The sequence below is a fragment of the Tauraco erythrolophus genome, chromosome 7 (assembly GCF_009769465.1).
Source record: "Tauraco erythrolophus isolate bTauEry1 chromosome 7, bTauEry1.pri, whole genome shotgun sequence".
Lineage (NCBI taxonomy): Eukaryota > Metazoa > Chordata > Aves > Musophagiformes > Musophagidae > Tauraco > Tauraco erythrolophus.
In genome coordinates, this window is record NC_141471.1 from 24,036,233 (window position 1) to 24,287,775 (window position 251,543).

The 251,543-nt window shown below is 40.8% G+C and overlaps 6 protein-coding genes and 1 pseudogene across 6 annotated transcripts; 4 read left to right on the top strand and 3 right to left on the bottom strand.

The window, feature by feature from the left end:
- Positions 1–8,721: 8,721 nt before the first annotated feature.
- On the top strand, positions 8,722–97,845 carry FAM171A1 (family with sequence similarity 171 member A1). The gene is made up of 8 exons (XM_086614936.1): positions 8,722–8,815; positions 62,474–62,701; positions 68,038–68,130; positions 73,213–73,371; positions 78,366–78,542; positions 92,777–92,893; positions 95,375–95,489; positions 96,144–97,845. Exons 1-8 carry the CDS (start codon positions 8,722–8,724, stop codon positions 97,843–97,845), a joined length of 2,685 nt encoding a protein of 894 aa, XP_086471062.1.
- Positions 97,846–110,899: 13,054 nt separating this feature from the next.
- Positions 110,900–143,910, top strand: NMT2 (N-myristoyltransferase 2). Its single transcript, XM_086614575.1, has 12 exons — positions 110,900–111,009; positions 121,480–121,615; positions 127,096–127,240; positions 129,730–129,848; positions 129,946–130,037; positions 130,144–130,260; positions 130,857–131,027; positions 132,183–132,291; positions 135,902–136,072; positions 138,711–138,878; positions 143,460–143,597; positions 143,802–143,910. The coding sequence occupies exons 1-12, from the start codon at positions 110,900–110,902 to the stop codon at positions 143,820–143,822; spliced, it is 1,497 nt and encodes a 498-aa protein (XP_086470701.1). The 3' UTR covers positions 143,823–143,910.
- A 4,223-nt stretch (positions 143,911–148,133) lies between these two features.
- Positions 148,134–149,429, bottom strand: RPP38 (ribonuclease P/MRP subunit p38). The gene is given in 2 exon segments (XM_009983995.2): positions 148,134–149,189; positions 149,191–149,429. Coding segments are annotated over 2 exon segments (846 nt in total). The 5' UTR covers positions 149,403–149,429; the 3' UTR covers positions 148,134–148,555.
- Positions 149,430–153,471: 4,042 nt separating this feature from the next.
- ACBD7 (acyl-CoA binding domain containing 7) lies at positions 153,472–162,786 on the top strand. The gene is made up of 4 exons (XM_009991730.2): positions 153,472–153,483; positions 162,342–162,459; positions 162,563–162,625; positions 162,713–162,786. The coding sequence occupies exons 1-4, from the start codon at positions 153,472–153,474 to the stop codon at positions 162,784–162,786; spliced, it is 267 nt and encodes an 88-aa protein (XP_009990032.1).
- A 584-nt stretch (positions 162,787–163,370) lies between these two features.
- Positions 163,371–167,951, bottom strand: OLAH (oleoyl-ACP hydrolase). The gene is made up of 6 exons (XM_009991731.1): positions 167,822–167,951; positions 166,176–166,314; positions 165,473–165,572; positions 164,273–164,448; positions 163,748–163,833; positions 163,371–163,504 (listed from the first exon to the last, which is right to left on the bottom strand). The coding sequence occupies exons 1-6, from the start codon at positions 167,949–167,951 to the stop codon at positions 163,371–163,373; spliced, it is 765 nt and encodes a 254-aa protein (XP_009990033.1).
- A 20,226-nt stretch (positions 167,952–188,177) lies between these two features.
- CROT (carnitine O-octanoyltransferase) lies at positions 188,178–214,538 on the top strand. The gene is made up of 17 exons (XM_086614409.1): positions 188,178–188,205; positions 190,904–191,027; positions 199,783–199,907; positions 200,806–200,987; positions 201,173–201,297; positions 203,944–204,052; positions 205,681–205,774; positions 205,871–205,996; positions 206,434–206,535; positions 207,150–207,233; positions 207,335–207,442; positions 207,699–207,829; positions 209,200–209,323; positions 211,411–211,489; positions 212,313–212,406; positions 212,584–212,703; positions 213,706–214,538. The coding sequence occupies exons 2-17, from the start codon at positions 190,913–190,915 to the stop codon at positions 213,824–213,826; spliced, it is 1,839 nt and encodes a 612-aa protein (XP_086470535.1). The 5' UTR covers positions 188,178–188,205; positions 190,904–190,912; the 3' UTR covers positions 213,827–214,538.
- A 2,348-nt stretch (positions 214,539–216,886) lies between these two features.
- On the bottom strand, positions 216,887–237,704 carry LOC104379422 (ATP-dependent translocase ABCB1-like; annotated as a pseudogene).
- Positions 237,705–251,543: the final 13,839 nt, after the last annotated feature.

Genomic DNA, 251,543 nt, shown 5'->3' on the forward strand with positions numbered 1-251,543 from the left:
CAGTAAGGACTGGTGGCAAAATATGGTGAAATAAATACCTGAATATTTTAAAAGTCAAGCTTATATAAAGCCTGGAAAGTTATACTTTACAGAGGTTCCAGGATTACAATATAATTCTCTTTGTAAATTACCAATAACTGTGAATCATTTTTAAACTGCTGCATAATAGCATTTGAGAACACCCTGAGCTTTAACTTAAGTTAAACTTTAAGTCTCAATTTCTTATAAAGAAACAATGAATCAAACTGAGGCAGCATTGTCTGCCATTGAGTTGGCAGGTGTATTGACACCAAACAAAGATAAAGGATGAATTCTGATCCGTCAAAACCAACCATTCCTCAATTTAAAGAAGGAAAGAGGTTGAAATAGGAAGCTAGGAGTGGATGGGGAGGGACCTGTAGTAACAGAGATTAGGTAAAACTGCTTGAACAAGACTGTAGCAGTAGGCATGTTTAGGATAAAGCAAGGTTTAGAAAGATAAACTGGGATAAATGTATGAGATAAAACAGATGAAAGAAAAAGAAAAAAAAGAAAAATGCTGTTTGGCAGTATGAGTGAGAGGGAACAGTAAACAGGTTTTAAATGGTAAAGGAAAGGACAAGGTTTCTGAGGAGAAGGCTGTAATTTCCAATTGTAAAACTGATGTACTTGAAACTAAAAGGCTGAAGTAAGAAAAAAATGGAGCAGAAAGACAAATGAGATTTTGGTAATGTATCCAGTAGCTGAAACCGTGAGAAAAAGTGAAACATCCTGCGTGAGAGGAGGTCTGAGCAGAGGTACAGGCAAATGGGAGGAAGGAAAGCCACAGAAAGAAACAATTAACTGCAGAACTTTAGTGAAATCCAGTTTTAAAAATCTTACTAAGATTATGGCTTCTGAGAACAGTGTTTGCCAGTTTTGTATTGATTTATAAAGTGGTTTCTTTTTTTTTTTCCCCCGAAAGACTAAAATCTGTACAGAACTTCTTAATGACAGCTCAAGGCTATTAAGCAAGACTCTCTTGCATTTTATTTTTGCTGACTCAAAGGGAGAGAACAGAAGGAACTGTCATCAGAAGGCACAGGGAAGCAGAGGCGCTCACAAACTGCTCAAACAGAGCTGTGCCTGGGTGGGTGTTCATATCTCCAACTTCCAGAAGAGCTGTACTGCTGCGGTGGCCTGGGGGGAGACAACGGTGTGACTCAGTGGTGAGGAATTTGGATCTAAACTGATTTGAGTGTATTTCATCAAAGTGATTAAATAGAGAGTTCTTAAATTTAGTCATTAAGAGCTTTAGGGAAGACAGTGATTTTAGTAAGGTATAACACCAAAATGACGCTTCAGAAAGCTTCTGTTTTGCTGGAATGCTTTTGTCATCCTTTGCTGTAGCACAAAGAGTTTGTTTGTATCTGACATAATTTTTGTTTTATCATAACAGTTTTAGGGCAGTTCAGACAGTCACATAAGTAGTATCCAGTAGAGTTTAAATCAAGCCTTTTCCAGAGAAAGTTTTAAGTTCTCCTAGCTCATATCTGAATGACAGAATCATCTCTTCAGCTAAATGGAGCCGTAAATAACAGAAAAGAGAAAAGAAGGATTTTTGAACTGAATAACAACTTCTTCTTAGTTATAGTCTGTGTTAACCTTATAACAATCCCTATTATGAATGTTGTCACCTTCTCTTATTTATTGGGAATTTTGTTATGTTGATGTTCTTACTAAATCCTTAGCTCTCAGAGTCAGGGCTTATCTGGGACTCAGATATTTGTAGTTTGTTTTAAATTCAGCTTTCAGAAATTCAGGAAAAAGCTGGAAAACATAACTACCTTAGAGGTTAAAAAAAACTCTTGCCAGTCACAAAATGTGCTAAATAATTCCATTTTGGGTATGGGAGGAGGTGAGGTGTCTGGTTTTTAATGGGACAGTTAGTATTAGTGATACTGAAAATCTGAAATTAGTGCAGTAAAGAGTAAGGAAAACAGCTCGTGTGTGTGTGTGTGCACTTGATGCGTTGTACATGGTGCTACGTTTTTGGGTATATAAGAAACGAATCTTAAGACAAGGGTATACTTAGCCTCTCAGCGTTAAGCCAGACTAAAGTTTTGTATGTTTGTATGAGCAGGAACTGGCAGAGGCTAAAATGAATCACAACTACAGTTCTGTTTTAGACCATCTGCGATCAGATACTGAGACCTTGATTTGCTTGTCAGTGTTCTAACTTTGTACTATCTTAATATTTTGTCTTTCAATTAAATGAAATCCCTTCAGCCTAGTGCTAGTTTGTTGTTAGTAAGCTGTCCTTACAAGCTTACACAAGGCAATATACCCTCACTGGCCTGTCCTCTGCACTTACAAAGCTTCTCAGTTTATAAAATAACTATTTGGTCATATCCCCAAGTGTTGATTTTATCATCTCTCCATGTTTTAGAAAGAGAGACTTCCAGCTGCTGCAAATTTGAATATATTCTGCTCTAACTCGGTGGCAGCAAGTGAAAGTATCCATGCCTGGCTTGCTGGTACATGTATTATCACTGGGAAATATCTAGGTACCAGGACTGGCATTTCTACAGTGGGCTGGCAAACTAATGTTCAGAAGCCTTTTTCATTATATGCTTCCACCAAATGTTTTTCCAGCAGAAGTATGAGTTGCTTCAAAGAAGTGAGAGGTTATTGTACAGTGTTTCTGGACTTACATTTTCCCCTCTGGGAAACGCTGAACAGCAGGATATCGAGCATTTTTTAAAAGCTCTGCCCTCAACTCCTTAGAGTCCTCAGGGTCAGTCCAGACCTTTTCTTCTTCCAAGATAGATTGAGTATCATTCAGCTAGTTGTTTCAGTCTTCAGGGAATTACAGACACTGTGCCTCAGCTATTCTAAGGAGGCTTTGCACAAACAGTGTCAACAAAGAAAACTAGTTTTTGATGTAGGCAGCTGCCTGGGGCAGGAATCTACAGGAGCTGCCATTCATCCCAGTAAGGGACAGATGTTTCCTCACAACTCACCTGCCAATGAGGTAAAGCAGAGCTCATTGCGCCCAGAAATGGACTTCAGTATTTGTAGCTACGCACAGGGCCAGACTCGCTGCTGTTCCTGCTAAGGGAAGGGCCAGGGTGGGAGGGACAGTGGCCACTTCAAAGGGAAGTCTGCAGTCTACTGGTAGAGGCAGTCACTACTCTCACTTCTTCCCTGGTGCTGCTCTTGCCTTCCGTTAATCTCGGCCCCGAGCCTGCTCTTCACCTTCACATGTCATCTCCCTCGACAGAAGCAGAGGCTGCTCTTTCTGCTAAGAGGGAGAAGCTATCTGGGAAGGAAGACAGCAGGGACCTGCTCATCTTCTGCACAGATCATGCTGGAGGGAGAGGCATAAGCTCACAGATGATCTTCCATAGCTCTCAAAGCTCTGCAGACCCCACGCAGCCTTTCCTTCATCCTTCTTTCTCCGATCGACTCCTCAGTCATCCTTTCATTTCTGCTTCAGATCTACCACTATCTCCCAGGCCTTTCTCAGCTGCTGGAGCCCAGCCTCCTAAAACTGTCATTTTGAGTTCAAGACTCCCTACTAGCCTCTCCTCTGCAACCTTTAGGCAGGCAATGTTTGCAGATTTTTTTTTGATCTCAGCCTAGTCCTATTCTGGTAGCCCCCACAAGATAAAGATTATTTTATTTACTGTAGAAACAGGGCAGTGAAACCTACTTTTGGCTCTAATATTATTGAAGCCTTGAGCTCGTCCACATCCAGTTGTCTACCAAGGGATTTAGTGTGCAGTCAAGTATGGGGAGGTATTTCACACGTAACTGTTCCACACTGACTTCCCTATGTAAACAAGTACTTAGGTCTTGCTCAGGCAAACATTTCTTTACCTTACAAGCACGTATAGGCACTAGTTGACTTTCATGTTAATAGCACAGCATGGGTATGTCAATATTGAAATGATCTGAGATCTTCAGGGTAAAAGATATTTATGCCAAAGATAGCATTATGTTTTGGTATCCACACTCAGCATGGCTACCACTGAAACAACAGTCCTACTCAGACACTGCTAGATTTCTGGTAAGGATAGGAAGTTATTGTTGTTCTAGCCGTAAAACTTTCCTTTTCTCTTTGAAAGATCCAGAACTAAATAGCTTCTACAGTTTTCATGTGAAATGTTGAAGACCACACAATCGGTAGCTGTCTCAGCTTACCTGGAGCATTGCAAAATAATCTTCAGGGCTTTGTACTCTGACATTCACTTTTTCGTTTTCAGATTTAGTTTTGTGTGATCTTCCATATGTAAAGTAACTTGTGCACTGGTAAACAGGGACTCGCTAGAAATTATAAAAGTGCTTCAAAGCCATTCTCAAATGCACAAACTAGTCCCACCAACCAGAAAGATTAGGTAATAGCTTGCTAGAGATACATCTTTATTACAAATATTTGTACCTCTTGGTTCACTGCATTCACTTGCTATATAGAAAATATTTAACTGTTAATCCATTATAGATTTAGCATTGGCTGTATGAGCACTGCTTTCATAATTCACATTTGTGTACATGGAAGTAATACCACCAGAAAAACTGTACTAGAAGTTGTGAGAGAGAAGAGAAAAGAACTAATTAGCACAAATTTTTGCTTAAGCATATTCAGCATACCATTCAAAAGTGTCTGTGAAACTACTCGTCATAGAAAATTGAAAATTTTAACTATAAGTTAAACCTCAAAGCAAGCCATATACTCTTCAAGGCACTCTTTGAGCTGTGTGTCTCTTGTACAGGGGAGCCCAGAACTGGACACAGCACTCCAGGTGTGGCCTCACCAGCGCTGAGTAGTGGGGAAGGATCACCTCCCTCGACCTGCTGGCGATACTTTGTCTAATGCAGCCCAGGATACCATTCACCTTCTTTGCTGCAAGGGCACACCACTGTCTCATGTATGACCAGAGTCAGAGCTAGGCTCTCACTAGAGCCTGACTTAGGTCATATTATTGTATTAATGTTATTCACCAACACCTCTCCTGTGGTGTTTACTCAGGCTGCAGTAAATTGGCTCTTTTTTTTCTTTAAAGGTGTCTAGCCAATGGGTATCAGCAAACAAAGCATGAAAATGTGACTGGGGTATAACTGATATTTGCTTAAGTTTGAAGAGGATTTGAATTGAGCTCTAAGACATGAGCTATCCCATGTGTCACAGGGAGTGTTCGTCCAGGAATCAATGGCATTATCAATATGTCAGTGTTAGATACTTCAGTGTTCACTGAAGCAAGGAAGAAAAGATCATTTCAGGAGAAGCTATTTGGAGGAATAGCTTAGTTTCATGACATGAATGGGTGCATTTATGAGAGTGCTACCACATAATTACATATGTAAATTTAGCTTATTCAGGAAGGAGACAAGCCCTGTGTGCCCAGTATAGTCTACAAGTATATCTGGGCTGAAATAAAGAGGCCTAATGTAGGCAGTGTGTGGTATTATATATAGCTCGTGTTTTCAAAACCTGCATAGTCTATTTAGGATCAGGTATCCACACCTCACTTTGGTAGGTCAAAATATTCATGGGAATATGATGAAAAAATATGAATTTTCTTTTCATCCTCTGCCATGTTACTGTTAGATAAGATATTGTAATATTAAGATCTAGGTATTAACTCCTACGTAATTTAAAAATAAGATATTTGTGAATAAACCCTTCCAGAAAAGCTTTTATCCTTTCTTCACGTTTAATTGGCTTTTGTGAAGCGGTAGATGTTATATGATGACATCCCTTAGTCATGGAATCCATATAGGTGAGTTATATTTCCCAGGCTAAATAAAACCTAAAAGCTATGAGACCATCAACCTGATAAAGTGGAATTTCATAACTTTAAGGCAGCTTACTCAAGTTAGGTAGCAAAACAGTATAGGAAGGCCAAAGCAGTCTGTAACTCCAGTGAGTTGTGGCGGTTCCCAATGCACAGCCACCGGAGAGGGGGAAGTCCTATGGTGAGAGGCCCTAAGAAGGATTCTTTCTTCTTTGAAGGAAAAAGGCAACAATGAAAAGTTAACCTTTCATATGCCTGTAGCTTGTAGTATGAATTAGGAACCATCCTTTGCTTGAACTGTAAATCCCTTGCATATTGGGTCAAGTGAGCAAACGCAGCCAAAACTGAGTCTTGAAACAAACCATTTATTTACTAGTGGTAAAGCAAAATTTTCTATTTTTGTAAAAGATGATTAAGGGAAGGGCCTATGTAAACTGCCTTCTGCGTTCTTAAATGTAAATTCTAGGCAAAACTCAGTGCAATATTTCATTTCTTTTCCAGCTCCAATCATTATATGCTATCCACTGATGTTGGAAAGACCATGGTATCTGTTTTCTGTGAAAATAATACAACTGTAGTCAGGAAAATGTATATTTTTCTGTGTAACAAATTGCTCTACCTTTCCTTATAGACAGAAATAGATTTTATATCAGTTTCTAGCTATGAGCTCATCTTATTTATACTAATTTAAATCCATGGACACCCAGCGAAAGGGAAGTGGGATCTCAAAAAAGATGCTATGTAATGTGTGATTATTTACCACGTGGCCAGCCTTCTTTCTGTACGAAGGAGTTGCCTCGCAGTCACTAACAGGCCCTAAACTTTGATCAGTTTTGTTATAAATCCACTGGGCTCTTCAGATTATGGTTGGTCCATGATAACTTTAGACATGAGATGAGCTTACAATATTGAAATCTTTGTTTCATGACAAGCAGGAGTAAGATCAGATGATCTGTATTTGCTCATTTGGTCTCCTCTGTGAACTGAATAGCCTTTTTGTACCTACTGTTCTTACAGGACCGAGCTTTACAAATAAATGCTCTAAATTCTCAGGATAAAAAGATGAAGTTGCAGTGTCTACACTGTATTTATCAACTGACAGAAAATGTATTTGAATAACTTAACAGTAAAACCAGAGTAAACTATGCTGTTTGTAAATCAATTGAAGTGTCTCTGAAAAGAAACTGGAAAATCAGGCTTAATGTTTCTAGGGCACAAGAATTTCATAAAATTCATAAAAGGAACAACCTGTAGCTTATGGTATAGCTACTGTGGTCAAATACTGAAGCGACAAAGCAAACAACTGTACTGCTTTCTAAAAATAAATGTATAACGCATTGCATTTTTATGGCAGTTTTAATTTTAAAATGGGTGTTACAAACAAAACCTGGAGCTTTAAGACACTCCTGTGAGATATTAAACTTTTAGGTGTACAAACTTCAGCCTTACAGACAAACTGAAGCATTGGCAGCATTTGGGAGCAGATCGTGGGAAATCGGTGAGCTGGTGGGGCAGAGGCTTTGCTTTGCACAGCTGTGTAAAGACTTGCCGTAATAGCCATCTGTAGCAGCAGTCTCCGGGCTGGAGGAAACATGAGGAGTGCCTGTTCTCCCTCCCCTAGGAAGGATAATGCTCAGCAGAGCAGGGGAAGAGAGGAGTGAGTGCTGTGGCCCTGTATTCTGTCTCCGCTGGCCTGGAGAGAAGTACACCAAGGGATGATGCTCTTAACGGATGGTGCAAAACGCACCAGTGAGGAAGCCCCCGGGGAGACTGCCCCTGCCCTTGCTACAGTTCCCACGGCGCTGCTTCTGTCACGCCCGGTACGGTGCAGCAGCCGGGGCCGCCAGGCTGCCACGTCCCCGGGGTTCTGCGAGCCCCCGGCAGAGCCGCGGCTGACCCGGCCTTCAGTGCCAGCGCTCCGACCTCACAGTTTGCCTTCCTTGTGCGGTTCGCGACAGCGTATTTTAAACAATTTTGCGTAAACGACAGCAGATGGATGCCTTTTCTGTTGCTCTTTGGTTATCCTTATTTTTTTAAAGAAAAAAACGACAAAACGAACGCTTTAAATACATGAGCGGCGGGGGTCGGGGGGCCGTGTGCGGCAGCTGTGCCGCGGGGACCCTGTGACTCGACACGTCTCAGCCGTGACATTATAAGCCACCACGTCCATCTCCCCCCTCGTCCCTCCCGCTGGGCTGCGGCTGAAGGCGAGCGATCCGCCGCGGCGGGGGACCCTACCACCGAGGAGGCCATTTTGCTGCCGTTGAGAGAGAGAGAGGGGGCGGCGGGTGCGGCCGGGCAGGACCCGGCCCCGGCCCCCCGCGGCAGGTAAGCGCGGCAGCACCTGGCGGGGGGGGAGACACGGGACACACGAGCTGCCCGCCGGGGTCGCGCCTGCCCCCGGGCGGCAGCCGGTCTGGCGGAGCGATGAGGCTCGGCGGGGCCCGGCGAGCCCGCCCGGCAAGCCCTGCAGCTCGCCGGGGAGCCGCGGCCCCTCGCCCCGCGGCGGGTCGGGAGGGCCGGGCGGGGCGCGGCCGGCAGGGGGCGCTGTCCCACCGGGCCCGCCGCGCCGAACGGAGCGTTCCGAAAGGGTTAACGAGCGGGCGGCGGAGCCTGGCTGCCCCTGCCGCCAGACCGGGGTAAAAATTAAAAGGGGAGGAGGAGGTGGGGGGGAAATTTAAAAATAAACGCAGACAGGTAGCCGGGGCCGCGGAGCCCTCTCGCCTCTCCTTTCTCCCGCCGCCCGCCCGGCCGGGGGGACGGCGCGGGACGCGGAGGCCGGGGCGCAGCGGCGGGACGACAATGCAGCAGGCGGAGAAAGCAGGAGGGGCAGCGCACGGCAACATGGAGGGAGGCGCGGAGCGGGCCAGCCCCTGATGCGGCTCTTTCTCCTCCTCCTCCTCCTCCGGGCAGCGGCTCCGGCGGCGATTCCCTCCCTGGCGGCGGCTGGCGGCGGCGGGTGGAAATGAGCAGGTCGGCGGCGCTTCTCCTCTGCTTGCTGGGCTGCAACGTGTGGAAGGCGGTGACCAAAACCTTAGGGGCGCCCGAGGCGGCTCAAGGTCGGTGCGGGAAGGGCGGCGGGACCGGTCCGCTTTGTGCGGCGGCCCCCGGGGTGGCGGGGGGCTGCATTGTGCGGGCGGCAGCAAACTTGGGGGCAGGCCGTGCTGTGGATGGGGGGGCGGCGATGCGTGACCCCTCCCGCCTCCCACCGGCCGCGGGTCGCAGCGGGGGCGCCGCCCGCTGCGGACCCTCACCCAGGCCCGGGGTGGTGCGGGAAGCCCCGCGGCGGAGGCAAGCCCGGGGCTGGGGAGCTTTTGTTAACGGAAGGGGCAGGGGCTGCCGCTGGCCTCATTGTGCTGCCCCCTCCCTCCGCGACGCCGGAGCTGTTGCATCGCGTCCTTCTCCCCTGGTTCCCCCCCGCCGTGCTCGCTGCAGGGCCCGACGCGGCGGTGAGAGGCGGGCTGAGGGGCACCGGCGGCTGCAGGCTCTGACCCCGGCCGTGTGGGGCCGTTGGGCTGCAGGTTCGCCCCCCGGGCTGGCAGCACGGCTCGGCCCGCCGCCCCGGGACGTTTCCGGGCCTCGGCCGGGCCTTTTGTTCGGCGCGGTGGGCTGCCCGCCGGCCGGGCGGGGGCCTGTCACGGCGCCGGGCGGCCGCTGCGCCCCTCGGCAGCCGGGGAGAGATACTTCCCCGGCGGCAGGGCCGTCCTCCCCCTCTGTCCTCGCTCAGGCGGGAGCAGAAGCCGCAGCGGGGCAGCGGCTCCCCCGACACCTGGGCCGGGCCGCGGTCCTGCCGCGGGCTGCTCTGCCCTCATCCTTACAGGTGCCGGGGTGAGGTGTCCCCTCGGCAGGGAGGTGCACCTGCCCTCCAGCCTTCACCCCGTGTGGGAACATGGCAGGGAGAGACGCTCCCCTGTGCCCTGCTCGGCCGTACTTTCGGTGTGGAGGGCAGCCCCTTGTCTGTTGGCCTCCTCTGGCCGGGCTCCGGCAGGGACCTTGTGGCAGCGTGACGCCTGCCTGGGCCACAGCCACGTAGGGAAGCAGAAAACTTGTCTACCTTAGGCTGTGAAACGTGCTAAGAGGAGACGTACCCTCCCCCGTGGTCAGTGTAAGCCTCGTGGCTTGTGTTGTCAAATGGCTAAATGTGTCATCTGGGATGAGACTGTGGCGGTGGGTTGGCAGCATCCTTCCTGCTGCAGCGAGATGGAAGCACACCACACGAAAAACACGCTATGTCCTGTTTCCTCTAAGCTTTCCTGTCTTGCACGTTGGGAAGAATCAGTAAGTGATGCTTGCCCCAGAAGGAAAACGTTAAAAGTAACCATTTTTGGTTGTTATTTGCATCATATGAAGTAAGATATAGGTGGGCCTGTGCTCTCGTACAGAGTATTCAAAAGGTATTGATATCTTGCAGCAAAATCTACCACACTTAGGCAATCTGACAGATAATGTCAGATTCTGCCTTTTTTAAATGACAGAACTATAGCAGTTGGAATAAGTAGTAGTAAACTATAACTCAAGGGCCAATAAACTTGGGACAATGCTGAGTTTATTGATAAGCATGCCAGAAAAACAGAACTGTATTCATCCCTTGAAGCTAGCACTTCAGATACCAAGGTATCAAAATCTATCATAATTTCCGTATCACTTGGAAAATCTTTTGTACATGTGATCAGAATGGTGAGGTATTGGCAGAATTAGTGCCTTTCAACTGCCCCGTCGAGCTTATCTTCTATTGTCAAGCTCAATTCTTAGTATCTGGAAAGACTCGTTTCTATAGCTGCTACATCCATATCAGGCCTGATAGCTGATTATTTAAGTAATAGCAGCTATGTCAGTGAGTAGAGAATATTTCTGTCTAAATAGAAGGGTCTAATTTCATCTTCCATGTAAGAACATCTGAGTTTTCATAGATAGCATTGTTTTCAAAATCTAATTAGGAGCCCAATCTTTGCTCTTCGGACATGTACGTCAGTAAGTGGATATGTAGAGCTAATCTCATATTGAAATGTATTCTGCTCACCAGTTACCTGCTACTTGCCATGAATCTTTTTTTGAAAGTTTATGCAATGCCAGCTTGTGGCCTTGAGTAAGCTCCTCATCATCAGGTGTGAACATCTTCTAGGGAAAGAGTTTTAGTACCAGGCACATTCCTTGTTTGTATACTGAGCACCATAAGTGCTAAATGTTTATAAAACCTAAACCCTCCTGCCCTTTTAGCACTGTGGTGATAGTTGTAGCTACAGGCAAAGGGCCATTGCCGAAGTTTGGGGTTGTTTGCAGATGACTGGCTTCCCGTTAAGACTGGGAAGAGACTAGTGAAAAACCAAGGAATTGGAATAAAGGTGGAGGTGAGAAAGCCAGAGGATGCCATCAGGGAGTAATTGCTTCAGCTTCAATATTCTTGGACAGGTTAGAAGAGACTGGATTGGAGAATCCTCCTCACGGTGGGACAGATTAGACAAGATTCAGTTAAGATATTCCGTGCCTGTGTTAACAGACCAAATAGATAGGTCTTGGATTTCGAGCTATTTGAAGGTGTGATTTGTGGTCAGTATTCTGGTTAAGGAAGAGATGAGGAGCGATGCTTTGCATCGAGTGTTTCTCCCTTTCACTGCTCGCAGCTCTGTGTTCAGACGGTCCCAGCTTCAAATTGTGCCAGACTGATTACATAATTCGTGAATATGGAAAGTACTGGTAATTAAGCTCTGCATTTAGCACCCTGTTTAGAAAATTGGATTACTTTGGCATGCTGTTACCTTATTTCATTCATTATGCAGATCTGTTGTGGCCTCTGAAAGTCACAGAGGTACCCTGTAAGTTTCAGTAACTTATTTTCTTTAATATGGTAAAACTGACACAGTTGAGTTGTTAATGTTTGTCAATGTTGATGCTTAGAGCCCCAGCAGTGAGGTTGTTAGAAGTCCATGAAGGTACATCTTAGGATTGGTAAGGCTTTACCTATTTAAGTTATCTCAAATACTTAAAACCTGACAAGTGTTTCAGATGAGGACTGAATTATAGTTGTGGGGCTTTTTGGTTTCACTTCGTGTTTTTTTTTTTTTTATTTGTTCTATCAGGTATTCCAGAACTTAAATTGGTTTTAATGCTGAAATGAGAGTGTAGAAATTTAGCTTTAAAAAAAAAACAAAAACAAAAACACAAGCAACAACAAAAAAATCCACCCAAACCAATCCTTAAGCTGCATTACTTTTGGGAATTGGTGACTTGTCTGATGGGTACAGACAAAATACACAGTGAGTTCCTTTCATAGAATCATAGAATGGTTAGGGCTGGAAGGGACCTTCAAAGGTCATCTAGTCCAACCCCCCTGCAAGGAACAGGGATATTTCCAACTAGATCAGGTTGCTCAGAGCCTCGTCCAACCTGGACTTGAACATCTCCAGGGATGGAGCATCCACCACCTCTCTGGGCAACCTGTTCCAGTGTTCTACAACTCTCATGGTAAAAAATTTTTTCCTAATATCCAACCTGAATCTACCTCCCTCTATTTTAAAACCATTACCCCTTGTCCTATCACAACTGGCCCTCCTGAATAGCCTCTCCCCATCTTTCCTGTAGGCCCCCTTGAGGTACTGGAAGACCGCTATAAGGTCACCCCGGAGCCTCCTCTTCTCCAGGCTGAAGAGCCCCAACTCTTTCAGCCTGTCCTCATAGGAAAGGTGCTCCAGCCCTCTTATCATCTTCGTGGCCCTCCTCTGGACCCTCTCTAACTGGTCCATGTCCTTCTTATGTTGGGGGCTCCAGAACTGGACGCAGTACTCCAGGTGAGGTCTCATACTCCAGGTGAGGTCTCAATGAGGTCTCTTTCATACAAACAGATCCCTTTTAAACTTGGGGAGCCTTGACAAATGGGAATTTAAGAGTTACATGAAGAGGTAACACTAACCCAAGGAGAATGTAAGCAAAATTAGTGTAATTTGGGAGTTAAATTTCTTTGTCACCTGTAAACTTTGCTTCGTGATTGAAGATTATGATTATTCATTAGCAGATGCTAGGGAGGCTCTTTTAAGAGAAATCCTAGATATTGTGTTGTAGTGCAGAACTCCTGTGTGACTTTCATCTACTGCAGCGGGTATTGGTTTTAATGCATGTCATCATTGGTCTTCGTATTCATTAGTTGTTCAAAACTAAGAAGTTATGAATAATAAAATAACATTTGAGTAATACTTAACACCTAGTTCAAGGACTAGCCTACTGGTAGATTAAAACAATCAGGATATCCAACCTTCATAATTCCGGGATTAGATCAGACAGATACTTTTTTTTCTTTAGCATGATGGTGAATAAAAGTTCAGCTGTTGTTGCTTAGTCAGAATCTACAGTATCTTCTCCTGTGTGCATGGAGGACAGGAGGCTTGATGCTCGAATGCTGCTCTTTGGAATTGCCTGCCTGCCTGCGAACAGCCGTTACATTACTTGCCATTGTGCAAGCTAATTTCACAACCATTTCAGCTGGACATTTTGTAAAGGCTTCTTTTCTGGACAGCACAGTAACCGCTGTGAGGAGACCCTCAAGTTCTTGGCTTTTTTTAAAGCCAGTTATCCCAAGCTTGCATTTCTAGCCATGATGGTAAAGTTTAGATGATGCAGAAATAAAGTAATTCGCTCTTTCATCTTGCACTGCCATGCTGTCTCTTTTCAATCAGTTGCAAATTACTAATGTCCTTCAAATGCAAACATTTATTTAATTGAAACCGCAAATGGACTCATAAGAGTAGAAGCGAAATTGCTCTAAAACAGTACAAAAGATATTGTTTTATTTTGGTGGAGGACCAAATTGTTTACTTAATTCTAGATAGTATTGTAAAATCTTAACGAGGATGAGGTGTTCGTTGGTTTTATTGGTTATCAGATCCAGGTAAGCACTAGATTTTTTTTTTTTTTCTTTTCTCATGTTTACCTTGAACTACTAATGTCTGCAAATGCCTAGTAACCGATTTCTCCCTGTCAGCAGCAGGGCCAAATGAACAAGTTACCTAGGTGAGCTGAGGGTTTAGAACTGCAGTCTTTTTCTGCTAGGCACTTTATTTGCCCTTTTGACTTGTAATACCTTGCAGTAAGTGATTCAACTTACCCTAAATAATGTGTGTAAGCACTTGTCAAGTGAGAGCAAATTCACTTGCTGGTTTTCCTTGGTGGTCGTTTGCCTACTTGTGTCTTGAGACGGTGTTAATTGCCATGTGTTACCTAACACAAAGGTTAAAACAACCTTCTCCCTCCTCCTTTTCTTTTGACTTTTTTTTTCTTTAAACCTCATACTGACACCTCTTACTGCTCGGGACTAGAACCTGGTTCATGACATTTTTAGGGATGGCTGCTTTCTGTGCCAACTTCTGGCCAAGTGAATGGTTTCAAATGGCAGTCCTCTCTCTACAGGAGATGTTTCTGGTAGCAATGAAATGCAGTTTTACTGTATGCTTGTTAATTTAACAGAAGTCTGAGTGTATGTATTTGTGTGCTGGGGAGGCAGGAGGATTGTGCTTTTAGATTTGTTGGAAAACTGAAGAAATCTCCAATGGTTTTGGTGCATGGAGAAGCAGAAATGTCACTCTGCCTCTTGTTAATACAAACTTCAAATTGATTTTTTTTTTTTCACTCTTGTCTCCTGTAGACAATGACTAGCCGCAGTCTCGGTGCGTGAGGAAAACTGAGAGGAAAATGCATGGCAAGGAAACTCGATGCGTAGGTCGCGTCAGTATAGATATGCATAGTACCTGCCAGCTTGGTGGTTCAGCTTTAATGGCATTTCTTAACAACCCTGCTTGAAATTTGGCTGTTGGATGGCACTATGGTTGGGAACGATGCTTCTTTTCCACGTATCTCAAGTTACTCTGGTACATTTGATCAATATAATTGTTGTATACCTTGAGTTTATAATTTAGGGAGATAGTTATTTTTCAGTCAGCCAAAGGCAAACTAAATAATCTCTCCAAAATACCTGCAGCATGAAATCAAAGTATGCACTTTCAGTATTTCTGTTACCGTGTATGCTGATTACCTTGTGCAAGATGCGTTTTTTTGTAGGATTGATTTTTCCCTTGCTCCAGTATGTATCAGTCCTGCCTTTAGATATGAAGAAAGGCAACTTCTGAGAGAACTGCGCTGTCGGTATTGTGCCTCTCCCACCAGTCTCAGTGGCTTTGATGTTTCCCTGTCAGAGAGCACAAATATGGGAAGCAAGGAGCCTGTGTAAAGGGTTGTATTTACTAGAACAAATGAGTTTCATAATGCTAAATATAATACACGCCAATAATATATGCTAAAATATTTTGGTTTGAGAAATACCAAAGAGAACTGAGTGCTGCTTTTTTTTTTTCCTTCAGAAATTCCAGAAACGTTTTCCTGTAAGCTGGTTTACATTAAGTTTTCCGTTAATGTAATATCTGGCTTGTTGTGCATCAGTAATAAGCATTATACACATGCTTTTTACAAACACCATCTTTAGTTTTATTGGAAACTGGAAAGATACATATATGTCTGTTAATACAGAGCCATAAGAATGTGAACATACTGTAATTTCTTGTTGCTTTTAATAAAGGCATTGAATCTTTCACTTTAAAATATTTAGACAAGATCATATTTGACATAATGGCAAGTCTGAGCCCTTGGAAGTAGCATGTAAGTATATCTCAATGTAGAGCTACATTTTCATTTCATGTATAATGCCAATATTCTGGCTCAGATATACCCATGTCACCTTTTTGCTACCTTGAACAGCAACAGATCTTGAGACAATCTGAGAGAAAAATTCATTATGTACAGTATAGTTTGTAAATTTGGCTCCCTCACTAGCTACTTGGGGGATTGGTTATATTTAAACAGAACTGCTGTGGGTATAAAGTATGTTTTGAATAGAAGCGGTCTCTGTGCAGTCAGGGCACAAAAGTCCCTGGAAATCCAACACTGAAGCTATATTTTAATTGTTCCTACACTTAGCTTTTGCATTTCTGTGAGCTGTGACTGCCAGTGCCATGCTGTGGATGCATACTAGGGAGAGAAGTCCTGTCTTTTATCCATTATCTGTACACCTCACATACCAGGAGGTGAAGCCTCCCTGTCACTGTGAGTAGGAACCTGCACCCTGGAAAACTCTGCTGTGCTGCTGTAATGGTTGTTTTTCAGATGGGGAGGCAAGAGCACAGAAGAGTAGAGCGGGCCCCCCACATAAGCCCTGCTGGACTTGCGGTGACTCTTGAGGGGCCACCCTCAACCTCTCTGCCCTGTGGGAAGCAGGCTTTGAGAATACACAGCAGCAATTGCAGTTAGCAGGGAGGAAATGGGGCATGGAGGGAAGTGAAAGGGAAGGAAGTAGCAGCATCCTTTTGGCTTGAGGGCAACAAAAGAGCTGAATCCAATAAGGTGCAAAATGCTTCCAGTTTTCTTACAGTTCTAGCTGCAAAAGTGCTGAGAACTACTGGACTGTGTAGGTGTGAGTAATACAATAGCAATATTTAACAGTAAAGGAAAGCTTACCTTGACAGTAAATGCTGAGATAAATAAGAGGTAGAGGCATAAGGTACTCCTGCTTTGTTAACTTCTACACAAGGAAGAAAGGCTTTAACAGAGGTGATGACAGTGTTGGGAGCTCCCTCTTGTTTCATCCCACCTTTGTGATTTCCGTTACTGAGAAAAAGGTGGGTTTTATCCTTTATAAGCCAGGACATATACTGATACAGCAACAAACATTTCTCAGATGTTGTTGTCAGGCTTGCTTGATAGTAAAGCAACAACAAATTAAGATAAAAGCTGTATTTGGACCGCTGTTGGGAGGAAATTAAGGTATCAGCAGTTTTGTCCAGCCCTCTTGCTCTCCACCATAATGTGAACAGTTGTGCAAAGTGAAAGGTTAAGATCCAAACATCTCGTCTCTCAGTCTGTACTTCCTATGTGAATGTAAGACTTCTCATGCAAGGGGGTGTGCAATTCTCATCCAGGGTAGGAGGCATCTCACCTGACTTGGGTGTCTGCAGTCTGCAAGTGTCGACATGTCAGCTAGTCATCCACGGTCCTTTTACAGACATGAAGATCTAATCTTTTCAGCTAATGGAACTGAGTGTCATTGCTGTCACCTCGAGTAAGCATGTTTGGTCAGATGAATTGTGCTGTGTGGATCTCCACTGGCTAGCATGGCAGCCTAGACAGAGCTGTTTGTACTGCCATTTAGTCAGATGAATCTTCCCTCAGACGCTGTAACTGGAAGTTTCATAAGCACAGTGTTGCCCTCTGGCTCAGCCTTAGAGCTACTGAATATATACCACATAATAAGCTATGTGAAGGAACACATACTCTTGGATTATCTGGCTGGATTATCTTGAGTTTCTCAAGACTCAAATAACAGTTATTGTCTATTTACATTTCTAAACCATTTGTCTTTGTAGCGTTATGCTTACAAGTCTAAGTGTTTCACTCCCAAGAGTAAATAAACAAGAAGAAAGGTTTAGAAGCAGGTAAGGAGGCTGGCAGAGTTGCTTGGGCTTGTCTACGTGTTTTTTTTCCCCATGTTTTTAATTAGCTTTGTATTCCCAAGAGTTGATTTATTCTGGATTTAGCTGCTTTGTTACTCTCACCTTTGTCTGTTTTCTCTTACTGGCAATTATGTAGCAGTGTGGTAAACCAGATCAAGGAAGTTATCCAACTGAAAGCTCCTGTATGCACCAGTTCAGTCTTCACCTGGCTCATTTCCCCAGTTGCATTCATCAGGAATTAGACGAATGCTCTTGCCGGTGCGGAGCAAAGGGCCGAGAGGAGCTGATAAGGGAAAACAAGGACTTCATGGCAGCAGCGCCAGTTGATGCAGAATTAAATTGTTTGTACAGCTACAACATAAGATGTAGGGCACAACATTTAGCAAGTTAACTCTTTTAAAAGTTACTGCTTAAAGGAGATGGCTATTGTCTGAAAATGTGATACCACCCCATTGCTCAAAGAAAAAGCGTAAAGAATTTCTTGAAACCTAATTTGCCTACAGTAGATGGAAAAACTACATTAGAGCAGTGAATACTGGCAGACCTGGACCTAGGTACTGATTTGAGATTCTTTCAGCTGTGGCCGTCTCTGTCTCTACCAGGACAGGTTTTTGTCCCTGCCTCAGATACTCCAGTTTGTACCCTGCATGGTAGTTTAAACAGCTTCATCCACAGCTTCAGCTCAAGTGAGCTGTGAGGTGTAGTGCTCCGGAGTGTTTCTCCCAGTTGAAGAGTAACAGATGGGTTAGTACCCGAGTCATCTTTTCTCTGATCTCCGGATGTCCCAGATGACTGGAGAGGAAATGATGCATTTTGGCCCATTTAAATGCCGAAGAAAAGTGGAGGGCAGTACTGGGCGCTCAGCATGGCATTCTGGTGGAGTAACTTTTGTCAGCTAGCCGTGAATGTACTATTTGGTGTAATTAGCACATGACGCCCAATAGTGCCTGATCACTCCTCTCTGAACTGTCTGTCAGCCAGAGCAATTCCCACTTTCCTCCAGATAATTGCCTTGCTTTCCTTAGTTACTGCACTTCTGCATTGATGTCTCCTAGATTAGAGTGTCTGCGGAGAGATAAGAAGTTTTCACTCCTTATCCTACCCTTACTCCTTCTGTCCCTGTGTTGGCCGTCTCGTATCTTGAAAGGCTTGGAGTGCTTTTGCTGCAGACCGGCAGGAAAGCCTGCTAGGGAGGGTTCATGGGTGTTTCTTGTTTCTGTTCGAGTTGGGCAAGCATTGCTAGGGAAATAAATGGGTCCAGGAGCTCTGGAGACATGACTGATCGTCTGCAGGAGGTGAGGCAGATGAGGGTGGGAACACATCGCTGGGCAGCGGGGTGATGGACTTGTCCAGGCACGACATTGTGTTTGCAGAATGGGTGGCATCAGCTCAAGATGGGAGCAACAGTTGGTCTCTCTGCTTCCCTCTGAATTGTGCTCCTGGCAAGTTCTGAAACCTGCTGAGTAGCATGCTGACCTGGACAAATATTACGGTAGTTTGAAAAGCTACTTGTGGTAATAATGTTGACAGACACAGCGAAGCACAGCACTATACTTGCTTTTTTAGCTTTACGGCTAGTACCCAGAGTATTCTTGCAACTCAGCTTATTTCAGCGTGTGGTGCTGCAGTTGAGGTCCTGGCAAATAACTTAAGTTTGAGCCAGTCTCTAGGTTCATGATGTATGATTTACGGGAGCCAGGAACACAGATGTTTGAAATGAGAGCAGTATTTTCATTGTTTTGCAGGGCGCCTTTGTGGGAGGACTGTTACTTTTTTCCCTACTATTAAAACTTTGAAATGAAGAAGCTTGTTTTCTTCAAAAGTTCAAAATTTCCTTTGTTCTTACAGGATAGTAATTTCATTCTTTAGTATACTGCTGGTTAACACTTTTTAGAGGGAACTATGGCATTAGACTTATTAGATGTAAATATTGTTGTTAGCAGTCTAAGTGAAAATTAAAAATACACTTGCTTCAAGCAGCCTAAACCAGTAGGAGCAAGAGCTTCCAATGGGATAAATTTCAAGTTTACTTATTGCTGCAAGCTGTTGAGTTATAATTGCAGCAGGCTTTGGAATATTAAACAAGTACTTTAAAAATCAGTTGTTGAAGGAAGAGAACCCGATGTACTAAAATTCATGTTGAAAACTATTACGTTTTTCCAGACATTTGATTAGATAAGGACTTCCTTCTTTAGATCAGATAGGAATAGCTATCTGCTCTGTGAAGCTTCACTTCAGCGAAAACTACTTGGCACTCTTTAGCTATGTTCAAAATCTTGCTGGAGTTCTTGTTTTAATTTGTAATTTTACCTGTGAGTATGTAGTTAATCTTTCATTAACGTTCTTTTTTTTTTTTTTTTCCCTTGAAAGCATGATTTGCTATTGTTGCCAAAAGAGCTGAGTAAGCCCTCTCAGCAGACGTTGCCATTAGAAAGGGGGTTGAAGCAGTGTCATGTCATGAGCTAATTTTCTGCACAGAAAAAATCCTTGCATTTTGAGGGGTGGGGGTCTAGGTAATAGAGTAGAATGGGTTTTGTGGTGGTGTCCTAGAAAGGTAATGGTTAGTCCTATGTGCAAGTTAATGCATGCTTTTAAGTGAAAACTCCATACTTTCATAAATTCTTCTGTGGTGAAGAAAAATCAAGAAAAGTATATATAAGCTTTCAAGATCTAACTCTTATAAATAAATGATAGCCCTACAGATTCCTTCAGAGCAGTAGAGAATCTTTGTTTAGCGTGGGTGATTACACACAAACAAACATACTTTTTAATATCTGATGCATTTGGGTATTAAGTCTTGCATTAGTTAGCCACTTAAAATGATCAAGTGTCATCTTCTGCCCATGGCAGGGGGGTTGGAACTAGATGATCTTTAAGGTCCCTTCCAACCCTAACCATTCTATGATTCCCTTACCCCTAGCCTAATGGCATGGTGTAAAATATTAAAGCTCATATTCTTATGGCCAGACTTTCTCAGGTGTTTCTTCAGTCAGGGTATTGTTTAGTCTGCATGCCAAAACTGTGGTGATTTTAGCATTTCCAAGAAGGTGTATATTGAATTGGAGGAAGAGCAACTGCACAGCAATATTTCCTGACCGTGATGCTGACATGGGTCAGAAATTTCATTGCCTCACTGTTACTTCATGCCATTCTGTCTACTGCTATACAGATTAACAGCTAGTAAGGATGTACTCTAAATAGTCTATCATGAAAGAGCTTTGGTACATCTCGAGGCTGGCTATAAACAAATAGTATCTGACAGTATCAGGTTGCAGGGCTGATCACTGCTTACTTTCTGATGTGTCTTTGTGGAGATGGTAAAGTGCCACCTTCATTACTCCAAATCTTGTTAAAATTCAAAAGAGCTTTTAGCAGCCCAAAGGCTTTGAAGGAGATGCATATGTTTGCCAAAAGGAATAGCACTTTCTCTTGCTGAGTTGCATCTCTAAGCTGTTCTTATGGCATCTTGAATGTATAATAAAAAGTTAGTATTAATAAAAGGACATATCCTCCCTGGAGAAGAAGCACTTGTTGCCTACTCTCAGGTCACAGGATGAGGAAGATACTTCTATTGTGCAGAATATAAGGTCAGTAGTCAATAGAAAGTGCCGTGATGAAGATGGCACACTGTCTAGATCAGGGCTGGGAAGTAAACCAAGGCTGCACAAGAGTCAGGTCGTAATTCCCACCATTTTTACTTTAATGATTAGGGAGCTTTTAACAAATTTACCGATACTCAGTCATGGCAGTTTCTTCTTGGACCCTTGCGAAATAATTTTCAGATTTACTCATTCTTTTCTTGCTATTCCGTGCTTTTCTTTGTCATGCTTGCATGAGTATAAAGGGTAAAGCCAGAAAGCTGCCTGGCAGTGGGCAGTGCCGTGGTGCGTCAGCAGTCTGAGCTTGCCTTTCAGCCTCCCGGGAAGGCAGACAGCCCCCACCTGCTACACTGATGTTCAAATTTGAGGATATTTTTTTGTAAGTAGATACACAGCCATTTGTCCCCAAAGCAAGCTTGTTTTCTGAAGAAAAAAAAAAAAAATAAAAAAAAACCCGTAATGAAAATAAGAGGGCGGGGGGGGGGGGGGGGGGGGGGGGGAGGTCAAAAAGAAAAAGCATAAAGATGGTAGGTTAAAGTTCCCATATAGGAAATGAAGTTTGAATGGGTTCCAGCTACAAGTACTAAGAAGCTTCTTCCTTTTCTTCTTGCTCTTTCCCTCACTTTCCCTTCCCTATTGAGTTGAGCTTAGTTTTTAACTTTATTTCAGTCTGTCAGAAGACAACCTACATTTTTCAAAGTAGTCATGTAAACAAATCTGTATTTCAAACATACTCGCAAGCCTGATGTTGCTAGTAACATCAGAATCTCATTTCATGTTCTTAAGCAGCAGGAGGATGAAACACTTCAAATCCAAGGTGCTGTTAAAAAATAATTACTTGTTTGTAGTTACAATGCGGAAAATACCATAAGAAGGAATTATTGCAATTCAAAGAGTGAAGCAATGCAGATAAATGTTGATTTTGGAGAAGTTTGACGATAAATAAAGGAACTTGTAAATAATGCTCTCTGTGCTCCTAGTGTAATATTTGGTTTAGCTTTTTTTAATTTTAAACCCAGACTGATGACCCATGATTTTATGAGGTAGCCATGTATTGCATTCCTTGGACCTCTTTGCCTGAGGGGGAAATAAAAATATTATGTGATTTATACTGTGTTAAACAGAGTAGGGGAGAAGAGAAGAAAAGAACTAATGATATGTCCATTGATCCCTTTCCTTGTCATGCATTATTTAGATACTAGTGTGATTAGTTTTGTGGGTTTTAGGGGTTGGGTTTAGTGGGTTTCTTTTAAGCCTTGTAAAGAGGAGAACAAGTACAAACATAACTAGGTATTACAGTGATGTTAGGTATTATCTTCACACCTTAGTTTATCTCAGTTTATGTTAATTACCAGGTTTCTGAGACAAAAATAGTGGTCAGCATGGTTAGCTTTCCTGAATGACTCTGAAAAACAATGAATTTAGTGTTTACTGGAATCCTCCTGTCTTCTCTTTACTTCTGCTAGAAAACTGGGATGGATACAATTGCGGGTTGGAGACCTCAGCGTTTGTGCACACATGCTTGTCTTGCAAGGCCATATGGTATGAATCAAAGCTTACCTCACAGTAGTAAAACTGTAATGCATTTTCCACCATTTTAAGTTATGTGTTCATGGCATGGTATTCTGTATTTTGAACAACTTACAGTGATTGTCCTTTATAAATGGTCATTATTCTATGAAATTAATGTGTTATCCAGGATACTTGGCTTCAATTTTGTCCTTGGATTGCTGTGGCTCTTTCAGTAATACCAGAAGATACGTCGTCTTTTCTGCTCACTTGCTTTGTTCAAAACAGCTGTGACTTGCAAACATATACAGATGTGTTTGTTCTTTCTTGTTCATGGCCATAGATTTGAAATAAACCCTTGCTGGCAGATAGAAGGCATGTGAATTTCATGTATGAGTGTGTGTACTTCCTTGTTCAAGACTTTTTAACAATCTATTGAGGCCTCTCATTAAGCATCACTGGCTTCTGGTCTTTTTTTTTCCTGCAGTTTTCATGATGTTTGCATACTATTATCAGGAGTTCTTACAAATTTCCAAATTTCTCAGAAAAAGTGGATTTTAATATTAGATTTTTAAATCTTATATCACTTAGGAATTTTTTAAAATCTATACCACTTAGAAATTTTTTCTCTCGTTCTGGTAGCTCAAGGCAATTCATCCTTTAGTCTGTGATAGTGCCTTCAATACTATTAAAAATTATCCTTTCTAAAAACACAAATATGCTTAGCATTAAAATGGAGAGCTGACCTACTTTATATCTTTTTTATCTGTATTAAGTTAAGTAGGGTTCCAGAGGTAGTTAAAATACCCTAAAAACTGACCAGGTGTTGAATCAGATGTATTTACCCATAACCAGTGAATTCCATGTGTTTCTATTTCTTTTTCCCAACTTAGTGCTGCTTTATGCTAGAGCCCATGTGAATCCATACTGATGCTTTGTGACTAAAGGGGGGGGGAGGAGAATCTCATACTTCCAGGGTGATATTACCCCGATACAACGTAAGACACTCAATTAAAGCTACAATACCTTGTAAAAGAGAATGGGAATTTGGTGGATATTTTTAATGTAGGTAAAAGTGACAGAATAATGTCTTATTCTGCAAGTTGCGTTAGTGAAAATCGATACTAGTAGGTTCTTCTCTTTGATACTGATTTGGTCTTGGTTTCTAACTACTCTTGTACTCTCAATGTATCTGTTTGTAACTGATATGCTGTTATGTATCAGAAATATAAACGATCAAACAAAATCATACATATTTAAGTAACGTAACGTGTCTTCTACATTGGTCTTTTTGTACAGTTTGTAAACACTCTGATCCATCTCTTCTGAATATGTCTGGTGGCTGAATCCTCTGCCACACTTTTAATTTTTGACAGGAGGACTTCTGTTGCCAGCAGCTGTGGTGTAGAAATTGGCCTTGGTGGAGTGGCCAGTGACTTCCTCATGCAGTCATGACAACCTTGACTTTCAGAGTCATGTGTCCTCCTCAGCGTGCTTCCATGGTTCCCTTAGAGCAAGGAGCACACTCAGGCCAGAGTACTAAGGAGATGAATAGTTCATCAGAGAGTTGTACTAAGACTTACTCACTTGTTTCCCGATTTCTGGAGGCTGTCCATCCTCATGGTGATTCTGGAGACATTTTATGTTTTGTCAGATTCACTTGAACTTGCCTCTGACCGGTGTTTCCAACTGTGCATTATAAAAGTTGTGTTACCTGGGTGCTTGCTCATGAGTTAGCTGTCGCGGACAACTTGGCAATGTTTCAACCTCCTCTTCCAGTTGCTTGAAATACAGCTGCATTTCAGCCCCTGGAATGCTCTCATCCATGTGTCTTGTTCTTCTCCTGGATTCTTAATCCCTAATAGAAATGATTGAGAAGGATTTGATTGCTTGGTGGTTCCTGGAGAGAGCTGCTGGATGTGTAGGTGGAATAAGGCATTTCGCTGGCCTTTAATAGCACACAGGGCTGTGCGTAGAAGGGGCTGTAGCTAGAACAGTGTGTTTCTGTGTGTGTTTTTCCTACTTGAGGGAAGCTTGGTTAGCTTGACAGCCATGGCAGTATCTCATGGCTACTAACTGTTGTGCTTTTGGCCAGTGCTTTCTATTACTTTTGACACATTGCAGCCAGACTTAGAAAGGTCTGTTGTGTTGGCTTTCTGCTAACTGAGGATCCTAAACTTTGGCTTCTTCGGTGTAGGCTGGTGTGGCAGACCATACAGCAGTGAGCAGGCTGTGCTCCTCTTCTTTATGCTCGTCCCAGCCCCACTGCTGCTTCTTTTGGAGTAACTCTGCATCCAGATAGTATGGATCTGTGCAATAAAGGATGATACTCACAAGCATTTTGTGAACTCGTTGGGGGAAATGAAAAAGCAAAATCATCTTATTGGCTTCTGTTCAGAAGAGCAGTGGCTGCTGTGCAGTTGTTTTTGCCTTGCTGTGTGAGCTTGGAACAAATGTCTCATTGTTTTGCTCTGGGTACTCGCAGGAGGCAGATGCTGGGCTTGCACTGCGTACCACCGCTGTAACATGTCTGTAAATAGCAGTAGTGCGTGAGGGCCTCGGCTCGTATGTGGGGTCCTGCTGGGCTGTAACCTGTCAAGTTATTGCATTTTTTTTCTTTTTCCATTGCCAGAAAGCTAAATAGCAGAAGTTGTTTTGTGGCTCCTTCTGAATCTAATAGTCTGTGCGGTGGGGAAAGGTGAATAAGGCAGAAACAGAGGATAAAAGTTCATATGGAAATGCAAGTAGTTGAAAGAGGTAAACAAAATAGAAGAGCATACATGAAAGGTACCCATCTGTGTTGTACTGGCTTTGGCTGCTTGTTCTAAACTGGTAAGAATGTGTCCACCCCTATTTGCCAAAGGCTCAGGACTGCTTCAGAGCTATTATCCTGCAATACTGAGTAGCAGCGGGAGGGTAGTTTACTGTTCATTAGCTCTTGCTGACAGCTTGTGGTTGATGGAAGTGGATACTTTTAGAGGAAGTAAATTTAGTGCAAGGTTATGAAATGATGGGGTAGCAGTTTATCCATCTTTACATGTTAGCTTCTCTATCCGCATTGGGTTTCTCTGCTTCAAGGGGGTTTTTGTTACCTAGGTATAGGGGCTTGATGTAGTGATACTTGATGTTTTGTTTGATGGAACAGCCTTTCTCCAAAGGTGCAGAAAAGAGGACCTTATGGGAAAAAGGGCATTTGTTTGAAGAATTGTAAATATAAGCATTTCTTACTCAATTGTGCAAAACTCCTGTCCTAGGTATTCTCTTCGAAGACAGTCTGATTGTTATGTGGCACTTGCCCATCAGGTCTTGCTGACCTCACCTCTGATCTGATTTCACTGTGGCTGGGTTTTAGTGCTGTACATTGGTCTTTACTTTCTGAGCACCTTTAACAAGAAACTGATGTGTTGTGTGCTTGAATACTGCCTCAACCTTCTCCTTTTTAATGAGTACTCAAGGTTCTATGTTGTCCCTTTCATTGTAGAGCGCCATTTCACTCTGTCCTTGTCCCTCCTCTCTGCATATTTTCTCCCTCTAAGAAATCATACTGCTCTCTTCAGCCTTACCCATCACTTCTATGTAGGTCATGTCCTACTCTACACACTGTTTTAATTTTGATTTCTCTGTCTGTTTGGTCTCAGTCACCTCCTGTCTACACCATAATTTATTACAGGTGACAGATTTGGAGGAGGAGGTCCTCTGCTGTGTCATATCTCTGACTATTGTACTGATGGCAGATGATCATGCTGTGACATTCCTCTTCTTGGGTTTTTAAAAAAAGTTCCAGGGTGGAGGAACTGACATGCTCTGCAAATTATAAAACCCAAAGGAGTTCAATGTAACAGCTGCCAAACAGTTTTAACTCTTTACTTTCCGTCTTCATTTATATTATGAGTGGGGAATAAAGTTAATATTTATGAAAAAAATTTTTGGACTGCATTGTGAACTGATGAGAATCAGATGCTAACTTTTTATTGTGTGATTCTTTCAAGAGTTAAAACATGATAGCAAGGGTGTTAATCTAGCAAATGTCTTCTGTTCATGTTTTAAACCCAGCATGAACAGACGTGGATGTTTTTAATAAAAAGACAGATATTTAATTCCAAGAAATATACAGGTCTTATGCCAGAACAAATGCATTTTGTGATTTCTGGTTAATTTTTTATTATTATTATTTTAGAATTATTTCCTCGGGGGCCATTTGTAGTCTTTGGAGCACTTCACAACTTTTGCTAAGAGTCTCAAGATTTTGTGTATTACATAAACTTCAGATTTCCTTGCTAGTAATCTGAGTTTATTTGACTTTCTGAAAGCTATTATAGGCACCAGCATTAGCCTGTACTTGATTTTTGGATTACTGATTTTTTTTTTTTTTTTTTAACTTTTTTCCCTCCACTTCTTTGGTCTAATAGGTCTACCTTGTCTCCTTGTCTGAACCTGGAGCAGGATGGTTGTTAACTGCAGAACATGGAAAGAAAAAAAAAAAGCTGAAAGTAAAGGGAGACTGTCTTATTTCTCCTTTTTGGTATGCAAAATAATTGCCTGTAATTTTCAGAACAAGTAGCTTGGTCTGCATGGTTGCAGTTGGTGCTTGTATGCAGAAGAGAAGTGGGGACTAAAAGAAATTCCTTAGTGTTATATTGTGGATTATACCAAATAGCCCTTCTGCCATCTGATCTGCGGATGTATTACTGCAGAAATTACAGGTGGTGTGCAAGATGTGACCACAGCTCTCTTTGTAGATGAGGTGAGGTAATGAAGTGCAGCAATATGATAACTTCTGTGTTTGACCTAAGTATGTTTGGAACGCAATTTTGAATATGAATCATAAACCTGATGAAAATGTAGGAGTGTGGGACTGGAACAGTCTGTATTGTCATCTCTATAGCAGGTGCCATGTGAACTCTTCTTGAATCTGATTTATCTTAAAATTGAGTTCTGCTTGATTCCATCATTTGTGGATCAGAGGATGTTTCCAAGCATTTTATTGTTATTAGTAATATTATTAGTAATCTTGCACTATCCAATGCAAATTCTTCAATACTTTTGAAATCTGCAACAGCAACTAAAGTAGTTTAATTATAGCTCGTAAATGACCCAACAGCTTGATTCATCTGGTTGAGTTGAGTGAAAGCAGCAGTTGTACAAATGCCCTCATGTTGGTGTGGGGTTTTTTTGTTAGTTTAAAAAAGTAAATAAAATTAAAAATTTTACTTTTTAATTTTGGGCACGTGAGGTCATTGCCAACAGTAATGCTGAAAACCCTTTGCAGTGCAGAGCCTCAAGTGTTCAGAAAAGTAGGCTATTAATTCCTATCCAGCTGGTATTCAGGAGAACTTAGGTAGCTGAACTGTAGTGTTAAGCTAGTCTGACCCTGAAAATCCCTCGTGCTTTCCTTTTCCAGTTTTATCCAAATGAATGTAGCTTACACGTTGTCCTGTTTCTTAGAATGGTAATATTTTAGACCAGCTTGTTAAATAGAAAATCAGCAGACAAGCTTGCAAGCATGAAGATTTTATGCATGTCTTAGACAAAGTTGACTTTCCAACTTGTCCGTACCTCTATACAGTTGCTCTGACTTGAATTTGGTCAAATTAACATCAAGACAAGTTGAAAAGGAGGAAAAAGAATTATTAACAGCTATCAAATTGGAGAAAGGAAGGCATTGAAATGGTGGGGGGCTAGGATCGCAAAATCACAGAGTGGTTGAGGTTGGCAGGAGCCTCTGAGGTCATCTGGTCCGACACCCTGCTCAAGCACAGCCACTGAGAGCCAATGTCCCAGAATTGTGTCCAGACGGCTTTTGAATATCTCCAAAAATGGAGACTTCACAACCTTCCTGGACAACCCGTGCCAGTGCTCGGTCACCCTCACAGTAAAAAAGTATTTCCTGATGTTTGGAGGGAACCTCCTGTGTTTCAGTTTGTGTCCATTGCCTTTGGTCATGTTGCTAGGCACCACTGAGAAAAGCCTGGCTCTGTCATTTTTACAACAAAGTAGGAAATGAGGAAAAACTGTGACATATGATATTAGCATAATTATGCCATGTTCAAAGCTGTTTTTCCAAGTTGAACTTGGCTGGAAGGTGCTGCCACTGATAAGACCAGAAAGGATGGAAAGGCTTTTGTGTTTGACAATTTATCAAACTCTTACTAATTATTCATTCAGTAGAAGAAATCTCTCTTGGAAATCAAGCCTTGCATGTTTCCTTAAAATTATTAATTAGATATTGGAGCCAAGAAGTTGCCAGTATGCCAGGTTATTTTGAGTGGAGTTGTATTGCTTTCATAGCATTTGTTGTTAAAGTGTGAACAGTAAAGATACAAGGTGGACTGCCAGAAATTCTGGCTGTTTAACAGTTGCCTGTAATCTAAAATGTCTCAAGGACAACATTTTTCACACTGCATCTCTAGCCATAGCTCTGGCCATGTAGGATATTGTGGTAGCACCCTGTTTGTATGGTTTTAGTGCTATAGATGTTGGCATCTATAGCAGATAATCTTCTTTGATAAGCAATTTTATAACGTACTCCTTATACTGTTTCCTTCTCACAAGTAAGATACAATCAGTATCTGAAGCAGAATCAGCTTCAGATGTTGCAGCAGTTAGTGAGAGATTGCTATTCTACAGTTTAGATAATTTCCATTGATTTTCACCAAAAACCTGTCGGCAGCGTTGGTGGGTGGAGTCACTGCCTGGCTGCTTTTGCACGGATACAGATGAGGGGTGCTCAAGTGATGCTCTGCAATCCTTCAGCTGTAGGAGTAGTAATATGCAGATGAGGGATGGTGCTAGGCAGCTTGGATATGAACATCTTCATCTGCTACTGATGTTTGTGGTTACGCTGTTCCATACACCTTCGGTATCCGTGGAGAATAGCTGTTACAACAGTGTTTGATCCCATTCAAAGGGCAATCTTACTCTTTCTGGCTAATCAGAAGTGAATGTTATTCCTGTGCAGGAAAGGTTGCTGTTGCTGGCCTGAGCTCACAGCTTTGCAAAACCACATGAGGCTGTGGTTATTCTCTTGATGTCAGTTTGTGCCACCTGGCACAGCTCCATTACATTCAATTTTTCCTCCTTTCCCAGAAAGGAGGAAACAGGCGCTTCAGGCCCTGAATAGTCATCTAAACATCAATGTGTGGTGACTGGAGATAATAAATTAAGTATTAAACTTTTTCTTGTTTGTATAATGTTTGTTGCTACCTAGCTTTTGAACTACAGATAAACTTGCTCAATTGTGCTTTTTTTTTTCTCACGGCATAATTAATTTAGTTTTCCTCTAGTACAGGTTGCTCACACAAATCGTGTTATATGTAGATTGTATCAGCATTTCAGAGTATATTGTTACATTCTTTTTTGACTTTCAGCTTGCTATGACCTATCGCTGTGTCCCACCCAGTACTTGCAAAACTCTTAGCCGTCTGTCCCTCAAAAAAGAAAAAGAAAAAAAAACCAAACAAACCAAAAAGATAGGGAGAACAACAAAAAAGATTTCCTAAGATTTCTTAATTGAGCTGGTTGTCTGAAGACTGGACCCTACCATCCCCAGGTTAATCCGTATGACCTGCTGCCTTACTTCAAGAATTTTGGAAAAAATTTTGGATAACAGCAGGTGTTCGAGCTCCTGAGTGTAGTGGGAATTATTGTCATTGTCTCCACCCAGGAGTAGGAGGTGTGATTGGAAGTTCCCCATCTCAGTTGCTGGGCATGGAGCTGGGGACTTCTGCAGTCGGTGTCCTGGCCACTGGATGGCCTGGCACGGAGGGATTCTCCCAGGGTTACACTCTGCATTTGTGGTTCTTGAGACCAGACCAGCTTTTAAAAGCACTTTTTTTCTTTTTGTTATCAGTTGTAAATCCCTAAGACTTACATTTGTGGAAACATCACAGTTCCACCTGTTTGCAGCTTTTATTACTGTAATGTTGTACTTTCAATTGTTACAAATAGGAAGCTAATTGTCATTTAAACTTTCCTAAAGCTTTTTATCCCACAATCTTTCTATTCTTTTGCTTACCTTACTGTCCTTTGTGTACTGTAGTCTTAGTTACATAGTTCTGCTTCACTTATGGAATTGAAATGCTCTTTTCAAAGTTGATTACCAAAAAAGTATGTGCTCGCTTTATGCTGTTGTTTTGTTAATGGCAGTCGCAAAATGAACCTCAGAATATTAATATTAAACAGCATAAATACATCCAGTCATATCCCCATCCTCCACTTAGCATATACATTAATGGTCTTGAAATAAATGGTTTTGTGGTATGTGCAGTAACCTACTGAGATGAGAAAGCATCATATTTATGAGGATCAATTTTTAGCAAAGTTTGAACCTTAAATTTTTACTTGTAATCCTCTGTCTAACTTTGAAGTTGGTAAAGGCTTCAACGTGTCTTCAGATTGTGTTTGTATTTAGACTTCCAGAACTGATGCCTTGGGTTTTTTTGTTAGGGAAATTTTCTGTCATTTAATACTAGTTTTGCATTTTTATTTGTAAGAGTCGGAAAATGGCTGTGACAAAGAACATTCATTACTATTTTCCAGTTGTTTTCTACAAAGCTGAAATTTTGATAGACAGACTCTTGTGAAAGCTATTTTAGATCTTTTTCTCCTACATGTTAACATTGTACACAAGCTTCTGTTAATGTTGGATGGGATAATAATGCTGTTCCTCATAAGCTTATGGAGCCCAAACCTTACAGTACCATCAGTAAAAAAGCTGTTAGTAATATTTCATAAGGATTTTGCTTTCCATTTGGCATTGCAAAAGTATTCCTGTGTGACCAAACATACTAGCCTGTGAATAGATACTGAATGTTTTTACTAGGGAGAGTTTTATTCATGCTTCTAATAATGACATTTATAAAGCTTTAATTTTATAGCATTCTTTACAACATGAGGCAACTATATTACAGTATGAATTTTGGGGCCAATAACAAACAAGAATTTCGAAGCTGGAGGCTCATCAGTTGTTAGTTACGGAGGAAGAAACAGAGATGAGAGTACTGGTCAATCCAAGAGTGTTTTATGAGCCACCAAAGAGATTCTTCTATGGAAAAAGCAGATGTGATTGCAGAACATGTTGAGTGAGGAGTTCTCAGCAGAAAGGGTGATATTAATGCTGTTGTAAAGACATTGGCAGCACCTTCCCTGAAATTCTGGCTTCTGTTCTGTTTCTTATTTGGAAAAGATTTGTTCAAACATTTGAAAATACTTAAGTTGAGAAAGCAAAAGAGGATGCATCTCAATTAATGGAGGGGGGAGGGGGGGAAGGGACTTAGCAAAATGAAGAGTGAAATGTGATTGCTCTCTGCAGATACAGAAAGAACCTGTTTAAGGAAAGAATAACACTTGACTGTTTTGCCATGAGAAAATTCTGCAGGTAAGAGAAGTAGCCATTGTGGAATGAGGTTCTGGCAGAGCAGCCAACTGCTTAGGAGTGGAAGATGTGTAATTCCCTTTTTAAGATGGAACTTGAAAAGCTTGAGCTTTTTTTGTTATGTATGTTTCTTGTGGTGACATAGGCCTGAATGTGACTACCCACAATGTTCCTTTATGTCCTTTATTCTAATTTAAGACATTCCTGCTAACAACAAGTGAAAAGAATAGAAACATAGAAAAGATGCAATGAAACAATGAAGATCCAACTAAAATATTTTTTCCTTTTTTTTTTCATTGGAGTACTGAAAAAAAATCCTTTTCTAAAAATGGCCTGAGGTGACTTCAGTGTTTAAATAAAAAAATAAAACCAACACAAGAAGTTGGAAAAGAGACTTTCTAATTTCTTGAGTTTTACGCTTCCTTTTGTACTTGCATTGCAGTTATTAGGGATCGTGTGTATTTCTTGATGATTTCTATTTCTGTACAGATTTTTTTTTAAGCGTAAGTAATTTTTGTCCCTTCTTACTGCAAGAGAACTCTGTACTCTGTTGAAAATAATTACAGTTTTATTCTCAGTGCACATGGAAAGACGTTGATGTGTGGATAAGGGATTGAAAGGAAAAATATTGTACCTGCATTTCAGTGCTGATTTGAATGACTATTGAATGTGGAAGAATCCGCGTTCTTTTTTGTGGTGGGTTTGGCTGTTGTTAATCACTAATACAAAACCACCACAGGATAGCAAGAGGAATATGAAAAACTGACCGAACTTGTAAATGCGGCTCCTAATTTTGGGAAAAGTTAAATGGCTGTTAAATGTCTGTTCTATGGTCACACAAAGGTGTGGCTACTGCAGATGTTGTCTTAATGAGTTGAGGGAATGAAATTTATAGGATGGTGGCTGTATTCTTCAGCAAACCTGCTTGCAGAACGTGAGTCTGCGAGTTTATGTACTTGTTTGTAGTGTACATTTGATGCAAAATGTACAAAGTTTTAATAAAGCTCAGCGCATTTAGCATATAAATCAAATTGCTTTTTGAGAGGAAGCGGTCTGATTTGTTTCAAGGAGCTTTCTATGATAATTTGTTCTTTGCCATTCATAGTGCCAACGATGGTACCCTGGGACAGGTATTGACTTGAACACTGTATTACTGAGCTTCACAGGAGAGCAACAGAAGTTACTAGTTTCTGTCTATGGAAAACCAGGATCTCAGAAATAGCTAGTGTCAGTCTTTCCCTCTGAAATGCTGTGCTTTGTCCTGGGAAATTCAGTCTTTTCTGTGTGCTCCTTTACCTTTTTTTCACATCCACATTTAAAATGTAATAATATTTTATTTTAGCTCAACTTTTCTGCGTGGCTCTTGGTGGGAATTATACTTCCAGTATTTTGCAAGAATGCCTTGGATTATGGAATATCCTTCTTCACAAAGTCCCCTGCACAACTCTGTCCAAGTTTTCTGAAAATAACTGTTTTCAATAATATTTACTGTTTTAACCAATTTTCAGCTAAAGAATGTTCTGTTTCTACGTTTGGTTTGACAAAATTGGTTTTTAGTTGAAAACCAATCCCAAGTGAAAATGCAGTGAGAGCAGATACCAGATATAAGTCCTTTTTCTGCTGTGTGGCCTTGTCTTGTGCCTTGCTCCAGTGTGGTACATATGGCCTGCTATGGCTCACCTGCAAGTTGATCTTTTTCCTGGATAGTTCTCTTAAGCAGTTTCCTAGATTCTTCTTGGACGGGGATATGTGTTGGTTTTTTTTCGTTTTTTTTTTTCCTTCACTTAAGAATTTTGTTGGCCCTCAACAGACCATACAATGTCATCCCATGGCTGCTATGTCTGCCTACAAGAAAGGCAGATTTTTAACATAGATCAGTCTGAACTGAGGAGTTCTTTGCCTGGGAAAGACGTTTTTTTTGTTTGTTTATTTAAATCCTAATAAAATGGATGGGGGATTATTTCCTGATTATCCAAGTAACTCTCTTATGGGGAGTTTCTTGATAACCATGAAACATCTTAAAGGAGATATGTTGTGAGCAGCTCTTCTCATCTCCCAAAATGTAAAACTGAGTAAGAAAAATTAATATCTGTACAAATCCACTGTTCTTGACCCAAACCACTCATCTGTCTTCTCTACCACCTTTCAGTTGTACTGGCACCACCACCCACTACACCAGGTCAGTGATGTGATCTAGTTACAAACAAATTCTCCCCTTCTTAGTTTTTTTAAACTAGGATCTGTTAACCAGCCCATATATGTGGGGAAGTGGAAGGAATAAAAGGCCTACAGTTTTCTCCCTACAGAACTCTAAGTGCAGCTGTACTCTGGTAAGTACCTTCTGGAACCATGTCTGAAGAAGGTCTCTTCTTGCACCCACTGGAAATTTTTTTCCCCCATCAATTCTTTTGAAATTCCTTTATTGAATAGAAGTACTTGACAGATGGAGCCCCCATCTGCCATGATACCATTATCTGTTGTATTTCTAAATTTGCTCTCACTTGTAGCACTAGTGAGAATACTTTGGCATTGTTCTTAATTGTTCCTTGGACTGCTTGCAGAGTTGTAACTTTGAACAGTGAATTAACTCTTGGGAAAATGGTGTAACTTACATGAGTTTATGTAGAACAATACTCTTTCCTCTATCCTTTACTCTTTCCCTTTCATATATGTATGTTATACAACTTTTTTTTTTTTTTAATTAGGCTGACTTTGTCACTTTCTTGCCAATCTGCCAAGGGCAAATACTATGTTAGATGCAGCTGTGGCCTGATCTGGTGTGGCAAATCCTGTATTCATTCTTTAATGAATGCTTTTTTAAAAATGTATCTGTTAGCATAAAGTCTGATTTACCTAAATCCAAACCACAGTGAAATATTGCTGTTTACTTTGTAATGATTGTATATTTTGGCATTGAGTGTAGATTAAGCTGTGTCTAGAAGCATAAAGGAGTGTATGGCTTTTGAGAGTGTCAATAGCATGGTTTAATCAGGTGAACAGGTTTAATTATTTCAGTAGTCACACTAGCAAATTGCAGAACCCGACAAAAGATAATACAGTTTATAGGATCACTGGTTCAAGTTCAGCCCATATAGATCATTCAGGAGTCCCTGATCTGTAAAGTAATATTTGCTGCTGCCACAAAATAAACAACCCCAACTGCCTGAAGGCACATTCTAGTGGTTCAGCCTCATTTCCCAGCTTTTGATACTTGGTTTTAGTCAAAGCAGTGACTGAGTTCTGTCACAGAGCATCTATCAGGTGGACTGTACCTACCCTCTGGCTTTGGATAACCCTAAATTTGCGTGGCTAAAACCCATCTGAAAACAGAAATCAATGGATTAGTCAATTCTCTGCCTCACTTGTTGTCAGTTAAAGGACACTGTACCCTGCATTTAGTAGGGGAATAATTGGCAAACGTTTGTTTTGTTGAGGACAGGCCTATTTTTCAAAAAGTTCATTCAGTAGTGGAGTTGTTTACTTCTAGTGCTTCACATCGTTTCTGTTAATGTCTTGCCAAATGTAAAACGACTGGCCGGTTAAGAGGATATCTGATTTTAAGTGGTTAGTTGAGGTTGTTGATAATTCATGCTCCATTGTAGATGCTGCTTTTGCTATAAAGATATAACTAGGCAACGCTTGACAATGAACTTGACTTCAGACACTCCTAGAACTGCCTGGGGGATAGCTTTCTTATTAGGTAGCTTTCTTATCTTGAAAAAAATCCCTTTTCAAACATCTTACAGCTCAAGAGGCTGCAACCTTCCTCTGGTTCAGTGACTGGAACTGGGATGTCCAGTTGTCTACTTACATCAGCAAATGTGTTCATTTTGTGCCCTTTCTAAACTGCTGAAGACATTCATTGGCAAGATGATTAGGACGTGTGGAATATAGAAAAGTTGATGTTGGAAGTCACTAGAACAGCTACCATGACTCGTAACATGGACATGAAGCTACAGAGTAGACATGTGAGGACTATTGATACATTTTTATCTGTAACTCAGCACAGGTGCAGCCCATCAGATACTTTTTCGGGCTCTTCAGTCTGATAACCAGACAAAGATGTGAGTCGAAAGTTACTGAAGTTAATTGTAATGACTGTTCATCTGCCTGTCCTTGCAACTGTTTGGCTCTTTTGTAGCTGTGGTGGATACACTGTAGATATTGCCGTGATACTGAGCCCCATCTTGTGTCTTCGTAATATGTATGTGCCTAAAGTACAGAAATTGGACATTCTCTGTAGAATCGACACCAGAGGAGCTGCTATTTGAGTAAAACCAAGGAAGAGCTTGACTCTTTGCTGCTTTTTTAAGTAAATGATGTTGCTAAGAAGTAGAAAAAAAACAGCTTATAGTTGGATGTAAGAAGAGACAAGAAATAGTTCTTTCTTTCTGGAAAAAAATGAAGGATCTTTAGACTGAGTTGGAATCACATCTGGAACCTCATGAAGGTTGTCACGCATCAGTATTGATAGCAAGTTTCCCTCCTTCTTTCCCTGCCCTACCCCTCTTTTTAGTAACAAACCAGGGCTTGGAAACTGTAATAACCAGCATTCTTGAATCCAAGATGTGGAGCTCTCCTTGTAGCATTATGTCCTGTAAAGTTGGAGAACCACTTCATAGGATCATGAGGCTACTAAAAGGATAAATGTCTTTACTTAAAGTTCCCATGAATATTAACGTTCTTAATGGAGTTTTTCTCCTCCGATCCAAATGGTATAGCCATATTTAGATAGCATTGGTAAAGTTGCAGAGCAAGGTGTGTTGAATGGACAAACCTGCAGACCCTCTAGATCTTACCAAACTTCCCTTAGAGAAAAGGGATGCCTTAATAGTTCGTTTCTTTGATGTTCTTCCTTTCTGTGTGTTACCTAATCTGGAGTTCCAGACTGGATGCCATCTGTGTGCTATTGCAGAAGGAATTCAGAATAGTTCCTATACAGTCAAATGTGGGGCTTATATATAAGCTAACTTATATATAACTAATATAAGTTAGCTTGCTTAAAATACCAATTGGGTTTGTACTGACCTGTCATCAATATCTTGGAGAAAAAAATGCAACCAGTTTAAAAAATGGGAAAGAAATTGAATTACACCTCAAAATCCTGTATGTTTTGCTTCCATGTGATAATTGCATCAATGCTGTTTTCCAGTGGTGCATGCCAAGAGGGAGGCTTCTGTCCTCAGGAGAAGGAAACTGTGCACCTTCTTTCCTTTCATCCCTTTCCCCAACCAACGCACAAAGGCAGACAAGGGATAAGGAGTTGAGAGCTGCAGTATTCTTGTATGTTGTATACCCAGGAAAAAACATCCCTTCAGTCCAACATTCATGCAGATCATTGAAGACATTTTCTGAAGATGTAAATTTGCTCTTTCTTCTCTCGCGTAGCTTCCCCTTGCCTCTGCCTTTGAAAAGTAGGTTGTTTTAAGTCACATGTACTGTGTAGCTTATAAATGCAGGCTAATGTGATTAGTGAGCCTTTTCTACATTCAGCAAGGAAGTCTAATTGAAGGCATCCCTCCAATAACTTTCTTAAACATTTACCAAAATTGTGGAAGTTTTGGTCATTTACCATAATGCTTAAATCAGCTAACAGCCTTAAAAATGAAACTTTTTAAAAAGCTCACAAAACACAAAGTACTGATCTAAGCCAATTTAAGTTAGCTAAATTTGAAAGATTATATGCAGTATTTTGAAAAACTACAATTAAGCAACGTGGATTTGATTTATGTTATTCTTGGCAGGTAGATGGTGTTGCTTTTGCATCACTATATTGCCTTTTTGCTTGCTTGTGTCATGTTGACTTGTGAGCAACAAGATTAACTTTACTTGAAAGTGAACATTTCATTGCTCTTTAAGCCCTGTTTGTGCAAAACATGCTTTTAATGAGCACATGCATTTAACTGTAACAGATTGAAAACAGGAGGACTCTCACAGTAGAAAAATTTGTATTTTGAAAGCTTGCCCACTACTATCCTTTGTTTCCAACACTATGGTAAACTAATGCAGTGTTACAGCTCTGGCTTCTGCTTGTGGTTGTGCTTTTTTTTTTCTGTTTGGGAGGGGGGGATTGGCTGTAATTAAGGTGATATATCCATTATATTCATATATAGGAACTGTTAAGTAAGGTACTTCTACCTTCAACTAACATTTAATGTGTATGTTAACTCAAATGTCGAATGAAATTGAGAGGCAAGCACAGTCATTATTGAAAAGGTCTTGAGGAGGCATCAGGAATAAAAGCACTCCAAGGAGAAAAAGAATCTGATTGATTTTTTTTTTTTTAAAGTGGCTTGATGACGATAATGTTCTCTCTTAAGCTTGGAGGAAAAACAGATTAGTTTAAAAACCAGTTTCCAGGCTGCTTTAGTGTTATGTCTTTTCCATAGTACTCTTTCACTGTATTTTCTCAAAGGACTTCTTTCACCAAGATTGCTTTTTCAATGTGGTTTAGAATAAGATACTTTATTGCAGCACAATCTGAGTGAGGAGTGTTTCTTGCTGTATAAGATCATACAGCATCCACTTTGCTTTCTCTTTTAAATGCAGTGGACAGCAGGCAAAAAACATGTGGTTGCAAGATATGGGAAATCTCAACTAAGATCTCAACATTATTCGTTTCTGGGTGTAACTGAAAGGAGAAGGGAGCATATCAAGTGCAGGAGTCCTAATTTTGTAGGCAGGCTTGTTTGTTATCAATGTTTGTGGATTGATTTAATGAAGATTCTAGGAAAGCTGGAATTGGACCATCTGAAAACTAGAATATCACTTAATTTCATTGCCTCAGTGTATTCTCTTAATTAGAAGATTATTTTCCTAGGACACTGTGGGGTTTATGCATTGCCTTCAGCCTCATAGTGATATCTGTATTGATAACAGGCTGATTAACTACGTTTTTAGCTACTTTGTAGTGGTCAGAAAGCAAAGGGAGAGAGTACTGCTGAGGGTTGAAGACTGTTTTGTGAAATTGCTTTAAACTGACAAATAATGGTTTGCTGTCTTTGACATCTGTTAAATAAATGAATACAGCTGAATTTAAGTCAACTATGAGAACACTGTTCTGTTAATCAGTCTCCCTTTCCCCTTTGCTTACCAAGTACTTCTTGGAGAGACAGTCTGACTGCAAACTTTTTTTCCAATTACCACGTGATTTTGCTGCATAAGTCTTCATGTAGGTGCATGGAATGCTTTTCCCTATCAATTTTAAGCTAGTGTGGGCATTTGACTTGCTTGCAAATTGAAGTACCGAAATAAGCATACTGTATTCTTTGCATTGTCACTGGAGAAATGTTGACCATCCTTGGAGGAGTTGGATTTGAAAGCTTCTGGCAGCCTAAAACAGATGATATAAAAACCCCTTGTTATGTCTCCTCTGCAGGATTTTTACACTCTTAGAGCTTAGTCTTATAATTGTAGCACTTTTGATCTGCAAAGAAATTAGATCAGAATAAGACAAAAGATCTGAAAGGCAAGTCATGTCAGGCAGTAGCAGTCCTGCGTTGAACAATCCTGTTGCTTTCTTCTGGTGATGAAACCTCCAGAGCCCCGAGGAGCTGTAGCCGAACACCATTGTGGTACAGTCGTCCTGCTCATGGCACTGTCTGTCGGCTGTGGGTACGTAGTGTCTGCTTGACAAGAGGGAAAGGTGGATCCTCACGGAGTTCTGCTTCTGACTCTGTCACTGTAGGATTTTACATCGAGGTCACTTTTTTATCAGTAGGTATTCTGTGCGTGGATGGTGTGATTCAAGCAGCCACACAGCATTGCTGGATCCATCCTGAGGTGTGACATAGTTCAGTTGTTAAACATATTGTGTTTGTATGGTACTGAATAAATATTCCTGGTCTTGAGTTGCAATACTGAGAACCTTCCAGGCCTCCAAATGTCAGATACAATAAGTAGTTGCTTGCCACTTACAATTAAACGACTGCCAGACTGAATGGTGCTGAACTAAAGTTTGTCTAAAATTGTAGTATGATTAAGGCCTTTCTGGTCGGGTTTCTTAGCTCTGTATTAATACCATATGATGAAGTGTTCTAGCCCTGAAACAAAGCTCACATGAAATGGAAACTGTGGTTTCTTGATTTAACTGCAAGGAAGTTAGTCCTTACTCTCCTTTATGCATCTGAGCCAATACTTCTGTTAAAGATGTAATGCGTAAGGAGCGTAATGCATAAAACCCATGAAGTTTTGTAGGAAAATAATCTCCTAATTAAGAGAATACATTGAGGCAGTGGAATTAAGCGATATCTTAATTTTCAGATGTTTCAATTCTACCTTGTGTAGGCTGAAGGAAATTATAAACTTCCCATTTAATTATTTCCTTTCTGTTAAATGACTCATCTTAAACATTCTTTCCTTCCCCTGCACGAAAAATGTAGTTTTAAGATAGGCAATGTGGTAGTGCCACTAATAACTGTAAACTGTATGAGGGTGTATACTAATAAAATAGGTTGAATTCCTGTGGTGGCCAAGTTTTACTCTGCCTCTGGCACAGAGCATGACAAAAGCACTTGGTGTGCAGCAGTGGGCTGTTAGTGCACGTCCTGCTGTGGTGAACTCTTGCCTTCTCCCTATAACCACAGATGCCATAGTAACCTTCTCAGAAGGGAGACTGCTACTTTTAAAACACCACCCACAGATTGTATTTTCTACATAGCAAAATCTCAGCAATTTATTACCTGTTTCACTAGCTGTCAAGGTATTGACTGTGAAAGTTTATAATGCAAAATTAAAAACCCTGTTTCCTTGTAGACTTGTCAAAAAGCTGCAAATCTATTACAAGTAGAAAAAGCAAAGCATAATCAGATGTCTCAATGATCTGCACAGCCTTTCTTTGCCCTCCACCATTTCTTTTTTTTTTTTTTAAATTGTAAAGTGAGAAAAGGGAGCAGCATCTTTGTGCAAAGCTAGCCCAAACCCTAATAGCAACCTTTGTTTTCCATTGAGATGCTGTGTAAATTTATATGTATTCCAGTCAGCCTAAGGCCCTGTTGAGAAAACAATGATCTTCTCAAAGGAGAAGAAAAGTCAAGAGTCTTTTTCTTGTTTAGTGTGACCTTGGCTTCAGAATGGCTGTTTCCTTTTGCCTGGTTCTGCAATGTAACCTGGGGTTCCATGTGCTGCTGAGGCTGAATCATTGAGAAGATTTGCATAAATAAATGTTTAATTCTGTTTATGATAAACCTAGAATGATGCCTTTGTTACTCTCTTGTTATCTTTGCCCAATTAAATTAAAAAAAAAGAGAGATAGCAACTCACCCTTGCCCACAAATCAGACAATAACCACTGATCAAAATGAACCCAGTCTAAAACATTACCATTTAGAAATCAACTTAGATTTTTCATGTTGAGGTGGGTGCACAGGAGGGGGTGCATGTTTGTTTTAAGACTGAGTGAGGAGAAGATCCTCAAAGTGTGTCTTTGGGACTTGAGTGTGGTGAACCTACAAGGTGACAGAAGAGTGGTTCTTGGTTCCCTGTCTGCTGCTGGGGTCTCTTGGTTTCAGTAATGCAAGGAAATCCATTTTCAGCACTCCCACATGATGGTTCCTCTGTTGCTGTGGCAGCAAAGCAGGGTGAGAGTTGGCTTCCGAAACAGGCACATGAGGGGTTCTGCAGTGAAAAATCAAGGCAGTGATTAGTGCGTCACCAGATTCCTGCTTGCTCTCGCAAGGAGGTTGTCATCCTCAGCCCACTCACTCTATTGTGAGCCCTTTTGAGCTAGCTTTGAACAAAAGAGACATTGTGAGCGTACTTGTCGGGGAGGCAGTCTCCCCTTCAGCACAATAAAGAAATACTTCCATGTGGTCGACATGCAGTTCATAAAATATCAAGCCCTTATCAGCCTCCTTTAATAAAAAACCTAAAAAAACCCAGGGGGTTAGTAGAAACATCCGTTCCCCTGCAGTCACCTGGTTCTCTGCTGGTCCTGTGTGTCATACTGTAGTATCTCTGTCACGCTTCCCTAGAGGAGCAATGTGGAGAAGAGCAAGTTGGCTAGACATGCAATACAGCCAGGCTCCTTGGCATGAGAAGTGCCTAGAACTGAGAAACCTCTCTCATGTGTACCTGTGGTCAGTTCCCTCAAACCCCAGGAGTGCTTGTCATCCTTTCTTCCTTGTAAAACTTTAGCCCTTGTACTTTCCTACCTGGCTCTGTCTCTAAGTCTGTGCAGAACCCAGGCTGGAAACTGGAGGCGTCTGGTCACTTGGTGAACTTCACAGCTGGTTTCTCCTACATTAAAACTGCAATTAAAGTGGTATTCTTGGAATTAAGTTTAATACACATCAGATGATTTAGGTTTGGTTTTTGGTTTTTTTTAAAGATCAAGTTCTATGAAGAAAGGACTCTTTCTTTACTAAATGTGAATTGTAAATATGAATGTCTGATTTTTCAGACCAGATATAAATAAGAGTAACTTTAAATATGCTATTTTGTGAAGGTTTTTAAAACTCGTTTGTAAACTATGAATTTATTGTGTGTGTTCATTTTAAAAACAAAGGGTGATTACATGTTCAGAATGTAGTATATAAGGCTTGAATTACATCTCTGTTTGTTAGTAAGCTATCCTCGCTAATGGTGCTTTTGAATCTCTCAAAAATCCCTGTATAGCAAAAGCCAAAGTACTGCAAATAAAGCCTATTAGTCTGTAGAACATAGTTATGACAGGCAGTGCTACTCACACTTCTAATGCTGTTGACCTTGGCGGTGGTGTCCATGTGCTTGCACCTGAAGAGTTTGCTCAATTCAGAACTAGTTTTTAGATATATACAAGTAGAGCATTCAAAATAGGAGTCTAACCTCGCATTCCAAATGTTGCTTGACTTTTTGCCAAAGGTATGCTGGTGACATAGGAGCATCAATCCCTACAGCCTCTGGAGCCATGGAGGTGTGCACAGTCTGCTCAGAAAACTTCATTTTCCAGAATTACTGAAGCTTGCAGTTTCTGATGTAGCTTAACCTGGAAGTGAGAGAGTCCTGCAGTTGTCCTTTGCAGCACCAGTGAGCATTTCAACTAAAACTCTAGTGGAAAATGTCTGTGTAAAAGGTAGCAAAAATTTTACTGGCCATGAGGAACATAATTAAACTAGTTTTTTAAAAAAAATCATAATCTGTAGTCGTTTAACATCCAAAAAAACACAAAGATTTTTTGGGTTAAGATGGGATACAAAAAGCAGCTATGACACACATTTTGCGTTTAAGCATACTGTTTTTATTAGTTTTCTCTAAATAGCAGGTATTTCTCTAATAGCAGGTATTGCTTCATATCTGATTGCTGATGTGTTTCAAAGATGTATAGATGTCCCCCATCGCTGCTCATTGCTGCAAGTGACAAATCTGTTCCATTGGACTTTTTTTTTCCCATAAAGCAATGTGCAGATCATCTTCTAGCACTTACTTAGCTGCTTAACCTATGGTTTATTTAAGTGTTTTCAAGAGCCATGTTAGATGCCTTTCTCATTGCAGCTTGCTCTGGTTTTATCTTGCAAACTGCAGCAAGCGCCCCAGATGCTGTGTGCTGTCACACAGCTATGCCAAAGCTTCAGTGGGGAAGATAGGTCCGTCATGTGCCTTGCAGTTCTGGCCAGGGCGGGACCCAGATGGTTTACAGCTACTCCAAAACTTCATTTTGTGGAAAGCAAGTTGCAGGAGTCAGAGCGGATGGCGATACTCCTAGGTCTCCTCCCAGCATAGGACTGGGATCAGCTGAAGCAATGCATATAGGCCTGAGAGCCAAGAAATTTCCCTAGGGTCCCATATGTCGTGGTTTAGCCCAGCTGGCAGCTAAGCTACCACCCAGCCACTCACTCACTCCTTCATCCCTCCTGGGGTGGGGTGGAGAGGAGAAAAGTGTAACAAAAGGCTTGAGGATCGAGATAAGATCAGGGAGGGATCATCCACCAACCATGGCCCCGGGCAAAATGGACTCTGCTTGGGGACAAATCAGTTTAATTCCTTAATCAGTTACTTCAGAGAGGATGAGAAGAAACAAAGCCAGATCTTAAAAACACCTTCCCCCACCCCTCCCTTCTTCCCGCTCTACCTCCTCCCACCCAGCAGCGCAGGGGGACAGGGAATGGGGGTTGCAGGTCAGTTCATCACAGGCTGTTTCTGCTGCTGTTTCCTTAAGAGGGAAGACTCTTCACACTCTTCTCCTGCTCCAGTGTGGGACCCCTTTCCACAGGAGACTTCTCCATGAGCTTCTCTAATGTGAGTCCTTCCTGCAGGATGCAATCCGTGCCCATCAGATTGTTCCAGCTTTCCCCATGGAGTCACAGCTTCTTAGGGTGCAGCCACCCACTCTGGTGTGGGATCCCTTCCCGCAGACTGTAGATGCATCTCTGCTTCACTATCAGTCTCCAGCAGTGTGGAGGTCCTTTCCCATGGAGACAGTTCTCTAAGAACTCCTTTGAGTGCAGGCATCTCTGCTCCACCATTTCTCTCACAAGCTGCAGGGGGGCCGCCTGCCGTCTCACCACAGGCTGCAGGGGAATCTCAGCTCCGACACCTCCTTCTGCCCCATCTTCTCTGATCTTGGTGTCTGTGTAGCTGTTTCTCTCAGGTCTCAGTCCTCTCTCTGCTGCAGCCGTTCTGAGCCCAACTGGCCCAACAAACCTCAGCAGTCCCGGCAGGATGAACTCTATCCAGCAGGTGCCCTAGGAGCGGGGCACTTCGGACCACTGCAAGTCACACCGCCACGGCCATCTCCACTCGAGTGGCAGTGGCCCAGTGTGGGAAGCTGCCTTGATGGGAGGCCAGTGGGGGGCAAACAGCCTCTCCCACCTTCCCATCCTCTCTTCACTGCAGGTGCTGCCTGGCTCGGGTTCCTTTGTCTCCTTCATAAATATGGCATTTACAGAGGCGCCAGTTGGCTCAGCCCTCACCAGAGATAGTTCCAACCTGTTTTGGAGCCGGGGAAGGTTCTTGCAGCTCCCTACAGGAGCGTTCTCTGCAGCTCCTCCCCTGCTACCAAAACCCCACCACATAAACCCAGCACACTGTAGGAAAAGACTGGAGTTGGTGTTTTTGCACAACTCGGGTGGTTTCAGGGCATGTCATTTGATATACGTCCCCCTGCCTCCTGATGCCCTACTGCTGGTTTTGATGCTTGCATGATGTGAAGTCAGTGCTTGAATGAGTCACTCCGTGCCGCTGGGGGAAGGAGGGAGGGAGGGATGGGGAGGGAGTTGTAATATTCCTGCAGTCCCTGAGCAGCATCAGAGCACAATGTGTGGGCAAAGAAGTGTTTCTGTCTCTTAGATCCTGTCTTGACAGCTGCAAAGGAAGAAGGCAGAGCCTTGTATTATTTTTTTCTACCCTCTCCACCTCATTTCCTCACCAGCTAGCTGAGATGACCGCCCTGCGATGGTGGGATGAGGGTGATATCTGTGGGCAGTAAGAGGCTGAAATGCCCTGGTGGGCTCTGCAGCAGAGCATTTCAGCTGCTGAGCAGAGCTGCCCTGTTCTGCAGCCTGGCTCCGTGACAGCACGGCTGCCTACAGCCCTTGGACCAAAGCATCCTGGGACGCAGTGGTAGTGTAGTCCTGTGTAAATCAAAGGGAGCAGCCTGAAATACTCAACCTTTTTTTTTGGGGTTTTTTTTTTTTTTTTGTCCCAACACTCCCACATCCAGGGGGAGATGATACTTTGCGTATGCAAACCCCACATGCATAGATGTGTAGGAGGATCTTAAACTTCAACAGGCAGCTGCTGTAATAAATAAACCCTACCAAATGATCCCAAAGAGAAAGGGGAAATGGGAGTCAAAAGGCCAAGGTGTTCTGGCCCAAAGCAGATGTTGGCAGTATCTGAAGTGGACGTGCTGGAAGAGGAGTGAATCTTGAATGATGTCAATGAAGTGTGTAGGTTCAGCTATGGGGGATGGGGCAACACCCCCCAGTAGAGCACAAAGGAAACCCAGCTGCTCTTTGCTATCCGTGGGGAGCATAGCTGTGCACTGCCTCTGCTGCCATACACCTCGGTTCTGGAGAACTTGGCAGGTAATGAAAGCGGAGCCATGGGTGTATCAGTGAGCAGGGCCTGTGGCACAGGGTAGGTGTTATTCTGTTTCTGCTGCACAGAGGAAAATTTTTCTCTGTATCTTGCTTAAATTGATCCAAAAGTATCAATGTTAAGGCAAGTCCAAGTAAGAGCAAATTGCAAGTCAGTGTAGAGCTGAAGAGAATTACTGGAATATGATAAGGATTCGTAAAGGAAGGAGGGTCCAGTATTCAGGGAAAAAAAAATATTTTTTTTTTTATATATTCCAGCAACACGGAAAGACAGCATCTGCAGACCTATGACTTTCTCATAGGCATCTCTCCTCCTTCTCATTTCCTTGTTGCAGTGAATGGAAATTGTCCACCTCTTCCCACATCTTCCTGTCCCCTCCCATCCTACCCAAGCTGACACACATGGTAGGTAACTGAGTGGGCTCCCAGCTGAGTTAGGCTGTCTCTGTCTCTGCCTCTGGTGTTAAAGTCCTTTTACTCCTCACTCCAATTCAGCCTAAAAGCCTTTCCCTTTGCAAAGATACATTCACTCATCTTATTTTGTCTAATAGGAGGTGAAAGTCTCACTGGACATGAAACCTTGTGTAGATCTGCAAGCTAACAAACTGTTAGAATACATTTATTCATAGGCTTTAATTTAACTCACACAAAAGCTAGACACTGCCATACCTTTATTATGTTTTCACTTTCTGTTATTGCACTATTTTTCTTTGAGTTCAGAGCTCCTTTTCCTAAGTAGAGTCTGTGAGTATCTGTTTCTTGAGAACCCCAAACCAAGAAGCAACCCCACTGCCATCTTAATAGACTTCCTTCATCATTCAGCGATAGTTTTTAGCCCTTCTGCTTTTATATTTGTATTAAAAATACAAAAAAGTCCATTAACAGTAAAAATGCCAGTATAACACTGGTAAGCATCATGGCTTGCTTTTTTTAAGGCTTGCTCTTTTTCAGGTCTCATTTGTGAATCTCTTGATGTAATCTGTAGGTTCAAGGGCCTTGTACAGAACCTGCAAAACATTGCCATGAAAAACAAAATAGATGGGTAGGTGATCACTTTCCTCAAAAGGGAGTAGGTCAAGTACCCATCTGCTAACTGTTGGGATTGAGTGATATGCAAGGGTAATTAGGGCTGCCAGCACAAAATGAGATGAAGATGCTGCCTTTGCTGTGAGTCTGCTGGAACCTGTGTTTCCTCACCCTGGATGTAGGAGCTCCAGGACTCTGGTGTGCCAAGGGGCCTTCCCACTGCTCTGAACTTCATGATCATACCACATTCCAAATATTCAAAATATTGTACCATATGATCTTGTGGACTTCTTTTAACTCTGGATTTAATTGATTTGGGAAAAAGGTTTGGTAACTTCAGAACTGAGCTGCTACACTTGCTGGAATCAGCGTGCCTGCTGTTGCTGCAGTAAGCGATCTGAAGAGGATGCATGTTTTCAAGAGGACTCTTTTTGGGAGAAAAGTAGCAAGGGTTGCAATGAAGCTGTTGAAAAATGAGCAGTCAGTTTAAAAAGCAATTTGAAATTTCTGTGCGCTTTGTAGGATGAACTTCTGAAACCTGTTTTTCTCTGCAGATTGGTACAATCTCATGTGAAACTTGGGATGGGTTGTCTCAAACTTTTGCAGAGAGCACCAAAAGTAAAATATACGTGTTTTGTTGGGGTTTTTTGACTGTGGCAGGTCTGCTATTTAAACATACTTGCTGTAATTTGCTATCACTGCTACTTAAATAAAATGGAGTTTAAACAAGACATATTACTCTAGTGTAAATGCATATATTTCAGGTTTTTAAACTTAAATCACTTGACTGAATTTATCTCTAGCAGAGTTTTTTGTTTTTCTTTTTTAAAAAATTTGTGTTAGTAAGCGATGGAGTCCTGGAGTGGGAGACAGCAGGGAAAAGCTACCTAAATATGAAGCAAGGTGTATGACAAACAGCTCTGAGGTACTAAACAGGTCTTGTCATCTTGTCCAAGTTTTTTTAGCCAAAGAGGTGGTGGTTTTAAGCCAAATGAGACTTCAGTGCAAGAGTGGAAAATAACCCAGACCGGGATTCCCAGGGTGACACTATCAGCCTCGAGCACTTTCTTATGCTGCACCAGGAACCTGGACTGAGGAAGATGCTCTGCAACTGCTCTGCCTGCGGGAAAGGCTTCCTGGCTTGGAGTTGCAGCTGCCTTTCACAGACCTTTTCCCCATGCCCTCTGACATAGCCTGAGCAGAAGAAACAAGAGAACTATCAAGGCCAAGGCCACATCTTCAGAGTCCAGGGTTTTTTACAGATGACGTAACAAGCAGTCCCCAGGGCATTTTGCCAAGAAACCCTCTAATTTGCGGAAAAGAATAGGCATGATGCAAGAGTGGTGTATGGCCTGCATAGCCATCTGTTCCTACCACTGTCTGTGTTGATGGCAAGTTTAGCGCTGCATCCCTAAGTGAATCATGATTTTTTTTAAATGTCCTTTCTCCTAAAGGAATTGGAGCAGTGGCTCTAGAAAATACGTTTGCTGATGTTCTCAGTTGAAAAGAGATTTTAAGAAATTCCACCTACCTCACTGCAGTTTTAACATGGTAGTAACAAAAATTAATTTTAAAAACAGCCTCCAAAGTAGACAGCAAAGTTTTATATGTAAGCATACCCGTTTAAAAGAATATGAAATATATTTTGCTTGGCTTTGGTACTGCAGGTATCATAAGAATCACCACATTTTAAATGAGTATCTATACACTATGAGTGTCTATACTTAGCTGAGTGATTGTCTTGCATGTTATGTGCTGTTTATGATCCCAGGGATTTTGTGGTCCATATGAACGTAACCACAAAATAATTTCAACGCGATTTTAATGTTCATTTAATGGCTAGAAAGATGAACTTAAAGTTCAAATATTAAACGTTGTTTCATTCACAGTAACTATTAATTATTGTTACTTGCAGTGCTTTTTCGTTAACTACCCACTCAGATGGGAGTACCTGATTGAGTGGTCCAAAGCCGAAGTTAAAATCCTTCTCGCTCACATTGAACGTCTTGGCATTAGTGTAACTCAGCCATTTCTGGGGGAAACTCGAGTCTGCAGATATGCTGTTTTACATTGCCATTTAATGCAATTTGATTTTTAATTATTTTGTCTCTCCTATATTGCATCCACATGCATGTGGGTAGAGGATGTTAATGTGCCTGTGCAATTTTGCTGTAAATATGTAGAATCAGAAGTATCACTGTTTTGCTGCACTTCATTGGCTGATACTGTATGAGAGCAGTGGACCCAAAGTCCTTTTTTCTTTGTAAACATCTAAGGCAACTCAGCTGATCATCAGCATCCTTGGAGTAGACATCCAATTCCTCGTGGATGAGTGCTGCTAGATTTCCTAACCTCACTACTTTGTATGCTCTTTAAAACCATGCATGTTGTGCTCTGCCAGCTGACAGCTAGAAGTCTCGGTCATGCTAGTATGGTAGCACAAGGCTGCCTGGGAATTCGGGCCGCCTTTGAGCAGTAATAGCAATCTGCTGTCCTTTTACTCTTCCCTTAAGTAATTTTGTAACCTCAAGAGAACAACTGGCCACTTGGGTTGTTAGACCAGTTGTTGAAATAAATACATCAGCTTTCCTGTAAAACGGCTTGCTGTGGGTTGCGAGTGTGTATAGGCACACACATCGATTGGGTTATGTATTTAGGTTTTTTTTTCTCAGGCCTAATGTGAAGAGGGGAAAAAAAAAGCGAAGAGCAATTTTGATTTAGAACGTACGCTGAGCCAAGCAGGAAGAATACGTTATTTTTATAATGCAGAATGTTAATTTCCCAAATCCCAGGACATGTTGAAATTATCTGAACTTTAAAATTAAGGATATAGTAGTTCAGAGAAGTGAATGTCAAATAAAATAATATGTAGTGTGAAATGATACTGAATGTATTGCTAAAAATTGGTATTTATAGATTTCCTAAAGCTGTTAAATTTCAGAAGGAAAGATGAGGATTCTGTATCTCTGTTTTACATATTTACAAGGTGGTTAGCACTCCTATAGTACTCACTGGAATTGTATTTATGACTAAATGTGGTAGAATAGGTTTTAAACTTATTGAGCTGATTTGTTTAAAATATTGGTTAACTGTTGTGTACCGTTATTTTTCTTAGCAGTTCCTTTGTAAGTGTGAGAACGGAATTCATTGCAAACAAACAAAAAAGATATTATATCCTTGCAAGAAATACTTATTTTCTTAACTTCAAGAAAGTATCTGTAAACTTCTTTTTAGAATGAGTTTCAGGGCAGTGATATGGACTGATAGCTTAGAGGAAACTTTTAAGTAAATGCCGTCATTTTTAGTGTTATTAGCTGTACCTTGTAGTTTCAGTTTAATTTAGCATACATGTATGTGTGCATGTATGCATAACATACATGAACTCTTAATCTGCTAACCTTATATTCATCTTAGGCACAACATAATAGAGCACATTTTGTCCTTTTAGAAGTTGATTATTGGTCTTATATACGTACTTTCTCATTTGCTTCCCAGAACATCCTGTTAATGCAGCTTCTGTATATAAGTTTAGTGTCTGTATGATTTGGTTATTTAGAAATTCTTTCCCCCTACTTCCCCTTTAAACATTGCTTGTATGCAGTAGATCACTTTCTAAACATACAGCTGTTTGTTTAAACTAGTATAATACTTTAAAATGCTCGCTTAATGCGTAGACTAAATGGCCTACAAAATATTCATGTTGCTGTTGGTGCCAAGGAAGCAGAGCGCGCCACTGGAATGTTTTCAGTTCCACGTATCTGCTTGTTAATGGGAAAGCAGGCGTATTTGTCAAAGTAAGAATGCCAGCAGCCCTTTAGCGTGATAGTGTTACTTTTAAACAGATGTGTGTTTTGCAGCACGAGTGTAAGAAACAGAAGAAAATGAAAGAATCTGAGGGATTCTGTGCTGTGGGAGAAAGCTTAAGCAGAGTGATGTTTACAGCTATAAATATCTAAAATGGGTTTATGCCAGACTGTAAGCAATAACTCCTTTCTGTTGTCAAATGAACAAGCTAGTAAATAATACAAGCATTTGTCAGAGTCCTGTACTCCCTGACCAGACTCTTTTAGATAGGCCACACGTGGAAGGTATAATGTTTAATGTGCAACGTACTTACTTGAAGATATTTGATGTTGCATGGGATTTTTTAATTTAGTACAGTGATACAAAGTACATTGAAATCACAAGGCCAATGGAATTTGCACTGAGCAAAAGGGAAATACAACAGTGGCAGTAACAGTTCAATCATAACACCAATGTGTGATACCTCTTGCTGGTCTCTATAAGAAGCTCACCATTATAATGCTGGGCATCACCAGCCACTAAGAGGGAATACGTGGGTTGAAACCAGCTCAAGACCATTGCTTTCTTCAAATTTATTTATTTATGGTTTTAGTCGTTCAGTTTTTGTACTCTAGGCTACACTGAGCCACGTATACACTCCCTCCTTGTGCTGGTCTAGGGGACGTTCTCACTCTTTTAATGAACTCTAGAGAAAGATTTGATCCACTCAACTGTAGTGTAGTCAGTTGGTCCACTCAACTGAGATAGCTGTTCACCTAAAACAAAGGCCACCCTCGGGTCCCATTTGTGTTGAGATACAGTCAGCTCTGTTTGCGGCAGCTGTGCCAGTCACACCCTGCATAATTCCCTGAGCTTCAGGGCGCATCGCCCTTGCCCGTCTCCTTCCAGCCTTCTTGCATCCTTTATTGGCCAGTCACAGCATTTTGCAATGAGATTTATCTCTAAAGAGAACAGGTAATTCACCGATTTGTTTGATCAGCCGTTTCTGCTGTGGTTCGTTGGTTTTCAGCATATTGATTTGTGAACCCCAAGAGTCCTTCAGCAATGTGCCCACCCCTCAGCCCCCCCTAAGCAGACAGTTATACAACCTGAACCAACATGCTTCTCCAAGTCACTTTCACACATTCCCAAAGTCTGAACCACGGACCTCCAGGCTGAAAACCTTTGTCTCCTAGCTACAGTGGTAGCTGTGGGACTGTGACAAGCACCAGAGGGGATCAGAGGTGCAAGGTGACCAAGAAATTATGAAGGTATCCTCCAGTGCTCTTCCCGGTCATGGAAAACAATATAAGCTGGATGAGCAGTGTATCAAAGCCCTCATTGTTGGTGCTTTGTGTTTTTATATAAAACGAGTTTGTAAGAAAGGTGAATGTTGCAAGTGTAACTATAACTGTACTTTCCAGTTATGATTGTGAATTTGTGGAAGAGCCAATAACTTTCGATTTACATAACTGACTTTCAGTCTAAGGGAATAGAAAGTGTTTTTTAAAATTCACAATTTTAGTCTGATTAGAAGTTTTATTTCTCATGGAATCTTAACAGCCCTAAAACTAATGCTCTGCCAAGAATTAAGATCACCATGGTTGTTATGATAATTTAAACTGAAGCAAGTTTTGGTCACTGAGTCAGTTGTTATGCTGTGCATACATATGCAGTCATCACAGCTGAAATACAGACAGTACAGCAGCCTGGTTTAAAAACATTAATTGAAAAATTAATTGACTTGGATAAGAAGGCTTCTTCTGTGAGACTGAGATTGGATGTAGGAGTAAACAAAGGATAGTGACAAATGGCTTTGGGTCAAGCTGGGGATGCTTTACAGTGTTGGGATAAAGGAAAGGGAACTCTAGTGGGTCCTATTTTATTTAAAGTCTTCATTCATTATCTAGAAGATGACCTAGATCACAGATTAATTAATTTTTTTAGTTATTCCAAATGAGGAAATATAAGCATTGTTTTGAAGAGAAAAATCTCAAAAACCTGGTATTATAATAAATATTTTTGGAGGATAGGGAAGTTTCAATATGGGCAAATTGGGGGACAATTAATCTTAGTGCTATAGTGAGGAGAAAACAGAAGTCACGGCAACTAGCTTGTAGAGACACTAGTGAAAGCGTGCTTTCTAGGGTCAGGAGGAATCAACAGCAGCCTCCTCCTTCCACCCAGACAGAAATGCCAGCTGTGGCTGTAGAGGCTTTTGGGTATCCAAGAGCAGTTGTAAACCGTGCGTAATGCCCGTGCAAAAGTCCTCGCTGCTCCAATCAGACCCTTCCCTAGCACTGTCACCAGCATCCTACCTTTATGGAGCCAGGAGATTTTACTGCTGTGGTGCTGGTCTGCAGTGATAGAGGTACCGTAGTCAGGAAGTGGCCAACCTTCCGTTATTTGGGATTAACGCAGAATCAAGGTTGACTGCAACTGTTCACATCAAATGCTGACCTAAAGCTTGTCTAAGGCAGGAGAGGGACAGGCATCCTTCCACTGTGACCGCGGGGGTGCAGTTACTTGAGGAGGACACTTGGGCTGTGGTTCAGTGGTATAGCTGAGCTGACCTAATTGCCTGTGACCAGCAGGGATGGTCCCAGTTCCCCTCTTTTCCTCCTGCGTTGTTGTACTTGGCCAGAAGGTTTCATGCCTCTCCACCTCCACACCTGCCCGTTCTGCTGACTTTGGCACTTGGGGCTGCATTGCTTCAGTGGTTCAACCTGATAACCTGGCAACAAGCCATTTGTTTTGTTAGGCTGGTACTGTGCTGAGCTAGTAAATGGAACCGACATGGTGACAAGTCCAAGGAGCAGCAGAGCAGCACAAGAGAAGGAGCAGGAGTCCACAGCTGGGCCACAGAGGTGGGAGAGGAAGGGATGCTCCTGGTTTTGCTCTGGAGTAGCTGAGCAGCAGGGCTGAGCTCCTCATCACCCTACAGAGCCCTCTGCTTGGGCTGGCTGGGCTGGAGGAATGAGGTTGTTACCATGCGTAGCTTTGCCTGTGCTTACTTTTCCTGTCTGCCAGCTGGGGATAACCTCTTCAAGGAATGAAGTGAATATAAATCGACTGTTTAGTTATTTGAAAAAAGACAACGTGCAAGTGCCTAGATAAAATTTTAATGCAAGAATTTGCCTCTGTACCTGTATTAGCTTACGTCAGTGGAGTACTGAGATGAAAGTGGAAGTCTGCACTGCAGACTGCAATGGGAATGTAGAGAATCACTTGAGTTGGGTTTGTTTGAATTGTTACAGGGGTTTGTTTAAAAAAAAAAAAAGACAAGTAAAAGTACACTCTTCCAAAGTGACATCTAGCTTTGCTTTCACTACAGGTTTTGGAAATAAATAGAGATTAAACCTAAGATTAAAGCTACTTGGAAATAAGCAAAAAATAGTGCTTGTCTCCTCCCTGCCCCGTTGCACATACACTGGTTCACTTAAGTGTAGAATACATCTGCTCTCAATTGTTTTCATCAGATGCATGCTGTAATTAATAGAGTTAGGAAAAAGTTGTTCCAGGAAAATGTAACGCATCCATTCATGGCTAAGCAAATCCAAGCTTTCGCTTTCTGCCCTCCCCTAAACTAGACCGGTGATGCAGTAGGTATAATGTGGGCTTAAAATCCCTGTGAGCTGCACAGCAGCTGCGCTCGATGTGGTGTTATTCTCAAAGCTGATGTTGCAAAATCAGCTGTGGTCTTGTTTGAGTCAGTGGAGAACTCTAATACTCAGCAACTGAAAAATATCAGTGCATTAACTTTTCATTCCATATTGATCTCCAAACAGAGTTTCAAAGGACTCTATTAGGAAAAAAAAGAGGATTTTAAGCAGGGATTACTTTTTCATGTCTTGTAAAGAATGCATTATGCGTGTGGCAAGCTAAAGCTTTGAAACTCAACTTCCATCTGCGCTCTATGATGGTTTCTTTATATAATTCCCTGTCTAAAAGACAAGGTTTGGAAATGAAATTAGTTTGTGTCATGCACAGTTCCTGTAGAGATCAAAGGCAAACCTGTTAATGCAACTATTGCTATTCATGAGTTTCATAGCGGTGTGAGTTTCAAGTTAATTATAAATGCTTGTTTAATCACTTAACAATAGGGTATCAGAGTCTCATCTGGGCATTATGCATATAGCTCTGACTTTTTTTTAATTAAAGCAAATTCCTACCTTTTTTTTCCAAGAAATTAATTTTGGTAGTATTGCTGTAGGCTCTAGCAGGTCAGGATATGCAAATCCTCTTTTAAATGTTGGACAGTTGTGTGATGTATGTCTTTATTTTATTATCCATTAACTGCCCCTCCCTTCCCCTTGAGTATATGATTATGTAGTAGCCTGGTTGTCACTGGAGATGGCATAAATTGCTCTAGGTCTTATACTAGAGTTCCTTTTGTGATATTTTATTAAGATTTGTGTGCATTATCACTGGGAGATACTGTATTTTGAGATAAACTAATGTATTTATCAGTTTAGTTTCCAAATGCATTGCTTAATAGATTTTAAACCTGAAGAGGCAAGTGAGGCACCTGTCTGACCTTCATATCACAGACCACTGTATTTTATTTGAATATTGAGGATTGACTAGTTATTTTAATTAAGATAAATCATTTCAGTCCCCTGGAAATTAAATTTTTGTGAGCTAGAGGAACCAGCCACAGTGCCAGCAATGCCTGAGGCACTCGCAGTGGCATGGAATGTTAGATGAGAAATGCAGATAAATCAAACTGTGCTGTGGAGAAGGGCAAAAAAACCTCAAGTGCCACTCGAGAGCAGCCTCCTCCACAACCCCAGATCCTGCTTGTCAGCTGAGATGATGTGAGCAAGATGCATTGATCGAGCATCACAGAGGGGCTTCTCTGCGCCAGAAAAGAGACTGGACTATGGAGCTCCCATTGCATCAGATCTCTACTGTTTCTGGGGAAGAGCAAGGGAGAGGAATAAAAGAAAAAACTCAGAAATCACAGTCAGTTGTGCATTTGGGGAAAAAAGTTCCTTCTTGACTTCTGAGGTGTGAGAGTTAATTATAGTCATCACACTGCAAGTGCTCAGAGTGTGCAGAGGACTGTACTGATAGTCTTCCCCATGACCTGTAAAGCAGAAAAGTGTTTAGCAAATTCAGATTGCAGTGCTAAAAAGAAGCACCGCAGACAACTATTTGGGATGGCTTCATAAATGTTCTAGAATCAAACATTAATTCTCTTAACTCCAGAATTAAACATTCATTGTAAGCTTTAATTAAACACCTAGAACTGTTTTTTAAAGCTGTTTTTTTTTTTTTTTAAATTAATCTTCCCATAGTCTGTCAGCATAAATGAATCTGCCATCTAGTAAGCTGTTCTCTTGTTACTAAGAAATGACACCTGAATTTGCTGAAGTTAAGTGTACAGCTGTTGGGTCATACTGTGTCTCTGTCAGCAAGACTAAAGGTCCTCAGCTGACTTGTTTTGTGGAGTTTCCCTGTTATGCACAGTGATCCAGCCTTCTTTTGCAATAACTGAAGAGGTTGAGTTCTTCAGATGGCCAGTCCCAAGGCTGCTTCCGTGTCCCCTGGATTTTTATGTGACCCTTCTCTGCTTTCTAAATCCTTGAAGTCTGGGCCTAAGAACCAAGCCCTGTTGTGTGGTCCTTACTAGAGGTCTAACCAATGCTGTGGACAGAAGTAAAGATCTTTCTGCTTGATGCCAGGGACTCCAGAAGCCCTGGTATAATCTCAAGTATCGCTAAACAGTCAATGAGCAGAAGCAGACCTCCCACATCTCACCCTCTACGTGGTCGAGTTTCCTGGAAATTGGTGGCGGACGCTCGCCCCAGTTGAGATCTTGGTCACCTGTGGTGGAGAAGGCTGTGTAGCACCACTAGTTTTCCTGTAACGTGGACCAGAGCCTGTTCTGAACAGAGCATGCCATCATCCGTGCTGTGAATCTTCTACAAGCATGCCTAGTTTGCCATTTCAGGTGATAGATGTGAACTTACTTTTGGGTGACCACGTCAATGAAGACCAGAGTCTATGTGTTTCTGCAGGGATTTTACATACATGTTTCTTTTTTTTTATCATATGAACTTACTCTGCTACTGTTTTGAAGCTTGGTTGTCAGTAGAGCCTTCTTGATGCAGTACATTAGAAAGATATGAAGATATGGAAAAGCTTGAGTTGGCATCTGTGGCTAGGGGCTGGGGAACACTCCTTTTTCTAGGAAAATGTTTTCCTTTAAATAAATGAAAATCCTATTGTTTGGCTGAGGGGTGACCTCGCACATGGGCGAAAGGTTAAGAGGCAGAAAGGCTTATCCTCTTGGCATGTAGGATTCAAAACCAGGCATGTTGCCAGTAAGCTCAATCAGAGCGGAGGATATAGTTTTATTTTAAATAAAGTTCGTAATGGCATTTTTTAAATGAGCAGGAAGTTTTCTTTCTCTAATCAAAACCTAGATAATTTAAATATCTCTTTCTTTGGTAATATCCTGACATTGTCCATGTATAGGGGACCCCCAGAGGAAAAGATAAGTGATAACGACTGCCTGTGTCAGCCTGTTCCCAAAAGAGATCATCTGTCTAGCAGACGTCAGCAGGAGTCTGCCTGACAGAGGGGTGTGTGCACAGACACCAAATTGAAGAATTGGGACCCAAATGAGATTGTAATCTTTGACTTCCAATCTGTGTCATAACTTTTCTCTGTTTATGTCAATATTTGAGATCTGACAGCATGCCATCACTCACATGGCTCGTTTTTTCTTTCTATGTAACATTACTGGCTTTTTTTTTTTTTAAACAGGGCTTTTAACTTTTCAGGAGTTTGGTTATAGCAGACAGTGCTGGTGATACCAGTTGTGAAGGAAACCATTCCCAAACTGGGAGTTCACAGCAACATAAAGAACAGTTGTGAATCTAAGAGGAGGAGTTGCAACTGCAGAAATAGATGTCTTAAGGTTACTTGTATTTCAGAGGAGGCAGTATGGTTCATAAAGCAGATGGCACAGGAAGGATTGCTCAGAGAAAGTTTAGACTTAGTAAAATCTCAAAAATCAGATTAAGAAGACAGATGGGATTCTGGATTGGAATGCTAACGTGTACGAGGTTTTTTTGTCTTCTTTTATTTCATTTTCCCAAATTATAACCTTGGAGATGCTGGGGGGTTTTATATAGCTGACAATAAATTTAGTACTAGAAAACTGGGAGTCGCTCTTAAGCAGCTGTTTTACTATAACTGGTAGTTTTGGTTTGTGCTTGTTTATAAAACAAGTAAGATGTGATTACTGAAAGAAGACAAAGGAATATAACTATAAGAAGATAGATTTAGGCTAGACTTACTTGCTTGAGCAGACACATGCAGCAACCTTGATCTCTGTGGGGAATGTAACTCTGCATTTGCTATTTTCCCTCTAACCTCCTTTTCCCACTTTGCTTTGGAATTCTTGAAGCTGCAGTTGCAGGGTTTCCCAGATGGCTTGCACTACTTAACATTTGCGAGTGGCCCATTCCTAGCTGTGCTTTCGGACAGGGTCACACAGTCTTTTTGCACATCCAGACAGGGTATCTTTGCCCACGACTTATCTCCTGGAAATGAATGGTTAACATAAGTAACTCTTGCTTTGGACATGAAACATTCCTGCAGGGATGTAATGGCAGGACATGCGCTGGCACTGCAGACAAATTACTCTGGCTTCACCTGTGCCCACCTGCGTTGTGCCAACAGGGAGCCACGTGCCAGACAGCGCAGGTCTGCGAGAGTCACGTTCACACCATCCTGCTCAGGAGCCGGGTGTATTGGACAGGACTGTCGGCTCAGGCATGGCCTGTCCTGAGTGTGGCTGGCCTGTCTGGGGAGGTGAGAGAGATCACGCTGCTCTGGGTGAACTCATCAGTCTGGGGTCCATCACCTCAGCCATCTCTGCTTTGCTCTGTGGTGAGGAAACATCAGCACCATGCACCTTTACGTCCCCTTCCTTCCTCCAGGACCTCACTAGTAGCACAGACCAAAGCTCTTTCAGAACTTAGTTATTGAATATTCCTGCTGTAGTAAATAACAGAAGGCACAACAGTGTCACAAATCTGTGGAAGAAGGAAGCACGCTTCTCTTCAGCAGTTCATGTTCTCCGAGTTCATCTTCTGCAGTGCTTTCGGTTCCCTGCCTCCATCTTGTTCCCCGCTTACTGCAGATGTCTGTCCTTCTCTGAGTCCATGTGTCTTTAATTCTGTGTGAGCTCCTTGCTGTGGTAGGCTGTAAAACTCAAGAATAATGTATCTGCTTTATCCCTACTGTTTTGCTGAGAGCACCAACTAAAAAGTTTGCCAGATATTTTAAAGACTCTATTCCTTAGCTAATAAGGAGTCTTCTAAGCAGCTTTTTCTAATTAAATACTTCTTTTAGTATACCTAATGCTTCGGTCTAAGACCTCTGTATTAATGTAGGTCAGACTGGTCTTGGATCACTTGCTGTCCTTACTCTGCTCTCTTCTTTCCCTTCTTTAGTCCTCCTGTTCCTCAAGAAGTGCCTGAATATCTCCTAACAATTCTGAAACTTACTGCATAGCTTTAAGTTTTCATAGTAGGCTATCTTCATAGATGCTTCTCATTACTCTTGCTGTTTGAGAGGAGGTTTTCTTCAACAATTTCTCTCCAGTTTAAAGCTTGTAATCATTCTGTTGCTGTGGAAATTACTGTGATAATGCAGGTTTAGCGTTCATGACTTCACTGCTGCATTAGATAAGAAGAAAAAGGAGCTGTTGCGTGGGAGAAAGCCCTGAATTAAGCAAGTTGTATACATTTCACACGTATGTCAGGGAAGATAACACATGAAAAGGAATTAGGGTTGTTCAGGCTGCTAGGATTTTCTCTATCTTCTCAGGAAAAAACAAGTCTAAATACTAAAAAGGAGGCGAAAAAAAGCCCAGCGTCTGATCTAGGGACTGTAGTTTGGAACAACAGTTCCAGTCTGTTGCTTTTCAGGATATCAGTCCTCCAATTTGGGTGATGGCCTTTGTGGTTTCTGTTTGGAAATAGGATTTTGGAAACCCTTATCCTTCCTTTTCAGAAAGAGAGAAGGATGCAGACAGAAGCCCTTATATAGCTGTAGAGTGAAGGACAAAGGAATTTCCTACTGGAGACACCCATGGCTAGCTCTCTTGTTCAGGAAGAGAGCTGGGTTTGTGTACACAGGAAAACTTTTGTTTGTCAGTCTCTCTCTTGATCAATTTTAGTAGTAGTCTCTATTCTAGAATTGTGGATGTCTATAAGGAACTAAACAGATGTGATGCTTCTGTTGTTTTCTTATCCTCTTCCTTGATTAGTATTTAATATTTCAGAGCTCCTTGATTCCTTCTTATATGTGGTTGTTTTAGGAAAGGCTAAACTTTCATGTTACAGAAATTGCTAACCACAATGTTCAGCTTGTCCTGTTTCTTTGCTTTTTATTTAATGCATGACCCATTATTCTTAACCGCATCTGTTCTTCAGCGTTCTTTGCTAGGCAATACAAAGTGGGAAACATTAACAGCACAGCGATCTGGCTTTGGATCTAAGCATATTGTTCCTGCACATTTTGAAAACAAAAATTTATATTGGTTTTTGCCCTCACATTTGTAAATACATGTACAGTTTGTAAATACATAAATACATATGCATTCCTCCTTTGATTAATGTGGCTGCCTTTCACATGCACAAGATTTCACAAGTTGCTTGGTGGTCAAGACAAGTTTTCTAAGGAGGCATTCTGTACGTACACACCAGAGTGTATGGACACTTGTTTTCAACATATGTTGTTTTCTTTGACTACTAAATGCAAAACTGGGAACAAGTCCAGAATCTTTAATAGCTAGAATATATTTCATGCTGATCTCCTCTAAATGGGCATCTTCCATTGCCAAGTTCTAAAGTGAGGGCTGTGGTGATGATGAACTTCTCTAATGGGGTTTTTGTTCAGGCCTGCCTGATATTTATATTTTCTGTACTGTAGGATTCAGAGAGAAGGTCTCTGCTTACGAAAGGGCTTGATATCTTTCTGGCTGAAAGGCCCCTAGGACAGAGGTGCTGATATTTTTATATTAGATTCTGACATCCTTTAAAATTTTGTATTGTTACAGTATGTTTCTCAGCATGCTCAGTTGTGTCATTTCACTATTGAAATTTACAACAGAGATTTTGTGAAGTTCTTTGTGTTGTTCTTGGTGTTATGTCTTTCTGGCTTAGGGCTTACACCAAAATAAGTTCTTAAAATCATAACGCACAGTAGTAAGGTAACAGCTGTATCACCAATGCTGTTCTGTAGAAACCAAAGTATTGGTTTTAAATAAGTATGAAGAGGAGATCATGTTCTCTTTTTTGGGCAGCACATGAAGAAATGAGTTGCACATGGAGCGTGAGCATCTTGCTTGTTAGTGGCTGAATTCCCCTGATACAAAAACAGAGTTTGCAAGATATCCTCTGCTACCTTGGGGAATGGAGCATGCTGAGGTAGGGGACTTCATGTGAAAGTACAGAATTTCCAAAGATGAGAGAGAGAACAAGAGAAAGAGGAGAGTGGGAGGGGAGAGAAGAGAGAGAGGGAGGTAGGTACTCATTTAGGAGAACGAGGCGGCTGTAAATGAAAAAATCCAAGGAGTGGCTTGGTGGAGGCATTGGACTGTTGCTGAGTCTTTTCAACACAGCATTGCATTTAAGTCATAGTTATTGAAGAAAGACAACAGCTGCTACTTTAGAGCATGAAGCAGAGGAACTGTTGGAGGGGCAGAAAAATAATCGTAGATGTGGAGGAATGCCTTCCAGAGGGACTGTCTTGCACAAGCCACTCCGCTTTATGTAACAAAAGCCTGGTGACACAGTGCATGGTTTAGTCATAGGAGTGCCCCAGAGTGAACAAATATTGTACATCTGGAAACATTTAAACAAGTAATTAGTTTCTGGAAAAACAGCAAATTACTCAAGGAAAATGTAGTCCATTGTGTTAGCTTCTGACTGCGTCTCTACAAGACACATGGTTCTCCTGACTGCCTTAACCATCATGTTGTTGCTTCTTATACCCACCAGCTTTACATGGGGACAGGCAATATGGTAGTGTCAGGGGTGACAAGCAGATATCACTAAGTGCGGTGGCATTTTTGCCCCTTTGGGAAAAGGGCCAGTGAACAGGGAGGCAGGGGGAGGTGTTCCTCTCTCGCTCACTGCTAGTACACTGCATCCCACCTAGTCGTCCTGTGCTTTGAGGACAAGGACCTGATCCTGTGGGATTTCATCACCTCAGTTAGGCATCACCAAGGAAGTCCTGTGCCAGCCGGGGCAGTCTCTCCCACCAGCGTTCAAAATCTCTGACTGTAACACAGCCTGCTCAGTTGCCTGCTTTCTCCCTGGGCTTCCATCACAGCAGATTTCCTCTGTTCCTTTACTACAGAAAGAGAGAAGTATTTGGGGGAAGAGGTGAGGGAGCACAGCCCACTTCCAGCCTTTCCCGCTCCCCACTGCTGGTGGAGAAGGCTGGCTGGAGAAGAGACACAGCAAGGCAGGGACCTTACAGAGAGTTATGATGCCGTGACTAATACGCGATGTTTGATAGCATATGCATTTAGAATTATGATGCTACTGCAAGTTCGACTTGTTACCCATCAAAGGGAGTATTGCCTGCCCCTGGCGATGTGCTGCCCAGCTGCATGTGGGTCGTAGGTGGAATGCAGATGCCTCCACAGCTGGAGTGAGCAGTAGGGCAGTAATTCAGGACCTGGTCTGGCTTGTGGCAGAAACTGCAGTGTCTCTAAAGAGTCACTGCCCCAAATGGAGAACTGCAGGCCAGGACAAGAGGTCACACTTGGCACTGAAGTGTCAGAGGTTAGCACTGAACCCCGTGTCTTTTGGTTGTTGGTGTGCTAGCATGTTCTAACTGCTGCCTCCTGCAGAAGCTTTGCGGATGGTAATTGCTGTGGTTGTTTGTCATTACAGAAGTAACGCTGAAGGTCCATGTAAGCGATGCCAGCACACATCAGCCAGTAACTGAAGCCTTCATTGAGATTTTTACCAACCAGATCTCCATTGCATCTGGAACCTCAGGAGCAGATGGCACTGCCTTCCTCAAGTTTCAGTATAAGTTGGGCAATCAGCTGATAGTGACTGCTAGTAAACATGCATATGTGCCAAATTCTGCACCATGGAAACCTGTAAGATTGCCTGGTAAGAGATCTTTATTTTTGTTCTGAGGTAAGATTTTGCATCTAAAGGAAGTTACACAATTTTGTATGATGTGTTTTAATGCTTGCCATCCTGGGTGGGAGGAAGAACATCTGTGCGTTTCAGAAAAAGCAAGGTTTTTTCCTCAGTTAGGCTGTGGCATCGAGGCTGTGCAGAGATTCACTGTCTTCCTGGCTGTCCTTACTACAGTGCTATGTCAGGTTTCGAACAACTGTTGGTGCCCTTACAGCTCCACAGAAAATAGAAATCTATTCCAGATCTTTTTCTTTATGGGAACTCTGTTTTTAAGTGGTTTGTTTCAGCAGCTGTGATGTACTCATTCGTTTCTCTCCCAAGGTGTAACAACAACTGTTGCACTGTAGGCTGTAGTGTACAAAAAAAGTCCTGGCCTTGCAGTTCTTGGCCATGTCCATAGGACAGTTTTAAGCTGCAGTTATGTTATCCAGATGTAAGGATTTTTTTCTAACTTAGTTAGCATTATTTGTTTCTTCCACAGGCAGACAAATGTAACAATAATACTCGCACATTAGTTTTTATCGGAATAGCTCAAAATTTTATGAGAAGTGGGAGACTTTACATTGGTTGTACAGTAGGGGAAACTGAGTCATGAAGATTATTTCTGTACTGCTAATCAGAACAGATTGAGAGTGGCTTTCAGACCTTGAGACGTGACATCTAAATGAGGATCACATCCTCAGTTTTCATCTGCCTTTCCTCTAATCCTCAGCAACGATTAGGGTCTGAGTTGTTTGAGAATGGTCCAAGGCTTGTATTATACCCAAATCACACCTAAATATCACCTCAGATTTGATAATTAGCCCAGGCTAAAGCCATGCCAGGTTTTAAGTGCACTAATATTTAAATACTATAGATGATCACAGGGCAGTGTTCAATCCCATGCCTTGGCTCCGTCTTGTTTATTAATATCAGCATAGCCAGAGGGACTGTGTGACTTGCTGCAAGGTCAAGCAGCAAATGTATTTTCAGTTGGAGAAAGGAACTTGAATCTCTTCATACCCAGAATTATGCTTTAGGCATTTCAACATGCTGTTTACTTATCTGCATTCGCTTACTTCAGATGAGATAGACTGACTTCTTCCACATTTCCTCTACTGTGTTCTGCCACATTTTCCAGCAGCTTAATGGAGCTATAGTGAAGTTGAAGCCAGGATCTTAGAATAAGAAGCAACTGAAATGAGTTGCAGCAAGGACAGTTTCAAATAATAAAAGGCAACAATTCTTTACAGCAGCAGTAGTCAAAGATTGGCCCGACAGGTTGCCCAGAAAGGTTGTGAAATGTCCATCTTTAAAGATATTCAAAGCTCAATTGGACACCCCTTGCTTGGTTGAAGCAGGTGACCTCCAGACGTCCCTTCCACAGAACCACAATTGTTCTGTGACTCTGTTTAGAAATTTCCTTGATGTTTTTTTCTGTTGAAGTAAGATGAGGTGCAGCTTCCTCAGCATACTTCATGAACTTCCTTTAGACACTATCATGTATGATGATTAAATGATACAGTAATCTTTTCTTGCCCAAACCTTTTCTTGCCTTGTGTCTCATATTTTTCTAACTCATTCCCTAGATCTTTTGAATGCAGCGTTCTCTCCCATGGCCTGCAGTTTGTTTAGTTACCTTTTGTGCATGTCACTTTTTCTTAGATATTGATTTTGAGGGGATGGAATCAAACATGGTGTTATTGTTTCGGTAAGTCATTGAAGTTTAAAGAGCAGTAATTGTACACAGTTTCCACAAAATCTTTCTTTCCATGACTGAAATGTGAACTTAACTCAGAAAATAGATTCCTTTCACCTCTGATCTTCCCCCACTGAAACTGGTAGATAGTTTACCGTTGATTTAATTGGGAGTAGAATCCTTTATTTCGCTTTCTGTACCTTGAACTTAATCCTTTCTTTGGTTAAGAAAACAAGTTACAACTTGATACGTCCCATGTAGATTTAATAGGGTTGTTCATTGAATTACTCCTTAAAAGCGATATGACATAAAAGTTCAGGCGCAAAATGCTTAGGCTGTTATTTTTTGTATTGATGTCTGTAGTCTTTAAAAAAAAATTTCCAGTAACTGTTTGTATTTAAATGCCCATCGTGCTTGTAACTAGCACAGTATAGAAGTTTTGGAAACCATGGAAGTTTTGTTGTTGTTGTTGTTATCTTTAATCTAGTTTGAATGATGGGGAACAGGCAGCATATTTACATCTTGATTCTGCAGTGTGCAGTCTGGGCAGCGGGATCCTTGTTTCCTGAAAATGCCATTTAACAGTACTAGTAGTTGTCACCCCACAGAGCAGCTACGCCATTCTGAGCAGCGATCTGCCACGGCAGCGGTCTAAGCTAATGTGCCATCCCGTGTGCTGTGGTAAATGAAGAATGGACACATTTACTTCAAACACCTCAATGTGGAAAATGTTTGAAAGCTATAGGCTGATAATGTTTAAAGTGCTCTAACAGGACTTTGTCGAAGGATCCGTATTCTTCCACCACAGCCAATATGCATTAGTTACTATCTTATGCTGAAAAGCTGTGCAGCCACTGAACTCGAGATATTATTGTGATAGCTTTAAGGAGTAAGCATCGAGGGTTTTCTTTTCTCATAAATGAACTTTTCTTATATTAACCAAAAAAATTACTAGCTCTTTACCACTTAAACAGGAGGATTATTTATTTACATAGTGATAAATGGTAGGAGGAAAAGATTAAGATCTCTTTTTCCATTAAACTATTTATCAGCAGAGCCATGACTCCACTTATTAACAATTCATTAATTTAACATCACTTGAGTTGTTGAAGTGTTCATGATGGAAGATGTGCTCATCTATCTGTTCTTGGCTGCGCATAGATTTTTCTTTGTAAATAATTTGGAATAAAGTCATGACTTTTAGTCCATATTTAAGAGACGTTTGGGAGAAGTGTGTGCAAAGAAGAGAGGGAATTTGCTGAGGCAGCACCATTCTGACCAGGTGGTAGGGTCAGTCAAAGCAAACCATGGTATTCACCATGGTGAAATGCAGTTCTAGGAGCAGAGGATGCTCATGGTATTTCTGGGAGAGGAGAGCTCGTCGGGAAAGCAGTGACTCTGCAGAAGACATGAGTCATGGTAGATGAATGGTTGAAAATAACTTCCCAGTGCAGCACTGCAGGAAAGCAGAATAATCTGTTCCTTAGCTGTAAAACAAGGAAAAGAGTGAGAATGCGGAGTGTAGTATTTCATAACTTGCCCTTGGTGCAGCCACTCAGGGAAATGTGTGTCCAGTTCTGGATCCACGCTTCAAGAAAAGTGTTTAGAACTGCAGGGTTATGTCAGGAGTGATTAAAAGATTGGAAAATATGGCTTACAGGGAAAGACTTGGAAGTGCTTAATTTATTTTGTTCACAGAGGGAAAGTTCATAGGGTAATTTGATCATGGTCCATCAATACCCACATAGAGAACAGGAAACGCGTAAGAGAATTCTTCTGTCTAGCGGGCTTGTATAAAAAGAAGATCAAATGGCTAGAAGTCTAACCTCAATAAATTTTGATGGGTAAAAAGGCACATAGTTTAACTGCCCTCATAATTATTTACTAGAACTTTGATGTTGTGGAGGAGTCTTCACCTTTAAAAGAAAATTGGATAGTTTTTCTACAACATTCATCCTAGTTTAAACGCAGCTATTGGATCTGAAGCAGTAGTTAATTCAGGGTAGGCTGTAGTTATATAAGAGTAAGGCTGGACCATCACAGTCATCCTTCTGGCCTTAAAAACTATGACTTTTCTGCCTTTGTCATGCTGAGAAAAAATTGTGCAGAAAAGCCCAGGGGAAGTTTAGAGGTTATATACGCATTGTAGTCTGGCATATATGGAACAAGATGTTGGCATGGTTTATTGTATTGAGCTCCCCAGGGTATCTGAATTATATTAGCTTTCTTCATACAAATTAAGTTGTTGGAATAAAGACAAACAAATTTTGTAATTGTGGCCTTAGTGCTACTTATACTAGGCATTCTTACTTCTGTTGCCTGATGCATAGATCTGTCTCACCTGTAGAGCATTTGAAAGAAAATTCTCAGCTGTACTTGCAATAACATGACTTTTTTTTATGATGTTCACATAATGTTGTTAAGACTATATTTTAGATGATGGTTCTTCTCAGTATGTTTCTCCTAATTTCTTCTCCTTTCTCCTGTATTTCTCCCAAACACTAAAATTTCTGACCTTTCAAAAGAGAACAGATTTCTTGAAACAGAAATAGTGTACAGTCTCCCTATTTGTTTCTAAGATTTGTATGATCTCTTGCATCAAGTACTACATATTAATTTAGAGGAAACGTATGAAGCTCCAGAAAATCAGAAGAAAAGCTTGTACTGTTCTTTTATTAATCAGTTCTGGAAATGTCTTCCTCAGCTTGTGGTCACTTCAGAGTGGGATGAGTACTTTCCAGGTGCAAATGTGGGATGCTGCCCAGTTACCAAAAATGACTAGGCTACGTTAATCACCTCGTCTCCTTCTGTCTTTGAAAGCCATGCATGAACTGCAGGCAGCTCTACTTACTGTTTTCATGGGTGCTAATGGCTAATTCTATACATATTTCTGGTCTTCTGGGTCTGAAAAATTTGGCGTGAAATTATATAATGTTCTTTACTCCCCAAGGATGTGTGTGCATACAGGCACAGTGCCCTGTAAAGAATGTCAGTACCCAGTGGCAGAGGAGGCGCTGGCAGCAAATACCGTTTATCTGTCCCCTTTCGCACCACTGGTAGAATGACAGTAGTTCTGCTATATATAGCACTTCTGTAGCGTAGATGGTGACTCAGTAAGGACACCTATTTTAAAGCAAATTATTCAGACTTATTCATCATACTTTGTGTATGACTTTTTATGGAAGCATCTCAAAGTATTTAAAAGTTAAGTTTCATTAAAATCTTCCTGAGGTAAGAAGTATAACTGTTTCTCAGAAAAGATAGTTCAGTCAGACTGAGTTAGTGTTTCACTCCTCTTTATGTAATGACAAGTGTCTCTGCAGAGCTGGGAATTAGAACTCGAAGCCCGGCTTTCCACTGCGCTCTTCTGTACTTTGAGCTATCACGCATGACTTTATCAGGAGTAAAAGTGTAGAACATAATGTTTAGTGCAATAATAATTACCCTGACAATTTAATTATTTGGTTTCGAAAATGCACGTGGTTTCTGTCATGTATACAATATGAATTTAATAGTTTGGGTGGCCTGCTTTTGCAAAAATGTAGAAGAAACTAAGTGCTGTTGTTATTGGGTTATGTTTGTAAGAATTCAAATACGTCCCACTTAAACCACTTCTCTCCCACAGTGTTCTCTTCGCTGAGTCTCGGCCTTCTTCCTGAACGCTCAGCCACTCTAATGGTCTATGACGATGTAGTCCAGATAGTCTCAGGATTTCAAGGTATGCTGGTTTTTGGAAGTCGGAATTGAAATTTGAGTGATGCTAAACAAAAAGTCTGACAGCCTGGTACTTTCTGAACTCTGTCCCGTGGGCAAGACTGGTATTTCATGGTGAGTTCTGAGTACCTCAAGGAATGCTGCTCTGTGGGATGGTTTTACCAAATTAATTAATAGGGAAATTCATCCCTAACTGCTGTGACTAGGGAATTTGAGTTACTGGGTAATAAACAAGTTTGGAGTTCAGTGTGCCATTTGAGAGCTAGAGATTAAATTTCTTTTGCTATCTGTTGGATGTTTTTTCATCTAGCCTAGTTTAACCATTCTTGCAGTAAACATTTTCTGATTTCTTATTGTCTAAGAATTTTCCCTGGTTTTATTTTGTTTCTTGCTTCCTACTGTGAGTGCCTTAGAAATTCAGGGTAGAGAAAAATTGAAAATTTCTCATATCTGCATTGTTCTATACTCTAGATAAACTTGCTTTTCTTAAGTACTTTCTGTGGACCCCTTATCAGACTGCCTGCAAACCCACATACTACAGGATGAAACCCATTGCATTAGAAGAATAAAGTTTGAATCATCTTTTTGTAAAGCCAAACACAGAAGTTAAAGCAATTGTAGTATCAGTCAGATGAACACTCTTTTCTGAATTGCTCAGTAAAGAATAAAACGTTCATCTGACCTAGGGATCTGACATAACTTAGCCTAATTGATGTGATAGCTGAGGTAAGTCTGCTAACAAAAGAACGAGTTTTCAAAGGTACCTTGCTGAGCCAAAACAAGGGGACATACTTCCTGTGAGCACTTCTATTGTGTATAGACTGTGTCTTATTCACATCTATTATGATTACCATCATTTTAAACTCTACCAGATAGTTAATAAACAGGGGAATACTTCCTTCAATAATATTCCAAGATAACCTTGTTTTATCTGAGGGAATATAATACAGTTGTGCCTTCCTGACATCTTTTTTTGTGATTAGAAACCATCCAGACACAATAGCCTTTTTGTTAATGATAGCACTAGATAACAACTGGAGCTGAAATACACTGAACAAATTAGGTAGCTGATGGAATGCTCAGAAGGAGCTGGAGAAAAGCACCACCACTGTATGTATATTCTGCAATTGAGAGCTGACATTATCTATCGGGGTAAATTAGATGGATGGTGAACTGTGTTAAACCATAAGGGATTCCATTAAACAAAACATGAAACGTTGTTTACCGACAGTATCCTACTAGCATGCTGTATTAAATCCTCTTATTCTTATGCAAATGTGCTAATATTATGCAATTAACTTAAAAAGAAGGATCTTTTCGTGTTTACAGCTTCCTCACTTCACAAAAACAGAGGATGTTAAAGGGCTAAAGGGACATTTAACAGCTGAGTGACACTTGAATATTTTCCACATAATCTTACTCCCTTCAGTGAATTGATCTAGGGTGTTCCAAATATATTTAAATTAGAATAATATAACTGGTTCTGCTGCTGTAGGAGAGAAAGAGGATGAAGGAAGAAAATGGTATCTGGAGTATTCTAAGAGTTGGAATTTGAACTCTCAGTCTTGCCCAGTAAAAACTATTTTATGGGACCAGCCCATGCTCCTTTTCTTGGGAATTCTCTTGTGATGAAATGTAAATGAAAGACAGCCTAGACATTCTACCACGAGGAAGAGCCCCTCTAGTCTCGATCCAAAATCCTTGTGACCTAGTTTTTCTCTGTTACTTCTCCTATTTATTTCCCAGTAACTTTGAGCTGCTTCAAAAGAAGCTGATTAGGAGTTACCTTAGTGCAAAAACGAGCAAAACAGCACTCATTGTACCAGGAACAGACTGGGAACACTAGTGTTTGAAGCAGCAAAGGGAAAGAAAGGCCTGTCTAGTACAGTAAGTTACCAGTTGCTTTTGAATAATTAATCAAGCAAGCAACTTGTTATGCAATTGAGAAGTTTGAGTTGATGCAGCCAGCCTCATTTTCGTGATGGTTTTACAGTCTGCTGCTGCGCTCTGCCAGTAATTGCGAGGGATGGAGCTTGCCAGCCACTGGGTCATTGAAGTTATTTAATACCAACACAGTGACAAGCTGAACTTCAGCATTCAGTGAATGGGAGCTATACGGGTACCCTCTATCTGCCTCTGACATACAAGCAATCAGAGCACGAATTGATGATACTTCAGATGTTACTTCACATGGATTGAAGTTCAAATACTGGTGTGGTGCCACATATCATGCACTCAGCGTGGCAGGAGATGCCTTACAGGGACTCCTTGAGATGGTTACGTCTTCAGGTGCGTGCTGCCAGACTGGAACTGATGGCATTCGAATCATGTCTGATGTTGTTGACATGAGGATGTTTAAAGAAGATAAGATCAGTGTTCAGAAGTGGGACTTTACCTCATGGCACTCAAGAAGTGGGAGAGAGCTCACATGCCAATTTTACATTTCAACATGTTTGGGTTTTGTTTGTTTTTTGTAAGTCAAAACTGGGTATCTTCAATAACAGAAGCAATAATAATAATCCATTCCCAGTATCAAGTATTGACTTGTTGAAAAATATTCTGAGAGTCTGGTCAGCACAAGTCTTTCTCTCCATTTTACCACTTCCAATTCCCTCAATAAGTCTATTCCCAAACAGAAGCCAAAAATGCTCTATGACCTCGCTGAAGGAGTACATTGGGTTATCTTCTAAGCAAGGTGGTGGGGGAAGGTGCAAGTATTGGTAGCTGCTTCCCTCACAAGCCTTTCTCTGATAGCTCCTGACCTTCTGCTCTTTGAAGTCTCTTGCCAGGTTTGGGGAGACCCAAGTGAGGAGCCAAGGGGAGAGTCAGACTGAGTGGCAGGTTTTAGGTGAATATCAGTATCAGGAGTTTTGTTTGTTAATCTAGGGTGTGAATTAACTACTCTGCACCAGGATTTTTTATATATATATATGCACTGTCTACACAGGAAGCTGTTTCTTCCACAACTTCTATCCGAGTTGATTGCTGCACAGGTTTCCTGCCAGATGTGGGGCTTGGCCATAAGAATGCTTTGCCTTGCCTGTAGCATTCAAGAAACTGAGATTGGCTTTCTGAGTCTCCCCTATCTAGTTAAAATTCGGCAGCTGGTGGCTCTCCCAGTGCTACAAAGCAACCAATTTTTATGGCAAACCCCAGAGCCTCCCATATAAACTACTGTGTTACAGACCCAACAACAGTTACTGTGTTTTGAATTCTTAATTAGTTTGACTTTTCGGAAATACAATACCAGTTCTTGGCAACTTGAATAATTCATCTTAACTAGAGATTAAAACAACAGAAAATCCTACAATTTTACATGGAACTGTTAATGATAATCCTAATGCCAGTTCTTTGTTGTGTTTTTTTCTTTTTGTTTTGTTACTGTAAATGCTTATCCCTATGGGCTGTAGGCATCCACCCAGCAGTGCAGTTAGAGGTTCCCGAATGCTTGAGCAGATCTGTCCCTGAGGTACAACAAACTAATACAGTATTGCAGAGCCGCTGGGAGATAAGTCTTCCCTGAGTTCATTGCAGTCTATTTATTTAGTCTTTTACGTTGTTTTCCATTTAAGCCTAGAAATTGGGTAAGGGAGATTTCTTCCCATTTCACATGGTTGTTGGTTAATGACTGTCTTAAAAACTTAAGAATACTGCCAATCTTGAGAGCCTGATGTAAATACTTACATGTTTCAGAAATTAAAAAGGAAAAGTGGTTTTATAGCTTTTTTCTTGCAGAATTACCGAATAAATGACAGCTAAACAATGATTAGCTCTTTGGAGACGCTTGCCTGCCTACATAGCAATTTCTGTTGGCCAATACAAAGTTTGTTCTGTGGAATTTTATGTTTTCTCATTGCTAGAGCTCCTGCTAGAAAATAATGCAAGAAAAGATTCCAGTCTCCTGGTTAATGACATTGGCAGTTATAAAGCTTAGGAGTTGTGAGTCAAGCTCTTTAATCTTTCTCGCAGTGAAGTTACGTGTAATCTAGAAGTGCTGCCAGAGACTAATGGGGGAAAAGAAGCAAAATTGTTCTGAGTTGACATCTTTGAACCGCATAGTCAAATGTGAATTAAGAAAAAAAGCTGTTTGCCTCTAGATTTTGTGCTGTGTGGGCAGTGTTCTGTAAGCACTCAAAATGAGCTCTGGAGAATACAATAGCTTTTGATTTAAAAATTAATTTGCATGTTGCACACACAAACTTGCAGATGGAGTCTTGCTGTGTGTTGCTAAACAGTATTAATGGTGAGCATCCATTGGGAAAGGCTATTGACTTATAAACCGGGATTTAAATGAGACATGAAATGAATGCCATAGTACGTGAAACAGTCTTAAATCATGTTGCAGTTAAGACTCTTCAATTAACACCTAGTGATCTTGAAAAAACACACTAAAACTGTACAAGACAGAGGAAAAGAGAGAAATCTTACATGCCAGGTAATCTGGTTCTGGTTAGATGTGTTCTTTGCATGGGAAAATATGGAAACTCTTTTGACCCAAGCTTTGTCAAGTGAATCTTTTTATCCAGTGGTTAAAATAAAAAGTGACTTATTATCTCAATATCAGAGATAGTTAACTTGGCCAAAGCTTTTTAAAAATTAAATATAGAAATTACACAAGTTAATTGGGACTACAGGCAGATTTATATCTTAGAAAATCACTTTAAAGAGTATAAACTACATTTATCCTGCTAGTTCAGGAGAAACAAAACAAATATGGTGAACTGGATGCTTTTCTAAGCTTTCACATGCCCTACCTCTGAACTCAGTTTTAATTTCAGTTATATTCATTAAAAGAAGCATGTAATGAAATTGGAGGTGATCTGGGGAAATAACGTAGTCAGAAAGATTCTGACATAAGGTGCCTTCACAATTTTTCTCTGTGATACTTGTGGAAAAATAATGGCAACTGCAAAATAAATGTGAAAATACTGATTTTCCTTCTCTTTCATAGTAGCTTTCTGATGTTTCCGTCTTTCTCAAGCTATTGTAATTTATAACGAAAAAAACTTGTAAATGTGCTTCTGTAAATATGAACACCTAACTATTCTGCTCTCCTTGGATATAAAGTCACTTTCATTTTTTTCAGGTGCGCGGATTCAGCCACAAGTTCACTTTCAGAGAAGATCTGTGAAATTACCAGAGAACACTAGCTACAGTGATTTGACAGCATATCTGACTGCAGCCAGTTCACCCTGGGAAGTGGACAGTTTTCCTTGTTTGCAGGGATTAGATGGAAATGGAACAGGTAACCCATTGCTTTGGTTTTACTCTGATTTCATATTGGTCCGAGGATCGACTTTTTACCATATAATTTTTTCCATTCTTCATTCCAGCAAACATTCTTTAGGATTTGGGTGATGTGATAAGTTCAGCTGCCCTACCAAAATGCTGTTCCAATAAGCGAGAGCAAGGTCCTCTGTTCCTTAAGTGGGGCCACTGAATAGTGAAGATGAAGACTCCTTGGCCTTGGGAGATCAGAAAAGTTTGTTACACTTGTAATTTAGAGCTAATTCTCCATACGTGTCACACATGCACATAACGAGAATGGAGATTAACATGAAGGGACAGAAGAGAATTTGATTTGTGGATGCCGTAGAATTCTTATTCATTTTTTTTGAAAAAATAAATAAAATGCCTATATATCAAGGATTTATACTCTGTTGTTTAAGCTAAGAGTTGTTTCAATGGCTTTGTTAATACATTTGAATCTAGCTTCAGCCAAAAATGTGCAAATTCACCTAGCACCAAAGGGAAATCAATAAAAATTTGTAGCAGAAACAAAACCACTGTTAAATTCAAAGCTGTAATCCCTTTTTATGACTGCAACTGCCTGTTACTCTTCTTCCACTTCTCATTTAGTCTTGATTGAAATAATTTGTGTTGTGTAGGCTAGAGAAAAACAGAAGAATTAGGCACAGAAGTCTTCAAATCCTTAAATGCTGGTGTGAAAAGGAGAATGACATTTTCTCTGTGTCCATATTGGGTTAGAAAGCAAGCAGTGAACTTGCAGTGCAGCAAGAGAGATTCAGACTAGTGATTAGGAAAACCTTGCTATGGTGAGGAGAGTTTAAGATGTAGAATCAATTGCTTGAGGGTGTTGGACAGAGTCAGACAATCACCTGCGAGGATGACATAGGCGTAGCTGAGCCTGCTTTGAAGCAGGCTAAATAACCCCTTGGGGCCCCTCTCTGCTGTTTCTCAGGATGTAATGACTTGTGATGTGTTGATCTAGGTGACTTTGAATGCTAGGTCATGTGTGTAAACAGCATGTACTAAGCTTGGTAGCTTTTAAAAAAAAAAACAAAAAAACCCTTCCCCTTCTCTTTGTACAAATCTGAATATCTCCTTTTCTATTACAATTAGAAATGTGTCTGCTACCTTACTCAAATCCTTCTGTCTCCTTCAGTGGGTATATCTCATCCTATCTCATTCTGTATTTCTGTCATGTCCCTGTTCTCATCTTCAACCTTCAGTTTTCTCTGGCTCTTCATACTCAGACATGATCAAATATCTCTTTATCTGTTCTAAAATGAAGGAATGCACTTGATCTCACTCATCTGTCTACTTCCTCATCTCCTTTCTTTTTATCTCTAAACCCACTGAACAAACTGTTGACAATGTGTGTGGGATTCCTCTCTCCTAAATCTTTCCTTAGTACTCTGCAACCAAACTTCCCACCCTGGCATTTATTTAATGAAAACAGGTTTTGCCAAGGTGTCAGATATCACCTCTCATGGGAACTGCACAACCAGGACATCATCTTTCTCTTGTTTTACCTCCTAGCCTCCTACAAAACAGATGAATGCACCCTTGGTTTTTTAGTCTTCTGTATGTTTACATTATGGAAACTTTTCTACTTGAGCATGGGGGCCCTGGATTTGACTTTTATTAGCGTTCAAGCAAAAGCATGTCACAAAAGTCTGAAATGACCAGCAAAGAAATGGAATTTAAGAGACTGAGAAGAGCCTTGTTTTCTGAAAACTGTAGTATTCAGTATGGTATAATATAAACTATACATACAATATATTTGTGTATGCACTCTAGTATAGGTGAAATGTCCTCCATTTTTAGTAGAAGTTTCTCCTGCTGTGGAAACATGGAACTTTAAAATCCTAAACTTGGATTGACTTCCTTTTCTTCATCTCCAAGTGACTTGGTGAAGATTTCACCTGAAGAACTTTTGAAGGAATGGAAAATGAGATCACCATCTGCTGGGGATTCTTTAATACTTCCGCTCTCAAGAGAAAAAGAAAAATATGTACAAATTGAATTCTAAAAAAAAAAAACAGCATTAATTTGCATGGGAAATTTTGGGGTGTTCCTGAACACTGCCTCTTCTCCCCTCTCTCGCATGTCTCCTTCCCCTCAATTACTGCTCTGTTGTTTCACAGTTTATTTACAAGTCTGTACAGTTTTGGAGAGGTCCTCCCATTTGTTTCAATGCTTAGTTCTCTGGCTTGTATTTATCCAGAGTGGCTTTACACTTGTTTTAACTGAAACCTATTCTCTACGAGTTGAACAGTTTTCACAAAATCCCAACTGGATGTTGAAGTAGTAATATGGAGCCGTGAAAATTAGCATGTTCCAAATATAAAAATTCAAAGAATTTAGCTACAAGTAGTTACAAGCCTGTATAGTGTTAGCTTATTGTTTGTATTAATCACCAATTGGAGAGCGGTAGGATGGTTTCAAAAAGTCTTGTGCTTTTAACCAAACTAAACAAAATTTTCCATGGTCTGCAGTAATGGACCAAGCTGGCTAATAATCATTACTCCTGCTGGTTTTGTAGGCTGTTTGTTTCTTTATAAAAAGTCAAGTCTTAAGTCACAGTGGATTTTCCTCTGATTATTTTTACAGCTCTCAAAAATTACAAGATATAATTGAAAGCTGTCATTTATTGAAGGCAGTTCCCATTTAATCTGTGTGTGTGCTTATCAGTTTTATAGCGTAAGAGTTTCATAAGCACTGATTTTCATTTGCCTTCACAACAGAAGAGAGAAAAATTTGTCTTTTTAATGAGCATTTATGTACTGTGCAAGGTGGCAAACTGAAGGATTATTTCTTCTTGCCAGAGGTCAGTGGATTTCAGAAATTTCTTCATCTTCTAATATAACTTGTTTAGCCCAGTACTGAGCAAAGTGTCAGTGCCTCTTAAGTAAAAAAGATGCAAACAGTGTTTCACCATCCGAATGCTTTTTCTGGGGCTGAAAACTCATTTTTACAGCTATTAGTCAAATATACTTTATCAAGATAGTAATGAAAGAAAAATTCTAAGCCTTCAGTATCTAAAAATAAGTAGAATATAAAACATATTTTCATATTAGATATTAGTCTAAATGTTTCTGAAATCTGAAGTTATACCTTTTGTCATTAGGATATGCCAGAATGTGGTCAGGTTATGATACATAGCAACAGGAATTTATTACTCTGATACCAGCCTGAGAAACTTAGACGCCCAAGTCCAGTGACGTGGAGACCAGCATCAACCTGACAGAAGATAGAGGTGCATGGCAGAGGCAGTGCATTGGACGATCAGGAATAAGGGAACCACTTTCTCCCCACTAATTGCCTCCTCTATCTCTCTGTTTCGTATTCTAAGGCTGGAAGGGGATGGCATTGTGCACTATTGGAGCCTGTAATGTACAAACGCTTGGGCAGCCTGGCAACCTTCCCCTATGCCCTAGCTGAATTTCCAAACCCTATTTTTCTGTTTTTTCTCACAGTTGGCTCTGTGGCTCTCTTATATGGCCACCTTCAGAGTGCCTGTTTTCCCAGCACTTTAGTCCTTCTGGGAGACATGCTTCTGCCTCACCGTTCGCAGTGGGTCGAAGCAGCCTGCATGCTCCTTCCGTGTCCGCTGTGCAACCATGACACTCGCCTTGAAATCTGGGAAAAATGTGCCTCAGACTAGATGCTATAGTAAATAAGCCTCATGCAAAGTTACTTCTGGTTATTTTCCACGTCTTTAGTTTGGCACCTCTTGCAAAATCCGAAGAATTTCAAATTCTGAGGAGTTTTGTCTCTTCCCTTTACCACTTCCCCTCTCCACTCCCTTTCCTGGTGATGTCTTAACTTTGGTGAGCTGTTAGTCAGAGACATTGAATTTGATAAAGGCCATTCCTTGAGACTTACTCACTGTTAAGAGAAATCATAAAGATCTTAATTCTTTCCCACCATTCCTTCGAATTTACTCATCCTAATGAGTGCTGTCCCTGGATACTGCATATTCCTGAGGATCCCTTGTTGTGCCTTAGCGTCGCAGGCGGCATACCACTGTTGGTGCAAATGGGATTTTACAGGTGGTTTACACTGATGTAAGGCACCAGGATTACAGGAGGGGCAGTACCCCGTGCTCAGCCATCCAGGCACCCCTGTTCCTTCTCTTAGATCTGCCCCACGGGAGGATGAGCAGCTGCACGGCCCCCAGAGCCAGCGCAAAGGAGGCGGCAGGGCTGCAGCTGCTCCTGGCAGCAATGTGGCCCCGGGTGGCTCAAGCCCCAGGGGGAATTGGAAGCTCCATTTCTTCCGATTTAAACTACTACTGCTATTGCTTTGAGCTGCAGAGCTCCTTGGTTTTAAACCTTAAGCTTTTTTCCCCCTGAATACACACCTATATATCTGTGGTATTTTTCCCTGTCCTTGATTCAGTTGGTTAAACGGTTGAAAGTTTATAACGCTTCTTAAAATCACGTTGTCGTGAAGTAACATACATTGGCATGCAGTTTAAACATAAAAAATAATCATTATCTTACATAGATAAGAAGATAACACTGTGTATCCTAATAATCCATTTAGCTTGGTTTATTTCAGTGAAAGGCCAAAGGAAATACGTCCTGGCATTCTTAAACATATGACCGATCATCCTTGCAGTGTCACTGCGTGTTTGGGTGTTAGTTGTAACATGGGCATGTGAGGCTGTAATAAAGGCTTGTGAGATTTTTCTTTTGCCATGATTATGGCTATGATACTCGTACATATTTATTTAAGATTAATTAAAGATGAGAAAATATGTACAGGAGACTTTTGCATTGTAGTTTTCTTGTCTTCAAAATTTTCCAAAATTAAGTGAAAAATAAAGAAGCATATAAGTTTTTCTTGTGAATTTTGCAAGGCAGGGAGGATTACTGCTACCATCCCTTGAGAAATATGTTGGTGCAGTACTGCGGTGTTGAACCACATGGGTGCATCTTAGATTCTGGGAAATTCTGTAGTCACAATGTTCATTCATTCTCTCGGTAGGAAACAGCACTAGGTATGACCTCACCCCGGTCACTGCAGTCAGCGTTCATCTCCTCAACAGCGATGGGACTCCAATCCCCGTGAATGGCCCCATCTATGTCACAGTGCCTCTGCCAACAAACAGCAACTTGAAGCACAATGCACACGTTCCAGCATGGAGGTTTGACCAAAAATTTGGTAGGTAATATCTCACTGTGGTTCCCTAGATGGCTTCATTAGTCTGAAACTAATATCTCACTGCATTTATTATGTTAATATAGCAAAGTCTTCACTGGAGTGTACAGACAGTGGTTTTGGTCTGAAAGTAGAGAAGACTGAGTTTTATTCATCAAGTAATACATAGTATATATGAAAACATACCTGAGTAGCATTGTGTGCCCCTTCTAAGACAAATTTTTTTTGTTAAAAAATGTACCATTTTGCAGTTACTAAATATTTTATGTAAAAACTATCTTGAGAGAACTTGATTTCACCCACAGACTGAGAAGCACAGAGACGTATTCACTACCGCATTGAATTGGAAGTCTGAAGAAATGGAAACTAGCCTTATCTTTGCCAGCAGCCAGCTATCTGACCTTTGGTCCGTCTCTTGTCTCTAGCTTGGTTTCCTGCCTGTCAGATAGGAAACATAATACTGACTTCTTTTGTAAATCGCTTTGAGATTGACTAATACTATCAAGAAAGAAAGTACATGTAAATTATTTTTTTTAAAAAAAAAAGCAGCAAGCAAAATTAATGAAATATTTTGAAAGGACAGAATGACTAATCAATATACACCGTAAAATGCACTCAGTTTTTACGTTGCAGGATAACATTTGCTATTGTGAACAGGAATTTCTCCAGAAATATGTGGTTTAGGGCTCTCTATTTTTGTTTTGGTTTGTTTTTTCATTGCTAGCTGGTATACCGTGCTGGCCTTCTTTTACACCTTCAAAGTGTGAAGGATTAAGGGGTGCTGTCATGGTTTAACCCCAGCCGGCAGCTAAGCACCACACAGCCACTTGCTCACTGCTCCGGCAGTGGGATGGGTAAGAGAATCGGAAGGGTAAAAGTGGGACAACTCATGGTCTGAGATCAGGACAGTTTAATAGCTAAAGCAAAAGCCACGCACACGCAAGCAAAGCAAAACAAGGAATTCCTTAACTGCTTCCCATGGGTAGGCAGGTGTTCAGCCATCTCCAGGAAAGCAGGGCTCCATCACACGTAATGGTGACTTGGGAAGACAAACAGCATCGCTCCGAACATTTCCCCTTCCTTCTTCTTCCCCCAGCTTTATGTGCTGAGCATGACATCAAATGGTGTGGAATATCCCTATGGTCAGTTGGGATCAGCTGTCCCAGCTGTGTCCCAGCCTCTTGTGCCCCCCCAGCCTATTCACTGGTGGGGTTATGTGAGAAGCAGAAAAGGCCTTCACTCTGTGTAAGCACTGCTCAGTGATAACAGAAACATCGCTGTGTTATCAACACTGTTTCCAGCACAAATCCAAAACATAGCCCCATGCTAGCTACTACGGAGAACTCCATCCCAGCCAAAATCAGCACAGGTGCATAAGTCTCGTCCTGGTGATTCCCCTTCAGTTATTGCACTGTGCCTTCAGAAGTATGTGCCAAGTGGTTGTTAAGAAAAAGAAGGGTAAAAAAGATGGAAAGTGAGAAAGGTAGATGCTGTGAGGAATACAGGAAGAAAAAGGAGCCAGAAATGTGCATCTGTGTAGACAATCAGTGGGCTTTAGTTCCCTGCAAGGCAAATGTTTTAAGTCAATTTATGATCGTATCCAGAAGTAGAGCAACGAGCATGAAACCAGTGCGTTGGAGGAAGGGAGGGGAGAGGGAAAGAGAGAGGTGAAGCAGGAAATAACATTTTTTGCTTCCTTCCTGCCTCTGTTTGCTGAAGAAGGTGATGTATTTTCAAATAGCATGCCTGTACATTTTTTGCCAGAAGTTGGCTGTGTTAGAGAGTAAAGCAGTTAGGATTTAATGAAGAATAAGTTTGAAGGGGATGTAAAATTGAATGGTAGAAAAAGAGTGCAATGGGTGGATTTGGGGTTTCCCTTAACTGTAGAAACCTCACTTTGCTTGTGGTGCCCTGGCAGTAAGTTTCACTACATCTCCAACTCTTCCTTTTAGCTGTGTTACATAGTTGCAGCCACCTCATTGCTAGTTACTCACGGCTAGTAAAATGGTTCTAATTTGGATTATTTGTGGCCAGATTTCCATGCCCCTGCTGCAGGGCCACAAAAGCTCTCTCTTACTAAGGAATATGGTTTTTACTATTGCATTATAAAGGCCTAGTTACCCTATTGTGTGCAGTACTTATTAGTATGGATCAATATGGAGTAGTTAATTTAGCATTGCAGGCTTGAGGCTCTCGATCTTGAGACAAGTTCAGCCTTGTTCCTTCATGACAAACTGCTGGAGCACTTGTGGTGTTGGGAGGGGAAGGCGTGAGGACCACTATACAAAAAGGGGTTTTGTCAGGTCACTTAGCTTCACAAAGCCATGGAGACATTATGCTTAGGCGCCAGCTCGCACTTCAGCTGAAGTAAGCATCTTTCTGTACAGCTGAAGATGTTGAACAAAGATGCATTTAAGCCCTGACTGCAGCATGCCAGTTCTAGCAGAATTTTGGCCACATCTCAACCAATTTAAATTAGAGTAGCCTAATTTAATAAGTAGAGCAGCCGCTCTATCTTGTGCGGGCTACATTAGCACCCTAAGGGCTGTCAAACTAGCCATCGGTAGTGCGAACATGGTGGTGGTACTCTGTCATTCCCCGTCCCTGCTGTGCTTGGACTGTGAAGGGAGGAGGATGGATGATGACTGGGATGGCTACATGCTGGAGAAATCCTTATCTGGCAAAGAAGTTGTTGTAACCCGTTTGCACTGCCAGATCTGTGCCTTGTCAGGATAGGAGCTCTAACCTCATTATTCCGATTTTGTCTTTCATTTCAGGAGCTGCTTTTTTCAGTGCTAGTTACGTTGTGGTCTCTCCATAATAGATTTTCAGTGGCTTAAATTTTCACACTTGTATTCGAAAATTGAGTAAATGCCAGAGATGGAAAACTATGACTGTATTACCAGGCAATAATGCAGTGCTTCTCTCTAGTGTATTAGCAGTACAGTGGGCACTTGTTCGTACAAGCCATTGTTTTTGTTTAGAATCCATGTAGTTATCATCATTACTGCATGAAGTATAATTTCTGCTCTAAAAAGCTGAACTACTTTTCACTTCTAGGGGAGGGAGTCAAGAAGGGTCAGAAATAGTAGATATATATTTTAATCCTTAGAATCTCATACGTTTTGCTGAGCTCATGATGTACTAACATAAACCCAGTGGCATCTGATTCGAAGTGCAGATATTTTCATAGTTTCTACAGAAATTATGCATATTTGCATATTATGGCAGCCAAAAATAATTAATGGCTTTTTAGGTTGTTTACCATAAACAATCTGTATTTTCATTACCACAGTCTCTGTCCTCGAGACAGAACCAGGGAGAGAAGGGGGAGAAGCAGCATATAGTCTACTTAAGGCTGAGGGTGGCTCCATTGACACTGATGAAAGAGAGAGCCAGAAGAAGCAAGCTGACGTCAAAATAAGACAATCTGCTGCATCTGTTTTATACTGTTCCAAATGAGATTTTTCGTTACAAAACAAACTTACTGCCTTGCGTGCACAGCAAGCAAATTAAAGCAGTAATACCTTTTTGAATAATTAATAAAATGAAGAGCAACTAACTATGCCCTGGAGAAGTTTTAGGATAAACGAGTACATCCAGCCTTGTTCTTGTGTTGGAGATGTGCTCCACCACCTTTTTCTGTGGCATTTCTTGGTGTTGGTAATAATAACCACAGATGCATTGATGTTATGGAGATGTATACACTAAAACAGAACTTAATCATTCCATGCTGCTGACGTACCCATATCTCTTGTGTTTCACACTACTGTGGGAGAGTGGTTTTATTTCATGGTACACACTTAAAGGTCTGAGCATAAAGAGGTATGGATTCCCATTTTTAGAATCAGGATCACTCAGTGGGGTTTTCTGCATTGTTGGCTTTTTTTTTTTCCCAAGCACTGTCTTATTTTTCTCAAAATCTGAAAGGGCTGAAAAACTTTATTTTTCTTTGTCCATAAACAGGTGTTTGGGATCATGACTTCCTCCCTGTGTATGTGCCTTGATGTCCGTAGAATTTGCAGCATAATAATTAATCTCTCTGTTCTTGGAGACCAAATTTCTGTCCAAGATAGCCTTGTCCTCTCCAGTCAGAAATGAATACTACAGATCCCAGCAGAAATTAAACTTTGTACCTCCTGTATCATTTCCAGCTCCCGCCAGCTGGACTGAGTAACACAGCACTTGCTCAGCTGTATTCTCCTCAGCCTCCATTTAAATGATTCATGCTTTATGTTAAGGTGTCTGTTTTTCATTGGATTCAGTGAGCAAAACTGAATGAGACCAGCATTCTCCATTTTAAGTGCTCAGTTTCATCTCATGTGGTATGGGGGCATCATGTTGCATCTAGACCTCTAGATCCACATCAAAAGCTGTATGAAAGACTTAAAAATATTACCAAATATTCCAGAATGCATAATGTGGAAATGGAGTTTTTTCTTCTGTGACAATATCAATGCATCTGCTAGTTTATTGATCCCACCAAAGAACAGGAAAATATTTTCAACACTGTTTTCAACCTTGTGTGGCAAGGACTCTGGAGTGAAGGGGTTAAATTTTCACTCTTTTGCTCCTCCTCCTAAAAATGTGTTATTTCTTTTGCACTATGTGTAAATGAAGTTGAGAGTACTGTTTCTCTGTTCTTCATCCTCCCTGAACACTTGGTGTACATCTTTGACGTAACCTTGTTGTCTTTAAATGAGTAGCTTCTTTACAGAGGAAGATGTTTCCCCAGTGCCTGAAATCTCAACCATGCATTAATGTAAAGTAATGGCAGAATATGGAGAAGAGTATCTTGGGGAGTTCTTTTTATAGCTTTGTAAAGCACAATGCTTGTTGTACTCTGCTGTACCTGGTCTGTGCTTTCTACCCGCATTTAATGCCATAGTAGATTTCTAAATACATTTGAAAGTCTGGTACTTACTTTTTCTGCGTGATGTCCTGCCTTCAGTTGGTAAAATTTCCATCGATTTGTGTAGAGTCAGAATTTCCTGATGTTCTTTGCTCAGCAAAATGAAGATAATGTTTTCTGTGCTCAAAAGAAGTTAGGAGAGTATACTTAAGTATAAACAATATAGGTGCCTACTTAAATTTGACTGCAGTATGGTTTTGCTGTATTTCATGGAGGTGAAATGATGTTTGGTTTTTGTTCCTAGTGTTTATAGGGAGAGAGAGACAGCTACTGTCAGGCAGAAAACGTAAGCGAGTTACTGTACATCTACCTGTCTACTTCACTGCATGTTATTTGTAAATGAGATTATTTTTAAAAGTCTGATTTAAGTTTCCCACGTGGTAGCAATGATAATCCGCCCAAATAAGAGATTGACTTATATTTTCATAGTTTAAAAATAAAGCTATTCCTTTTTGTTGTGAATTTGGTTAACTTCCGATTGCCACCACATTCATACGCTGCATGACAGAAAATAATAATTTAATAAAAACTTTTGCAGTCTGTTGCTTCATCTGACACTGGGTATGAGTACATGCCTCTGAACTTGGATAGATGTCTGCATTTGGTCTACATGCAGCTGTGCACATGCCCTGGGACTTCATGCGCTTCACCATGGGTTTTACTGAGGTTTCTACACATGAGAAAGGGACATGTTCAGGAAAATGCATTCACTGCCCCAAAAAGTTTGAATTCAATATAATCAGATCCAGAACATTTGGTTCTAGATTAGATTGACTGGGAATATGGAGATGTATTTGCAAATTGCGAGGAGAAAACCAAGACTCCACAAACTTCATAGTTACACTATTTCTGTAGCTTACAAGTTCCTTGAAAATTTGATTTTTTCCTTTTTTTTTTATCTATCTCAGCTGTGAAGGTTAAATTATTCTTAAAGACTAAATACACTGAGGAATACAGATTTTTAACTAACTGCTCTCAAAGAATTTCATATTTTGTGTGTTGCCATAGAAATGGCAGCTACCAAACCCAGCTTTTTACCATATATGATGTCTACATAATAAGTACAGATATAATTGCAGAGTAGTAGACAGACCTCAGCATTGAAAGGAAAAGAAGCTCTTCCTCCAGTGCTTCACAGTGTAGCTCACTGAGGTATGTTCTCGCTATCATGATTTCTCTGGAGAGGTGTAGTGGATCACAGGAGGCAGTTGTGCTTGTTTATAAATATGTATGTTGGTTTTTAAATGGATGTTGTGGCTTACACTTGTGAAAGTGATGTGAATTAATTGTTTGATCCTCTCCCTACCTTGGATACCATCTGAGTTGGGTTTGTGGCAAAGCAGACATGATACGGCATGATGGTGGAGATTAAGAGGAAGTTGAAGGAATGAGGTTGGTGCCAAAGCATAGTGATATATGCACATAATCTACTATTATGAGTCAAGGAAATAAAACTGGAAACAAATAGCGTGGCTTCTGGGAACAGGCTTTAATAATGGAATACACATTGTGTCATGTAGATGGCCCTGTAGCTCCACCTACAGAAGGCATGCGGTAGAAGGTGAGAAGAGGTGGACATCAACATTTCAGAAGTGGAGAATAGACTATTGTGCTTGTGCAGCTGCTTGAGTTGAAGACTTGGAGATTGGTGGAAATAACAGGCAGGAGTGCACAGAGCAGGGGTGCAAAGTGTCTGGATGGGGCTGGAAGAGGCTGAGGAGGACCTGGGACAACTTTCTTCTGCAGCCTTGAGATGGTAGATCAAACCCGGTGCGCGTCTGCTTCCACTTCCAGCTTGAAAAATAGAAACTGAACATGAGCATGACGTGAGGCTGAATGAAGGCAAAGGCACGCAGTGTTTTGAATTGCCTTGTGCTTTTGTTTATTGTTGTAATAATTTTGTCAACAACTGACTGAATGGGATTAATAGTGTGATAAAGTGAATATTGAAGCCAGTATCTTTCATGTACACCGGTAACTAGGGATGGTGGTCCAGCAAGCATAACTAAGCTTTCCCTTTCGAAATATAATTATTAACCAGTAATTGCATATGGAAGTCATTTTATTTAATAAATCTCTTCTTTTCTGGCATTCTAGAAGGAAATGCTGAGGAGACCAAAGCAATGCAAACAGTTCCCTGGACAATGTGCCCTGCCTTCTGCCCGGACATAATTATTATTAAATAATGAAAACTGGCATGTTCTTTTGTTAAACACTTGACAGTGATTTAGGGGAAAAATGAGTAGAGATGGCAAAAACTACAGAGCTTCTCAGACACTAGTAATAAATTGACATCCTTGCAAAAATCTTCAAGGTATGATGTTAAAAGTCTTTCCCTTACAGTACACCAAATAATGGTGGTGCTGCTGAAACAGTAGCAGAATTTAGCCCTGGAAGGCTTGTGTAACAAATTCTGTAATAATAGAAGAATAATGAAGGTATGAGCTCAGAGCAGGGACGTTTATTTTTTGATGTTACCTAGCAACTCCAAAAACAAAATTGTAATGTCAGCTTAAATACTATGAATTTTTAAACCCATGTGTATTGGGAGGAGGAGGAGAATTATCTCCACCAATATTCAAGACGGAATTTTTCAACTCCCAATTTCAGTGGCTTTTAGCTTTTTAGAAAATGAACAAAAGTAAAACCAAAAAACTCATCCTTTTGTAGTAAAACTTCCCATGCTGATGCAGATTAGAGGTGATTTTCTGTTGGAAGAAGAAATCTGATAAGCAGCTTTCAGCTGTTAGAATGAAAAGCTACAATTTATGTATGTCAGAACATGCTTTAGGAAGTTATTTTCACAAACTTGCCCTTGATTAACTCTCCATAACAACATTGCCGTTTGAAGTGTCTAAATTAATTATTTCTAGAAACACTGATAGTATGTTTTGAATATCCTTTGCTGTCCCACACTGTCTGATAGCAACCTGCTTCATTCCTTTTGACACATATATCTCCATTTAACTGTGAATCTCTGCCGAAGCAGGGCAATTCTACAAGACATCGTAGACATCACAGAAGAGATCTGTGTTGAAAGAAAAGCACTTCTCATTAAGGAATATTTATTTAAAACATATATGCTAATAAGTAGTATGGTTAAAAGTATCTTTCTTTTCTTTCCAAAACTCTTTTGTCCAGGGAAGGTAATCTTTTGAATAAAAATAAATTCATATAATGGGATTATGCTTAATTTGCTCTCTGGCTAATTAAATCCTCTTATATGTCAAACCTATCGGATGGAAATAATTCATGCTGTAAATAGCACAATTTTGGTTCCCTGCTTGAGTGGGAATGGATGATCCTATCGCCAGTTAAAAGAAACGAAATAAAAAGCAAACAGTATTCGATCAATGGAAGAATTTCCTACCAAAAGCTCACATGTAAAAGTAATTTATGGAAAAAACCTGCTGTAGCTACCAGACATTTAAACACTAGCAATATTTAGACTTTATGACTGTCCTTAGGGGAAGCCGCTGGCTGCAGCACGCTCCTGTGACAGTCATTTACCAGAACTGTTTTGATCAGTGATAGGAAGAACGCACAATCGAAGTCAGCAGAAGTCACTGCAGCAATAATGATCCGGGAGGCTCTGAAATGGTCCGCTTGGAAAGTTGAAGCTGCAGTAAGCAGTATTGTACATCCTCCCAGAGAGCCCGGTTCTGTGCTGGGGCGCCAGCGTGCAAACTCCCCTCGAAGCCATCCCACATGGCTAAGAGGGGAATCTGTCTCCTTCCTCTTGCCTTTACCAGGAGTCGCATGCGTCCCTCTAGAGCAGAGGGCCCGGTGTGGCGGTCCAGCCTGAACAAAGCAGGACCTTTGCCGTTCACTTGAGCTGGAGCAGCATGGGATCATCAGTGTGCGCGGTCACACACGTGGGAGGCAGAGGGGCATACGATTCCCTGGGTCTCACTACAGATTAATTTAAAATAAGAAGGTCTAGCTTTAAAACGTGGAAGTAACGTCTTATTCAGAGGCATCTAGACTACAAAAGCAGATCCATTGGTGCTGCCTGGATCCAGCAAGCTGTCACAGTGAATAATTAGTGTATTTGAAGACAATAGGACGTGTGTTTTTTGGGCAGACTGGACGTACATACATGCAGTGACCTTATTGTGCAGGGAAATAGACTAGAATAGCTGTTCTGTAATGGCTTTTCTGCAATAGCTGCCCATCTGGACACTCTCCTTGCTGAAAGCGCCGGTTTTCAATCTGATTTAGAAGTAAACTAAATTAAATTACAAAAAGGCATTTTTAGTGCAGGACATGTGTTGAAACAGAGATTTAATGTGCAAAGCTTTTGCTGTTAAATTTACTCATGATGACCTCCTCTTGCCCTCATTGTCAAGTCCTAAAAGCTGCCTGAGAGAAATAAGCATGTTCATCAGAATGAAAGTTACGGCAAAGTCTTAAGATGCTTCTGTCTGGAAGAATTTATTTCTCCTGCTCTGCTGAAATCTTCAACTTGTCTCTGATATTTGGGTATTTTTGCAGCCAGATAGAGCTCAGCTTTCTTTATCTGATTGTTTTTTGATTTGTATTTCTGTTAAAGTACACTCATTTTTATATTCTTTGTAGTGTTAATGATGTTAGTTCTCTTACCTTGCTTTTAAGTTACATATACGAAGGAGTACTGGGTAGCTGTTTTATAAGCTTTTGAAGAAGAAATTTGTTAAATGACACCATTTATTCCAAAAAGTCAGTAACACTAAATATAACTTCAGTGAGGAAAGAGTTAAGGAACTTCTTGGTTCTCCTCTGCCATTAGTTTGAGCCAGGAGACAGCTCCCCTGACTTGAATCCTGGATCAGCATGTTGGCTCCACTGAGCAGTAATAGAGGAAAAAAAGGAAGAGAAATGTAAAAATGATCTATAAGCGAGAATGTCTCTATATATAGAAGTTTTCCATGAAGCACTAGACACTCTAAGAACTAATGGCAAATTGGCCCAAATCATGCAGTGCTTGCAAACTATACTGAACTTACTGTTTCTGCTCCAAAGATGCATTGACATGTTTTCTTTGGAACTACACAATCAGTCTTGAACAAAAATGTTCGGTTCCATTACATCTAGTTATTCGTACTGCTTTTTATTTATAATCCTGTACTGCTCGTTACTTAACAATTATTGCACATCATGTACAAAACTTAATAAGCAGTGAAGCTAGTTGATTGGGCTGACTTGGGTGGGGGGAGGAAGTAGATGTTATTGGATATTTGGAGAATAACAAATTAGATTATCATAATGCTTAGCCATACAGGGAGGTAAGACCTCTTTTCCTTCCTAATTCCTTCTGCTTAGTTCTCCTGCAGTTGTAATGAATGCTGCTTGCCCTTACTCCATTTGCACACTAATGGATAGAAAAGGACAGAAAAATGGAAGAAGTTCTTTACTCACTGCCCCTCAGTCTCCCCTTGCTTACAAGAGCAAGTACGTGAGGACACAGAGTAATTAGCTGCATTTTTAGAACAGGAAAACATCTTGTTTCCTGCTGCAAGGAAGAATCTAGGAGGGGATAGGGATTTCATTCCCGAGACTGCATAGCAAGGAACTCTTGCCTACTCCAGGCAGCTCGAAACGCTGGGAGCATAGCCAGTAAGTACAACGCGATTGGGCTTTGCTTGGTAGAAGGTCCAACATTAGTCACTACAGCAAGGCATTGCATGTAGGGAGCTACAAGAACACTGCTTGGTGTTTAATGATACTTGAAAAGCAACAGGATATTAGAACCTGTAAAGGCTGAAATACGAGTAACACCTGGAAACACCCTGATGGATTTGCGGAACACTGAAGGCACATCAGTTCCCTCCATAATACTATGTTGGCTTTCGGCCATTTGATCACACAAGAAACAATACAATACTTTGTATTTCAACGGTTTCCACTCAAACCCGTTTTGTCGCTGCTGTTGTGAAGGATGGAGTTCTTTATTCTCTTCATCCCACCACGTGGGAGGATGCTCTCTTTTAATAGTGGACTATGGTAAGAGATGGTGGAAGTACAAGAGGCATGTTAATCACTGAAGTGTTGGACCAGGAAAGTACTGAAAAAGGCAGCTGATGAGATTGTGTGCCTGTGGTTCCCAGGAACGCGCGCTTGGCGTTGTCCTGATGAAGGAACTTGGGGCAGTGCCATTTAAAAAGTAATTCTTTTCTAGCCATCATCACATTCTAATGTGTAGGGTATGGTCAACAAAAGCTTCATAACTCTTGTCTGAAGATGGCAAATATCGGATATATCTTTTAGCTTCTGAAACTCTTAACTGTCTGTAACAGAGAGAGGGAATTACATTTTTCCCTGGTGTTATACATGCCAATACATTTCCTCGGGAATATCCAGTGGTTTGCAAAAATGATTGCCCTAAATGAGCAGAAGACAAGCATGAAACTTGACTGACCCTGTGCAGTAGACTCTCTTGTTTGCTTCCATTTCAAATACAGGGATTCCTTTTGTTGCTAAAATCTGAGCAATCCGAGCTGCTGCTTTTTTGGCAGGATGGCAGCTGAGCTCTGCTCGCAGCGATAAGGGGGCAGCCTCTGTTAGCTGCTTGATCGCTGCATTAGGCAAGCGCAGCATTACTGAGCAAAAGGCTTTTAAAGAGGCATTGGGAGGAGTGTGTTCATTAGAACGCAGTGTAAGGAGAATAAGGCAAGCTGGACACAAGTTCCCCCTAGTGAGGGAATCGATAATAGCTTCTGCTCAAGGCAGCAGCTATAAAAGTAGACTACGAAGATAATGAACTTCGCTACATTACATACATGTATCTTCTGCTTGTGTGTGAATTTAAAGGGCTTAGAGACAGGAAGAGAAGTATGGGAAGCATGATGAAGTCCTTACCCAGGTAATTCCATGTAATTCCATTGTTTTCTTTCTTTTTTTAATCAGCACTTTTATATCTCTTTTAGTCTTAAACTTTTGTTTCATATAGTTGTGTATTTGTATAGTTCGTGCATATTCTCATTGTCCGAACCTTGCAGAAAGAAAATCACAAAGTTTAAGCTTACCAGGTTTTTCTTACCAAATGGCTTTTTAAGCACAATATAGAAGCAGTTTTTGACCCTGTGGGCTATTTTTCACCTTGTGGTTCAGAGCTATTAGTATAACAGCTTCCTAAAAATGCACGTGTGGAAAATCTGAAGGGAAAGTGGCTGTCTTGGTGGAGAAAATTAATCTACTTTTCCTAGTTTTTCCAGAAACTTTACATATAGCTGTGGACAATTCAATTCTATTCTTCCTGATAATATTTCCCTAAAAGAGGTAAACTAATGGCTACCTCAGGGTGTTCTGATATGACAGTTATGGATGCCATATGTGCAAATATGCCTACACAGATTTTGATCCTTTTGGTACTGTGAATCAAAATTACTTGTCTTGTGTGACTTTCTTTATGAAATAACAAATAATTGCCATCCTATACAGACTGGAAATGATACTTGGAAAACTGAAAATTATGTCAGTGATTCCTTTCCCCTGTTGCTCACAAATTCAGTTTGGTTGCATATACAGAGTCACTATCTGGCAATAATAGTCACCTAGATCTGTAAATCCTGTCAAACATGTATTTTTCTAAACCTTTCACTATATTCAGATGGGTTTATTATTAGCCAAAGATAGTGGGCTTTAATGGTGTACTTACGTAGGAAAAATCAGTAGTAGAGAGGAAATAACTACTCAGAAAAAGCCATTCTCATATGTACAGGGTTTGCACAGATGGATAATCTAAGGAACACAGAGGAAATCATCAGGATCTTAGTGGTATTAAAAACCAAAACAACAGCATCTCTTCTCTGTGTTCTGCACTTGCTGCTAAGCGTACAGACGACTCTCATCCACAAATGCTTGTGCTTAGTCCTGAGTGACATCTGATGAAAAGCACCGTTTCGGGAATTACATGCAGGAGACTATTTGAAGGAAAGGGAATCACAAGTACGAGATGCAACTTGCCTTTAAAGTGAGCATTTGAAACTGAGTAAGGTAAATGCAGCGTTCTGTCTCCCCCCTTTGCACAAAAATACAGCGCTGTGCTACAGAAGTACAGAGGGGTTTATCCCTTCTCTGTACGCAGATAAGCCGTACTTCTAGTGGCCACCAAAGTGTGTGAAGAACCTCTTAGTGAGTTAATGCCCTCTGTCACAGCACCCACCGGAGCTGCCAAGCCAGGACCGCCGCTTCGGGAAATGCCGCTTGCTGCCGGGGTGGATTCCCAGCAACTGTGCTCAGTGTCCAGGGCAGCGAAGCAGATCTCCCTGCCCTCCGCTCACTCCTCTTCTGTGCTGGGCTGGTGTAACTGGTTGCACAGACCCATCAGCCGAATCTGTTACCTGTTACCCGATTATTAAATTCTCAGCAGTGCATGGTAGAGCAATGCTGTGTTTCTTTCAAAGAGGAAAAAGATGGGAGCAGTCTGCAAGCCACACTGGACATTTAATGTATCAGAAACTAAGGTGAATTTTCTCTCTTACAGCCCCAGAATCTGAGGTCTTCATGAATTACGAAAAGGCAAACTGCTGATTCAGTTGTAAAGGTTTTTCGTAGCCCAATTCTTGCAACAAAATGTGTCTCCTGCAAATAGAACAGCTCTCAGCTAGTACAGATTGTCAATCTGGACTATTTAAGAGTTTTGTTAACTTAAACACAGTGCCTCAAAATTGTCAGTATTACTTATTTCGAAATGATCGTTTGATGATGCTGAAAAATTTACTACATTTCCTTTGAGAAACTTGTTTTAAAAACCTCGTCATCCATTACCAAACAGTATTCGTGGATGTATACGTATTCTGAATGACTAACGTTGCTGAATCACAGTGATGGTGCGACTTAATTATACGTGTATTGGCAGTAGCGTTCATAAGCTTGTTTTCTATATAGGAAAACCAACATTTTGAGGAAGTATTTTTTCAGTCTTCCAGAAGTTGACAGCTAGAGCTGACAGAAAGGTGGCATGCAGAACTCAAGTGTGGTCTGGGAGATATGATGTCTCTTCAAATATAGATTTTAAGTGGGCTGTCTATGTATAACCAGCTTCAGGAGAATCCTTAAAAAAAATGCATCTATTATTTAATTATTCTAATTATTTTCTTTAACTCTTTTTGAAGCTTTATTAGTTTTATTTAATCTTAAATGTTTTCTGGCTTCTGAGAAGGATGACTGCTTGTGGAAGCCCTCAGATGCGAGGAGCAGAAAGGCACGATCTCCCACTTCACAGCAACGCACACAACCTCTACAGCACATTGATAGGTTTTGTTACTGTTTGCTTTTCCACTTGTTTGCAGAGGGAAGGTGTGAGTGTATCTGTAACACCTTCCTACAACCTTTTTATTTACAGGGACATGGCTGAAGAGTAGTTTGGGCCTTGTACAACAAGAAGGAAATCAGTTAACTTGGACTTATATTGCACCTCAGCTGGGCTACTGGGTTGCAGCTATGTCACCTACTATCCCAGGTAAGATGGAATTGAATTTTATTGATATTCCCAGCATTGAATAATTCTTTATTCATATATATAACATTCGTATTTTTCAGAATGACCTCATCTGAGATGCCACAGCTTGATCAATAATGGATTATTAGAAAACAGAAATCTGAAAGTAAAGGGTTAAAAATATTTTGGGGGTTGTGGGGGGCAAGTCTTGTGCTCAAAATCTCTGAGTCATTTCAATGCGAAACTTTTTAAAGCGTTCCTACTTTGATGCATTTATGTCACCACTGCCTGGTAGAGCCATTGCTAGAAAATGGGGGAAGTTACAACGTCAATGTACTGGTGTTCCAGCATGTAGAAAAATACGTGCTGTGAAGTTTCTGTACAGAAACTCTTAAAGAAATGGATTCACCTGAGACCAACATCGTCTTGGGTTAGCCGTTTACTAGTGGGTTGATTGACTGTAACTTCTTCTTTTAAACCAAAGGTGCCCATTTTGCCCTGACTTATGCTTTTCATCATCTTGGTGACTGATTAATTTATACGACACATAACTTAGCGTAGAAGTTCTAGGAATTGTACTAGCAGAGTGGCATTGGCAGATGAGCTGACTGGTTGCCATCTGCAAGCCTCTTGGCATCGCTGGAGAAAATCACTTTGAACTAGGCACTATATGTACTTCTGTGCCTGTGGAGATTATTATCGTTGCAGCTTGCTCTTCCTTTTTTTCTGCCTGTGGCTGCCTCAGATTTCTTAGCATTAGTTCTTCAGCCACCAATAATCAGAGATACCTCCGTATAAAAGAGCCAGTCGATCAAACAAGAAACCTCTTTCTCTTACAGATTTTCTTTATTAGGTTTTCTGGATGAAAACCAAATACAGTAGGAATGAAAACACTCATGCCTTGGCCCTGCAAGCTAAATAAATTGTGTCTGACCAACAAAACAAACTCTAACATGAGGACTGTTTTTAAAGCCTGCTTGCATATGCCATGATGTTGTTTCATGATATGCAGAGTATTTGGGGGTTTTGCTGTGTTATACCTTACGCAAGCTTTATATTTAAGGTTATATTAAATGAAACTGCTGGAATATTCAGCTGATTCATGGCTGAACAGATTTTAGAGGCAGGTGCAGATCTGAATAAACGATCATATGGAATTTTACAAAATAATTGTATTTTAAGAAAAAGCAATTGCTCTGAGCCAAACATTTCCCAGTACAGCTGTACAGCTCTGTCACAAACTGCAAGGAAGTTATACTGGGTCATGAAATTGTGCCTGTAAGTCTAAGGTTAGAAGGCCTGCAACTCTAACAGGAGAAGGCTTATTTTTCCTTGCAGTTTAACTTGTATGGCAGAATTTCTACTTGTATTTTACTTTTCCTTGTTTCTGAGGACTAGATCTGGGTTCCTAAAACTTTGTTGCAATGGGAACAACATTTCCATGAAAAATGCAAGTGATTTATTACTTCTTTTTGCTTAATGTTCTGAAGCAGCAGTATCAATCAGTTATGTAAAGGTAGTGGAGGGATAGAATGTATAAATATTTAGATTTCCCAAATGCAATATACTTGATGTTATTTTTAATCAGGTTAATGTCTTTTTGCTTATGTTATCTCCTCATTGAAACAATTTTATTTCTTATGTCAAAAAATGGACGCAAATGAGCTTTGTATTCCTAGCAGTGGCTCTACAGACCACTCAGGATCCACAGATGAGGTTTTACAAACCACATGATCTAGGACCTTAATGTTGGCCGAGTTTGCTGTCCTTCACAGTGCATGCATGTTACTCTGTCAGCTGGTGCTGTACCTCCTTGCCTGCAGATGAAAATCTGGGCCTTTATTTCAAAATCATGATTAAGATTGAACAAACCAACAGGGTTACACATGCATTATTGTGAACAGATGCTCTCCACACGTGTGCATTCCTTTGTATGCTAGAACGTTTATTAAGCATTATTGAAACCTGGGGTTACAACACTGTTTCCCTAGGGGCCTGTTTTTTAAAGCTACTGGAGATCTGCTTGGCTTGGCTTGTTCTAGACTTGAGAGCACCAACACATCTTCCAATGAATCCTGTACTGCACTGTATGTACTGTTTAGTGCAAAGCACCACAAATGTTGTTAAAGAGAAGCTGTTGGCCACAGTGCTGCTACATGCATTACAGTGCTGGATGATGCTGTGGTGGGTTTTCTCCAGTGACGAGAGCTTTGGCACACGGTGTCAGCATCAGGACCTGGAAGGCTGCATTCACTGATGCATGCTCCCATTGAAACCAACTGCTTTTCCACAGAAGGAAATAAAAACCAGCACATGCTTTCTGCACAACTTGCCCCCTTCTCCAGATATGGTCTGCTTGATAGGCACCAGGGCTGTGAGCGGCACTGTTGCTCACTTAGCACCCTAATAGCAGGGGAAGATGTCCCTCTCTTTGTTTAAGTGTTATTCCTCTTCCTTTTTGCAGATTGTTACAAGTCTAAATTCTCTTTTCTGGCCTTCCAGGTCCCGTTGTAACACACGACATTACCAGCTATCACACAATGTTTCTTTTGGCAATTTTAGGAGGGATGGCTCTCATACTTCTAGTCTTGCTGTGTCTGCTCTTGTATTACTGCAGGTAAGATTCACCATCCTGGTTACTTAGTTCATGTTGGGAATATAAGCTTTTTTGTGCTCGTGTCATTAAAAGCTTCTGTACTGAAACATTTTTACTTTGGGGGATAAGAAAAAAAGCAAGCAAGCACTTGAAGAAGAAAGAATCAGTGAGATCAAATTTCATGTGTTCCTGGGCACATACAGTGTGTACAATCCCTGCCTTTGGTAGGATGGTAGTTGAATGAATCACACACACCTGTACCTGTGTTTTCCTTGTAGGATGTTCTAAAACAAACATAGGCATAGGTCCAAGATCTGTGTCATTGTACCTGTTAACACATTTGCAAGTGAACCTTCTATTATAGTCTTATATTAAAATGAACGTTAACTTTTATCAGTGAGTGTATATTAATGAGTGATTTTGTCTTTGCCTCCTCCAGATATTTGCTCCCATTTGTAATTGGTGCTTGAGATATTTCCCAATTGACATTAGTTATTCTTCAATTTTGTCTTCACCACTGGGATAAGCTTTTAATTGTTAGGTTATGTAATAAAAGCTCAGTTCCCCTAATATTAATCACTGCTTAAAAATCTCCCATTAAGACATGCTTGCTGTTCTTGTTTCTGTGTACAACAGTCATAAATGTGTAACTTCTTTTGTTACTGGCTTTTGTAGAAGAAAATGTTTAAGACCACGTCAGCATCATAAGAAACTGCAACTTTCCACAGCACTGGATGCTTCTAAGAAGGATCAAGCAACCTCTATGTCCCATATAAATTTAATATTTTCACGTCGCGAGTCAGAATTTCCCGGCGGGCTGTCCATTGCTAGCAATGGACACACTGAAAACTCAGGTGCAAAGGAATTAATCAGTGCTGTCCACATGGAGATGGTATCACCTAGTGGAGAAGCAGATATGCATACACCTATGCTCAAACACTCATTCAGTACTTCCCAGGAGTTCAGCTCCCGAGAGGAACTGCTCTCTGACAAGGAGAAAGACAAGAGCAGAATTTCCTTGGATGACCTGACTCCCAGCGGGTCTCTAAGAAAAGACTACCACAAATCAGCAGATAGTTTTGCTTTAAAACCAAGAAAATCTACAGAAACAGCTGAAGGCTATGAGTCCCCTATCAAAGAGGAGTATAGGAGAAGTTACAATGCTATGCTGTCTCAGCCTTTGTTTGAAAAGCAAGAGAGAGAAATTCAAGTATCTATGAACCATATTGCTACTGGAAGTAAATACAACATTCAGGAACAAACATACCCCACACCTTCAGCCCCTGAAAGAGAGCTGCTGGATTGCAGACCTACTGATTGTATAATGTCTCGCTCAGTTGATCACCTTGAAAGACCTACATCTTTCCCTCGACCAGGTCAGTTAATCTGCTGCAATTCTGTTGACCAAGTCAATGATAGTGTTTACAGAAAAGTTTTGCCTGCATTGGTCATCCCAGGTCATTACATGAAATTGCCAGGAGAACACCCTTTTGTTAGCCAGCCACTGGTCGTTCCAGCTGACCAGCAGATTGACATAGAAAGACTTCAGGCTGAGCTTCCTAACCCTCATGCACGGCTTTTTCCACACCCCCCACAACAGCTGCAACCCCAACAGTTAGCAGCCCAAGCAATATCTCAGCAACATTTGCAAGATGCAGGTGCGGCTGAGTGGAGTCAACAAAATGCTTCCATGTCTGAATCTATTTCCATTCCTGCCTCACTTAACGATGCATCCCTGGCACAAATGAACAGTGAAGTGCAGCTTCTTACAGAGAAGGCTTTGATGGAATTAGGAGGTGGAAAGCCATTGCCTCATCCTCGAGCATGGTTTGTTTCTCTAGATGGACGTTCAAATGCTCACGTTAGACATTCATACATTGATCTCCAAAGAGCTGGTAGGAATGGGAGTAACGATGCCAGTTTGGACTCCGGCGTTGACATGAATGAACCAAAATCTGCCCGAAAGGGAAGAGGAGATCATCTATCTGCGCCACAGAGTCACCCACCAGTGCAGGAGCACCAGCAGAGAGAGCGGAAGGTTTCAGATAGCACAGCTTACACACAACTTGTGTACTTGGATGATATGGACCAAAGTGGCAGCGAGTGTGGAACAGCAGTTTGTAGCCCTGAGGACAATGCTATACGATGCCTACTAGAAGGAACTAGTAAGAGAAGTGGTGTGCAGCTGCCCAGCCTGCAGGAGGAAACGAGAACTGTGGATACCAAACCAGAGCCATTAACTAGTCCTGAGCATGGAACATCAGTTCAAGATGATGAGGAGGATGAGGAGGATGAGGAGGATGACCAAGGTGAAGATAAGAAGAGTCCTTGGCAGAAACGAGAGGAAAGACCACTAATGACTTTCAATCTAAAGTGAGCTATTGTGAAAATCCACCATTCAGTGGAGTAAAAAATTGCCAAATATTCTTTCTGTGGAAGTGCTTGATTTCTTTTTCTTTTTTTTGTTGTGGAGAGAAAAGAGAAAAACAAACTGTGGTGAGCAACATTTGAAAGAACTTAAATGCATTACTGTGTAAATGTTAGAAAAGAATTAAAATCATTCCTCTGATTTAACGGCTGCCTCCAGTGAGATAGCTGAACAAAGAGTGTGATTGTTATTCCATATACTTGATATTGGTCATCCAGGATGTTGAAAATACTGACAAATTGTTTTGGTTGGTTTATGACCTCAATCTCCTTATGAATGGGAGCTGGTAAAGCTTTTGTTTTGTAGGCCAATTTTATGTTGATAATGCTACTGAAAGTATCTTAAAAACAAGAGTTTTGACACATGGTGTCTAAAATTGTGCATTATCTCAATGAAAGGCTATGCATTGCTGCTTTTAGTAATATTTTGCTTATACTATGCTTTTCTTAATTTTACAAGTTGGTTGTAAACATTTTATGTCCTTTATTATAAACTACTCAGCAATTTATTTTAATGTAAAACTGCAGGAAACTTGAGTAGCATCCCTTAGCATTGAAGCCTTTTTATGAAACCAAACTGAACTTTGTGTCGACTAAGATTCCTCCAATTCTGGTCCCATTTACTCAAAGTGCCTTTTTTACAGTAACAATGAACAGTCCCTTCTTTTGCTAACTCCTTTTAATTGACCCCATTTGGGATTTTATAAACTTCTGAACTTCTACCTTTTCTTTTAAGCTGCATGCCAAGAGTCCCATTTTGTGCTGAGCATTTCTCACTTCAATACAGTGTATTCTGTAGCTATCATGTATATTGTGGATTCTGTTTAGCCGGGATAGACTTAGAAGACATTTTAAAGGGCCCAGAGTAGCCAAGAAGATAGTTTCATTGACTGTATATATTGTTAGTTTCCTCTGGAATCATATGAGCTAATCATGCTCATATAAAATGGACTATAGACCGAGCAAGTGGACTGAATGTGTCTAGAAAAATTTTGGGAAAAAAAAATAATAATGTACTATCCAAAAGTGCCAGAATGACTCTTCTGTGCTTTCTCCATACAGAGCTGCTTGGTTATCCAAAAACTATAATTGAAAATAAACTGCAAAAAATATCTTTGTGGATTTTTTTCCTCTGTTGGTGGTCATCACATTATTTTATATTATTTAATAAGAAAAATGCCTTGTTTTCACTTCTTCTGTGCATAGTTATGCTTGTGTGACTTACACACTTTCTTATATAGTTCTCATGAACTTCAGTCAATACTGAAATTTCAACTCCTTTTCAGAAAAGCATCCTCCCTATCTTGATAAATATGTAAATATTTGCTTGAGTATCACTGAAAACGTTGGGAATTAAATCCTGGTATCACCAAAACTCTCTGTGGAGGCATGCTTCCTGTGGGACCAGTTTTCTTTCTGAGATTTCTGCAGGTACTCACACATATTGCACACTTCTCACTTCTTCGTGAATTGGGTTCAAAGAAGGGAAAATATGTGATTTCCACTCTTGTGGAATCCTTCGTATACACTCAGTTTATCATGTTTCATTCAATTATTTTTACTCAGTATTAGCAGCTTAATAAAGTTAATTATTATGTAATCTCTAAAGTTATTAGACAAAGTGTTATATAGTTCCTGTTTAATTTTTAATAATAAGTCCTGACTAGGATTCATTTCTCTTTTTTTCAGTAGATTTCAAGGTTTTCTTAGGAGGCCAGTGTTGTAATTTCCATCTTACTGAATGTCTTACCTGAGAGTCTGGGCTTGAGCCAGGAACTGAATTCTCATTTTCTAGTTCCCAGTCCAGCGCTCCTCTCTATCCACAAAGCCACACCACCTCTGTTTTGCTTTAATTCATGTTTGGAAGTGGTATATGTCATAAAAGAAATCTAAAATAATACTTGTGGAATGCATTGAATATTGAAATCACCATATTAGCAGTAAGTTATGTTTTAGTCATCGCATGCATTCCAGGTCCTTTCCTGTTCTGTTTTGGAATTTTGCTGCTGACCACATGTGAACTGGCTCTGGGGTCTGGGTTACTTATTGTCAGTCTGTGCAAAGTTGCTGAACAAAAAAATAGTACTTTAAAGGAATAGTATTTATCAGATGTCAGTAAGTGCTGGTAATACTGTGTCACTTATTAATCAGAATGCTACATCAAGTAAACATTCTGGTTAAAATTTCCGCATACTAGAATTATTATGCTATTTAATTTTCAACTTTCTATTGTCTTAAATCTGTCATTTTGAATTACATTCTTTTTCAGATTCCTTTGCAAAGTTTCCATCGTTATTATCTTGTAAAGTGAGATTGTTGCTATTAAATTGCAGTGGTTGGTTTCTTTAATTGTGTTGGTTTTGTGTTCAAAACACATAGTTTGATGGTTTGATGATTTGTGTTGCTAATACAGCAAATATATTTGAACAAACACAATGTGGATATTTTGCAAATCTTCTTTAAAATAGCATTTTTTAAATTGTGATATCACCAGCCATGTGGTAGTTCAATTTTGCAGAATATATAATTTATTAAATGTAATTCTCAGTATATGCAGTACATCAGAGCCACATGTTCAATGAAATTGGAACAGAGTAACACAGATCGGATTATAGGCTGTGATTAGAGTGTTTCCATTGTACACGCTTTGTCTAATCTTATTGTCCAGTGATGAGTTCTGTGTTTTAAGTTTCAGAAACATACTGAGGAAGATTGGTAAAATATGAAGAAATGTTGTTGCTTGTATTTTGCAGTTGCATAGTGAAGCAAATACCAATAAAGGTTATAAAACATAGAGAACAAAGTATAACTTGAATAGGTCTTGACATCAGCAGCTCCAAGTAGTGTTAGTCCATGTAGAAGATAACCTAGAAAAGCAGTTGTTTTCGTATTTTTTGATGGCCAGTATTAATGGGGAAAAAATGCAAAAGATTATAATGACAAAGCTTACAAAAGTAATAAAAATACATTGAACTTACAATAGGAAAAGGTCTTCAATTAATCTATCAGCAATCAGGATTTTCAAATGGATAATGAGTGAAAAAGTAAAGATAATTTTCAATCTTAGGTTTTATTATCCAAAGTCCCAGGGCCTGTTGGGAGTTAATACACTCATTAAGAGTCCGTTCACTTCATGGTTTTCCCCCAGCTCCCACTTTGTTCCTGCTGAAGTACTTGATTCTCAAAGTTTATTAAACTGTCTGTAAAGCACCTTGACTTATTATGATAATGACCTTTTATTATTTGATTAAGTGCTTCATCAGGGTACCAGCATGCTAAAACCTCTACAAATAGAAGGGAGAAAATGGTTCCTGCCTCAGAGCATTTGCAATCTAACACATTACGCAAATACACATAATTGTGAGCTTAGACAAACAGTTTACAAAGAAACTCCACCGTTTAGAAATTGCTCACGATGCTTTTCTCTCTTACAGGAAGGATTGAGTAAATTGAGTAGAGTGAATTAAGCACTCTTGAAACATCTTGGCAGTGTTTTCATTTTCTGCCCTTCATTCTGTCCGTGAATGCTCTGGAAGACCAATTTTATGTCAATATCCTAAACCAACATGGTTGAAATTGGTAAGAAATTACATGTCCCATGTAGGGTTTAGCTTATAGAATAGTACAGGTGTAAATGAGCAAGTGTTGGATGAGATACTTCCTCTTTCTTTAGGAAAGTCCCTAGTGAACATAAAAAGGCATTATTTTTTTCTTAACCAAGAAGAATTAATCTGAGAATTAAAGCTTGTTATAACAGAGTACGTCTTAAACTATCATTAGGCTGTAGCCCGGGGCGTGGGACATGGTAGCATCCATCCAGTACATCCTTGGACTTGATCAAACAGAATAATGTCAGTTTGCTTTTCTGAAATGTATGGGCAACAGGTAAGGGTTTTTTGAATCAGTGCTGCCATGTGGGCCTCATCAGCGTTTGAAATTCTTGAAGCTGGAATATCTGCCAGCTGGTGGTGAACTGTTTCTCCATACATCCCGTGTATAAAACAGTTTATAATTTCAATATAAGCACAGTCTATAACTTCAGTAACACCAGTAGGCAGCTGGCACAAGATCAACAGTTGTTTCATGGACCTGCTGTCAGTCCCAAGTGCAGAGGTCCCTGTCAGCTTGAGAGACCTTTCCCAGCCTCAGCTGGGGCAGTATTCAGCTTATAACATCTCCATTCAATAAAAATGCATTGTCACTGATGGCAGCGTAGTGTGTTCAAGTGTAAATGTGCCTGTTTTCTCTCACTTCATGAAAAGCACCTTGGTTTTAGATTAAAATAAAGTTAAAACAATTTTAATTAATTGTTTCAAAAGTTGAGCAAAACATGAGCAACTCAATTATTATTATTTTCCTGTGCCTCTGCTTACAGACAAATGTAAGCTGACAGGTTCAGTGCTAACTTTACTCATGTTATATATATATGTGATACATATGATATGATGATATCCTATATCATGATAGATAGATAGACAGCCAGATAGATATAAACACATGATATTTTCATGGTATCATATTTTCATGATATACGTCTGATACTTTCATTTCCAGGCCGCAAATCATTTTGGAATTGGAGCTTCAGGTAGATGAGTAGGCAGCAGCCAAGATTTTTTTGTTACTGGAGAAATTCCGACTGGTAAACTGACACCAGGTACTGTCTTCTATTTGACAGTAATAACATAAAGAGTTACCTCGTTCTTTTTAGCAGCAGTCCTCTGGTATGCACAAGTTATTAGCTTGCCAAATGTGGTGCCTCGTCTATTATCCTCTGACTGAAGTACTTCTTGTTGTATTGATGTGCTTTTCTTCTAGGAATAAACAGTGCCAGTTAGTATGTTTGACCATTAAATATCTCTTCTGCCTTGGAAACATACAGCCATAGGGAAGGAAAATGTGATGACAACACGGAGGTCCAAATGAAATACTTGTTTACAGTTTATTTTTGTAATTCTGGAGAGAAGGATTTTGTGTTCACGACTGGAGATACGGACTCCTGAATAAATCCAGCTGAGGAATGGTCCTGCCAGTTTTATATTATAAGGGTAGGAAATGGTGCTTGAAATACTGCTGTGGGATGAGAAATCCCACTTTCAAAGGAATGCTGCAAGAGATGTTAGACTTCAAAGCTGGAAGAAGTTATTTCAAAAGGCTCCTGTCACGAGCATTGGTTTTCAAAGGGTTTTGGTGATTTAGTGGTTATAGGAAGTTTAAAAAAGCCTCAGGACTGTCTCCTCCCCAGCCCTCACCAGATTTTCACAAGCACGCTCCCAGCAGTGTTGGCCTCTGAGCTTCTCCTCTCCCTGGGTAGAAATCTATTATTGTCCTGTTCTTATGCTGGAGCTCACAGCTCTGGCTGTGGCATATGCACCACAAGCTACTCCAGGTTATTTCTGTTCTCTATACATTTCTTCTGGAAGTTTTGCATCAATAAAGGAAGAGGCCAGAACCACATCTCAAACTCGGGGAAAATCTGCGTGAAAAGAAAGTAACGCAGCAAGAAGTTTGCCCACATACTACCCTTTTACCTACATGCTTAGGGCAGGGCCTTTCTACCAGTGTCCTCTGCCCATGGAGACAAGAGAGGCGACAGGTCTTCTCTTCCCTCTTCCCTATCTTCAGGGAATGCCCTTTCTATAATCCCAGACCGCTGATTCCGCCTTCAGTTTTGTGCCATGCTGTGAGGCCAACATCAGTGGCACATACAATGTGACACTCCAATGACGCTTCAGTAAAGCTCTGTTTAGGTGTTGCTGAGGGTGAGCTTTCTCAAGCCCTCTGCCCCTCTGTGTCTGTGCCATTAGCTCCACCTTGAATTTAACACCTCATAATCCTCTATTAAATAGCACAATAACAGTGAGGGAAGCTGGGCGCGACAGCCGAGTTCCCCCATATGAGGAGTGGTTTTGTTTTGAGAGCTGGATGCGTCTTTTATTGCTCAAAATCAGCAAAGTATGCCTACATAAATGCCTGAGTATGTAAGTATGTGTGCACGTGCATGCACGCAAACACATTTAATGTCAAAGCTGGTTTAAATGCTAGTTTCAGCATTTCGACATCAAGCAATGCCAAAGAAAAAGTCGCTCACCTAGGCTGACTGGAAGAACCAGCATAAGAGCTCATAAAGGCTTGTATGAATTAACTTAATCGTCCTTGTGGTCTGATATTGCAAGGTCAAAGCCATGCTTGATGCTGAGTTTCTGCTGTGCCTGTGCCCCACCTTCCATGAGATCTATTCACACTTGCCTGCTAGCCTAGACCTGATGTCCAAATTTTGTGATTAAAGCTTGTCTAATGTCTCTGTATTTTAAGTAAGTTACTCTGCAATTGTTTCAACATTTGACAGATGTTTTCTTTTGCGACAAGTTGTAAAATTCTGAAGCATAAAATCTTACTGTAAAATCTCCAAAAATTTTGCATAGAAATGGAAGAGTTATAGTAGAGTCTGATTTCCCATCTTCTTCATAGGGAAGACATTGTGTCCATAAGACACTTCGTAATACAATGTAATTCTCCATGCAGTAGGTGTGCATCCTGAACAACACTGTTAATCTGCTTCTAACCACCCAGAAGGTATGTAGAACCTTTATTGGCATTATCCATTTATCTGATTTGTAAGTTAATGGGATACTTCTAGTTGGAGCAGCCTACAGAACACTGGAAATTATTTTCTGTTGGCTATCATGGAAACGTGGGAAATACAGCATCTACCCAGAAGTAACAACAGCCTATGCCTGATCAGGTTGTCACCACAAGGAGCATTCTGGTTGTTGTAGAATACTATTCTCATCCAAGGTCTACTTGTCTTTAGACTGCAATCTCCCAAGACTGGAAGAGCACCTTTCCACATAAAACTGGCTTACGCTAATGGAAATAGGTAATGAGTACTAAAGTAATTGATAGACATACCACTTGTCTGGGGATAGCTAGACTTTTAGGTTTCCTTCTCTGGACCTGAACTTTGAGAACCATCCTACTCAATATTCTCAAGGTTTCCAGGCTCTAGTCTCATTTCAGGATGTCTAACAGTGTTAAATATCCTAGGGCACACAGGACACGTAGGAGCACCCTAATAGTTCTAGACTGTTACAAATGCTCCAAGAGTTGTAGTCGGGCTGCAGCATTTTCACTTTAGCAGGAAAAAATGTACATCCATCGCAGGAAAGAGTCCCTTTTTGTTTGGGAATAAAGAACTATCAGAAACAAAGAGAAAACTCTGAAACTTTCATTTTGGGAAAATACTGAAATGGTCAAGAGATGAAGAATAAATAATCCATGTATCTATTACTCCCCTCTATCTAGAATCAGGGAAAGAAAGCATCTTGGCTGTACCTGCAGCCTCCCTGCAAAGAGGAGGAAATGGCAGGCGCATGGATACAGGGTAACTGTAAAAAGCTGAAGGGAGAACTGATTTAGGAGCTGACAAGAGTAAATTGGATTGATTTGGAGATTGGATGTGCAGAGGTAATTGCTGAGTATGGTCAGCACTCCTACAGCACCAGTGTCAACACCATCTTTGTCAATAAATCTGTCACCACTAATTCTCATTCACATATTTATCTTAAGAAGGGTCTCAGAGAAAATAAAGACTTAGAAATGCAAAATATTTATAATAATAATTATGTAAGAGTCAGTTCTGATTATTAAATATCTTCTAATGTAAAACATGATTCATTTATTTTTTACCTTTTGGAGCTAGAGACCCTAGGAACAGGAATTGCAATGCTGGAACCAGTTTGAACCTGTGTTTGATCTAAGTCTTGTATCCTGCTTCCAACAATCATCAAAAACAGATGCTTCAGAAAACTGGGGAAGAAACCTCTACCAGTGATAATAACCCCAAAGGATAAAAGTCTTCCAATCCTTATCACTTATACCCTTAAGCATGAGAGTTCATATTTGTCGTACACATTTTTAATGCTACAAAATGTTTTCACTGTGCATGTAAATGCCTAATGTCTTTTTAGCGCTGTACAGCCCACTGCCCTTGCCAATGCAGGCACCAGCACGAGAAGCAGATGCTTCAGTGCAAAAGGTAAGATGTAAAATAGAAGAGGTATGATACAAGGTGTATTTTAAAACAGAATTCAACATAAAAAGATGAATGTCAGAGTGCAGCAGAAAGAGTGGGCTGTCCCCCAGTTCCAATGCTGCAGCCCACACAGGCCAGCAGCAAGTGGGCTGTGGGAGACCGGGCAAGGCTGCAGCTCACCAAGCGTGACATGCAGCGTGAGGCTAAAAAGGTGTAAAGTGGGTGGGACAAACCATAAAGATCAGAGATGTGATCTCACATGGATACAAGTGTGCAACATACAGGATCACAAGCTCGCTTAATTCCCTAACTATTTCTGCCGATTCTGATGTTAGCTGTGACAACTGTATACATGTGTTTTGGTGCGTTCGTTCAGTGTATTTTGAATCTGTATTCTCTTACCCTTGCGTCTCATTCAGGATTGAAGGCAGTAATCAAGTTCTCAGCATAAATAGCAGCCAATAAAAAAAAATCGTTGTGAGGTAGTACTAGTAGGCACTTCTATGAAGCAAAGTCTAAACATATTTGTTTGCTCCATAACTGTTTTTAAAAATTATTAGGAAAATAGAGAAAACACTAAGCTATTAGCTAATTTTCAAATTGGATCAGTTTTGCTTCCAATTTACAAGATTACAAAAAGCTCACAGCAAGTTGTTTGTTATTATTACTTGCAATATCAAATCTATTTTAAATTATAAATGCCACGAATATTTCAATGTGATGTGTCTTAACGACTGCATGAAAATTTCAGGCACTTTTCTTCTGCAGTGTTTAACACTCAGAACACACAGACTAATCAGATGATGCCAATAGTCTGAATGCTGTATTATATATCACCAGCTCACTGGGATGTAATTAATTCATATCACTAGGCAAGTAACAAGTCTAGATTATGCCTGGCTGCTCGAGGGAAACTGCATCTGTGACTGTATGTGTGTATTCAGTCGCAGGGGAGCAAAGAGAAGGGTACAATCCTGACCACGTACTACACAGTCTCACTTGATGGTTCATCCAGCAGGCGAGATCTGACAAAGCCCCGTACAGCCACAGGAGTTAAGGCTTCCCAGTCCTCAGTATTTCTTACCGCCAAGCGTAGATGGCTCCTCCCTCAGTAGCCTTGGGTTCTTTTGAACTCATGTTGGCCACTGAAATGCCCAAAGTATTTGAGTGTTTGTAGTGCTTTGGTTTGAGTCCTGGATTTTGCTGCAGGAGTCAACTAGGAAAAAGTTAAACTCGGCAACACAAAAGTCCATTTGTGGATCTGGGCCTGTACTCATCTGCTTACACTCGAGCTGGCTCAAAGCCTCTCAGAATTATTAGGTTAATTTTGTGTAGCCACGATAGGCCCACGACTGCATCTGTTATGGACAGCAGAGACAGAACCTGGAAAAAGAAGTAGGATGGAGAAAGATCCAGAAAGCTGGGATTTGTGGTGGTGTAGAGAGTGCCCTATACTCCGGTCTGTTCCTCGGTGGCTGACAGTGGTGGGAGCAGTTAAGCAGAGCTACATCTGTAGTGTTTTATTGACCTTCCTCTCTTCCTTTCTCCCAATTTGTTGCCATAAGCAACTGGATATTTTGGCTACATCTAGCAGCAAACCTAGACTCACTATTGGAGCTCTAAGGAGACCTATGAAAATAACCAACCAACCAATAAGTAATTCATCAAGTGCTGGAATTATTTTAATTGATTTCATGATGTGCTGTTTAGTATTAAGTGAAGTGTATCTCCTGATTAGGAAGTCTGTTTTCCTTTATGATTCATTTTTAAGCTTTTGTGTAAAATGACTTTGCTTTCTTCTTTTTAATCTTTATAAAATAAAAGGCTTTATCTTCTCGGCACGTCTGGGAAGAGGTCTTTTTAATAATTTAAAAACAGTAAATCCACATCTTCACCCACACAAGCTCTTTACCTGGTAGGTTTAAAATGAAACATTTCTGATAGCTTTTGATGGTCTGCTTAGACTGCGTAAATGTGGAGGTTGTATCTGCATCACTCGTGTGCAGCACTTTGGGGAATTCCCGGACATAGCCACCTGCGGCAACAGAGGCCTTGGAAGCACAGATGCCCACAGCCAGCCTGTTTGGGCGCATGAGGTGCCACCCATGCTGCCTACTGTCCTAATGGCACATACTCCATTGACTCACTGTAACTGAGCATGTGGGGTCCTGAAAATCAGTGGTACGTTTTTTCACCTTGCTGCTGTATTTCGGGAAGACATCTATACATGCGATAGCCAACATCTATCAAGTAGTGCAACTGCTGAGCAGTGTCTGTAGAGTGAATTTAAACACTCTGGGAAGCTGCCTGGTAACTTCAGAAATGCAAAGCTACATCAGAAATCCTCAGTGCAGGACAGATGCATACCTCTCACTTCTGGCCTCCTTCTCTACTTGTGGTATAAGCAAAAATTGCATATTCATGAAAAAATAAAGCACAATTCAGTGTTGTCATTTGGCCTTGTAACAGTCAAATCTGGAGTATTATCTCAGTTTTCCCTCTCAGGAGATAAACTGTAATAGCCATAAGGATATTCCTCAGGCATGCTACGAAGTCTAGCATAGCAGTCATTCTGCAGCCATACTCCTCCTGACCTCTCTTCCAGGCAGACCTTCAAGCAGGGGACAGCAAGTGGGAGCTTGCTGGGAGAGATTCATATTGCCTCTTTTATCGTCACTGTGAACTGCAGGAAGAGTCAGGATCCAGGCTTCCTATACTCCATATGTCTCAATTGTGAGGAAAATTGTGGTAAAGGACAGAAGATGGTTAAACCTGCAGTTTCTCTGACACAGTGATTCAATTTAGCTGTTTAGTCTTTGACGTACTGTTCTTCGCTTTCTCCTACACATTATTATGAGGGGGGAAAAAAAATCATTAGTAATTACTGGATTAACTTCTCTCCAGACTATGGGGCAGCTGTTCACAATTGGTTTTTTGTTACTGAAAACCACTGGGTATTGTGCCTTTGTTTTGAGATTTCCTTTCTCTCCTATACATTACAACTGAATGAAGGTTTACTTCTAAAGGTCATTTCAAACTGTAGTAACATGGCAGGCACATTTACCCTCTGAACTGCAGCGACGGCTTGACATTGGGAGGTCATACTTGTACAAGTGTTAATTACAGACTCCATCAGTTTTGCAATAGCTGAGAGTAGGCCACCTGTCTAGAACTTTTTTCTCGCTCCTTTTATTCATTTGTGGAAGATCAACAACACCTTAAACAATTTAGCCATGTCCAGGAACAACGGCTCGCTTTAAAGATACATGTGCTATGTCATGGTTTATTTTATTTGTAATGTGCTGGTTGAATATTTTCTAGCCTTATTGATTTAGTACCCTTGAATTTTCCAGTCATCGCAGCTAGTATTTCAAAACCGTCAAGACAGAAAATACCTGTCAGATGATGTAAGTCCAGCATAGATTGCAGTCACTGCAGGTTTGAATGTAGTCATGAGACTATCAAGAGTGTACCATGATAGATCATACAGCTGATAAACCCATACTCTTACCCATTCAGAATTGTCTTTCCCTCTGTCCTTTCACAACAAAACAGGAGGGGCTTCCACAAGTCCACCTGCAGCAGGAAACAAATATTCAGTAATTATTTGATAGCATGAGGGCAGAACGTTCTATGTGATACAACTGACTACTTGGTTAGACCAAGAGAAGTGGGGAGAAGTTAGAGGAATTGTTACAGATGAAGTACAGCTGACTGAGTGACCTGAGCCTTGGATTTTTTATCATTATATTGTCTGCCTTTGACTCTTCAAGGATCTTACACATTTGAATTACAAGTTCCTGTGGCAACTTGCATGTTGTAGAGGACCAAGTGCAGTGGGACACAAGAGTGGCCCAGGGCTGCTGTCAGTAAGCGCAGGTTCACAGTTTGACTGTGAGGGCACAGCTGGAGGGACATCTAGCTGTCTTCTGCTTGGCCAGTGAGATCTTTTACTTGATACATCACCTGCAATATCCGATAGAGCAAAGCATTACACCACCTTAAATAAAAAATAGGAAAAAGTAATCCAAATCATCACCTTAAATCGAAATGGGAGGAAGCAATCTCTTCCTCACATTAAATGACTTTCAAGAAGGCAGTGGGGATAAGGAGAAATTACAACCGATGCATATTATTATGTTTTAATGTGATGTTTGGCAGCACTGCCAAACCAAGCACTCAGGAATTCTGAATCCCATCCAGAAATCTTGATGGGACCCTGGAAATCACGAGAGTTCGAACAATTAATGCAAGTTTTTCTTTGTTTGTTTTCCTGGGTTCAAATCCTCACCGTTCGGTTCTAGTTTTTCAAACGTGGAGCTCGTAGAATACAAAAGGCTTCGGGAAAACACCAAGCGCTGCGACAGCCGGTGGCCGCAGCCGTGCAGGGGGATCGCCACGTCGGGGGGGCCTCAGCAGCGTCGACCAGCGGCAACTTCGGCGTCCAAGTATTTACAGTGCGAGAAGGGAACACCGGGAGCTGGCAAAACGCGCTCCGGTGCCGCTGGAGCCCCGCAGCTGCCGCCCCACCGAGCGGGCCTGCACCTGCCTGCACGCCCCGATCCGACAGCGCGGCGACGGCCGCCGCGGAGCCTGCGCCTGGCTCCCCGCCGGCGGCGGGGCAGCGCCGGTGCGGGGCGGCGAGCCGAGACCCGGGGAAGGCAGGGGGCGCGGGGCAGATGTCGGCTACGAAGGGGTCGGACAGCGGCCGAGCGCGGGGGCGGCGCGGCCGGGGTGTGAGGGGCAGGGCCGGGCCGGGCAGGGCGCGGAGCCGTCCGCAGCGCGGCCCCGCCCCGGTCCGGTCCCCCGCGGGGCGGCGGGGAGAGGCCGGGCGGCCGCGGCGGCCCCCGCCTCCTCCGGCAGCACGGGGGAGGACAGCAGCTAGAGGGAGCTCCTCCGGACCGCATCCGCCCGTGCGCCCCGGTTCCTTTCATAGGCTCTCCCGCCCCCTCCCCTCCCTCCTTCCTCCGTGATGGCGGAGGACAGCGAGTCTGCGGCCAGCCAGCAGAGCCTGGAGCTGGATGACCAGGACACCTGCGGTATAGACGGCGACAATGAGGAGGAGACCGAGCACGCCAAGGGGTAGGGGCGTGCTGCGAGCCGGGGGGGGCGGGCGGGGGCAGCGCGGGGAGGCAGCCCCCATGCCTCCCGCGGCGGCAGTAGGGCCGGAGGTGCCGCTGCGCGGAGCGGGCCATGGCGGGCTCGCCGTGCGGTCCGCAGCGGGCCCCGCGGCGGGGCGGGCAGCGGAGCGGGGGTGTGTGCGGCGCGCTCCTGTCAGCCGGCGAGCGGCCTGCATGGCGCGGTGCGGCGCGGCCCGGCCCGGCCCGCCGCTCACTCCGCGGCGCCTGCGCGTGTGCCGCCCGCGGCCGAGGGGGGCCCGCCGGCGGCTCCCCGCGCTTTCCTCCCGGGCTGCCTTCCGCCGCAGCTGGCAGCGTGCGGGCGTGGGAGGACGCCGCCGTCCCGCGCGGCTCCCCTTGCGCCTCCGCCGAAGGCAGGGACGGGGGGCCAGGCCCTCGGTCTGAGGTGAGGGAGGCGGCGGGGCTGGCGCTTCCGCGCCGGACGCTAGCCTTGAACGGGAGGGTGAATCCTGCTTTGTTGTGTGTGTGCGCGTTCTCGGCGTGTGGGGGCTTTTGTCGGGTTTTCCAGCCGTAAGGAAGCCTTCCCGTAGCGGGTCACGGCGCTCTGGGCAGCGGCCCCCGTGTGCTCCCTCACTCGTTTCGGTCGGTTCCAGGCGAGGGGCCCCAGCCCTCCCGGCGGGCACCCTGACACCCCGCCTCCCGCACGCTCCCCTCCGCGCCTCGGGGACCTGTCCAGGCATCGTCTGTGTCCGTCTGTCCTGCAGACACTCCTCCCCTGCGTAGCCTATTGTCCAAAAAGGAAACATTCACTCTAAATCCACGCGCTGCGGAGAGTGGAGTGCGTGTTTTACCAAGGCATTAGCCGGAGCCAACGCTGCTCTTCTGGTCGTAGTTCTTTCTCCGCTGATCTTGCACCTTGCATGTTCCCACGCTGCGGCCGACCAGGCGCCGTCTCCAGTGGCCCGGGAGCCGGCAGGGAGCCGCCGCCGTGGCGGTGGCCCCTCGCACCCGAACCCGAGCGGCGTTCAGCTGCGTGCGGCGCGGCCCCGCCGGGCACACGGTGCCGAGGGTCTGCCTCGCTCTGCGCCGGGGGCTTTTGGGGCAGGCCGGTGGGAGGAACGTGCTTTAAAAATCGACTGCGTTTAAATTTACTTTTTTTGGGAGTTAGAAAACGTGATTGCAGAGAAAACACTTTGTTGTCGCAATTAGGAGTGGCTAGAGTAACCTAAAATAGAAATAGGTTAATCTATACACTGCTACACAAACATCTTCCCTGTGAATTTCCGATTCATCTAATTGAGAGCATTTCTGCAGGTGATTGATGTTCGAGGATGTACGCTGTTGGTCACCTCCCACCCCTAGGATTTCTTGGCAATAAGCAGGTCTGCATCTTAAATGTGGCGAGAGAAACCTAAGACACTTAGGAGACTGACTTATCTAAAAGGCAGGAAAGAGGGAAACTTTGATGCTTGCTGCTCTGTCAGTGAATTCATGGTAGGCGTGCTAAAGTAGTTGTGTCAAAAATAATTATACTAATATAAACCGGGGTTATTAAAAAGGGACAAAATAGCGTTTAATTATATTGTGGATTTTGTAACGCTTGTTTGCGCAAGTATGCCACAGTTGATGATTCCTGAATACGTAGAAGTCATACCACTAAGAAGAGAGAATGGTTGTTTATTGCTTTTCATAGGAGCCAACCTGATGTGCCAGGCCAGATTGTTTGATAGCCAGGTGTGATGTCTGTCTGGAATTCATTTGTACCTGACTCCTACTCTAGTTTTCCTCTTCTGTTTGTGTAGGTGACTGAGCTGTAGCTGCCCTCTGCAGTGTAGCCAGGCTTGCAGCTACGCGCTCAGGCTGCTGTGACAGCGAGTGCAGAAGCACTGTGTGAGAAGCAGCCGGGGAACAAAGAATTGCACTTTGGTGTGTTCTGAATTGCAGCTTGCTGCTCCACTCCAACTTAGGTCTCGCTGAGCTCTGAGGGATGACTACTGCAGCTGCGAGCTGTGTGCTGTTCTCTCTAAAACTTGTTTTTATTGAATATCCTGAACATATTTTAACAAGTATTTCAAAGAAACTACTTTATTCATCTTAGAGTGTGAATGCTTACAAGTAATATGAAGTTTAATTAAATTCGTGGTAGATCATTCCAGTAGAAAAAGCCTCTGCGTATTAGTATCAGTTTTCTATCATGTTCCTGATGCATGAAGTCCAATACTGACTTTTGAATTACATTATTTTCGTGTAGTCTTTGAGAATCTCATTTGCTACTATTTGCCTGCAGGCTGAAGTATTCAAACAAATTCCATCAAATGAAAAGAAAAATTGTACTTTATAGCAAACAGAGATCTACTCTTGATCTGGGAGATTAACCCATGGGAATAGGAGCCTAATTATTCCCTGTTTTCTCCCTGTCATAGTATATTTGAGGTAGCTTTAAAGTTTGCTTTGAGCTTTTAGGTTAGGTTCTATGTACCAAAGCAATTGGTGAGCAGTCATACTACTTGAGACTATGACTGTGTCGACTGACTTCGTAAATTCTGAATGGTCTCCATTGTTGCAGATCAGTATTTACTCTCATGCTATTTTAACCCGCACTTTTTAGGAGGAGGTAGAATATGTGTTGCGTGCCAGTGTCTAGTAGGCTTGCTTTGTAAATGAAGTTACTTTCAAGCTGTTTCTTGACACTTGAAAATGGGTCCTTATAATACTGACCACAAAAAACATGGTTTATATATATATTTGAGTTTGATTTTTTTTTTTAAATTGCTATTTTTAAATGTACTTGAGCACTGAATGACTGCAGCAGAAAATACTGTGTTATAGCTCTCAACTGTGCAAATGTCTTTGTCCTCTGTTTCTGCTCCTGTTTTTTAGATGCAGGATTATGTATGTTGTGTGACTCATTGCTGTTCTCCTATTCTGTGTCTGCAGCTTGCTCCTGCTAGATGCATTATGCTGTACTTGTTCTGTTTCATAATAAAGTGTTGTTTACAAAATAGGTTTGTTAGTGTGTATGTAGAAAAACTGTGTTTATTGCACCTGAATCCACTCTGCTGAGCCTAGCTTTGTAAGATCTCTCAGTTCATTCTAAATAGCTCCTTATGCCCAATGGCAGAAAGTCTTTGGGCACAGAACATTTAGTAAACAGATGAGGAAAAAGTATGACCTTTAGACAACTCCCCCCAGCTCTCACAAATGATTTACTTTGAATGTTTTAGTAGTATTCCCCTTTGGTTATTGTTAAGTGGCAACTTTATAACTAGTACTACTTTTTGATTTTTTTTTTCTTTAATATTTTTAAGATACTGGAGGCAGTGCTCAGTTTTAGCAGGAGAGATTTACATCTTGGAGTACAACCTTACAGACTTGAAGGGGGAGGAAGAGGAAACATGCAGAGCTTTGAGGAATATCTGTTGGGTTAGATTTTAAGGCATTGCTACTACGTTTTCATGCTCAAAAAACTTGCATTTCCAAGTACTGAAATGTATGCAAATGAAATCTTTGTCCAAAGAGGTTGTTAGTAATGGTAGTTTGCTGGTAAGTGAAATTTGAAGGACATAAGCCGTTCTGGTCAGGACCTTCTCATTCTCTTGAGTGGTGGTGGTCTAATACAGCAATGGGAAAGCCCTTTGCATAGAATCATAGAATCATAGAATCATAGAATGGTTAGGGCTGGAAGGGACCTTCGAAGGTCATCTAGTCCAACCCCCCTGCAAGGAACAGGGATATCTCCAACTAGATCAGGTTGCTCAGGGCCTTGTCCAACCTGGCCTTGAACGTCTCCAGGGATGGAGCATCCACCACCTCTCTGGGCAACCTGTTCCAGTGTTCTACCACTCTCATAGTAAAAAATTTTTTCCTAATATCCAACCTGAACCTACCTCCCTCTATTTTAAAACCATTACCCCTTGTCCTATCATAACTGGCCCTCCTGAACAGCCTCTCCCCATCTTTCCTGTAGGCCCCCTTGAGGTACTGGAAGACCGCTATAAGGTCACCCCGGAGCCTCCTCTTCTCCAGGCTGAACAGCCCCAACTCTTTCAGCCTGTCCTCATAGGAAAGGTGCTCCAGCCCTCTTATCATCTTCGTGGCCCTCCTCTGGACCCTCTCCAACTGGTCCATGTCCTTCTTATGTTGGGGGCTCCAGAACTGGACGCAGTACTCCAAGTGAGGTCTCACGAGGGCAGAGTAGAGGGGGAGAATCACCTCCCTCGACCTGCTGGCCACACTCCTCTTGATGCAGCCCAGGACGCGGTTGGCCTTCTGGGCCGCAAGAGCACATTGCCGGCTCATATTGAGCTTCTCGTCCACCAGTACTCCCAAGTCCTTCTCCTCAGGGCTGCTCTCGATCCAATCACCACCCAGTCTGTATTTATGCCTGGGATTGCCACGACCCAGATGTAGGACCTTGCATTTGGCCTGGTTAAACTTCATGAGGTTGGTACGGGCCCACCTCTCCAGCCTGTCAAGGTCCCTCTGGATGGCATCCCTCCCTTCCAGCGTGTCAACGGCACCACACAGCTTGGTGTCATCGGCGAACTTGCTGAGGGTGCACTCCATGCCACTGTCCACGTCACCGACAAAGATGTTGAAGAGGGCCGGGCCCAACACGGACCCCTGAGGGACGCCACTCGTGACCGGTCTCCACTTGGACATTGAGCCGTTGACCACTACTCTCTGAGTGCGGCCATTGAGCCAATTCCTTATCCACCGAGTGGTCCATCCATCAAACCCATGACTCTCTAATTTAGAGAGAAGAATGTCGTGCGGGACAGTGTCAAAAGCTTTGCACAAGTCCAGGTAGATGACATCCATTGGTCGACCCTTGTCCACCGATGCTGTCACCCCATCGTAAAAGGCCACCAAGTTGGTCAGGCACGATCTGCCTTTGGTGAAGCCATGTTGGCTGTCACCCACCACCTCCTTGCTCTCCATGTGCCTTAGCATGGTTCCCAGGAGAATCTGCTCCATGACCTTGCCAGGCACAGAGGTGAGGCTGACCGGTCTGTAGTTGCCCGGGTCCTCCTTGTTCCCCTTTTTAAAAATGGGGGTTATGTTCCCTCTCTTCCAGTCATCGGGGACCTCGCCAGACCGCCACGACTTCTCGAATACAATAGCCAGTGGCTTGGCAACTTCATCCGCCAGTTCCTTCAGGACCCGCGGATGGATCTCATCAGGTCCCATGGACTTGTGCACCTTCAAGTTCCTCAGATGTTCTCGAACCTGGTCTTCAAGTACAGGCATCTAAGCCTCTGTTTTCTTTATGAACCAAGGACAGCTCTAATATAAATAAGACTTTTTTGGAGTCTTGCCTATATGCATGAGATCTGATTTTTGTGATCAAAAAGATCTATATAACATCTTCAGAAATGTGGTTTTGCAACCTCACTTACTCACAGAGAGAGAAAAAATACTGTGAAGGCAAAAACCCTGCACAAGCCTAGGCCTTTGCAGCTTAAAAATAAACATCTAAAGTACATGTTTGGTTCTAAATTTCAGAAATCACTAAAATTACCAGTCCATGTAATTTAAAACGGATGTTGATATTGCAAAAAGCTGTTTCTGCTAAAGTAGAGTTTAGTGTCCAAGAAGGCAATTAAAAGAACACTGACGAATATTCGGTGGGAAAGACAGCCTCAAGTCCAAACCAAGGGAGCCAAAACGGTTTGACCACCTGAGTAGGGTAACTGTAACGTGCCTCCTGATTCTTCCATCTCAGCTTCTCATGGTTTTTCTCAGAGCTCTACAAAGTAAGTTTCTCTGCCTTTGCCACACTCTTCCCCAAATGCAGTAAGTATCCCCATTTTTCAGTTTAAAAAAACCCAAAAAAACAACACATGCAGGGAGAAGCAGAAGTCTTTTTTCACATTTATGCAAAACACCAGATGTGTGTACATAAGTGGAAAGGTATGTGGGTGGGATCATGGGCTTGCATTTGTAACTTGCAGACAAAATCATAAAAATGTGGGCCTAAGTGGCTATCTTTGACTCACATCCACAGCCTGTTTCTGTGGCAAGGTTAAGTCTTTTCGGGGCAGAACGAGGTCTTTTGCCTCTTCTTTTACCTCAGCTGAATTTTAATTTGCATGTCACTTTTGTGATGGCCTCACTTCTTTCTTATTCATCAAAGTGACAAAACCATCATCGTGGATGCAGATAAAAATATCTTGGACCACGTCTGTGCTTAGGTGCACCTCAGCCTCCTGTCAGAAAGGCGCTCCTGGTGTAAGTGTGTCTCTACCAGACTGACACAGTCCAAATCTTGCCCAAGTCTAAAGTTGAATATTTTTCTTAGTGTAACCAGCTGTGATCTATGTGGTGGGCAGGACTAGGGCAGATGTGTTGATCTGATGCATGAAAAAGTTACGTTTTCTAACTTGACAGATGTGGCATCAATGTGAGTCACATATCCTTTTCCTGCTTCCTGCATGGGACCTGTTCTCCGAGTTGTATCACTTCTATGGTAGCAGGGTAGCTCAGCAGAAGAGATTTCACCCTTAAAGGTCAGCTTGCATAGAAGGGGGAAACTTTTTTCCCCAAAACTTCTAAGAGTGAGATGGGTTTCAGAGTGTCATCATATAGGTGTATCAAAGGAAAATTCAGATCTTACTCAGCACACAAGAATGTTTAATTAAGAGAAGAGCTTTTAGTAGGAGTCTTTGCTTTTAATCTCGTTACCTTTGCATATCCTTTGTGCTGTCATGTCCAGCATAATTATAAGTTGAGTAACAAAGTTCCTCCCTTCCCAGCCATTCTTACTCCCAGTTTTAGAGCCTTTCAGTTCTTTTTCAAGGCAGAGTATGAGAAGGACAAAAAGTCCTGAGATGTTTTGGTTTTGCTTTTACCCTAATTTGCTTGATATCTCTGGTTGTAACTTGTGTTAGACAAGCCTGTTTACTCAGTAGAAGTTTCTGCGTGCTGCCCACTGCCAAATCTCTGGGCTGCAGGTGTGCCTAAAGAGTTGAAGGACAAATGGATCTCTCCTTAAATCCTCTTTCTACATTCTGTGAACTGTAACAGTAAAGAAAGACTGACCCAAGCAGGAGACTGTGCATAAGTAACTCCTCTGAACATTCCCTGGATAACCTGTAAAAGATATGAGTATTTCTCCTGTAAGAGGCAATGTGAAAGCTCTAAACCTGAAGGTCATAAACCGAGGATTGGGATTTGGGAAGATATTAAAAAAATGAGTTATTTTAAACACCATCTATCTTTTACAGCAGTTTAGTCCCATCTTCCCTCTTTCCTAGCTAAAAAAAAATTATGCATTTCCGTGTGAAAAAGACCTTGAGCTGGTCAAAGAATAAACTAAGATTATACTGGTAAAAGTACAGTTTAACTGAGGATAACATTAGTAAAGCTTGGCAAAGCTACTTATTCTCCATAGCTGCCAAACTTTTTTTTTGAGTACAGCCGTTTATTATTTCACCAAACTGAATAAAACATTGACCCTAAGGTAATCCCGGTGAGCAGAATTTCCCCGTGGTGTAATTGGGGACGACTCCTGCTGAAAGGCGAGAAGATAAGTGAGCTGCACCAGTGCGACTCGGGGCTCAGTGCCTGCTTAGGGTATCCATTCAAGAGTGGTGTTTGCTGAAACTCCTAGTAGACTTAGATCCAACACAAAAGCTCTTGGGAGTCGACTCAAGGACACAGTGGCATCATTTGTTTGCTGTATGGGAGATGTTAGAGGAAAAGTCAAAAATTTGTGGACAGTTCAAGAAGAGTACCTCATTAAATGAATCTTAGCAAAGACGAAATCACTTTCCCTAGTATTTTTATCTCAGTTTTGCCAGAGGTGATGAAGTCCTAGGTCTTGTACACATTTGGTTTTTTACTTTCTCATATTTATAAGCTGTTGCCAGGCCCCTGGATCTGTTTTGTGTTTAGATTCTGTACAAAATGCCAGCTCAATGCATAGGTCTTCAAATAGATTTAAATTTGATTATTTTAAACTGAAAGTTTGGAAGTTGTTAATAGAATTGTCTGGTTGATCAGGCAGTATCTTCACACTGGCGTTCCTCAGGGGTTGGTTTAGGGGCCGGTGCTGTTTAACATCTTTGACGACATGGAGTGGGATTGAGTGCGCCCTCAGCAAGTTTGCTGATGACACCAAGCTGTGTGGTGTGGTCAGCATGCTGGAGGGAAGAAATGCCATCCAGAGGGACCTTGACAGGCTGGAGAGATGGGCCTGTGTGAACTTCATGAAGTTTTACAAGGCCAAGTGCAAGGTCCTACACATGGGTCGGGGCAATCCCAATTACAAATACAGGCTGAGCAGAGAGTTGGACTGAGAGCAGCCTGGAGGAGAAGGACTTGGGAGTGCTGGTTGATGAGAAGCTCTGCGTGAGCCAGCAATATGCACTTGCAGCCCAGAAAGCCAACCATATCCTGGGCTGCATCCAAAGAAGCATGGCCAGCAGATCGAGGGAGGTGATTCTGTCCCTCTGCTCCGCTCTCGTGAGACCCCACCTGGAATACTGTGTTCAGCTCTGGAGTCCTCAACACAAGAAGGACATGGAGCTGCTGTAGCGGGTCCAGAGGAGGGCCACGAAGATGATCCGAGGGCTGAAGCACCGATGATCCGAGGGCTGAGAGAGTTGGGGCTGTTGAGCCTGGAGAAGAGAAGGTTCCAGGGCGATCTTATTGCAGCCTTCCAGTACTTAAAGGGGGCCTACAGGAAAGCTGGAGAGGGACTTTTCCAATGACGTGTAGTGATAGGACAAGGGGTAATGGCTTTAAACTGAAAGAGGGCAGATTTAGATTAGATGTAAGGAAGAAATTTTTCACTCAGATGGTGGTGAGGCACTGGACCAGGTTGCCCAGAGAAGTTGTGGCTGCCCCATCCCTGGAAGAGTTCAAGACCAGGTTGGATGAGGCTTTAAGCAACCTGTTCTAGTGGAAGGTGTCCCTGCCCATGGCAGGGGGGTTGGAACGAGGTGATCTTTAAGGTCCCTTCCAAACCCAAACCATTTTACGATTCGTTCTGCAACAGAAAATTTTCTTCCTGTGTCACTTATACAACTCAATCTTCTGTTTCTGCAGACTTCTAGTAATACTACAAATACTCTTCTCTCTCCTTTGTGAGTATTTGGTCTGCTACACTGTTGTCCTTTAAGTGACTCCCTGGTCCGATCCCAGAGGGTCCTGCATTTATAACTCTCTCCCCTCTTTCTGGGAGCATAATTTAACCCAATGTAACTGTGAATGTTAAGGAATTCCCGGGGTTGATCTTTCACTACAGGCTGTTCTAGAGAACAGTAATGATCTCACAAAAATGAATCTTTGTTCAGTTGCATGTTTGATCAGTTGCAGGCTTTTGGCCTCCCAGTTGGACATTTGAGTGTTTTCTTGCTGACTCCAGCTCTGTTATAGATGGTATAAATGCTAAGGCTAGGCATCGTGATCTTGAAAGTGAGCATATTACGAATGGCTCTTGCAAATGTGTGGATCTCAACTTGAAGTTCTTCTGAGTTCTCTTTCTTTTCGTTTGCCAGCGTCATATCTGATTTTCTTTTCCCTCCAGAATTAAAATATACAATTGCTTGTTGCATTGACTTTTTTCTTTTCCGGTGAAAAACAGCCAAGCCCCCAAACCCCAGTATCTGCCTTGAGCTCCGTTATGTACGTGTGGTTTTGCTGGGAGATTAACCTCTTGAAGGGGATTCAATGTTAACCGACTTGTTGTCTCCTTATTTGCCTTATGTCTGAGAGTTGCCAACACTTCCCACACTTTGCAAATGCTAATCTAATCTTGATTCTATATCTTGATTATTTGTCAAATTAGAATCTCCTTAAAGAAGAAAGGAGTTGTATTATCGATAGTCAAAATATGTCAGAATCCGCAAGTGCAATATATATTTTGCTGGTTTTTTTTATTATTAAAGTTTACCCTATTTTACTTACTGTTTTAAAACACACATACCTGGTTGGTTTTGTGTTGTTTCTTACTGAGATTTCAGCAAGACTTTCACCTCTACTTAAGTTAGAAACATAATTCCCTGAAAACAGAGATTTTTTGTTTGTTTGTTTGGATTCTTCTCAGATTCAGAAGTCTCTGATGGTTGAGCATGAAGGGATAAAAATATCAGGCCACTAATAGTTACTGACTTTCCAGGGAGGTTACTTTCCTGAGTTCCTGTCAACTCTGTTGAATTTGGTCCTCTCATGTTTGTGGCAGGTTATAGCCTGGAGGAGAGCACTGGCTGTTATATAGTGTCGCAATTTGACGCTTATGTCAAAACGCCTGATTGTGCTGGGATCTGAGAATAAAACAAATTAGAAACCACTTGCTGGAAGTTTTTCACCAATGCTCTCAGTTCCTCGCTTCCTTCCTTTCCCCTGTACATTCAAACTGCTGTTAGATTTTTCATATTAAAATGCTGTTTTTTCCATATTTAACTTTTCTTGAATTTTAAACTTAGTGGTATTGATTTTTCTTCTTGCACATTTTCTGAATCTCTGGCAGAAGTCCTGGAGGGGATTTGGGAGCGAAGAAGAAGAAAAAGAAGCAGAAGAGAAAAAAGGAGAAACCAAATTCTGGAGGCACCAAATCAGATTCTGCGTCTGACTCCCAGGAGATTAAAATTCAACAGCCTTCAAAAGTGAGAGCCTGGTTCTGTTTTAATTTGTGCTTGCTTTCTGATTTAATTTGTGTGTTACTTTTTATAAAAGCAAGTTGTTAGTTCTGCCTTAACACATCAGAATTAAGCAAATGGTTACTGTCCTGACTAAAGACAGAAGCAAGATAAGACCTGGTGTTTGCAGACTGTATGAAGTTACCTGGAGAGTTGTCATCACCACCATGGTGGTGTACTGTGAGAAGACCAGAGGAGGAGGCGATGTCTGTCTTTTCCAGCAGTTAAAACTTAGGCTAGTGACACCTTTGTTGCAGGGAATCTTGATCTGCAGTGGTAATACTTTTAAATAGATTTTTGTGTTTGATTAATGGCCTTTAGTTTAGCCACCATCTAACTTGGCTTAGAGCACTTTCAGTAACTTGTACAGCATATCTCATGGTGAGCATCAGCAGTAGGAGGGAAGGTGTACATGCTGTGCTAACCAGAGTCATTTGGGCAAAGAAGCAGCATGTCATCTTGCATAAAAAGCAGTAATTTCTAATATGAAGATGCAGACTGAATAAACTTTTTGCCATCTGAAAGGCATCTGTTGTAAATAAGAATGCAAAATTACGTGAGGGAATGTACAATCTTTGTGGGCTTTGTGATAAAATAGCATTGTCTATGTGCTTTTGACTACCATGTTCTAAATGAATGTCGAATGATATGATGTGATGGCTTTTTAACATACGGCTTTTATCTCAAGAGAAATCTTAGCATGGGAATTGAAATTTATAGCCTGATGATAAGAAAATTTGTGGACCATTAAGCATATTGAAGTAGTTGTATTTGCTTTCTCAGATTAATGTGGAGAAAGTTACACTGTTGTACCAGTAGTACTACTCATTCTGTAAGATTTGTCAAGTACGTTGAGGCTACCAACTAATTTTTGGGAAAAAGTTGTTTTCTGGCTCGTTAACATACTGATAGATCTTGTCTTGTCCCTCCAAGTTTTCCCTGTGTAACCCCCATTGCTTTGCATGGGCATATTTGGCACAGGAGCACTTTAAAATGTGTAGAGAGATCTTGAGTACTTTCTCATCTCACCACATCTTTTGATACCAAGTTTCTACAAAGTACATGGCATAAATTACTTAATACAAGAAGACTGTTTGCAAGTGATAACTAAGTAACCTCAAACTCTTTTACAATTGAAGTGAGGTCAATTTTAATGTTAATATAAAGACATAGTTCATTGCTGGAGTATCCTGAGGGTTCCTTGGTTCCCTGCTGACCAAACTTATTGTTCTGTATGTTGCCTCTAGTTGCATTAAAAGGAAGATGCTTCACTACTTTTTGTTTTCACGTGCAAATTTTAGTCCTCAGCACCTTGCAGTCTTTCACACCATTTCTCTGACATGATGTGTTTTGTAAATGTGGAAGCTTATCCTTGTTCTAAGTTGTGTACTTAGAGTGGTACTCTGTGATTATTTTACTGTCGCAAGAAGTTTAGCTGGTTTGTTAGTGATGTTACAAAACTTTCTCTCTTACTGGCATAAAAGAAAAACTCTTATTTAAGTCTTTCTCTCAAGCTCTAGGCAGCTAAACCATTTTACTGTTCTTATATGGCTTCTATTTTTCTCTAGTTGCAAATGCATCAGTGTTGACTGGGTTTTTTTTTTTGCCTTCTCTGCTGTGTTCCAGATGTACACACAGATAAGTAGATAAGTTTCTCTGTCTTGGACAACTTTCCTGTTTTAGATTTTTTGAAAACATCTTAGACTGCTGATCTGGGTCAGTGTGGAGAAGTATATTTCTTTTCTTTGCTACTCAAGTGATGTTTAGATTTGTATTCCCTGTGCAATGTGGAATGTATTACAGAAAAAAAGGCTTTTAGTGTTTGCTTACTCTTGGTGGAAAAGAGGTTTACAAAATATTTCAGAAGAATGTGACATTGTACATCTTACCTCTAAGAGAATATATGCAGGATCATCAGGTAATACTCAGTGGGGCTTCTGAGCTCATTGAAAATTATTTTGGAAAAAAGACTTTGAGTTCAGGTGAGTTTGTAAACAGGTGTACCAATCTGGAGATGAGAAAAACAGAACAGTGGGTGTCCTTGGCTTCTCCCTCCCTTATTTTTGATGTTGGACTTTTTGAACACTGGCATGAGTATAACTACAGGAATAAATGCTTGTTAGCATTGTATGCTTACGATGACCTTTAGGATACTTCACTGCCCGTCTCAGAAGACTTTGATCTCTCCCATTACAAGTCCCAGTGGTGTAGACTGTCCACACTGACTCAAATGAAGCTTGCCAGATATGCAATATTATCAGTCATTATTGTAGTCACCAAAGGCCTACACGACTTAGTCACCAAATAACTTAGATTGGAAGGGGTCTTTGGAGGTCTTTTGACCAACCACCTGCTTAGAGCAGATCCAGCTAGATCAGGTTGTGTGGTCTCCAGGGATGTAGACTCCACAACCTCTGTGGGCAACCTGTTCCTGTGTTTGACTACACTTGCGGTTGAAAAAATAGTAATTCCTTATATCTAAGTGGATTTTGCTGGTTTGCAACATGTGTCCGTTGTTTCTTGTCCCAACATTGTACTCTTCTGAAGAGACTTGGCTCAGTTTTCTTTATATCCTCCCATTAGGCAGCAGTAAGATTTCTCCTGCTCCCTTAACCTTCTCTTGTTAAGGCTGAACAAACCAAGGTCTCTCATCTTTTGCTTGTATGTCATGTGGTTCAGCCTCACAATCATCTTGGTATCCCTCCGTTGAACTTGCTCCATTATGTCAATGTTTTCCTTGTAATGGAGAAACCAAAACTGTGAGAAGTGATATCAGGGGTGTAGATAAAAGGGAAGACTTGCTGGCCGGTCCTGCTGGCAGTAAGAGCCAGTATGCAGCTGTCCTTTGCTGGCCAGTAAACTGCTGGCTCATGTTCAGCTCTCTGCCCACCAGGACCTCCAAGTTCTTTGCAGAAAAGCTGCTTCCTAGCCAGTCCATGCTGGTCTCTACCATTGCGTGGGCTTTTTCTGTCCTGGATGCAAGGACTTTGTGTTTGCCCTTGTAAAACTTCATGAAGTTTCTGTTTCCAGCCTGTCAAAGTAGCTTTGAATAGCAGCTCTACAGTCCAGCGTATCAATCATTCTTCTCAACTAGGTATCATCTATGAACTTGCAGAGAAAGCACTCTGTCACGTCCAGATCATTAAGCAGTATTGATTCCCGAGTTCTCAAAATCCTCCCTCTTGCCTTCTTGAAGATGAGTGTGACATTTCCCTTTTCTAGTCATAAGAAACCTCCACTGATTGCTATAACCTTTTAAACTTTGTAAGTGCTAATTGCAGTAACATCACCAAGCTCCCTCAGCACTCTAATTTATCTGGTCTGTTCCTGTGGACCTGTGCATGACTAGTTTGCTAAGTGGTCCCTAACTTTTTCTCCTGCTGGGAATGAGTCCTACAGACTGCTGCAAGGCTCAGGGACATTAAAGATCTGAGGTCAGATCTTGTCACCAAAACTGAGGCAAAAAAAACCCATTGTGTACCTCAACCCTGTTGTGCAATGGTGCTGTCTTGTGCTGTAAGGAGATATTTTCCCTAACTGAAATTAAATGAAATCACTCTTCTTGTCTAATTCATGTGAAGTTCTGTGTAGGTTTTTCTTGCTGTGTAGGAAAACAAAAAGGGTTGAAAGTAAACTTCTTAGCCAGGCTGATCTCTGAACATCTTGAAAGGAAAGGTAATTCTTCCTGTTGTCCCTAGCCATGTTGTGTTTAGTACTAGAACATGAACTTTTTACTTGACGTATGCAAGTAAGATCTTCTTAGAACCTAATATCTTTATTTTAGATTTTCTGTTTTCTTCTTCTTGTTGTAGAAAAAAATTAGAGGCTTAACATAACCATACAAAATAAATTACAGTATGTCAATAGTTATGTATGATTTCATAATCTACTGATAAGACTTCAGAATTTATCTAATGGCGTGAGAAGTATTTGTATCAGGCCAGTGTGTAATAGACAAATTTTTAGTTGAGAAAGGTAACTTACGTCACTGTAATACAGATCAAGTAATAGGGTAGGGGGTTTTTATGCTGCAGTAGTGTTGCTCTGAAGCGTGTAAATATGTTAATTAACAACTACTCAGATGACAGGTATTTAAAGTGTGCTCAAAGGTAAAATTTTGCAATACTTAAATTAATGAAAAAAGTTGCATGATGTTTAGAGAGTACAAGTTCTTATTATAAATAGAAAGTGATGGCCTGCTTGAGCTACGAGCAGGGAGTTTTACTTCTTTTGTGTCTGAGGATACTAGAGGCAGATGCCCCTCCAGATGAAGCTTTGCATCATTATTACATGTAATTTATGGTGGTTTTTCAACACATGAATCCTAGAAAGAAAGTGAAATATGGAAATAGTGATCCATTGATATTCAGTAAAAAAAAATAAAATCTGGCTTGAAATCTCTATGCAGAATTGCTTAAAATTTTCCAATCCATTTGAGACTATTCCTTCAAATGTATTTATTGCACTGCAGTCTGGGAAAACCTGAGCACAAACATGCTGTTATGATGCCTCGGAACAGGGCTTACCACTTGGGAGATAACAAAGCAAATAAATAGATTTAAAAAAAAGAGAGATAAAAATCCCTTTAGATTTAGAAGTCTGTTACCCTTATTCCTCCGTACTTTCCTATGCAGGTAAAATTGTCGTTCCAGTTAAACTTGGTGATCAGAAGTGAGGGTTTAAGAGCTCAGTTTAGAAATGCTTAGCTTTAGTTTTTATGCTTTTCAAATTACTTTTCTGTAAAGATTTTTCAACTTTTAAATGGAAAGTTGGTTTATTTTATGTCTATCTGCTTCTGTCAGTTAAAATTATCTTTAGTTGTGAATGTTAGCACAATTGGCGTTAGTGGCAAGATAAGGTTAAGTCCTACGTGTGTTACAACTCAGTAAGGAACCTGCTATAATAATTGCAAGCTAATAGAAGGCAAGTACAATATAACTAAGGTTAAAAAGGGGATGTTTGTAGCAATATAGTGTACCTGAAATACTGAACCATAGTGAATTTAAATATTATTTTGTATTGCGTGTGTAAAATACAACTTCAGACATCTCTGTGTGTACCGATAGTATCTTTAGATTGTTAGATATCTAAGCTGATCTGCTTTTTGCTGTTTTATTGTGTTTTACTGGGGAGGGGGCAGGGAATATAAGAAGCTTTTTATTGTGATACTAGTACTCTGCCTTAATGCTGCAGTATTTGTTAAAAATGCTGAGGTTTTATGGTTAAATGCAAGTGCTACTCAAAACTATTATTTTGCGAAGCTGCTTGCTTGTCCGTTGCCCACCTAACTTTTCACCCTTCTGCCTCTGAAGGTTACACCTAAACTAATCATGAGGAGAAGAGTACATGAAAGAATACGAAACAGTAAAATAAATGAACATGTTTATACAACTTGTTCAAAGTAAATGTCTCAATAAGCTTCCTCTTCCATTTGTCTCTGTATGCAGAATCCAGCCATTCCAATGCAGAAGCTTCAAGACATCCAGAGAGCAATGGAGCTGCTCTCTGCATGCCAAGGCCCAGCAAAGAACATTGATGAGGCTACCAAACGTAAATACCAGTTTTGGGATACGCAACCTGTACCTAAACTTAGTAAGTTTAACTGGACCTGGGCATAAGATCTGTCTTACTGACCCCAGTGTGGTGTACCAGCTGTGTGGCATGTTCTCTGAAATGGGTATGAAGTTGGACTGTGTGCGGTAGAGATCCTTAATTTTTTGTGTAGTTCATGTGGAATTCTTTGTTCTCTAGGAAAGTGCTTGCTGCTTCCCTCCCCCTCCCCGCCCTGATGATATGCAACAAAATACAACGTTAATAAAATTCGTTCTGATGTGCTCTATAAAAATGGGACATGCTATTGAAATAGCATTCCTTTGTATGTTTTAGGTCTGAACTCTTAACAACAGAACATAGAAGTCTTTTCCACTTCAGGGAAAATAAGAACTCTAAGTGGTGACAAAGAGTAAACTTTGATTTTATATATTTACTTTCCTTTTTTTTTTTCAATAGATAGATTTGCTATCTATTGAAGGTATTTGCTATCATTGAGAGGTAATGACTCTCCTGCAGTAGGTTACAGTGTTTTCATGCAGCTTTAAGTGGATAATGGCACTTGTCTCATGCATGAACACTTCTACTGCTGTGTGTTCACCTGCTTCCTCCGCAATGTACACTGCCTTGAAAACATGCTTCCTCAGAGTCCATTCTCTGTTCTTGGTACCAAGTAAGATGGCGACTTCTCCTTGCCTTTGATTTTGTAAGGAATTTGGCAGATTACTTTTTATACTTTAACACAGTTGGTAAATCTTAGGTTTTGTTGGAGAAGATAGTTGCTGACTCTTTTGCTTTTTCTGAGTTGCCTTCTGCACCATCTTCTTCCCCCTTCATTATCTTCAAGCTAAGCAGTTGTAGCTCTTCAAGTGTCAGTGAAACTTGGGGACCGCACAAGTAGAGCAGGCTCAGTGCGATAGCTGTGCCTCGTCTGGTCTGCAGGTTTCTGTGCATGACATTGGAGACTGGTGTAGAATAAGCAGAAATATGGTAGAGTCTAAAGCACAGGAGTTCTCTTCTCTCTTTCTCCTCAGGGCAGCATTTCACATTAATCAATTTCTGTAGCTTAATCCACAGTGATCTCATTTCTCCCTGACTTCCTTGCATAGAAGAGTCCGGAGCACAGTCCCTCGATGCCGTATTTTCCACTGGATTGAACTGACCTGCCCTGGCTCTTCTCCATACAAACTCCATCCAGAGACCTCTGTAAACTAATGGTAGTAATTGTCACAGTAATCCTGTCTAGGTGGAGGAAGAGCCTAGCCGAAATACGTTGATGTGTAAATCAAAAAATACTCTGGCTGTAACGAATCTTTTTCAGAGCTAGTTCAAGTGTCTGCACAGCAGTTCCCAGGAATTCAGCTCAGGTTTGTCAATATGCCTTACAGCACTTCCACAGAGATGAGAGTCTGTCACTTGCCAGCCTAAAAGGACCAACACATTGGCTCTAAAAGTGATTTGTTAGTGTTGTTCAGTAGAAATATGCTTTGTTGGATTTGGCTGTCAGAGGTTTTGTTCAACAGTGTTTATGGATTACTTCTTGATCCCATTGATATTTTTTTATTTTTCAAGCTTTTCCTTTATCTAATGAATGAACATATTGGGAAGTCTCACTATTTGATATGCTGGATATGGTTAGGTCAAAAAAAAATAATCCGTTGGTTCAAGAAGTAGGTGTAAGGATCTTTGCATTAAACTTAACTTCAGAATCCTTCTGCCTTCTAGTTAAGGTTGTTAGGAATAGATCTTTCAGCAAGGCCAAGTCTGCCATGTAGTGGCAGTAACATTTAGGCTGTTGATACTTTCCAGAGTTTGCGTAAAGATGCTGGTAATGATGACCTTCCAAACTGGACAGCAGGCTGTAATTATTTGTCAGGATTATGTGTCATTTGGGAAAATTTTATGCTACAAAGGAACACTTGGCAGGTGCTGCTCCATAGAAGAGGAATAGCTTCTATTTATAGTTATATACTGAGGGACCGGAGTTGTAAAGTAAGAGAGATGAAGAAAACATGCTTTCATGTAGGATTTTTAGAAACAAGTTTCACATTTCACCAGCATCCCTTAAAAGCCCTGGCTTTCACTGCTCCTGAGTAATCCTGTTGGGTTCAGGTCTGTTCAAGTCAGTGGTAAACAGGATCCAAGTCATAGCCTGTTAGCTGAGGATACAACATGTTTCTCATGATGAGACCATGGATCTCGTGGCTGGGTAAATGTTGTGCATGTGCTGATAAATTGCTGACCTGTGTTATGAAATACTGGAAATTAGTTGAGGTAGAGTACTTCTAGAGCATATCTATAGAAATTCTGATGAAGTAGTCATTAGTCTGAATGTGATCTGTGAGAATGAGAAGTAGTATAAGCTAATAATAATCTTTTTTTTCAGCATTTTTTAAAAGCTTCATGTTCGTATCACATAATTATGAGAAAATGCATGATGATGCAGTTTTGAGAACTATCAGGAAAGCTAGCAATTGAACTGTTCTCTTTTTATTCTTTTTTTTTTCCCCTCCCTCCTTCTCCTTCAAAAGACGAAATTATAACATCACATGGTGCAATTGAACCAGATAAGGACAATGTCCGCCTAGAGCCATATTCTTTGCCACAGGGTTTTATGTGGGACACATTGGATCTTAGCAATGCTGAAGTTGTAAGTAAAACATTTTTATATGTATCTGAAATCACTGAAGTTTATTCTGATTGATGTGTGTGGTTAAATCTTTGGACTTTTTTTTGTGTGTTTTCAGCTGAAGGAGTTATACACGCTGTTAAATGAGAATTATGTAGAAGATGATGATAATATGTTTAGGTTTGATTATTCACCTGAATTTCTTCTGTGGTGAGTAGCAAGTTCCACATTCTGCTCTGGCTGGAGTGCAAAGAAGGGTGGTTTTTTTACATCTTCTTAGGCAGTAATTTGTAATTATTTCTGTCATCAATTCTAGGGCACTACGTCCTCCAGGCTGGTTACCCCAATGGCACTGTGGGGTTAGAGTATCTTCAAACAAAAAACTAGTGGGATTCATAAGTGCCATACCTGCAAATATTCGTATTTATGACAGGTAAAATGCACCATTACTTCTGTATTTGTAAGAGAGTAACACCGTGAAACAAATCTTAAGCTGTTTTCCATTGCCATAGAGGACTTAAAAAGAGAGAAGGAGAATCACTGACCATAGAAGAATTCTGTGTATGTAGCAGAAGACTAGTAATACATATTTAAGGAATTTCCTTATTGATGGATGATACAGATAATGACATAGAATTTTCTGACCCTACTGGAAGGTATTTAAAGGATGATCAGTCAGCTGGACTTGCTTAGCCAGGTCTTCATACACTGACAATCATGAAGTATTACAATACCACGTAGCATGTGCTTGGATGCCATTCTGCATCTTAAAGTAAGGCAGTTGGTGAAGTCTTGACAGAGCTCTGAAAAAAGTGTTGCAAACACCTTAGGCACAGCTTGCATATTGCACAATTTGCCATTGCAGTTGCAATATCATAGATTCGTATTTGTTGCAGATGTACTTTGTCACAGACTAATTTATTTTTACCTCAAATTCTTCTGTCAGAACATGGAAAACTACAATTATGCAAATAAAAATATGCAATTTGCAACTCTTTTAAACTTTTCCACTATTTAATGTCCTTTTAGTGTGAAGAAAATGGTAGAAATCAATTTTCTGTGTGTCCATAAGAAACTGAGATCTAAACGGGTCGCACCTGTACTGATTCGGGAAATAACCAGAAGAGTAAACCTGGAAGGAATTTTTCAGGCTGTTTACACTGCTGGAGTGGTACTCCCCAAACCTGTGGCCACTTGCAGGTAACCTAGGTGATGTTCATAATAGTATCAGTTCCTATTGCAGTCATTTTAAAGAAGATTTTATGTAATTGGCTGGAAACAATAAAAGCATAAAATTCAAAGAAATTAAATATTATGGCCTTGACTAACTAACTCAGAGGCCTGACTGTTTGACAAGGTGGGGTTTTTTTGTTTCTTTATTTCTTCCCTCTGCCTTCCCTCCCAGTACTTTGGATAAAACAGCTTCTCAGACTAAAATCTAATTTTGGGTTTGTTTATTGTACCTCAAATAGACTAATAGATGTTTCTGTTGACCTTTTGGTGGAAGCCATGCTAGCAATGACAACATTGTATACCTGTGGTTTTTGAGCGGCCTTATTTTCCTGCTGGGACACTTCCCTGTTCACCTGGTTGCTTGCCAAAGATGGCAGAGCATTTCTGGGAATTGTATGATTTTCTTTTTGAAATAGTCTCATATTTCCTGGAGAAAGGACGACTTGATCGGCATTTGATAAAGATGGGAAAACGATCACGTGAGACCAGTTGTATGTAATTAAGTATAGTTTCGTTTGCGTGGAATGAATTTTATTTCTACTGGTAAAAGTTCAGTTCCAGTGTTATTAGTTCAGCCGTCTATCCTTCTGGAGGACAGAGTACTTTTTGATTTCAAAGTGTACTTGTACCTATCAACACTAAAGATCCTGTGAGCTTCTGTAACGAAAGATGGGGAAAAAAAAAAAAAAGCCATGCTGTGTTAGAGTAACCAGGGATGTTGTTTTGCACTGTGATCTCCTAGGAAGAGGAGATCTCCTTCAACAAACTATTTAGACATGAGCAAGAAGTCCTGTTTGTACAAGAAAATAAATGTTTCCATGTAAGTATGGTGAGCTTGTCAGGTCTATGGCAGGTACTAAAATGTTTAGCTGTATGATTACTCATTCTGTAATAAAAAGCATTTGTTTAAATTCAAAATACAGTGATAGCAGGCCTGTTTAAAAGCTATTGCTTAGATATAGCTTTTCCTTATCTTGCACAAGCCTCCAATAGACGTAGTACAGATTTGCTTAGAAGCAAATTTGGAGAGGAGAAGGAGCAACTCAAGAAAGTAGGGAAAGAGATGCAAGTAAAGCTGACACTTAAAATACTATTTAACTTCTTCATTAATTTTATTTCCAGGTATTGGCATCGATCACTGAATCCCAGAAAATTGGTAGAGGTGAAATTTTCACATTTGAGTAGAAACATGACTCTACAAAGAACAATGAAGCTCTACAGACTTCCTGATGTAAGCAGTATGACTTCTGGAGAATCCCCACAGTTATTGTGAGGCCCAAAATAACCTTCCATCTGTCTCTGACAGCACAGGCTTTTGTGTGGAAAGGCAGTGCATGCAGGACATTAAAAAAAAAAAATATCTCTGGTTGATGAAAAAGACCTCAAGGGCTATACTAAACAGAAAAGACTGTTGCTGGAAATGTGGATCTGTATATGGAGAAAATATAAAATTTGACCTGAAAGCCTTAAACAAAGAAAAAAACAGAAACGTTGACTTCATAAACGTGTGGGATTGAGTTGAAGATGCCTAAGACTATTCTTGGTATGATTAATCTGATAAAAGATTACTTCTCAGAGAGGTCCATCAGAAAGCTGGCTGAGTACAGGGGGATTGTTGATTCCACTCTAATTCATGGCTTTTTGTGTTCTGTCAGAGAACGTTGTTCTTCTGCAATGAACAAGCTCAGCAAAAGCCACCTCAGTATGTTGTGTACTGTTTATTTGTGTGGTCTGGCAAAAAAAAAAAGAAAAAGTGTTCTGGCATCGCTAGGTTAGTTGAAAGTATTTTTTTTCTCATGTTTGCAGCTAATAGGCTGGCAAAAAGCCTTAGGATGTGTTTGCATGACAGGGCAAGTCACTGTAAGTGGTCTGAGATGTACTATTAAAAAATCTCATTGCTGTAATTAGTAGCCTATTGAAGCCAGTCTAAGCTTTATGACTGAAAACAAGTTCTTTGCTTGTAAAAGCTACTTTTCTGTTTGGAGGGATTGCAGAATATCCTCTACCTGTACCATATCAGTAAACTCTTTTTTATTTAAACAAGCCCTTCCTTTTGGTTAAAAAAAAGTACTTTTTTCCTCACTCATAGAACTTTGTAATGATTTATCTGACTTGGGAGAATTGTGTCTTGGTTATATTTAGCTCGATGCTGCAGGCTCTGTTACTACTTATGTATTTGAGCAATACGCTAAGTGCTCCTTGGTTATAAAGCACGTGCCATGGCTTGATCTGGACTCCTGCTGCTGTCGGTGAGACTGGTTTCCTGTGCTGCCTGCGTGCTACCCATACCTGCACATGCAGGTTCTCCCTTGTGTGCAGGGCAGCAGTTTTCAGAACTTTAGAATTAATAACTAAATTAATTAGGTTTTAATCTTGGAGAGCTAAATATAGCTTTTATCAAATCTTGAAGATATTTTTTTATAGTCTAAAGAAGTGCAGTAGACAATTTTAAGTACAGGTTTTCGTGGCAACTCTAGTACTGTTTCTCATGGAAGCAATACAGGAAAAGACTAGTTTAAAGAATCTCATTTACAGTGCAAAAAGTGTAACTACAGAGAATCGTTAGAAACTACAGCAGTTGTACCTTGATCATTTTCCTTTATCATAAAACCTAGATTTGAAGAGAAAAATAAATTATGAAAAATAAAAAAGCATCCATCATATCTCATTCATAAAATATAGCTAAGGCAAACATACTGTAGAGATGTGCAAATAGAAGATAGATGCTTTGAAAATCAGCTTTTAAATCTAAGCGATGTAGGAGTCAATATGCCTCCGCTGTTTCTTTATTTTTAGAGTGAACTTGGAGCTTCTCCCACAGAAAATAAAGATTTAATCTGTGTGGTAATGTTTTCTCTTTAGATCTTGTGCCTTGGGGTATTTTTGAGATTTATTTCTAAGAAAGGATTTAAGGGCTGTTGAGGATCTTTATCCTCAGTTTCAGGCTGTTATCATAAACAGTGCTGTCACACAAATTGGTTCATTCAGGCCATAGTGTCCTGTCCCTCAGCACCAAACACTGTTTCTTGCATTCTAACCTCTTTTCTTAGTCCTTGGAATATCATTGCCAGTGGGAGCCCATCTCCCTTTAAGAGGAATTAATTATTCCTAATCACTTGAACAGTCTGAATTAAAAAGGTTTTCAGAAATAATAAATACTGTAATTAATAAATACCACCTTTACTGAAGGCTGTGTTTGTCCATAAGCCTACAGAAAAAAAAAATCTTTATTTTTTCTTATCTAAGTGTTTAATCTCTTGAGCAAGTTTTCTGAAAGAGGTAAATTTTGGCTGTGTTTAGAATAAGGACAGGAGCATGTTTGTCTCTGTATGTCTTTTCCTGACTGATTGAGATCCTGAGCCAGGATATTCATGAATATATGCCCAGTACAGCTTGATATGTGGAGCAGAGAAACAAATTTTAGCCCAGTTCCGTACACTTTCCCTCACTTCTGGGGCCACAAATAATCCTTTACTGATGGCTGTTCTGAGCATTGCTGGGGGATAAAGATGTTCTAGCTCAGCTGCTTTTCTTCCCATCGTTCTCTGGTGCGTGGCTGTAGAAGAGGCACGAAGACTTGGAGGGAGCTGAAATTAACCTTTCATACTGTAGTTCATAAGGAGGTTGTGAATTAAATACGGCACAGGAAGCATCACGTTGATGAGTCAGGTGAATACTCTTAGGGATTCAGGGCATTTTTAAATCTAGATGGTGTGTTATTATGGAGGAAAACCATAGTCCCAGGCTGCTGAGGAAAGCAGGACGACTGAAATATAACACACAGGGCAGAGCTGTGGCAAAACATGCCCTTGTTTTTCATCTGGCTGCTGACTCCCAGAGTATGTGAATAAATATGTCCCCAGAATAACTCCTTTTGAGCAGACCATAATCAGCTACACTAATTTCAGGCTTCCAGTAATCAAGTCTCTACCTGGCTGCTCTTGCAATTGACTTTGCTATGATTAATGTGATACATGCCCAAGTATGTAGCTCAGACAGATGAAGCAGGATAAACGAGCTCCGAAGAGATCAAGCCTTGGCCTCCCTAAAAGAAAATATTCAGGAAAGCTAACAAAAGCTGGGGAGAAAACTTTAATCCTCTTTGTTTGTTTAAACATTAATTGCGTAGTACTGGAAAGCCGTTTTTTTTGCTCTTGTGGTATTTAAAGTCAAATAAATAACTTTATTCATTCAAATACTGTAGCTTTGTAATTTTAGGAAGCTGTAAGTTGTGAAGAGCTTTCTTGATAACAGAACAGCAGTTGTGTCTATATAGAAAGTTGAGTTAGCGAAGGAGTTTGCAAGTGTTAAGAATAGATGGAATTTTTTTGTTAAATAATTTCTAGTTAAACTTTATTAGCTGACTTTGGTTTATAGCTTGACTGTAATTTTCATAAGGTTGAATTGCAAGTTTTCTTGTATTCAGATTAACTTCTGATACGCAAGTTGCTTTATGTTTTGTTTCTGTGTCTCTGGGCCCTAGGTAGTTTAGAAGAAGAAAAGGTAGAAAGACTGACCTGAAAAAAAAAAAAACCACCAAAACCAAAATTTGTAAAGTCTAGGCTGTTGGCAATAGTATCTTTTTCTCTGGAGAAATGAAGTTGTTTCAATAACGAAATACAAAGATTGAAGTGCCCCAGACTGTCTCAATAATTAGAATAGAGGGAATTCTGATTGAAAGCCATTTGTAAAATAGCATAATGAATTAGGTGTCTGGGATAAAGTAGGCTAATAATGAATGCATTATAGCAAGTGGAGTGACTCTGCAACCTACTTTTAGCGTTTGCTGTGTATGCAGTTTTCCTTCCAACATCTTAACATTTGTTTTTCTTTTGTTAAAGGCCACAAAGACTTCAGGTTTGAGACCAATGGAACAAAAAGATACTAAAGCAGTACAAGACTTAATCAATACTTACTTGAAACAGTTTAATCTTGCTCCTGTGATGGATGAAGAAGAGGTAGCCCACTGGTTCCTGCCTCGGGATCATATTATTGACACTTTTGTAGTAGAGGTAAAACATGCTCTAACTACTTTGAATGTATATGTGAATGCCACTTACAGAAGTTCATATCAGCATTAAGTTTTTGAAATGCAGACAGTATGAAAAATGTGTGCTATAGGTAGAATTTGACATCATGATCCCAAGCTTTATTCTTCGTGTTGCATTCTGTTAATGAGAAAATGTTTGATTGTGAAAAACTGCAGTGCTCTTACAACAGGATATTTTAAAGGAGAATTTTGAAGTCTCAAAATATCATTATCTTGTAAGGTTCTTTGCTGTAATATTTCCATATTTTAAAAACAATCCTTCCACCTGCATTCCTCTATTTTTTTTTTCATAGACTTGTGACATGGTAATAAGCAGTGGTCTTCAAATCTCCTTTTCTAGAAAAAAGGAAAAATGATCTAAGGACTGAGATAAGGACTTGGTTTGAATTCAGTGTCATTCTCTCAGGTGTCTAAGTTTCTGCCATGCACCAGTTCAAAATTCTTTATTTTTAAAACCATTTTTAGAAGCACCTGCTATGAGGGAGTTACGTTTTCTGATGGTCTGCTTGAGTAAAATGTATTTTTTCCGGTAGAAGAGTGTGTGTGTGTGTGTGTACATGTGTATGAATTTGTGTGTGTGTGTATATATATACATGTATAAGCAGAAGTATATGTAAAAAAGAGAAGCAAAAGTTAACATCCCTTGGTGCTGTCCTGAGTTACTGTCAGCTAGGAGTTCAATGATCTTGAAAATTAGAATCTTTGTCCACTAACAAGATGGAGAGTATCATGATCTGTTCCTACCACTTAATCTTCCCTCACCACCCCACCACTCTCCAACCTGTTGGTCACACCACTTCTTGCAAATAAGCAGTGCAGCAATAGATGAGCATTTGGATTGGAAATCACCAAGGCATGGTTGGAATAGCTCCAGTAAAGCTGGTGGAGAAAGATACACTCTTCCCTTTGAGTCCGTGCTAAATCAGCTGTAGACATTATATTCAGATAGTGTATTCCTTTGTTTAAAGTGATAAGGTTATTTGAAAATGATCAGCACTAACATCCTTAAACCTACCACCTCCTGACCGAAGTGGAAGGCTGTAGAAGCTTAGTGCTCCCACACTGCCACCTGAATTTGTGCAGGAGTCTCAGCTGAATTTAGAAACTTATTGGTGCTGGAGATGGGAGATCCTGCTCATCGGTTGTAATTGTTCAAGCTTAGCTTTCTACTTACTTTGCAGTGGGTCTAGTGCTTGTTGGACTCTTCCATGGTCTAATTTATTTTATTGTCCCTCCTTCTTTCTCTACCTCCTCTGCCCCTGCCCTCCCCCAGTTGATTTTTGTCTTTGTTGATGAGTTGGAGCCTGCAGAAGAGCCCGCAAGCACTGGGATCAGCATGAGGGAAAGGACCATTTCATTTTGACAGTATTGTTTTAACTGAACAGTGCAGTCTTCACTTGCTTGTTTTACACTGTGTCTTGAACTAGTTTTTCACTATACAAAATGTAGGTTCGTTAGTGCTTAAATCTTTTTAAGACCTGTGTGACCTGGAGAAGGTAGTGTCAGATTTTTTAAGTCATCTTTGTAATGTGCAGAGCTTAAACCTTAAAATACTCTATATAATTCCTGAATTAATATTGTCATCATCTTTACTGAATTTAGTGAGTGACTTAACTTTTCTGTTACTTGTCGTTAGTTTATCTTTACTACAGAACCTGTACCTGCTCTAAGACAACAGCTTTTTTGCACGTGATGGGTTCAGCTCTTTTTAATTTTTACTGTATAAGTACTGTCAGTTTAAGGATCCATGTGAGGTCCTTCATTCAGCTCAAAATAGTCATTGAAAAACAGAGCAAGCAAGCAAGAACAACTCATTTGCATGTCTCCTTTGCCATATCTTCTTGGAGATATCAGGAGACACAATTGGAATAGGAGGAGTGAAGATCTGGGTAGATTTTTTTGTGCTCAGCATGTCACTCATAACCCACGTAATACTTACTTCTCATTTCCAGCTAATCTACACTCTTGAAGATGGTTAAACTACATTGGGTTCATAAAATGTTAAGAAAGTTTATGCAGGATACTTCAGATTTCCGTACAAGTACCTTTTTTGATGACTGTTGGTCTTACTAGACTTTCAGTGTGTGATTTAGCACTGTTGTCTAGCAAACGGATTGTGCTTGTTGATTAGTAATCACTGGAGCTGATTTAAATAGGCTTTGTATACCAGCACAGTGTATTTCTTTTTCTGTTTTTAGAAAGTTGAGAAAATTATTCCTCAATGTGAACTTTTGCCAGATTTTAAAAATAAGTTCAATTGGAAAAAAAAATTTGTGCTTTTTTGGAAATGTGCTTTGTTGGCTTTGTTCATAGCAGGCTGAGCTTGAGAAACAAACGCTTTGGCAATTGATTGTCAAAATGTTATTGTGTAATAGACTAGAAAAAATCTAAATATTTGTTTCCTTTTCTGAACTGACCTTCAGGCATCAGTCTTGCTTTAATGTATAAATACATCCTTCGCAAGAATTCAGTTTCTTCAGATCTTAGCCAAGATTACCTGTTATACCATAACAGTTATGGTGTGCAAAACTGTGCTGCATTTATTACTTACTTGGTTACTTGTTATCGTCTTATTAGTTGTCTTTTTTTTTTTTTGGTAGGGCTCAAATGGTATTTTAACAGACTTCTTGAGTTTCTACACATTACCTTCAACAGTGATGCACCATCCTGTTCATAAAAGCCTCAAAGCTGCCTATTCCTTTTACAATATTCATACAGAGACCCCTCTCTTGGACTTAATGAATGATGCACTCATCATAGCTAAATTGGTAAGTTGTGGGTTATTTTTTTCTGCTTCTTTCACAAAAGTATTCTTAGGAGTGGTGGTAAGGTAAGAACTGGCAGCAATTTATCCATGCCATTGCATTCTGTTTTACTGTCTACAGCACAGAGTGCAGTTGATGGGACATATACAATAAATATATAAAAATCTAAACCACTGTGTGTGTTTTGCCTTTTTACTTTAAGTGATGCTAGGGAATGACAAGTGCATGAAGATCAAGTGTTTGCGATAGCTTGAACTGTGTAAACGTGCAAGAGCACACTGATGACCGTATTTGCTAAGTATCAGAAGAATGAATAGTATCACTAAAATAGTTTCCCCTGGAGATGAGTTAAGTTCTATCAAATACATTTTGTTTGCTTGTTTAAACTATTTTTTCTTTCTACAAGACGGAAAAGTTTATTTGTGCAAGTTTTATCATTTTATCTTATTGCTGCCTGTAAAGCTCTGTAGATGATGTCACGGTATAGGTTTCAAGCACACCTTCATGCATGGAATTACACTGATAGATGATTTAGTTGAATGGAAGAGACTATAAATGAAGTTTTTAAACATAAGAATTGTAAGGCTTTAGTGCTGTCTGATGAAAAACTAATGCTCCGCCCTTAATCATCAGAGTTTTGTGGGAGTGCAGTTGCAAACACTAAGGGCAATGCAGTCAGTGGTACAGAGCTCTGCAAGTGATGCACATCCCAGCACTCTGAATGAATTCTCAGAAACCTGTTTAGCCCTGGCAATTCACAGCACTCCACAGGCTTCATCCAGTCCATGGTATCCATTCTAGCAAGCATTCCCAAAATGCTGCAGAGCTCCTCATGCTTGAAGCTTGTCCCTCCCAGCTGAAGCGTTGATGCCACACTGCTTGTGGTATTACACCTATGAGAAGAGTGCTCAGTGCAAGCAAATGCTAGCTGTGCTCCAGCCCACCGTGTTCAGAGCTGTCTGCACTGTGTGTGGCACAGGGATTTCTGTGTTGATCTTGTATGAAGCCAGTGATGGTCTGAAAAGGCTTTATCTGTTCAGACTTCGGACTGCGTGAAAGCAGCCACATAGTCTTCAGCTTGTCTGTCTCAGCCGTATTTGTGCAGCACTGCAGCTGAGCTGATGTCTGTGATGTGAACTGCTTGCTGAGGCTTGTTGAGCTATAAACAGTATTCAGTTGAATATTTATTTGGCAAGGAAAACTCCTGGAGAGTCATGGGGAATAGAGAACCCTGTTACTCAGACTCCAGGATAATACCAAAGGAAGTTCAGAGACAGACTTTGAAAGGTATTGAGATATACTAGCCACTTTCCTATATCTTCATCTAATTTTCAGAAGTGGTTAAAAATACTACTACTACTTTTGCTTAAAAGTCAAAGTGAGACAAAGAATAAATGTTGGTCTCCATTTGAATTGTGGCATAGGGAGCAGAGTGGCTGGCCTTTCACGAGGCCACAGATGGAACAGGTAAGAAGCAGTTATGTGGTGTAACCGCAAAGCTCTGTGCCTTGGAGCACCAGTCTTATGAGCAGCAGCTGAGGGAACTGGAGTTGTTTAGGCTGGAGAAAAGGAGGCTCAGGGGAGGACCTTATCGCTCTCTACAACTACCTGAAAGGAAGTTGTAGAAGTTGGTGTTGGTCTCTTTTCCCAGGTAGCTAGCGATAGGACGAGAGGAAATGGCCTCAAGTCGTGCCGGAGGAGGTTTAGATTAGATATGAGGAAAACTAGAAAAATAGAAAATAGAAAAAAGAGTGGTCAAACATTGGAACAGATTGCACAGGAAAGTGGTGGAGTCACCATGCCTGGAAGTGTTCAAAAAATGTGTAGATCTAGCACTTCAGGACATGGTTTAGTGAGCATGGTGGTATTGGGTTGACCATTGGACTTGATGGTCTTAAAGGTCCTTTCCACCTTAATGATTCTATGATTCCCCTGTCTACATTTCTCTCTGAACATGACACGATTCTTTTCTTTTAAATGGATTGTCATATAGTTAGAATACTGGGATTTGGACACTTCTAGATTCCCAAAGTACCTGCTGGGGCTATCTGCATCAGTAGATACCTGGTTACATTTGCAGATCTGGCACTTGAACTTCTAGATGAGGAGAGGTGAGGCAAGGGAAGAGGAATGATACATGCACTCCTATTCACAGCTTTTTGTTTACAAATATACTGGGTCTGGCTGGGATGGAGTTAACTTTCTTCCTAGCAGCCCATATGGTGCTGTGCTTTGTATTTGTGACTGAAACAGGGCTGATGACACCACCAGTGTTTTGGCTGTTACTGAGCAGTACTTGCACAGCCTCACGGTTTTCTCTCGTTCACCCGCAGTGAGTAGGCTGGGGTGGGCACGAAGTTGGGAGGGGTCACAGCCAGAACAGATGACCCCACCAGACCAAAGGGTTATTCCATACCATATGATGATGTGCTCCACAATAAAGGCTGAATGAAAGGAGGAAGAGGGGGAATGCTCCTGGTTATGGCATTTGTCTTCCCAACCAACCATTATGCATGCTGAGACCCTGCTTTCCAGGAAGTGGCTTGACATCTGCCTGCCCATGGGGAAGCAGCAAATTAATTGCTGCTTTTACTTTGCTTGTGCATGCAGCTTTTGCTTTTTTTCTATCAAACTGTCATTATTTTGATTCACAAGTCATCTTGCCTTCCTTCTATTTTCTCCTCATCCTGTGGGAAAGCAGTGACCGAAAGGCTGGGTGGCTGTCTGGCTCTTGGCTGGGGACGACCCAACATAGTCTTTTCTATGCTTTTACACCCAAAGAATTCATTTTGGAGGTACAAATTCAACTCAGCAAATTGCTTTCAGGGTTTGCATATCCATTTAATGTTAATTTTTACCTTTGTATTACACTATATAAAATTAGCTTAGAACTAAGCCTAGTAAAAACTTGACAATTTTAAGACAAAATGCCTGATCTCCAAAGGAAAACCCAAAGTTTGGAGTTATGCACGTAGGTTCTATGTATTCTGCATGGAAAGAGTGAGATTTAGCAGCAAGATAATCCCTCCAAAACCCTGCATATTTTGTTGTTGAGGCTGACACTAGGTTTCTAGATCTAAAACAGGAGAGAGAGCTTACAAACAGGGAAGAAGTTCACTTCTGAGTCTGCTCAACTGGTCTGGCAGAGCTGTAGAGCAAGTATCCTCGAACAGGAACTTTTTAATACCTATCAGACAATATTAACCTGAACCTAATCTGCTGATGTTTAGATACTGAATTAAAACTACATCTGTAGACTTAATTTATTTGAATTTTGAGTGCTTAATTGCAGACCTTCATTAGCATGTCTGTACCTACAGTGTGTCTGTATTCTTTTGCGCTTCCCTACCTGCCTTTTGAGTTTTCCCTTTCTAACTAACTTGAAATATTTCAAAATTTACTTCTTTAGATGCCAAGTCTCAAATCCTTGCTGCTTTATTTTTCTTGTTTCTGTGTATTTTTCACGGCACATTTAACTTAGTATACCTTTGTCTGCACGCAGAATGATCTTTGTGTAAGGCAGTGGGGAACCTTACTAAACTCACTCTCTGTACTTTCTGATGCTTTTTTAAGTAGTCCTAAACTGATGGAGAGCTTAAAATGCTCTTTTTTCGTCAACCTCCTTTTTTTTTCCTAATATGGAGTGCTTATTTAAAAGAAAAAAAAAAAAAGCATTTACTTTTTATACTGAGTAAAGAATGTTCCTTACCATCTTCTTGTACTTAAGTAACTGACCATTATTGGTTTTTAACATTTTTATCTTGGAGTATAGAAGGTCCTGCTGGCGCACTGCCTTTGTGCTGTTAAGACACCAAGATCTTAGGTCAGACTCCCTTGCAGTTAATTGCAAGTAAATGGACTTTTATATCCAGGCTCCCAGGCAAATTCAGCTATTGGTATATGATGGTCACTGCAATGCATGTTAAGACTTCACAGTGCGTTAGGATTTGAGTATGTTTGTGTTGCTGCAGAAAACCCTGAGACTAATTTGGCTATGTGGCTATGTTGAGAGCAAAATGGCTCTGAGTGGTGAACTTGGGAGGCTGATGAAAAGAGGAGTTGGTAGAGGGTGGGTGAGTAGGGGAGGGAGAGTAATGTGAAGGATTGGAATTCTAAAGACAATGGCATTTCAGAAAAGGATCAAATCACAAAAATATAATGTTTATCATTAACAGAATGATAAATGGCTGAAAACCACCGTCGGTTGTATTTATGCATCTTTAGCTGGAATAGGCCATGCGTGTCAAAACACTGTATGTAACTGTAAAAAATGCTTATCTATAAGGAGAAAATAATGGATAATGCTTTAGGGACTCTTCAGACTTTTACCCTGAGAAGTGGTTTTAAAGTTCCTATCCTTTTGAAGATAATTTTCAAGCAAAGTTATGCCTTATACTTCACTTTTTATTGTGAAAATTTCCTTGTATGTGCAGCTAATTAAAAGGCAAGAATTATTCTCATGCCTTTTGTTCCATTTAATTAGCCTAGTCTCTTGGATATTGTTATGCCACTCTATAAAGTCTCATTTGTGCGTCATTTGAAATTTTAAAAAGTAAAATTTCAAAAATGTTTTGCTATTGCCAGAAAGGATTTGATGTGTTCAATGCACTAGACTTAATGGAAAACAAAACCTTCCTGGAAAAACTCAAGTTCGGGATTGGAGATGGAAATTTGCAGTATTATTTGTACAACTGGAAGTGTCCTGGCATGGAATCTGAAAAGGTAAGGGAGAAAAAAAGAGCTTCTGAATTCTGTTAGCTGTAACAGTGCATTAATCTGCATTGGTCAAAATGGGCAGAAGTTTTAAAGTAGCTTTTTTAATTGGTCATATTTAAGATCAGTAACCGAGGTGCAGAAAAGTAGTGATGTTTAGATTTATTGCTGTACTTGAGCTAAAATACTCTATTTTTCTTCTTCTTCCTTTAGGTTGGTCTTGTATTGCAATGAGGACATTTATGTTTCTGGAACTCTGAGGTCATCGTTTGAGTTGATTTGATCTCCATAGTTCTTGGAACGGTATTGTTCAAGAGGAGTAAAAGCACAACGTCAGTGATACTGAGATAGTCCATTAAACCTGAGCAATGAAGACATCCATATGTGACCAAATTTATGCATTTTCAGATAGATCAGAAGGCCCATGAAACTCTTTTATTGCCCATGAAAAGAATAAAAGCACATTCATTTAAGTTTCAAAGCTTAGCTTGCACCTTGATGAGAAGAAGGTATTTTTTTTCCACTCTGTAGAAAAGACTGTTTTGTACAAACTGAACTGAAGTGGTGGATTAGGGTACAAAAATATTTGCTATTATGTGGATGAACTGCTGCATTTCTATTTATTAAGTGGTGGTGTATGTTTGTCAGTGTAACAGAATGAAGGATACAAACTTGAGTATCTTTGCTTATTTACTTAACGTGGTTATCATCATTTGGGGGAAAAATCACAAAGTACGATACGTTTGTAGCTCTACGAAAGTCCCGGATGTTTTTGTAACTGGAGCAGTATGACAATGTACTGGTTTAACTAGTGCATTTGTTTATCCATAAGCAACGCTGCCAAATCAATAAAAATACAGATTTGTACTTTGATCTTCAATAGATCAGTGGATTGATTTAACAGTATCGCACTGTTCAGTGCAGGTTGTTACCTATGTTGCCGGAATGATAATTCATTACTGTACTTAATTTACAGTTGTGGCACAAAACCTTAGTTTTTCCTCAGTAGAATAACATCAGCCTGTGTGTAAAACTAAGAATTTTAGTAGTGCTATCAGGATATTTATAGTTTGAATGTTTTCAACGCTTCTGCAAAATTGCACATACTCCTTTGTCTACTTTGATTTCCTATGAAGTCTGTAATTCTAATGAAAAGTATCTTGTGTAAATATGTATTCCTAAATTGTTCCTGGTAATGTTTTTATCCTGACTTTAGAACAAGAAGTTTTGCTATATATGTGGCTGGTAAGCAGAAGAGAAATGTTCTACCCTCATTCCTTGGAAGTCTGTGTACTGCGCTTCCTGAATTGTAGGAGGGCTGATCTTTGTTGTTGGGGGGAGCTCTTTTAATTCCCTCATGAATGCTCGGCAACCAGAGCAGCTTCTGAAGCACTTTATAAGCATTCCAGCGTAGTGTCATAGCTAGATACGATAGCAGTCCTTTCACATCACGGATGCTGCCGTGACGTGAGCACCGAGAAAATCTGCAGCAAGAAACTGTTCTAGCTGAAAGTGCCAAATCGTGGTAGTGAAGCCTCTGTGCTGTGAGCATCTTTGAATGTGACTTGAATGTCTTATGAAATGCAAATGTCTAAACTTTCTTTTTAAACATGCCTGTAATTCTGACAGCAGATTTTGCTCAAAGTTGAATTCTGTACCTGAAAACGTCAATTTAGACAAAGATAAATTTGTCTGTTCTTCGTAATTGCTAGCCCTACCCACCTCCTTGTAGCAGTGGGCTTTTTCTTTCTTCCTGCTCCTCTTCCAATGTGTGAATGGTTTGTGGTTTGGTTTCTTTTTCTTGTTGAATTGTGGTGAGAGGATTCTGCCCTAGAGACAGTGGTAAATACTTTCCCTTACTGTGTCACAGCTCTGTGATTGAAACATTTGACCTCCTTCAAACAAAGGAGGGGATTGAACGTGGTTTGGCTGATCCCTGGGTGTGCACCAGCTCGGGACCTCATGAATTTAAAAGGGCTTCAAAGGAGATCTTTCAGACATCTAATGGTGCAGTTGGGCTTTACAACTTTGCCCACTCTGATACCTGTCTGCTAGCGGCAGTCATAAGAGATGGTGCAAAGGGAGCACTGACTCTCTGTGTGAGCCCTGAGCAGAATTAAGTGCCTGAAAATGTAATCGATGGTAGTGGTATCTGAGGTAACAAGAAGGATTTAATCTCAACTCCATCAAAGGCTTAAGTTCTTAACTCCCAAAAGGCAGGAATGTGCCTTTCTGGCTGGGCATTCGCATGGGAACCCACTGGGATGAGTAAGAGGTTCACCAAGGGGCTCGGTGTGTTCTGCTGCAGCTCTAAAGGCTTGGCAATCCTCTTGGCTGCTGCCTAACATGAGGTGGGACAGCAGGGCATAGCTCTGTCCTCCTGGCTGAAGTTCTTCCTTGCTAAGAAATGATCATGGCCCAGCTGTCCCTAATCCAGACAGGTGGTCTTGGGTGCTGAATGATGCACCCTCAAAAAAAAAAAAAATGCAAGTGGAAAAAATGGTAGGCAGACATTTTATTTTCTTCTCTGAAATCAGAGGGCAAATCCTCCCCAGTACTATTGGTTGGAAAAGTGTCGAAGCCACAATGGACCAAATATGTGCAGGTAGAAGACAGACTTGAATGTGGGTTTCCTGCAGCCTGGCTTTCTGCCCTAATCTTGGGGTAACTGGCACATGAAGGACGGAGTGTGGCCACTCTTGTGCTGTCTTCTGGGAAAACAGTGCCATTTGCTTCTGAATCCGAGGGGTAGACTTCTCTGTCTCGTTTTGTGGCTCATGCTGCCTGTTAACTGAGGGGAAGGAGGGCTGAGTCGTGCTTCTGTAGGAGCTGTGCAGCACTTGTAGCTGAGAGGGAAAACAGGCAGGGCCAGACAGGATGTGGGAAGTGGCATCAGAGCCCGAGTGTTGGGGCAGTTCCTGGAGAGTTCTGTTCATGAACCTATGTGTTAACGTTAACAGCTGTGTAACCCAACATGGACTCTTCTGTCCCTGTTGAGTGCTCAAACCTTTTGGCTAGCTGTGCTCTTCACCTTGAGTGCTTTGCTGAAGTACCACAGCACCAAGAGGATGTGAATCTTGAAGGTGACTTGCACCCCCACAATAGGACAGTTACTCAGGAGGTGGAAATTGTGGCAACTCACTCTGACTTCCTAAGCAGGTATTAAGGAAGTTGTTATTCCTGTGGATGCCACTGTCAGCAGCTCAGTTAGAGAGGCTCTTCCGTTGTTTCCAAAGTTGAACCTGTCTGTGCATTAGGCTTGCTATGAACAGCTACCAGGTAAGACTCTTCAAAACCTAACATGGTTTTGCAAAGATTGGCAGACTTAAGGTTCACTCTACCACCTTTCCCACCAGTCTTTTGAAACGTCCCTAATTTCATTCCCAGAAAAACATCCTGTCTGCCGAGGGGACACAAATCCCTGAAGAGAGCTATAGGCCTGGGCAGGCAGCAAAGATGGTTGCTGCGCTTCTGTCATTTACCAAAGCTAATCCTCATGCTCTGTGTAAAGGCTAAGATGTAAATGTTAGTTAGCCAGCATGGGAATTAAATACGCTAGTGCTAGCATGCTTTCGAAGTTTTATGCATCCAAAAAGCCAAAACGAAGGACATACATGAAGGACTATGAAACAAAGAAAAAAAACCCTCACCTTTTCTTGCCACCCTCAGCCAGAGACGGTAAAAATTTTGGCATTAAATGTCTTAGTTTTGTTAAAACTTCAGGGAGCATCATGACTATAGAATCACTGCTACTGCCTCTCTTCATTGGAATAGCTGATATCATAGTTGGTATCGTGAACTGAAGTCACTTCTAGATAAATCCACAAAATACCAACTAGCTATCTGATGGCACTGCAAGTCTGGATCAGCAAACCTCCGAAAGCTACAACATGTGAATTCCATCTTTAATGAACAACAAAGTAACTCGGTTGAGCTATTTTACAGTTTCTTCTACAGTACCGTAGTACTGACTTTTGCTTAAAATATAAAGCACCAACTAAATTCCTAAGCTGTTGACAGAGTTGCAGCACGATTCCCTTGCCTTCCTGCCTCATGATGTCATCATGAGACAGAATTGTCTCATTAGGAAACTGTTCATAGTCCTCAGTAAAACTAAAGCAAACTCAGAAGTTATGTATGTGGTGTGTTTTCAGTCATGTAGTGGTAATAGCTGTCATCTACTTGTATACGACAGTATATGGCTTATCTCAGTTTCCTGGGAAATAATTTTAGACTCCATTTAGAAATCAAATTGAGTTGAGGCTAGTTCACATTTTCTCATGGGATGTGCGTTAATAGTTTTCATAAGGAAGTATTTTTTCAAAATGTAGTAGTAATTTGGTTTTGTTCTGTATTTGAAAATAGTTTTTCCTTCAGCATATCGGACACCAGGTATTAGATGGAACCCAAGTCTGCATATGTTCTTGACCAAAACAAGTTTATTGTTCAGCAGAGCAAACTAAGAAAGTTCACAAGGGAAGTCTGCCTGTGCTGTTACAGCTGTTTACTTGAAACAAGCATTGAACCAGCTTTAAAAGTTATACCGGCATGGACCTTTGTTTAAATAAACTTTCACTTTTGGTATCGATTTGTTTGAATAATTATACTTAACTCAAACCCATTTTGCTTGAAGCATGTTCATCTGTATAAAAATAGAAAGTTCGTTTAATGCTTTGCATTAATTCTGAAGATGTACTTATTGTCTTGCATTACTTTGGCATATTCATTACTGATTGTAACTGTGATCTCCAACTGCAAATGAAATGTTTTCCCCAGGAAAAAGACTCACACCCAAGTTTGAGCAATGGTCTTTATTAAAGCAGGGGGTACCTCAGCTGAATGCAACATAAAGTCCACCTTGTGTGCAAGCGCTTTACGCTGCAAAGCTGAACAGAATAGTTCAGTTAGAGCCGTACTCCATACTGCATTAAAAATCAGTTTAATAGGAAGAACTAAACTAAACTCAGTTATGCTGAAAAAGCTTTTTTCTTTTTGCGAGGTGGTTTCTTTATCTTATTTGGATTTGGAACAAGTTTCTTGATTTTCAAAGGCTGCAAAATTACATTTGCAAGATCAAGCTGATTGCTTTCTGAACGCTTCCGTTTCTGGCTTGTGAGCTCATCCCCCAGCGGCTCTGGAAGCTGCTCGGGTTCATCAATTTCTGAAGAATCTGTATGTGCATACACCACAGATTCTTCAGTTCTGAACTGAAACCATGGCACTTCCAAAGCTGGTATCTTTGGAATTATTGCTTCTACTGCTTCAGCAAATTTGTCAGACTGCTTTTTAAAGCCTAGCGCTAAAATGGATGATAAGCCAAGAAGTGGTGCGATTGTTTCACTGAGCCGGGGAACCTGGCCTGCCGGTGTGGCTCGACTGGCGCTCAGCTGAATAAGATGCGTTGTGATCATGGCAGGTTTTGCAGACTTGCACACCAGCAAGAGAAGTAGTTCATTTTTTTCCAATGCTTTTGTAACCTCGTTAACTCCAATAGCAAGCTGTCTTCTGATACTTATGTCAGTCCATCCTAGTTTTTGTCGATGGCCTTCTGTTTCCTCTTCTTTATGGAGTTCGTTGGTGCCAGCATCACACTTTATTTGTTTTTTTTGTGAGGGAACGTTTTTTCTTTCTTGGAGTCTCAATCTTTTTAAGTCCAATATGTTTAATCCTTTCTTCTAAGGTCTGTAGTATAAAATGCATATCTTCCCCATCTATGGTTTTCCATTGAAAAACAAAGGGGTTATCTAGACACGTTTTTACAGTGACTTTCTTTGCTTTACGAAGTGTTGCCGTCCCTCGCTGAACTACAGACATCCTGAGGTTCTTTTGTGTTTTGCTGCCTTAGCTGTGAAGGGAAGAAATGAGGTGAAGTAAATGTTAGTTCAAATACTGCACTGTTTGCTCTGGACAGCATTACCAGAAGCTTCTCTTAGGAACACAGAAGAGAAACATCACATCTCAAAGTGATATTGGCAACGATCACCGTTCTCATACTACTAGCTCAGTGCTAATCCTTGACAAGTCTCCCACAAGGCACAGACTGAGTTGCCTTTAAAAAAAAAAATAAAAGGCAGCCTGGACAGCAAGGCAACACCAGTAACAAGAGACCCTTCTGAAGCTGAATGAAAGCAGCTAGAGGTATGATAGATTTAAAAAAAAAAACAAAACACAAGTTGAAGGACCACTCAGTTTTCACTGTCGGAGCAGCGCATTTTGCATATGGAATGAAGAAGAAAAAAAAAAAAGGCATAATCACAACAGGAAATAAGCTCCAAGTTCCTGAATTTATTTGGCATTTTTTAAACTTTAATTTGCCTTTTCATTCTTTAATTCATGTCCTATGTTTGTTTGCATTTAGAAGGTATGATAGAAATCTACAGAGTCTCTTGATTTATGGCAATCCTCTACAGGTCTCCAGAAAGTTCAGAAGGGGTCTTTTACTCTTGTGTCACCTAGACCATGCCTTTAGAGATGAGAAAATTTACACAGAAGCAGAGAAGGTAATTGCTCTAACTCTCATTGATCTAGTCCAGAGTAACAGTGAAGACATGCAGGCAGGCTGATTACAGGCCCTGGTAACTCCGTTAAGTCCCCATACTCCTGCTTGGGTTGTCATTCACCATCTCTTTGCTAAACTAGTAGTATCTTCATTGTTGCACGGGCAAACTTACAGAATAAGAGCAGCTCAGGCTTCACATCAGGAGAACTATGCCATGACTCTCTCCTAGGTTTTCTAGTTACCCAAGCAGGCATATGGATAGCACTTACGTACATCGCCTGAGTTGGCAACCTTTAGATATTCACAAAATACCATTTTGCTAATCATACCAGTTTTCTGTGTACTGGTAGTAAGCTACCTTGATAGAAAAGAAAAGACAAACCTCATCTTCAGTGGTATTCCCCCAACAGTATGCACTGCCATAAAGCAACACGTATCTGGAGGGACCTTCCCTCAGTTAAGCCCTGGTTGGGAAGCCAGCAGGGGAAATGCATTGCATTGATACAACTCGGTTCCGTGCAAACTGTGAAGCTGTTATCCACGATGAGACTCAAAAACACAAGGAGTTTTCAGACAACAGTAAAACTTTGTAAGTATTTCAAAATACAACACAGCACTGTGTCCCTCTCCCAGTGCTCTCAGAAGAACCTATGGAATACTGTGCAGGGCCACCCAGGTGATGATCCATCCAGCCCAGCTGTCTGCCTCCAACACTAAGAACTGGAGAAACTGTTTGGGGACGGTGGGGCTGCCCTGCTGATTTCTGTCATCCATTCCCCTCTGCTCCCAAGCTCCAGCATGGGTGCATCAGGGATGGAAGATCTGCCAGCTTGTTTTATTAGTCCTTTATGGAGCTATTGTCCATGCAGTTATCTAATCCCTTTTGCTCCATAAAAAAAGTGGAAACAACTAAAGAATGGAAAGAACCACTGGAAATCTTACGTGTGACTGAGTGAGAAATGGAAGCTTTCGATATGTTAAAAAATAGAGATCTGCGGTTATCGTTTTTAAAAGCTTTCGATTAGGGATGCTCTGATGACCTTTCAAAAGGGGTTATCGAGCCAAGCCCGCAGCAGACTGGTGTATGCGAAAGGAGCAAAACGCGAGAGACGCCACAGTTGAAATACGACATTTTTCTTTTCAAACGGGCGCTACTGAGGAAAACAAGCATGCGGGAACAGGAAAAGCAAGGAGGCAAAAGAAACGCGGAGCTCCTCTACCTCGCGCCGCCGTCACGACCCCTCCCGCTTCCTGCGGAAGGGAGAAACGCGGAAACTCCGCCCGCGGGCACCTCGGCCGGGAGCCCCTCTCCGCGCCGCCCCGCCGCCAGCTCCCGACGAGGAACCGCGGGTTAAAACGCGGCTCCAGTAGAACGCGCCGCGAACGCTCCGGCGGGTCCCGGAGCGACAGAGGGCGCCTCCCGCCTCTCCGCCCCCCTCGGCCCCGCCCGCCCGCGGCGCGGCTGCACGCCGGGCCGGGCCGGGCCGGGCCCAGACTGCTGCCGCCCGGGAGCAGAGCGGCCTCCCCCGCGCGGCTGCAGGGCCACAGCACGGCGCGGGCCGCCACCGCCCCGCTCCTGCCAGCGGGGAAGGAGCCCTACCTACCTCCGCCGTGGCCTCCGCCGGCCTCCCCCGGCCCCGGCACACGCCGTCCGCCGCAGCACGTCGGCCCCGGGCGCAGCCCCGGCTCCGCCCCTCAGCGCTGCGCTGGGCCCGCCTCCGCGCCGGCACGGCGGCCCCTCCTCGCCACCGCCCCCTCCGCCGGGACCGGGCGGCTCCTCCCGCCCTGGCGGCGGCGGCCGGGAGGGGCCGAGAAGGAGCAGGGCGGGAGCGGCCCGGTGGAAGAGGAGGAGGAGGAGGAGGAGGAGGAGGAGGGGGGGGGGGGGGCAGCGCGTAGCTCGGCCGGCGGCGCCGGGAACTGCCCCGCTAGCGACGGGCAGCGGGGAGGGGCGCGGCGGGCCGGGCTCAGGGCGGCCGCCCGCTGCCGACCCTGCGCTGCGGTCTCCGTGGCGCGCTGCCGGCTGGCTAAGGGCAGCGTTAAAATGCCGGTGGTGGAAGCGTGCGCTTGGCGGGTCTCACCGCGGGTTTAGCGCTGCCGTTTCCTCGTTTAGAGCGCTGCCGTACAGCGCCTGGTGGGTGACGGTGGATCTGCTTTGTCATACGTCATTTAACGAAATCACGGCCGAGCCAACAGGTGCTTCACGGCGATAGGGGCGTCTCTGGCTGCCACTTAGTCTGTGATGTGTGGTACATCGCGTTCGGTAACCAGCGATCAGGTGGCAGGTGAGAACTGGCTGTGCTCAGCGTTTCCCACCACCTGCCGGGAGCCATTAACAGATCCGCAGTTTCTCTGTTCACCTGGGAGCACAGCACGGTTGGTACCTGAAAGAGCAGAGCTTCCCCAGCAAAATTAACGGCATCGGCACTTCATGGTGTTGAAGACAAGAGTTGGAGTTGTTTTCAAATTTTATTTAATTTCCTTTTGTTTGCTGAAATTTACTTGGTTTGTTTTCTCATGAAGTCCTGGCTTAATTTAATGTGGATTTGAGTTGAGGGGAAAAGCTTTTACATGGGTTTATGGAAGTCAGTTTATGGATTTAAAAATGCTGAAGTATATAGTATTGTGATTAAACCATGGTCAAGGAGCGATGACTATAAATATATAGAGGTGTGAATATAAATAATTTATTAATTGATAGGTAGGGATGGATTTTTTTTTTCCTTTAATGGTTACAGTTATAGGCTAGTTTATCAGATCCCTTAATATTTTTTTTATTCTGTATTTAGTAGAGCAAAGAAAAAAAAAAAACCACATTCTCAAGGTATTTTGTGTGTGTAACTGCTCGTGTGTGGTATCCCAGGGATGACCCGCGTGTTTTTCAGCCTTGCAGCTGGAGGGCGCGAGGTCCCAGCCAGGGCTGGGCATGGACTCAGGCAAGGGCTGCAGCGGAGGGAACAGTAGCAATAACTGAGCTGGTCGTGGTTCAGATCACTCAAGAAATTCCTTTTTCAAACAAGTGGCTTGGAAATCTTGCTGTATCTCTGCTCTCAGGCCGGTGGCCTAATCCTTGGGGGTATGGAAATGAGCTCAGGCTTTCTGAACAAACTAGGTGGGCTTAATGCCCCCACCATCCCTTTCCCGGCATATGTAGCCACTCCGTTGTCTCCCGCAGGTCCCAAGAAGCGCGGCGGGAGCGAGCGCCTGCGTCCTGCCCGGCGTGGCTTCGCTGCAGTGGGCGAGCTGAGGTCACTCGCTCCCAGCCCAATGCGCTCCGTGGAGCACGGCCCCCGCCACCACGCTCGCGCCACAGGAGCCGAGAGGCAGAAGCGTCACGTCCCCGCCGGAGAAGGAGCGAGGTCGTTCCCTGAGCATCCTCGCAGCATCATGACTCTCCAGGTAAGCAATTCTGCATCTGGTGAGACACAGACGCCAGGAGAGGAGAGGGAGGGACGCACTGTTCGTCTGTGCGATGATGCCGTGTCAGACAGAGCGGTATTTCTTCAGCGTGAGGATTATTACTGCAAAATCAAGGTTACCTTGCAGCACGGGAAATTTGCCTAAGCCTTTGGAGATTTATAATGCATTACTTTTCACAAGTGGAGGGTGAGAGACATGCTACTTATTTTCAACTATTCATAGGTCATGTAATTTTCGGAGCCTTACTTGTTTAGAGTATGCATGAATTATTTTTCTTTATATGTGTGTCTGAGTTTGCTAGGACTGGATTATGCGTTGAAAGGTAGGCACATATTTAATTGTTTAGGATACAGCTATTTACTTGGGGCTATAAAAGGAGGAACGAAACTTTTAATACTGAAGCAGTGGTATATGTGCATTTGGGAAGCATGAATGCTTTTTAAGGGAGTTGTGCATATTTTTTTAGGGGGTGTGCATCTTTGGAGTGGTACATTTTGATGGGCTTGTGTTTTGGTGGGAAAGCTTCTACTTTCTACCTTCTGGATAGAGAGAGCTTCCATCTACCTTCTCTCTGACTACAGATTTAAATAGTTCTTGAGGAAATTATCTTCATTGCTGGCTTTTAGCCTCCTACCTTTGTAGCAAACCATGAATACTTCCTTTGTCTTGCACATGCCCTGATGGATTAGGCTGTTTTTCTTCATTAGGCTTTCTGTTATCCCTTTCACTTCAAGTTTTGTGAGCGCTTTTATCCCGGTCTCATTATAATGTCCGTCTCAGCTTGGTTAGTGTGCATGTTTTGCAAAGAGTGAGCAACATAATGCTCTGACCTAGATGCAGGGAGTGTATTGCCAGTAGCTCAGCAGTTTTCATCTGAGCTGCAATTACGTTGAATGGCACAGAGGTTTCATTGTGACGTTTTACAGCTAAGAGAAAGAATCCTATTTCTTCAGTGGGTCAGAATTGCCAAATCCCGGACATAACACCACCGTTGTTTAATTAGCGATCACTGAAACTATGGTTTGTTTTATTCTGCCTTGAATTCAGTCTAGAAAATAAATTTATTGGCCTGATGATTAAGCAATGAGCCATAAATCGCTATTGGAAAGAGCTGAGTGCATTATGATATGCCATTCCATTGCTGTATACAGTTACACTGTCACATAAAAATCAGTGGTTGAAATTTATGATATCCTACACGTTCTGCATTAGACATTACAGAGGTTTTCTATCCACTCTCGCTTTGGTTGGCAGCTACCACTCATATCCATAAAAATTCATTGAATCAAGCTGTATGGGAATGAGGACGAAATAAATAATGTTTTCATCAGGGAGGCTGTAAAAGATTTATAAGTTTTGCAAACTGGTAAATATTCTGCTGTAAATGAAGAATTCAGGCTTTCTTCTTTGCAAAAAGGGAGCATGTGATAATAGTTTGACGATTCGTGCATTTACCTTTAATGCATGCTGTGTGTGCGTGTGTGTTTATGTCTGTATATATACTTAGGCTTTTAATTTGAGAGTTAAAGGGAATTTTATTGGCACATGATTAAAAGCAAATTATATTTTTATAGGCTGCTCCTAAGCGCGTTGTGTAAGCAAGCAAATCCAAAGCAACAGTCTGTGCCCAATGATTGGCTAGAGGGAGATAAAGAAAGAAATGTTTAGGATTTATATTTCATTCCTGCATATTTCTTGCTGTGTAAGATATGCATTTGCATATTTTTAAAACAATATCTTATGTTACTTGCCTACATCCAAATAGAAGAAAAGTGTATGAAGATCAGCTTATTAACTTAATGGTTTCCTTTCTTGATTTATTTTGTGGAGTCATCTTTTGTCTTGTACAAGTTTAACAATGCTTCTAGTTCATTCTTACTGTGAAGTTTAGATCAGAAAACAATTCAAGGCATGTGGAAGATTTCTACTGACTTGAATGGTCCTCGTAGGTCGATGCTGGCAGAGGCTCACGTGCAGTAGTGGCCACAGTATAAAGATGAAAATAAAACTTATTTAAACTTGAATCAATTATGGCAACTCAGTTATGTTTTATTATTGATGGCACTACTTAATCTTACTGTTAACAAAACATGAATGCTGCTTTTATTTGTATGTGTACGGATAACATTCAGAGATGGCTGTGATGTAGGAGTCAGTCAGTGGTAGACATAGTCAAGAATGTCACATCACTGGTGTTTGGATTAAGAATGAGGTAAAAACTCATATGAACAAGTGCTCACAAGTACTGTGAGTTCAGACTCCAGTTTAGCTTACAGCGATGCGTCCATCCGCCCCCAAGCTACCGGGCTGAAGGCTCTCATGCTGTGCCTAAGGGACAGGGCAGTGCGCTCATGCCCCAAAGCCCCGAATTCTCTCCCTGCACTGTTGGTGACTTGCTGGCCTTAAACCTGTGGGCTCACCTTTCTGGTTTTGTTTCTGAGAGGAAGGATAGTGATATCTACCTACTTTCTGCGGCCCTTGGCAATTTTTGGTGAAAAATTAAAAATGAGTTTAACATCTGAACTTGCTGGAGCATTTCGGGTCGTTGTAGGAAATCCAAGTACAGTTACCCTACAAAAGGAGAACAAGAGAAAATATTGCATAAGAAGAAAAATAAAGATTGGAAGCCTTTAATGAATGCAAATATTAATATTACAAATATTAGGAATTCCTCATAGTGAGGACTTTATTATATTGCTTACAAGAAGCACACATGAACTATGGACCGTGATTAATAACTAAGCTCTGTTTTTTTGTCTTTTATGGCCAAATATACTTCTCTCTTGAACATCTAGGATAAGCCAAGGATTGAATGATGCATGATTCAAAATGTTTTTGTTTGCACCTAAGCTAGAAGCTATCAAAGCTATAATTTCTGGAGAAAGAATCAATTTCTCTAATCAAATTTGAGATTAGGATTTTCTTGTTTGTATGTTTTTTTTCTTCTATGGTATCAAGAACACGTACATATAGAAAATACACGGTTTTGACATTAGCCTAACAACTGATCCTAAGGGAAATGTTATTACAACTTGTGCTGCAAACTTCATAAAGTCCAATGAAATTCTAATGCCAAAGCTTACAGAGTAATTAGCAGACGTTTCTTTGTACTGTTCTTTACTTAATTGCTGTTCAGCAGATTCAGTATTTAAAGAAGAAATTACGTTATCTGAAATACCCGTCTGTAGCCGCAGCTAGTGCAACCGTGGCAGTCCAGCCATGCTTACAAAGATTTTGCAGCAGGAATTCCTTAGGGATCAGATCGTTGCACTGTGTGCATCACGAAAACACAGCCAGCTGACAAAAGATTTCTAAAGATTTATCATTAACTGATTTGACCTGAAATGTAAAGATTTTAATTCTTGTATAATTACGTTCATAAAATGTTTCTATATTTAACTATTTCCTTTTAAAGGAAGTCTGCAATTTAAAGGGGTTTTAGAAGAACAAAAATTAATTGACTTGCACTTTGTGGCAAATACTAGAACAGTGTCTCCTGACCTATACATTGAGATATTTCACCACCAGCAAGAGAGCAAACCCATCCATTCACGAATATATGTATCTGAAGTTCTTATTTATAAGTACTGAATCTACATCAATATTAATGTCACTGTTGCTAATTTAAAACATTAAATCAAAGTGAAATTATTTTGATCAGCTAAATGGCCAGAAATATTTGTTGTTTAGACCTGTCAGAAGATACAACTCCTGCTCCACTGAGCTTATTACTTTAAGATAATTTCAAAATATTTATTTTATGGCAGTGAGGAGATACACCCTTGCTTTCAGGCTACAAAATGCCACACTATACAGATTAGAAAAGGCCTCTTAATAGTAGCGTAACTTTGCAAAACGGTCACTACATATTGTGAAGGTTGAGGACTCTGTGCATGCTGTTCTCTGCCTCCTAACCCTCATCAGTCCTGAAAAGTGTTTGCTATTAAGTGTCTTGTTCTCTTCTTGGGTTTCTTTCCTGTGGTAGGGGTCCCTCCCATTAATAAGTAAAAAATTATCAGAGGTAAGGTACAGTTATGGAAAGAACAGAGGAAATCCTTAGGCTTAGTTAGTTGGTAACAACTAGATGCTTTAATGATGCTTGAAGTGTTTTTATTATTATTTAATTTAAATCATTAAGCCGCTAATATGGCTACTTTTTAAATGGGACCCTCCATAGACTTGCCAAAATTTATTTACTTATGTCAGTGTGACTATTTGTAGGGTACCACCTGTGGAATTTGTACTTTGTGGGGCTTCTAAGGTGAACATCGAGCAACTATTACTGTCTGTATCACTGAAGTATTTAGGAGACCTAGTGAAGAGCACTCAATTCGGCAAACGGAGGTGAAAGGTGATACTGACTCCGAGAGCTTGCAGCTGTCAGAAGAGCTGAATTTGACTTCAATGCAAAGAACAGGTTCTGCTCATAGAGCATGTATGTAATTTGTGCAGTAATTGTGCATTACTGCAACTTCTGCCTGAAAATTCAAGGACTTATTATCATGTAGACCACTTTTTCTTTTTTTTTAAATTCAGTTTAGCTGCAACTCAGAGTGAAGATTTTAGTTTGTATTTAAAGCAAAGCCAAACAAGACCCTCAAATGTTACTTAAACTTTGATGAATTGAGACAGAAGACACTTTACAAAATGCTTGACAATTTACACTTTCAGCTGAGGTGAGAAAGCTTGTACTCCAGTGCTCTAGCCTTTCAGGAAAACAAACAATCAGGTTTCATACTTCCGACATTAAACTTTGTAGAAGAAAACATTTACATTTTCTTTATCCAGCACAAAGAACCAAATGAGCTTTTGTTGTCCATATAATCCATTTTTAATTCCGATCCAAGCTGACTAAATCCAGTTACTTTAATTACAATAGTTTTCATGATTAGTTTAATTCCTGATAGAATGCAGATTTAGTTTTTTTGTAAGTAAACAACAGAGTACATGGAAACAAAAAAAAATGCTGAGAAGAGATGCTGTAAGGTCATTTCAGCATTATTGATTCAACTTTTATATGTAGTTTGGAGCACGTGATTTTGGTTTATCTAAATTATGTACAACATATTCTGGGCATTTTGGGTTTTAGTTCTAGAAAAATCCTGTATTTGTCTTGCAGTGCAGCCAAATATTTTGTTGGTTAAAAAAAGTAAAGTTTACAGTGTTTAGTTGTTCTTAAAATAAATCAAACACAAAAAGTTGGACTTAAAGCTTCATGTTTTTCTATGATTTTATGGTATAGTTGCATTTTATTAATATTGAGAATTATTTTTATTAGAACAGGAACAAACCACATAAGCATAGTTACATGTTTTCAGCTTATAAATTTTTAGATTTAAGAATGTAGTTTGGAAGTCATTTGATTTAGAATTGTTGTGGCCCCACGCTGGGCAAAACAGACAGGGTTTTTCTCAAAGCAAAACAGTTTATTAATGATTACTTAGAAGGACAAAGGGAAACAAAAAAAATGATTACTCGAGAGGACAGAAAGAAACAAAACCAGATCTTAAAACCGACACCTTCCCCCCCCCTTTCCTTTTCCTCCCGGCTCTACCTCCTCCCCCCAGCAGCACAGGGGGCAGGGACTGGGGGAGTGCAGGTCAGTTCATTCCGTGCTGTTACTGCTGCTTCTTTCTTAAAGGAGAAGGAGTCCTTACACCCTTTTCCCCTGCTCCAATGGATCCCCTACCCACGAGGAAAAATCCACAAACTTCTCCAGCATGAGTCCAGCCCACTGGAAACAATCCTTCCCCACAGATTGCTCCGGTGTGGGCTTTACCACAGTCTCGGGTACTTAGGGAGCTGTAGCCACTCGCTCCGGCGTGGGTCGTCACGCAGACTCCAGATGCCTCTCTGCCTTGTCGTGCATCCCAACACGACCATCCTCAGGCTCAGGCATCTTCTCCCCACGGGCTGCGAGTGGGTCTCTGCTCCACCGAGGCCGTCCTGGTTGCAGGGGGCAGCCTGCTATCTCACCATCAGCCGCAGGGGAAACTCGGCTCCGGCACACCTCCTCCCGCTCCATCCTCACTGACCTGCTGTCGATGCGGCTGTTTCTCTCAGATCTCAGTCCTCTCCAGGTGAACTCAGCCCAGTGGGCACCCCGGGAGTGGGGTGCCCCCGAGTTCCCCAGCCGGCTCCGCCGCCGCCATTCTCCGTGGGCGGCGCCGGCCCGACGCAGGCAGCTGCCCGGCCGGGAGCCAGGGAGCGGGGGCAGTGCCCTCCTCCCTTCTCTGCTCACTCCTGGGCAAAAGCACCTTTTCCGGTTCCTTTGTCCTGACTTAAATAGGGCAATTTGCAGAGGCGCCCTATTGGCTCAACCCCAAGGGGGATGCCAGTCTGATCTCATGGCCAGAACTAAGCCTAACCCGGTTCCAAAACCGGGGAGGTCGTAGGGAGCAAAACCCCTCTCCTGCCACCAGAACCACCCCACCTCCACATCAAACCATGACAAGAATTTAATGTGATAACTCTGCTAAAACATGTACTTTGTCAAATGTCCAAGTTTAAGAGCTTTAAGCGGACAAATGGCACTTGGAATCTGGTTAATTCTCAGTATTGTACTGAATAAATGAGGGATCATTATATTAAAAATATCTCCATATAACAGCAGCATTTCTCAAACTTAAAACTGATAAAGACTGTTTTAACACTCTAGCCGTTTTCTATACTCCTGCATCCACTACTGGGCATTTGGTTCTGGGAGGCCTTGGTAGGAATCTCCTGGGAAATTCTGCTTCTTAGTTATGCAAACACTGAGGTTCTTGCTGAGTTGGAAGATTATTTGTTAATAATCATCTGCATTGGTGCAGGATATTTGTCTAAAGAGCTTTTCTTCCATTGTATTTTTAAGGATATCATAAACTGACAGACCTAGAGATGTGGATTACCATCATGAACCTTGTGATCTAATATTCTGTGAATTTATAACTGCAGTTTAAAGAAGATTCAAGATTTATTTTTAATTGCTGTTTTGCAGGGAGCATTCCTTTGCTAGAACACCCTTTTAATCATAGATCATGAGTTTTTTTAAAACATCCCTTTTCAATATACCTGTCTGCCTGCTGCTCCTTGTTTCAACTCTGGTATTACAGATGTATGTCCTCTGTGGTGAGCGCTTTTGTTCTAAGACTTGTGCTTTCTCTTTGTGGGTTTCAAATAGCAATTGAAAAATTTGCCAAAAATTAGAAATTCCTTTGAAGCTTATATCTGGGAACTTTATTCACTAGCCAAACTAAATTTCCAGGCCAAAAAAACCCCAAGTGGATTCCATCCCAGGAGATAGAGGTGACTCATTGGGTAGGAGAGAGGCCAGGTTTCTGTGCCAGAACACTGCAATGCACTCAGCTACCTGTCCTTGCCCTCTTTCACCTGCTACTGCCACCGTAATGCAGCCACCAGCTGATGTGTCCTTACATCAATGACTGTGTAGTTTCGTGATGCTCTGAGACCTTTCTTTGAAGAACCATAGTTGAGTGTCAGTCTCTCATTAAATTATTTTTCATTTTTCCTTCTTAAATTTAAATACAGAAATAACCTTTCTCTTGTCCTTTCTCTCTGTTTAAATACAGAATGCTATAGTGAACCCAGCCCTCATGCGTACTTGCTTATTTCTACCACCTTGTCCTCCCAGCACAGTCACTTGCCAAGGAGAAAGGCATCAATTAAGGAGACAAATGTGCATTGGGTTTTCTTACTTTTTAAAAAAAAAATCTTTCCTGTACGTAGAGAAAGGAAAAAGCGGTCCAAAGAAACACAGTACAGACTGCTGAGGTAATTCCAGGGTCTCCATTATTTAAACGGAGCCACAATACTCATGCGGAAACCATTGTTGAATATGCTGCGTTGTTGATTTTAGCACAAAGTTGTAGGCTGGTTTTGTACATATTAAATATATGTGTAATAGCACATCTTGCAGGATGTACTGTGCTTCTGCAAATGCGGATCCAACTGAAAAGCTAAAACAAGGATTGAAACCAGCACATAGCGTAGCAAAGTGGCTGCATCTTTTTTTGCGCTGTAGTAGTGCAGTGACCTGGCGGGTCTGTGGTCACTGTACGAAATCTATCTCTGAAATGCCCTGGGCATGAAACAGGACTCCAGAGACTATGCCAACATCTAGCCTGAGACCTAATATATAGAGAGAATAACGGCTATAGACTTGGGTTAATGTGAATGTGGGATGCATGATGATGAAAGGAGCAAATTTATATTTCACTCTTGTGCTACACTGTGTTTGAGAGTTGGGTGTTGAAGGTGGTCCTGGCAGTAGCACTGCTCATCTCTGTGGGGAACGTCTCTGCCCACTGTGGTCACGTACTGCACTGTCAGTGGAGAAGTGGAAATGAAGGGGCAAGTGGGCAGTACCCCTCAGAGGGTATTTGAGCTCTGCCGCTAAAGTCAACACCATGCAGTCAGGGCCAGAAGGATTCAGAGATTACTGCTGGGGTGTAAAGTTCAATGAACGCCTTCATACCCCCAGTGTGACTGTGAAGGACACATGCACTACATTAACCGCATAGGCTGCTTGCAGGAATGGATCTGTAGATATCCTGACTCTATCTAGGCAGTCTGTAATGGTTTCAAGTGTTTAGATGTAAAACTGTTGGAAAAAATAGCTTTGCCTCTTTTAGCAGTGCTCCCCTATCAGCTAAGTAGGCCTAGTTCCTTTTCTAATAACTTACGGTTTTATTAAGTTTCTTTCCTGGGAAAATGCCTAGACTGACTGCTAAACCCAAATGAGTAATTGAGAGTATGTAATGATACTACTGTGCTACACTTAGTGTCTTAAGCACATCCCTTGCGAGGAAAACTAACACTTTCTTTTCTTTCATCAGGCTGACTTTGATGGTGCTGCAGAAGATGTAAAAAAATTAAAAACAAGACCAACTGATGAAGAAATGAAGGAACTATATGGCTTGTACAAACAGGCTACTGTTGGAGACATTAATATTGGTATTCCTATATATACGTCACATTTACTCCCACATCTTTATAAAATCAAGCAAATATTATGTAAATCTGAATGATAATCAAAGGTATGCATTTATTTTGGCAGAATGTCCAGGAATGCTAGATTTGAAAGGCAAAGCCAAATGGGAGGCATGGAACCTGAAAAAAGGTGTTACACCAATTAAATTTACATCATGTAGTCATGTTTATAGGATGGCAAATGAGGAAAGATAATGACTCCTACTTTCCTTTGCAGGTTTATCAAAGGAGGATGCCATGAATGCCTATATCTCTAAAGCAAAAGCAATGGTAGAAAAATATGGGATCTAGAACACTCAAAATAATTCCCACTAAGACTAACTCTTCAGTAGCTAATGAACTAACTCTGATGAGAAAAATGCAGTACTCACTTCTTGTGTAGTCTGACAGTAAAATCTTGTAAGCATAAGCTGTTTGACTCCAAAGGGTATTTACATACCTATTTTTAGATTGTATCTTATTCTAAATAAATCTGAACCTCATAAATTAAGCTTTCTGTAAGAATTGTGCATTTTTGTAGGTATTATATTATATTTAGCATTTTTGCAGGTGCACACAAACAGAAGCTGTAAAAGTAAAATAGCATAGCTGTCATTTTTTGCAAACGAGGTTGTGAATGAAGTGAAGGGTTTGTGCACGTGCAAGATGAGAAGAGGGAAAAACTGAAAACTTTTTTATTTTTAAGACCCTAAGCCAATGTTTATTTTTTTTAAAAAAAGGAAAAAAATCCCCCTTTGAAAGGATTACAGTAAAGATCTGGAGGAACAGAACAACTCTTTAGGCATAACAGCATGCAACTGTACAGAAAGTATGACTTATTACAAAGTGCTGTGGACTAATCTTACACGTTCTGCCATTAAAATAGAGAGAAATACTCATAGACCAGCATTTTCTATACATCTTGTTATGTGTTTTATCAAGAAAATTTCATTAGAGGGTTCCAGCAGATAAAAGTGACCTCCAGGAAGCTTGTAAAAGGAAGTATCTCCACTTGTTAGATCATGCCAGGCTGAAAAAGATATTTAAAGTGTCAGAGAAATGTCAACTATTGTGGTAATTTTACATAACTATTTCAAAATTATTATTTAATAATTATTTTAAATCCTGTATCAGCTGCTTTGGTTCATACATTGAGACTGCTCTGTTGATTTGTTTCATTTGAGAAGGAGATAAATGACTCTAGAAAACTCTTAATTAGCTGATTAGATACAACAGGAAAACACATAAGAGGAAAATCATTTAAGCAAAGTACCTTCTAAATCATGTGGTTTATCTTCAGACCCATTAAAGCAGGTAATATCACAAGAGAAGGGGACATTCCTTTCTGCATTCTCGAAACTGTGAACATAAAAAGTAGTCGTAAAACTTTGCTTCTGGTTAGGCTAGGGGGCCTTGGGTTAGGAGGCTGAATGCAGTGATCCTGAAGCATGAGCAGTTGAGCTTATTAGCCTCAGAAAACTGCAAAAGATGTGAGAATATTCCTTTTAGTGGCCACTAACTTTGGATCCTAAGTAGAACTGTCATTCTGCCATGACATGTTCACTACTGTAATAATAGTAGTGGTTGCTACAGTAAGCAGTGTTTTAGTCTAGGGCTTAAATACTAGATATCAATGGAAGAGCACACAAAGGAGAAAACTGCGATTACTGTTTCATATTCTTTTTATAACAGAAACAAGAACAAATTACAGAGAGAGAAAAAAGAAAACCTGAAATGGTCAGACAGAAGTAAAACTTTAAATACAAATATAAATGTAATACGAAATTGTAAAACTTACGAAAATGTCTGAAGAACTCTAACGTCTTCTCTGAAAGTAAGTAGCAGATGTTCCTTAATGTCTTCATTTTGCAGAAGCTCAGAAGGAGTTCCTCCTAAAATCTGTATATATGTAAGAATGTCTTCATCTTCTGTATCAGATATGGGTATGCTTTTGATGGGAAGCAATTCTTCTGACTGTCAGCACCAAAGAAAACAGATCAGCTGTTGTATATAATATACTTTAAATAATATTTTCATGAAAAATTGTTTCAGTAAAAAAGTATAATGATTATCTGTCTCCAAAATACAATGTCTGATTAGTTTAATATCCACAGAGAATAATTCTTCGAAAGGGTTAGTAGACTGTGTTTGCTGAGAATACAGATTATGAGTAAGCCAAGTACCCTCAAGGTCTGAAACTTCCACAGAAAAATAACCATTAATTTAATTTTGTTTGGAGTTTGACTCTAACTATTGAAATACAGCTAATAAAAGACTCTAAGAGAAAGCAAAGCCTAGCAGTGGACACAAATCTGACTAATGCAGGACTGGAGAGACCAACCAGTCATGGAAATTTGCAGAAGTAATAATTGCTTCCATGAAATACTAGCTCGTACTCAGGATTGCTAAGAAGCCGCAGAAACAGAACAATGGAAATAACATATGCTGACTGAGGACAGGAGAACTGGGAGAAAGCCACTTCACTGTTGTTTTCCTGAGAAAGACTAGCAGAACCACCAGAACCTCAGAAGGAACTGAGGACAGATTAGAAAGCCAACAACGAATGAGGAGGGAAAGAAATACATGGACAAATGTACCAAGGGCTGGTGCAGGAGGTTTATGAAAGACTAGGTTAAGACTGTTATTTCATGTATTACGGAGTAGGAAGCGGCACTTTATATTTTGTTTTGATTACTTGTTAGTATTAAGCCAAAGGCAATAGTAAATAACCCGTTATCCAAAAGAGGTGGCATTAGCTTAAGGAGACTGTTCTCCCTAGGCTACGATTAGCAGCAGTGAACATTCTGTACCATGAAATTCTCTGTCCGCCTCAGAATCCATTTGCTCTAAGAAACCAGAACATTTTTCTGCACATATTCAGAAGCAATGCTTGTTTTGTGTTACAGCCACTCTTCATACCATACTGTAAGATGTTCTTTTTACTCTTGGTAGCTAACAGGCTGTTTTGTTTCGTACTACTAATGCTTCTGTAACTTACTTGTGGGGCATGTGCCCCTGAGACAAAAAGATGGATTGGCTCTAGTCCATACTTCTCTTTCAAGTGTAGTGCAACTGCAAAACTAATGTAAGATCCAAAACTGCAGCAAAAAGAGAAATTAAAGCAAAGTAAGTAAAAACTGGAAAATTTAAAGATAATTTGAATTTCAGTGCTTACCAGCTGTCTTGAACAGTTACTGAAACCACATGACATATAAATCATAATGATATTAACTAGCTGACATGAAGTGTATTCCTACACAGTCCAGTTTTACAAATCAGACCTTCTTTTAATCTCTCTTTCTTTTAGTAATCACCTTAATTTGCAGTAAGAACAGTTACTTTGAATACTTGGGACTAAGTGATCTTCAAAATCTATGTGTTTTATGAATGGTTCACCTTCTGCATTCATACAGAGCGAGCACTGATGCAAATATTAACAGGAAATAAAATTATAATTTGTGAGTGTAAAAAAAAAAAGAAACATAACACTTCTATTTTTAGAAGACATTGTACCTGAAGTAATAAATAAATAACCAGAGTCTTCGAGATCAACAGCATGTTTTAGGTTGACTTGACAAAACGAAATTTGCAGATGTGTATTTTCCTAAAGTTTCTGCAAATAAAGGCAAGTAACTATCCACTCCTAGAGTTCAAAGATAAAGCTCCTTCACCAGGGTACCTAAAAATGTATAGATTTTTACCTGTGACCAAAAAATGCAAATGGTTTTTCCTGCAATTCTTTTAACAAAACACTTGTAATTTCATTAACTATGGTTGTCATGTCTTTTGCAAAAGGCTCCTTAAGACGAGATTCTCTTCCAGCAAGCCTTACAGAGGATACTGTAGAAGAGATGGAGGAAGGGAGGGAAAAAAATTATAGTTACTTCAAATAGAAACAGTAACATAATTTTAATTAAGTTTGTTAATCTGTGCTGCAGAATAGATTATTTAAATTAATTTGTTTTACAATTGGTACAGTGTATTTGCTGTTGATACTACTGTCTTTTAATCTTTTAATCCTGTGAGAGATTAGGTTTCCATCCCTTCCTTTACTCACAAATGTTGCCTCTCCAGTTACCTCATGGATAAATGCCTTGGGTCAGAAATCCACAAGATCCTGATCTCAGCTGAGGTTTCAAAGTAACTTTATTACTATTAGTATTAATAACGACCACAAATTCATTAATTTCAATAATAGTAAGTTTGGCAGTTGTGTAAAATATATCCTTTCAAGGGCAGCATTAGAAGTTAAACTATATTAGAATCGTACAGTCCCTGTTTTCTTCTTTGCAGAAATGATTCTTTGGAATCATAGTAGAAACTGATGGCAATTTCTAATTATACAGAAGGACATATTACATGCTTTTGTGACACTCCTTTCAAAATTGAGGATTTTCCTCTCACTGTTTAGAGAAAGTAAGGAATGAACAGATCAGAAAAAAATGTTGACTTTCTAAAATCTCCTTGACATTATGCATACTGCCAAACTCACATGGAAGTAATGGGTCAGACACAAAGTATTTTAGAAGAGATAGAATAAACCACTACCTCGTACCATAGGGAGCAGTACAGAAATGTTTGCATCTTCTCTACTTCCTTTCTACACAAAACACCTCTGAAAGAGCATACGGTACCCTGATTTTCTTCATCTGTGTCTACAGTTGTTCCTAGGCCATATCCTTAGTAACTTTGTTGGAAGTAGTTCCAGCAGACAAAAGCTTTTTTTTTTTTAATTTCAAGAAAAATTTTATATGACTTGAGCAACTGTTTACAGAAAGCATACAAGCATTTAGAGGACTGGTACGATTGCAATGGCAATGCTCTCTATAAATACTAAATTATTTTTTTCTTTGTGGAAGGTCTAGAAACCGGCCTTGGTTCCTCTTCAGATAGTGCAGCAATGCATCTTTTTAGTGCTGATATAGCCTGATAGCATGAGAATTACTTCGCATTGTAACTAAATGCCATTTCACTGTTACAAATCCACAGTTTAAACCTCAGTTTTGATACAAGTACAAAACCATGCAGACACTCTGGATAACAGAAATTCATTCAGTGCTGTCTCTCAACATTAATAACAGTTCTTGTGTCTTCACAGTTAACCTTGCTGATGCCTTTTTTTTTAACATATTAACAATATGCCAGTGTATTGCTGTTTCTGAATCATACCAATAGTTTCTCAGCACTCTAATGGAAATGCCAATTTCTAATGAAATTCCTTTCTGGATAAGACCCATTGGAAAAAGATCACAGTGCGCTCAAGCGCATTATGTTCCATACAAAAAAAATTGGCTATTGTGTATTTCAGGCTTGCTTAACTTCTGCTTTAACTATACAAATGACTAACCTTCAATTGAATTGCTGAAGAGTTTGCCCCATTGAGCAAGTTGAGAAGTTCCACCTCCAGCCCATGGAAAGCAAATCAGCCTACAGAGAGCATTTGGCCTTTTGTATGGACAAACAACCAGCTTCTCCATTCCTAAAAAAAGAACCCCAAGAAAACAACACATCATTCTAGAACAAGACTCTTCAGGTATAGGAAAATTAGAGTGAATTAAGTCTAATTTGAAACAATGGGCTGCAATATTTTCTGTCATTAGAACTGCCAGTGCTACAACAACAACCTGTTAGATATGAGATAATCTTCATGCAACAGTGGAAACCAGTTCTGCTTTTATAAATGGTGATGGAATAGTATTGAGCAACACCCAGGGTTTTCTCCTGTTTGAGTCACTGACCACAAAGAATGTAACAAGCAGCAAAATAAATTGATATGGGATTTCAGGATGACTATGTAAAAACACTGGCTTTCAGAACATAAACAAAAATATAAGGTACATCTAAAGACCTAGAAAACATAAGGACCACCTAGTTCAATATTCCCTCAGTGGTAAAATTGATATCTAGGGATGCAGTTTCTTTATATATAGGGAACATCTATGAAGTTCCCTTTCATGTATTTATCCAGTCTCCCCTTAAATTCCTGTGAACAGTTAGCATCTACCACATCCTTTCGCAATAAGCTACACAGCTCTACTATCTGCTGCACAAAGAATGGTCTCCTTTTTTCTTTCTAATCCAAGTCCTACAACTTCATTGGATGGCCACAGGGTAGTATGGTAAAGAAAGTGAACGGTGCCTCTCTCAGGATTTGCCACTGAGCATTTCTGAAATTTTTCATATTCTCTCGGCCATCAGTCAGCTCTTTTCCTGAATGAAAAGGCCTGGTTTGCTTAGGTATCCCTCATATGGCAGTGCTTCCATACTCATGACCATCATTCCTGCCCATCTCTGGACTTTTTCTAATTTTGTTATAACCTTTTTGAGATGGTGGAGTAACCAGAGTTACATTCAGCTTTATCACAGTAGCTTTAGTATTTTTGTTTACTGACTGACAGAAGTAACAGCTGAAGCAAGATTTATAACTACTCATTTCTTCTTGCTGAGATGGAAAAGTAGCATCAAAGATGGTGTCGTGGTTTAGGCAGCTCCGTCAACTAAACTCCTCACAGCTGCTCACTCACCCTCCCCCAACCCCAGGATGAGGAAGGGAATTAAAGGAGAAAAGGAAAAGAGACCCGTGGGTTGAGATAAGAACAATTTACTGCTACTGCTACTGCTACTGAGATATATATATATATATACACAGATATGTACAATGATGAATATATACCAACGAGTGACATACCGTGTAATTACTCACCACCCCTTGGCTGAGGCCCGTCTCATCTCGAATTAACAGATAAGTCCCAACACCACAATCCCAGACAAGCAAGAGGCCCCAAAATAGAGAGCGAGACAGAGAGAGCACTCCGAGAGTCCGAGAGTGAGAGCCCTGGAAGAGCAAAGGTCCTTCTTTCTGGCTGTCCCTCACTTTTATCCTGGGCATGAGGCTGCATGATACGGAATACTGATTGGCCAGTTTGGCCCTCAATCCTAAGTCTAAGTATGAATCATAAGGAGAGTCGTGGACCCTCTGTCCCGGCTGTGCTCCCCGCTATCCTGTTGTGCTCCTGCACACTGGCAAGAACATGGCAGCTGAAAAGTCCTTGAGACCTCAGTGCCAACTATAATCATCAGTGTGCTGTCAGTGTTCTTCTCAGAGCAAGTCTCAGACTAAAACCAAAACACGGAGCTCTTCTGGCTGCTAAAAAGGACGGCTAACTGTCCCAGCTGAAGCCAGGACAAATGCCAACTGCATTGTCTCTAGCATCAGAGACTCTCTTTACTATGTAAAGAAAAATGCAATGCTCAACAATTTTTATTCTTCTTTCCCAATTTATTCTTGTCCTTTATTCTTGCTGATTAGGTTTGTGGTCATAAGCACTGAGGTGACATCCTACAACTTATGGCATATCGGTCTGTATTCTGTCAAAAGAACGTGGGAATACCATGTGCAACAGAAATAGGTGATAAATTAATCAGAAGCAATAGTGGTACACAATTTAAAAAAAATGTTTTCTGCAACCATTAGAATAAACTCACATGTTGTTGTTAAAAAGCCTGAAAAACCAGTCATTAGGAGATAACAAGCAGCAAAATTCCATTTCCAAAATGCTGAAAATCGTTACAGATATTATTTGTCAGTGTGAATATAGCTCAGTATATGCAAGGGCTGATTTATCATAAAATACACCTATATGCCTACCTGCAGTCTTTTTACCTGTGCAAAAAGTTTGAGAAAAGCAACCAGATCACAATAGGCAGCAATTCATACCTCTTTTAAAACTACAGAATGCAAGCAAGGCAGAAGAAAATCTACGCAAATGCTGCTGTGGCTAAAATTTTCTTGATTTTCATGTATGTTTAAACTAGAAAATTTGTCAACATTTGTGAAGAATCAGTTCAAAGAAACTGTAAGAACAGCAAGCCAAACAAACTTGTATCAAAAATCAATGGGCAGATGATGTGAGCTTAAAAATAGCTGAAGGACAGTGGAACCAGTCCTGCAGAAGACGTAATTCCTCTGGTAGGTTCATTTAGCATCAGTACTGTTAGTCCCATTTACACAATCACTTCTTTCACAAAAAGACACTAAACCTCAAACATTTCTGAAGCCGGTGTTTTAACTTAATGGTCAAGTCAGAAAAGAAAAATCTATTCTCAAACTCATTCCAAAGGTGATGTGATAGAAAAATTTCAAGCGTGATAAGGAAGCACATTTAATCAAAGTCCTTAAACTATTTAAAAGATACATTACCAGTTGCTGAGAATCTTTCACACTTTCTACTTGTACAGGTCTATTCCATCACTCTCCAGCTTACTTTAGGTGCAAATACCTGAATAGTCAAGAAGACCACTAGTGCCAGGAAATGACAGCTCAAGGGTGGATCCACTTCTCAGCACTGCACAGCAAGAAGCGGGAATCAGAAATTGTACGTATCAGCAGATAGAGAAGCAACGCAAGCCTTGCGGAGGAGGACAGGATGTGCACCCAGGTGGCACAGCTGCCTGCTTTAAGTCTTTCCTAGGCTTAAGGGGTGGAGCCCACACTCCAGAAAAAAAGGCAGGGACTGAGGCACACAGCATCCCAAAAGGAAGACAGAAGCATCATGTGTTAGGCGTGCCACGCAGCATTCGGCAGTGCTATAAGGAAGGTGTGCCACATCAATCCTAGCGATTTAAAAAGCACAGGTTAAACACACTCATGACAGCATAGAGTTGTAGCAGTTCTAAGACATAGAGGCCCACAACCTTCCTGAAGAAAAGGCCTGCAGAAAGTAACCAAGAAAAGCCAGCCTTTTGGAAGAACTGTATTCAGAAGTACAGCGCTTACACCGCTGCTAGACAGTTTGGTAGGGGTCTGAAACTGTTAATGCAGAAAACCATCACCTGATTTGAATAAAACACTGCATTTGGGCAGTAGGTCAGTCATAGTTTCTAAAAGCTGGAAGACATAGCAGTACATGAACAACACACTGTGGTTACATATGATGATCTTGTATTATCTCCTGTGATGTGCTCCTGGGGACCAGATGCTATCAGCAACCTAAAAACACCAGTGCATTTTGTAACTGCATTTGTAGTACTAGGAATATTGGTTGTTTTTTTTTTTTTAAGTGCTACTCTACCAAAAATATTAGTAATGATATAATAAAGTAAAAATATTCAAAAACAGTGTCCAAAACTAAGGAATCTGAGTGCCAAAATGGGTTCTGATGCTTAACTGGCGACACATAAGCCGGACTACTTTGTGGTTTTCACATTATTCTTTGTTCTTCATCATTTCTGGGAAACTGAAAAATCTATGAAGAGAAACGCCTGCCTGTTGACCTAGCTAGTCATTAAGCACTACTCATTTCCCAAATGAGGTCTGCAGTCTTCTACTCACTTTTGATTTCTGCTTTCCTGGGGAACCCTAAATCAACCCTTCTGACTGCAGCAGTTGCTGTGGGAAGGCGTGGGCTCCACAGTGAAGGCTGGTCCTGGGCCCTGCAGCTGCCGCTTCCAAATGGCAGCAAAAGTGGAAACTGTTGGTAAGGCTTCTTTCACAGTACTTGTGTGTTGTAATTATTATGAAGTAAGATGAGGCACACCTATATTTTGAAGGTGCACAATTTAAAGCAGCTTATATTGGCTAGTCCTGACTTGTGCTGTTATGCCCAGTACTGCTTCTCCACATGCCGTATCTGCTATCAGAGGTATTTGATTATAAGGCAAAGCACCTAATACACTTTATTTATTCCTGTCTCAAACTGTGGCAACAGTAAAATCTGACACCCAATGTTATGAAAGCCAGCTGTTACAAACATCAGGCCCACTAATAATGTTCCTAAAAGTGGAAAAAAAAAATACTACTGGAAACAATTATTTCCTAACTAAGGCTGAAAATAAAACAGGTTAAGAGTAAGATTTTGAAAGTACAGCATTAATCAAATAGCAAGACATTTCCTTAAAAATAACGAAATTATAAATTGTGTGTGTTGGTTGGTTTTGCTTGCCTTCTAAACTTTTTCTCAGTATCAAAGGACTAGACATTTATTGGGTTTCATACAAAAAAATAATGTTTTTACAAATTAAGTAGTTCCAGGAGATGCCACTCTCAGCAAAAATTACATTTACCATTTCCAGGGCTGAAGGTAAAAGACAGATTTACAGAACCAACTTTGCCAACTCAGGAATAGAATAGAATAGAATAGAATTGAATTGAATTGAATTGAATTGAATTGAATTGAATTGAATTGAATTGAATTGAATTGAATTGAATTTCAGTTGGAAAGGACCTACAATGATCATCTAGTCCAACTGCCTGACCAATTCAGGGCTGGCCAAAAGTTAAGCATGTTATTAAGGGCATTGTCCAAATGCCTCTCGAACACTGAGAGGCTTGGGGCATCGACCTCCTCTCTAAGAAGCCTGTTCCTGTGTTTGACCACCCTCTCAGTAAAGAAACGCTTCCTAATGTCCAGTCTAAACCTCTTCTGGTGCAGCTTTGAACTCTTCCCACGTGTCCTGTCACTGGATACCAGGGAGAAGAGATCAGCACCTCCCTCTCCACTTCCCCTCCTCAGGAAGCTGTAGAGAGCAATGAGGTTGCCCCTCAGCCTCCTTTTCTCCAAACTACACAAACCCAAAGCCTTTAGCTGCTCCTCATAGGACATTCCTTCCAGCCCTTTCACCAGCTTACCAGCTTTGTTGCCCTCCTCTGGACACATTCAAGGACCTTCACATCCTTCTTAAATTGTGGGCCCCAGAACAGCACACAGTACTCAGGGTGAGGCTGCACCAACACTGAATACAACCGGGTGGTCACCCCTTTTGACCGGCTGGTTATGCTGTGTTTGATGCACCCCAGGCTGCGGTTTGCCCTCTTGGCTGCCAGGGCACACTGCTGACTCACATTGAGCCTGCTGTTGACCAGCACCCCCAGATCCCTTTCTGCAGGGCTGCTCTACAGCGTTACTCCATCCTAGGTGCAGAATCTGGCATTTGGACTTGATAAATTTCAACCTGTTATTCATAGTCCAATGCTCTAATATATCTAGATCTCCCTACAATGCCTCTTGTCCTTCAAGAGAGTCAACAGCACCTCCCAGTTTGGTATCATCAACAAACTTGATAATGGTGCATTCAACTCCTGCATCCGGATTGTTGATAAACATATTGAACAGAACTGGCCCTAGAATTGAACTCTGAAGAACACTGTTGGTGACCAGATGTAGCCCCATTCACTACAACCCTTTGAGCTCTGCCCTTCAGCTAGTTCTTCACTCAGTGCACTGTGAACCCACTTATCCCACAGCTGGACAACTTGTCCAGAAGGATGCTGTGAGGGACACTATCAAAAGCCTTACTAAAATCCACAAAAACTACATCCACCACCTTCCCTTCATCCACTAGGTGGGTGACCCTATCAGAGAAGGAGATCAAATTAGTTAAATGGGACTTTCCCTTTGTGAACCCATGTTGACTGTGCCTAATGATTGCATTATTCTTTAAACGCCTTTCAATAGTACTCAGTACAATCTTCTCCATAATTTTTCCAGGAACTGAGGTTAGGTTAACAGGTCTGCAGTTCCCTGGCTGTCCCCTCATGCCCTTTTTGTAGATTGGAATAATGTTGGCTAGTTTCCAGCCAGCAGGGACCTCCCCAGACTCCCAAGACCTTTGGTAGACGATCAAGAGGGGTCCTGCCACAACATCCGCTAGCTCCTTCAGTACTCTGGGACTTGTGAACATTCAGCTCATACAGCTGGTCCCTTACAATTCCAGTGTCCACAAATGAAAAGTCACTGTTCCCACACTCATGGTCCTCTGGCTCAGGGGACCAGGTCAGTCTGTATAGAGGGCTGGCCATGGGAAATAAAGGAAAATGACATGGACATTTTTATTGCTGTCTCAGGAGGAGGTGAACATGTGTTGACCCATCATTATCTAAAGCATCATAGTAACTGATAGAACTGCTTCATTGGTACAACCAAAAGAAGTGTTTCTGAGAAAGAAGAAATCTTCACCAATACCAGTTTTCCCCTGTCCCTGCCCTGTGGTCAGCTGCAGAACAGAAATGTACCGTGTCCCAGCTGCCTAGAGGAGACCTGTCTGCACTTTCTCCTTGCAGCAAACACCAAACCCAGGGAAATGGCATCTGAGTTACAAAAGCGAGGTTTTATAAGAATAAAAATTAGAATAATGACCCTTCAAATAAAGAACTGTGGGCAGAACACAGACTCTCTCATACTCTTACCCTCTCAGTCCACATTGTAGTCTTGAGACTTCTACCTAAGGGTGCTCAGATGCACCCTGCCCAGACAAAACCTTGTGGCACTCCATGGAAGTCTCCAGCAGCATTAACAAGGCAAATGGCTGTCCAACCACAACCTCCTACAGGAACACGGTAGGGCATACAAAATAATAAACAACAAAAAACCCCGCATATTGTTGTCTCAGATACATCACACAGCTTAGAAATCCAATTTTTGTCTCTACTTTTGGAGACTCATTAACAGCTTTTGGACAAAGCTCACCCTACAGAAATGCTTTCAATCAGCAAAGACACCTAAAATATTCAAGGCAAGGATCTGAACATCAATACCTACTTCTGTAGAGCAAGAGGCAAAACCAGACTGCAACAATTCCAGGTAGCAATACCAGATAAGAGAAAAGTTATCAGGTGCTATAATAAGCTAATGAGACAATGCAAACTGTCAGTAAGAAAGCTATGGAATAAGAAAACTAATTTGTTGGTCCTTAGGTGCTCTGCTCCCCAGAAGTAAAAGGAAACCGTAGGGATTTTTTCCAGTTCAACAACCACTGCAGGTATTCTCAGCACAAAAGGGAGGCAGAATTGCCACTGTGGGGCCCATCCAGCTTGTAATAGATGAGAATGTATTTCAAGAACCAGACACCACCCTAAAGTCAGAAACAAAAACACTTTTTGTGTTTCCTTTAGGTACAACCTGCAACACTCCTGAAAATCTCTGTCAAATCCTTCAGTACATACCACTGGGTTTGAATGATCTGCCCACTATTTTGGGTGCTGAAGTAAACTAAATCATATTTTAGAGACTTTCAGGCTTAAAATTGAAGTTTACAGCAGCAGCAGGAGATTGAAAGGTAAAGGCAATCAACAACCATGAATCCAGCAACACAGAAACTCCTAAAAGGTGTCAAGGGCAAAATTTCAGGATGGACACAATGGAGCTAAAGCAGAAGAAGCCTATGAACATCTATGCCAGGCATATACTGAGCACTGAGAGATTACAACTGGACCCTGAAAACCTGAAGGCAATTAAAGAAATGCCAAGAGCAGAGCATATGAATGAAGTACAGTGACTGCCAGAGAAAAATAATAGACACTTGATCTGCGCAAAGCATTAGGTCTAACATACAACAAACCTAGGAAGCAACTAAAGTTACAGAGTGAGGCTTTCAAAAGATGCCCAGGAGTAGCATAGATGCCCTAGACATAAAAAGGTGAGCTCATACAGAAAAGGAACTGACTCTACTCCCCAGAAGGCAGTAATTCCATCGATGCATGGAGCAAATGTGCAATCTGATGACAAATCATTAGGAAACAACATGAGGAAACCATTGCTGAATGCTCTCAGGCATGTTAATAGCATGGAAATGCTTCTATGGGAGGACGAAAATTTCCTGATATAGGTGCACTGAGCAGGACCCTACCCTTGCCTTTACAAATTGTACATGTGCAGGCTGCAAACCCTCCACAGTGCAGCACAACTTACTCTGTAGAATAGGAGTTAGTAGACAAATGTAGCAACATACTCACATTTAATTTTTGGAGGCTCCAAGAAAGCCAGCAAACTCCAAAGCGCTACGGCAGTAAAACTACCAGTATTGCCAGGATAGCCAGATGTCAAGGAACAGTCTATTGCACTTTCCCAAGAAGTAAGAGATAAACTGCTTGTTAAAGGCAGGATTTTGTCTATGGGGACAAAGCAGTGATAACAGTAGACAAAAGAACAAATCCAAATCAATAGATATGTGCTTCATACTTAGTGGAATAGGGAACTAAGGCACGTATCAACTGACCAGGAACAGACGCTGAGCTGAGAGCACAGGCTGAGAAGGTATCAGAGTACACTCACTGGCAACAAAAATCACAGCCCGGAGCCTGGAAAAAAAGTTCACTAGATATGTGTTCACTTTTTATAGAGCAGCTACCTCACTATAGCAGATTACAACTCCAGCTTCTGGAAGCAGGAGTATCTGGACACTTTGTGCATAGCTGTATCAACAAATTCTGCAGGGTAACAAATTATCACACATCAGCTAACTTGCAGAAACTGTACACTCTTGACCAACAGAACCAGTGATAGCATGAGACAGTGGTCAGTTGTATGATCACTGTTCCCTTCTCCCTCTGCATTTCTGTAAAGCATGAAGAGTCACACAGCTGCCAACACTCAGTCAGTCACTGAGAGTGAACAGCAGTGCTAATTTATTGATAACTTGTGAATCATATGATTTCAGTACGAGAGTGGTGAGACTTTGGAATAGATTGCCCAGAGAGGTTGTGGATGTCCCCTTCCTGGAGATGTTCAAGGCCAAGTTGGACAGAACCTTGAGTAGCCTGATCTAGTTGAGAGGTGTCCCTGTGTCCCTGCCCATGACAGGGAGGTTGGATTAGATGATCTCTAAGGTCCCTTCCAGCCTATGCCATTCTATGATTCTATGATCATTCAGAGCTTGGCCTACTCTATTTGCCACAGAAATTAGAGAAAAAATTGGTTTATCGCAGTACTTTCACTACCATGCACAAAACTGTGTCCTGGAAAAAAGTGGGAAGATGACCATAAGTAACAGAACAGTTCATTGTATCTTCAGATGATCAGAACCAGACAAGGCTTGTTTTCCTTTCCTCCACAGATGCTGTTGATGTATCTGTCAGCAATTCTTGATGCTGACAACATAGTTTGGAGAACTGTTACTTTGGAGAACTGCTACTCTGGAGAAGCAGTAGCTTCTGCGGGAGGTCCCTCCATCTCACAACCGTGGTACTCTCAGCTCTTGGACAGCAAGTGGTAGGCCCTGGAAGCACCAGTCAAAACCAAAAAATACGCAGGAAAAGTGAAAGGACATAGCAGGTTAGGGAAGAGAGAGTTTTGCTTGCCCAAAAATAATAGTGGATGAAGTAGCATCAGAACTGACAAGAATAAAGCACGCAAACGTTAGTTAGCCTAGTAGGGTACAGAGAGACCCTGCTTGAGTGGAGAAGCATAAATATCATAGATAATGGGAACCTGCTTCTCTCTAACCTTCGCATAGAAGGTTCATATAGCACAGAGAACACTGGCACCACGCTTGTCCCACAGCAATCCAAGACTTGCAGTGGGATGACCACATGCACACTCCCCTTCCACCCTGCAAGATTCAAGGACATGATTAAATAGGCATGGGGTTTATCACTGTCAAGGCTTGGCCTCATAATCCAGTGGTACAGAAAGTATTCAGTATACCCCACAATGCAGAAAGCTACCCAAATACCATGAATGAGCTTGTCGCTGTAGAGAAAGGAAAACATCACCTTACTCTTTCTGAAGCTTGTAGAAGACACCGGCAACTTTCATGACTATATGCTGAAGTCTACCAGCTTGTTCAAAATTCTACCTCATTGTCCATGAAGACCTCCATATAAAGGGGCTCATAGTCCTTGCAGTTTATGATTTCATAGATTTCATAGATTTCTAGGTTGGAAAAGACCTTAGAGATCATCCAGTCCAACCGTCCCTAGTCCCCATTAAACCATATCCCTAAGTAGATCATTCACCCTATTCTTAAACACATCCAGGGATGGGGACTCAACCACCTCCCTGGGCAGCCTATTCCAGTGGCTGACAATCCTTTCAGAGAAGAAATACATCCAACCTGAATCTCCCCTGACTAAGCTTATACCCATTTCCTCTTGTTCTATCACCCACCACTAATGTAAAGAGCCCTTCCCCCACCTCCCCACCATCCCTTCTCAAGTATTTTTAGGCTGTAATCAGGTCTCCCCTCAGCCCCCTCTTCTCCAGGCTAGTTTGATAGTTGTGTTTGTCCTGAGCGGGTCACTGGATTGGAATGTGGATCCTATTAGAAGCCTTGGGACAGCTCAGAATCTCAAAGAAAGAAAAGGCCTGGAAGATTCTCCCAGTAACTCCAGTCCAATCTATTCAAAGAAAGATGGTTTGGAAGATGGTCTTGGAGACCTCAGTCACCACTCTGCCTCAGTGGACTTGTCCATTCCAAATTGATTACCCAGCGACAAACAGTAGGTGCAGGACTCCACAGAGCTATGTTTCGCTCTTTTAAACAGAGGTATTTTTGTGTTATGAGAGTGAAATCCCCATGCCTGCTCACAATCGAGAGCCCCAACTCTGTCTCTTCCAATCTGAAAGCTCTGTATTCATTACTGGCCATCCAGCATCCTATGGATGATGTTGTTGCATCAGTTTGAGCTCAACTCCTGTGTCCATAACTATTGGCTCCCAATAGGAAGCACAGATGCAGTAGCAAAGACTCCAGGAAAACATCTCAAGTGCTTTTTTTCCTCCCAAAACAGTTGGATCAGGAAGGTAGGCATCTCTTCATGGAAGGAGAGGGAGTCCCTTCCAGAATAGCTGTTCCAGTTGAAGCTACAAGATTAAGACTACTATTCCCTGCATTACAGAGCCTTGCAGTGGCAAGTGTGGGATGGCACAAAAATATGTAAAACAGTGCAATGCTTGACCTGCAGTCAAGGAAAGAAAGATTTGCAAGATGGCTTTCTGTTGCACAATTTTGAACTACATGTATAGAGGGAGTGTCCAATCCAAGACACCAGAATAAACTAGTCAAAAACCAACATCAACAACAAAAATCTCATTTGGATATACTGGAGATGTAAAGAGCCTCAGAACATGCTCCTTCAATATACTAACCTGTTCTTACTTTGTGAAAGTACTTGGAAATGTAGATACAACATATATGATTTGATGAGATGCCTTCTCATCAGAGAAACAGATGATCCAGAGACTCAGATGCATAAGACGAAATGAATATGAGGAGGTATTCATTCTATGTTCATCCTAAAACCAAAAATCCATCTTCATTCAAGGCCATGTTGGATGAGGCTTTGAGCAACGTAATCTAGGGCAAGGTGTCCCTGCCCATGGCAGGGGGGTTGGAACTAGATGATCTTTAAGGTCCCTTCCAACTCAAACCATTCTATGATTCTATGATTAACTGACACCAGTTCTGAGGAACAGGAACAAATCTCACAAGGACGGATTGAGCTCCCTTGCACCCAACCTTGATGTACCAAAAACTAACAAGTGATACATTGAATATCTGTAATGGTTTACTTGGCCTGGATACAAAAGCATGCATACCTGCTGGACGTAGTGAGTGTTATTGCTGAGAAGCAATCACTCTTCTGAATAAACCCATACCATGGGATTTGATGACAGTGTTTCCCAAGTGATTAAGCAGGTATTCCAGAATATTTCATGCCACCATCACATATAAGAAACCTATGAACAATTGCTACACCTTCTAGGAAAAAACTCTTCTCACTGTTGATTGAAAAGTGATTTCTGTGCAACAGTTGAAACAAATTATATTGATCAGAAATTGCTGGGGAAAAAAAATGATATTAACAACTCTGCTGTTTAATCTTTCCGAAATCACAAATACTTGATATGAGCCAAGTAAAAACTTGCCAGAGACTGAATCACAGAAGAGATAGGAATAGCTATTGGAAAGCAATGAAAACCTCTTCTCAGTGAGCTAGGAATGTTGCATGGCCAATGGAGTGATAGATCTCCGGGCTGATAATGGGAAAGGAGAGCTCAAGGAAGGAATGGCCAACTAGTGACAAGAGTCTGCCAAAACAGTAGTGGAGTGAAATGTGGGACCGAAGAAGTGCTGGTGCTTATGCGTGGAAATAGCAGGAATCCAAGAAAAGTAGAACAGGAAGAAGAGCCTGTAACTGAAGATGCTGCTTTACTTCACTACCAGGAGTTTAAATCTCTAGCATATTAGGTAACATGTATACAGAGTATTTGAAGAGAAAATACTTTTGTTTAATAGGCAATGATGTTAACGAGGATGCATGACCCTTTAGTCCTTGCCGTTGCCAGGAAGCAATGTGTCTCACCTCTACTAGGTCACTGACCAAGCAAGGCACAAGGAATTCTGCAAACAGCTCAATGAGCACACTTGCACAAGCATTAACTGATCATACACTGTTGTTTATTATCTATTGGACAATCAGGTCAAAGCATTGAAATTTTGATAGGCATATGATGAAATGAGGGCCAAAGTTGTTACTTCTCTAGAATAGTCATTGTGCAAAACAGAAAGAAACGCTAGGAGTATTCTTGCCAACATGCTGGTAAAATAATTCAGTGTGGATGTAGTTTAGTACCAGGATCCTTAACATAGAGGCTTTTCCTTGAGATGCTGTAAACAGGAGGAAATTGAGTTGGTTGTCAACCATGACTAGATTATATGAGAGAAAATATGCTGAGAGGCCTTGTGCTAAGACTTGTGGATATTTTTCTTTGGTATCTGATACCTTTCTCTTTGTAAAAGGCAGTTCATTCACGTGTTACCCTCATTGCCAGTTGCTGTTAGTAGTTACTGCTCCGTGGCACCACCTACAGCTTTCTCAGCATCACAAATAGGCCTCACCTTCCCACTTGCCTTCCTTCTCTCACGCTCCTACAGCAAACCCATGGGACAAAAGGAGAATTTGGTAACACATATTTACACAATTTAATGAGCAGTCAGCCCATGCTGTAGGCATGAATTGGACTAATGGACAGACATAACATGATGGCCATAAAGCAGAGTCTGATTGTTCATATTATCTTTGGCCCACACTTCATACTTTATTGGAATGATGGGTAGACACCTCTTCCTTAAAAAGGCAAAAATAGAGGGACTTAAATTTTGCTGATGTGCTGGTAGGACCACAAATTTTTCATAGAGACCCTTGGCTCAAGCATTTGCTAAAGCAGGTGCCAAACTGTGACCAACACATATCACTCACACGAGCAGTAATCATAGGACAGTTTGGGTTGGAAGGGACCTTAAAGATCATCTAGTTCCGACTCCTCCACCACAGGCAGGAACACCTTCCACTAGATCAGGTTGCTCAAAGCCTCATCCAACCTGGCCTTGAACACTTCCAGGGATGGGGCATCCACAACTTCTCTGGGCAACCTGGTCCAGTGCCTCACCACCTTCAGAGTGAAAAATTTCTTCCTTAGATCTAATAAAAATCTCCCCTCTTTCAGTTTAAAGCCATTGCCCCTTGTCCTATCACTACATGCCCTTGTAATGTGCTAACAAGGTATGGAAACAAATGCAAGATTCCTGTCAATCAGTAATGGGGCCAGATTTGTTAGTCACAGAGTGACCTACGTACAGTAGTATTGATGACAATAGTAGTATAACAGCATTCAAAATCGATGCTGTCTTTGCTGCAAAGCTCTCATCAAAATGCTTAACGCCTTTGTATGAATAAAGGCAAGGAAGTCTGTATTTCCTCCTACAGAGCTGGGGAGTCTGATACAACGTTCTTTTGCTGAATAGAGGATAACTTACAGAAAAAGTAACTGGAGAGGGTATCAAGGCTCAGCACAGAGTGTCCAGAAGGACTTCCAGTTGGCACTCACAGTGTTTAGGACGCTTATGAAGTCCAAAGCTAGTAGAAGTAGTAAGGCAGTATTGCTGCAATAGTAGTCACGAAACTTTACTTTGTTGCAAAATCTGTGGGGAAGGCAAGTCTAAGGAGCAGATCAACCACACGGGTCAGAGAGTAATCTAAGACAAAGCTGTAACTGAGATGCAGACTTGTCATCAGCTTTATTTGATCTTGCTGATGATGAAAGAGACAATCTTGCCCTTCCCAGCTTCTCAGAGCATAAATTTTTACCCCCATCTGTTTGTCAACATCAGCAACTACACAGCTATGTAGTAAGAGCACATTGTTTACCAAGCTGAAACTAATACTTTATCCTGTAGTTTAGTTTTCACCTACATCAGTCAGCTGATCCCATGCAGTCTCACCATCCTCCTGCTGATAAGGAAAAGGTCCTTTCATGACCTTTTTGCAAGCTTTGACCCACTTAAACCAGCTGGAAAGGTGCATGCTGAGATTACATATATAACTCTGAGGTTTGGACGTAAAAGACACATCTGTGCTAACTTAATGGTGTAATTTGCCCTTTAGAATTATTTTATAACTCTTACTGACACAAAAAACTTGCACAGTCTGTCTTACTGGTTTGAAAGACACATTCAGTTGATCTCATTTGCCTTCAGAAAAAAATACATAAGCCACACACAAGAAAGAATTATTGCATGAATAAATAATCTTCTTTGGCATACATTTGGCTGAATCTGGATTTATTTGAAATCTAAGCATATCTGGTCAGGAAAATGTCTTTTTTTCTATTTTTTTTCTTTTTCACAAGATAGCAGTTCTAAAAAAAATGAAATAGATGATTTCTAAAATGGCTTTATCTTTCTACTACTTCCATCTATTGGCCTTATACATAAGATCTGACTTAGATCCTATTACAATGAAGAAAGGATACTTTAGAATTCCTCTGCATAATTAAGATTTTCCTGGACTGTAAAGTTTTCAAGAGAAATAAGCTTTTATTTTATTACCTATATATTTTAAGTTAGAGATGTGATCTGATGAATTAATGGCAGACAAAATCTGATGGAGAGTGTTCACTGTCAAAAAGTATGTTTCTTTGCTGAACTATTGGCAAAAAAACCCAGCTCCACATGAGAAAAAAAAAACACTGATTTTTGTTTTAAGAAAATGTTTCCTGGGTGAGTGCATATTCTTTTATTCTCTTCACACTTAGAATAAGCTAAAAATAAAATTCTAGCCCTGTACAGAGCTGCATAAAAGATTAAAAGAGCAATCAGATAAATCACAAAATAACTCAGGTTGAAAGGGACTTCTAGAGATCATATAGTCCAAGGCAGTCCTTGTTGAGTTTTGAGTATCTCCAAGAATGGAAACACCGCAACCTCCCTAGGTAACCTTTTTCCAGTGTTCAACCATGCCCATGGTGAGGGTATTTTTCTTTCTATCTAATCCCTCGTTGTGCCTTTAATCTGTGAGTCTTTTGTCTTTTTGCTGAGGACATCCAAGAAAAGTCTGGCTCTATCCATCCTCTTCATACCCTTCCATAAGATAGGTGAAGACATTAATAAAATCCTCATTTAGCACTCTCCTCGTAAAACAAAACCATTTCTCTCAGCCTCTCCTTATACATCAGCCACTCCAGTCACAATCACAGGGGCCCTGCCTCACTCACTCCAGTATTTCAACTTCCTTCTAGTACAGAAGAATCCAACATGGACACAGATGTGGTATACTAAAGAAATTTTGGATTATTTTTTAATAAGGCTTTTGAGACACAGGCTTTCAGGGCATGATGACCTTTTACATTTGCTTTATTCATCGTCGTGGCATTACCTCCTAGTAGGTGGACAAATATTAACTGAAAAGTACAATTGAAAACATGAGCAACAACAAAACTGCTCTTGCACTGACCAGCCACTAGCATAAACATAGAAACGGACCCAACAGCCCCACCCTGCAGAGAATATAAAGTCAAATGTAAAGAAACATTGAGTGCTTGTAGCACTGGCATGTTCTGGTATTTCTCAAATGAAAAGATATTCTATAGTGCACAGTCTAGAAATCTATGAAATGAGTCTTTGTGAACTGTAGGAACATGGTATTTGCCAGCTGGGCAGTCCAGGATCAGAGAGGCTTCTCAGATATCTAGGCATTTGCAAATCTTACATACTAGGCACATTCCATTCACTCATACAGGGGTTAACTGCAGGCAAGCAGATTCTGGAAGTCAGGCAAAAAGCAACCCTATCCCCAGATGGCTGCCTGCCTACTGAATTTAGATTTAAGGTAGTACATTCATCAGCCCACCAATAAGTGCAGAAGTGGAGCAGGGAGCCTGGGAGTCAAATGGTCCACTTCACAGGTAGATTTGGAGTCTGCTATTATAGCTTCTGGATTGCTTACAGCCAGGCAGGCATCTGAGACACATGGCTGGGAACATGGAAGACTTAACAAGTCAGGGCAGAAATCCATTTTGTGCAGCCTATGGATACCAGCATGTCTCAGTGTTCTAAACATTGTGACCCAGTTAGAATTTCTCATTTCTGCAGCTGCATCAGTACCTTACACATTTCTACACCATACACATGCTTGTTCACATCCATCATTCACATCATCACTAATAAAAGTAAAAAAAAATATGTGTTTTCCAGGGTAGGTACTTAGGTTTTTTGGAAAATAATAGGGTCATGAAAAGAGGAGTCCAGTTAGAGAGAAAGCACATCTGTAACATGCATCATAATATTCATCACAGGTTTTTTAGGATTATGGACTCATATCCCTAAAAGTTTTCCTACTCAGGGAAAGGCAATGGTGTGATCTTGCATTTAGAAGATAACAAAATGAAAAAAACACAGGAAGAGCTCTGTAGGAAACCATGTCTCAGTAGCTCCTGAGTTCGGGAAACTACTGGTCTTTGCTTCTTGAAAAATAAAGACTAAGTTAATCTTTTGTCATTATACCTAGACACTATAAAACAACGGAGAAAAGCATGGAGTATACTCAACTTTTTTCTCCATTGGTCATATTTTTCCCAGCAACATACCACTCATGGCTAAATTTTTAGCAGATTATACTCCAAATATGTTAATGTCACTGCTAACATCTAAAAGCTGACGACGAAAAGAACATACATCTTTACCAGCTGAAATTCTGTTCTCCAGAAAGCTGTCTACCCATCCCTTTACTTAAGACTTGAAAAAAATGTAGGAAATTATACAGAAACTTATTTCTGGAATACTTGCAACTGATGTGCACACAACATCACTAATGCAAAATTACTGAAATAAATATTGAAATCATACAACACACATTCCCAGTTTTACTACCTAGACCTTCCACGGTGTTGAAACTGCAAATATGAAGGCCATGTGGATGCTTCAGTGGTGAACATATAAAGGAGCAACACAACTCCCCTCCCTCCCTGTTTCTGCTGTCAGCCTAGTTCTGCTGAGGCACAGCTGCATAACCTTTGCTAAGATTTTTGAGGAAATCGTTAAATTGAGAGAAAGAGCTATGAGGAAATCCATAGAGTTGAGCCGTGAAATGTTAAGAAAGGTAAAACTGGAGGTAAAAGACTGCTGAGATGAGGCCAGGCAGCAGCTCAAGGATCAAGAGGAAGGACATCAATGTGGAAAGATAGTAACGTCTCAAGAGAAAAAACGAGGTGGAAGATTGCAACATCAGGCACCTGCCACACAGAGCAGTGAAAGCTGACCCTTTTCCATCTGACTAGCAAAGACTCTATAGGTGGTTAACACACTAATACTAATTTAGTAGGTCATTAATCCTGGCTATCCTTGGTATATGTTAAACACAAAGTAACTGCTTTACACATAACTACACATAGCAAAAGGTGACTGAACAAAGTGGCCCAAGGAAGGAGAGAGTGAGATAGGCAATGGGAAGCCACTTTGGCAGCAAAGGCATATAGCAACAGAGAAGCAACCACAAGGTGCCACTCCTGCAGATGGAAAGAGGAAAGAAGTCAAGAAACAAAGCCCTGTTCACACAGCCTGTGAGTGACCATGCAGTACAGCAATGTTGACATTTCGTTCTGAGTATGGCAGGTTATGTCACAGAAAATATTTCAAAATTGATGCTCAGGCCATGAAGAAAGTGAAGAAAGGAGACGAGGTGATCCCTATTATGCCATCTTCTGTCCTCAATCTTCCTGTTCTAAAAATGTACAGATTTAGATCACAATCTTTCTTTTTAGGAACAGCAGCAGAGTAGGATTAAGTAGCAACTCAGCAGATGAACAGTTAATTTATCTACTCTGCTTTCACAGCATCTACACTAGGTGTGTTCCTATGCAAGTACAATAGTGAAGAACAATGAAAAAACACACCCCAATCTTCCTATTTCCATCTCTACAGTCTCAGCAGGGTATTAGAATGTCTTGGTATTATCTAAAATGTGGGAATAGAAAATTTTTGGCTAGGGTTCAACTTAGATAATGTCCTAGCAATTCCCATAGCTACAACTACAGATTTTAAAGCAACATTTAAAAAACTAGCCATTTGTGACACAGAACATGAAATAGTAGTCTTATTTCTCAATTACCAATGCTTCAGTGGCAAGAGTAATAGAGAGATTGTAGGATTGCGAGTTTGATAGTGATTTCTATCACATGCTGACTTTGCTACGCTCCTTCAAATCTAGACTTACAGCTGTGAACTGAAGCCTGAACTAAACCTTTAATCCACTTAGAAGTAGCAACTATTACTACAAACTCTTTGTTAAACTGCATTTTTGGGGGGAAGAATTGTATCATACCTTTGTTCTTTTGCACAGGCTACTAATCAGATTTTCAGATGAAAATGTGATTGCCCTTGATTTTAATCTCCAAGCTGCCTTTGGACCTACTGGGGAATCAGTGAGAAGGATCAAGAAAACATTTAGTATTAAAAAACATGCGATAAGAACCTTTGATGAAAGGGAGAGCCACAAGGATCTAAGTCTATAGTCCCCACAAAAGAAGAGGGAGCCACAGAAGGCTTCACTCTTCATATGGTCTATAGCAGCAAAGACACCACCTCATAGGGATGCGAGTCATGGGGTCTGCAATCTGTTCAGAGCTCTACAGGGTTTCTGTACGTCCTCAGTCTCTGCCTGGAGGCAGTGATGAGAGGCATCAGGCTACATCCTCAAGCCTGGTCCAAACCTCCTGCCACATGTACAGACTATAGCATGACGTAGATAGCCATAGCAGAGGGAGGTGCGAGTCAGGCTACGTCACATAAAACGGCTTCTATTACTAGTTCAAGACCTATTTGAGCTGCCAGGCTTTCTTCAGGAACTCCTCAGAGCTTGGGAGCTCTTCAGGGAAGCCAGGTCCCTCAGCAACAGTGGGAGAGAGGGAGATCTCTGGGCTGAGCCATAGCTCTTCATCACACATCACCCACATTCACACGCAGGTGGCACAGACCCCATCAGTGTGCAAAGGGCAGAGGCGTCTGTGAAAGCAGACCTCACTAACCCTGGCCAGCAGAACTGGGCAGGCCTCACATGTCCTTCCCAGTACAAGTGCTGCTTCACCATGCAGAAAAACGTTTCCTTTAGGATGCAGGGACCACTCCAAGTCCCACTCGGTCTCACTGCTGGTGGTTCGTGCTTACCTCTACTCCTGTGGAGCTGCAAGTCACACCCCACAAGCCTCTCTCCCACTCATCATTTTAACAGGTGCCCCAAAAACCCACCGGTCTGGCCCAGACCTGCACCACAGAAACGTCCCTGCAGACTCCTGAGCTCTTCCCCACCCACAGAGCAGTAGGGCCACTTACGCCGGGCCAGCAGCCCCCCGGGCCAGCCGGGAATCCCGGCTGAGCTCAGGCCCGCCGGGGATGGTGCTAGGGCTACCAGCAGAGTCCGTGAGGGACACCGCCGAGGGAAGCCCCCAGCGCAGCCCCGGCCGCGCTGTCTCCCCTCGTCCTTTCATTCACATTTCTGTCACCGCAGAGCTCCTGGGCTGCGACGCCCCTTTCCCCTCCCGCCCCCGCGGAGCCGCGGCCACTCCGGCCACCGCCTCCCCGCGGTCGCCCCGCCCGGCTTCCGGCGCCGCCTGGGAGTGGGGCAGAGGGCAAGGCGGGCAGGCGGCGAGCTGGTGCGGGGACGGCGGGCTCGTCTCGGCCCAGGTAGGCGCTCCGCGGGGCGAGCGGTGGCCTCCGCTGGCTTCTTTCTGGGAGCGTTGGCGGCGGTCGTGCGGACTGCGCGGCTCGCCTGTCTCCGTGCCCCAGGCCCCGCTGCAGCCCCGGCCGCTCGGGCCTCTCCGGGGCGGCTCTCCGGTGCGGGCCCCGGGCTGCTGTAAGCACCGCTGCGGTGCGGCGGCCTCCCCGAGCCCTGCGCGGCCCTGTCTCGCCCCGGGCCGCCGTCCCGCCGGGCGAGGAGCGCTGGGGAAGGGGAGCGCGGCCCGGGATCAGGCGGGGCCGCACCCCCCTGTCGTTACTGTGGCCGTGGGGGCCGCGGTGAAGGTCTGCGGGCACCTGCGTGATGGCGGCCGCCAGTGGGGTGGGGGGAGCTTTCTCCCTTCCCCAGTCAGCCTGTGGTCTCGGTGGGTGGGTGTCCCGGGGCTAGCTGGCTTCTCCTCGGGAAAGAAGGCTACAGGCCTCGAGCTGATTAATCGCGACATACCTGGAGCGAGCAGCAATAGCTGCCCGGTCAGTTTCCCCCTGCTCTGTGTGTGCCTCTTGTGGCCTCAGGCCAACAAGAAACCCTCGGTCCTGGCTGTGTCGGGGAACACTTCCCTGATCCGTGTCTTTTACTGCGCCAGTGGCTGAGGGCAGGGGTCTGTGTGTTGGGGGGGGGGGGAAACAATACGAGGCACTACATCATTCTTTTGGGAACACCTGAAAAGAAAAAGAGAAGTCTATAAGTCTTGGAAGAATGGGCAGGCATCCAGGGAGGAATACAGGGAGGAAGTTAGGGCATGTAGGGAGATAATCAGGGGGGCAAAAGCCCAACTGGAACTTAGACTAGCCTGCTCCAGAAATGACAACAAAAAGTCCTTCTATAAATACATTAATAACAAAAGGACGGCTAAAGATCACCTCCAGCCCCTACTGGACACAGAGGGTACGTTAGTCACTAGTGATGAGGACAAGGCTGAGGTTCTTAATGCCTTCTTTGACTCAGTCTTTAATAATAAGGTTAGTAATTCCCAGGTGAGCTGGCCTATGGTGTCTGAGAGCAGGGAGGGAGAGCAAATCGAAGCTCCTGTGATCCAAGAGGAACGGGTCAAGGATCTGCTTCATCGCTGGATGCCCACAAGTCTATGGGGCCTGATGGTATCCACCCGAGAGTCCTGAGAGAGCTGGCCGATGTCTTTGCCAAATCCCTGTCCATTATCTTTGGGCAGTCTTGGCTCACTGGGGAAGTTCCGCTGGACTGGAGGCTGGTGGATGTTACCCCGATTTACAGAAAAGGGCGGAAGGAGGATCCGGGGAACTACGGGCCTGTCAGTCTGACCTCGGTGACGGGCAAAGTCATGGAACAGGTTATCTTGAGTGCTATTAATGAGCACATACAGGTTAACCGGGTGATCAGGCCCAGTCAACATGGGTTTATGAAAGGCAGGTCTTGCCAATCAAACCTGATCACTTTCTATGACAGGGTGACCCGCCTGGTTGACGAGGGAAGGGCTGTGGATGTAGTTTTCCTTGACCTCAGTAAAGCCTTTGATACAGTTTCTCATAATGTTCTGGTTGAGAAACTGATAACTGCTGGCCTGGATAGGCACACCCTCCTTTGGGTTAAAAACTGGCTGGATGGCCGGGCCCAAAGAGTGGTGGTAAATGGGGCTAAATCCAGCTGGAGGCTGGTCACCAGTGGGGTTCCCCAGGGCTCAGTCCTGGGTCTGGTTCTGTTTAACGTCTTTATCAATGACCTGGATGAGGGGATTGAATGTACCCTCAGTAAATTTGCAGACGACACCAAGCTGGGAGGCTGTGTCGATCTGCTCGAGGGTAGGGAGGCCCTTCAGAGGGATTTGAACAGACTGGATCATTGGGCCGAGGCCAATGGCATGAGCTTTAATAAGGCCAAGTGCAGAGTCCTTCACTTGGGGTATAAAAACCCCAAGCATCGCTATAGGCTCGGGGAAGAGTGGCTGGAGAGCTGCCTGGCGGAGAAGGACCTGGGGGTGTTGGTTGACTACTGGCTTGATATGAGCCAGCAGTGTGCCCAGGTGGCCAAAAAGGCCAATGGGATGCTGGCATGTATTAAGAATAGTGTAACCAGCAGGAATAAGGAAGTGATCCTGCCCCTGTACTCGGCACTGGTGAGGCTGCACCTGGAATATTGTGCCCAGTTTTGGGCCCCTTGCTTTAAGAGAGATATTGAGCTCCTGGAGCGAGTCCAAAGAAGGGCGACTAAACTGGTCAAGGGGCTGGAAAATAAAACTTATGAGGAGCAGCTAAGGGAGTTGGGGCTGTTTAGCCTGGAGAAGAGGAGGCTGAGGGGAGACCTGATTACAGCCTACAAATACTTGAGAAGGGATGGTGGGGAGGTAGGGGAAGGGCTCTTTACGTTAGTGATGGGTGATAGAACAAGAGGAAATGGGTATAAGCTTAGTCAGGGCAGATTCAGGTTGGATGTTAGAAAGTATTTCTTCTCTGAAAGGGTTGTCAGCCACTGGAATAGGCTGCCCAGGGAGGTGGTTGAGTCCCCATCCCTGGATGTGTTTAAGAATAGGGTGGATGATCTACTTAGGGATATGGTTTAGATGGGGATTAGGGACGGTTGGACTGGATGATCTCTAAGGTCTTTTCCAACCTAGAAATCTATGAAATCATCTAATTTAGATTCCGTTTACAGTCTGTTGATGTTGTGCTGCAGATCTGCAACATGGAAAAGCAAGTGCTTGAATCCTCTGAAGAGCGAACGTTTCAGTACCAAGATTCCCTGCCTTCCCTGCCAGTACCTCCTCTTGATGAATCTTTAAGTAAATACCTTGATGCAGGTAATGACTTCATATTGTAATAATAGCATGGCGTGTGCTGTTGTCACCAGGGTAGTCTGAAGATGTCTGTGAAGTGATTATTGTAGAGGCAGCTTGTATCAACTGATGTAATTGGGGTGAGGGGTCCAGACAAGTTCAGAGTGGAAAAGGTCTTTTTCAGGTTCAAAATGGGAAATGAAGTGCCCGGAGCCACCTGTGTAAAAGTTTCCACTTTAGCCCTGTTTACCTTTCTTCAGCATGGAAGGGAATTGGGCATGTGGGGAGGTTAACTTTTTGGTTTGAGGTTTCTTCCCGCCCCTAAGGTTTTGGTTTTTGGTTTTGTTTGGTTTTTTGTTTTTTTTTTTTTTTTTTTTCAGTGGTGTCAGCTGGTCTAATAAAAGATATTTCTCCATTTACAGATTTTGTTTTGCGTAGTAACTGCTTTGCTTGGTTATGACTGTGTTTGCCCAGGAACTTTGTAAAAAAAGTTATTTCAAACTTTTTCAAACTTAAATGTTCTTCTTTCTCACCAATACTACTAACTATGTAGTAGCAGAAAAAGGCAGTGGTGGGCATTTTTGAATAATTTAACTTGGATAATTTCTGCCTTGAAGTGTCGGCTGTCTAAAGAATGTCACGTAAGGGAAAAGTTTTGAGAGCAACATCAATGCACATGTGTCTAGCTTTGTTTATAAAGCAGAGATGACTGGTTAGTTCTTTATTATCGTATCAGGCTTTGATATATTGAGGATATATCCTCAAAGATACATTACCTAGTATCTTGAGATTCCTTTCCTATGTTTCTTTAATAATTTTCAGAACTTGGAGACATTGAGCTTTTTATTGGAACATCTGCTTGTGTCTTGTCTTACCATCTTACCTGTAACACAGGAATGCTAACAGAGTAAGACCTGGAGTTCTCTCCTTAGCAGAAACGTATTACACTAAAATTTGCCTTTCCCAAAATAGAAATCCTTAACTTCGTTCTGAGTTTTATTCTGAGTGTAGTGGAAATGGCCCGGTAGATAGTAATAAGTTTTCTCTGGTGTTCCTTATATGATTGCGTTTTGAAACAGAATGTTGAAATGGTGGTTATAGAGGAAAAAATATGCGTGTAAGTGTGTCAAAAGAAAGTTTTCTTTTTGTTTTAATCCAGATTAACTAAAGTTGTGCTGCAAAGTAGTGAACCTGCAATAACAGAATTGCCCTTTAAAACTTAGTTTTGTAAACCCAGCTGGCTCTCCAAGTTAATAAATCTCTCTCATGGAGTGATAAAATCTGACAGTGAATTCATTTGCTTTTGTTTTCTGGTTCTGAGCTGTGTTTTCATAAATACCTTATCACATGTCCCTTTTTTTTCATACTGAAGTTACTTCCTACTTACTGTTCCTGGTACATAAGTCATTCTATAACTTTGATCATCATTGTTGATCTCCTTTAGTCTATGTGCAGGTTGGAGGAAAATCCAAGGGTGATCAAAAGAGACTTCAGGGCTCTGGAATGGTTGGTAAGGGAATCTGGAGCACAGGTTATTTTTTCTCTCTCTTCCAGTTGCGGGCAGCGACACTGGAAGAAGCAGATGCACACAGTATATTAATGCATGGCTCCGTGGCTGGTATCACTGCCACAATTTTGGGTTTTTCGATAATGAGATGGCCTACCCGGCACCAGGCTTGCTGGCACCAGATGGGATTCCCCTTTCTCAAAGTGGGACGAGAGTCTTTGCACATTGGCTAATGTTGCTCATTGACAGGGCTTTAAACTAGATTTGAAGGCAGAGGAGGATGATATCAGGCTTGATCAAGACAAGCTGAGAGCACCTGAAGAGCAGCAGAAAGAAGTTCCGGTCACTCCAGCCAGTAAGTCAGCTTCATCAGGGGCCCAACTTAAATGCCTCTACGCAAATGCATGTAGCATGGGGAATAAACAAGAGGAGTTAGAGATGTGTGCACACTTGCAAGGCTATGATCTTATTGGCATCACGGAAACGTGATGGGATGAATCCTATGACTGGAGTATTGAAATGGAAGGATACAGACTCTTTAGGAAGGACAGGCAGGGGAGACAAGGAGGTGTCACTCTATATGTCAGGCACCAGCTGGAGTGCATAGACCTCTGCCTGGGGATGGATGAGGAGCCAACTGAGAGCTAATGGGTCAGGATTAAAGGGAGAGCAGGGACTGGTGACATTGTGGTGGGGGTCTGCTACAGGCTACCTGACCAGGAAGACTATGTGGATGAGGCCCTCTATAGACAGATAGGAGCAGCCTCATGTTCATGAGCCCTGGTCCTCATGGGAGACTTCAACCACCCCGATATCTGTTGGAGGGACAACGTAGCAGGGCAAAAGCAATCCAAGAGGTTCCTGGAATGCATTGGTGTAACTTCCTTCTCCAAGTGATAGAGTGACCAATGAAGAGAGGTGCTTTACTGGACCTTGTTCTCACCAATAGGGAGGGGCTGGTAGGGAATGTGAAGCTCAAGGGCAGCCTTGGCTGTAGTGACCATGAAATGGTGGAGTTCGAGATCCTTAGGGCAGTGAGGAGGGAGCAGAGCAAGCTCACTACTCTGGTCTTCAGGAGAGGCAGACTTTGGCCTCTTCAGGGATCTGCTTGGTAGAGTACTATGGGATAAAGCTAAGGGAAGAATGTGGGCTCTCTCTGGAAGGAAACAGGAGACCTGGTTACGTGGGATATGGAGAAGGCTGAGGTACTGAATGACTTTTTTACCTCAGGCTTTAGCTGCACTGCCCAAATCACAGAAAGCAAAGGCAGGGACTGGGAGAAGTTCCCACCAACTGGAAAAGGGGGAACATACGCCCTTTTTTAAAAAGGGAAAAAAGGAAGACCCAGGGAACTACAGGCCAGTCATTTTCACCTCTGTGCCCAGCAGGATCCTGGAGCAGATCCTCTTGGCAACTATGCTAAGGCACATGGGAAAAGAGGTGACTGGTGACAGCCAGCATGGCTTCACTAAGGGCAAATCATGCCTGACGAATTTGGTGGCCTCCTATGATGGGGTTACAGCATTGGCGGATAAGGGAAGAGCAACTGGCATCATCTCCCTGGAATTGTCCAAAGAATTTGACACTGTTCTGCATGACATCCTTGTCTCTAAATTGATGAGACATGGATTTGATGGATAGACTACTTGGTGGATACGGAATCGACTGGATGGTTGCACTCAATGGCTTGACGTCCAAGTGGAGACCAGTGTCGAGTGATTTTCCTCAGGGGTCAGTATTGGGGCTGGGGCTGTTTAACATCTTTGTCAGTGATGTGGACAGTGGGACAGAGTGCACCCTCAGCAAGTTTGCTGATGACACTGAACTGTGTGGTGTGGTCGATACACTGGAGGGAAGGGACGTTGTTGGAGCAGGTCCAGAGGAGGGCCATAAAGATGATCCAAGGGCTGAAGCACCTCTCCTCTGAAGACAAGCTGAGAAACTTGGGATTGTTCAGCCTGGAGAAGAGAAGGCTCTGGGGAGACCTTAGAGCAGTCTTCCAGTACCTAAAGGGCGCCTACAAGAAAGCTGGAGAGGGACTTTTTGTGTGTGCTGATAGGACATGGGACAATGACTTTAAACTGAAAGAGGGTAGATTTCAATTAGATATAAGGAAGAAATTCTTCACTCTGAGGGTGGTGAGGCACTGGACGAGGTTGCCCAGAGAAGTTGTGGCTGCCCCATCCCTGGAGGTGTTCAAGGCCAGATTGGATGGGGCTTTAAGCAACCTGGTGTAGCGGAAGGTGTTCCTGCCTGTGGTGAAGGGGTTGGAACTAGATGATCTTTAAGGTCCCTTCCAACCTTTCTATGATTCGTTGTTCTGCCACAGTCTTCCCTTGTACACATCACTTAAAGCCAGAATGTGCAGTGCACAATTGCAGACAGTAGCATGGCGATTCTCATTGCTTAAGCTTGTCTTTTGTTTAGTCTGTGAAGGTGGCTGAAGGAAGGGAGGTGCTACTGAAGTACAATTCAGAACCTCCAAATGACCCTTCATAGATGCTGTGAATCATTCCTTGGAAACTCCTGTCTTTTATTAATTGGAAGAGTACTCTAAGCACTTAACATTAGTCAGTGCTCCTCTTGGTAAAGCACTTACCTGTTTCAAGCAAGTCAACTGGAAAAGCTGGACAGAGTATGTCTCAGAACTTATTTAAGGCTTTACATAAGCTTCCTCTGCTTTGGATTCAGAACGACTAATCTTGTTTTGAAGGCAGGCCTTGATCAGAGGAGGTTGCCACAGCCATGTTATTTAGCCTTTTAGCACACCTGAGAGATTGAGATTCAGAAGCTTGGGCTCAGCCTAAGAGTATGAAAACCCAAAGGTTCAGCTTTCCAGAAGGTTCCTTAACTATGCAACTGAAGACGTCTTCCATGGGATACTTCTTGTTCATGGATGGAGGTGATCTGTGCAGAAAGGAAGAAAAGATCTGTGGGCCTGGAGAAAGTGGCAAGACAGAAGTTTCATTGAACTCTAGTGAGAAAGGGGCTGAGTTCTACTGCTTCCCTACTGTGCTACTTCTATGTCTGATCAAATAGTTTTTAATGGAAAGAGGCTCTGTAATCATAGAATTGCGTAGGTTGGGAAGGGTTCATCTAGACCAGATCCCTCCTGAATGCTGGTCCAACTACAGCAGGTTGCTCAGGCTTGCTTAGCCTGAAATTTTTTGTATGTCTGCAAGGATGGAGATTCCACAGCCTCTCTGGGTGACCTATTCTGGTGTCTGATCACCCTCACAATTTCGGGAGAGGGAACAAAAAACAAACCAGCAACAACAAGAAAACCCTTGCATTTTGCTTGTCAGAAATTTCCTGTGTTCCAACTCAAGTCCATTTGCTCTTGTACTATTCTTGTCTCTTGTCTCTGAGAGGACCTGTGCTTTGTCTTTGCTATGCCTTTCCCTTCAGTTACAGAGTGCAGCAAGGTCTTCCTTTTGCATTTTTTCTTAAGCTGAACAAACTCAGTTCTCAGCCTCATCTCATCATCATGTGCTCCAGTCTTCTGGCAGTCTTGATCACCCCTCAAACAGGGACCAGAACCCAGTAATTTTGCTTATTTTCTTTCTTGTGTGCATGTGCAATTGCTCTGTAACTACTTTGTAACTTGAATAACAGTGTATAATCACACTCTCTTAAAATATTGTGCGGTAGTAAGGTCGCTCTCTGGGAAACCTAAGTATTGAACTTCCCTCAGTCTGGGAGGCTTTCAGCTCCAGGTTTCCTGAGTGAATACTGTAAAATGCTGAATCATGTAGGTGGATGGCTCTGTCTTTATTAGTTCTTTTTTCATCTGTGTTCACAACTGATGGTGCTGCAGTTCAAGCTGTATCTACATACTGTTTATATGGACTTTAACAAGGCTTTTGACCCATCAAAAGCGCTTTTTTTTTTTTTTGTGAACTTCCTCATAAAACTGATGTAGTATGGACTAGGTAGCGGACAGTCAGGTGGTCTGAAAACTGTCTCAGCTGCTGTGCTCAAAGCAGCACATGTTCCAGATGTAGGTCAGTCTCTGATGGTGTACTCTGGAGGTCCAGAGTAGTTGTTTAACATCTTCATTAATGATTTGGGTGATGGGACAGAGTGCACTCTGAGTTTGCAAATAATACAAAGCTGGAAGTTGGGGGTGATCCACCAAATGGTTGTACTGCTATCAGAGGGAGCTGGACAGACTGGAGGAATGGGCTGACAGGAGACTCATGAAGTTCAACAAACAGGGAAGTTCCAAGTGATGCACTCGAGGAGGAATAACCCCCCCCACTAGCACAAGCTGAGACTGACTGACTGGAAAGCAGCTTTGCAGAAAAGCCCCTGGGGTCCTGATGGACGTGGAGGTGAACATGAGCCAGCAATGTGGTCTCACAGCACGGCAGGCCAGAAGCCTTCAGGGCTCCATGAGAAGGACTGTTGCCAGCAGGTAGGGAGAGGTGATCCTTCCCCTCTGTTCAGCACTGAACAGGCCACATCTGGAGTGCTGTGTCTGTTTCTGGGCTCCTCAGTAGAAGCAAGACATGGGCATTCTGAAGTGAGCCCAGCAAAGGACCATGAGGGCGATTAAGGGCTTGGCTTGTCTGACATATGAGACTGAGAGAGCTGGGACTGTTCAACCTGGGGAAGAAAAGGCCCTAGAGGGGATCTTTGCAATGTGTGTAAATGCTTGACGGGGAGGAGTAAAGAAGACAGAGCCAGACATTGCAGTCGTATCCAGTGACAGAACAAGAGGTGATGGGCACAAATTGAAATACATGAAATTCCTTTGAAACATAAGAAAACTCTTTTTTTCTTTTTTTTTTTTTTGAGAGTGGTCAAGTACTGGAAAAGGTTGCTTCCAGGGAAGTTGTAGAGTCTCCACCCCTAGAGTTATTCAAAACCCAACACAGTCCTGAGCAACCTGTTGTAAGGGACCCTGCTGAGTTGAGGTGTTTGACTAGATGATCTCTAGATCTGTGAAGAAGAAAAAAGTAGTGATTGCAGGTAAGCAGTCATAATTATAGCAAGACACAGTTGGGAGGAAGTAGCGTTTTAATTCTGCAAGGATAGGTAAGTATTTGAGACCTTGCCTAGCTGAAACTCCATCGTTACTTGCAAAAGCTAGATTAGAGATGATACGGATGCACGATTACTAAAAATTAAACAAGCATCCTTCCTTGTTTCTTAACAGCCGTAGGCAGATCGCAGGGTTAGCACTAGCAGAACAGACAAGAAATTAACTGATAGTAGTGTCTTGGAGCCTCAAAAATGAATCAGACCTCATTGCGTAGGCATTGAAAGGTAACAGAAAATACATTATACACAAGGTGAGTATAAGAAGACAATGAGATGTACCTGTATGGAAACTGGCATTAGCAGTGCCTCTTACTGACCATAGATTTCATGGTAAAAAGGCTTAAAGGAGAGTTTTAGATTAAAATAATAACTAGTTTTGTAAACGTTTACAGAGAACTTTGACCTGTATGGCACATGATCTTAGAGAAATCCAAAAGTATTTTAAAATATAGTAATTGAGTAGTAGTAACTACCATCATTGTCATTCAAAGGTAGACATAAGATTGGGACAGTGGATGAGAATTGATGGGCAAGGTGCTTGTAGCCCATGAATGGATTTTTGAAAATAAAGGTAAGTAGCTTATGGTTGGTGCAGCAGTGTGGCAGACATATATGACTCAATGTAATAATTTACAAATAAAGTTCCTGTAAATTTAATTAATCAGTGAGTTCTGTGGCAGCTGATGGAGTTGCAGAACTCCGAAGTACTTCCAGCTACAGTTATAAATATATTTGATTTAGTTATTTGTTAGGTATTTCATGTTTTCAGCAAGTGCTTTCATCTGCTAACATCTGTATTTATTTGAAAATATGTATTTATGTTTTATCAGAACACACTGTGATTTATTTACAGATTTTTAAAAGGTGTTTTCCTGTCTGTTGTGGTTAGCCCAGCTGGCAGCTAAGCTACCATGAGGCCACTTGCTTACTCTTCCCCCTCAATGAGGTGGAGAGGAGAAAAAAAGAAACAACAAAAGGCGTGAAGGTCGAGATAAGAACAGGGAGGGATCACCCACCAACCATGGCCCTGGGCAAAACAGACTCAGCTTGGGGACAAATCAGTTTAATTCAAAGCCAGATCTTAAAAACACCTTCCCCCACCCCTCCCTTCTTCCCGGCTCTACCTCCTCCCTGCACAGTGGTTCAGGGGGACGGGGAATGGGGTTGTGGGTCAGTTCATCACACATTGTTTCTGCCCCTCCTTTCTTAAGGGGGAGGACTCCTCACACTCTTCCCCTGCTCCAAAGTGAGGCCTCTCCTCATGTGAAAATAGTCCACAGACTTCTTCAATGTGAGTCTTTCCCCCAGGATGCAATCTGTACTCATCAGATTGCTCCAGTGTGGGCTTTTCCCACGGAGTCAAGGCTTCTTAGGGTGCAACCACGCACTCCGGCGTGGAGTCCCTTCCCATGGGCTGTGGATGCATCTCTGCTTCATTGTCAGTCTCCAGCAGTGTGAGGCGTCCCTCCTATGGAGACAGCCCTCTAAGAACTCCCTTAGGCACAGGCATCTCTTCTGCGGCGTGGGCTTCTCCATGGGCTGTGGGTGGATCTCTGCACCACCATTTCTCCCACGGGTGGCAGGGGGGCCACTGCGATCTCATCATGGGCTGCAGGGGAATCTCAGCTCTGGCACCTCCTCCCGCTCCATCTTCACTGACCTCAGTGTCTGTGTAGCTGTTTCTCTCAGGTCTCAGTCCTCTCTCCGCTGCAGCCACGCTGGGCTCAACTGGCTGAATGAACCTCAGCAGTCCCGGCAGGATGAACTCCGCCCAGCAGGCTCCCCGGGAGCGGAGTGTTTCAGAGCTCTCCAAGCCCACGCTGCCATGGCCATCTCCAGTCAAGTGGTGGTGGCCCAGCATGGGCAGCCCTCCGCCTCCCCCTGTCTTCAGTGCAAGTCCTGGCTGGCTCACGTTCCTCTGTCCCCTTCTTAAACAGGGCATTTGCAGAGGTGCTGACTGGCTCTGCCCTGGCCAGAAGGGAGAGGGGGTCTGACGTGACCAGGGACCGGTCTGACCAGTTTTTGAGCTGGGGCAGCTTCTTGCATCTCCTTACAGGGGCTCTCTCTGCAGCCCCTCCCCTGCTACCAAAACCCCACCACGTAAACCCAGCACACCTTCAAATGTTTTAGAGTATTTTCATCCACTCCCTGGATTCTCACATCTGAATCTTGGAATAAATCTCAGTACACTGTTGTCTTTAAAATAAAAACATTTCCTTTTTACAGTGAAGCCATTTCTAAATCAAGAAGAATATCAAAGAACTGAGGATATAGTTAAAAAATTTGAAAATGGGATTGGGAAAGAGTTGCATCAGAAATTACTGGAAAGAGCTAAAACAAGAAGGAATTGGGTATGTATTTAGATATGTAAGAAATCATAATTCAACTTATGGAAAGTTAATTTTCTAGGATATAATTTAGAAAGCCATTTAGATTTTTTTTTTTAATCTTCCTTATATCTGCCACTTTGCCTATGGTTATGCACACATTCACTTCTATATGTGTGATTTGTTTTGTTTTTTTTTCCAAACTTGGGTGGCTAAGAGAGTTCACTAACTGAAATGTTATCTACCAGGTTTGAATGCTTTGTCTGTCAGTCTTTCCTTCTGTTACCTCTGTCCCCACTCTCTCCAGCCTGCCAAAAAAAAAAAAAAAAGTTAAGTGGAATTTAGAGTTTGGTCTCTGTCTCTTTCCTGAAGAAAGCTCTGTGGTGCCATTTTAAAGTTGTCTTTCAACAGAGAAAGGGATGCAAGGGGGGTCGTTACCAAGTGGAATTCATGAGAACTTTGTAAAAATTAACATGACAGACGCCAGAGTGGGGATTTTCAGATGATGATAGAAAAAATACGTTATGAACTGTCTGTCCCAGATCCTCTCTTAACAAAAATCTTCTTTCTTTCCATTCTTCATGGAGTAATCTGTCTGATATTCGCAGCAGCCACGGCTGACATCTGCAAGAGTTTAACATAGAAGATGAAGAACATAATAGAAGTTTAGAAGAACGTAATTTACAGTTTAATAGTCTTAAGCAGTGTTGAATTTTATTTCAAGCTTGGCAATGGAAGAGCTAGATGTGTTGTTACCCTCAGCAGTTAGTTTTGAACTACTGTCCTGCCGTCTGTTATATAGGAACTACCATCCGAAATATTAAGAAAAAAAAAAAAAAGGCAGGCAGTTGAAAAATCAGGTGGTTATTAAAGAATTAATGACTAAAGCTTAGTTCTCACACTAAACATTTTTCTTTTTCAGCTGGAGGACTGGTGGCTGAACGTGGCTTATCTTGATCTTCGCATATCAACACAAATACACTGTAATATTGGAGGCCCTGGTCCCTATATTGAACACTGCTGGCCACCCAAAGAGGGCACTCAGATAGAAAGAGCATCTGTAAATATATGGCACACTTTGAAATACTGGGATCTACTACGAGCGTAAGACTTTAAGATAAAATAATTGATTCTAAATATTAATGATCTGTGTGTGCTTTAGTTGCAAAAATGTGTCTTGTGTTCATTGGCATGTGTTCTTTGCAGTAAAAGATGTGTTTGTCTTACCTTGATTTACTTGCATAATTATAATCTCTCTCATTTCATTTTGATGTATTTGTTTACTACAGAGAGAAGGTGGCTATAGAGAGAGCTGGGAATGCTGTTCTGGACATGAACCAATTTCGAATGCTTTTCTGCACTTGCAAAATTCCTGGAGTTACCAGAGACTCAATTGGCAGTTATTTTAAAACTGGTAAACAAATGCAAATTAGGGGTTAATAGAAGCAAGTGATTTTGTATTAATGGGCTAATGAAGTAGTCATTTTAACCATAAAATACTTGCTTTCTCAAGCACTATATCAGATACTGGTTGCTGAGTGCTTATATAAGGAAGCAAAGAAGATATCTAATCTACGAATGCCCTTTTTGGTCCAATATTTAGTCCTTTCTAAATAAGATTAAAAGAAAGCTCTGCTTCAAATTGTATGTTACCAGCCTGATGCCTCTAATAAGTGTGCCAGCATTAAGAATTAACAAAATTCCGTGTGTGATAAATGTGGGTGGATTCTGTGTATTATACAGACAGAATTTCAGCATCATTACCCATCGCATCTTTTTCCACAGAGTGTGTTTCTCAAGTGTGCTCCCTGACATTCTGTTGAGATAATTCTTACTTATTTTCTATCATTGTGCTGTTCCTTGGCTTGGTCAGCTTCTATTTTTAGACCTGAAAGTACTCCATAGTGCTTCTCGAAGCCCTTCTCTTAAACTCCCAAGAGTTTTCTGGAGTGCAGGATCAAGAGCTAGAGCTAAAGTGTAATATTCTTATTCATCCTCCGCTAACAAATGCTGTAGTACTAGTAATCAACTAACTGAAATCATAATACCCCTCCCACACGCATTCTGATGCATCCAGAGTTGTTCAGCGGTGTCACTTGACATAATCATGGGACATGTGAATTCCTGTAAGACTCAGGAATTAAAGAAGGAGGTATTGCCTTTCTCTGTAGAAAATACATAAGGAAATTTCCTTACCTCAGGATATGACAAGAAAGTACAAAGTTGAAGGCAAGTTTCAAGGGTTTTATCTTAGCGTTGCAGTTAAGAGTCAGTATAAATACCAAAACATAGAAGAAACATTAGAATGGTGGAAATTCAATGTTCTGTTATGATCACACTTAATAAACAAAGCTATTGTCCTGTGGAGATGCGATTTATGTCATTCATGTCCCTTTTCTGCCGTAAACTATTGTAAGAAATTTACTAAACAATCTTGCTTATATCATTTTTCATGTCATACACAGCAGGTGATATCCATTTCCATGTAGATTTTTTGCCTCCAGATGAAATATTTAGTCCATTTAGTTGTCTTGGTTCTCTGTGAATACCTTCAGAGAATGATATGGACTGTCAAAACATGCAGGTATCTAAGACAGGCAGAAAGAATTGCCATCTGGAGATGGGTCTGTTTTTCACCTTTGGCTATAAAGGGAACTGACATGGTCTAAACACTTGAAGTAGTATTCAGATTACAGAGTAGGGCACCTAAAATTTGACAAGTAGTGTCAGCTTGCAGTCAAAAACAGCACTGAAAGCTGAGAGAGCCTGATCAGTGGAACCTGGAGAGCTATTCTGTTCAGCCTGCAGCAGACACCTTAATGAGCACACATGAAGAGCTCATTAGATGTCATTAAGTGTATTGGATAGATCTCCACCAACTGCAGTGCGATCTCAGACACTTAATTCTAGTTATGTTAACTTCTAAACTTAATTCCACCCCTTGTTTTAGACAGCTAAGGTTAGGAGGATGCTACCTAAGTAACTGAATTTGGTGTCATCCCTTCTGATTTTTGTTATGTTAGAAATTAATTTCATGATCTATGAAGATGAGGTTCACATGAAGTGACAAATTCCCCACTCTAGAATGTCTTTAATGAGGTATGTATTGAATTGTATTATCGGATTTAGAAAGCAGGACCATAAAGATGTAAAAGCTGTAGAGTTAAGACTTCTATGGATGCCCATTCAGTTAAATACTTGTGGGCAGAGTAGCATACGTTTCTTCTTTTTCCCAAGGCAGTGTACTGGAGTAGAAAAGATGTAGCTCAGTTTGAGAAAAATATAGCCACATTTCTTGGGGTTTTAACATCTGGTTTTTGTCAGAATCTTTTCCAGCTTTCTTTAGTTTTATTTCCAGATAGACGGATTCAATAAGGCAATGCTATGCAAATGTGCCTGGCCTAATGTGGGCTAGTACCGTCTGCGTCTCTGTATAGTGGCCAAATTGGTGTGTCAGTGCTCCCTTTTTACAGGTTTTCACGTGCTGATGAGGTCTGATTGACATGGTAGTGCGTGTCAGATCTTGAGCTGCATAACTGAAACTGGTCACGTAAACACTCTGACAACTGAAGGACTCAATCATTTGTAAAGTGTCTTAGCAGCAGGCTTGCTGCATTATATTCATCCCTTTTTTAAAAAAAAACAAAACAACCCAAGCAAAACGCATGCAAGAATGCAAGAGACAAATGTTGCTCGATGAACTTTTAGTGAGCAGCTCTCATTTTGGCAGAGAGTGTTCCTGCCTGCAAGACACACAAATAAATTACGTTTGCTACAAGTTAACGACAATAACTTCAAGTAGTTAATAACAGTGAAAATTATATACTTCTGTATATTTTCTCTGACAGTTTTAAAAACATCTTCAAATTTGCAGTAAGATCATGCAATTGGACTTCAAAAGCTGTTCCTTTTCCTTCTTTCCTGTTTTTAACTGTATGAAATCTGCCTCAATTAGAACACAAAATGGATCTGTAGGACATGCTGAGAGTTCTTCCTGTATCTATCACTCACTTTATCCCCACGGTTGGATTTTCATGTTTTGTTTTTTGTTTCATTTCAGAGACTGAAGGTGAATGCCCATCTCACTTAATAGTCCTGTGTCGAGGTCGAGTGTTTACATTTGATGCTATACATGAAGGCAGTATGGTGACTCCTCCAGAGATTTTCAGGTTTTCAAACTATCTTGTTTCAAATGAGCTGTCCCATTTAACCTACATAGCAAAGAGACTCTGCCTTTTCCTATCCCCTTCACCCCCAAAAATGAGGTGTGAGAGAAGCTACAGCTTCTCCTTTAGCTGAGAGTTCAGATTTGAGTAGATTTGCCATCTTGTTCAGTGGATGGCATCTTCTTGCCGTGAAGCATGATGATCATGTTACTGTTGTAATACATCCATAGAACATTAGGCAAAAGGGCTGAATGAAGATGTTTCAGTAGGAAACATCATTTTTATGTGAAGTTTCTTGACATGGAATTATTAGGATTAGAAGTAACATCATTCCTTTCAGGACTAATCCACGTAGATAATCGTTTCATTGTTGTCAAAGATGAAGCACCACTGTCATGTTGATTCAAATCTAATACAGTTATAGTCAATTTTCTCAAGAGTAGAGGGGCTGGTATTCCTGTTGTCGAGTGTCCAAAATACACTGGCTTTCTGCTAGCTACAGAGCAATACGGCAGCATTTCACCTGCATTTCTTGTCTTTGCGCCAGACCTGTGACAACCAGCCGTGTTTGTGGCTCTTTTCATAATCCTGTGCTGCTGCAAATGAACAGAGAGAAAGAATTTGGTTCTTTAATTAGTAAATTTCAGTACTAGTGCAACTCACAGTGTTTAAAGCTTTTCCATGCTGTATCTCCTGTCTCCCAGTAGCATGCAGAGGTGCTGGCTTTTCAAATTGGCAATACAGTTGTGGCCACAACGTTTTCTCTCTGTTGTTTTATCTCTGATGTCACATACAGAGGTAGTTTCAGCGTAAGTCTCTTGTGATTAATTTGGGATCTATACGCATCTACTTACTAAAAAGGGGTTGTGCATTTCATCTAGGAATAACTTTCTGCAGTTGTCAAAGTGCTGTTTATAGAGCGCAACAGAAGACTTTCTTAATAAAAATTGGCAAAAGGTGGATGGCCAGATTCCTTAGGCAAGACAAAAACTGGTTAGAGAAGCTCAAAAATCTCTTTTTTTTTTTTTTGAAAGTTTGTTACTTTAATAGTTAAGGTATTTTAACATATATATTTCTAATTTCTGTAGTTGTACCTGTTAGATCAAGCAAGTAACAGAGAAATAAACACCTGGAACATATACAAAAACCCTTAAAACTTTCTAGTGCCTGTACAAAGAGCAGGTTGGTTTTGGGTTTTGTGGTTGTTTTTTTTTCTATAACCTTGTCATGGGTGTCTTATATTTTTGACAACTGTGTAACTAATGGTCAGTATTGAAGTTTAATGGGCAAGAGTGTCAGAACAAAGGACAAGACAGATTAAACACCTATAATTTGTGGAGTTTCTTTAACATCTAGAACAACATGTGAAAAACTGAATTTGCAAACTAAAAATTAGCTCTCTGTTAATACCTCTTCAAAGAGAAAGTGCAAGGAAAAGGTAGGAAGGGAAGTGTTCTTGTGTAGTTCTGTCTCTCTATTTAGGATGTGCTGTAGCTGTTGCTCTGCTTTAAATTTCAGGGTTTATCTTGAGTGGAAGTTTTCCCCTTCTATCTGATTAGTTGCTATATGCAATATATGCGTATATTGCTATATGTTCTTTGTTAACTTCAGTTTTTAAAATCTTCTTAAAGGCAACTTACATATATCCAGAAAACATGCCATAGTGAACCAGATGGACCAGGACTGGCAGCCCTAACAAGCAGCGAAAGGACCAAATGGGCAGAGGTGGGAATACTTTAACAGTTGATTCCTTAGAAAAGCCTTGTGATTACTGGAAATACGTCATTTCACTTAGCTTTCATTTCACTTTATGCTTTCTAGTTACGTGAATATTTGATTCATCTTGATCCAAAGAACTTAACTCGTCTGGAAAAAATTCAGAGAAGTTTGTTTGTGGTCTGCCTGGATGATTCTAGTCCCCATGCAACTCCTGAAAACTACACCGAGGTAGCTAAAGGTTTTTGATAATTTATATCTTGTCTTGTTTATGTAAACATTTCTTCTGCATATGTGCATGCTCTTTCTGTAGCAAAGTAGCACTTCTTACTCTTTCAGAACAGAGAAAATGAAACATAAATGTGCAGGTAATGCTTCTTGTTGATCTACAGGATTACTTAAATAGTTTGAATTGTTAGGACATTGAAAGTGGGAATGGCTGAAATTTATCTTCATAATCTTTTAGCCCTCTGTGTTTCAGGGTCTTCAAATACAGTCATCAACTTGTTACCACTCTTGATTTAAAAACTTAGGCTTATAATCGTGTTTTGTTTTCAACTGGATAAAAACCTCGTATCTCTCAGGGAAGGTGTAAGCTTGGTTTAGCTGATGGAGGTTGGCAGTGTACTCTGTTTTTGAGATCTCACAATGTGTAACTCTTGCTTTAGGTTACAAGGCTGGGGCTGACAGGTGATCCAACTGTACGCTGGGGAGATAAATCCTACAATAGTATTTTCTTTTCCAATGGAACCTGTAGCGCGTTCTGTGATGTAAGTTAAAAACCCTCAAACCTTTGAAGTATTTATTTACTAAGTTTTTGCCTTTCAGAGTGTTATTTTAGAAGTTAGTGTGTTCCTTTATTAGTGTAGCCTTGTTTAGCAGGCACCTTGTCGGGCAAGTTTCCAAAAGCAGTCTGCTTTCACAGTGTTTGATATCACACCGTAGTTGAATTAAGAACATGAGTTCTGAAATCATAATCTTACTGTTAAAAGTATTTAATGAGGGAGTTCCAAAGACAAAAAACCCACATTGCACGAGGCTTAAAGTGAACTTGTTGTATTATGTAGCTATTTGAACAGCTGTGGTTTTTAAACTTGAGATTTTTTAACATTCATTGCTGAAAGGCCAGAAGGGCCTACATCCTGCCCGAAATCTGCTCCTCCACAGCAATGCTGTATTATGCCTCCCTATGTGGCTGCAGAGCATTCAAAACAGTGGGCGGACTTGCAGTAGTTCTATATGTGTTGTAGAGCTAGAAAAACAAGTCCAACACTGTGCAGTAAAGCTGTTGTTCTGCAGAGAAAAGAGTATGGTAGGGAAAAAAGCAATTTGACCCTCTGGTAGTTAGGCAAATAACGTGATATCTTGTCTTATATGATTCTAGCATTCTCCTCTTGATGCCATGGCTTTAATTTCCATGTTATCTTATGCCGAAAAGAAGATTATTGAAAATGAGGGAAAATGGAAGGTATCTATGCTTCAAACTTTCAAGTGTATTAGTTAATGTGTCTTTTCTTATGGATAACATTTTCTGTTTTCTCTTCTTTCTTTCTGTGTGCATCCTCCCAGGGATCAGATAAAGTGAGGGATATTCCATGTCCAGAGGAACTTATATTCACAGTGGATCAAAAAATTATAAATGAAATTGGACATACTAAAGAATTGTATTACCAAAAGGTGGAATTTTTTGTTGCCTCTCTTCATGGTCACTGATACTGTGTTTTTTTCATTCTATCTACATGTTTTTAGCGGGTCTTTCTCAATGCTGGAGAACAGGAATGAATATGTTGTTGATAAATTGATGAATTAGGGGTCTTAACACCACGGTTAAATTTGTTACATCGTTGGTTTTGTGTCGAGTGTGTTTTATTTGACGTGGACCAAGTTGTGATATTTCTTGTCTTCTGTGGCTTTTCATCCTTTTGTCTGGCAGGTATCTGACTTGCAGCTGGTGCATTATGCCTTCACATCTTTTGGCAAAGCATTGATAAGGAAGAAGAAACTTCATCCTGATACATTTGTGCAGCTTGCCCTTCAGCTGGCTTATTACAAATGCCATGGGCGGTAAGAAAAGCTCATTACCCAGATTAGGAATTTAAAAAATAGGTAATTGAATAAAGAAGTGCATCTGGAGATGCAATGCAGTGGACTTGCAATGCCACTGTGTAATTTGCTATGCTGATGTAAGACTGAAAAGGGGTTTTACTGTAAGGATTGAATAGGGCCTTGTTTTGCGCCATGGGGCTTGTCCTCTGGGCTTCAGAAGAATTGTGGTGTTGTGCCCACGGGGATCACATGTGTATATATTGTGGAATAGAGGGCAGAAAAGAATCCATGAAAATGTGGATTTGGGCTGTACACAGTAAATAATAGGGCAACTGCTAAACATGCTATGGGTTAGGATTCTTTAATGCCAAACAGTTGCTCAAATGGAAAACAAACCTTTATCTGTAGCGAGTGACAGCCATCAGTAACATGATTAGTCTTCCAAGTCTATAAAAAGCCCTACAAACCTCAGCATCTCACTTTCTTTAGCACTGTTAAGTGTGAAGGTTTGGGCAGAATAATAGAGCTAGAGATAGTGACCCTCCAAATGCCTGGCTCTGCATTTTTGGGTGTGTCATTTTATTTTGCATTATTGGTAAAATACAGCATTCTTCCACGTATTGGTGATCCCAGATTTCTTGGCTAAATTGTGCTGATTAAGGCTTGTATAAGTCATTACTGACCTGACGAGTATTGCTTGCTTCAGAAAAAGGAGAGGTGCATCATATGAGCATGATACTTAGTCACTGGAGATGCCTGTCCTGTCATAAGAAAGGTTGCTATATGTCAGTTTGCTGAACATTCAAATAAATTAATCGTCTGAATAAAATAGCTTGTGGAGTCTGCTCTAAATACGTAAGTATGTTTCGTGGAAGTTGTTTATTAAATGGTAAACTTTAATAGGGCTGGGGATGCTCCAGGTGAGAGCTGGATGAATGTTAGTATGAGACAGAGAGGGGTTTGAGCCTTTACCTTATAAACACTGTGGGAGACACTGCTTATTTCTAGTTTGTCTCTTAATTTTTTGAGGTTTTGGACGGTGTAGATGGTTTCTTTAATGGAAATATATAGTGAAACGGAAGCTTGCATAATTTCAGTTTATTTATAGTAGATGCTAGTAGGTCTGTAGTGTGCAGAAAATAGCCATGGTAACCCAGTATTTTCAAGGCACGATTACAGGCAGCACCGGCACGTTTTCAGTCTCATAAAAGCTTGCAGAACTCCTTTGTGGATTTTTTCAGACACAAAATTTGAGGAAATTTAGTGGCTTACTGGTACTTGTAACTAGGCTGGATGTGTAGGACACTTTGCAGGACATTTTTTTTCCTTGAGAGAGTATATGGTTTTGTTAAGTTATTGAGATACTCTTCCCTAATTTTTCTTTTTAGTCCAGGCTGCTGTTATGAAACTGCCATGACCAGGCGCTTCTATCATGGCCGCACAGAGACCATAAGACCATGTACTATGGAAGCAGTGGAGTGGTGCAAGTCCATGCTGGATCCTTCTGACAGTGTAAATACCGAAATTCTACTTTTAATCGTCATGTATTTAGAAGGCCTGTCATTTGAACTGCTTAAAACTCACTTTGCTATGGTCTCATTAATGGGAGTTGGCCTGTTTCCTGTGAGACGGATTTCAAATCTTGGGTTGCTTGAAGTCTGGCTCTGGTCGTTGTGACTGAGGTGAGCTGTCATGTGTGGACTTGTTTGGTTTTCTGTCCTATTTACCTTTCGATTTCAAGAATGTAAATGTCTTGACTTATATTCACACTGATATTTTTTCACACCTCAAAAAGTAATGAAGTTGGAACCAATGTATTCTGCTGTGGAGTGATCCGGTGTTTTAAGTGAAATCAGGAAATGTTATTCTAATTGTTGAGTCTGAGAGCAAGGTTGAAATCTGTTTGTGTCCTAGTGGCAACAGGGATGTATTCCAGAGTTTGTTGCTGAATAGCTGAACCAGTGACCTCTCCCTTTTCCCAGCAACTACCCTCTGGTGCTCAGCTTGCAAAGTGTGTCTTGCCTTTCTTGCCAACTGAGAGCTGTACTAAAGCTCTTTCTGTTATCCTCACTGCACATTTCTCAGAGCTTGAGAAACGAAGCAAGGAGAATATATTTGAGATAAAAGGCTACATAATCAAATATTCAAATTCAAAGGTTCTGTATTGTTAATGCTTCTGAAAAACATACAGGAATATGGCTATCAGGAATTACGTGCGATTGGTAATTAGAGTTTTCAAGAACGTGTTTTCCTGATCTTCACTGGCTGCTTTTGGCATATACTGCAGCTTTAAAACTATTTTTTCCTGCCATTATTCAAATCTGCTTTCCTATTGCAATTACAAATTCCTCTTATTTCTCTGCTTTTCAGTTATCTTCTAACCAGTTATCAGGATTTTATGGCTAATACACAGAGGTTTGTTACTTCAAACACTAACTGTAGCCTTTTTCTTTGGTTTGTTTGTTGTTTTTTTTTAAATAGCATGTCCAAATATCTTCCTATTGCTATTTTTTTATAATGAACTCTTGAAGCTTAAAAAAGTGTTGAATCTGTTCAATAGTGTTGAAATCAAGATGCTTAAAAGTCTCCTTCTAAGGTACTAGAAAATACCTAAAGTTAGGTACTTCAGAAAAATCCTTGTGTCTCAACTGTTCTTTTGCCCTTTGTGTGCTTAGTAGCTTGATTTTTATCCAAATTGAGTGGTTACTGCCCTTGGTTCACATTGTTGCAGCCTCTCATGTAATGAATGAAAGGATAAAGAGTGCTTCTTAAGTAGTTAAGAAGCTAGTAAGATGTAAGAACAAGCCAAGATCTTGGATTTCTAGAGATGTTTCTCCTGGCCTCCTTTACCAAAATATGTATTTGTATTCTGTTCTCTCTGGTTTTGGTATGTAAGTTTCAATATAAAGTCAAAAAAACCCATAATGTTGAGCAGAACTGCTGTTGTGGAAGTAATTGTTTCAATCAGCAGAGAAGCGCTGGGAATGCGGTTGGCATCTGTGTGTATTTTAATTAAGGTCTTTTTGTTTTGATTTCTGCTTTTGCTTCGTGGATTTTTTTCATCTGTAGGTTTTGGGCTTTTGGTGGGTTTTTTTTGTTTGTTTTGTATTAATTTTTGGTGGTTTCATTTTGTGGTTGTGTTTTTTTTATTTATTTTCTCTGTTCCCCCATGAAAAATGATGATCACGTAAATGCAACTGCATCTGCTAAAAGCCAGTGTGCTTCTAAATAAATGGTATTGTAGGAAACTTTTGGTTTTGATTACTCTAGTTCAGAGTGGCTACTTTCCATTGTTTCAGCTTGTTTGAGAAACAGCATGAGGTGAATATTAGTCAGTTCAAACGTGATCCAAGTAACAGAGAAGAAATACAAGAAACCAATGAACAAGATCCCAACAAGAAAAAGGAATTTAGACTTGGGGTAAAGAGTTTGAGAAGGGTTCTAATGTACCTTTCAGATTCCTCCATTTTCTTCTGTCTAAAATTGCTAGAGATTATGAAAGGCGAACACTTTTTGATGTGATTCCTGATGTGTTGGTGTGGTGTTTGTTTTTTTTTTTTTTTTGTGCCCCCCTAACTTGTCTCCCCTGCTTTACACAGATCTATCAACAACTACAACTGATGCATAAGGCATTTGCAAAGCACAATAAAATGAGGAAAGAATGTGAGAATGGAAAAGGTACTCTGGGATCAAAAATTTTAGGTTTTGGTGGTGGTTGTTTTTTTTTCTTGTGGATGAAAAGGGAATATTGGTGTATGTTAATGCGTTTTCTCTGTCTCCTTGTTTTCAACCTGAGTAAAAAATACCTTTTAACATTTTGTTCTTTAATTTTGGGAAAGGAGCTAAAATCTAGTCCTTGCACCCTTCTTTGTGACTCAAGGGCTCGTTCACTTTGAATATTAATTCACTTTTTTCTGCCACATTTCAGAATACCTTCTAGTCAAACATATGCTTGGCTGGAAAGTAGGAAATGCCGTCTTTTAAGGTAGAGGAGAGATTTAGGTGAAATTCTAACCCACCTGTGTTAGTGTGGTAAGCTATTCTATGATTGAGAAAGAGTAGCTGGGAAATAATCACCTGATGAACCTTCATACTCTCTCCATCCTACTTGGTGAGTTATCTAGGCGGCTATGGCCCTGAAAGCCACCTCCTCACCTTCTCCACTTAATTGCCAGTGGGCCAGTTTCATTGTGTGGAGCTCTTCCTCCTTGGCTGAAATGGAAATATTCTTGGTTTCTATTTTCAACAGGAACCGTGCTGGATTTATATTACTTAGTTCATTTGCATTTGGGCTCAGAGTTGCAAGCTGAAAGTGATGAAGGCCTCTTAGATCAAATATTTGGGAAATGTTTTTGTATGCTGTACTATGAATCTTGGTTTTTAGTAGACTGTCATTTATCTGTCCTTCAGTTCCTATTTGAGCTTCCAGCTATCCAGACCAGAAGAAGCAGAAAACAAGAAATGCTGCTGTTAATGATGCATTATTTGTGTTTATTTGAAGGCTTTGATCGTCATCTTCTGGGTCTCCTACTCATAGCACAGGAGCAAGGACTACCCGTGCCAGAACTTTATGTGGATAATGCCTTCACAGTTAGGTAATTCATACTCTTGTCCTGTGGGGGAGGTTGTATCCCTTGATACTGAGGACTTTGTTACATTGGCCTTATGTGCACTGATTTCTTGCTCTCTAGGTTAAAATAACGTTTTTGTAAAACTCAATTTGTTTTGAATTGTCTTTAAAAGTGCTGGTTTTGTTTTGTGTTGTTTTATAGTGGAGGAGGTGGGAATTTTATTCTTTCAACTAGTCTGACTGGCTACACTAGGTTTAATGGATCTGCACTCCCTATGGTACATCATGGCTATGGCTTTTTTTATTCAATCAGAGATGACAGGTAAGGATATAATTTCATTTTGGGCATGGTTCTGTCCCTATCACAAAGGGAAAGGCAGCTAACAGCTAGAAGGAGGACAGGAAAAGACAGAAGAAACATGGCTGAACATGTCAGAAAAAGTTAAGAAGTGAGGTACATGAGAATAGAGGCATTAACTTGCTGGGAAAGCATGTGTGAGAGGAAGAATGAATGGTGGAGGTGAAGTGAGGACCAAGATGCTGACAATAAGCAGAAAGAAAAGAGAGGGGAGGAACAAAAGAAATTAACTTACTTTAAAATAAGGATATTTTTTTTTAAAGTAGCAATTGACTGAAATAGACCAGCTAGAGTACAGGTAAGCACACTGTCCATCATTCTTGGCAGTAACGCTTACATCTCTTGACTCAAGCCAGAACTCTGAGTAAAAATAAGCTAAAACCTGGCTTTGCTTCTCATAAAACGGTAGGATTTGAAAAGATCCAACTTGGACTTTTTGGTCTTATGAACAAAAGTTACTGCTTCTTTACCAAATGTAATGAACTACTTTGATTGTAATGCGTTGAGATAACTTGCTATTTTGTGAATTATATGTTATTTGTATGACTTCTTTCTAAAGCTAAATATGGATTGCGTGCAGATTTGATTCAGTTTGAGAACACAAACCATTTATACTTTGATCTATGGCTCTGCTAAGATAAATAGAACTAGATAAAGATTTACCTTTTATTAGGTAAATGGAAAGAAGTACTTTAAATCTTAAAATAGTTGCAGAGAAGAAACATAATTCACAGTATTTTCAAATACAAAACAGAAGAGTTATGCCACTATGTATGTAGAAATGGGTATTTAAATCACAGTATCTGATTTCAACATCTGTCAACGTTATTGCTTACTGAAGGCACTAGGGATCTGAGTCCTTTTTGAACGTCGAGACAGTATGTTTATTTCAGGGTAATTTGTGTGGCTTTTATCCTAGACTATGACAACTGAGAATGGTGACTTCATTGTTTTCTATATTGATAGGATTGTTACTACCTGTACTTCTTGGAAGTCATGTCCGGAGACTGATGCAGAAGTGCTGTGTGGAACTGTGTTCCAGTGTTTTCAGGACATGCTAAAATTAACAGTTGCAGCTCAGCTGTAAGGTTGATGATGATGTAAAAGCCTTTGCAAACTCATGAGTTACACGTAGTACTTGTAAACGAAATGCGACTCCGGAGTACTGTTATGTTCAAGTTAAGACATTCAATGATCTATGCGAAGTCTATTTTTATGGGAGTTACTGTGGTAACAGTAGCCATTTAAGAGCAATGTAGCCATTTGCAACAACAATGCAAGCAATAGTACCTTATCTATTTAGAACTAGACAGCGTTAAAATACGTCTTAACAATGCAAACATACTTGATAGATGGGGTGCTGGAAGTGGACAATTTATGGGAGACTTGTATTTATGATCTGAGTAGTAACACATAGAATACTTTGTAGTCTACTGATATTGTTTATGCCAGTGAAGCACTTAACTGTGTACTTAAGAGTCACCACACTATCCTCTTAGGTGATTATACTTCATAGTGGTTTATGAAATAGAAGGATGGCCTCCATCAGGCTAATGTTATATTTTATAGGTTATCTTTCATTTTTGCTATCGAGATGATACCAAATAAATGTTGTATCTGTGAATGAGGATGTTCCAACTACATTTGTAGTATGAGAGCACTACAATCTGAAGTATTTTGAAAAAGGAGCTCTCAATAAGAAAGACAGAAAGCAGTGTATGAGTTCCAAACTCCTCCGAGTTTTCATCTTCCAGTGAACTGTGAATGTCTGCTGCTTTACACTAGTAATACACTATAAAAATAAGCACTGAGTGCAGTTTGGTACAATTCTCAGGATTTCAAGACTTGATTCCTCTGTTTGAGAAGCTTTGTATTTTCCTGTCCTAGAAATAAAATTATTCTAGAAGTCACCTTTGTATTGATTGATTTATGGGTGGACTGTTTAATGTGAGGCAACTAAACCTTGTGAGAGAGAGATGATCTTGGGGACGGATGAATTTGAAATAGGGATTCTGAAGTACCCATTGTTTTCCCTTTTGGAGTTGCTTTTGGAGTTTTGAGAGAGATCAGAGATTATTATTTGTTTTACAGAAACAACTGCATCGTCAGCTAACACAACCAGTCCCTTTGCCGTCTGGAACCTCTGTTGCATATTTTTTTTTCCATAGTAGCAAGAACAGAATTTTCCTTTTTATTTCCTTCCTCAAAGCCTGACACTTCTTTGAGTAACAGGCCAGGGTGTGTTATGCTGTCTCGTTGCCCTCAGAAAACAGTCTCGTTATTTTAACCTTTGCCTTCCCTGTTTCTATTGGACTGCTTGTACATCCTGTCTCAATTAAATCTGACAACCATTCATTGTTTATTGGTTGATTTGAGGTCTTCCAAAATTCACATTCATTCAGAGTAAGAATCCATTCCTGGTCTGGCATGCTTACAATAACCCACTCTCTTGCTCGGAGTTGAATAACTTTCTGAAATTTCTTGGTTAGTGAAGCATGTGTTTTCATGATGCTGTGATTTCTGTGAGATAGATTAGGATTTTGGCTCAAGATATGCCTGATGGTTTTTATTCCTTTTTTTTTTAACAAGTTCTGCCTGATAGTGGCAACCTTTTACCCCTCAATTAGATTAGTAAACCTGGTTGCAGCAGTGACAAGGACAGTTTGCTTTGAAGACTCATTTGAAACAGCCTGAAATGTGATGAAGGGTGTAATTTTGCATTTATTTGCATTTATTTTCCACACACCTACCCCTGCCTCTCTGGGCATTTCTGGGAGCATAGAAATCCTGGCAGAAACACGGAAAAAGGAAAACTCTTTCAGCAAGTGTATCATTGAGAAAATGTCATTCAGTCACCAGCATAAGCAGAGTTTCCTGTTCAGCTGGGCCAGTCTGTGCTGTGCCTACAGACAGAAGTGTATCCAGAGAGAACAAAATTAAAGTCTATGAGTTTTTGGAGCTACTTGTTACGTGCTGTGGATGCATGAATTCATGAGTGTGGTGTTAGTTTCCTTGTTGTAGAAGCATTTTTGATTCGAAGTTGCTCTACTAAACAGATTTTTTTTTTTATTTATTTTTTTTCTGTCTGTGTGGATTTGAGAAAACCTGTAATCGATGCAGGAGGGGCTCTGCTTTCGGGTCAGGCTGGTTAAGCTGTGCAGCCCCATTGTCGTAGGCCAGGCACCATTTTCTTTGAAGACACTGAGACTAAAGCAGGGGGTTGCAGAATTTGGTGACGCTCATTAGCGCATTGGCAAGCCAAGAACAGGAGCCACGTTTCTGCATTCGTAGGACTGAGCCAGTTGCCGATTCCAACAGGCTTCCTTTTTCCCCTACTCTGGGTTGCACATACATTTATTTAGAAACAGTCGTACCTGGAATGGCGCTTTGGGCCTGGCTGTTGAGGAACACATCTCTGCCTTCCTTCTGCCTCTGAGTGCTGGCATGTTTGTGCACAGGCAATAGCTACCCTCTTTCTTTCCAGAGACTGCTTTTGTGAAAGCTCTTTTGGCCTCTTGCTGGCAACCATCTCATGGCCTTAATTCACATCACTTGCTGGAGTTTGGAGAGAATGCAAAGTTGGAACACACAGTTACGATTGACTGGTGAAAACACAACCCCGAAAACCTGAACAGACGAATGAGCTCCCATCCCTTTTCACTAGTGCTCTCTATGTAACAGCTTGCTGCTGTCCCTAGGCTGCACGCTGTGCTATTCCCTGCCCCCAAAAGACCAGCCTGTTCTGCCTCCTGTGCCTTGGCCCTCAAACCCTCTCCCTGGTTTTGTACGTGCATCCCTCTCCTGTGAGCACCCATGCTGGGTGCCGCAGAGCTGATCCTCTTGGCACCTGAAGGACAGAGGGGCCCTCTGCACCCAGGGTCCTTTCCTTTGCAGTTTGGCAAGCCAGCGGGGCTTTTTGTAACTGCTGTGTAATCTTTGATTTGAGCAACTATGAATTTTTGTGCTGTTGGAAGAAGAGGTTTGGGTTCTTAAAGCAAATGTACCTCAAGTAGTTATTAGTTTATGGGATTTAAGAAAACTATTTACACAATGTTGCCAAAACCAGAAGTAGTGAAACATCTTTAGTAGTCTCACACAAAAGCCTGAACCACCTGTACAGCTGCACTTCAGCAACAGGTGCTGCCCACTACACATTGCATGGCCCACTTTGAACATTGACCAGAGAACAGTAGATGCCTTTTTCAGCCAGGAGCTGCTGATGGGGCCCTTGCTCTACAACCTTGCCATTCTGGACCACGGCAATCTTGTCAGCATTTTAGATGGTAGAAAGGCGGTGAGCTATCACAATGCAGGTGCGACCTTCTCTGGCTTTATCCAGCGCTTCCTGGACAATCTGCACAACAAACAAACCAAAAGGTGAATTAAAACCAAATACAGCAGCTGTTTCCACCTGTGATGCCCCTAGTCTGTCATCTGTTATCTGTGATAGAGCAGTGACAGAGGTGACGTTTCTGTGGCCAGGGAGGAAAATAACTTCACTCCTGATGACTGGTTCAGATCCCTGCTTGTACATCTAGGGTGAGGGACAGGGGACAGACAGCGTGTGCAGGTGTGCATGCATTCATACTGTCACTCACCCAAGAAGTCAGGTCAAGCAGGCTTCTCCAGGGTTGCAGCCTGGCCCTTAGTCCCGCATCCAGCTCTTGGTCAGTTTTAGAAATCGTCCCCAACAGATTAGTCTGGTTCCTTTTGCGAGCCAGGTGCTTTCTTGCTCACTTTAAGCAATCACTTTACACAACGTGGAAAACAGCTTGACATTTCAGTCCCACTCATTAAATATTTACAACTTAATCCCCCAAATAGTTCCATTATAAAATCATGGTATAATCAAATAACTTGCTGGGCAATTTTGTATTCTAGTTTCTAAGCACTAAGTATGGTGTACTTAGTACACACACTTTTATCCCCCTCCTTTTGTTTTTTTTTAATACTCTGAGGGTTACTGAACGAATTCTTTAATGTTACCTGATGTTCTGAGCTCTGTGGCCACAAAAGTGCCAAATGTTGCAATAAAATTATTTTGAAAATTGATAATACTGAATTGCTTTGAGATGGGGGGTAAGTTTGTTTGGTTTTTTTTACAAAAAAAAAGAGCCTCCTGTTTGTAAGGCATATTTGTTCTAGGTTGATAACGTCTCCATCCCTGCAACCTTCCTTTTATCACAGTCCCGTGCTTTTCCTTTGCGCTGTTGGTCTGTTTCCAAAACGCAGACGACAGCCTGCCATGCTGCTGAAAGCTGCAAGGGACAGCCAGGATGTCCGTGCGAGGAGAGTTTCTGCTGCTTCTCAACGAGCCTGGGCTGCCGGACAGCCTGTCGTTACTTGGCATCCCAAAGACTCCAAGTGTAGGGACAGCCTCTGAGTTGCTTCCCAGAAGAGAGAGACCTCTATAGTCACTCAAAAAGCTTCAGTTCTTCCATAAGGAACATTTGAGCTTGTTATACAAGTAAGGAATAAATAGAAACGCTTTTTCATAAAAGTCCTCTATGTCCCATTCGGCATTTTAGTGCTTATATGTCCCAGCCACAGTATAACCAGCCAAGTTCCAAATCCCCATTCCCAAGGGGAACAAAAAGCCAAGGTACCTTTTCACTTTCTGTATCCAGTGCAGAGGTAGCTTCATTTAACAGCAGGATTTAGGGCTGCCATACAAGAGCTTGGGCAATAGCAATGTGTTGCTTCTGACCACCGGAGAGCTGGGTTCTTTTGCGTCCCACACATGTACAGTATTTCTAGCTACAGAAAGTAAACACAAGTGTAAACCTGGATTTGGACCTAATCCTGTAGAGTGACATTTCAGCTGCATTTCCACCGAGGGATGAGCCTGGGGCAGTCCCTTTCTCAGTCACTGGGACAGGTGTGGGTGAGGAGCCTACATCCAGTAGCCGAGCTGAGAAACACATTTCTGAGTGTATTTAACTGCAGAGCAAACCCCGTGATGCCGAGTGAGAGCAGTGTCATTGGTTCTGGGGTAGTGGACCAAGGTGCAGAGAAGCTGAGCATAGGGTGCGAGAGGGAGGCTGTGACTTTGCCAAGAGCAAACCGAAGACTCAGTTTAGCACCAAGCAGCCCGGGGCAGTCAGCTCTTCTCTCACCACCCCAGTTCATAAGAATTGAAAACTCAGCCTGAGAGACATTGTGAGTGATTCAGGATTAACGAGAAGCCAGTCAAATTCAAAATTGCATATACCTTGCGCCGTTTTAAAGCTGACGCAAATTTGCTCAAGATTCCCATTCTGTGCTCTCCTGTTTGTAACACTCCTTGATTACCTGCTGTGTGAACAATGTACATCCCTCGTCTAAGGGATGAGGCTTCACAGGGAAAACCCACCAACTCTTAAGCCTGTAGGAATTTATTGACTGAGAAATATTTGTCCTAGCCCATATTTCCTACAACAGCAAGCTGACAAGAAGGTGTTCGCTTCAGCTCATCAGTTCAGACAGCAGGTAGGAAGAGCCTTTGCTTGCATTCACCTGCCAGCAGATGCTCAGTGGGACACAAGCAGATCAACTTCTGGGATTTTTTTTTTTTTTTATAGTATAATTATTCACAGCCAATATAGAAAACCTGAAACTGCTTTTACCTCCAAGGTGCTGTTTATTTTACAGCAGAAAGGTGCACTGTACCAGGGACTCAGCTTGACACGTCAGATGCAACCAGCGGGTAACAACAGGTATAAATAGGGAAAGGGAGAGAAGAAAGTGAGAACAAGATGGTGGGTTTCTGCCCATTTCTGCAAGCCAACTCTGCGTGTGTGGCTTTACACACCTGGCTATTGAGATACTGTTCATAACAGGAGAGCAAGACCAGCACTCCTTCACTGGCCTTGGCATTTTCTTGTTGCTTTCACTTAACTGAAAGGAAGTACCCATCCTCTTTTTCTGCCTGTCTGTTACTCTTCCATGCTCTTCCATCTGGAATTACTTGCCTGAGTATCAATATCACCCAGGTTATTTCATTAAGAGAGACTTATCCTGCAGAGATGAAGACCTCTCCCATTCAGGCATCTGCAGCAATGGGACTGAGCAGCTGCCTGCAGCCACTGTCACCTCCTAGCTCTCTGCTTCTCCTTCGGGTCTTCTGCAGGGGGAGAGAATCCCAATTTTCAATGTTTAATTCAGTAAGTCAGGGAAAAAAAATAAATGCTTTTAACATGTACTTATTCAAGAAAGCATGGAAAGGCACTATGGGGTTTTTTTCACAGCTGCAAGTTGGAAATGAGAGCTTGATTACCTTTGGTAGTGATTCAGTGAAGGAATGAATGTTGGCTTCTTTTGCTACATTAACAATTTTCTCATGTCACACCTCCCGACTGTTATCCCCACATGGAATATTTTCAGCAATAGTGCAGTCAAATAGCATTGATTCTTGTGAGTCGATACCGATCTGAGCTCTCCGCCACTGGGTATTTAGAGTCTTTGCAATTTGACCATCCAGGAGCTAAAAAGTCAGAAATAATATATATTAATCATAGTACTTGACAACACTTTTTTCTTTTTTCTTGTTTGGAGTTTTTCATATGTGTATCTATCTTTAGCAGACAGGGCATCCAGACCACTCCATGCCCTGAGCCTGTCAGCTTACACACTTATGTGCTGCAGCAGAGATGGAGAGATGAGTGTTAAAGTCTATTTATATTTGTGATAAATACAATAACATCAGAGATCTCTGTAAATCTTGAAAAACTCCAGATGTATGAAGCTTATATGTTGCACCCTGCTTGCTTATCACCCTAACCAAAACAGCCAATACTTTATCTGCCATCTTCCTATCAGTACTAGAGACATTTGATACTATGCTCATGACAGAAAGATCTGTTTCAGAAACCAATAGAAGATCTATATCCCAAACTGTTTCCACAGCCACTTCCTTTATTAGGAGCTTTATCCCATCTTCGCTGTGCTGACCTGGGAGTCAGATGTCCTTACCTCTCAAATGACAGTCCGATGAATCCAAAAGGTCACTCCAGCATCTCCATCTGTCAAGGAGGCTATCTGTACTTCAGGCTCCAGTTCAGTTTGAGTTACACATTACTGTTTGGCCTTTCACAGAGAGTCAGGACTATGGTGGGAGGCAGATATCTGGGTTTGGGAAGTCTGGTGGTCACCATTTTCTCTGATGTTTAGAGGAAGGATCTGAATACTCTGAACTAAAGCCCTGACTATGGATGAAATACAGATGTAAGTGAAGAAACAGATGAAATATGAGATCACTTGCAAGTGCAAAATTATCCTAGGAATGCACAGACATCTATCTGCAGTCTCCAGATGCTTCAAGATCCAAGAAGAGCTTTTCAGTTTTTTTTCATCTTCCCTCAGTTTTTATGTGCTGGGTGACGATGCAATGAAGTTCTGTGGCTACCCTAAGGAGTATTGCTGTTAAATTTCCAACGTTTTGTCCTTATTGTAATTAAACTAAATCTCAGTGATACCAGTAGGCTCTGGTGAGGCCAGTGTAGCAACTTCTTTCCATTGGATCTTGTTCTAGTAACTTGAAATGGTATGGGAAATTTAGAAATTTTACTATCCTGCCGCTTTCACCATGATTGCGTAGAAAATATTGAAAATCCATGTGTTCCTGCCCTTAATTTTCAAAAAATACTTAAAAAAAACCACATTAGAAACACTAACAAAAGTGAGTGGTTACATATAATGAGAATATTTAAGGGAGGGAAAAAAGCAAATAAATTATATTAATAACAGAGTAAGCATGTATCATGTACCTGCAACTTTCACTTCGATGTGGAACATGTACCGTTTCTCCACTGAGTGTATCATAAAAATCTCTCATGCAGCTGAACAACAGTGCTCTGTCCACAGCCACTGCTGCCAGCAAGAGCCAGAGTTTATCCTTTTTATATGTTCACATTCAAACCTCAGAGCACTTTGGCCTCTGGTCGGGTGGGATAGTTATATACCATAATGTTGAATGTTATGTTTCCACCAAATATTTTCTGATTGAAACAGTAAAGTTAGGTCAATCTTTTAGGCTAATGGAGCAGATTATAAAAGACTATGAAAGGTATTGCTAAAAGAGATCTGTGGGAGTTCTTCCAAAGATTCAGACTTCTTTTTTTCCCAGAAATTAATATGTGGTGAGAAGCTGTTGTGAAAACACAAATTCTCTCCTAAATATTCTACTCTGCAGGCATATTTTCGTTAAAATTCTGTTCTATAAACACAAATTCTGACAACTTCTCTTACACCATCTGTTAAACAAGATTACATTTTCAAAAGTAGAAATAACTCTAGATGGCTGACTTCTGTCTGCTGTGCAAGGACCTGGTTTAGATTCCTGGCATGTTTGTTCCTGATTTTTTTTTCATTTTTGTCCTTAAAGATCCTGAAAAATAACCTATTATTTTTCATCTGCACACAGAATCAATTCTTCTACTTCAAGATCTTTTCTAATTAATTTACTAAAAAATGTAATATGATATGTGTAATATTGACATATGCCTACATAAGAATAAATATAGTTAATATGAATGAGTATATATAAAACGTAAATATAGACATATGCAAATGACCAATCAACGTAACAGCTCAAATGTATAGTAGTTCATAAGACTTCAGAGCTATTTTCCTTCATCATGTGTTTATGTGTGTATATATATGCACATATAGGCATACATATACATAATAAACACAATATGTGATGGTTGTCTCAAACATTCTGTCCTCTTTATTATATGACAGGCCACATACATCCATATGTTCATAGGCATTGTTGATTACTAAAGTATGTGATAATTTATTATGAACAACTTGCAAATAAGTTATCCCTCAAAAATTTCTGGTTAGATGTTAGCGGCCTTGTTGTATGTTCGAGATCCATGCTCAAGTAGCTTCATGGAAGAAAGTCTTGAAAAATGATCTCTGCTGCATTAACCCTATTTCCACTGGCTCTTAAAGATGTTTCACCAAGAGGCAGATGAGGTTTGGCATGAGGAGACACAAAGCAAAGCTTAACCCCAGTTTGGCTGAATGAGTCAGATGTGAATGGGCTCGCACAGTACCTGTTCTCAGTACCTACGATGTGGGTGGGAGAAAAAAAAGAAAAACAGGCTTGAAATAAATTAGACGAGTATGCTACGCTGTGCGTAACACTGTGATTACTTACAGGCTTCTCTCCGTCCTTGCTGTAGCTGTCTATGGAGGGTGAATGAACAGCATGAATGAGAGGGCAGTTGACATCTTGGCTTTGGCATGGTCTGGAGTGAAAGAAGTGTTTTGTCCTAATGCCGTTGCACCAAATACAATAGCTGAAAACACTCTGTAAAGACAGAAAGGAGAAAAATTTATTGGCATTGATGTGTCAAAGGCAAGAAGAGCTTTTATGCGCAGCTTGGGGGCTTCAGATAAATAAGGCTGAGGTAGGGTAAGAGCTGTCAACTGCAAACTCTGTGAAGCAGCACTCCAAGCTCCCCTTCCTTCCCCACTTGACTGAATTTATTAGAAATGGATGCATTGATTCTTCTTTCTGTTCTTAATGCATGAGATGTGGCGGGATGTACATATAGTTCTTTGCAGCTCAGTTTCTTCATCCATAAAATTGAATATATTAGTTGTGGAGCAGTTTAAGGATTATGGACAAATTTGCCATTCAACATTTCCTTTGAACAGCCCAGTCTTCCAGGCACAATCAAGTCCTTGAATTTAGGAGAAAAGGCAAAAGCCAAATGAGAGATGAGAAAGAGACATGAAACCTGGAATGAGCAAAGTGCAGTAGGAGAGGAGACACACAAGAAGAAGGGATTCACTTGAATGTGCAGGGGATGGGAGGGTAATGCTGGTGTTTGAGAAGGGGTTGGTGTAATCAGAGTAAGAAGCAGCTTTAGCTTCAGCAGCATTTTTTGTCAGGCAAGAGTGTGGCAAGTGCTGAAAGCAAGCATGAGATGTGCATGTGAGGCAAGGTGGCTATTGACAAACACGGACAGGGATTTCAGCTGCAGGGTGAAAAGCAAAATACTTGGTTAGATGCTGGTGATAGGAAGGGAGGAAAGAGAAGATTGGAAAGGCGCCAGTCAGTGGGAACAACTCACTGGAAACACTTGGAGAGGCTGTCTGGGCATTTTCCAGATTGACTGACTGCCAAACCTTTCTCCTGCTCTCCACCTCTCCTGTCCTAGGGCTCATAATTTCCTCACCTGAGTTTCACTCATGACTTGCTCTACTTACTTTTTAATCTTGTCCACCTACGCTCCCAACAGCCAAGGCATGTGATTCTGTTGTTAAAGAAGCCTTGTTGGCCGTGAAAACAAGGAATGGCTTTGCTTTGCCTGTCTTCATGTTGCCTTCTTTTTACTCTGGGAAACCTGATTGCAAGGGAAATTGTATGTATGTAGCTAAACACAGTCTAAAAGCATTGCTTATTTTGGATTTTTAATAGTGTAAGGAAGGAAGGGGAATGTAAGGGTGAAGAATGAAAGACAGAAGTACTTATTGATTTTTTTTCAGTTCTATACTCCATGATTTCATGATACCTATAGAAAAATCAAACATATTTTCCCACATGGACAAAAAAGAACCTAACAAAGAGATACTTACAAAAGCACATCTTTAAACTGCATATGTCAATTTTTCACTAGATAGGCACCAAACCTAAAACACCCAGCGTAAGTACGTAATAGCTGTGTAAAGGCAAAAGTAAATCCAAAGATATGTACTGCCTTTACAGAATTTCTGTAACAGAAAAAACGTATGATCATAATCATATTGTACATTCACTCATGGCAATCAAGAATGTGAAGAGTATCCTACAGTTCAAAGGAATCCACAAGTCCTTAGTATTTTAAATAATCTTCAGTTTTTTGTAAGATCTTAACCTAAGACATCATCATTCCTGTAAGCTCCAGTTTCCTCTCGGTCTGCTAAAGCTGATGAGACTATTGAGATAGAAGAAGAAATTACTCTAACTAAATATTTTGAACACGTACAATTTCTATTATCTTCACCTCATACATTCATTAAAATTATTTTCCAAATTATAATACAGGTGAAATTCCAGGTTTTAATAACTGACACATGAGGAAAATCATTGAGAACTTCAGAATTTCTACAAAGCAGAAGTGACTTCAATTCGATAAAATGACATGAGAAAACGCAGAAGCTGCTATGCAGGTCCACCCTTCTGGTTCCTTCCTTGGGAAAATCCCACTGATTTTTGTAAAAATCTTACCTAAACATGCAGATAAAAGCTGACTTTTGATTTGTTAAATAATGGATTCCGTAACAAGAAAGGGCTCATGATTATAAGAATGAATAAAGAATTTATTCAATTTCCAGGATTGCAGCAGCCAATAACAACATCATGGAGACTTTGGAGGGGGAGCCAGGGGGAAGTCATTTAGAACATTACCTTCAGAACATTACCTAAAATGTCAAGAACATTAGCTTGAAAGGAAAGATAATCTATATTTTTTTATATCAAAGCTGAATTTGGAATGAAAGATTTTATGATGCATTGACAGATAAATTGTGATTCAGTTTATTGGTGCTAGTTTATGTTCATTTTAAAAAGAAATATTTAATTACATTTAAGAAGTGTTCTTTTACCTATACGATACTTGCAAACTTTGTCCATATATAAGCTCAAATTTTCTTTCCTGAGTCAAAATAACAACAGTTTGAATATTTTCAATGGCTTCAGAAGCAATCTGCATCAAAGAGCAGATATTCATCAGCAGAAAAACAAGATTATATGGAAATTTTAAAACATAATCCATAAAATAGAATAACTGCAATAGAAGTATGTCTCCAATGCTGTTGAAAGCGTGGTTGCAACACTTATAGATATGCTGTTGTTAAGTGTATCCAATTAGTGTAGATTATAGCAGTGAAGTTGAGACATCATAAATTTTAGCACAGGCCAGCAATGGAGGTTTATTGGACTTGTGTAACCCGTCACGAGGACAATTCCAGTTGTCATTGCTGCAGGAGCTCAGTCAGGATAAACTGAACAAGCCTAGATCACCTGCAAATGCATTTGGAACTGCAAAGTAAACATATGTTCACATTTTCAAAAGCAACTAGTGATTTTGAGCTCACCCATAAAGAGATTGTCATTCCTAGGGTGCATTCTCAGCATTTTTTGAAAATCAGGAGTCATTCAAAACTCCTAAAGGAAAAACTCAAAAACTCTGGCCATTTAAAACTCCTAAACGAGAAACTCAAAACCACTGACCATTCTTAAAAATGTAGAGACAGATTTTCCTGGCCCATATGACAGCTTGGCATCTAATTCCTATTAATTTTATATCTTTGAAAATCCTCCTGGTTTGCCACAGAAGAAAAAATAGTGGGTAGAAGTTTTCCAAAACTATTAATGATGTTAGGTGCCCAACCTTGATTGTAAACTAGTGGAAGCTCATGCCTTAATCATGGTCCCCGAACATTAAGTGGATTTACTTGTAGTTAAATAACATAATCAGCAAATCTTTTAATAAAAACGATTTAGCCTTCATCAAGAATTCAGCAAATCAAAACTCAGAATGTAAAGCACTTTGGAAAGAGATTTTGTAAAGTATATTTGTGGAGAACTATACTCATTCCAGGTCATAATTTAATTCTAATGAACTCATTTTATGGGAAAATAAATTTATAAATTATCCACTGTTAGAAAGTCACCTAGGACCTGGGACTCACTCTGAATTCTTTCTCATGTATTGTCACCCATGTAAAATTCGTACACTGTGGAATCCCCCTACCTTCATAAAAGCCCCCTGTAGTGTTTGTACCACACGATTTGTCATGTGCTCATCGATACCAGGAGCTAACCGACTGCATTAGATAAGTGTGTGATTAATTCTGCTGCTCATAAGGAAAGCATGAAATACATTTACTCTCTTTTAGCTATGTTGTTTCTGCACTGCCTTTCAATAAGAGTAGTTTATTTTTATCTCTGATGCATGAAGATGGCATTTTTCCACAGGTGTTTTTCAAGAAAGCACCCCTCTTCAAAGCAAAGAGTAGATTTTTTGACCTAAAGCTAAAAAAAATGGTTAGGAATTGTTTTCCTTCAGTTTTTCTTGATATGTTGAGAGTGAAACCTTTTGCTGAATTGCTATGGAAATACATATGTTTTAAATTTTACCAGAAACTGGGAATCTGCAAAAAATTGTTTTAATTAATATAGTCTGCAAAACTAGATATTCAGGTCATCATGTAACAACTGTGTAACCGTTCTTGCGAATAGTCTCCAAGTTGGCATGAGATAATGATAATCAGCTGTAAACAACTTGACTATGAGACAACTTTAAAGTATTTCAGTGTGTAAGAAAGCACTCACTAAGGTTACTTGTTTGGTAAAACTTTATGAATAATCAGAGATGGAATCTTAAATTTTTTCTTGATTATCATGTAAAGAAAAACAGATTTCTTTTTTTCAATGCATATGTTCTTTTAAAAATAAACTGCTTTTAACTTCTTATTTTAGTGTGAGTGAAGCATCTCTAGGCTTGTGAAACATCGACCTTTACTGTAAAGGCAGAAAACAGTTTGGAAGTAAACATGACTTTCAGCCTTCAACTCCATAAGAAAAAAGAAAAGCTTAGCAGCTCTAAACATGAGAGCTAACCTCCAAAAACTTAAGTGTACCCATGCACTCAGCAGACCCTTCTTTCTACATCTTTACTCCTACATAATAAACAGAAAAAGTGCTGAGACAGCCTACAAATAAGAAACACAAAAGACTAAATAACATGAGGGATAAGACATTGAAATAATTAACTAATGTGGAAAAACTAACATAACTGCATGTAAATATTATCTGGCTCCCCTACAAAGAAAAACATCACATTTTCTTTATGCCTGTATTACTGATAAGAATAGCTTTACAGACAGATGAAGTGAAATTTTTGCCTACATGACCGATTTAAATATACTTTAAGGCTGAGAAGCTTTACAGTTGTCTCACTAACAACCTGTAATGAATTCGCTCTTCTTAGAAGCAAGATTGTTTTGGGCTGTTTCTTTGTTTTTCTAACAGCCAACCTGTGGGCTCACAGAGGTTTCCAAGATTCACTTCTGGTCCTTGCATTACCCTCTCTTGCCTTTTCCTCACTCTTTTATCAGCTGAGACTGATAAGTATCCGGTGCAATCATTATATGATATGGAAAGAGACATAGATACCAATTTTAGCCAGATCAAACAATGATTGTACTGGATACTTATTTCAAAGGAGCGTTGTGAGACCTTGTTAAATTCAAGTTGCATTGTAAGTGTCACCTGAAAACTGTTCCAGAATTTGCAATAAATAAAATATTATTTAATTCCCTTGAATTCTCTTGTGTATTTGTTGCATTTATACTAGGAAAAAATATTATTAGAGAATACTCATTTACATGTGCCAGCAGATAACATTCTCTGGATGCCTTGTGATTTGACCTTACAATGAATCACTGCTATGTAGGTTTATACTGAAATGCCTGACAGGTAAAACCAAGAGGAATTTCCTTTCTTTTTATTTTAGTGTTAAGAGGTCTAGGAGTGAACACACAAAAACATTGTCTAATCAGCCTGGAGGCACAGAAATGCCTCTGAGAACTTTCTTATGTAGATAATGGAAAGAGAGGAACTCTGAGTAAGATTTGTTGTTCAAAACACCACAAAATTTGTGATATGTTGACTGTGGTATAATGGGAAGGAGAGAAAGGGCAGCAGAGAAGAGGACACAGGTGCTGTGCTGCTTGGGGTGTGTCAAAACCCAGTCCGCACAAAGCACATTCTGTTCTGAGGCAGCACGTCTTGGGAAGTGAGAAAAGAATTGTCATCTAAGTTAGGAAAAGAAGTAACAGCCTTGCTCTTTGCTGCCACACTCACATTTTCCTTTGATGCAGATTCCCAGACTCCTGCTTCACTTGCCAGCTGAGAGTGGAAGGAATGAAGATGAGAGCAAAGGATTGCAGGGCACGGTCAGCTACACTGTCACCGTGATGGTTTCATGCAGCTCTGTTACTGGTGTTTTCTACACTGTGCCTTTTCATACTAAGCCCACAGAGAACTGCAAGGTGAGAGAAGGAGAAGATAAGTGACAAGTAGAGGAGAAGGGCACTGAAAGGAAACAAGTTGGAAAGAAATAAACAAGAAAAAGATGAAAAGAGTGCTGGGAAAGAATAGGGGACAAGAGTGCAGACTCCGGAAGAGCATGAAGGACCCAGGACTTTTAAAATGCTTAGTATGCTACAAACTATTTGAGAACATAAATTAATAACTCACGTTTTCAATTTTCAGCTTTATATTTGCTGTATCACCATTTTGACAGAACAGGCAGACTGACTTCTTTGAGGAGTATATTCTTGATCCATCACCAACATCACTGTTAAGCAACATAAAAGCAGATAAAAACATCACTGAGCTCACCTTTCCTGTGGCATCCAGTTTCTTCTTTTTTTTTTTTTTTTGCATGTCCACCAAGCATCCTCATTTGAATCATTCCTGTTAAGCAAAATTAGCGTAATGGCTACAAGCAGAAGAGTCAGCTGCCAGCCATGGATTGATGACAAAACAATTCCAGTCCCAAGATTAGCTACCTTTTGGCCAGTGCCAGTCTGGAACCTATAGCCTGGAAAAGAGTGAAACTATTGTAAATTACTCCGATTTGTTTGAAAACTAGACAGAAAATATTTGTAACCTAGACAATTGAGATTTATTTACCAGAGGATTGTTGAAAGTGCTTAATTTGGTCTAAACATTCTGCAGTACTAAGTGCTTTATCCTATCTTCTGAAAAAACATTCTATTGTACAGATCATTCTCTCAAGTCTTCAATATTTTATCTAGTCTTCCTCCTCTGTTCTCAGACTTATAGTCTTTTTTTCAGGTTTTGCTCAGGAAAACACAATGGCATTTCATAAATCTCATCTTTTTAATAAGTAGAACCATGACTTCAAACTCGACAGGTCTCCTGAAGCATGACATTTCCCAACTCGGAGTCTGAGATGGCCATTTTTTCTCTCTGACCACTTTTACCTTTAAGCATGTGAACAAACACAGTGCTGCAATGATAGCAATCCTCATTTTGAGGCATATACTTCCGCATTTTGTTAATATTTGTAACATTTAGCATGGAAACACAATGCTCTCTAGACATCAAAGCAGGTTGGATAAATAACTTTAAATAAACAGACTCCTTGGATGACTCATTTATAGTGATAACAAGACTGAACATTAGTATGAACTGAAAGGAAAAAAATAAAATATGTATCTTACTTATTATTATGATATGATATTTTTGTGTGGCACCAAACACACTCAACATTTTTTAATAAATAATAACAGCTTCCAGCTGACCGTGTGTGCAGGATTTCTACCTCCTGAATCTAATCTGCAGCTTACTCCATACTATGAAAAATGCCGGTGCTTTTTACTTACTCTTTTCACTTGCAAGGCATCGTTACCAAGTCTTCTAATTAATGCTCTAGTGCTATTTTTAGGATTATCAAACCAGCTGATCTCCTATAACATGAAATAGAGTTATTATAATATTAAAAACTTTAGTCTGCACATCACCCATTAGGCTACGTAAGAGAATCACTTTGGATTACAACTGGATGATGCATGGTATGGTGTTCTTAACATGTAAGCATAAACACAACAGACCTAAAAGTTTAATAAAGATATGGGAACACAAAACTCAAACCTAAGTTGCATTAACAACCATATATCCTTTTTGAAATAGCACAAACACCAACACATTATTTCATATTAAACGTAGTTTTACAAGAAAGTTTTGCTTGCGAATTGAACATGTTTTTGATGATCAGATGCTCATTAAATAGTAATATCAAGGAATCTGCTTGTTTGTATCTGTTTCCATAGAATCCTTGTGTGATTTTGTCAATTTCTAGTCTTTAACCAGACATGTAGTCTGCCTTCGCACATTTTCTTAAAAAGTTACTCCCTCTTGAGTGGGATCACGTTTCTTTCTTATCCCTTTAGTTATGGAAAACACATGCAGGTAAGAATATAGAGAGACTCCCAAGCTGAACAGCTTTTACATCAAGTTTATCATCCTGTACTCCGGACTTTTTTATGCTTCTCTGAGTGGATTATCTTTTCTGTCCAGTCAGCATTGATCCCTTCCATGCTTCCTGAGACAGCTGGTGCATTACCTTCTTCCTGTAACCGATTCTCAGTTCCTGATGCCTGAAATGAAACACAGTATGATGCTAAAAACTGTTTACGGTCATACAGAAGGGTAGTGAGGTGGGCCTCTGTGAACCTCGTGAAGTTCAACAATGCCAAGTGTAAGGTCCTGCACCTTGGTTGTGGCAATCCTATATGGATGCAGGCTGGGCACTGAGAGGATGGAGAGCAGTTCGGCAGAGGACTTGAGGGTATGGGTGGATGAAAAACTGAATATGACCCTGCAATGTGCACTCACAGTCCAGCACACCAACTGCAATCCTGCATCAAAAGAACTGTGGCCAGCATGTCAAGGGAGGTGATTCTCCCTCTCTACTCCACTCTGGTGAGAAACCACCTGGAGTCCTCAGTACAGGAAAGACATGGACCTGTTGGAGCGGGTCCAGAGGAGGGCAACAAAGATGATCAGAGGGCTGGAACATGTTCCCTGTGAGGACAGGCTGAGAGTTAGGGTTGTTTAGCATAGAGAAGGCTCCAGGGAGACCTTACAGCAGCCTTCTTGTACTTAAAGGAGGCCTATAGGAAAGATGAGGAGGGACTCTTTATCAGTGAGTGTAGTGACAGGATGAGGGGGTAATGGTTTTAAACTGAAAGAGGGTGGATTTAGTTTAGATATCATGAAGAAATTCTTCACTGTGAGTCTGGTGAGACACTGGAACAAGTTGCCCAGAGAAGCTGTAGGTACCTCTTCCCTGGAAGTGTTCATGGCCTGATTGGATAAGTCTTTGAGCAACCTGATCTAGTGGAAGGTGTCCATACTCATGGAATTGGGGCTGGAACTAGGTGATCTTTAAGGTCCCTTCCAACTCAAACCATCAATGATTTTGTGATTCTATATTATCCTGTACTTTCAAATGATGATAAATTCTATAAGAAAACAACAATTCCTTTTAGTAAATGGAAGATTGGTAAGAACTGACTAATTTTACAAAGAGCAATCAAGTACTGAAGTTTCATTAAGCCCTCTGTCTCTGTATTCAGCGAAAAACTTGCCGATATACTTACAATTATGGGAGGGGGGAAGTTTTAGCCACAGAGAATTTTTTCTCTTTTTTTTGTCATGATAAACTATTCTGAAAACATACAGGACAGTTAACTAAGTTAGCTGAAGACGCTCACCGGAAAGCCTCTTTAAAACGCAAAAATGATATGAGAGTCCTAAAGTAAAAAAGAATCAGAAAGTCAACAAGAGGGACTTTCAACATGAGAAGAGACCTGTGAAGAATAGGAGCAATACTTTCAGCTGCTTCGAAGTTAAGGCCTGAGAAAATCTGCTTGAGAAGTTCAGGAGACAGCTTGAGAGGTAATAAAAATATTTAAGACAGACCACGTCTGAATGACAAAACTTCAGGAGCCTGAGTCACTAAGATGCTGGTGGTTTGCAAAAGTACTTGCGTAAAAGAGTTTGAGCTTTCACAATGAGGGTGGGAGGCACTGGAGCAGGTGACTTGAGGAGGGTGTGGAGTCTTCATCCTTGGAGGTATTTCAAACCCAAGAGGACATGGCCCTGAGAAACCCATCTAACGTCAGCGTGGGTTGGACTAGATGAGCCACTGAGGTCCCCTCCAACCCGAGTTATTGTATAATTCTATGATTTGGAAAAGCATTCTGAGAATTGATCTGCTCCAGAACTTCATTTTTTCCACAATCTTCATTTTCACCTTCTCACATACTTTATTTTTAATGTCGCGCTTTTAAAAAAAAATTTTTGCTTAGAATTCCTGTAGTTCACAACTTTGAATTACACTTGCATATTTTACTTAACATGAAGATTTCTTGGTATGAGGTTTAGCACTCTTTAAGGTAGCTTTTTTCTCTCTAAAGTTTCTCTACTGAGAAAATACTGCAACATTGGAGGCACTTTTAGGAGCAACTTAATTCAGTCAGATCACTAGCATACAATATGATAAAAGCTATGAAAAAAAAATCTGAAAAAGCTACCCGTATATTAATAAGCATGTAGTAAATTCCATTCTGTTCTATTAATTCATTATGAGTCCCTTGTTCTGTGATGACATAATTTCAAGTACAGCTATAATACACATTTCGAACCGTTGAGAAACAATGAGCAATAAAAAGTGTAGTGTGTCCTTTCCTGACCAGGAAACAACATAACAATGGCTCCATGTTAGCATTGTCAAGTACATATAATATTTCCCATCTTTGTATTAGAGTTGAACAAAATATTTTAACTGAAATATTTTCCTTGGAAAAAAAGATCAAAAGTGTCAACTGAGAAATTTTGAATTTCACAGTATTTTTCAGTTCCTCTGAGGTAAACTAAAGAAAAATATAACTTAAATCAAGTACTGAAAAACTTATTTTATGTGAAAATATGAATTAAGGTACCCTGTTTTTTTGATGTCAGACAATTCCTTTCTAAACACAAATATCTAAACGTTCCTTTTTTGAAACTGCCCCTTCTATATCCTCCCAGGTTATGTATCCACTTTTCACTGAAAAAAGACTATATACCATTAAGCATGTCAGTGATGATTCTATTTTAGAGCATTTCACAAATATTAAAAATTAATCACTTAGCAATTATACTTATTCTAAATTACTCGTTTGACTTATCTGAGAATATTTATCTAGAATTGTACTTAAAATCGTACTTCTATTATTCATGTTGTTTTTCTATCTTTTAGTTACTCACAAATAATAAAGTGAATCCTATAAGTATGTAGTTTGACATGACAAAGATGTTTTTGAAGGCACATTGTGACAGTGTGCACTGGGATAAATTGGTATTAATATCTAATGACCCAAAAAATGAGTCCAAGTTTTTTATAATTCAGTTCAAAAACCTTCACTTAACATTTTGAACTGCTAGAATAATGGCTTAAAAAATCTTTTACAATTAGGAAACAGAAAAGAAAACTGTAACGTGTGGAATATTCTCAATGAATTTCCCGCTAAACCTGATATGTTATTATTATCACATGATTTTAAGAGCTGGAAATGACAGCCATTCAAACCATCCTATAAAAAATGTTAAGCATTTTCTTGGTAGTCTGAAAACTTCACTATGTTCGAGATGATCTTAAAAGGTTAAAATCACATCAAACTCTAGAAGAAAATCTAGTTAAGATCCTTCATTATAAAAAGCAGAACGTCCCATCCACACAAACAGAGATTGGGCAGGGGTTTGGTGAAGCCGGCGGGGAAAAGTGGTCTCTCTAGATCTGATGTAAACCTTCTACAGAGGTACATACTCAGCACAACGAGGAAGAGAAAAAGTAGGCAAGAGGAGGACAAATGAACCCTTGGCACACAAGAGCTTAGCTGCGTCTTGCTTAACATCAGCAATCAGAGCTGGTCTAGTCTGAGCAAGTCTTTCTGGCATGCTCTGCCAGAAAGGTCAACAGGAAGATTCATCTCACCATACGACATATTTTAAAGATAGGTGGGGGAGGTGAGAGGCTAAGGAACTTGTTTAAACTAGCTGGATAATTTCCATATTGCAGCAGTTAGTTGTGATCCCACCAAATACATCTCGATCAGCAGTTCTCTGCCCTCCTGTCTCTGGGATTCACTTTAGAGCATATGGTTTGGGAAAAAGATCTCTGAGTGTGCCAGCTAGCGTAGTTTCACAGAGTAGTGTGAATGATCAGAAATTAGGACTAGTGGACAGAGTCTAACTCTCACTGAAATTAGTGGCTATTAGGAATCCAAGTAAAAATTAGGGACTAAAATATCTTCGAGGATGAGAATGCAGATTCTGTTGCCTGATTCTTGCAGACACAACCCCGCACGGTGGGTAGAGAAAGGTACTTCTCCTGAGGCAGAATAGCATATGAAGGCAAAATGCTTTCTGAAGAAATTGTCCATAGATAAACTATGACCATTGTGTAAATGTTTGTGAAATGGAGGCAATTTGTGCTCACCCAGAGCACATCCATAGTTGGATAGTGAGAGAGAGAAACAGAGGGAGGAAAAAACCCCAAAGAGTATGGTTGATTCAGCCTGAGGAATAGGTGGAACTATTTTGTAAATGGCTCATACGTTTGTTTAGAGAAGGCAACAAGAAATACAGGATTAGCTATTTTTTTCAATCATGTAGGTGGTTTAGAAGTTTTGTCTAGACGGCAATCACCATGTAGCAGCTGATCTTGAAGACACCCCCAAGGTGATTTTGAATTACTTTGCTGGGTGTTAATAAAAACATAGCCCACATGGACGCCCAAACCTGCGTGGGAATATTTAGCACTTAACCTGTGTTGAGCTCGTCACTGCTCCAAAGACTAAAGCTTGTTTGGGAAAGTCTGCTACAGTTCAGTCCTACCCATAACATCATTAACTGAATTCCGTGTGCACTTACGAAAACACTTCACCATGGAGAAGTCTACCTGATCTGTTAGAGTTAGTGCCAGTAAATTTTAAAACAGGCTGTTAATGCAGTTATTTTTTAAAGCATCTCATGATTCATCTCCATTTAAAGTTCCCAATCTTTGTATGAACAGAGAGTATTTGCCAAATTCAGGCTTACCTTAAACTTTTTAGGGTTCTCTCTTGCAGCTCTTTAAATGAATGAGCACTACTGACCTTGTCCAGTGCTGCCTGCACGACTGATTCACTCTCAGTATCCAAAGCTGACGTTGCCTCATCAAGCAGAAGAATTTTAGGATTGCGAACCAGAGCTCGGGCAATTGCTATTCTTTGCTTCTGGCCTCCACTCAGCTGTGCCCCTCTTTCTCCAACCACGGTTTCAAACTTCTACAAGACAACCACATGTTTCCAAAAGACTCAGCCACACAGTTCTTTCACCAAACAAAGGCGGCATAAAGAAAAGGCACATCAGTGTCAGCAACCTTGGCAGCGTTTTCTCCTTCCTCTAAAACACTACAGGATAAACACCCACTTGGATATACCTGCCTAATCGTTTGTGTCCCTGGTATTCCAATAGTTCTTCAAATGCTCACCAAGTCATGACCTAAAGATTGAAAATTAACAGTACTCTCAAAAGTTATGAGAAAGCTCTGCATAGCTCTGCTTATTCACAGCTCCAGGGACAGCTTCCTCTGTTTACGAGAATCCCTTCTAAGGAACTACTTGGCACCAGAAAGTTTAGAAGAAATTATGTCAGCAGGACAGCAGGTTTGCTTACGTTGGGTAGCTTCATGATGAAGTCATAAGCATTTGCTTCCTTGGTAGCTGTTTCAATCTCTTCCATGGTGACATCCTCACGGCCATAACGAATATTTTCTGCAATAGTAGTAGCAAAGAGCACGGGCTCCTGATTCACCACACCAAAGATCTCCTGCAGTTATCTTACATTTAAGGTCTTAATATCCTGCCTGTCAGTGGTAACCTAAGCGAAAGGAAGCAGACGAAAATTAACTAAGTGTTTTGGTCAAGGAACCCCTCTCCCTAGGTTGGCTTTTTAGGGGAAACTTTACCATGTGATTAAAACCAGGGTGGTGAGGCCAGAACTAGACTTATAACAACTGTGACACAGAGAGCAGTCATCTCACTTGAGGTGTCTTACCGTGCCTTCCTTAGGATCATAAAATCTTCGGATAAGATGAACAGTTGTACTTACAAACGTTCTAGAAACCTGACGCAGAATTCACTGAGAACAGTAGTCCTCTTGGTCTTCATATTGATTCTAATGGCAGCTAATTTAAATGCCAAATGATTCCAATTGATCTCTTTAGAAACTGGTGAGCTGGAATATTTTCTTTGTATATTTGTTTAAAAGTTGACTAAGAAAGCCCTGTTCTCTCTCTTGATATTCTACCTGAATAAAATGGGAACAGATCGCCTTTTAGAGATCAGTGAAAGTAGACTTCCTTCACATTTGAAAAGATGATGTTCCAAGACATCCTCAATCAAAGCATTTTCAGAAATCATTCAGACCTCTTCCTCAGGTAATTGCATCAAGACTTACCTTAGTGAGAGCTCTCAAACAAAACAATCTCTTCCTTCAAAGGGGCAGGTTTTGCGTTGTAAATGCAACAAACTAGGTGTTGGATCTGCTGCTAGTTTCTCAAAGAGGTACTTTTACCGGACTTATAGTGTGGACAATTTGGGAGATCAGAATACTGCTAGAACATTTTTACCTGGTTAAACCAAGTATTATTACAATTGGCGTTTTTTCTTTATATTTGAGACTTATAAGGATCTCCAGTCTTTTATATTTTAGTGGAAATTTCATGCAGTTACATTTTATTTTAAAAGTTTGGCTCTTAATATAGTTAACTAACCAGTTCTGGCTAAAATGTCTTATCAGTTCTAGACAAAAGCAAAGGTTTCCATTATTTCTAGGACTTTTTTTTTTTTTTTAATTATAGGAATTGTTTTTCTTTAGTACAATCAAGTTATCTACAGGAATCTGTATCACCTCCATGTGTAATACCTTAGTATACCTGGCCTAGCAGGATAATTGAAGTAAACATTTTGGAATTCCAAATTCTCCTTAACATGCTTCAATTTATAGCCAGCATTGGAAGAACTGTCAATTTGAGGTTCTTGTGCAGAATAACACATCAAGAAAATGGAAAAAAACATTGTTTAGATTCCTAATGACATTTTAGCATAATACATGGCTGTGACGTCTTAGAAGTTAATGTTACCACATAACAAGTCACAGCAGACCTCACAGCAAAGTAACTGCAACTACTCATAGCTGCGTGAAGCTGCCAGTCCAGGTCATTGGCAAATATGCTGTCAGGGATGTGTAATCAAGGCAAACGCTCACGGCCTTAATTCTTCACTGGTGCAAATTAAGGAAGAGGGGAAATAATCTAAAACATCAGTGAACAGAAGATGCAACCTACCCATTCACATCCAGCCATTGCATACTAACAGTAGCTTGTGTTTGTGACTACACTCCTTTCCTTAGAAAACTGTAGGAGACAGCAGCTGTGCCATATTAACACAAGCAGAGAACTAGGTTTTAATGCACTTGTTTTCATTTCTACCCAGGACAGTCTAGAATGAGGAATAGTGCACTAACATCCAAAGATAGAAACAGAGCTTGTGTAGACAACCCAAGATGAGTTTTAAAATAGCATTGTAGTCACTATGATACTGTAGTAGCAAGGCTACAGTCTCTGCCAGCCACCCAGTGTGTACCAGTTTACAGGCCCAGCCAGCCAGTGTGTACCATGAGCCTGCTTAAGTAAATATTATCGCTCAAACCAATCGTTGTCAGGCATGGTGCTGCTGTTACTGGTATCTCAGCTAGTTACTTGAGCTAGTATGGGTGTTATTACAACAGCTACACTCACATCTCTGAACTACAAGGTAAATGTGACCCCAGAGGTAAAAATGTCAGCAGACACTTCAGCATCGCTTCATAACAGTTATCCGATGCAGCAAAAATTGGAAACACAACCCTATATTTAGTTATATTTTATATATAGTATTTTGATAACTCATGTAATATTTATAGGCAATACAAATATTTTAATGTTGATTGATATTGAACTTGAAAGTAGAAGTTACATTGCCAAATCACTACAGATGTAGTCACTTTAAAGGCAGTCTTTTAAATTATTGGTAGCTGAGCAGAAATATTGTCAATAAAGTGAGCATAGTTACAGAAGATTTAGAAGCCTCTCAGTTCTTCTGTTGTTTATTTTTACGAATGAAGACTGAAGTATATTTATTCAGGCAAGCTTTGCAATAGCTTTTTCTTCTTTAACTTGGTCTTCTGAACTACCATATAAAACAACAACTGGTAGAAATTTGCATCTTCTGCATTTTTTAGCTCACATTCTAATATTTAGATGTTTGTTCTACATCCAAAATTGTGTTAGGTAAAATTTCTAAGTGTTATGATATTGTGCACACAATTGCTAATTTCAATTCAGAAAAGAAGTCAGATGTTCAGCACTTTTGGAGACAGACATGGCAAAGATACTCATACTATCTATAATACTAAAGATTGCGTAAGTAGCTCCTCTTGCATCGCCAAATGCCTCCATACTTGGTGCAATCTGTCCAACACTAAAAGCTCCAAGTAATATAGAAAAAAAAAAAAAGGAGAAAAAAAACCCAACACATAATATATAGCTAGGAATTCATAACTCTAATTAGACAGCTCCATTGGTCTGAGAATATTAGCTATCATTGCTGCAAGTAGTTTCATGCATGCTGTGCATTATAAGGAAGTCTAGAATCAAAGCAGCAATTAAACAGGTAGCAATCATTTAACAAAAGGTAAACATTGATAGAAAAAAGGAATCAAATTTCCTTCTTCCTCAATTGGACCATAAGAAAGATATTGTGAGGTGCTGATGGCTGAGATTCTTCCTTAGAGTGACAATAAAAAAACAGAAGGACATTTCTAATTCCACCTAATTCCACCTGAACAAAAATAGGCCACCAGTTACTTTTGTGATTAAATATAGAAAAAAAAAATCTCTTTCTTTCTTCACATAACATAAAATCAAGGGTATTCAACCCAAAAGACAAAGGCACACTAATTCACTCCATTGTACTACTGGAATCAAATGTTTGAGGAAAATGAGAACTTCTTTGTGTGAAACTGAAATTGTTTGTCACACCAAAAGCAGACTCTAATTACTCTTTGAAACACTTTCTGCAATGAATGAAATATAAGAAAAGAATTTTAAAAATATTTAAGTCATGTAAAACCAAAAGCGAGTTATATTTCAGGATATCCACTTTGGTTTAATGAAGTAAAGATAAAGACACTGAATTTTAATTGTTTGCATGCTATCATCATTTAACTGTTTTGTTTAGTCATCTTTGAGATATGCTTGGTTGGTTTTAAAAATGCATACATTCCTAGGGAAAAATAAAAAATTTAATGCCCAGGCACTTATGCAATTATAACAAAATAAGGCTCCACACATACAAAAAAAGAAAAAGCAATAAGGAAAGTTATTCCAAGTGCTTTTGTTACAAATGAATGCAAAAGATGTTTTATTCATGACTGCAATTGAACAAAACATACCATATTTAAACTGAAAAATATTAGTACATTAGTAAATTAATGAAAAAATTAAATGAGTAGCTGAATTTTGTTCTTAATCATTGCCAGCATAATCGAAAAGCCAGAAAAAGCAGCAAAACCAGGGAAAAAATTGAATTTAGGCATTTGTTCAAAAGTTTAGTTTATACTAAACCGCAACAGAACGAATTTAATTTTGGTTCAAAATATCTATTAATTATGGTTATTTTATGATATAATTAGTAACAATTAATTAGAAAATAAAAATCTATGACAATGTGAATCATTTGTTCAATGACAATTGTTAAGAAAGGTATAGCTCTGATTTTGCTGGCTTTTTTGCGTGGCAAATATACCCAATGATTATGTTTAGATTCCAGTTCAGAATTGAGCCACATAATTTTTATATCAATAATTCCTAATTTTTATCATAGGCAGTGGGGTTTATGAAATAAGAGTAGAGTTTGCCATCTGTAATTTCATACTCCCAACAAGGAGCAGGCCATCCTGGCTTACTTGCAAAACAAATACCCTTCTCTGAGGTCGAACAAAAAGACTAGGATTTTCTTTCCATTTCAGAAAGGGGAATGAAGAAAAAAGAGATAGGACTTACAAAAAAGTGGAAACAGAAGGAAAACCTGAAAAGGGCAAGTGATGAAAAAAGAAGAGATAGGGTATAGGCAGATCCGGAGAGAAAAAGGAACAACCTGCCTCCAACCATAAACCTGCAAATTACCCAGAAGATGACACCACGTGTCCCCACAGCCTGTCTCTGAAAATAGCTGGTGCTTAGAAGACTGTGAAAAGTCACTATTAGACTAACATGAAACAACTTGTCAGTGAGAGAGTGTCATCAGACCGACTGTTGCGCCTCAGTCCCTATTTCAATTTTATCTGATCAGAAAATGTTAAAAATACATGATCATAGCAAATTCTTGGCCTAATTTATATTTTTTAGTTATGAGCTCTGCAGATTTGTTGGGCATATAAAAAGTATTTATTTTATCAGTTTTAAATTTGGTGTCTCTCAACTTCACTGTCTGTTCTTTGTTCTTATAGAAGAAAAGGGTACCAAAGAGTACTTGATTTATCTTCCCAACGGCAATCATTGTTATTTCTTGGGTGACGTTTAGGTGGTTATTCCTCTGTGTTTGTAGTGGCAAAGACTAAATGAAAACTGAAAATCTGGAAATTTAATGGAAACTCCATCATGGATGAGTTCATAATCCTCTCATTTTGGTTTATTTCTGGTAGAGTACAAGGTGTTTGTCTTTAAGGGATGTCTTTCAGAATTTCACTTGTTATCAACCATTTTTTAATGTGTGACCCTGTGCTGTAAGAACATGGAGCAAATAAATGGCTTGCTTAAGAATTTATTACGAGCTTTTGATGTTCAGGGTTTTTCATGGCTGGAGGAAGAAAGGGAGTAGGTTCTCTGAGTTACAAGAAACTTCATTTCACTTTCTTTCATAAAACTGGATCCAAACTTCACTAGCTGATGGAGTTATGTAAAAATAGTATCCGCAGTTTTCATACAGCTACTAGAGTCTCCTAGGAACTGTTCTTTAAAAAGTCTATAAACTAACAGGAAAAATGTGGTTCAAAAATTGTAAGTAATTAGTTGACTTTGCTAACTGATTTGGAGTCATTTAATTATAGAGAGCACAAAGTAGTTTTGGGGCTTTTCATGTGATCTGTTCCAACATTCTAGAGAATTTGTTAGGCATCGGTCAAAATGTTCATGGTTTTGAACATGAAAATGAGAAAGCCAAAGAGCAGGAAATGGGGAATCTCTGTAGACATTCTTGCAGATCTGGCACAACACTTGTTCAATGACAAGAGGTCTCACTCCTGGGACCACCCTCAGGACCAGTGAGAGGAAGGAAAGCAGCAGAGTAAAGGAAAAATTGTGTAAGGATTCATCTACATGTAAAGCTACTCAGGAATGAGCAATTCTGGAATGTGCATATTGAACTTTAGTTTCCAAATAAATGTGGCTTGTTCTGATTTGGCTCTGCAGTAAGAAGTGATTGTAACAACTTTGCAGAATTAGGTACTGCACCTTGTATTTACACTTGATTTAAACCCAGATTAGTTTTCCAGTGCACATACTGCTTAGCAGAAATCAAATGATGAGACAGAGGTGGCAACACCAAAGAGTTTGATTCTTTTGGAGATGCTTTGAGGAATATCATTATACTTCTGTGCGCTGGTAACATTCTTGTCCAAATATTCAGAGAGTGATTAACTCCTTTTGAAATCTTTTGAAATGCTTGACAGCTAAGTTTGGTGACTAAAATAAGCATAATGCTCTTTAATGAAGGGCATTTGGCAGAACTTTGCCCTCTGTACTTTGTCTATTTCTCTGTCAAGGAACAAAGTGGTGTTGGAGAAGTTGTAGGAAATAGCATGGAGGTCTTTGGAGAAGTTTAGGAAATTTCACATTCACATAATATGAGCAAGGCTTCCACTGATTTAGAAGAACAGGAGGAAGGTGATGATATTTGGAAAAAAGGGACTCTGGTGCATCTTTTCGAAGTCCTGTAATTTGTACCCTCAAACTCAGCAGCAGAAGAGGAATTTTCTGATAATCTCATCCTTATATCAGTCTGAAAGTCATTTGCTAATCTCAGGAGAAATAAAGTCATGTAACACAGGATCATCTTCCTTTACCTTCTAAAACATTTCTCTAAAAGACCTACATCTTTTTATAATTCAAGATCAGAATTTTACATTTAAGTCACACAAGTGGAATAAATGTGCATTCCTTGGAATAACTTTCTGTACTATAAGGGGAAAAAGAGAAAACTTTATTTAGGGAAAGAAAACTCATGTTTAAATGAGAAGGTTTTTTGTTCAAATGACAGAAATATGTTTGTATTAGGATCCTTATTTTTTTGGTTCAAATAAGTGTACCTATAATCATAGTTTTGAGAAACTTTTAATATCTCTCTAAAACACACAGTAGTGAGTAAATCTTGAAATGTCAATAAATATTGAAATAACTTTTGTGCTGGGTTATATAATTATTGCACCTGATTTTTTTTTTTTTTTTATAACTGGGCTTTATTACATATTTTAGTTTACATACTTAGTTTTGTCTGTTTCTTTTACCATTTCTCATTCATCCATTTATTTAATTCTTTATGCCAATTATAATCCTTCAATGTGTTTCTTTTAAACATGTCATTTTAGTTAATTAGTGAACCGTTTGTAAAAGCACAGGAGACTGGTTGGAGGAAATACAGAACTGGTCTCTTTTCACCATAGTGAGTGGATCAATGACACATGTGGCCCACAGCATAGGAGCAAACTGCCTCCCTCGGAATAAATATCTTGAAGTGAGCTGCTATTCTGCCCTTTATTTTTTCCAAATAAACCATTTTTTATTGCATTAAAGACGTATCTCGATGACATCAACTAGGAGCTACAACAATTCTTACCTGGATAAGTAATATTTTCTGAAGTAATAAAGCTATCTGTCTTGTCACCAAAAATCATCATCATAAGGGAGAGACCTGCTCCAGGATGTATTACCATGGTAGTGCTTAGCACCATAAGGAGGTCCTCCTGCCAGCTAGAGTATCAAAACTGAAAATGGAAACAGAACTGTGCGGAAAACTTCTCTAATTACAGCAAATGCATTTGAGTAGTAACACAGTGTTAACAGTGAAGAAGGGGGCAGTAAAAAGTAAAATAAGAAAATTTTAATACATAAAATTGCAAAATTGTGACATAAATCAGGAATTTCTTAATAACTATTTTAAGAATAAAATAATGGCTTTCATAAAATATGAATAATAATAAAATATCAAAAACACATTTAAACAAATTTTGCATTTATTTTAACTACATCCAATTGGAATTTAAATTTATGACTAACTGAAATTAAAAAATAAATAGAATCTAAGAATTTAATATCTATAACAATTCCTCTACTTTTACAGTATCTTCTACAGGTCCATACTTGGGGCTGGTGGGTCATTACCACTGTAAGCAGTTTCAAAGTCGATGTATTTAAAGCTGTATAAAATGACATCTACTCTACTGTTTCTATTTTAATACTTCTCATGAAATAATGGTCATAAACCCCCTAAATATTAATTGTGTACTATGGCGACTAAGTTTTGTCGTACATTTTATTGTACACAAGTATACAAATAGAAAATAATCACTCTGGGTTTTAGTCAGCTTACTGAAGCCAAAAAATTTCTTAAATTCACGTACTAGATCTGCATGGAGTATGTGCCATGGGCTGTGATGTCACCACAATGACCTCTAAACAGAGCCTCAGTTCATGTTAGATATCTTATCCTCCTTGTAGGGGGGAGGTAAATCACCTCTCACGCCCTGGAAGAGTAGTGCCTAGGAATGATTCACAGCAGTTTGGTTATGTCCCCATGCTGCAAATGAGGAAGAAGCGAAAGAGAAAAAGAGGAAAAAATGTCTTTCTTGTTGCATAATAACAAGTATGAGTGCTTGAGCAAAAATGTATCTGTGGATGTGTAATGAAGTGGATGTGTTCAGCATCCTCTGGCTCTTACAAGGCACCAGTGTCAGCATGCCAGCCTAGGGTACTTCTGGAAGACACCAGTTTGAGTGTGACATGTCTGGCCCCGTTGCCAGAAAATAGGTGTGAGTGCTCAGATCAGTCTGTGGATGTGATTTCCAGGGACATCCAAACCAAGTAGAAGAGAGGATCAATGGGTTTTCCTTCTCCAGCCCGTAGTGATGCTCTGAAAGGCATAGCTGTGAAATAATCCCTTAAATGAAGGAAGCTGTTCGCTTTTTGGCATGTAGGTAGGGTGCACACGGTGCAGAACGATAAACCATCTCTCTATCCTCATGGCAGCTTTTTTTTAATATAATTAAATTATTTTAAGATTAGTATTTTAATTTAGGTGACAGAAGAGTATTCTGTACATCTGTTTTAAAGTCTGTTTGGTTTGTTGAACCAAACATTTAATTTCCTGTCCACAGCTGCAAAATCAAGCAAATATGTAATGCTTTTATCTTCTATTAGAAGGAAATACCAAATTCACCTATCATAAAACACTGATGTCAGTGGTAAAATGCCTGTTGTCTTGCAGGTGAGAAGTTTCACTTTAACCTAACTGTAGCATTTTAATACTCTATGATGTAAATGTTTGTTATCTATTTTTTAGAAATTGTAGAACATCTGAAATTCAATGTAGAACGATAGTGGTGTTGAACGTCATATCTCTTAAAGAAGTAATTCACTCAGAAAAATGGCACTCAAACTCTGTATCTGGAATCAAATTACTCAGACTAAATGGAAACCTCTTTCCTCTTGTAATACCCAGAAATATTTTTAACACATTAGAAGACTTTTTCTTAATCTTTTCCTTTAGCTTAACATATTTCGTGACAACTAAGATTAAATTAGGAAGAAACAAATGAAAGGCCTTTGATTTAAATGCTAAGATAAACATTATCTACCATCGATTGCCTCCAGCAGGACTGCTTAACAAGGTACAAGCTGGGAAGAGCAGTTGTGTCTACTGCCTTAGTCTAGGTCTTAAGATCTCTGACTTTAGTAGACAGGACTGTAAATAGACACTATTCCCTTGGGCAGAAAAGAGACTGGGGATCCTGGACAGTAACAAAAGATCACCAAGAATATTATTCTTTGAATTAGGCAGAACACGCTATATATTGAGTTGAAGAAGATATAGATGAAAAAGAAAAGAAAAAGAAATTTCTGAAAGAAAATGCAGATTAACTTATCTATTGTCTGAACAAATGAGGCCATCATGTGGCAAATTAAAGACATGTCCACAGAAAGAAGAATCATTTATTAATAGTATTGGTGATAATGAAGAAAATACACACCTTCCATCATGAACTCAAAGCAAACTGGTGTGAAAGTTCAGACACAGAAATTCCTCCTAGCTTTTCACTTTTTCATGAGGAATGCTAGAGAAATTTTGAAGGATATTTTAGAAATTCTTTATCAATGAAAGATTCTTAGATGGAAAACATGCGTTTTTTCTGTCTCTAAAGTCTCATAGGAAATAAAGGAAGAATGAGTTACAAGAAATAACAATGTCTTTAAAGCAAAGATATCACATATCTTCAGTTGAAAGCCAAGTGAGCAACTAAGTTTCTGATGATTTATGGAGGTCCTCAGGAAATTGAAGGAAATTAAATTATAAACATCTGCAAAATGAGATTGTTGTGTGCTTCATTAAATGTACAATTAGGAAGCTGAACCTTGAAATATTAGCATCCTGAACTGTAATTCTCAACTCTAGCATGCATGAAGAGTAATGTCTGAGCTGTTTCTGATTTAACAGATACATAAATAACTCTCATCTTTAATTACTCATCTTTTTTTACATAAAAGAATAGACAGGTACATGAAGACAAATCTTCTGTAGAGCTACACAACAGAAAATCTTGGGAAAACTTCATTTAGATTAGGAATTTCTATGCTGAATTCACTTTGTGGATGGAGAAACATGTCAATTCCATAGTGCCTTCTTTTACCCATCCCTTGGAATGCATGCATGAATTTTGTTTGTTTGTTTGAACAACATGGAAATACATTGGTTTACATCACTAGGAAATATGCGCATCTCAAGGAATGACGGAAGAGTTCATACAACAAACAAGCGTGTTGATTAATCCAAAATGAAAGCTGTACAAAATGTGATATATTTACAAGTGAAGGTAAGAAGAAATCAATATTGGGGAAAGTCAAGAGTGCCTAGAAAGAAAAAAGTGTGTTTACCCCAGCTTGTCCGAGCCCCAGCGGTCAACAGGAAGTAGATAAAGCCAACCTTTTGGTCACCTTACACCTATAGTAGCTTAATTCTTTCCAAGTTCTATGCACACTTTTTTTTATATATTGCTGTAAACAAAGCTGACCTAAATATGGACACTTGAAAAGCAGCTGGGAACTAGGAGTTACTGTGTCAGATAGATATGCATTCCTTTTCTCTCAACATTGCTTCATTTTAATATTTTGCATATCCTGAACATAATTTTTTCTTAGATTCCACATTAATCAAGTTTTTCACTTGCCTCATTTTCACAAGTGATTTGAGAACCAAATCAGAAATAACATGAAAATAAAATTATTCCTGTTTGTTAGATGATGTAAGGACCATGCTATTCTATCTTAGAACAATTGTTTGCTGTATGTAAAAAATTTAACATATTTGTCTCCTTTACTAATCAAATGAATAACTTCTACTCACAGACACTTAAAGCGAATCTTTGAAGATACAGATCATATACACATTATATATGCAGACACAGTCTTTACTTTTGAGTTGTGTAAAGTATCAATGACTTTAAAAGTATGGGCATTTTAAAGCAGCTCCATACAATTTCTAGTATTTCTGTAAAAAATGCCTCTGTCTTCATGAGTACAAAGCTGCAGCTAGTGTTTACAAATCTACTTTTATGAAACATTATGTAGTGCAGGACCTAAGGCGCTTATTTTAATTCAGCAGTCATTCAAGGTGTGACTCATTTTCTATACACTAAGGCATTGACAATGTAGGTATTTATGATAATTATGCTAATATTCTTTTACGAAGAGATACAATATGAGGTTGTTGTTAATCTGGCCTGCTAGTGACAGCAACTCTAGAATGGGATGAACTGTGCCCTAGACTTCATTGGCCAGATCTTTGTTAACCCTGCAGAAGATGGGCTTGCTTAGAGAAATAAGCTTAGGCATGAATGTTCACTCCCAGTTAGATGCAGTCCTGTCCTAGACCTCTACAGCAACAGCATTAGTATGCTGATCTCCTTAGCTAACAGCATACAGCTAGAATGAAACATACACAGGAGCAAGCATACAATGACAAAAGGAAGTGTACTCATCTTACAATAACAAGGATTGCTAAATATAGTTGTCCTTGTGCATTCTGCTCTTTTCCTTCCTGTTCTCTACTTTTGATACCTCTACAATCCATGGAATTCACAGCAAAGAATTTGAAGTGGCTGCTGGTTCTGTTTCTTACTTTCTGCTTTCAGTTTACTGAAACTAGAATAAAAGACACTGTCCTGTCTTAGAAATACAGAATGAATGTATGACTAAGCTACATCACTCTAGATAATTTATCTAGAAAAAGATTAGGTAGTTGACAATAACAGTTATTTAGACTGCATATAGATAGATTTTCAATGTGGCTTTTTCTGCACAGGAATGGCTAGCTGAGTGGTTTTACCCTGTATTCATAGGCGGTGTGCCATGTTTCTTGTCTCCTCCAGATTGTCATCTTCTTTCCTTTCGATGACCAAGTCTACAAGGTAGGTTGGATTTTGAGGGAGAGGAATAGGAGGAAGTGTTATAAATGCACTGTCGCGGTTTAGCCCAGCTGGCAGCTAAGCTACCATGCTGCTATTCGCTCACTCCTCCCCTTTGGTAGGGTGGGGAGGAGAAAATCGGGAGAAAAGGGCAAAACTGTTGGGTTGGGATAAGGAGAATTTAATACGACAGTACAAGAAAAATGAGAAGTGATAATAACTACAATAATACTAGTACAAAAACAATACAAAACGAATGATACAACTGCTCACCACACGGAACATAGAACCCAGCCCGCTCCAGACCCATGAAGCAAACACCTTCCCCTGGCTGATTCCCCCAATATGTACTCTGAACATGACGTCACATGGTATCAAATAGACTCCCGCCAGTCTGGGTCAACTGCCTGTGGCTACATCCCCTCTCAGCTTCCCGTGAAAAGGTTAACTCTATCCCAGCCAAACTCAGGACATGTACAAATAGACAATATGTCTTGAGGAAGAGATTAACTGTATGTCTATTTGTACTATGAATGATTACAAGCATTACTCATTAACAAATGTTTTAAGGAGATCTTTAAGGAGATTTTGCAGAAATGCATGCTACCAGGAAGGTTATTTTCATAGACAAGTAAAGCAGTAGGGACAACAGGTTCAAAGGATTTACTCATAAGGAAGTTCCATTACAGCTAGATTGATGGGGAGTTAATGTCAGGGTGGAAGATTGTTAAACATCTCCCGACATGTGGGATAGTTCAGGTAAAACTTTGAAAGAATGCCTGAAGAAAAGACTAATGGAGATCCAGAACTGATTTACAGTCTTCATTTGGAGATGGTACATTGTCTATGGCATTGGTGAGAAATACTCCTTCAGAATCTTTTGAGTGGAGGGACGATACTGAAGTTTATGCTCTCGCTCTATGTCAGAAATTATAGAATGGCTTAGTAGTGAGGTATTTATTTCACAAGGAACAGCAAATTGCCCTTGTAGGGGTAAGTATGTTGGAGAATGCTGGGTAATAGGACATTGTAATATTCAACACCCTGATAAGAATCTGCAGTAAGAAAGACTTTCCAGATCTCAACTCTGTTTTTCTTCTGAGAGCTCTCATTTGAGTAGTAGTTTCAGCAGCAGGACTATCAGACTGTTGAACTTAAGAGCTTCTTGCTTCCTTTTTCCCAGTCAGTGGCATATGCTTGGAAAGTGGTTCAGATTGTCAACATGGTATCAATGCTGACACCTTTCTAAAGACTTGTTCCAAAGGCAATGGGGCACGAGGCACAAGGAATGTGTGAGAAACACTGCTAGATTACCTTCCTCCAGAAAAGTAGATTGTTTGAAACTGCTGCAGGCTCTCAAAACAAGATGACATAGGAAAAAAGGCCTATTACTTCAGAATAACAACATGCCTCAGAGCCTAACTGAAAAGGCAGTGCTAGGAACTAAGACCTCTTATGCCCTGTAGAAAGACACGGTAGAATAATGGTCCTTAAAGCAGAATTGTCCTAGGTCAGCCAAACCTTTCTTTGGGTCAAGCAATATAATGTAGAAGTGTATATACCAAATATGATGAGGAACACATTTTCGGAGGTGTTACTGTCTGTCCTTTTGGCTTTGTGACCAAAAATTGTATGATGAGTCATCTGGTGGTAGCACAATAATAGTAACATGGTTGTTGTGGTCTTCCGAAAGGAAATTCTGAAAGGAAAGCAATTGTGAGCAGCAGCATAGTTATTTAAGCATTTATGGTGGATTTGGAAACAAGATCCGTTATCCTTAAGGGAAGTGCTTGCTTTCCTTACAGCCCTTTTCAATCAAAAGTTAGGTGTTTAGCAATTATTATGCAAATTTTTGCATAAATCTCAACAAAGGGGAAATATTTCTTTAGAAATGTGGAAGATAAGGAAAGGAAAAAATAGATTGGCTTGGAAAGTTTCTACATTTGACATGAATTTCTGAAATGAGTTTTAAACTGTACCGCCAAAATTTTAAAAACTGTTTTTCAGATGTCTATGGTAAAACATTTACAGTGCTTCCTGATTTTCAGAAAGAGCTAAATTTGTCTGGTAAATCAAGCATCTTTAAAATGACACAAGTTGAGGGAAGAATCCAATCATTACTAATCCAATCATTAGAAATTGTATTATCAAAGATTAAAAAGACTAGTTTAAAAAATAAAATCCAGAATTTAGTGAGAAAAATCAAGCTAAATATGTTCTAACTTGAATCTTCAGACTATAATATTAAAGAATATCTATTCCATTCTTGCAATTGCAAGTATAACATATTGTGGTGCAGACTAATAGCCTTACTCATGGACAAGAACCTTCGTGTATCAAGTAACACAAAAATAGGAAGCAAACAAATTTGCTAGTCAAATTGCTTTTCAATCTAAGACAAGAACAGAAGAAAATAGGTAAGTGATTCAACAGGAATACAATAAGACTGCATCAATCAACATTCTAGAGAGTGTTATTAGTACGTTGATGAGCCTAACTGCCTATCAGTAAGGCGCTGTGTGCATATATATATATACACACACGTAGATATGTCAGATCGTATGTATAAATCTCAGGGAATCAGAAATTGCTATGACGGAAGTGTGGAAGACTGATTAATCAGGCCATCTTTAAACTTAAAAAAAACTTTACTGCATAGATATTCATTAACAATATACATTGCTAACGGTTAGTTCTTAATAATGATTAATAACTATTACTACATATTCAAAGCAGTTAGTCCTTAACAGTCATCCTAAATTAGCAACTAATATACAATACCACAGAGCTGATGCCATGTAATTAGCACCACTGGTTACAGTCCTTGAGAGTCTCAGTCATCAGGGTGATCAGGTTCAAGAAGTCTTCAATGAAGGAAGTTAATACTGAAAAGGGTGTCCTTTCTTCCCCCTCCTCTAAGCCCGAATTCAAGATGTTCAACTTCTTCTATAAAATATTGGTCTTTAGAGAGCTCTTAGCCCTTGACCTCTGACCCCTAGGACTTTGAGAGACTTGCAGATGCTACTTTCCCAGGGTGCAGCAGGTTCCTTGCCCATTAGTTGTGGGTTTTCTTATCTGCTGCTTCTTTTCTGTGTTATACTTGAAGCAATCTTTTCTCAGCTCTTAAGGTTGCACCTCTTCAATGGTACTTACAGTTCTGAGACCTTTCTTTTCAGCCTGCACTCATGTTTTCAAGACCTTTGTTGTCATCCCAGGCCAAAACTCCACATCATAACAAGAGACATCTAGCATCAAGCTCCAGTTGACCTGCAAGTTCTCATAACAAGTTGATAACAACCTTAATAGGCCAGGACTGACTGTGCTTTACACAGACTGTGCACAGTGAGGATAAGGTTTGAGGTTTGTTTCTGGCAATAGCAAAATAATTTTTACTGAGCATGAAAATGTTTACAAGTTGTTTACCAGACAT

What these genes read in the sequence shown, in the direction of transcription:
- FAM171A1 (XM_086614936.1), top strand. Translation starts at nt 8,722, where the DNA reads ATGAGCAGGTCGGCGGCGCTTCTCCTCTGCTTGCTGGGCTGCAACGTG. An exon ending in GAAACCTGTAAGATTGCCTG is followed by an intron (nt 62,702 to 68,037) that starts GTAAGAGATCTT and finishes TCTCTCCCACAG; the next exon opens with TGTTCTCTTCGCTGAGTCTC. An exon ending in TATGTCACCTACTATCCCAG is followed by an intron (nt 92,894 to 95,374) that starts GTAAGATGGAAT and finishes CTGGCCTTCCAG; the next exon opens with GTCCCGTTGTAACACACGAC.
- NMT2 (XM_086614575.1), top strand. Translation starts at nt 110,900, where the DNA reads ATGGCGGAGGACAGCGAGTCTGCGGCCAGCCAGCAGAGCCTGGAGCTG. An exon ending in GAGACCGAGCACGCCAAGGG is followed by an intron (nt 111,010 to 121,479) that starts GTAGGGGCGTGC and finishes AATCTCTGGCAG; the next exon opens with AAGTCCTGGAGGGGATTTGG. An exon ending in AAATTCAACAGCCTTCAAAA is followed by an intron (nt 121,616 to 127,095) that starts GTGAGAGCCTGG and finishes CTCTGTATGCAG; the next exon opens with AATCCAGCCATTCCAATGCA.
- ACBD7 (XM_009991730.2), top strand. An exon ending in TGTTGGAGACATTAATATTG is followed by an intron (nt 162,460 to 162,562) that starts GTATTCCTATAT and finishes TTATTTTGGCAG; the next exon opens with AATGTCCAGGAATGCTAGAT. An exon ending in GGCATGGAACCTGAAAAAAG is followed by an intron (nt 162,626 to 162,712) that starts GTGTTACACCAA and finishes TTTCCTTTGCAG; the next exon opens with GTTTATCAAAGGAGGATGCC.
- OLAH (XM_009991731.1), bottom strand. Translation starts at nt 167,951, where the DNA reads ATGGAGAAGCTGGTTGTTTGTCCATACAAAAGGCCAAATGCTCTCTGT. An exon ending in CTTCAGCAATTCAATTGAAG is followed by an intron (nt 166,315 to 167,821) that starts GTTAGTCATTTG and finishes TCTCTTCTACAG; the next exon opens with TATCCTCTGTAAGGCTTGCT. An exon ending in TAAACCACATGATTTAGAAG is followed by an intron (nt 163,505 to 163,747) that starts GTACTTTGCTTA and finishes TATCTTTTTCAG; the next exon opens with CCTGGCATGATCTAACAAGT.
- CROT (XM_086614409.1), top strand. Translation starts at nt 190,913, where the DNA reads ATGGAAAAGCAAGTGCTTGAATCCTCTGAAGAGCGAACGTTTCAGTAC. An exon ending in TACTGGGATCTACTACGAGC is followed by an intron (nt 200,988 to 201,172) that starts GTAAGACTTTAA and finishes TGTTTACTACAG; the next exon opens with AGAGAAGGTGGCTATAGAGA. An exon ending in CCTGTAGCGCGTTCTGTGAT is followed by an intron (nt 206,536 to 207,149) that starts GTAAGTTAAAAA and finishes ATATGATTCTAG; the next exon opens with CATTCTCCTCTTGATGCCAT.